Here is a 288,358-nt window from a genome sequence, read left to right as displayed (position 1 = left end):
TGTGCACAGGACATACCTGGGCAATTTTCCACATTGCAGGGTAGATGCCAGTGTTGTAGCTGTACTGGAACAGCTTGGCTAGGGGCGCGGCAAGCTCTGGAGCACAGGTCTTCAGTACTATTGCCGGAATATTGTCAGGGCCCATAGCTTTTGCAGTATCCAGTGCCTTCAGTCGTTTCTTGATATCACGTGGAGTGAATCGAATTGGCTGAAGTTTGGCATCTGTGATGCTGGGGACTTCAGGTGGAGGCCGAGATGGATCATCAACTCGGCACTTCTGGCTGAAGATTGTTGCAAATGCTTCAGCCTTATCTTTCGCACTGATGTGCTGGGCTCCCCCATCATTGAGGATGGGGATATTTGTGGAGCCACCTCCTCCAGTTAGTTGTTTAATTGTCCACCACCATTCACGGCTGGATGTGGCAGGACTGCAGAGCTTAGATCTGATCCGTTGGTTATGGGATCGCTTAGCTCTGTCTATCGCATGCTGCTTACGCAGTTTGGCATGCAAGTTGTCCTGGGTTGTAGCTTCACCAGGTTGACACATCATTTTGAGGTATGCCTGGTGCTGCTCCTGGCATGCCCTCCTGCACTCTTCATTGAACCAGGGTTGGTCTCCTGGCTTGATGATAATGGTAGAATGGGGGATATGCCGGGCCATGAGGTTACAGATTGTGGTTGAGTACAATTCTGCTGCTGCTGATGGCCCACAGCGCCTCATGGATGCCCAGTTTTGCATTGCTAGATCCGTTCGAAATCTATCCCATTCAGCACGGTGATAGTGCCACACAACACGATGGACGGTATCCTCAATGTGAAGGCGGGACTTCATCTCCACAAGGACTGTGCGGTGGTCACTCCTACCAATACTGTCATGGACAGATGCATCCGCGGCAGGCAGATTGGTGAGGACGAGGTCGAGTATGTTCTTCCCTCGTGTTGGTTCCCCCACCACCTGCCGCAGACCCAGTCTAGCAGCCATGTCCTTTAGGACTCGGCCAGCTCGGTCAGTAGTGGTGCTACCGAGCCACTCATGGTGATGGACATTGAAGTCCCCCACCCAGCATACATTTTGTGCCCTTGCCACCCTCAGTGCTTCCTCCAAGTGGTGTTCAACATGGAGGAGTACTGAGTCATCAGCTGAGGGAAGGTGGTAGGTGGTAATCAGTAGGAGGTTACTTTGCCCATATTTAACCTGATGCCATGAGACTTCATGAGGTCCGGAGTCGATGTTGAGGACTCCCAGGGCAACTTCCTCCCTATTGTATACCACTGTGCCACCACCTCTGCTGGGTCTGTCTTGCCGGTGGGACAGGACGTACCCGGGGAAGGTGATGGCAGTGTCTGGGACATTGTCTGTTAGGTATGATTCCGTGAGTATGACTATGTCAGGCTGTTGCTTGACTAGTCTGTGGGACAGCTCTCCCAACTTTGACACAAGCCCCCAGATGTTAGTAAGGAGGACTTTGCAGGGTCGACAGGGCTGGGTTTGCCGTTGTCGTTTCCTGTGCCTCGGTCGATGCCGGGTGGTCCGTCCGGTTTCATTTCTTTTTATCGACTTCTTAGCGGTTAGGTACAACTGAGTGGCTTGCTAGGCCATTTCAGAGGGCATGTAAGAGTTTACCACATTGCTGTAGGCCAGACCAGGTAAGGACAGCAGATTTCCTTCCCTAAAGGACATTAGTGAACCAGATGGGTTTTTACAACAATCAACAATGGTTTCATGACCATCATTAGACTAGTTTTTAATTCCAGATTTTTATTAAGTTCAAATTCCACCTTCTGCTGTGGTGGGATTCGAACCCATGACTAGTGGGGTACCACAGAGATCGGTGCTAGGACCCCAGATACTCACAATTTCCATTAATGATTTAGATGAGGGAACTACATGTAATATCTCCAAATTTGTAGATGACACAAAACTGGGTGGGAGGTGAGTTGTGAGGAGGATGCAGAGAGGCTTCAGGGTGATTTGGACAAGTTGAGTGAGTGGGCTAATGTATGGCAGATGCAGTATAATGTGGATAAATGTGAGGTTATCCACTTTGGTAGCAAAAACAGGAAGGCAGATTATTATCTGAACGGCTATAAACTGAGAGAGGGGAATATGCAGCGACACCTGGGTGTTCTCGGACACCAGTCACTGAAGGTAAGCATGCAGGTCCAACAGGTTGTTAACAAGGCAAATGGTATGTTGGCCTTCATAGTGAGTGGATTCGAGTACAGGAGTAGAGATGTCTTGCTGCAATTATACAGGGCCTTGGTGAGGCCACACCTGGAATATTGTGTGCAGTTTTGGTCTCCTTACCTGAGGAAGGATGTTCTTGCTATCGAGGGAGTGCAGCTAAGGTTTACCAGACTGATTCCTGGGATGGCGGGACTGACGTATGAGGAGAGATTGAGTCGGTTAGGATTATATTCGCTGGAGTTCAGAAGAGTGAGGGGGGATCTCATAGAAACCTATAAAATTCTAACAGGACTTGACAGGGTAGATGCAGAAAGGATGTTCCTGATGGTGAGGGAGTCCAGAACCAGGGGTCATAGTCTAAGGATACGGGATAAACCTTTCAGGACTGAGATGAGGAGAAATTTTTTCACCCAGAGAGTGGTGAGCCTGTGGAATTCACTGCCACAGAAAGCAGTTGAGGCCAAACCATTGTATGTTTTCAAGAAGGAGTTGGATATAGCTCTTGGGTCTAAAGGGATGAAAGAGTATGGGGCGAAATCAGGAACAGGCTACTGAATTGAATGATCAGCCATGATCATAATGAATGGCGGAGCAGGCTCGAAGAGCCGAATGGCCTACTCTTGCTCCTATTTTCTATGTTTCTATGTTTACATGTTTGCTCACAAGTCTGTTGTGTGGCACTGTATCAAACCCCTTTTGAAAGTCTATGCACACCACATCAAGAGCATTGCCCTCATCAACCCACTTTGTTACCTCCTCAAAAAACTCCAGCAAGTTAGTTAAACATGATTTTCCCTTAAGAAATCCATGCTGGTATTTCTTAATTAACTCACATTTGTTCATGTGACTATTGATTTTGTCCCTAATTATTTTTCCTAGACGTTTTCCCAGCACCGAAGTTAAACTGACTGGCTGTAGTTGTTGGGCTTATCTTTACACCCTTTTTTGAATAAGGGTGCACCTTTTGCAATTCTCCAGTCCTCTGGCACCACCCACGAGTCTAAGGAAGACTGCAAAATTATGGCCAGTGCCTTTGCGATTTCCACCCTCACTTCCTTCAGTATCCTTGGATGCATCTCATCCGGCCCTGGTGCTTTGTCCACTTTAAGTACAGACAGCCTATTTAATACTTCTTCATCAATTTTAAACCCTTCCAGTGTCCGACTTAACTCCTCTTTCAATATTGCCTGTGTTGCATCTTCATCCTTGCTAAATCCAGGTGCAAATTATTCCTTTAATACCTCTGCCTCCATACGTAAATCCCCTTCCTGCTCCCTAATGGCCCCACTCCTCCTTTTACCACCCTTTTACTACTTGTATGCCTATAGAAAACTTTGGGATTTCCTTTAATGCTAGTTGCCAGTCTCTTTTCATGTCCATAAACTAATTCGATCGGACTAAAACCTGTAGGTGAATCTCTGGTGGCAAATAAAAGGAAGTCTGGCCCTTTTTCCCAATCATGCAGATATTCATAACAGTATGCCCTGATTACTGTTTTGAGGGTCTGATGGTTCCTTTCCAAAGCTCCCTGTGTCTGTGGGTGGTATGCTGAAGACTTTAACTGTGTTATATCCAAATTACCCATAACCTCTTGAAATATTAGACATAAAATTGGAACCTTGATCCGAGTGAACTTCAATTGGGTTAACTTCTCTACCACTACCTTCGCAGTAATTGTCCTCAAGGAAATGGCCTCTGGGAATCGAATAGCCATATCATCGTGAGTATGCATTTTGTTTTCGGTAAAGGTCCTCCACAGTCTACCAACACCCTACTAAATCGTTCGCCAAAAACTGGAATGGGAATTAGAGGTGCTGGTTTTCCCACAATCTGGCATGGATGGCATGTTTTACAAAATTTCACCATATCCTTGGAAAGACCTGGCCAGTAATAATGTTGACTTATACATGATTTGGTCTTCCAGATCCCCAAATGCCCTGTTATAGCAATTTCATGCACTAAGCTGAATAATTCCCGGCGATACTTCGGCGGTACCATTATCCGTCGAACAACCATCCATTCTTCATCCACAAGTCTATGAGGCAGTCTCCACTTCCTCATCAAAATCCAATCTTTAACATAATAGCCTTCAGGAACTCCTTTTGCCTCAGCTTCTGTTAGAGCTGATTGTGCCACTTTATTTAACTCTGGATCGGCTTGCTGAGCTGATATCAGAGAAGATTTATGAAACATTTCATTTGGATTATCTAAATCCCTGAAGAAAGTTTCAGATATTCGGCTATTTGTCTGTGGTGCCAATTTTATCTCCAACAATGGAACTTGTTTAACCATTGCTCGGTTTACCACGCACGAAGGAAAATTTCCTGGAACTTTTTCCTATAACTGTTCTGGCTTTTTAACTTCACTTGGTTTCTCAGTGACTTTGGGAGAATCTAATACTTTTGCTCCAGCCAAATCATTCTCTAGGAGTTGGTCAATTCCATCTACCGGCAAACTATGGACAACACCTACAGTTACCGTCCCAGACATTAGGTCACACTCTAGGTGCACTTGATACAAAGGTACAAGTATATACTTCCGCCAGTACCATTAACAAAAACTTTAGCATTCAGTGCACTCTCTGGTGGAAATGTTTTACCTTTCTCCAGCAAGAGTTTGGGTTGCTCCTGTATCTCTAAATTTAAGTATAGGTTTGCCTGCTTCACTTGAGGGATAAGGAGTTACTTTTCCCTATAACTTCCAGGTATCTTATTCTCAATCCCTACACTCACATTGGTTTTTGTATTTGGCTTTACAGCTGCTGTCGAAGTTACAGCCTGGTCTGCTGTACTTTCAGTCAGGGTCCCTTTCTCTGCATTAGCTTTGTGCACCCCAACAAGTCGCATGGGTTTATTTTATTTATTTATTTAGAGATACAGCACTGAAACAGGCCCTTCAGCCCACTGAGTCTGTGCTGACCAACAACCACCCATTTATTACTAATCCTACATTAATCCCATGTTCCCTACCATTCACTTACCTACACTAGCAGCATTTTACCTATTAACCTGCAAATCTTTGGGATGAAACCAGAGCACCCAGCATAAACCCACACGGTCACAGGGAGAACTTGCAAACTCCACACAGGCAGTACCCAGAGCTGAACCCAGGTTGCTGGAACTGTAAGGCTGTGGTGCTAACCACTGTACCACTGTACCTTGCAACCTCCAGCATTCTGAACGAAGATGTCCCACTTTTGACAACGATAACACTTAAGCTTGCGGGTCACACTTCCACCCTCAGCACTTTCTTTTCTGGCCTGAGGGGATCCTGGGGCGTTCCCAGCTGTCCCTTCTTGTCCCCAGCTATTTTCCTTCTTTTCACTCTCCCACCTTCTAGGGTTTGTGGGGATGACGGACAAAGAGTTTGGGCTTATACACAGGCTCAAAATCATCAGCAATTTCTGCTGTTTGTCTGGCCCTTGAAACCTTTTGGTTCTCGACATGAGTTCTTAACAATGGAGGGATTGAATTTTTAAATTCTTCCAGGAGAGTCAGTTCTCTAAGAGACTCATACGTGGCTTCTATTTTTAATGCCCATATCCAACCATCAAAATTAATTTGCTTTACTCTCTCAAATTCTATATAAGTCTCCCCAGCCAATCTCCGTAGGTTCCAAAACTTCTGTCAGTACGGTTCAGGGACTAACTCACATGCAGCGAGAATTGCCTTTTTTGCCATCTCATAATCTGCAGAAGGCTCTTCAGAAAGCATGGCATAAACTTCATGAGTTCCGCCCATCAACCTGCTTCGCATAAGTAGTGTCCAGCTTTTCTTTGGCCATTTCATTTTGTTTGGCAATCTTTTCAAAAGAAATGAAAAATGCCTCTACGTCCCTTTCCTCAAACTTTGGGAGAGCTTGTCTAAATTTAAACAGCTTTTTGCTGGTTGCTGGGCTGGACTCAGATTCTTACGCACCAGAATCTTCACTGGAGTCAGAACCACCCTGTTTGTTTTAGTTCCAGCTTTTAAATTCAAATTCACTTCTTTCTCTTTCTTTTTCTTTCTGAAATGCTCTCTCCTTTTCCTCTTTTTCAAATTCAAGTTTTTTCATTGTCAATTCTTTTTCAACCTCAAGTTCTTTACAATTCTTTTTCCTGTTCAGGTTTAAGCTTTTCAATTTCTATTGCTTTTTCTTTTACCTGTTGAAGCTCCATTTGCTTCATCTGTAACTGAGTTTTCGCTAATTCAACTGAATTACCCTCAGGTTTGCTTTCTTATTACGCTTTCAAATGTTGGGCTATTACGTCAATTATCCCTACTTTCTTAGCTTCTAGTTTTAACTCTAACCCCAATTTTGTTGCCAAAGCTATTAGCGTAACCTTAGTTAAGTTCCACAAGTCACTGAGGGATATATCCTCCTTCCTCAGGAAAGTCAGAGCAAATGTTAAAGACATTCCAGTGGTGTAGACTTTACTTTATTTCACAAGAAACCTGTTTATTTTATATTCCTTTCTCAATTACTATGAGCCCACTTAGAATTGAATGTTGTCGGCATTGGGTTGATCCCTACAATAGCCCCCAATTAATATGTTACGACCGAGGCGGGAGGAGTGCATTGTTAATTCAGTCCCACTTCTCCACAGGTTACCACATATCAATAAATTTTCCCACTTACCGAAACAGCAAATTAGATACCCTATTTGACCCCAGAATAAACAACAAAATTATCCATTTATTATAAACCAAGTCTCAATCAATAATGAAGTAAATATATACACAAATTGAAATATTAAAGCCCCGTATTATTATCCTAGCCCTCAAACACAGGCACATTCGTCCAAAAGCCGGTTAACAGGGAAAAAAGGGATTTTAGATTACAGCTGCTACAAATAAATAGAAGGAATAAAAAATAACAGTCTGCAAAGATATGGAAGGAAGTCCTTTGTTGTGGCGAGGTATCTTAAAGTCGAATAATTGGCTGCCACTAGGAATCTTGCCAGGCGAGGTTGATGAACAGTCTATTTGGGTTGGCAGTCAAAGAAATTCAACTGCAGAAGGCTTCACATAGGTCTTACAGCAGGCGTGCAGCAACAGAGGTTCAGTACTGATACATTCAATGCAAAGTTCATTTGAAGATGCAAGGTTTCTGCAAATCTTCAGTGATTCTTCAAAATGCAGGAGGCAACAGTACAACTTCATACAAGCTTTTGCTTTTCAAGAGCAGGGATTCTTCAAAGAGAAGTAACAGTGTCCTGGATGTTCTTCTGATCTCCAACAACTCCCTTTAATCCAACAAAGAAGCTAGCTTTTAACAGTTCAAAGTGAAACCAAAATAGTTCCCAGGTTCAGTCCCATCATAAATGATGTCTTGTCACAATTCAGAAATAGCTCTTAAGTCAAACCCCCTGTGGTGTTTACCTGAAATCATTTGTTTTCCAGTACTTGTTTACTGGTCAAACATTTCTTGCATTCCTTTAAAAAAACACCCAAAGTTCAGCAATCTCTAGATGTTTCAATGTCCATGAAATCCTTTTTTAGTTTTTAAAAATATAGATTCCCAAGTTTTAACACAAAAAATGGAAATTCCGTAACACAAGGGAAATAACTTAGGCGAGGGAGATTTACTTTAAAAAATAAACCCACTAATATGCATTGAAATACAGAGGGACCTACTGTCTTAAAATTTTCAAGTGCAGTCTGGACTATCCCTTTCAGTTGCAGCTGTATGCTACTTTATAGGGTTATGTTTGAACTGCTTGCCCTCATATTAAAATGGTCTCCTAGCCACTTGCTGATGCTCATCCTAACATTGTACAGCTGATATATGATTCCCTCCACCCCATTCTGTTATATTGTGTTCCTGCCATCCCCATTTCTGAAGTTGCCAGGTAGGGATGTTAATTTCAGAGCAGTCACATTTGAAATTCTCAGCAGGTACTTTAACATCATAAAGTGTTTTTTTGGCACTAAACAACAGGACAAGTGCTTCTATATCATGCATGATAGAATAGAACTATTACTGTTCTGCCAGAAATACCCAGGTCTGGATGGACTTACGAACTAGAATTTATTGAAGGATTGCTACACATGCATATATATTAAATCTTCAAATACAACCTACATATCATCAATTATAGGTTGTAGACATTCAAAAAATACTTATTAAAGAGCTCCCATCTTCATGGGAGTGTTTGTCAAATCTTGTTCGTTGGCAAATCCAATGGAAATCAAATTTAAATGCATCACAGTGTCACTTGCAGTTGACTCATTCAAGAAAATTATGCATAGCTCTTTTGACTCCTTTCTGTTCCCAAATGGGCAAAAGAAAGGTTTGCCAATCACATTTTCAGAATCTTCTTGGAAAAGACATTTCTGCTTTCAATGAAGATATTTGGCAATATCTATCCTAAATAAGAAGATTACAAAATGTATAGTTGGAGAGGTTACCTGGAGCCAGTGCTAGGACTCAGTTTTAATTCTCTTCATTTTGCTGAATGCCCAATCTTAGACATGGTATTGTTGGATATGCTGAGTAGAGGTCAAGCAATTCTCCACAGGGTGAGAGAAGAATTGGAAGGAAAGTTAGGAACATAGGAACAGGAGCAGGCAATTTAGCCCCTTGAGCCTGTTCTGCCATTTAATGAGATTATGACTGATCTGTGATCTAACTCCATCTACCTGACTTTGCCCCAGATCTCCTAATACCTCTAGCCAACAAAAATCTATCAACCTCACTTTTAAGATTAACAATGGACCTAGCATCAATTGCTGCTTGTGGAACAGAGTTCCAAACTTCTATCACCCTTTACATGAAGAAGTATTTCTTAATGTCACTCCTGAAAGGACTAGCTTTAATTTTTTGATTATGCCCCTAGTTCTAGACTCCCCAATCAGCGGAAATACTTTCTCCCAGTCTACCCTATCTGTTCCCCATAATATCTCGAAAACATCGATTATATCACTGCTTAATTTTCTTAATTCCCAGTAATGCAGCCCTAGTTTGTGTAATGTCTCCTTGTAATTTAACCTTTGGTGTCCATGCATCATTCTAGTAAATCTACACCGCAATCTCTCCAAAGCTAGTACATCCTTCCGAAGGTATGGTTCCCATAACTGCTCACAGTACTCCAGGTGTGGTCCAACCAGGACTATGTATAGCTGAAGCATGACTTGTACCTCGTTGTATTCTATTCCTCTAGATACAAAAGGCCAGCATTCCATTAGCCTTTTTAATTATTTTCTATACCTGTCATGATCTGTGCACCAAACCCTCCACTGTTTCTAGCTTTTCATCGTTTAGAAATGACCCTGTTCCATCCTTTTCAGATGATATATTGGATGATCTCACATTTTCCTACATTGAAATCCATTTGTCACATTTTTTCCTATTCTCATAATCTGTCACTATCTCTTTGTAACTTTACACTTCCATCTACAATAATAAAAACAGAAAATGCTGGAAATACTCAACAAATTAGTTAGAATCTGTGGAGAAAGAAAAAGAATTAACGTTGCAGGTAGACACGCCTTCATCTGTTCTGAAAGCTCATTGACATGAAACGTTAACTCTGTTTCTCGCTCCACAAATGCTGCAGGCTCGCTGAGCACTTCCAGCAATTTCTGTTTTTATTTCAGATTTACAGCATATGAAGTATTTTGCCTTTGTACTGCTTACAATACTGACTATCTTTGTGTCATTGGCAAATTTGGATATATGACTTTCTATCCCATCATTAATAAATAGTGTATAATTGAGGTCCCAACAGAGATCCTTGCAGGACACCATTAGTCACATGCTTCCAACTAGAGTACCTGCCCATTATCCCTACTCTCTGTCTGCTTCTGCTCAGCCAATTTCCTAACCAGACCAATAATTTGCCTTCAATTCCATGAGCTTCAACTTTAGCCAACAATTTCTTATGAGGCATTATCAAATGCATTCTGGAAGTCCACATTTATAAATATGTATACTGTTACGAATGACCACTCCAGTCAAAGCCCCCAATCAAAATATACAATTCTGATTGTGGTGGGAGAAACACACTGTTAATTCAATCCCGTCCCTCCACAGATCGCCTAACATATCATTTTAAACTTGCCAAATTAAAGAAAGATCCAGCCAAATTGTACCATCTATTAACCCCCAAAAGAGGCTAACCAAACCAGGTGTCTTTAAATCAACAAATTAAGTGTGTAATTTAAAAAACTAAATTCTTAAACACTATGAAGATATAAAAGTCCTTGCAAATTTACAGTCCAATGTTGCTTGAAGTCCTCACAGCCATCCGATGGGGAAAACATAGAAACATAGAAAATAGGAACAGGAGTAGGCCATTCGGCCCTTCAAGCCTGCTCCGTCATTCATTATGATCATGGCTGATTATCCAACTCAGTAGCCTGTTCAACAGTAGAATAACCCTAGTCTAATTCTAGCAGTAAGTGATGCTTTTCTTCTCCAGCGATGGATTTCAACAATTAACAACATGCAAACACTTTTAATAGAATCAATCTGACTTTAGAGTTTTGAGGGATAAAAGATTGTCAAGTCTAACTTCCCTTCCTTCAGTTTAAATTATCAGAAATCTCTGTTTTTGGCTTGACCTTTTTAGAATTTTGAGAGATAATAATAATTAAACAGACTAAATTCTCTTCCTTTAGTTTAAATGGCTGAGAGCTCTTCTTTCAGGTGCTAACACCAGCTGTCTGTCTGTGTTCTGTTAGAACAGACTGTCTTCAACTAAAAAGCTAGTTCATAAAATAATTGCAACATTGTATATCCACTCCTTGGTCCCTGAATGGCTGTTGCCAGGTAACCAGGATACAGTCTTTGAAGTTGGTTGCTTCCCTCTCCATATGCTTGTATCCAAAGGCAACCAAAAGTGCACTTCCTCCAACTCCTGAGGCTTGCTGGTTCTTAAAGCAGTACTGATCCTTTGCTGTCTTAAAGACACACCACATATTTCCTGGAGAGAAAAAAAAAGACAGGATCATGACAATATATATAAAACATCCATAGACATTCCCATGCCCACTACTTTAGTCACCTCTTCAACAAATTCAATCAGATTCATCAGGCATACCCTTTACAAATCCATGCTGGCTGACTCTGATCAGCTGAAAATTGCCTTTTGACACTGTTATGCATCTTCTTATGGCTGGTTCAAAGCAAGAGTTCATCATTTCAGAATATTGACGAGGACAGATGAGAAAACAAGAGGGATTGTGCCCTCGAAAGAGATCTTTAGACAGCAATGTATATCATTTTAGTTTAAATAATATGGTTATATCAATGCGGTGACTGCAACAACTACCGTGGAATCTCCCTGCTCAGCATAGTGGGGAAAGTCTTTGCTCGAGTCGCTCTGAACAGGCTCCAGAAGCTGGCCGAGCGCGTCTACCCTGAGGCACAGTGTGGCTTTCGTGCAGAGAGATCGACTATTGACATGCTGTTCTCCCTTCGTCAGATACAGGAGAAATGCCGTGAACAACAGATGCCCCTCTACATTGCTTTCATTGATCTCACCAAAGCCTTTGACCTCGTCAGCAGACGTGGTCTCTTCAGACTACTAGAAAAGATCGGATGTCCACCAAAGCTACTAAGTATCATCACCTCATTCCATGACAATATGAAAGGCACAATTCAACATGGTGGCTCCTCATCAGAGCCCTTTCCTATCCTGAGTGGTGTGAAACAGGGCTGTGTTCTCGCACCCACACTTTTTGGGATTTTCTTCTCCCTGCTGCTTTCACATGCGTTCAAATCCTCTGAAGAAGGAATTTTCCTCCACACAAGATCAGGGGGCAGGTTGTTCAACCTTGCCCGTCTAAGAGCGAAGTCCAAAGTACGGAAAGTCCTCATCAGAGAACTCCTCTTTGCTGACGATGCTGCTTTAACATCTCACACTGAAGAATGCCTGCAGAGTCTCATCGACAGGTTTGCGTCTGCCTGCAATGAATTTGGCCTAACCATCAGCCTCAAGAAAACGAACATCATGGGGCAGGATGTCAGAAATGCTCCATCCATCAATATTGGCGACCACGCTCTGGAAGTGGTTCAAGAGTTCACCTACCTAGGCTCAACTATCACCAGTAACCTGTCTCTAGATGCAGAAATCAACAAGCGCATGGGTAAGGCTTCCACTGCTATGTTCAGACTGGCCAAGAGAGTGTGGGAAAATGGCGCACTGACACGGAACACAAAAGTCCGAGTGTATCAGGCCTGTGTCCTCAGTACCTTGCTCTACGGCAGCGAGGCCTGGACAACGTATGCCAGCCAAGAGCGACGTCTCAATTCATTCCATCTTCGCTGCCTTCGGAGAATACTTGGCATCAGGTGGCAGGACTATATCTCCAACACAGAAGTCCTTGAAGCGGCCAACATCCCCAGCTTATACACACTACTGAGTCAGCGGCGCTTGAGATGGCTTGGCCATGTGAGCCGCATGGAAGATGGCAGGATCCCCAAAGACACCTTGTACAGCGAGCTCGCCACTGGTATCAGACCCACCGGCCGTCCATGTCTCCGTTATAAAGACGTCTGCAAACGCGACATGAAATCGTGTGACATTGATCACAAGTCGTGGGAGTCAGTTGCCAGCATTCGCCAGAGCTGGCGGGCAGCCATAAAGACAGGGCTAAATTGTGGCGAGTCGAAGAGACTTAGTAGTTGGCAGGAAAAAAGACAGAGGCGCAAGGGGAGAGCCAACTGTGCAACAGCCCCAACAAACAAATTTTTCTGCAGCACCTGTGGAAGAGCCTGTCACTCCAGAATTGGCCTTTATAGCCACTCCAGGCGCTGCTTCACAAACCACTGACCACCTCCAGGCGCGTATCCATTGTCTCTCGAGATAAGGAGGCCCAAAAGATATCTAATTAGTGATTTGTTTTTTTTTTAAATCCTGAAATGGGGAGGGTTTGAATAGTTTCCCAGTGCATTAACTGCATAATGCTTTATACTGATGGAAATGAAATGGTGGTTGATTTTACTCGTTACAATTTGGTCATAGTCAACCTGCAATTGTTGCCTGGTTTGAATGTAGTATTTGTTCCTTCTAGCTGATGCCATTTAGAAGTCACTTAGTGTCTGAGGAATAATTTGTGAACTTTACAAACCAAGGCTTTTTCTGGTACAGATCTGCAAACTTAATTTGTGGCCGGAATTTTACAGCCATCCCCAATGAGCAGGCTGATGGCAGGGGGCTGTAAAATTGAGTAGGAGGCAGGGGGGCCGTTCCCGATGCCTTCCCACCCCCCTTGCAATTTTATGTGGGGCAGCGGAGGCAAGAAATGGCCCGCCCGCCCCAGGCCAATCAAGGCCCTTAAGTGGCTGATTAACTGGCACTTAAGGGCCTCCTCCCGCCACCGCTGGTATTTTACCCTTGGTGGCCAGACGGCAAAGGCCCCAAGAACACTGCCGGGTAAAACCTGGCGGCCTTCTTGCAGGCTGAAGGGGGCCTTCCTGATCGGGCACCCTGTCACTTGCGGAGGGCTACCCCTGAAGTACCAACTGCTCCACCACACAACACTCCCCCCTCCTCCAACCCCGACCCCCCTTGCCTTGCTGGGTTCCACCAATTGTCCTCAGCGAAGTCCCAGAAACTTACCTCGCTTCGGGGCCATCCTTCCTCTTGCTTCCGATAGCTGGGTGTAGTCCCAGCAGTGGCCACCGTTCCCGGTGACGCTGCTGGGACTAAGAACTGCCGGCCCGCTGATTGGCCAGCAGCTCCATTAGGTGGGACTTCCTGCCTCGAGGAGGTGGAAGTCCCGCCCAAGTCCAATGAAGGGCTTGGGGAGCGAAAAATCCTGGCGTGGCTCCCCAGCGCCGGTGGAAGCCGCCAACTTTTTGGCCAGTGGGCAGGGCCTCCGGCCCAACGAAAAATTCTGGCATGTATTTCTGGCATGACTTTAATTGCACTGCACTCAAAAATAAGAGGCTGCACCAGAAAAATAATTTATAGGAAAATACAATTAGAGTATGTACATTATTTGTTGTTCCCCCTTGTTTTATCAGACGATGGTTGCCATGTTCAACCTGAGGTCTGAGCAACATTTCCAGAACTTTCAGTGAGGTAGGTTGTCCCAGTCCTTTGTACTTAGGAACATAGGACTAGAAATTTACCATTCACTTAATCAAATCCACACTGGTACATCTGATGAACTTAAATTGGACTCATGCACACTAAGACAGAGTTGGAGAATTGTAGGACATAGGCTGAGATTCAGAGCTGGAGGTGATTGCAGAGGTAACATAAGTTGAGACTGCGAACAGATTTGTAGACAAAGATAAGGATTTTGAATTCAATATGTTAGGGGAATGGGCAAGTCAAAGGATATCATTGAGAACAGGGTGATGGAGAAAATGGACCTAGTGCAGAACAGGATGCAAGTAGCAATGTTCTGAATTAGGATGGACACATGTACTTCTAACGGTTCAGAATTAGTCCCACGTTTTCCATTTGTGCATGCCGTGTTTGCTGTATGTAATTATTTCAATAGGATCAACAGTTCAATTTCAACATCTGTTCAGTAGTTTTCAAATCTAATTTAAAAACAGGGCTCAGTAAGCAAAATATGATCTCATTCTTCAATGTCTCATCTCTACTGAGTTGGATGAGCTCAGGCAGGACAACAGTGAGCAGGGCATAATTAATCACAGGATGCCAAAGCTAAGAGGAAAAATCAGGCAAGGTTGCCATTCTGGGTTGTTATGCAACTAAGCATGTGTTGCAGTAGGGTGGGGATGGTGCAGAAATTAGGCAAGGCTGGAGCTGAGTTTAACTGTACTGATTCAACAATTGAATAGGTTTCTGAGTCTCACAATCTCGGCTCACACGAAGAAAAGGGGCCAGAAAACGGCTGCAACTGCACCAAACAACCTTCAGGAGATGAAGGGAGAACATTGGCGAGAAAAGAGTCGAGTACAGAAGCAGGGATGTCTTGCTGCAATTATACAGGGCCTTGGTGAGGCCACACCTGGAATATTGTGTGCAGTTTTGGTCTCCTTATCTTAGGGAAGGATGTTCTTGCTATAGAGGGAGTGCAGCGAAAGTTTACCAGACTGATTCCTGGGATGGCAGGACTGACATATGAGGAGAGATTGAGTCGGTTAGGATTATATTCGCTGGAGTTCAGAAGAGTGAGGGGGGATCTCATAGAAACCTATAAAATTCTAACAGCACTTGACAGGGTAGATGCAGGAAGGATGTTCCCGATGGTGGGGGAGTCCAGAACCAGGGGTCATAGTCTAAGGATATGGGGTAAACCTTTCAGGACTGAGGTGAAGAGAAATTTCTTCACCCAGAGAGTGGTGAGCCTGTGGGATTCACTACCACAGAAAGCAGTTGAGACCAAAGCATTGAATGTTTTCAAGAAGGAGTTAGATATAACTCTTGGGTCGAAAGGGATCAAAAGATATGGGGCGAAAGCCAGAACAGGTTACTGAGTTGGATGATCAGCCAGGATCATAATGAATGGCGGAGCAGGCTCGAAGGGCCGAATGGCCTACTCCTGTTCCTATTTTCTATGTTTCTATGTTTCTAAGGAAATATTGACCTGCACTGTTGAAAGAATTGAAACTACTATGCCTAGAATTACAAATATAAAGATAAAGCTGTTCACAAAATGTCTGTTATGATTTTAGGTGCACAATTTTTCATTTTATCTGACAGACACACAGCTAACATCTCATGAACCAGCTAGCTTAATCTGTTGGGAATTCTGCGACGAGTTCTGATGAAAGGTCATCGACCTGCATTGTTAACTCTGTTTTTCTCTCCACAAATGCTACCTGAACTGTTGAGTATTTCCAGCATTTTTATTTTTATTAGCTCAGACTTCTGCTGCCCTTGCTGAGATGGTGCAGTCCAAAGTTAGGCTTTCAAGGTATTCCTCCAAGGCCATCTGCATTCTCTTCCACTAAAAATCAGCAACCTTCTATCAGCCATGCAGCAGCCACTGGGGTAGCACTGCATAGGAGTACCAGGACAGGCAAAGGTACATAGAAGACAGGTGCTAAGGGAATGCACAAGGGTGATTAGCTTTGTACCCAATAAGGCATACCGCGATTTGTGACTTTGATTTGGAATGTTTATTTTAAGGTGGCTTTTATTTTTGCATTGTGGCCAAGTGCACACTGTGATGGGCAATAACAGAGGAAAGCTAAGGTATGGGATTATTCATGAATGGGGAATTGGGGTTGCATTTACTGGTATCACAGTCAACGTGTCAAGCATGGACAGCCCAGCCACAAAGGGGTTGTCAAGGTTGCCTCCTCTCTTCCTTTTACTCCTCCTCAACTGCTTGTTGCATACCTGATGGCAAGAACCCATGCCCTCATGATGGAGAGGTTGTGCAGCATGCAGCAGACCACCATGAATCTTGACACCTGCTTGGTCGAGTACTGCAGGGTTTCTGCAGAGCAGTCCAAGCAGTGGAAGACTTGTTTCAGCATGTCAATAGTCTGCTCTATCACATTTTGCGTGGTAGCTCGGCTTTCATTGTATACATGCTTCCCACTTGTGCGTGAGTTGCACGTTGGATTCATGAGCCATGTCATCAGTGGATAGCTTTTGTCACCCAGTAGGCGCTCTTTGGTTTGCCATGGTGCTTCAAATGCAGATGGAATAGCGGACTGCCACAGAATGAAGAGATCATGACTGGTGCCAGGATACCAAGTATTGATCTGCATGATTCACTGTGTATCGTCACACACCAGCTGGATATTGAAGGAGTGGAACCCCTTTTGATCGCAGTACATCTCAGAGTTGACATGTGGCACTTGCAAAGCAATGTGTATGAAGTCAATGGAACCCTACACCAAGGGGAAGCTTGCAATCTTCACAAAGCCATGTGCTCACTCTGCTTGCTGCTCTCAAGCAAGAAGAAATTACATGCAGTCAGCTCTCTTTCAATAGAGAGTTTCAGTGACCTCCTTTATGCAACAGTGGACATCAAACGTCTAGATATTGCAAATATCACCAGCTCCAGCATAAAAGTTCATGGCCACAGTCACCTTCATAGCCACGGGCAATGCCATCCTCACCCTGCTCTGCGGTTGCAATTGTGGCTGCAGCAGATGGCAGATTTCAATGAGGACATCCTACTGAAGTACTGACATCTCAGACACTCCTAAATGAGGTTCCATTCGGAAAATGCTTCCTGAACTCCCTTGGTGGTTATGGCTTCCTGTTGAAAGTCCTTCTACCCTTCTTCCTCCTACTTCTCCTCCCTCTCCTAGCATCTTGTCCTGTTTTACGTGCCCTCTGTTCCTCTCCCAGTCATGCTGCATTCCAAGAGGAATGTCAACTAATGTACTAATGTCTGGGAGCAACTGGTTCATGCAGAAACCTTGAAGATAGGACAAAGTCATTTAGCACCTACCACACCATTCCCTGTAGACCACCCTAGAAAGCACCAAATACCTGTACAATTGTTGAAACAGGCAGTAGAAATCAATCAACAATGAACCTGAAAGCAGTTCCTTTATGATCCCTTTAAATAGTGCTGGTTGGGGGAGGAGTCCTTCCTGCTGCTGAACATGTGTTCAGCCATAATAAAAACAGAAAGTGCTGGAAAAACTCAGCAGGTCTGGCAGCATCTGTGGAGAGAGAAGCAGAGTTAACGTTTCAGGTCAGTGACCCTTCTTCAGAATGTATGTGTTCAGCCATGTGTGTTTAAGAGATGGCATTAGCTGGAGCATTGTGTTTCAAAATGGCAGCACTAGTATCAAATCAGCATGATACGCAGCCACTCCAAACCCTCAACCTCCACCCAATCCCTAATTTCCCTTCACTGGCAATCACATCTCCAGGCCCCTGATCTGGATCCCTTATGTGACTCACAACTCCAACCTGACCCATGGGCTTGGCCTACTCTCCTAAGGGCCACTGTGATGCTAGCAGCAGCCCAATTTTTCTTCATTCTTCCTCCGGTCTTTGCCTCATCGGCTCTACGACAATGAGTCTGAGGCTCAATATCTAAGGAGCTTCAAACCTCACCATTCTGACAATGGCCCTTTAACTCCTGAGCACTCCTGAATTTCTAGGCCATAGAATTATATGGACCTTTTGCAGAAAGGCCAAAACTCAATTTTTTTACGACAGTTAAAATGCACTGTACAAGAGGAATGGAAAGAAAATCGGAAGATATATATTGAGACTTCTTCAGGCCACTTACAGGTTTAGTGATTGGCTCACTTATACAGCCTGCTGACACTCACTGTCAAGGGCCATTCATTAAGATTGGCCAGTTAAATAAGATACCAGAGAGCTGTCACTCCCCATAGCACTGTTTCTCAGAATGAGTAAGTGCCTTCAGGATAAAATTAGGTGGAAAAGCAAAGAAAAATATACATAATAAAATGTGAATAGCTTTAATTTTTGAAATAAGAGCTAAATTAATATCATAAAATATTAAAGACTAGGTCGATGGTGCCTTGCCTCAACAGAGTGCTTAAGTTGGGAATTTGATAAGTGTGGGATCCCAGCACAGTGAGGGAAGAGGAGCTAGTCTAGTCTTTTAGAGAACAAGGAGTGGTCCATCCGGTTCACTAATGTCCTTTAGGGAAAGAAATCTGCTGTCCTTACCTGGTCTGGCCTACATGTGACTCCAGACCCATAGCAAAGTGGTCGACTCTTAAATGCCCTCTGAAATGGCCTAGCAAGCCATTCAGTTGTATCAAACCATTACAAAGTCTAATAAAAGGAATGAAAATGGACGGACCACCCGCCATCGACCTAGGCACTGGAAACAACAACGGCACACCCAGCCCTGTTGCCTTGCAAAGTCCTCCTTACTAACATCTGGGGGCTTGTGCCAAAATTGGGAGAGCTGTCCCACAGACTAGTCAAGCAACAGCCTGACATAGTCATACTCACCGAATCATACCTTACAATGTCCCAGACACTGCCGTCACCATCTCTGGGTATGTCCTGTCCCACCAGTAGGACAGACCCACCAGAGGTGGCAGCACTGCGGTATAAAGTCAGGAGGCAGTTGCCCTGGGAGCCCTCAACATTGACTCCGGACCCCATGAAGACTCATGGCATCAGGGGGAGGCGGTGGCATAGTGGTAATGTCACTGGCCTAGTAACCTAGAGACCCAGGCTACTGCTCTAGGGACATGGGTTCCAATCCCAACACGGCAGATGGTGACATTTGAATTCAATTAATCTTGTAATTAAAAAGTTAATCTAATGGTTAACATGAAACAATTGTCCATTGTAGTAAAAACCCATCTGGTTCACTAATGTCCTTTAGGGAGGAAATCTGCTGACCTTACCTGGTCTGGCCTACATGTGATTCCAAACCAACAGCAATATGGTTGACTCTGAAATGGCCCAGCAAGCTACTCAGTTTAAGGGCAATTAGGGATGGGAAATAAATGCTGGCCTAGCCAGTGATGCCCAAATCCCACATAAAACAAATATAAAAAAAGTCAAACATGGGCAAGGAAACCTCCTGTTGAATGCCAGCCCTCAGCTAATGAATCAGTGCTTCTCCACAGTATCCACCAATTGGAAGAAGCACTAAGGACAGCAAGGGCACAGAATGCATTCTGGGTGGGGGACTTCAATGTCCATCGCCAAGAGTGGCTCAGTAGCGTCCCAAATGACATTGCTGCTAGACTGGGTTTGCGGCAGGTGGTGAGGGAACCAACAAGAAGGGAAAACCTACTTGAGGAGGAGGAGGCTCCACAAATATCCCCATCCTCAATGATGGGGGAGCCCATCAGTGCAAAAGACAAAGCTGAAGCATTTGCATCTCTCTTCAGCCAAAAGTGTCGAGTGAATGATCCATCTCGGTCACCTCCTGAAGTCCCCAGCATCACAGATGCTAGTCTTCAGCCAATCCAATTCACTCCACATGATATGAAGAAACAGCTGAAGGCACTGGGTACTGCAAAGGCTCTGGGCCCTGACAACATTCCAGCAATTGTACTGAAGACTTGTGCTCCAGAACCGACTGCGTCCCTAGCCAAGCTGTTCCAGTACAGCTACAACACTGGCATCTACCCAGCAATGTGGAAAATTGCCCAAGTATGTCCTGTACACAAAAGCAGGACAAATCCAACCCGGCCAATTACCGCCCTATCAGTCTACTCTCGATCATCAGCAAAGTGATGGAAGGTGTCATTGACAGTGCTATCAAGTGGCACTTGCTCAGCAATAACCTGCTCACTGATGCTAAGTTTGGGTTCCGCTAGCCTTGGTTCAAACATGAACAAAACAGCTGAATTCCAGAGATGATGTGAGAATGACTGCCCTTGACATCAAGGCAGCATTTGACTGAATATGGTATCAAGAAGCCCAAGCAAAACTGGAATCAAGGGGAAAACTCTCTGCTGGTTGGAGTCATACTTAGCACAAAGGAACATAGTTGTGATTGTTGGAGGTCAATCATCTCAGTCCCAGGACATCACTGCAGGAGTTCCTCAGGGTAGTGTCCTAGACCCAACCATCTTCAGCTGCTTCATCAATGATCACCCCTCCGCCATAAGGTCAGAAGTGGGTATGTTCGCTGATGATTGCACAATGTTCAGTACCATTTGCGACTCCTCAGATACTAAAGCAGTCTGTGTAGAAATGCAGCAAGACTTGGCCAATATTCAGGCTTGGGCTGATCAGTGGCAAGTAACATTCGTGCCACACAAGTGCCAGGCAATGACCATCTCAAACAAGAGAGAATTTAACCATCTCCCCTTGATGTTCAATGACATTACAATCTCTGAATCCCCCACTATCAATTTACTGGGGGTTATCATTGACCAGAAACTGAACTGGACCGGCCACGTAAATACTGTGGCTAAAAGAGCAGGTCAGAGGCTGGGAATTCTGCGGCAAGTAACTCACCTCCTGACTCATGAACCATGCTGGGACCAGTGTCCTGGCGAATCATGTAACTAGGGTTGTACATAAGGCTTTAAACTAAATAGTGGGGGGAAGGGTTCAATTGAAGGGAAGTTTAAAAAGTCGAAAAGTAACGAGAGAGCAGAGGTGAAGGGTAGTGAAGGGCCATACATTAATCAGAATGTGACAGGAAGGGACAGAGAATATAAGGACAAGGGAACAGCAGAAATGAGAACCAGAGTAGGTAAAAATGGTAAAAAGTCAAAGCTTAAGGCTCTTTATCTGAATGCACGTAGCATTTGTAACAAGATAGATGAGCTGACGGCACAGATAGAAATAAATGAATATGATTTGATAGCTATCACTGAGACATGGTTGCAGGATGACCAGGACTGGAAACTCAATGTTCAAGGATAGTCAACGTTCCGGAAGAATAGGCAGAAAGGAAAAGGAGGTGGGGTAGTTTTGTTAATAAAGGAAGGGATCAGTGCAGTTGTGAGTAATGATATAGGTGTAATAGATCGTGATGTCGAATCAGTTTGGGTGGAAATAAGGAATAGCAAGGGAAAGAAATCACGGGTGGAAGTGGTCTATAGGGCCCTGAGGAGCTACCTCTCTGTAGGACAAAGTAATAATCAGGAAATAATGGAGGCATGTAAGAAGGGCACTGCAATTATCATGGGTGATTTTAATCTGCATACAGACTGGACAAATCAAATTGGCAATGGTAGCATGGAAGATGAATTTGTAGAGTGCATTAGGGATTGTTTCTAAGAACAATACTTTGCAGATCCTACCCGGGAACAGGCTATTTTAGATTTGGTAATGTGTAATGAGATAGGATTAATAAGAGATCTCATAGTTAAGGATCCTCTGGGGGGGGGAAGCGATTATAACATGGTAGAATTTCAAATTCAGTTTGAGGGTGAGCAATTCGGGTCTCAAACCAGTGTCTTCAACTTAAACAAGGGCAATTACAGAGGTATGAAGAAAGAGGTGTCTAAAGCGGGCTGGGAAGATAGACTAATGGGAAAGTCAGTAGATCAGCAGTGGCAGACTTTTAAGCAGATATTTCATAACACTCAGCAAACATTTATTCCAGTCAGAGGGAGGGACTCGATGAGAACAATGAACCACCAGTGGATAACAAAGGAAGTTAAGGAGAGTATCAAATCAAAAACAAAGGCGTACATAGCGGTGAAAGCTAGTGGTAGGGCAGAGGATTGGGAATTATTTTCGAAACCAGCAGCAGATGACTAAAAAACTAATAAAGAGGGAGTAAGTTGATTATGAGAGTAAATTGGCAAGAAATATAAAAACAAACAGTAAGAGCTTCTATGGATATATAAAAAGGAAGAGAGTAGCTAAATTAAGTGTGAGACCCTTAGAGGATGAGACTGGGGAATTAATAACAAGGAACAGGGAAATGGCAGATAATTTAAACCAATATTTTGCATCGGTCTTCACGGTGGAGGAGACTATAAACATCCAACAATAATAGATGAACAAGGTGTAAATGGGAGGGAGGAACTTGTAACAATCTCTATCACAAGGGAAAAGGTGCTTGACAACATGATGTGACTAAAGGCAGACAAATCGCCAGAACCTGATGGGCTGCATCCAAAGGTTTTAAAAGAAGTGGCTGCAGAGATGTTTAGTTTAGTTATACAGCACTGAAACAGGCCCTTCAGCCCACCGAGTCTGTGCCGACCATCAACCACCCATTTATACTAATCCTACACTAATCCCATAACCCTACCACATCCCCACCTGTCCCTATATTTCCCTACCACCTACCTATACTAGGGGCAATTTATAATGGCCAATTTACCTATCAACCTGCAAGTCTTTGGCATGTGGGAGGAAACCGGAGCACCCGGAGGAAACCCACGCAGACACAGGGAGAACTTGCAAACTCCACACAGGCAAGTACCCGGAATTGAACCCGGGTCGCTGGATCTGTGAGGCTGCGGTGCTAACCACTGCGCCACTGTGCCGCCCTAGTGGAGGCATTGGTCATAATATACCAAAACTCACTGGATTCCGGTAGGGTACCAGCGGATTGGAAAACCGCTAATGTGACACCCCTATTCAAGAAAGGAGGGAGACAGAAAGCAGGAAACTATAGACCAGTTAGCTTAACATCTGTCATTGGGAAAATGCTAGAGTCCATTATTAAGGAAAAAATAGAAGGACATTTAGAAAAACATACTGCAATCAAACAGAGTCAACATGGTTTTATGAAAGGGAAATCATGTTTGACAAATTTGTTGGAGTTCTTTGAGGATATAACAAGCAGAGTGGATTAAGGAAAACCAATAGATGTTGTGTATTTGGATTTTCAGAAGGCATTTGCTAATGTGCCACATAAAAGGTTACTGCAAAAAATAAGAGCTCAGTGTATTGGGGGTAATGTGTTGGCATGGATTGAGGACTGGCTAACACACAGAAGGCAGAGAGTCGGGATCAATGGGTCTTTTTCAGGTTGGAAAGCTGTAACTAGTGGGGTGCCACAAGGATCAGTCCTAGGAACTCAACTATTTACTATCGATATTAATGACTTGGAGGAAGGGACAGAGTGTAATGTATCCAAATTTGCTGACAATACAAAAATAGGTGGGAAGGCATGTTGTGATGAGGACACAAAGAATCTGCAAAGGTATATAGATAGGTTAAGTGAGTGGGCAAAAACTTGGCAGATGGAATTTAATGTGGGAAAGTGTGAGGTCATCTACTTTGGTAGGAAGAATAAAAAGGCAGATTATTATTTAGATGGAGAAAGACTACAAAATACTGCAGTACAGAGGGATCTGGGTGTTCTTGTACATGAAACACAAAAATGTTAGCATGCAGGTGCAGCAAGTAATTAGGAAAGCAAATGGAATTTTGGCCTTTATTGCTCGGGGGTTAAAGTTTAAAAATAGGGAAGTCTCGTTACAACTGTACAGGGTGTTGGTGAGGCCTCACCTGGTATACTGCGTACAGTTTTGGTCCCCTTATTTAAGAAATACTAGCATTGGAGGCAGTTCAGAAAAGGTTTGCGAGGCTGATTCCTGGGATGAAGGGGTTGTCGTATCAAGAACGGCCAAACAGGTTAGGCCTTTATTCATTGGAGTTTAGAAGAATGAGAGGTGATCTTATTGAAACATATAAGATTTTAAGGGGGCTCGACAGAGTAGATGTTGAGAATATGCTTCCACTGGTGGGGGAATCTCGAACTAGATATAGTTACAGAATAAGGGGGGTTCACACAATTAAAACTGAGATGCGAAGGAATTTCTTCTCTCAGAGGGTGGTAAATCTCTGGAATTCTCTACCTCAGACAGTTGTGGAGGCTAGGTCACTAAATGTATTTAATGAGGAGGTAGATAGATTTTTGAAATCTCAGGGACTTAAGGGTTATGCGGAGAAGGCCCGAAAGAGGAGTTGAGACCTGGGACAGATCAGCCATGGTTTTATTGAATGGCGGGGCAGGCTTGAGGGGCTGAATGGCCTACTTCTGCTCCTATTTCTTATGTTCTTATGACTCCCCAAAGCCTGTTCACCATCTACAAGGCACAAATCAGGAGTGTGCTGGAATACTCTCCACTTGCCCGGATAGATGAAGCTCCAACAACACTCAAGAAGCTCAACACCGTCCAGGATAAAGCAGCCTGCTTGATTGGCACCCTGTCCAGCACCTTCAGCATTCACTCCCCTCCTCACCAATGCACAGTAGCAGCAGTGTGTACCATCTACAAGATGCACTGCAGCAACTCACCAAAGCTCCTTCAATAGCTCTACCTCTTCTACCTAGAAGGACAAGGGCAGCAGATGTATGGGAATACTACCACCTGCAAGTTCCCCTCCAAGCCACAAACCTTCCTGACTTGGAACTATATCACCTTCCCTTCACTGTCGCTGGTTCAAAGTCCTGGAACTCCCTAATCACACAGTGGGTATACCTGCACCACATGGACTGCAGCGGTTCAAGAAGGCAGCTCACCAACACCTTCTCAAGGGCAATTAGGGATGAGCAGTAAATGCTGATCCATATCCCATGAATGAATAAACAAAAGAGGGAGTAGGACACAGCAAGACCTGAGAGCTGAAGTCCAGAGGCAATAATTAGATAAAATGTAGGTGATTGGTTGGTGAGGTTTAAGGTGTCTTTTGTTTTCTCTAAACTGGGCAGTAGTTTGAGCTAGTACTGGGGAGATAAAAGTACTGTGTTAGATTTATAGCTTAACTAATTAAACTACTTAATATAACTACAAATTATTATTGTGTGATATTTCTAAACTTGAAACCTAATTAAATAAAACACAATATAGATAGCAGGTCAGGTGATATGTTGCAGCTACAGCATGTGGGAGCTGGTGGACACCAGTGTGATCCATATCAACCACATCTGCAGTAAATGTCTGCAGCGTGAGGACCTTCAGCTCAGAGTTGATGAGGTCAAGTCCAGGATTCAGGCACTGTGATGTATCAGGGAGGGAGAAAGTTCCCTGGACACTGTTTCAGGAGGCAGTCACAACCCTGAGGTTAGATGCTTCAGATTTGGTCCGTGGTCAGGGACAGGAGGGTGTGACTACAAATGAGCCAAGTATGGGGATCCAGAAGGTAGCACTTGAGGAGACTCAGCCCTTGCACTTGCCCAAAAGGTTCGAGGTTCTTGCAGCCTGCATGGATGAGAACAAGGCTGCAGGAAAGATGAGCAAACTGACCAGAGCACCGTGGTAGAGGAGGACATTCAAGTGGGGGGAATAAAAAGGAATGCAGTAGTAATCGGGGCAATATAGTTAGGGCGATAGATACTGTTCTCTGTAGCCGAGAGTGTGAGTCTTGAAGGCTATGTTACCTGCCTGGTGCCAGGGTTAAGCACATCTCCTCAGGGCTGTAGAGGAATTTGGACTGGGAGGGGAAGGATCCATTTGGCCTGATCCATGTCGGTACCAACAACATCGTTAGGACTAAGAAAGAGGTTCTGCTACAGGAGTTTAAATGGCTAAGGGCTAAATAAAAAAACAGAACCACAAACGTAATAATATCTGGATTACTACCTGAACCACAAGCAAATTGGCATAGTTGAATGCGTGGCTCAAAAATTGGTGTGGGAGAAATGGGTTTCAATTCATTGACACTGGCACCAGTACTGGGGAAAGAGGGAACTGTACCATTGGGATAGCCTTTACCTGAACGGTGCTGGGACCAGTGTCCTGGCGAATCATATAACTGGGGCTGCAGAGAGGGCATAAACAAAATAGTGGGGGGAGGGCTCATGTGAGGCGAGATTTAGAAAATTAACAAAAAAGGACAAGGCAATAGTGCAGGACAGCAATATGGGTAATGATAAGGTTACGAACAGGCAGTTAATTTTTTTCTTCTGTACAAATGTCCCTGTTTTTTTCAACCACCTGTCCGTAACTAGATTAGTGTTTGAATTTTTTTCCCTCCCTTAAACCCTAATAATAAATGACCGCATCAACAACAAGGATTTTAAAGTTAAAACAAAGAAGTAGTGTTTATTAATGCACTTTTAAACTCAGGAAAGGGTTTAACTTCAACACACACGCTTACAAACATTCTGGGAAAAGTTAAAAGCATAAGAAAAAAAGGCAAGGACATTTAATAAATAGAAACTTATCTTAACTACTAGCTAATATAGATTTCAGTTAACTAGTGTCTATAAATATCAAAAATAAAGTCTAAAGATCGGAGATCACCGATTAGAAATGCTAAATAGGGAAGGAGCTGCTGGAGATGTCTCCTCTTGCAAATTTCATTTTTCTTTGTACTCTCAAAGGTAATAATGCTAAATTGCTGAAGCCACCTTATTTTAGACGGAGAGGGAACTGGTAGAAATCAAACCTTTTCTTCTATTACTGAGCTTGTCTTTGGGTTGGTTTGTTTCTTACTGTATTTTTCAGTTTGGCTTCTCTGTAATGTTTCTCGTTGAAAAGGCCTTAGAGAGAAAAGTCAATGCAGCTTGAAGATGGGGAGATGTGACACTAGCACATGGCAGCTGTATCATCGAGGACAGGCCGTACTCACGAACCGTTACAGTTTTGAGTCCACGCAAGGTGGATAGGGATCTCCTGGGTCCTAAAACTAGACTATTTTCAAGTGGCTGTCCCATGTGACCTCCCTCCTAAAGGCCTGCTACCCAACCTGAACCCGACGGACCTGACGACATGTGTCGGGTCGAGTCGGGTCGGGCCCATCTTCCGGGTCCGGCTTTCGGGCTCGGGTCGGGTCGGGCTGAGTCCGGGTCAGGTCGAGTTGGGTCCGGCCGGACACACATGGTAAGTGCTCTGCTGGTAAGTATTAAAAAGAAAAAACTTACCTGAGCTGGGAGTCCGGGACGAAACTGAGTCTGCATAGTGAGCGAATGACGTCACTATGACATCATCGCGCATGTGCTGCAGCTTCGTGGAGCTTCCCAGTAAGAAGGTAAGTAAAGGGATGGTCGGGTCAGGTCGGGCTCAGGGCAAAATCGGAAGGGCTCGGACCAGGTCGGGCTCAGGCCCGCTGTGGTTCGGTCGGGTTCGGGTCGGGTTCTTTTTCCCGACCTGAGCAGGCCTATACTCTCTCCTCCTCTTTGACAATCAGAACACAGAACAAACTTAAAACCTGCTGTATAAAATGGTGGTTGACATTCATACTATAAATACAATTTACGAGGGGGGTTCACGTTCATTCATGACAATGAAGTGTGACAGGAAGGATCAGAGCATACAAACATAAGAGTGCACCAGCAAATAGGATCAGACAGGGAAAAAATTATAAAAATACAGCATTAAAGGATCTTTATCTGAATACACCCAGCATTTGTAACAAGATGGTTGAATTGATAACACAAATAGAAATAAATGGGTATATGATAACCATTACAGAGACGAGGTTGCAGAGTGACCAAGGCTGGGAAATGAATATTCAAGGGTATTTGACATCTTGGAAGGATAGGAAGAAAGGAAAAGGAGATGGGGTAGCTCCGTTAATCAAAGATGAGATCAGTACAATAGTGAGAAATGACCTTGGCTCGGAAGATCAAGATGTTGAATCAGTTTGGGTGGAGATAAGAAATAGCAAGGGAAAGAAGTCACGGTGGAAGTTGTTTATAGGCCACTTAATAGTAGCCACACTGTAGGACAGAATATAAATCAAGAAATAATAGGAGCTTGTAAGAAAGGTACTGCAATACTCGTGGGTCATTTTAATCTTCAAATAGATTGGACAAATCAATTTGGCAAAGGCAGCCTTTAGGATCAAGTCGTAGAGTATACTTGGGACAGTTTCTTAGAGCAATATGTTCAGGAACCATCTAGGGAACAGGCTGTTTTAGACCTGGTAATATGCAATAAGACAAGATTAATTAATGATCTCATAGTAAAGGATCCTCTAGGCAAGAGTGATCATAACATGATAGAATTACACATTCAGTTTGCAGATGAAAAATTTGGGTCTGAAACTAGTGTCTTAAACTTAAATAAAGGCAATTACATAAGTATGAAGACAGAGTTGGCTACAAAGATATGAAGACAGAGTTGGCTACAGTGGACTGGGAAAATAGGTGAGAAGGTAACACGGTAGAGAAACAGTGGCAGACATTTAAGGAGATATTTCATAATTCTCAACAAGGATATATACTTTGAGAAAGAAAAACTACGAGAAGGATGCACCATCTGTGGCTAACTAACTAAGGAAGTGAAGGATGGTATCAAATTGAAAGAAAAGGCGAACAATGCTGCAAACATTAGTGGTAGGCCAGAAGATTGGGAACATTTTTAAAACCAGCAAAGGATAACTAAAAAAAAGAATAAAGAGGGAGAAATTAGAATATGAGAGTAAATTAACAAGAAATATAAAAACAGAAATGAGATCTTCTACAAGCATATAGAAAGGAAAAGAGTAGCTAAAGTAAACAATGGTTCCTTTGAGGATAAGACTGTGGAATTAATAATGAAAAACAAGGAAACGGCAAGTATTTTGATTGGTCTTCATGGAAGAAGACAAAAAAAAATTGCATGAATAATAGAAAATCAAGGGGCAAGAGGGAGAGAGGAACTTAAAATAATCACTATCACTTGAAAAAAAGTACTGGGAAAACTAATGGGACTGAAGGCTGACAAGTCCCCTGGCCCTATTGGCTTGCAATCTGGAGTCTTATAGGAAGTGGCTGTAGAGATAGTGGCTGCTTTGGTTGTAATCTTTCAAAATTCCCTAGATTCTGGAAAGGACCCAGCAGACTGGAAAACTGCAAATCTAACACCTCTATTCAAGAAAGGAGGGAGACAAAAAGCAGGAAACTATAGGCCAGTTAGCCTAATATCTCTCATTGGGAAAATGCTGGAATCCATTATTAAAGAAATAGTAGCAGGACATTTAGAAAATCATAATACAATCAAGCAGTCAACATGGTTTTATGAAAGGAAAGTCGTGTTTGACAAATTTATCAGAGTTCTTTGAGAATGTAATATGCAGAGTGGATTTGATAAGGCACTACATAAAAGGTTACTGCATAAGATAAGAGCTCATGGTATTGGGAGTAATATATTGGTATGGAGTAAGGATTGGATAACAGGAAACAGAGAGTCGGGATAATTGGGTCATTTTCAGGTTGGCAAACTGTATCAAATGGGGTGCCACAGGGATCAGTGCTGTGCTTCAACTATTTACAATCTATATTCATGACTTAGATGAAGGGACTGAGTGTATTGTAGCTAAATGTGCTGACAATAAAAGGTAGGTAGGAATGCAAGTTGTGAGAAGGAGACGAAGTGTTTGAAAAGAGGTATATATAGATTAAGTGAGTGGGCAAATATTTGGCAGATGGAGTATAACGTGGGAAAATATGAGGTTGCCCACTTTTTTGGGAAGAATAGAAAAGCAGATTATTATTTAAATGGAGAGAAACTGCAGAATGCCATGGTAAGAGGAATCTGGGTATCCTTGTTCATGAATCACAAAAAGTTAATTTGCAGGCACAAGTAGTTAGGAAGGCAAATGGAATGTTGGCCTTTTTTGCAAGAGGGTGGAGTCTACACCAATTGGTCTCCTTATTTAAGGAGGGATATACTTGCATAGGAGACAGTTCAGATAATGTTCATTAAGTTGATTCCTTGGATGAAGGGGTTACCTTATGAGGAAAGGTTGAGCAGGTTAGGCCTATACTCATTGGAGTTTAGAAGAATGAGAGGTGATCTTATTGAAACATGTAAGATTCTGCGGGGGGTTTAACAGGTCATTAGGATTTGTTGGATTGTTCCGATGTGACCTCAGGACATGAACTTTAACTAAAGCAACTTCCTGCTTACATTTATTTATTTTAAAATCAAGGTAAATTGTGTTTTCTGGGGACTGAACACAGTTTAATTTGTTCAGCATAATCTGCGAGAATTCAGCACTTCTAGATCCAATATAACATGGCCAGAAATAAAGTAAAGCTTCCTCTTCTCAGCCCTCAAATCCCTTAAATCTAACCATCACAGAACATATCTGACTGAGCTTAAGTGAACTTTTCAACTAACCAAGTCAGCCAGCCTAACTAAGCCTTCCCTACCCAAAATTGCTATATGATTACTGATCTTGAACCATGAACAGTTTTCTACTGTGGATTCAACCTACTTTGATTGCCTTTAAACCATCATTCTAGGTTAAATTTGAATCAAGGCTTAGAAGGAGGAAGTAGAGATTTCTAATTCACTGTGCCATCCACTCATGATGTTCAATATTATTCAATGCTGCCATGAGTACATTTGTAACATAAGGTCATATTCATAACCAAATTTGACATTGAGATCAACAACAATAACAACTTTCATATATATATGTGCCTTTAACAAATAAAAAATATCCCAAGATAATTCACAGAAGCATAATAAAACAAATAGATGCCATACAAGAGAAGAAATTAGAATGGCGACCAAAAGCTTGATCAAATATATCGGTTTCAAGGGGGATCAAAAGAGAGAGAGAGGTGCAGGGGTTTAGGGAGGGAATTCCAGAGTATGGGGCCTGAGCCTCACTTCTCTAATTCTGGTCTTTTCTTCCTTCGCCCTACCATTGTCCACTGTGCCTTCAACTGTTTAGGCCTCGGGTGTTGCAATTCTCTCCCTAAATCTCTTTGCTGCTCCATCTCTCTCTCCTCCTTTAAGAGCCTACTTAAAACCTACCTCTTTGACCAACCATTTGGTCAGCTGTCCTCATGTCTCCTTCTTTGGCTTGGTATCAATTTTTGTCTGATTACACCCGTGTGAATTTCCTTGGGATATTTTGTGATGTTAAAGATGCTGTACAAATGCATAGTGTTGTTGTAGACAATGAGGCTTTTAAAGTAGAGGCAAGAGAGATGGAACAAAGTGTGGTGCTCAAAAGGAGACGGTCAATGTTGAATCCACCATTGTTCTTAGTATATATAATTTGGATGGACATAGCACAACCTTAAATTTACGGATGACATAATTGTGCTTCACTGGGGCATAGATAAGTTCATGGAATGAGCAGAAAGATGGACAGTTCATTTTGTTGTGGATAAGTATGATGTAATACAATTTGTGAGGAAAAACAAGAAATGGAAGTATGCATTCAGTGGAAAGATGCTGAAGTGATATGGCTAAATAAACAACCTTTGCTTTGAAATACATAATTCCCTGAAACTGAAAGTGCAGGGAGAGAAAGCCATAAGGTCAACATTAATGACATTTATAAATAGAATTGTAGGAGCACACCAGTAAACAAGTAATTTTAAATTTGTACAGAACATTGGCAAGGACACTCCATTATAGACTACTATGTGCCGTTAGAATGCTCCACTACAGAAAGAGCATCAAAGACATTGAAAGCCTGCAGCATGCCAGGGATAGGAAACTCCAGTTATGAGCAGAGACTTGAGATACTAGTAATACTTCCACTGGGACAGATAAGGCTGAGAATATATTTGATAGAGAGTTTTTAAATGACCAAGTATTTTGATACTGTGTATAGGGAAAGACAATTTCTATTGCTTGGGGAGTAAGTGGCAAGGGGTTATCAATTTAAAATTGTCACTAAGAGAATGAGGAAAGAGGTTAGGAGATTTATTTTTACTTAAAGGGTTATTGGAGCGTTGGAAGAGTTGCTGTATGGAATGCATGAGGCACAGGTCATTTTACCCTTTCAGCAAAATGTGGATAAATATTTGAAGTAGAACACAATACAAAGCAATGGGAGAGAGCAGGGCAATGGGATTAGTTTTGCATTGTTCTAATAAAGAGCCAGCACAAGCACGTTGAGCTGAATAGCCATCTTCTGTGCTGTAAACTTCTATGGATTTAGGTTCATCATTTGATCTTTAGCCCTGACATGCTGCGAATTGATTTCTCGATTTATGAGAGGGATAGTTCGAAAAATAATCCAGTATATTTATGAAATACAATAATAGATTTTAAGATGGAGAAAACATATACACAAGGGTACAGTAGTTTCGTGATAATGTTATGGGACTAGTAATCCAGAGGCCTGGAATAATGATCCAGAGATGTAAGTTCAAATCCCACCACAGAGTTGGAGAATTTAAATTGAATTAAGTAAATAAATTTGAATTAAAAACTAGTATCGGTAATGGTCACCATGAAACTACTGCATTGCCGTAAAAACCCACCAGGTTCACTAATGCCTTTTAATGTCATGGCCTTAATGGAAACCTGACTGAGAGGTGATAACGCCTTGCCACTTAATGAAGCCTCTCCATCTGGCTACATCTTCCACTACTTGCCCTGCCAAGACTGTTGCGTGGTGGTGTGGTGCTTATCACCAGATCACAGCTTGGCCTGACCCCTACTGCTCTGGCACTTTCTCCTCCTTTGAACAGCTCGCCTTGTTCCATCCCTCTCACCTCTTTCAAATGTTGTGACAAAGGGAGAAGGGACATACATGATTATACGACTTCAGAAAGTTAAAATCCTTTTGAGTAAATCCCACAATCACGAAACCCTTCTATACGGCTGTAGGTGAGAGTGCTATCCTTTTCGGACAACTCTCCTCGTACTGTTGTCTTAGGAACGGAGTAAAGAGATTGTTGAACCAGGCAGGAAGGGTATTTGGTGAGCAGATCTTTCTTGACGAAATCTGCTCTCGAAGAATTTTGATGAAAGTGAAGAGTATTATGAACAGTGAGAATCACCCCTTGTCTCAGCATTACTGTTGGATGCGTTCAGGGAAAAGGCTACAATCCCTCAGATGTAGGAGAAATCATTTCTTGAACTCATTTGTGCCTTTCTCTATAAGAAATTTTAACAGGAGCTTGATACATGGATGAGGATATACACTCATGATGGGGCTCACTGAGTATTTTAATGTACTGGAATTAGTTTTTAACATATATTTTAATCAAGTTAGACTTTTTGTGATAGGGTAATATTCTTTTTTTTTATTGTTATCATTCATATGTAATATATTAATGGATGACCAAGATACCCAAAACAAATTTCCATATGGACAATAAATTGAAATTGAATCGAAAATCTTTGGTTTTTTACCACTTTTCCAAGTCTGATAAAAATGTTATCACCAAGATATCTTCACTGCTTTCCTCTCAGCCTCTGCACCAAACAACTTCTCATCCTCTATTTTAATCTCTATCTCAACTCATCATGTTCTGTCTCCTCTGAGTTCACTCCCCTTTTATCCTCACTAAATCTCTCCCTGCATCTAAACTCCCTAACCCATATTGACGGCCATCCCCTCGACCTTGCCATCTCACGTGATCTCGTTAGTCCCATCAAATCAATTACAGATAAGGCCATCTCTAATCACTTAGTTGTATCACTCTCCACTCACATCCCTCTTCCATGTCCCAACCCTACCTCATTCTGTATCTGTCCTTGGAAAAAACTATCCCCCTTTTCACTTATAACTGCAGTTTCAAAATCTCAACTATCTTGCCTTTAGCCCTCCATTCACCACATTGCTGTAGCTATTGATTTGGTCAACCGTACCCTCACCTCCACCTTTGATACCCCAGACCCCAATAAAAAGATCAGTCTCTCACACTGGCCGTTCCCACAATACGGCTCTCATCTCCGTTCCCTTAAGTCCAAGGGATGCAAACTTGAAAGGATATGGCAGACAACTAGTCTAGCCACCCAGTGCCAGATCTGGCTGGACCACTTAAAACACTATCAGGTCCTGCTCTCTTATCTGCTAAAACTACTCACTATTCCAGGATCATCTTGGAATGCAAAGGTAACCTCTGGCTTCTTTTCTCTATTGCAAACCATCTTCTCTCTCCTGTCCCCTTCAATCTCATCTCTAACAATAAGTGCAAGGAACTCATCAACCTCTTTGTTGCTAAGATCAAGACCATCTGATCAGCTGTCTCTGCCACCTTCCACTAGCCCACCTGGCCAAACGTCCTCTAATGCTCCTGCCCTAGCCCTGAATTCACATCTTTCTCTAGTTTCTCTCCATCTCCCCTCATACCCTCTCTTAGCTCATCTTGTCAAATAGACCCACCTCCTGTTCCCTCAGTCATTTTCCCACTAAACTGCTGGCCACCCAACATCCCCTCCTGGTCTCCATGTTAGTCAATATTTTAAACAGTTTTTCCTCTTCAGGTGTTGTCCATCTCTTTAACTCTATCATCACCCCTCTCCTCAGAAAGAAACCCTTGCCCCATTGTCCTTGCAAACTACCATCCCATCTCCAATCTCCTTTTCCTCTCAAAGGCCTTGAATATGTTGTCACCTTCCAAATCTGTTCCTATCTTTCCCAGAACTCCATGTTTGAATCTCTCCAATCAGGTTTCTGCCCCTGCTACAGTATCCTATGTGACAAAAGTAAACTTTCTCTCTTCGTCTGCAACCTTTGACAGGTTGACCACACCATCCTCCTCCAACACCTCTCCACTCTCATCCAGCTGTGTGGGACTGCTCTCATCTGGTCCATTTCTATCTATCTAATTGTCGCCAGAGAATCACTGCAATGTGTTCTGCTCACGTGAAGTGCAGTGATTGAAAATACAAGAACCCAAACTGAAGAGTTATAAGAATGGGCATTTCTTTTAAAACGTGAACAATGTGCTTCAAAAATGGCCACCATAGGTCAACTTATACATCCAAAACTGTCTTACTGTCTGGCAAAGACAAAAGGATACATTCTAAGCTAAGAAGTGTCAACTGCACCCATCCTGAAGCCATCAAGAGACATTTTTGAAATGAATGGGTTCTTCTGAAACAAAGGTGTGAAGTAGTCACATCCTGGACATTGCCAACCACCACAGGGCGGAAAATCTATGTCTCCCAACAGAGGCAAGATGTGAGACCATTTTGATCTTAAAAGTAATGCTCTTGGGAGAGAGAGAGAGAGAGAGAGAGAGAGAAAGAGAGACCCAGGAAGAAGATTACAAAAGCCTTTCCAGCTCAGAGCTGGGGGAAAATCCAGCAAACCAAAAGAAGGTGCACTGCTATGTGTTCTACCCATCAACAGAGCAGAGAAGTGAAAGTGATCCCCTGTTTTCAGACTAAAATTTCAAACAACAGAGAAATCTGCAAACAACCCAGGCCTGCAACTTTAAATAAAAATTGACTTCTAAGGAGATTCAACAGATTTACCGTGAACCCCGTAAATCTACCTCACTTCAAACACTTACCCCTTTTCCTCTCTATCTATCTCTAGTGTGTGTGTGTGCGTGTGTCTGTGTGTGCAACTGGATATGGGTGTGGGTGTGGTTGCGACAATTTCAGGAGAATAAATATTGCTCAATAAATAATTAATCTTCTGTTTTAAATCTACAAGAACCTGTCACTGTCTGTTTATTTGACAAATAAAATACACATGTGGTTAAAACCCTAGTAACAAAAACACTTGTTGCGTCAGTTGGGAGTTGAACTGTGAGGAACATACCCACCCTTCACCATGTGCCCGTAACAAATGGCTTCTCTTCCTGCTCCTGCACTGTTACCTCCGGTGTCCCCCAAGGATCAATCCTTGGTCCCCTCCTATTTCTCATCTTCATGCTGCCCCTCAGCAACATCATCTGAAAGCAAAGTGTTCGTTTTCACATGTATGCTGACAACACTCAGCTCGACCTCACTATCACTTCTCTTGACTCCTCCACTGTTGCTAAATTGTCAGGCTGCTTATCCAACATCCAGTACTGGATGCACAGCAACTTCCACCAGTTAAATATTGGGAAGACTGAAGCCATTGCTTTTGTTCCCTGTTCCAAATTGCATTCCCCAGCGACCAACTCCATCCCTCTCCCTGGCAAGAGTCTGCAATTAAGCCAGTCCGTTTGCAACCTTGGTGTTACACTTGATCCCGAGATAAGCTTTCAATCTCATATTCATGCTATCACCAAGACTAACACCGCCTATTTTCAACTCCATAACATATTGCCTGATTTCACCCCATCTCAGCTTATCTGCTGCTGAAACTCTCATTCATGCCTTCATCACCTCTAAACTTGACTATTCCAATGCCTTCCTGGCTGGTCTCCCACATGCTATTCTCTGCAAGCTTGAGGTCATCCAAAACTCTGTTGCCTGTGTCTTAAAGCACACCAAGTCCTGTTCACCTGTCACCCCTGCACTCGTGACCTACATTGGCTCCTGGTCAAGCAATGTCTTGATCTTAAAATTCTCATCCTCGTTTTCAAATCCCTTTATTACCTTGACCCTCCCTATCTTTGTAATCTCCTCCAACCCTGCAGCCCTCCAAAATATCTGCATTCCTCTAATTCTGGCCTGTTGTGCATCCCTGATTTTAATCACTCCACCATTGGTGGCGACACCTTCAGATCCCTCGGCCCCAAGATCTGGAATGCCCTTCCTACATCTCTCCTCCGCATTTTCCTCTTTTAAGACACTCCTTAAAACCTAACTCTTTGATGAAGATTTTGGTCACCTGACCTAACATCTCCTTTTCTGACTTGGTGCTATGGACAGGTGGTTCCCACTGGCCACCTCCCAACTGACCACAATCGTGTTTTGTTAAAAATGGTACATTAGTCCCTCAGTGTTTCTGGGTCAAATAAACACACACATGATAGTTTTTTTTAACCTATAAGAAAGCCTATTTATTTTTACACAATTCCCAAAATAGTCACAACCTCACCGCCACACACATTCACCCACACGGTCATGTACAAGAACAGATAGATAGAGAGAAAAGGGTAGGATGTAGTTTACAGCCCAAAGTGAGGTAAGTGGTCATGGTTTACAGTAAACCTGTTGAATCTTCTTAGGATGAAAGTCTTTTTAAAGGTGCAGGCCTGGGTGTTTATAGTCTTGAGCTTGTTAAGTTGTTGTGGAGTTCTAGTGGTTACAACTCGACTGGTGGTGTGGATTTTGTTACCTTCGCAGATGGAGAGTATCAAAGTTACTTTATGATGTCTTTGCTTTAGTGGTTGTTCCAGTTGTTGTTCAGAAGGGTTCTTCTTGCTTGGCTGGATCTCTTGCACATCCTCTGGCTGGACTGGCTTTCTGAGATTTTGGCTTGACCTTCCCTCTCTATCCTGAGGGCTACCTTTTTAAAGGTAAAAATCTATCACATTAGAGTTCCTGTTAGGAAACACATGGTCCTCTCTCCTGGTGTGACCACACAATGGACCAGGATGGGAAAACCATGGCTATCGATTGATGTCTGAATGGGGACCATTCTGTTAGCATGGTGCTACTTCACACCTATTCATTTTGATCTGGACTGTAAGTCAGTCTGTCTCTAGAACTCTTTGTTAGTCATGTGACCGCTACTCCATTTTTGACTGTACTCCAAGTGTCCATGTTCTCGTGGTTTTGTTTAACAGTTGACATTTTAAATTCATTATTCTTCCACATCATTGTTTATTTCATCACGGCTCCTTCTGTGCATGACAGTTGGTATCATGCTTTGCTTTATAATGCTCTTGTGCAGCCTCTTGGGACATTTTATTACATTAAAGGTGCTTATAGAAATACAAATCATTGTCGTTTAGGGAAGGAAATCAGCTGTTCCACAGAAATGTTGGCCAGAATTTTACAGCACCCCGGGAGCAGGCTGGGAGTGGTGGGGGGGGGGGGGGGGGTGGCTTAAAGTCGGGTGGGCTGGTGGGGTGGGGAGGGTGGCGGTGCCATGCCCATTGCCTACCTGCCTCTTCTGATATTTTACCAGCAGCTGGGTAGGAGGCAGGTGGGCCACCTATCCTTGCCTATTCTTGGGTTAATTGAGGCCCTTACGTGGCTATGTAAGGGCCTCCATGCTAGGGCTGGCATTTTACCAGTAGCAGAGGGGCACTTTGCCACCTGGGGAGGCCCAGTAAAACCTGGTGGCCTCCCTGTCAGCTCAGTGCAGGGGTGGTGGGGGGGGGTCCTTCCTTGTCAGGCACTCATGGAGGGCCCTCCCAGCAGCAAGTGCTGCCCCTGCTGGAAGATGCCTCCTGTCCTCATGATCACACTCCTTCCTTCCCCCGCTTTCTGGGGCCTGGCTGATTGGCCCCGGCGATCCCCAACCCCACTTACCTGCACCCTGGGCTTCCTCAATGGCTGTTGCTATGGGGACTGCTGCAGTCCCAGCAGTAGCCAGTGCTCCTAGTGGCACTGCTGGGACTGAAGAGCTACTGGCCTCTGACTGGCCAGCAGCTCTTGGAGGCAGGACATCCTGCATTAGTGGGGTGGAAGCCATGACTGCAGGCAGTTAATTGCCTAAGGGCCATAAAATATAGTCATTGCTTCCAGAGCCACAAAATACAGTCATTGCTTCCAGGGCCACAGAGGCGGGTACGCATCCGACTTTCCAGCTGGTGGAAGGAGCCACCACCTCCGCGTTAAATCCTAGTCATTGTTGACTCTTAAATGCCCTCTGAAACGGCCTAGCAAGCCACCACCACCTCAAAGGGAAATTAGGGATGAGTGACAACGCTGGTCTTTCCAATGATGTCCATATCCCATGAATGAATTATAAAAAGGCAAAGTAGTTAGTCTGATTCATACAACATATGCAAAGCATATGCATAACCACCTGGTATCTGCTTAACTGTAAGTACTTTAGTAAGCACAGTACAACAGGATGACGAATGCTTACGTTACATGTGATTTACTTTAATCAACTGACTGTGACAATTCTCAGGATCATAGCAGAAACTTTGTCTCCTATTCTCTTCTTGTCACTTGATGTGATATATTTGAAAACTTTCACTATAGCTACAGCCAAGTACATTCATTCCTTCATGTGTCATTCCAGCTGTCATCCTTTTTATTCATGGATAGAGGCACGCTCCACATTATAATTATTTGTAACCTGTAATCCTAAGTAACATGCAATGAAGTAAAATACAACATTATTTCTGGTCAAATTGTACCCTACAATTCCTGTTGTGGCAGTCTGTCATCTCTCACTGTCTGTTAGGAGACCAGCTACTATCACAAAATAACTTACCTCAGGGTCCTGGGCTGGAGAGAGGAAAAACATTTATTAGGTTTCCTGCACTGAATTAATGCAACAAAACCTGATGGGAAGAAAGCGAGAACGGGAGAGAGAGAGCACTAGTGACTGACCCTTTGAAGAGTGGAGAGAGAAATATTTCTAAATTAAAGGAGTGTTGTGTGACTGATTTAGTTTGTACATGAGTGATGGGATATTCTAAGTCCAGAAAGTCCTGGTAACTCTTTTCCAGGACAGCAGAAGGAGTCGTTCTGTTCAAATCAAACAAACAGTCTTTTGAGGCATCACTTTTTAAAAAACCAATCAGATTGAAACATGTATGAGACAAAATTTATTCTGAATTTTCAAAGAACAGGAGAGATTAATTGGGCTTCCACACTGATATGAAAATTCTAAAAATCACTGTTATTTAAAAGTTATTTAAAAGCTTAATTCCTAGAGTTGTTTTGTCCCCTGGATGTAGGTGGATGGCAGTCTACTGTAAATGTCAGGGGAAAATCTATCCGGTGGCTAGAGTCATACCTATCAAAAGAAAGATGGTTGCGGTTGTGGGAAGCCAATAATTTCAGTCCCAGGAAATCACTGCAGGAGTTCCTCAGGATAGTATTCAAGGCCCAAACATCTTCAGCAGCTTCATCAATGACCTTCCCTCAATCATAAGGTCAGAAGTGGGGATGTTCACTAATGATTGCACAGAATGCAGTCCCATTTCCAATTTCTTAGACAATGATGCAGTTCATACCCACATGCAGCAAGACCTGAACACATCCAGGCTTGGGCTAAGTGTCAAGTAACATTCACACCATACAAGTGCTAGACAATGACCATCTCTAACAAGAGAGAGACTAACTACCTATCCACGGAATTTAATTACAATACTATTGTCAGATTTCCCGCCATCTGGGAGGGGTCATCATTGACCAGAAATTCAACTTGAACAGCTATATAAATGCTGTGGCTAATACAGCAGGTCAGAGCTGAGCGTTCTACAGTGAGTGGCTCACCTCCTGATTCCCCAAAGCCTCTCCACCACTTCCAAGACAAAAGCCAGAGATATAACAATTTATAGCATTTATATAGCACTGTTATGTAGTGAAACATCCCAAGGTACTTCACAGGAACGTTTTCAAACAAAATTCAAACCAAGCCATGTGAAGAGATATTAAGACAAGTGGCAAAATGCTAGTTTTTAAGGAGCCTCTTAAAGGAGGAAAGAGATGTAGAGAAGCGGAGAGGTTTAGGGAGGGAATTCCATAGCTAAGGGCCTAGGCAGCTGAAGGCATGACCACTAATGGTGGAGAGATTAAAATCTTCGATGTGCACGAGGCCAGAATTAAAGGAGCGCAAATATCTCAGAGAGTTGTCGGGCTGGAGGTCAAAAATAGAGAGGGGCAAGGCCATAAAGGAACTTGAAAATAAGGATGAGAATTTTAAGATCAAGGTTTTGTTGGACTCGGAGCCAATGTATATCAATGAACGCTGGGTAACAAGTGAACCGAACTTGGTGCAAGTTAGGATATAGGCAGCAGAGAGTTTTGGATGAGCTCCAGTTTATGTAAGGTGTAAGATAGATGAGCTGGAATGCAAAGGCTTGGATAAGGACTTCAGCAACAGATGAGCTGAAGCAGGGATGGAGTAGGGTGGTTACAAGAGGTGGAAGTGGGCAGCCTTGGTGACAGAGCAGATATATGGTCGGAAGCTCATCTCTGGGTCAAATATGACACCAAGGTTGTGAACAGTCTGGTTCAGCCTCAGTCAGTTGCTAGGGAGATGGATGGAGTTGGAGGTAGGGAACAGAATTTGTGGCGAGGACTGAAGACAATGGTTTTGGTCTTCCCAACATTTAGTTGAATAATAAATACTGTCCTCTAGCCTGCATGAGCGAAACTGTAATAACACTCAAGAATACAAGTGCAAGAGGCTGCCCATGTGCTGGAGCCCTCTAGGCCTCAGTCAACTAGAGGACAACTGCCACCGTCATTGAAAGCAATGGAGCAGAAAGGTAAGCAGCCTGCCTCCATATCAGCTGCTTGATTAGGTAGTAGCACCCGCAAGCAAATACGTAAATCTACCTAGCTTCACTTGGGTATCACTGGGTGATGGTTTATTGCCTTATGTCACATTGTTACCTAAATGTGTGAAATGAAATGCAATCTGTTGCACCACAAAATGATCCCTGTACTCATTTCTGTGCTATTGGGTCCTTAACAGCTGGAATGCTCTTCGGAAGAATGCGATGGGAATGTCAAGACCAGATAAGGTCAATGCATTATCCATGCTTTGGATTGATGTCATGAAAGACCCAATAAGATCTTCACTGCATAGCTCTTGCCACCCAGTATCCATGCTCAAAGGCATGCAGGCCGCCTGAGAAGCTCAGATACCTGGGACTGCCTTAGAATGAAGAAGTCATTACAGCTTCCCGGGAACCATGCACACACCTGAAGGTACCGTTTGCGATGGTTGCAAACCAGTTGCACACTGAGTGAGCCAGTCCTCTTGAACATGGCATTCGTGAGCAGCTTGATGCAGTAATGAGCTGCAGACTGGGAAATCCCACAGATATCTCCAGAGGATCCCAGTAATGATCTTGAAGGGTTAAAGTTCAGCGCCACTTTCCTTCACCACAACAGACAATTGGGTTCAGATCCTCCTCCATCATAGTGCACAGCTTGGTGACCTCCTTGGTGCACACCTCCCTGGACAGGTGCAGTCTTCAGCGACACTGATGCTCCGACATCAGCAGGAAGCAGTCCTCTGTCAGTAAACCCCCTCGGGTGGATAGCATGTTCTGTGCACAAGGCTGGTTGCATTCCCCTCTGTGCCCTCCCCGTCTGTGCATCCTTCCACCCTCATGATCCTCCTGTCCCTCCAGATGTTGCAGCCCTACTCCCAGAAGCTACACCACTCATGCTCCTCCTCACTAAACGTCTCAACACTGGATTGCATGAGACCCATTGTCATTTACAGTGCTCACTTCTCAAGGCCTCTGACCACCCACCCCTACCCTCCTTACTCCACATACCTAAGTTGCACCTTGGAGAGAACACATAATTTGTAAGCCTCCGATGTGCTCACCAAGTTTGTCCAGCCTCCAGCTTGCTACTACCTCGATTTATTCACTTACCGTAAGGGGAATTGCCTATGGGGATCATGGGATACTTGGCGTAACTTAGGTCCCTGAAACTTGAGAAAAGTTTGCCTGTTAGACACACAAATCACATGAATAACTTAATCAAAAGGTAACGAAATCAGGAGGGAGACACCCGAATCACATGAATAACCTAATCAAGAGGTTGATAAGGTGAACAATAAAGGCAGGATGAGATTAGGGAAGACAGTAGATTGGAGATGATGTAATTAAAGAAACAGCCTGTCAAGTAAACCTCCTGTAAACTGTATAAATGACTGCTCAGACATTGTACTAGCAGAATCCCTACAATCATTCGTGAGAGTAGGACTTCTCCTTGCATACTCGTAATAAAGATTGCTCATTTGGACAAGACATCTGACTTCTGAGACATTTGTGGGTAGCGGGGCAAGCCCTCACCCTTACATTTGACGTAGTTAATAGGATACACCACATCAGGACCGAGACAGTGAGGAGACTGATCAAGGGGTGAGTACCATTTATTTTGCCACACATAGTTAGGAAAGGTCTACCTCACAGTCGCAGGACTGCTACTTTAAATGGGTATCAAAGAACCAACACCTGGAGACTCGAGTGCCGAGTGATCAAAGCACGCGCCAGGGTAGGAGGTCGTGAGTTGAGAGAACTGGGCTGCACCGAGAAAGCCGCAATGCAGAGCCACATAGTAGGTGAAGCCGTGCAAGGGATTTCGAGGTATCCCGAAGGCCATTACTGTGCAGGAGACTGCGCTGAGAGAGACCATAAAGCAGACCTTCACCAGAGGTCAAGCTGCATAGGGGATTTAAGAGGTATCCCGTAGGTCAATACCCCTCTGGCAGACCACACTCTGACAGAATGAAGGTCTAGATTGGGGACTAGGTGGGGGGGTCCCTTACCAGGTTTGTAGAAGATGAAAATTTGATAAATAAAATGAAAACAGGTGGGTGGAAATCTAATGACCCCCTAGGAGCACAAAGAGCATGCTGGAAGGGGCAAAAGAAAGATTGGAAGGATAATGCAATTATCATATTCAATTCTTATATGGGACTCTGCCAAACATTCCAAAAATCAGAAACAAATTAACAGCAAGTCCAGAAACAAGTCCAGAGATAGAAATAAGTTTCAGAAAACGATTGTTAGAAATTACATTGGAAGTACCACAGTAGTCTAGGATGCTGTTGAAAGGAAAAAAGAAGGAACATTTGCATGTGTGTGTAAGTCTATGTTTTCATTGTTGGTGTTTGGTCACTTGGTGTGTTCGGAAGTTGTTGAATGGTAAATGTGAATGTGTGTGAAGTGTCTGAGTGAAGTTTGTTACAACTGACCGCTCCAGTCAAAGCCCCCAATCAAAATAGATAATAGACAATTTTGATTGTGGTGGGAGAAACACACTGTTAATTCAATCCCGTCCCTCCACAGATCACCTAACATATCATTTAAAACTTTCCAAATTAAAGACAGACCCAGCCAAATTGTACCATCCATTAACCCCCGAATGAGGCTAACCAAACCAGGTGTCTTTAAATCAACAAATTAACTGTTTAATTAGAAAAATCTAAATTCTTAAACTATGAAGATATAAACAACATTTCAAATAGAAAAAATTAGAGTCCTTGCAAATTTACACTCCTGCCAGTGGTGAAAAAGTCCAAGGTTGTTTGAAGTCATCACAGCTGTCCGATGGGGAGAATAAAGTTCTTCAACAGTAGAACAGCCCGTAGTCTAATTCCAACAGGAAGTGATGTTTTTCTTCTCCAGCGATGAATTTCAACAATTAACGACTTGCAAACACTTTTAAATGTATCAATTTGGCTTTAGAATTTTTGAGGGATAAAAGATTGTCACAGTCTAACTTCCCTTCCTTCAGTTTAAATTATCAGAGATCCCTGTTTTGGCTTGACTTTTTTAGAATTTTGAGAGATAATAATAAATAAGCAGACGAAATTCTCTTCCTTCAGCTGAAATGGCTGAGAATTCTTCTTTCAGGTGCGAGCACCAGATGTCTGTCTGTCTCCAGCTAGAACAGTCTTTTCAACTAAAAAGCCAGTTCAAAAGATAATTGCAACATTGTATATCCAATCCTTGGTCCCTGAATGCCTGGTGCCAGGTAACCAGGATGCATTCTTTGAAACTGGTTGGTTCCCTCTCCGCATGCTTATATCTAACGGCAACCAAAATGCACTTTCTGTAACTCCTGAGGCTTGCTGGTTCTTAAAGCAGTACGGCTCCTTTACTGTCTTAAAGACACACCACATATTTCCCGGAGAAAAAAAAAAGACAGGATCATGACAAGTTGTATTAAATTGGTGTAAGTTAAGAGAAGGTAGGAGAAGCTACACTAAAGATGAGTATTTAAGTTATTAGAAAGCATTGCTTTCTAACTTGCTTTGTTTGGTTGTAGTGAAATTTATCGGGTGGGTCCGGGTTGTACAGATTCTAGATGACCCTGTCAGTGAGGCAGAACAGTAGATGCAGGGGTCCAAATGTAAAGACAGACAAATGAAAGCAGTCTGGCTGTTGGCATAGCAAGCTAAGTGTAAGCAGCAGGAGGAAAAGTGTAGACAGTCTGAGTTAGAATTGAGTAAATTAAGGAAAGAGAAAGAAGATAGGTGTGCCCTAGTTGACAGGACAAAGAGTCAATTACAGAAAGAAAGGGATAAACGAGGGGAGGAATGACGCAGACATATAGAAGGGACAGGTTAGTGGGCTGGGAAAGTGGAGTTCCTGAAGGCTTATTGTGCAGATATATCAAGGGAAAGGGAAAAGAGGGAGGCGGACGAGAGATTGTTGAAGCAGAGATGTAGTGAAGCTGAGCAAGAGCGAAACGATGTTAAGGCTGCCTTCCGGGTTCCGCAGTCAGAGTGCGAGACCAGGATAGGTCATGCATGAAGATCAGGGATTTACTCAGCCCTACCAGAGGAAGTGAGAATGGCTCGAAGCACCTGGGATGAAATGAAGACTTGGGTAACTGTCTTGGTTCCCTCTCCACATGTTTGGGATAACTAGCGCTATGGGCCTCAGGAAAGGAGATGCATATGGGCGGCACAGTGGCGCAGTGGTTAGCACCGCAGCCTCACAGCTCCAGGGACCCGGGTTCGATTCCGGGTACTGCCTGTGTGGAGTTTGCAAGTTCTCCCTGTGTCTGCGTGGGTTTTCTCCGGGTGCTCCGGTTTCCTCCCACAAGCCAAAAGACTTGCAGGTTGATAGGTAAATTGGCCATTATAAATTGTCACTAGTATAGGTAGGTGGTAGGGAAATATAGGGACAGGTGGGGATGTTTGGTAGGAATATGGGATTAGTGTAGGATTAGTATAAATGGGTGGTTGATGTTCGGCACAGGTGGGTCGAAGGGCCTGTTTCAGTGCTGTATCTCTAATCTAATCATATCAGCTAGTTCAGAATACTCGTCAAAGAATGACTGTGAAAAGCTGCTGCATAACCTTTTGGAGTTTCTCTGCTTTGTGAGAGTTTATCTTTTCCCTTTAGTTTCTAATTATAGTTTTTGCAAGACATTTGAAGAAAGGAGAATTGGGATCATTGATGTTTAGTTTAGTTTAGAGATACAGCACTGAAACAGGCCCTTCAGCCCACCGAGTCTGTGCCGACCATCATCCACCCATTTATACTAATCCTACATTAATTCCATATTCCTACCACATCCCCACCTGTCCCTATATTTCCCTACCACCTGCCTATACTAGGGGCAATTGCTAATGGCCAATTTATCTATCAACCTGCAAGTCTTTGGCATATGGGAGGAAACCGGAGCACCCGGAGGAAACCCACGCAGACACAGGGAGAACTTGCAAACTCCACACAGGCAGTACCCAGAATTGAACCCGGGTCGCTGGAGCTGTGAGGCTGCGGTGCTAACCACTGCGTCACTGTACACTGTGTAATTGATTTATTTCTGTTTCCTTTCCTTTAAACGCATGTGCTACTCTTTTCTGTCTGTGGGTGTGTGTGGATTTATTTATTTGTGCGCATGATGTTTGTGTGCTTGAATTTGAGATTTTCAGTGCGATTTTAAAACTAAGACATACTGACATGAACTACTGGCCACTGAGGATAAAGCTCCAGTTTGTTTTCCAAATATAAAGATAAGTCCAGAGCCTTGTAGAAGTCTGGCAGAAACCCAGTTTTAACCTTTCAAACTTTTGCAGCAATTCAAATATGGTTAAGTAGAGAACATCAGAACTTGGAAGTTTTTCTAAAGGAGAGGGAAAAGTTGCCAGGAGGAGGGGATCAAGTGATAGGGCCCTACGTGCAAAAGCTAGGCTTAACATCTCGCTGGCAAGGACCTTACAAGGTCCCAATCACCAGCAACCCTTGTATGTTTGGATGTGGAAAGGAAAAGCCAGTGGAAACACTGGACACAGATCAAGGAGTATGGAAACGCAAGAATAATAAGGACTAACCGATGATGACCGGCGTCCGCTATGTTCTCTCTTCACAGGACCATGAAAACCACAGTACTGCTGATATGTCTGGCTACCACAATCACGGAAGGAACCAAGTCGGTTGACTGGGGGACCCAACAAGGCCTGTTCTATAAGAACTCGAGCAATGTCAATTGCGATCGGGCACATGGAACATTAAATGTCACGGTTAACAAACTAGTATGCCTAAAGAGTAGCTCAGGGCAGTTGGGAATGGGGAACAGCAGTGCCTGAAATTGCAAAGCATGGCAATGAAGGTTCCCTTTATACTTAAAGCAGTCATGCATAAATCTAGTGTCTGCATCATCCGCTGTAGTTCTAACTTTATAACCCCTATTCTATCTGTAGGCAGTTACTTGTTGGATTAAGTTCTAGTTATTTGTTATTAAATTGTCTAACCAATGTGAATGTTGACTGCAGGGTCCCATTTTGGGTAATCGGTTCATTATTTGTATCCTGAATGAGAGAGTTTGTTAGATTCCATGAAGTGTACATGAGCACATTGGCCAGCTTCGTGGCTTAACTGCACAGCCAGATTCACTGATTCAACTGTAACTCTTAATTTTTTAAAAAATGGAATTACGAGAATAATTGTGTAGAGACAGTTAGTATTTATTAATGAATTACAGCTATTAGCTACAATGAGCTTGCTGACTTCTATATCATACTGAGCAAAGCAATGTTTAAATGGAATTTTAAGTTAGATTTGAATTTCACCAACATGCTAGCAAAACATAAAGAACCAGGGGCAGAGAATACAGGGATCATTGGAGATAGCAATTGGCCAAAGTACTACCTCGTACTCAAAAACACGACCCAGAGAGATTCCCTACTCACGGATCTCACTGGCTGGGTGTAGGGAATAATGTTGTCTGTCCACATCCCACAGGGATAGGGACAAGAGCCACGCATGGTTTTAATACCACCCTAAACTGTACCCTCGAAATTTCCAGCGCTCGCCATGAACCAATGCAGGTGGCATACCATGGAGAAGGGGAATACTGCGTAAATAAAAGCAAAATACTGCAGATGCTGGAAATCTGAAATAAAAGCAAAAAATGCTGGAAATACTCAGCAGGTCTGGCAGCATCTGTGGAGAGAGAAGCAGAGTTAACATTTCAGGTCAGTGACCCTTCATCAGAACTGGCAAATATTAGAAATGTAAAAGGTTTTAAGCAAGTAAAGTGGGGGTGGAGCAAGAGATAACAAAAGAGAAGGTGTTGATACGACAAGGTCACAGAGAATAACTGACCAGAAGGTCATGGAGCAAAGGCAAACGGGATATTAATGGTGTGGTGAAAGACAAAGTGTTAGTACAGAGAGGGTGTTAATTGACAGCAAAATGAACAGCCCTGGCCTCAAGCACAAACATGAAAAAAAAGAGTGGGTAGGCACAGTAGAAACAAACTAAAATAAAATAAACAAATAAAAAAGAAGAAAAAGAAAAAATAACTAAAAAGAAAAAGAAAAAGGGGGACCCGTCATGCTCTGAAATTATTGAACTCAATGTTCAGTCCGACAGGCTGTAGTGTGCCTAATCGGTAAATGAGATGCTGTTCCTCGAGCTTGCGTTGATGTTCACTGGAACACTGCAGCAAGCCCAGGACAGACATGTGAGCATGAGAGCAGGGGGGGGGGGGGGGGGGGGTGTCGAAATGGCAAGCAACCGGAAGCTCGGGGTCATGACCGCAAAGCGGTCACCCAATCTAGGTTTGGTCTCCCCAATGTAAAGGAGACCACATTGTGAGCAGCAAATACAGTATACTACATTGAAAGAAGGACAAGTAAATTGCTGCTTCACCTGAAAGGAGTGTTTGGGGCCTTGTATAGTGAGGAGAGAGGAGGTAAATGGGAAGGTATTACACCTCCTGCGATTGCATGGGAAGGGGACGAGGTGGTGGGGGTAATGGAGGAGTGGACTAGGGTGTTGTGGAGGGAACAATCCCTTCAAAATGCTGACAGGGGAAAGGAGGGGAAGATGCATTTGGTAGTGGCAATATGCTGAACGTGGCGGAAATGGCAGAAGATGTGGAGGCTGGTGGGGTGAAAAGTGAAGAGAAGGGGAACCCTGTTCCAGTTCTGAGAGGGAGGGGAAGGGGTGAGGGTAGAGATGCGGGAAATGGGCCGGACACGGTTGAGGGCCCTGTCGACCACAGTGGGTGCGGGGGGTGCGGGGGGGGAACTCCTCAGTAGAGGAAAAAGTACTGCGTGACCACCAGTGAGCCTCAATATCAGTACGGTAATATCCACTGCCCAGTGATCAACTTGAGTTTCTGCTTCCACCCCCAGGTCCCAACAACAATCAGACATTTGGCGATAACTCACATCCTGCCTCCCCATAGGGAGTGGATGAGCATAACCGATGATCTAACAGAGGACTTGTTGAGATACCTGCTTCAGGGGGGGGCGAGGGAATTCCTAAACTGCTGGAACATCTACTGAAGGTGAGGGAAGAGGTCCGGACAGCAATGAAGCAGTATCACCGAATCCAACAAGAGGTCAAACAACTGGGAGAGATCTGGTAGCCAAACTGGAGGACGCATTGTAGTGGGAGAGGGTTTGGGACTGGGGTATTAGGGTGGACATTCACCCCTGGATTGGAATTGTTTCCCGTGTACTGGTGGTGGTGCAGTTGCTAATTGTTATCAGACTTATGGTTGAATGTTGTACCCTGGCACCTAAATTGAGATGTTAGACATAACTTAGAAAATGTAACCATGCAAATCTAGCCACCTGTCTGGCCAACAGTGATGGAGCAAGGAGCACTTAGCGTTAGTTGGCCATCTTGCTTGTAGTGAAGGGCCAAAAAGAGGGACTGAAGTGGTCTATCCCAGGAGTACAGCAGCCTTGACTAAAATTGCTGTAATTTATGTAGAATAATACAAAGTATCGAGGAATTTTCCTCCACACAAGATTAGATGGCAGATTGTTCAACCTTTCCCATCTTAGAGCGAAGACCAAAGTACGGAAGGTACTCATCAGGGAACTCCTCTTTGCTGATGATGCTGCATTAACAACCCACACAGAAGAGTGTCTGCAGAGACACATCGACAGGATTGCAGCTGCCTGCAACGAATTTGGCCTAACCATCAGCCTCAAGAAAATGAACATCATGGGACAGGACGTCAGAAATGCTCCATCCATCAATATCGGCGACCGCACTCTGGAAGTGGTTCAAGAGTTCACCTACCTAGGCTCAACTATCACCAGTAACCTGTCTCTCGATGCAGAAATCAACAAGCGCATGGGAAAGGCGTCTGCTGCTATGTCCAGACTGGCCAAGAGAGTGTGGGAAAATGGCGCAGTAACACGGAACACAAAAGTACGAGTGTATCAAGCCTGTGTCCTCAGTATCTTGTTCTACGGTAGTGAGGCCTGGACAATGTATGTCAGCTAAGAGTGCCGTCTCATCTCATTCCATCTTAGCTGCCTGCGGAGAATGCTTGGCATCAGGTGGCAGGACCGTATCTCCAACACAGAAGTCCTCGAGGCGGCCAACATCCCCAGCATAAACACCCTACTGAGCCGCATGGAAGAAGGCAGGATCCCCAAAGACGCATTGTACAGCAAGCTCATCACTGGTATCAGACCCACCGGCCGTCCATGTCTGCGCTTTAAAGGCGTCTGCAAACGCGACATGAAGTCCTGTGATATTGAGCACAAGTCGTGGGAGTCAGTTGCCAGTGATCGCCAGAGCTGGTGGACAGCCATAAAGGCAGGGCTAAAGAGTTGCCAGGTCAAACAGACTTAGCAGTTGGCAGGAAAAAAGACAGAGGCGCAAGGGGAGAGCCAACTGTGTAACAGCCCTGACAACTAATTTTATCTGCAGCACCTATGGAAGAGTCTGTCACTCTAGAATTGGCCTTTATAGCCACTCCAGGCACTGCTCCACAAACTACCTCCAGGCGCTTACCCATTGTCTCTCGAGACAAGGAGGCCAAAGAAGAAGAAAAGAATACAAAGTATCAATCCCAGACTAAGCCTGGTCACTAGAACACAGGTGAGGTCGTAAGAGGATGCTAGGAAAGGATTTGAGGCTCATCGAAACCAGTAGGATCCCCGGATTAGTCGATGGGCAGAGGATTCTAGCGTAATGGCTTCCTTGGGCCAGGAGCTGGCCAAGGGCCAAAAGGAGGGTCTGTAAAGGAAATTGCCTATGGGGAACATGGGATACATGGCGTAACTTGGGTCCTTAAAACTAGAGAAAAACTTGCCTGTTAGACCCACAAATCACATGAATAACCTAATCAAAAGGTAAATGAGATCAGGAGGGAGACACCCGAATCACATGAATAACCTAATCAAGAGGTTGATGAGGTGAACAATAAAGGCAGGATGAGATTAGGGAAGAAAGTAGATGGGAGATGATGTAATTAAATGAAACAGCCTGTCAAGTAAACCTCCTGTAAACTGTATAAAATGACTGTTCAGACATTGTACTATCAGAATCCCGACAATCATTTGTGAGAGTAGGACTTCTCCTTGCATGCTCATAATAAAGATTGCTCGTTTGGACAAGATATCAGATTCTCGAGGTGTTTTTGAGTACCGGGGCAAGCCCTCACCTTTACACTTATCCTCCCTGCACCAAAACAGCGTTGTGCGCAGTGGCTGTTAACTCCAGCCAATGCTGAGCTTCCGCCTCCTTATAGATGGCAAGGCTTTGAAACTCTATTCTCATGCATGTGGTAAAATTTCTAATCCTTTGTAAAATACCTGGTAATTGACTTCTCAACAGGCTGAATTGCCTCCCTGTCACCAAGAAGCATAGTCTCCACCCAACTGTCCGGCCATCTCTGACAAAATTCACCAGTGGCGCAAACACGCCTGGTTTTCACAATGCCGTGTTCACACACCATTTCGCAATCCAATCCAACTCACTGCCTGTCGTCCAGGATGCAAGATAATTCCACTCGTGAGCGTCTCAGTAAGGATTCTGGTCAAGGAAATAGAAAATTTCTTGCCCTGTTCGCACAGGTTCCAGTTCCCCTGCAGAGGGCGCCAGGCTGCTTTGAATTTCTAATAATGGCACGTTCCAATGCAAAAGCCCACAAAAAGTCTGAGCAAAAGTGTAACAATGCAGAGAAATGTGAAGTGATTCATTTTGGTAGGAAGAGCATGGAAAGACAATATAAAATAAAAGGTACAATTCTAAAGGGGGTGCAAGAGCAGAGGGACCTGGGTGTATATGTGCATAAGTCATTGAAGGTGGCAGGACAGGTTGAGAGCAGTTAATAAAGCATTCAGTATCCTGGGCTTTATTAATAGGGGCATAGAGTACAAGAGCAAGGAAGTTACGTTGAACTTATATAAGACACTAGTTCGGCCTCAACTGGAGTATTGCGTCCGATTCTGGGCACTGCACTTTAAGAAAGATGTGAAGGTATTAGAGAGGGTGCAGAAAAGATTCACGACAATGGTTCCAGGGATGAGAAATTTCAGTTATGAAGATAGATAGGAGAAGTTAGGACCGTGTTCCTTGGAAAAAAGACTGAGAGGTGGTTTGATAGAGGTATTCATCATGAGGGGTCTGGACAGAGTAGATCGAGAGAAACTGTTCCCACTCATGAAAGGATCGAGAACGAGAGGGCACAGATTTAAAGTATTTGATAACAGAAGCAAAAGCAACATGAGGAAAAACCTTTTCACGCAGCGAGTGGTTAAGGTCTGGAATGTGCTGCCTGAGAATGTGGTGGAGGCAGGTTCAACTGAAGCATTCAAAAGGGAATTTGTCTTTTAGATGAAAAGGAAGAATGTGTAGGGTTACGGGGAGAAGGCGGTGAAATGGCACTCAATGAATTGCTCTTTCGGAGAGCTGGTGCAGACACGATAGGCTCAATGGCCTCTTTTGCTGTAACAATTCTGTGAAGAAGCTGATAACCATCCAGGACAAAGCCATCTGCCTAATCAGCAACCTATTCAACACTTTAAACTTCCACTTCCTCCATCTCCGGTGAACCGTGGCTGCAGTGTGTACGATTCACCGGATGCACTGCAGCAACTCAACAGCATATCTCAAACTCACAATCTTCACCACCTGGAAGTACAATAGAACAGCAGGTGCAGGGGAACACCATTGCCACCAAGTCACACACCAATCTGATATGTATCACCATTCCTTCATCTTTACTTGGTCAAAATCCTGGAACATTCCCCCTAACAGGAGTGTGGGAGCACCTTCACCATATGGACTACAGTGATTCAAGAAAAAAGGCTCACTACCACTTTCTCAAGGGCAACTGGGAATGGGCAGTTAATGCTGGCCTTTGCTAGCCATGTCCCTATCCCAAGAATCAATAAAAGAAAATACATAATTATATGACTGTTATTTATCTATTGACTCAACTTTTGTTTATTAAGTCTTAATTTTTTTAACTTAAAATAGCAAGACTTTATGAAAAGTCTAGTAGCTAAAATCAATTATGATATGGTTTTCTGTCATTTTTCTGGGCGCATTACAAGGACAGACATTCTTGAAGATATAGGAAGCTGGAATTCACCCATGTGAGAAACAAGTAAGTACTTGAATCAGCTGATCGCTTACATTTTCCAGCAGGCCATCACTGAACAGACACCAGTAGGAGGAACCCTAGCTAACTTATTTGTTCCCAGCCCAGGGTCACTGAAGACAACTAAACACCCCAGCCACTATCCTGGCTAAGATCAGTCAACAGAGCACAGGTCAGAGATCAAATTTGGGACTTGGTCTGCATGCATCAGTAACAAACAAACCATTTAACTACTGAGCCAGTATCAGAATTTATTTCATAGTTCAGTTCCAAATTGAGAGTGGTATTTTTCTGTTGGCAATAACTGGGAGGAAATCATTAATAAGCCCAGATATTTAAAGAACAGATGGGGTTGGGTAAACAACCATATTCTATTTGAGCTATTTTATACATGAAAAAGGTTTAGGATAGTTGCAAAAATATAAAAAGAACAATCTCATCTAGAACTTCCAGGTTACAGATTTGCAAGAGAACTGTGTAACGTTTATTAAGGATTTGACAATATAGCTACAGTGCCACTTGATTGCCTTGAGGAAGGATGTCCAACCATTTGGATCTGGAGATCTGTAGGTTGCAAATAATTTCACAATAATGCGATCCCACTCATTCATTTTCTGCTCATCCTCTCCTTCCTTTGGCACTATAATCTCCTTTCCTGAAGCCTTATTCTTTCATTCTCCTTGTTTATATACAATTCTGATTGTGGTGGGAGAAACGCACCGTTGATTCAGTCCTGTCCCTCCACAAATCGCCTAACATATCATTTTAAACTTTCCAAATTAAAGAAAGACCCAGTCAAATTGTACCATCTATTAACCCCCGAATGAGGCTAACCAAACCAGGTGTCTTTAAATCAACAAATTGAAACGGTTTAATGAGAAAAACTAAATTCTTAAACACTACGAAGATATAAACAACATTTAAAATAGCTAAAATTAGTGTCCTTGCATATTTACACTCCTGCCGAAGTGAAATCTTCCAATGTGGAATTGTCCAAGTTTGCTTGAAGTCCTCACAGCCGTTCGATAGGGGGAAAAAAAGGTTCTTCAACAGTAGAACAGTCCGTTGTCTAATTCAGCAGTTGAATTCAGGGTAGGCGGTGGCATAGTGGTATTATCACTCGACTAGTAACCTAGAAACCCAGGGTATTTCTCTGGGGACATGGGTTTGAATCCCACAACAGAGGTGGAATTTGAATTTAATTAATAAAAAAATAAATCTGGAATTAAAAAGCTAGTCTAATGATCGCCATGAAACCATTGTTGATTGTTGTAAAAACCCATCTGGTTCACTAATGTCCTTTAGGGAAGGAAATCTGCTGTCCTTATCTGGTCTGGCCTACATGTGACTCCAGACCCACAGCAATGTGGTTAATTCTTACATGCCCTCTGAAATGGTCTAGCAAGCCACTCAGTTGTATCTAACCGCTACAAAGTCTATAAAAAGGAATGAAACCAGACGGACCACCCGGCATCGACCTAGGCACCGGAAACGGCAAACCCAGCCCTGTCGACCCTGCAAAGTCATGGCCAGTGACGCCCACATCCCATGAATGAATAAAAAAAAATTGATGCTCTTGTTTTCCAGTGATGAATTTTAACAATTACAGTTCAGTAGTTAAAGGAATTGGTTATTTTCTTTTAAGAAATTATTCTGGCTTCACATCAGTACTCTGAGTGTATAATAAATAAGGTTTAAATAAACCAAGAGAGAGCTCTCACTTCCTTCAGTATATGCTGGTCCAGCTGTCTGTCTGTGTCTGTGTCCAAAAGACAGTTTTTAGCTAGTTTTTCAAAAAGCAATCGGCAACATTGTATCTTTGTCCTTGTTCTCTGAATGGCCGTATCCCGGGGCAACCAGAAAGCACTCTTTGAATCACAGTCGCTGAGTGGCTGTATCCCGGGGCAACGAGAATGCATTCTTTGATTCAGTCTCTGGAGCTTGTTGTCTTCAAGCAGAACTGCTCCTTTTCCAAACTTAAAGGCACACCACATTCTTCCTAGGAAAATAAACTACAGGATCATAACACTAGCAATTTAGATTTTTATTTCAGATTTCCAGAACTTACAATATTTTGCTTTTTGTTTCATCCTACAATGAGATATTCCTTCTGATTGTAATTCATGAGTAACCTAATTCACAAAAAAAATTTCTTGAGAAAAGTATGTCCAGTAATAAAACAAATAATATAACATTTTTCCCATGTCAATTATTATCTGTTTGGATGGCTAATCTGAGAGATTAATACAGAACTCATTCAAAGATAACAGAAAAATATTGAATTTAAGGCACAGAAAGAAGCCATTCAGCCTATGTGCCTGTACCTATGCTAACTCTTGAATATCAACTCAACTAAACAATACCATATAATTATATTTGCCATTGAGAGATGTCAGCTTTCATACTAGTTAATTTTCAAGGGAAACAGCTATTGTCTTTAAAAAAGACAATTGAAGTTTGTTTTACAAAGAATAGAAAATGAGAAGCCTCACAGTCCAAGGCCCATAGTAGTGACATTATTTAGTTGCTACAGCTGGTAAATTTCCACATTATAGTAATGGTATAGTAAAGCAAAGCAAAATGCTGATATTATTGCTGGTCATGGTCTTAATATAAATTTAATATTTAGGAGTAAAATATGAACTCTTTGAAAAATACACCAAATCATCAGTGTGCATAGCAAAAGCCTTGCGTTGTCACAATGTTACCAAGCTGAACAGTTTGGAGACAGTAAAGGTCAGACATTATGTGCACAGGAAAGTGCACACCTTAAAGCATATATTAACAGCAAAACAAAATGCATGCAAGATGAATAACGAGGGATAATGAAAATCAGAGTTGAAAATGAACTAGAAAATAAAAGACAAATCATTAACAAAGACAAGGAATAAACTAAAGCAATATTAAAAATGAAAATATTTGTTACCTTTCTATTAGAGAAAATATAGAAAGAAAATGATAGATGTACAGAGAAAAAAATGGAAGAGACTGCATTTATAATTTTCTGGGACTAATCCAATTTGTATTAAACATAGTTGATACATGATCCTATCTACATTTAGATTTGTTCAGGCAAGTACTTGAGACATTTAGTCAAAGTGAGTCGTGGACCTACAAGAGATCTTTAAAAAGCACCAGCTCTACAAAGGCTGTATTGATTTCATTCCATTCTACAAAATGGCTGATTGCCCCAATGATATAGTTTAGATATAGACCATAGATAAATGTTGCTATCATTCTGCTGCTGTTTACTTTCTTCTACCAACTTACTGATAATAGGACATATTTAGATATTGATACAATAGGGAATGGACATGTTATTTACATACTATAATACCCAAATTGTGTGCACTCTACAGGTAAAGACTTGTTACCACCATGGGTGTTGTACATGTACATATTTACCAGCAGAAAACAGTGAGAAGGATTGTACAGCCAATGAGCTGAACATAGCTTTATTTATTTTACAGTGACAGGCTCAAGGTTGTCACTTTTTCACAAAATCAGGCTGTCTTTATGTGCATTTATATTACACAGAACTGCTTCAAACGGAAGTAGTTCTGTTTTTCTTGGTTGCAGATGCTGCGGAATTTGTCCCAATTACATTTCAGGGCAGATTTGAAATAAACAGCAGCAATAGAAAAACAATTGTGCATCTGTAATGCTGTGGATGTGGCATTTATTAAAACTATGATTCAGACCTTTGTTTGAGACTTCTCCACGACCTGATAAAGCACTTTATAAAAGTAAATAATTTTTAATGGGCTGGCTTAATACTCAGCCACCCGTGGCCCAAAAATATGGCTGCAGTAAATGACAGCTGTTTGTGTTACTGCGCAAATCTGTTGCCAAGAGAAAAATAGCACCTCTTTGAAATGGACTATATGTATCAGATTTATTAAAAAGTAAACAGAAGCATAAAATCAATAAAATTAATTTCATTTGGTTACAAAATTTCTAACACCTTCTCGAATACAAAAGCAACAAACAATGCAACACTTCATTACTGATGAAAGGTCACTGACCTGAAACATTAACTCTGCTTCTCTTTCCACAGATGCTGCCAGACCTGCTGAGTATTTCCAGCACTTTGTTTTTATTTCAGATTTCCAGCATCTGCAATATTTCGCTTTTATTACTACAACACTTTATTTATTAACTCTCTTAATGCTAAGCCTGAAACAGCTTCTGTACCATAAAACTTATGCATGAGGTTTTTACCTAACTACTATGGAGTCTTAAGGTACTCATCCATAACTGATGAATTCAAAATAACTAATGAAATGGGGAAAGGAGATCCTGTTTATGCTTCAGAATTAGTAGCTTCTGGTTGCTGAACTGTTCATCAAGAGAACATACAATTGCAGCAAGACTTCTTTACTCCTGTACCCAAATCCTCTTGCAATAAAGGTCAAAATACCATTTGCCTTCCCAATTGCTTGCTGCACCTGCATGTTAGGTTTCAGTGACTCATGAACAAGGACACCCAGGACTCTTTGGACATCAATACTTCCCAATCTCTCCCCATTTAAGAAATATTCTGCGTTTCTGTTTCTCCAATCAAAGTGGACAACTTCACATTTTTCCACATTATATTCCATCTGCCATGTTCTTTCCCACTCACTTAGCCTGTCTAAAGAGTGGATACAAGAGCAGGTCAGAGGCGAGGAATCCTGCAGTGAGTAACTCACCTCCCCAAAGCCTGTCCACCATCTACAAGGCACAAGTCAGGAGTGTGATGGAATACTCTCCACTTGCCGGGATGCGTACAGCTCCAACAACACTCAAAAAGCTCGACACCATTCAGGACAAAGCAGCCCGCTTAATTGGCACCCCATCTACAAATATTCACTCCCTCCACCACTGACACACAGTGGTAGCAGTGTGTACTATCTACAAGATGCACTGCAGCAATGCACCAAGGCTCCAGAGACAGCACCTTCCAAACATGCGACCTTTACCACCTAGAAGGACAAGGGCAGCAGATTCATGGGAACATTACCACCTGCAGGTTCCCCTCCAAGCCACACACCATCCTGACTTGGAACTATATCGCCGTTCCTTCACTGTCGCTGGTCAAAATCTTGGAACTCCCTTCCTAATATCACTCCAGGTGCACCTGCCCCACATGGACTGCAGCGGTTCAAGAAGGCTGCTCACCATCACCTTCTCAAGGGCAATTAGGGTTGGGCAATAAATGCTGGCCTAGCCAGCAACGCCCACATCCCATGTTCGAATAAAAACAATCCCCTTGTGGCCTCTTTGCATCCGCTTCACAACTTTCATTCTCACCTACAGAATGTGATTGTGTTCTCACCCAGAGACATGAAGCCCACAGTAACACTAATTTAAAGTGATCAATCTCGCAGATTACTGAAAAATAACTTTGAGTTGGATTTTAACAGACTTACTAAAAACAATGACCTACATTTTCTTTCAGTAAGTTAATTAATAGGCCAGAGGAAATGTAGACTTTAGATTCCTGTCATTGCTGAGGAAAAGAGTTTTTTTTGGTTAACTATTTTTCTGCCCCATTGAAATGTTTTTACCATCAGATCCAAGTTTAAATCAGAATTTCAGTAACTTGTGCTTAAGGATTCCATAAGAACTTTTAGATTAACTGCTCAGTTCTTGCAATTATTTTCCAGCCTAGCACGAAGTCAAGAGGACTGTCTACCATATGTGATCCTTCCATATCACAAACACCAACTGCCTAGCTGTGCTGCTATCAGACAGAACTATCATTGCGGCTCTGTTACTACTGCAGCTCTGTTTATTTATTTATTTACAGATACAGCACTGAAACAGGCCCTTCGGCCCACCCAGTCTGTGCTGACCATCAACCACCCATTTATACTAATCCTACATTAATCCCATTACCCTGTCACACCTCCACCTTCCCTCAATTCCCCTACCACGTACCTACACTAGGGGCAATTTACAATGGCCAATTTACCTGTCAACCTGCAAGTCTTTGGCTGCGGGAAGAAACCGGAGCACCCAGCGGAAACCCACATGGTCACCGGGAGAACTTGCAAACTCCGCACAGGCAGTACCCAGAACCAAACCCAGGTCACTGGAGCTGTGAGGCTGCGGTGCTAACCACTGTGCCACTGTCCCGCCCCTTTCTTATTTTTTGTTAGCATGTGTTCAAACTCACTCCACTAACACTGCTTTAAGGATTTATGGAAATCTACTCTTTGTGAGCTTTCGAATTAGTTGCATGAACCCTTGTGACTGTCAGTAAATATACCAGTGAGTTCATGAATCCCAGTTCACCCCTGGTCTGTGTTGAGTTTACTGATTTCAATTGAGATGTTACAAGGGTATGACAATTGGAGTCAATGACTCCAGGCTACTGAGAAAGTAAATCATCAGCCAGGATTTCTGTTCCCGAATACCAGTGACAGCTATAATTCAGAGTCTTTCCCAATCCCCAACACCTTTCCTTGTGCAAACAACTTGATAACAATTTCTGTCAGCAGACAGCATCACCTGCGAACAGGAGTCACAGCTTTATTCTCTGCTGTATTAAGTTAGTAGGGACGCACTAAAGCTTGGGGCAGCCGCTGCAAAGGCTCAATGGGGAAAGACCACTGTGTAAGGTCCCCCCACCAAGCTGAACTGAGGGGCTGGATCCAAGGGAAACCCCTCGAACTGTATCGGGAAAATATTCATTTGCTGTAAAATGTAAAAATGTATCTGGCACGACAAATGAAATGGAAGGGTGGTGAGGCAACTCATGATTGTATTGAAGGAAACTGATCTCCCTTGCACGGTTTGTATTTTTTGACTTGGTGCTGTTTGAAACTGTTTGGTAATGTATTTTTTGACAGATTTTTATGAATAAAGTATATTTTGGAAAAAAAAAGTAGAGGCCAAATTTCACAATTCACCCTGGTCATGGTAAAGTGAAGAATATGCAAGATGTCCACTACATCCCCTGTTTATTCAGACAACACCACAAAGCACTACACTGTTAGATTCCTTTTTGTTGGCAGAATTTCAGAACAACTTTATTTAAAATAAACTGATTATTCACAGAATCAAAAAAGGCACAATACTAAAAAGCACAATACTTAACATGAGAAAACCAACTTGTTCACTAATGTCTTTCAGTGAAGGGATCTGCCTTCCCTACCTAGTCTCGTCTACACATGGCACCAGTCTCATACTACATTATTGACTCAATGCACTGAGGGCAACCAGGATACTGCCTTGTTCGTGTCACTCACAGCCCACAACTCACATTTATATCGCACTTTTAACGTAGCAAAACATCCCAAGGTTTCACAGAGGCATATTCAGACAAAAATGGACGAGGAATCAAGGAAAGAGATATTACGAAGAATGACAAGAGTTTGGTCAAAGAGGAGGGTTTTAACAAGGACTCCAGCAGCTCGAGAAGGCCCATCACCCAACTGGAGCAGCTAGGGATGGGCTTTGCCAGCATTGTCCACAACTCAAGAACATTTTTTTTTTTTTTAAAACACCATAACTTCACAGCTCACTACAAAAGAAATTTTCCATAAAGGAGGAAGGGCAATGTAAGGATCAAGCCAGGAGCAAAGTTCTGCAGATGCTGGAAATCTGAAATCGGAACAGAAAATACTGGAAACACTCAGCAAGTCTGGCAGCATCTGTGGAGGGAGAACAGCGTTAACGCTCCAGGTCGGGTGACCCTTCATCAGAACTTTTGACATTTTGACAAAGCTTTACCGACATGAAATATTAACTGTTTCTCTCTCCACAGATGGTACCAGACTTGCTGAGTAATTCCAGCATTTTCTGTTTTTATTACAGTTCAGGATTTGTATCATGCCAAAATTAACGTGTACTGCAAAATGAATTTTGCATTTTTTAAAACCATGCTGCAAGTATTACATGATTCAATCCACAGTCGTTCAGTTTACAGAGATATTTAACCTTTTAGTTTGTACCTTTAAAAGGAAATGGAGGAAAGGATGCAACTTTAAACTTTTGTATCTTAATATGAGTAAATCCTGAAAAAAAATGAACATGCCTTTGTATGAAATCAACCTCCCCTTCTTTCCTGTTCTGAAGGCAACAAATAGTCTGCATTTTACAATATAAAAGGAAACATTCAGCCCACCATGCCTGTGCTGGCCCTCAGAAGGAGCAATATAATTAATCCAATTACTCTGTCCTTTCCCCATACCCTTTTAAGAATATAAGAACTAGGAGCAGGAGTAGGCAATTCAGCCCCTCGAGCCTGCTCCGCTATTCAATACGATCATGGCTGATCTCATCTCAGCCTCAACTCCACTTTCCTGCTTGTTCGCTATAACCCTTCAACCCATTACTAATTAAAAATCTGTCTATCTCCTCCTTAAATTTACTCAATATCCCGCATCCACCGCACTCTGGGATAGTGAATTCCACAGACTCATGACCCTTTGAGAGAAGTAATTTCTCCTCATCTCTGTTTTAAATCTGCTACCCCTTATCCTTAAACTAAGAACTCTTGCTCTAGATTGCCCCACAAGAGGAAACATCCTATGTCTACTTTGTCAATCCCCTTAATCATCTTATACACCTCAATTAGATCTCCACTCATTCTTCTAAACTCTAGAGAGTAAAGGCCTAAACTGCTTAATCTCTCTCCATAAGATAAACCCCTCATCTCTGGAATCAATCTAGTGAACCCCCTCTGAACTGCCTCCAATGCAACTACATCCTTCTTCAAGTAAGGGGACCAAAACTGTCCGCAATACTCCAGGTGCGGTCTCACTAATGCCTTGTACAGTTGCAGCAACAGTTCCCTACATTTATACTCTATTCCTTTCGCAATAAATGCCAAAGTTCCATTTGCCTTCCTTATTACCTGCTGTACCGGCATACTAGTTTTCTGCAATTCATGCACGAAAATGTTGTTTTTCAAATATTTATACATTTCCCCTGTTGCTAGTAGGGAATTCCATATTCTAACAACCACTTTGCATAAGAGCTTTCTCTAAACCTTACTGTTAGCTGTTGATCTTAAACTTATGCTTTCTAGCTGCTGACTCACCAACTACTGGAAATAATTTTTCTCCAGTCAAAACCTCTTCTTCAGCATAGTTCCAACACCACTTCAATTTTTGCATGCAAATGAATATTTGCAGGCAATTTAAATATGTAGCCATCACAGCTAAGTTTGATCATATCATATCACCCAGCATTGCCACACACGCACTTCCCAGCAGTAGCCAGTGGATAATGATCAGGAGTGGCTCCCTGGCAAACATTTCCCGTCTGGTTAAAGACACTGAGGCCAACTAACTTCTCCTCAGCTTTCTATCTGCCCTAGCAGAGATCAGCTAATTCAGGATATTTAATAATTATAATAATTCAGGAATACTACAGCATGCTTTAGAAATTGAATCTGGTCTGTATTTCTCGGTATGTGTGTGTGGAAGTGGAAGACATTGGTATGGTTCTTAATGAGTATTTTGCACCTTTTTCATAAAAGGAAGGATTGTACAGACATTGCAATTAGGGACGAGGTGTGTGAAATATTAGATTAAACTAACATAGTGAGAGAAGAAGAATTAAGGGGTTTGAAAACTTGGACGAAATGTATGCTGGGCTGTTATGGGAAGCAAGGGAAGAAATAGTGGAGGCTCTGACCATCATCTTCTGATCCTGTCTGGCTACAGGTGTGGTCCCAGAGGACAGGAGGACTGCGAATGTTCTACCATTGTTTAAAACGGGAGAAAGAGATAGACTGAGTAATTACAGGGCAGTCAGCCTAACTTTGGTGATGGGAAAATTATTGGAAAAAATTCTGAGGGACAGAATAAATCTTCATTTAGAAAGACACAGATTAATCAAAGCTGGTCAACAGAGATTTGTTAAGGGAAGGTTGTGTCTGACTAACATGTTTGAACTTTTTGAGGAGGTAACGAGAACGGTTGATGAAGGTTGTGCATTTGTTGTAGTCTGTATGGATTGAGCAAGGTTTTTGATAAGGTCCCAAATGGCAGACTGGTCACTAAAGTTAAAGCCTATGGGATCCAAAGCAAAGTGGCAAGTTGGATCCAAAATTATCTCAGAGGCAAAAAGCAAAGGGTAATGGTCAATGTGACTAGCAGACTGTTTCCAGTGGGGTTCCACCTCAGTAGTTGGTTGTGGTATACATCAATGATTTGGCCTTGAATGTAGGAGATATGATTAAGAAGTTTACAGAAAATACAAAAATTGGCCAAGTGGTTAATAATGAAGAAGAAAGCTGCAGACAGCAGGAAGATATCATTGGACTAGTCAGATGGGCAGAACAGTGGCAAATGGAGTTCAATCTGGAGAAATGTGAGATAATGCATTTTTAGAAAGCTAACAAGGGACGGGAATGCACAATAAATAGTAGGATACTGATAAGTGTAGAGGAACAGAGGGACCTTAGAGTGCATGCCCACAAATCCCTGAAGATGGCTGGGCAAGTAGATAAGGTGGTCAAAAAGGCATATGGGATACTTGCCTTTATTAGCTGAAGCATAGAATATAAGAGCTGGGAAGTTATGCTGAAACTACAGGGGGGAACTTTATGCTCTCCCCCGCATCAGGTGTGGAGATGGGAAGAACATGGCGAGGCTGGTCCCCACCACCTTCTTGCCTCCACCTAAATTAAGTCCGGGGCGGGAATGCCTGTGAATGGCCTTCCCGCCAATTGAGGCCCTTAAATAGGCAACTAATGCCCAATTAAGGGTCTTATCCTGCCACCACCAGAATTAGCCCAGTGGCGGGCAGGTCTGTCACCGCACAGGAAGCACAGCAAGAAAAACCATGCAGGTTGCTTACCGGCTCTGGGTTGGGGAGTCTTTCATTAAAAAGCATGTAGTGCCTGAACGAGGGACCCAGCATTGGGAAGGAGGTGGACCTACTGAGAGCCACCCCCTCGCCCTTGCTGTGACCCCCCCCAAGAAACCCCTCCCCCTGACTTACCTGTGGCTGGATCCCTCAACAATCCATGGCTACCGATGAGTCCAGTATCAGCAGTAGTCACCGCCTCCGTGGTGGCGCTGCTCAGTTAAAGAGCTGCTGGCCTCTGATTGGCCAGCAGCTCTCAGCAGGCGAGACTTCCACCACTGGGGTCCTTGATCCTGGGGAAGGCCTGCCACTGTCCACCTAAGTGCCTAATTGACCCTTGATCCAGTGGGCCTTCTCCAGAGTAGGCGACACAGGGCTCTTGCCGGGGGTTGAGGACTCCATTGCCTGGATAAAATCCAGGCCCATATAAAACTCTAGTTAGGCCATAGCTGGAGGACTGCATTCAGTTCCGGTCACCACACTACAGAAAAGATGTGATTGCACTGGAGAGAGTACAGAGGAGATTTACAAGGATAATGCCTGGACTGGAGAATTTTAGTTATGACGAATATTGGATAGACTAGGGTTGCATTCTTTGGAACAGAGGAGGCTGAGGGGAGACCTAATTGAAGTGTATAAAATTATGAGCGGTCTAGATAGAGTGGATGGGAAGACCCTATTCCCCTTGGTTGAGAGGTCCATAACCAGAGGGCATAGATTTAAGGTAAGAGGTAGGAGGGTTAGAGGGGAATTTTTTTTTCAGTCAGAAGCTGGTGAGGATCTGGAACTCACTGCCTGCCAGGGTGGTAGAGGCAACAACCCTCATCACATTTAAAAAGTACTTGGCTATGCACTTGATGTGCTGTAACCTACAAGGCTACAGACCAAGAACTGGAAAGTGGCATTTGGCTGGATGGCTACTTGTCAGCCAGCACAGATATGATGGCAGAATGTCCTCCTTCCATACTGTAAATTTTTGTGATAGTATGGGCAGGATTTTATTCTGCCCTTGGAGATGGGCATGGAGGCAGATTGGAAGTCAAACAAAATAGCAAAGGGTGCTGTTCCCGATGTTGCCCGGCCCCCCCACCCCCCTACCATTTTGTCTGTGGCGGGGAAGGCCAAGGTTGGTAAACCTGCCTCCACTCTGATTTTACTGAAGGCAGAGGGGCCAGCTACCACATGGAGACCCAGCATGGTCAGGGGATGTTCCCTCCTTTATGGGCAATCCAGACCCCTGGAGGACATCCCCAGCAGCGATGCCCCCTCCCGGAAAAACCCCACCCTCATTAACAGCATCCGCCGCCCCCAACCCCCCCACCCCGTCACCAGGGCCTGCCTGAATGGCCCCAACAACCCCAATCTTACCTACCTGTCCCAGGGACTCCTCCTTCTCCAGTACTGCATGGCCTCCTACAGTACCAGCATGGTCACTGCTCCTGGTGGCACTGCCAGCACTGTAGAAGTGCCAGCCTTTCAATTGGCCAGTAGTTCTGGAGGCAGGCGCTCATCCCTTAAAGGGACGGCGTCATTGATGGCGGACAGTTAATTGGCTGCCTGCCGTTAAATAGCAATGGGGGTTCGACAGAGGACTGTGGTGGGTTCTCCTCTACCAAACCCTCCCCCCCAACCTTCTGGCCCATTGCCAGAATCTCGTCGCCGGAATAAAATCCAGCCCTATGTATCACACAATGTACATGCATTAACTGAGCCATCAAGAGAGCACTGTTACAGTAATATAAAACGGTATTAATGGGTTGTAGATGGAAAGATTATCCTTCTTCACAAAAAATGTCCTCACATTGTAACTCAAGATCGCTAACAAAAAAAATACTGGCAGGCAAATTAAAACTACAGGAAATCTGACCTAGTTTTCCTTACAAGCCAGTCAGGACTAGCTCTGTTTTGAAGCTGCAAGAGCTTTTTCGTTCTCTCTCCACCCAAAACAAGGCAAGTCAAAACCACACCTTTTCCAGAACTTTGTTTTAATAACAACTGTATTTGTCAATATTGATTATAAATTAGTGAAATTTAAACAAATCTTGTTTTTTATCTTACATGCCTCTTCCGCGACGGTTTTAAATTTTAAAAGGATTTCATTCTTTAGGGCATCCATTCCACAAATAATTCTGTGTAACCAAATCTAGGTGCAGAAGATACTGAAGGATCCCAACAAAAAGGTTACCCTCTACCCCACCTCACCCCCTTCTCATGCATATGCTGACTGACCTTCTGTATACTTCTCACATTTTCTGGTTTAATTCATATTTCCAGCACACAGCTGAATGTTATGTGTTATGAAATTGATTCTGTTTTCCATTAAAAATATTTAGAAAAGTAATTTGTAGTTAAACTGAATAAATGTTGGACCAGGTTTTTTTTTAAAGAAAACCATCAAGGGGGCACTGAAGGAACTGGTGGCAACAATGTTACTGGTTGTCATATGACTCAAGTTAAAGATAGAACAGAAACCCTGGTTACAGGGGCAGAGAATTGACAAGCATTACCTTGACTGGACAAGTCCAGTAGTGGCACAGCGCAGCTGGGATGAGCAGAATACTCAAGCTTTTTGGTTGTCAGTCAGTCAGTGTGTGTGGTTTTACCTTCTGGAGTAAACAGAGATAAAGTCAAGTCTGTTAAAGAGTAAAAGGAGAGAAGACCACAACCCATCTTTGTTTTCCAGCAAAACTCTAAAGTTCCTGTGAAGTTGACTGTGTCGATTCATCTCATCTCCTGTCTCTGAAGAAAGCCTCCTAAAATAATTCTCAATGCTGCCTAAAAAGAACAGTTCTAAAGATCCTAGTGACTTGTCTATGTGTACTCAGATGTTAGTCCGTATGCCAGTTTTTGGAACAACATATTTCATCTGCTGTTTTCTTCAAAAACGAGCAAGTAATCAACTCAAGTGCTTTTTGTATGTAACAGAGCTCTGATCAAAAAATCCCTTTTTATTTTTTCAGTTAACTGGTTTACATATGTGTGCGTGTGTGAGTGTGAGATGCTAAGGTTAAAAAAAAGGTGACTTTAAAATTTAATGTTGGGACTTAAAAATTTTAATCTGTGTGTTTACGTTTTACTTCATTACTAGTTAAGACGTTTTCTATACTAAACTGTTAATTTAGTTGTTCATTAAAGAAACCTGGCCAGTGTGTTCTATTCTGGAAAAAATAGAGTATGATTGACTGTATCGAAAGGTGGGAAAATTTAAAATAATATGTTGTGACCTGTGGGGAAGTGGGACTGAATTAACAGTGTACTCCTCCCGCCTCGGTTAAGAACAAAATTGAGGGTTGGATGAATAAGTACAAATAGATATATAATAAATGCCTTTATAACCTAAATTGGGACCTTAGAAAAGGTATGGCAAGGAAGGTAACTAGGTTATTATTTTTGTTGGTGTGAAGTTTTTGGGATTGGGACAATCTTCAAGCATCCCTCCCCCCTTATAGGAAGGATATCTACTGACAGTCTACAACAACCTGCACTTATAATAACATCGATAACATTGGAAAACATACCAAGGCGCTTCATAGAGCGGTGAGGGGAAAAGGAGAAGTTGTTCAAAATTATGAAGGGGTTCAATTGGGTGGAAGTGGAGAAACTATGGATGATTGCTGAACAAGAGTAAAGGTAACATAGCCATCATAGATCAAATAAAGAACTTTGAAGCAGTTTCTTTCCACAGTGGTGAGAATGTGGAACTTGTTGTCACATGGAGTGATTGAAGCAGATAGCATGACCCATTTAAGGGAGGCTTGATACATGCATGAAGAGAAGTGAATATGGAGTCAGGGTGACAAAAGGTAATTAGAATGTAAGGATGTTCATGTGGAGTTTAAACAGGATCAGCTGAGTCAAATTTCTATGCTGTAGATGCTATGTAATTCAAGTGAGGGGCAAGGCATCACTGCCAGTAAGCCAGCTTTCACTCAAAGCCAGAATATTAATATGATCAACAACAATGAGGTGCTGGATGGCAAGAGTATTCGCAAGTGAGTAGATAGTCTGAGGAAAAAGATGCAGCAATGTTGATAAAGAACCCAGAGAATAGTTGTGGGTGGAGAGAATGGAGTGGGAAAGAGGTTGGTAAAGTTAGCCCCAATGAGTGCACTAGTAGAAGTTCAGCAGAATAAAAGGAGGGTGCAGTGATGGATACCACAATCAGCCTGTTGGGAAATTCCAATTCAGGCAAAGAAGGCCGCCATGGGCTTATTCTAGGGATTCAATTCTGAGATGTCAATGGAAGAGAAGGAAGACTGAAGAATAGTAATATGTTGGGGTACGGCTCTGGAGGGGACAAAATACTTGACAGGTAGAGAGGAAAGGTCACATGGCTGGTGAGGGTATATGGGTGGAGAGAGGAGAATGATAGCGGAGAAGGATCAAAGACAATAGATAGAATGGGGTGAAATGGTAGACAAAATAAGCACATTTAAGGGCTCAAAAGAAGTTCTGTTTTATACAGACATGCAAAGATTAGATAAGGCATGTAGTGGTTGCAAACTGAGGATAGGGAGGAGACAATATGAAACAATCCAGAGTTAAAGTCTTCACAGTCAGGAGACTGTGGTGGAGTGAAGTCCATGTAGACATGGTGGGAGAGAGCTTGAAGCTGTTACCAAGCAATGAAAGAGAGGTGTCCAGGTTTGTAGTCAGTAGTGGGGAAGACATGGATCCAGCAGCCTTTCCAGAAGCACAGCATCATCTGAAATGCTGATGGAAGTTATCCAGTGAACTTAGAGATGTAGTGGAGCAGCTGGTTGACCAAGAGCCAGCAGAGATTGATCCTTGGGTCCAGCTGAGGGCTTCAGGTGCTAACAGTGCATACTAGCCGTTTGAGTGCACCAACAGAGGAACATGGAGCAGAGAGTGAAACCTAAGGGAGCAAGAGTAGTGAAGACTAGAAAGCTACCAGAGAGTGAAGGATAAATCAAGTCAGGAACATTTTCTGAGGAACAGCTTTGAGGCAGCAAGAAACACAAGCATGACTGGCCCAACCCAGTGAAGTGTGATGGAGAGGTTCTGATGGTACATTGGAGCCAGTCAACGGCTATGGGAAGCTAGCAGATAATGACAGGGTGGAGGACTGGACTACGTCCAGTTCTGGTCACCACACTTTAGAAAGGATGTGAGGATCCTTGAAAGGGTGCAGAGATTTATCAGTATGGTTCCAGGGATGAGGGAATTTAATTACAAGGTTAGGTTGGAGAAGCTGGGTTTGTTCTCCTTGGAACAAAGGAGATTGAGGGAGATTTGATAGAGGTGTACAAGATTATGACAGTTTGGATAGGGTAGACAAAGAAAAGCTGTTCCCATTAGCTGATGGTACAAGGACTAGCTAGGGGCCACAGATTTAAGGTTTTGGGCAAGAGAGGCAGGGGGGATGTGAGGAAGTGAGTGGTAATGACCTGGAACTCTCTGCTTATGAGGGCGTGGAAGCAGAGATGATGAATGATTTCAAAAGGTAACTGGCAGGGCATTTGACAGAAATACACTTGCAGGACTATGGGGATAGAGCAGGGGAATGGAGCTGATTGTACTGCTCTATAGAAAGCCGCCATGGACGCGATTGGCCAAATGGCCTCCTTCTGTATTGGGAGTGACTCCAGATGATTCAGCAGCACTGAAACCAGTTGGAGCAGATTAGAGCCAGCCCAAAAATCAGTGGTGATTCCCAGTAGAGGAGTAGAAACCAGTAGAAGCAAGCCAGGTAACACAGCAGAAGCAGTCTAGCAGAGAACATTCTCAGTGCTCGTCAGCAATTTGGAAATTATAATAGAGTTCAGAAGCCGGCGGAAAAATGGAATTCAGCCCAGGATCCAACACAGCAACAAAAGGAAAGCCAAGGAGCCAGTAGAGTAGAGGAAATTAGTCCATGAAATAACAGCACATCAGCAGGGAAACAAAAGATTAAAAAACAAAGACTGAAATGTCAGAAAATAGTCAGAGATACCCTGTTTGGATATCCTAGTCTTAGGAATGGCATGTTAATAGGTATCTTGAAATTTGGCAAATTTACCCTTGGGAGGAGTCAATGATAAACTTTTGAAAAGAGTTCTCTTAGGAGCTGAAATTGATTGGATAGTGCTAACGATGTACAAGGTCTACAGAAAGAGCATGAGGATCCAAATTGATTTTTCGTATGAATGGTCTCTTGGGGAAAGCTCAATGTTGGGGGCATCATTATAAATACATTCTTTTTGAGCACATTTTTGATGCTACCATAATAGAGCAAACACAGCAATTCTTTCCCTATACCCTCCTGTTGTTACGGTATAGTTCCTTGTTTCCAAAGGCAAGAATTTAAATGGCTTACTGGCATTACCCCCCCCGAGGTCAAATTTCACTCTCAAGAGTTCTGAATGAGCTGGAACACCAACTTTATCTGTGAATAACTTGTATGACTATATCTTCTCACATGTTTCTGTATTAAAACAGTGGGGTGAAAGTATCCTAGGTATCATGCAAATGATGATTTAAACAAACCTACTAGCTGTGGCTCTGAGTCAGAAAGTTGTGGGTTCAAGGTTCTATCCATGGGCTTAAGGACATAATACAAGCTGACATTCCAGTGCAGTACGAAGGAGATGTTCAACCGAGGCCCCATCTGCCGTCTCTGGTGGATGGAAAAGATCCCATGGCTCTATTCAATGAATAGCAGGAGAGTTCTCACCAGCTTTCCTGATCAATATTCATTCCTCAACCAACATCACCAAAACAGATTATCTGGTCATTAGCACATTGCTGTTTGTGGTATCTCGCTTTGTGCAAATTGACTGCTGCATTTCCTACATTACTACAGTGACTTTATTAGTTGTAAAGCACTTTGGCATGTCCTGAGGTTGTGATAGGTGCAATATAAATACAAGTCTTTCACTTATTTACGTGTCGATTCGGCTGTAGTCAGTAGCACAACACACACTCCAAAAAAAATTGATTTCTTTACAGCAATGCAAAGTATCAGTTGCTGCAATTTTGATGTCAGTGATTCCCTGCCCTCCTGCCACAATCCCCAGAGGTTATCATCACATGCATGTTGCCACAGTGACATTTTGCTATTGCAAGGCAGAACCCTTCCTCCTCTATTGACAAAGTGGCAGCAATCTTCACTTATGTTACTCTATTTTGCTTGCAAAGTATTCAATTTTTGGGCATACTGTCCTAATGAGCAAAGCTGGATCTGTGTGTGAGTAAATTACTTGCATGATATCTAGCATGCTTTCACTCCACTGTTTTCACATACAAGTAGATGAGGAGAAATATAATTAACATTTCATGTAATTAAAACACTGACTTTCAGTAATGGTTAAAGTAAGGCTGGATAGCTGAGTTGTTCTTTCAAAGAGCTGGTACGGACACGATGGACCAAATGGCCTCCCTCCATGCTGTAACCATTCTATGATTCTAGTGCAAGCAGTGTAGAGTTCAAATCCAGTCAACATGTACTCTGAGTAAGGATCCCACTTGAAATGAGTTTGGGCAGTCCTGCAGCTCCAACAGTGTCCTTGACTAAACTTTTAGTGTGCTTTGAGTGCAGGCTGGAGGTATGGAAAATAACATGTACTTATGTAGCACTTTGAACATAAACAACATTTAAAAGGTGTTTCATTGTCGTTAGACATTTGGAAAATGGGCACTGAGCCAGTAAATGGGAGATTAGGTGAAGTGCTCAAAAGCTTGGTCGAAAACAAGAGGCTCTTTCTACTGGTCCACCAGTTATAAAGGGGGCTGGAAAGTGGCTCTCAAGAGTTTGTTTGGGTACCACTTTTCCAAAATCCAAACATCAATCTAACAATGGCAGAGCTAGAGTCTAACGTTAACATTTAGCTACTTTATACCTGATTTGAGTCAGCCTAATGCTCCTCCCGGATATCTGAAACAGAAAACATCCATTGAACCCTAAAACACCACTAACATGCCTCAACACGATAAAGCAGTAAATCAAATATAACACAACAAGAAGGGAAAAATATTAGTGAACCCTTCCCTTCACAAATTCCCTGTCCCGCGCACAGCATTCGAACGCTGTTGGGCCCCTGCGTTCCAGTCCGAACGCTGCCCGGCCCCCACTCCGAACGCTGCCGGGCCTCCGCGTTCCAGTCCGAACGCTGCCCGGCCCCCACTCCGAACGCTGCCGGGCCTCCGCGTTCCAGTCCGAACGCTGCTGGGCCTCCGCGTTCCAGTCCGAACGCTGCCGAGCCCCCACTCCGAACGCTGCCGGGCCTCCGCGTTCCAGTCCGAACGCTGCCCGGCCCCCACTCCGAACGCTGCCGGGTCTCCGCGTTCCACTCCGAACGCTGCCCGGGCCCCCTCCCTCCGGTTCCAATCCGAACGCTTCTGGGTTCCAGGCCGGGGTTTATCCCTTGCGCTACCGGGCTGGCCCGGAGCGTGTGAACAGCTTCCGTGTATTGGACCTTACGCAGCCCCCAGAAACAGGGCAGCCAGTTCACCGGCATCCCTCTCCTTGCATTGTGATAGGTCCCTAAGAGCCACTGTTCAATGCTTGTCTGGCCACAAATAACATGTCCAAATAAGGAACCGAGCGGACTGCACCATTCCGCTGTCAGCCTGGTTTCCCTGCGCGAAGCAGAATTCACAGTGGGGATGGGGCTTAGTTTGAAAAGTGGATTATTTTATTTGCATCAGTTGTAGTAGCTGCAATCTGGATGGTGCTTGGTATATTTTAGAAGCAGGGCTACTGTTTCCCTCTGATCTCGGAGTGAATGGTTGCAGCTCCCTCTCTGCTGCCGAGTGCCCGGATGGTTATCAGCTGCAAACTGAGCCAAGGCTGAGCTGGGGACTGAGCCCTGCAAAGTGCAGCTAGCCTCTAGTGGGAGAATGTCCCAGGCCGGCTGGCAGCAGAGCCAGAGACACAGTAACTTCCTCCCCTCACTCTCAGCGACAGAGCGGGAGGGATGTGTGAAGAGTTAGGGGCGAACTTGCTTTAATGCTGATGGCAAGCCGCTGGCAGCTGCTTTTCCAAACGGCACCATGGCCACTCACTCCAGGTAAGTGGCAATGAGCTGTTTGTGTGGTGAATTTAGACTCGCCGCTCCTGGACATGTTGAAGTCAGTGACGTGGAGAAGTTTTAGGGCTTAGATTTATGCGTTTTAAAGTTGAGTGTTTGAAGCACCTCCCAAGGTCTGAAAGGAAAATGTTTGGCTGGCACATTCATTCACCACAGCCAAATCTGTTAAAAGTACTGAAACTGTCACTTGGACTGGAAACCTCGAGTGGCCCCCAGTAAAAAGAAATTCCATAGACGTGTGTTAATCTGATTTGGCAGAGGAAGAATCTACCAGAGTGAACATGACTGGGTTTAGTTTTCAATCACACGGTATTTTGATGAGTTACTTTTGGATTTTAAAACTATGTTGACACGTTAAGTCATAGTAACATCAGCTTTATCGTTTGTGAATGTATTTTAATATTGGAATCTCTGATTTAGTTTGTTAAATTAGGCTTGTACTTCATATTTCCAAAGATGAGCGCCACTTCTGTTATTTTTTCTATTTGTGTATTTCCTGACCTAAGAAATTGGGTGTTTATTGGGCATCTCTTTCAAGACATTTTATTTTGATAAAGGAATGCCATACTTTTTGTTATCATTGACTTGATTTTGTGAACTGTATCTGTTTTGTAGCCATATATTTCTAATACTTCAAAATCAATCCTGTGAGAAGTACTTCTTCAAACACTTGGTGTGAATTATACAGTCAAACTTAAGTTTTGTAGGCCTGATGAGAGGTAAATTTAAGAATGCTTGGTCCAATAGAATATGACTTTGGGTTACTGCTGAATTCCAAAGTATTGCATAACCCCCATCCTGTTCCTAGTTGTTGCAACTATCTGCTCCATGACTGCCTCACAACTTTTTGATAGTATAATTTTGCATTTCTTGTTTACACTTAAATGATGGATCTTGTCACTTTTTTTATCTTAATTCCAATGCTTTTCATTTGTTGCTTACTATTTTTGATATGCATGGACTGAGAACAGTTTCTCTTTAACATCCAAGCCTATTTTTTAAAGTCTTTAAAGGACTATAATTTTACTTGTTGACTTTTAATTGAATTTTTATGGTCATAAAGTGAGGAATGTCAGTGTCAGAGGATGAATTATTTTACTCTCAGCTTCAAAACTGCAGCATTTTCTCACTGACATTGTTTCACTCCGTTTTGCATGAAATTTGGCCAGTTTTCTGCCCAGAAGAATTGGGTTGAGACTATCCTAGCTCATTTTCCTTAGGATCCTTACTGTTGGCACAGAAAGGTGACTTTCCCATCAGTCTGGGCTGAATTCCAATCGGAGTTCCAGAAATGAAAGAACAGTTTTGTAACCCACAGTGCTACCCAGACCTCTTCATATTTGGGCTGGACTGTCGCTGCTCATTTAAGAGACTTACATATTTTTTGTCTTTTTCATTTGAGTACATTTTAATCCTTGTTCACTTCTTAAATATACCTGAAAGCATTTTTGATAATTTGAACTTGATATTCAAAAAGCAGAAATTATTAGAACAACGGATGTTGCATTGCAAGCATTAACTTGTATAACTACAAGTTTTCCTGATGCTTCAGTGACTAACTGCAGCATGGTCAGTGCTGGTGCTGAATTAGCTGCTTTCAACCAGGGCTGCAGTGTGGCTAAAATTGGTCTTTTGTGTCTCTGCAGCAAGAGGAAAAATCAGCTGGGGGTTGCAACTGCTGATCCTTATCTAGTGGCCCCTCCTGTAAAGTGAATGTCGGTGTGCACGGATGTCAGATAAAGACAAGATTGGACTCGGCTGTGCTTTTTGCTTCCCGCTTCCCAAAGTTGAATAACTCTCTGAATACTTGCTTCATGGCTCGTTGGAGCATAATCAGAGAGGAACTTTTTAAAAAAAAAAAAATTCTGAATGCTCAACACTAGCAGTAAAGAACTTAAAACTATGAATAATTCAACTTTTATCCATCTCCTTTTATGTACTTGTGTTGTCTTCTGTGGCTGCTGTTCGTGCTACTGTATTGACCTGGGCTATCCGGTTTGGTTTGCATTGTAAATATAGGCTCTGCTCTCCCTTTTTCCAAGAAGAAACTATTGCGCACAGTAATGACTGACAAACCAGTTAAACTTGGCCATTGAGTGGTAGCTGAACTGCAATGTTTAGAGTCATCAAGTCATTGAATCTATGATATGTTGTGGATAGGATTGAAGCCTTCCTCTTTAACCAGATTTAAGAGTTCTGTCAGAGCTACACATCATGCTTCCATTTTAGATGTGATTATGAGTGAATGAAGGCAGACAATTGTGTCTACCACATCATTAACTCTGAAAGTACAGACACTTCCACTAGAGCTGGTATGCCTGGTGCTGTTGAAGTAACAAGCAGAGCGTAGGCCAGGATGTTTCCCCACATTTGTTGAGATGTCCCATAGGGCTTTCGTAGACATCACAATGATTGGTTACAGAGTGAGACTGGTAAAGGCCTGAAAGCAGGATTAAACCAAGGAATAAAAACAAGAAATGCTGGAACCACTCAGCAGGTCTGGCAGCATCTGTGAAAAGAGAAGCAGAGTTAACGTTTCGGGTCAGTGACCAATCTTGGAACTCCGTTCTGAAGAAGGGTCACTGACCCGAAACGTTAACTCAGCAGGTCTGGCAGCATCTGTGGAAAGAGAAGCAGAGTTAACGTTTCGGGTCATTGACCCTTCTTGGAACTCCGTTCTGAAGAAGGGTCACTGACCCGAAACGTTAACTCTGCTTCTCTTTCCACAGATGCTGCCAGACCTGCTGAGTGGTTCCAGAATTTCTTGTTTTGATTTCAGATTTCCAGCATCTGCAGTATTTTGCTTTTATTAAACCAAGGAATAGTGTATGACACTAGGGAACCTAGAAAAGTTTAATAATTTTCTACCACTTGCAAAAAGAGTATCTGATGCTTGTCACTGCTGTAAAGTTAAGTTGCAGTCTAATCAGATTTGTAAACAGTGTTAAAACATTGTGTGCTGAAAAGAGGGAAGCATTTTGACAAGTTAATTTTAGGTGTTAGTATTTACAATTACATTTTACAGCAGCATGTTTGTAGAAAAATTTATTATAGTCTGCTGGAAAACATAAAATCTGAAGGTGTGTTATCTTACCCTCAAGTGTTATCTACTTCTCCATGGACATCCAATCTCCATACCTCCATCACCCACCAGGACGTTATGAGGGCTCTCCGCTCCTTCCTTGAACATAGGGTAAACCAGTCCCCATCCACCACCACCCTCCTGCACCTGGCTGAACATGTTATCACTTTGAACAACTTCTTCAACTCCACTCACTTTCTCCAAATGAATGGAGTTGCTGTGTGTACCTGCATGGGTCCTAGTTTTGCCTATCTTTTTGTGGGATATGTTTAACATTCCTTGTTCCAGTCCTACTCGGGGGTGGGGGGGCTCCCTCCCTCCCTCCCTCCCCCCCTCCCCCATCTCTTTTTCCGGTACATTGATGACTGTATCGGTGCCGTTTCCTGCTCCCGCCATGAACTGGAAAACTTCTTCAACTTTGCTTCCATCTCTGGGGATAGGCTGTCCACTAATATTCATTATAAGTCCACCCATCCCCACAGATACCTTGACTACACTTGCCCACATCCTGCCCCCTGTAAGGACTCCATTCCATTCTGCCAGTTTCTCTGTCTCCGACACATCTGTTCTGATGATCCTACCTTCGAGAACAGCACTTCTGATATGTCTTCCTTTTTCCTCAACCGAGTATTCCCCCCACTGTGGTTGACAGGGCACTTGACCATGTCCAATCCATTTCCCACACTTCTGCCCTCACCCCTTCTCCCTCCCTCCCAGAACTGTGATAGGGTTCCCCTTGTCCTCGCTTTCCACCCCACCAGCCTTCAAATCCAAAGGATCATCCTTCTCCATTTCCGCCACCTCTGGCGTGATGCCACCACCTTCCCTCTTCCCTCCTCTTCCCACATCTTTCCTCCCCTCCCTGTCAGCATTCTGAAGGAATCGTTCCCTCCGTGACACCCTGGTCCAGACCTCCATCACCCCCGACACCTCATCCCCTTCCCACTGCACTTTCCCATTCAATCGCAGGTGGTGTAATACCTGCCCTTTTACCTGCTCTCTCCTCACCATCCAATACATCAAACACTCCTTCCAGGTGAAGTAGCATTTACTTGTACTTCTTTCAATTTATTGTACTGTATTCGCTGCTCACAATGCCTCTACATTGGAGAGATCAAATGCAGATTGGGTGACCACTTTGCGGAACACCTCCACTCAGTCTGCAAGCGTGCCCCCGAGCTTCCGGTTACTTGCCATTTTAATTCACCACCCTGCTCCCATGCCCACGTTTCTGTCCTAGGCTTGCTACAATGTTCCAGTGAGCCTGAACACAAGCTTGAGGAACAGCCTCATCTTCCAGTTAGGCACTCTACAGCATTCTGGACTCAACATCAAGTTCAGCAATTTCAGAGCATGACTGCCTTTTGTTTTTTTAAAATTTTTATTATTTTTTAACCATGCCTGTCTTATACTTGTTTTTCATGGTTTTGCTTTTAGACATTGCTGTTCATTATTCTGCCATTGACATTCTCTCTGGATTAATGCTTTGTCTTTTGATACAACCTTTAGCACTCCCTTTGCCCCGAGGCATCTTTGTCATTTAATCTCTATCACACGCTTTCCCTATTGTTGTTCTTCCCCATTTTCCCCCCTTTACTAGCTCAAAGCCTATTAGATTCCAACCTTTGCCAGTTCTGATGAAAAGTCACAGACCTGAAACGTTAACTCTGCTTCGCTCTCCACAGATGCTGTCAGACCTGCTGAGTATTTCCAGAATTTCTGTTTTTATTCAAGATTTCCAGCATCTGCAGTATTTTACTTTTATTTATCTACTTCCTATTTTGTTGAGATGATGTTTTCAAGCGGTTATTCTAGTTAATTCAGCTGCATTGCTATAAATCAAAACAATTGCGTAGCATTATTTTTTAAGTTATTTAAGGGCAATTTGGCAAATTGGATCCAAAATGGGCTTAGTGGCAGGAGGCAGAGGGTGATGGTCAAGGATTAATTTTGCGATTGGAAACTTGTGACCAGTGGTGTACCGCAGGGATCGGTGCTGGGACCCTTGCTGTTTGTAGTATACATTAATGATTTAGATGTGAATATAGGAGGTATGATCAGTAAGTTCGCAGATGACACAAAAATTGGTGGTGTCGTAAATAGTGAGGAGGAAAGCCTTAGATTACAGGATGATATAGATGGGCTGGTAAGATGGGCGGAGCAGTGGCAAATGGAATTTAATCCTGAGAATTGTGAGGTGATGCATTTTGGGAGGACCCACAAGGCAAGGGAATATACAATGGATGGTAGGACCCGTGGCATTACAGAAGGTTATAGGGTCCTTGGTGTACTTGTCCATAGATCACCTGAAGGCAGAAGCATAGGTAGATAAGGTGGTTAAAAAGGCATATGGGATACTTGCCTTTATTAGCCGAGGCGTACAATATAAGAGCAGGGAGGTGATGATGGAGCAGTATAAAACGCTAGTTAGGCGACAGCTGGAGTACTGTGTACAGTTCTGGGTTGCCACACTATAGGAAGGATCTGGTTGCATTGGAGAGGGTGCAGAGGAGATTCACCAGGATGTTGCCTGGGCTGGAGCATTTCAGCTTTGAAGAGAGACTGGATAGGCGAGGGTTGTTTTCCTTAGAGCAGAGAAGGCTGAGGGGGGACCTGATTGAGGTATACAAAATTATGAGGAGCATGGATAGGGTAGATAGGAAGAAACTTTTTCCCTTAGTGGAGATATCAATACCCAGGGGACATAGATTTAAGGTAATGGGCAGGAGGTTTAGAGGGGATTTGAGGAAAAAATGTTTCACTCAGAGGGTGGTTGGAATCTGGAACACACTGGCTGAAGGGGTAGTAGAGACAGGAACCCTCACAACATTTAAGAAGTATTTAGATGAGCACTTGAAATGCCATAGCATACAAGGTGACAGGCCAAGTGCGGGGAAATGGGATTAGAATAGATAGGTGCTTGATGGCTGGCACAGACACGATAGGCCGAAGGGCCAGTTTCTGTGCTGTATAACACTATGACTCTAAGTTTAGGTGCCATTTTGAAAAATAAGCAAATGTTTTGAGCAATGTACCAAAGTGCACACAGTCTGACTTGACCACATCCAGTTCGATCAGGCCTTGCTCTCTAGCTTTTGCACTCTTGATCCAAAGTGCTCACTGTCCTAGCACCATCCTCTCGGTGAAAGACAATCTTTGTTTGCTCCTTTTTTGTACTATCAACTTCCGCCTTAAATCATTCTCCCCGGTCCTTTCACACTTGCAACAAGTGTGAGGAGCTAATAGATTCTTTGTCTTTCAATAGCCTTCTAGTTATCTCCCAGCCCTGTAACCACTTAAAACTCTCTGAATTCTCCTTTATGTATTTTCTCTCCCTCATTGTTGTCGGCTGTGCCTTCAGGTGCCCAAACTCCATTCCCCCCCCCCCCCCCCCCCTCCTCAACACTCTAACGTCCTTCATAAAACACACTTCTTTGACCAAGCTTTGGTCATCCCTCAAAATCTCTTTTCCTTTGGTTATAAATTCATCTTGCGTTTCTTTGAAATCCTTAGGGTGCTATATCAGTACAAGTTGTTATAGTTTTAGTAGGAACAGTAAGTTTGGTAATGACTGTGGTGCTGGTAACCCCTATTTGAGAAGTATTATTTTTCTAGTCCAGGATACTGTCCATTATGTACTCTACCACTATAAGGACTCATTTTGGCTAATTGCACACAGCAGGGATTAAAGATGACACCTATCTCACCTGTAAGGCTCTATAATTACCAGACAGTAGTAGTGTTGCACACAGAACCGAATCTTTAAAAGATATAAATTATATACTGTGCTGTAGATAATTAAAATGAAAACAACTTTTCCCTGCTCATACATCCATTAATCTGGATGTTAATTAAATCAGATTAGGGAAGATGCCATGTTTTTTCACATCGCCAGCCCTTATTCCTGTTCTAGGGATGTTTCCAAGGGATGCTGGCAGCCAGTACCTGGCCCAACTGGTCATTTTCCGTATGCAAGCCCAGTGTTTGTAGTCTGTTTGACCACAAAAGGTATATTAGCCAAACTCAAGTTTTATCACATGATCATAACATACACAGCCTTCCAGTAGGGTTCTTTGGATAGTCATGAGGAGGAACCAGTGCTGATGTGAATTCTTTTTTAAAATTTTCAAGCCGTTAGGTACTGAGGTAGGCACTCCCAACATGACTGGCTAAGATGAGAAAACTAGAGAGAGATCCGGGATCCCACATGGAAAGTCTTGGTCTGAACAGCTGAATCCATTTAAAGACTAAGCTGTTTTAAAATGATCTTCTGGGTTCAGGTACCTTTATTGCTTCCTTTTTAAAGGTAAACTTTAGATACCATATCCTGGTTTAAAATTACAGTTTTAAAAAAGTTGCATAGTTAGTTGGCTGTTTGTAGAGATCAGCATTAATAAAGCTGTTTGTCAGAATTTTCTGGTTTATCATCGTGCTGACTTAAACATAATAGTATGTTAAAATTATGGAACCAGCACAGACCCGTTCCCTGTTGCTGAGTCCACCGCAGTCCTTTTTTTCCAAGGTTAGACTGGTAATTGTGATCTTAATTTTTCAATAAGAATGTGAGGCCATGTGAGAGCCATCCAAGTTTAATGTGCAATGATGAAATGCCATATAGTGTATATTGCATTAGAAGGTGAGTGCCATTAATTTGATATATTTTATGTTTGTATATGCCAATACTGTACAGTTTGGGTGTTTAGAATGCACTTTTAAACTAATACTGTTAAAAGTAATAGTTGCATTCATATAATGTCTTATGTTGAAACTCTCAAAGCACTTTATGTAGCAAGTTACTTGAAGAGGAATGACTTGTGTAGGCACATGTTGCTTTTGTTTCAGATATTGGCACAGCATTGGTCTCAAGTGTAATATAATGACAATATTGGTAAACAGAAACTTGATTTCAGGTTGCAAGTCAAACTTTATTTCCCACTGTGAACTGAAGATAACAAATGTAATTCTGACACTCAGTCAATCTTGCTTTGATTCCAGCTCAGTTACAAGTATATTACTTTATTTTCCTTAATATCTTCAGTTACAGGGTGATTTCTGCTGCATTTTCAAGGTTCAGGCTGGGAGCTGCAGTGTCAGTTCCAGACAGAATGTATCATGCTCACACTCCGAGTGGACTGTGAATCTTTGGCCCAGAAGAGAACTTTGCTTATGCATCTTAAGAGGCACGCCACTTCTCCCAGCAGATCAAATTTAAATGGCTAAGTAACATAGGTGGCAGTGTTAACATTTTTGGAAACATTTAATGTAGTTGTAACGTCAATTTTTTTTCAAGTTTCCAAGGGGCCTCCCAGGACACTTTCCAAACTCCGTTTGACACCAAACTAGTGTTGCTCATCATGTGGTGTCAAATGTCAGTGTAAAAGCTATTGTACCTCCTGGGAGTGTGTCTCTACTTCTTTGCAGTCAGGTTGGGCCTTGACTCCAGGTTGGTATTGTAACTTTAGTATCTGGTGAAGTGGAAATCACTTTTCACCAATGCAAAAGTTAGTGTTAACATACCCTCCATCTCCTAAATCTCATGAACTTATCATGAAAGTACAGTTTATTTTCTTGCCCATCTGTGAAAATGAAAGGCTGAATCTTATAACCTATATTGTACTCCATGTTACTTCCAGATTTCAGTGCTGTGAGATTTGCCTTGCAATATAATAAATATTTCGTAATATAGGTATTTCAGACAATATTGCAGAGCTTCTCCTTAAAGATTATTTGTGTTATTAGTACAATGTTAGTAATGTTTGCTTGACTTCAGGGCCATAGGTCACATTGTATTTTGCAATTACAGTATTTAAATGTAAAGGGAAATAAAACTCTGCAAATATAGGAAATTTGAAAAATAAAAATAGAAAATACTGGAAATACACAGCAAGTCGTCAGAGAAATTAATATTTAGGTTTACATCCTAAACATTAACTTGTTTTTTTTTCTCTGACCTGCTATACATCCTGCATTTCTATGTTTTTTTTATGTACTGTATTTTTTGTTCTGTTTCCTTACCCTTTCTGGTTTTGTTGGACTGTGCACCTCTTGTGACTGAAAGGGAACTTGATTTGCTCCCATGTTTCAACCTGAGCTGAATGCATTTAACAGTTTGTTGACTTGTTGCTCCTCCTCCCTACAAAGACACAGCTGAGATCCAAAACCTGATTGAATGAGCATCTAAGGTGCCTCCCTGCTGTGTTATTCTGTGCTGGTGGTCTTAAAAAAAAAAATCCATGTTAAGGGGAGAGGAATCCAGCAGTATAACTGAGAGTAAAAGCAAAATACTGCAGATGCTGGAAATCTGAAATAAAAACAAAATCCTGTAAAGAGCCAGTCAGGCAGCATGTATGGAGTGAGAAACCGAGTTAACGTAACCTGGGTACCTACTTTGTGCACCTGTGTAGATTTGAATTTTACAGCTAAATTCTTCTGAGATAAATGTTTTTTTAAATTTCCAAAATATACTTTATTCATAAAAATCTGTTTTTAAAAAAAAAAATTACAAAATCGTTCCAAAAAGCACCAAGTCAAAACAATACAAAGAGTGCAAAGGAGATCAGTTTCCTTCAGTACAGGAGTGAGTTGCCTCACAACCCTTCCATTTCATTTTACATGACATGTACATTTTACAGCAGACAAATATTTTCTGGATACAGTTCGAGGGGTTTTCCATGGATCCAGCCCCTCAGTTCAGCTTGGTGGGGGAACCTTACACTGTGGTCTTTCCCCATTTGAGCCTTTGCTGCGGCTGCCCCAAGCTTTAGTGCGTCCCTCAGCACGTAGTCCTGGACCTTGGAATGTGCCACTCTGCAACATTCGGTCGTGGACAACTCTTTGCTCTGGAAGAACAGCAAGTTTCGGGCAGACCAAAGGGCATCTTTCACCGAATTGATAGTCCTCCAGCAACAGTTGATGTTTATCTCGTTGTGCGTCCCTGGGAACAGCCCGTAGAGCACAGACTCCTGTGTTACAGAGCTGCTTGGGATGAACCTCGAAAAAAACCACTGCATCTCTTTCCACATCTGCTTTACAAAGACACATTCCAGAAGGAGGTGGGCAACCGTCTCTTCCCCACCACAGCCACCTCGAGGGCATTGAGACGTGAATGAATGCTTGTAGGTTTGTTAATTGCTACAGATTTATAGCACAGCTTCAGAGGTTAAATAACCAGCCCACCTCCCAATTCCCAGTAATTGATGGCCTGTAATTAGCGGCTGTTGCCCCATCATCTTTGTGTAAGTAACGTCCATTAAAGCTTTTGACTACAAGCCTTGGGGGTTTTTCTTCACAGCTTTGAGCTTTATATTTCTTGGAAGGAGGTTCTCAGTATGTTTTCATGATCTACCTTCTGTGGCTCTGTCTAATTTCTTGATTATCTTGTAGCTGTACAGTTTTTTTTTACTGATCCATTTTCATCCTAGTGTGTTAAATATAAATACAGTCTCTTGATTTAACTACTTTAGTGCAGTGCTGAGAAAACGCTGCAGTGTCAGATGAAATGTTAAACTGAGGCCCATCTGCCTCCTCAGGTGGAAATTCAAGATCCCATTATGCTATTTGAAGGGAAGCAGGGAGTTCTTGTGTCCTGCTCAACATTCATCACTTTACCATTGCTTGAATAGCCTTCCCAATGGGAATGCTGTTCTGCATAATTAAAGCAAGCGACTCTGAGAGTAAGGTGCCATTGCAAATCAGCATGAGTATCTTACACTCACACTTGACTCTATTGGTGACACCACGTTTGCACTTTTTTTGCCAATGTAGGTCAGTGGGCACAGGGGTGATGGGTGAACTTGATGCGATTAAGGACACTGGTAGCAGAGGTTTTTTTAATATGTATGTATGTATACATTTTAAAAAATCATTTTATCAGTTAAAAGAAGCACTGTAATTGCCTTTTGATAAAGGGGATTATTTGCTGTTAACAGTAATTCTGGTTCTCTTGTTACTTGTACTGAAATTTCATGAGAAAATCCACATTATACAGATCTCCACAAGTATGATTTGCGTAGAGCTGGATCGGTCTATACTGCTGACTCTGACATTCAAGAGGTTGTGTGATTCACTTTTTAATTAATTGTACTATATACGTCAACTTCAAACCTGGTCCTTTTTATGCAACTGGTGTTATTTGGAGTTGGGAGATGGGTGGAAATGTGACAACCACCTCCCATACTACTTCATACCCTGCTTTGATCAGAGCAGTGTGTTTCTTTTGTTACCCCCCCTTGCCCACCCAGTAATCAAATTGGTTGAGAATACTCTTGACACATACACCATGGTTACATGTACCTGTGCTGATTGTGAAACTCCTTCGTTTTCTTCAGACCATCCTAAGGCGGCTATGGCAGACATTGAGCAGGAGACGTGATGAGTATGTTTTTATTCATTTGGTTTATTGGAATGCAACTCACGTGGCTGGAGCCAGTGAATTCTTTTTACAAATAAGGCCAATAATTTTCAGTAAATCTCAGCTGAATTGGAACCTGTACAGAATGGCTGGGTTTGTGCAATAAAGTACGAAAAGGACAGATTTGTAAGTTAATTTCCTGGATTTAATGACTTGCTGAATGGATCTTAGTTTAGTGCCATGGTAGAACAGTCTTTTCCTGCTGAATTGACCCAACCAAGTGTGTTTACCACAGTAAGAGATTGTTGTACATGATTGGTATAAGTTCAGTGCCCATTATAATATTATGCAGTGTACTGCAATTGTGCTGTCCAGGTGTGCGAATCTCTGACAAAACTCTTGAACAGGGCTAGCAAACTGGAGCAGTTGTCCGTACAACCTGGTTTGTGCGTGTTACGTTTTAGTGTGCTTTGGGTTGACCTAAGGAGTTGGATTTGCACAGTTGGGTGAGCGTCAATACCTGAATTTGTGCCTTATGATAATTATGGTCATTGTGTTAGGTTCTTTATGTATGTTCAGTGTAACTAAATGCTGTTCCTGTACATTTGGGGTGGATTTCTCCAGAATCAGCACTCTTAAGCCAACTTTATGTGTTGCAATTCCAATCTTATAGGTGTGGATGTAGTGCAAAAATGGCATGTATAATATCCAAATTATCCTGGCCATACACATGGAAACATTTTGAAATGTACTCTGACTTTTTTTTTCCTTCGAGGGAATGAAAGTGGTCTTTAGTGATCTGGATTAATGAAGTAATGGAGTTATGTAGGGTAGGGAATTAGTACTAAACTAGAGAACTGGATTGTGCTGTGTTATAGACACAGGGCTTTGAACTTTGGGACCTGGGTTCAAGTTCTGCAGAGTCTGATGGAATGAAAGTCTCCCTTGTCTGTTGGCTGTGAGGATTTACAATATGGATGAAGTTACGAAACGCTTCATGAAACATATAATTAGCTTGTATTTTTAAAAGTGAGGCCAAGGCTGACTAAAGAATTCTTGAAGTAAAAGACAGGATTGATAAAGGAAATGCATTGGTGTGGTTTACGTGTATTTTCAGAAGCATTTGTTACGTCCTGCAGAAGAGGAAACAAATAATCCATCGTTTTAAAGGGGAATTTGATAGTTGCTTGAAAAAGAGGAATATTACAGCCTCTTGGAAGTGTGCAGGAGGATGGGATTAGCACAGGCTTTGTTTGATGGACCAAATTGTGTCTCTCTGTATTGAGAATCCCCTGTCACCTGTTCTGTGGGAAGCCCTCGGAATCGAGTTCCAATTAGGCACTTAACTGTTCAGTGGAGGGCCTGCTACAGGATCAAGGACCCTGATGATGGAAGTCCCACTCAGAGCTGCTAGCCAATCAGAGGCTGGCAGTTCTTTAACTGAGCAGCGCCATTGCCGAGGCGGTGGCTGCTGCTGGTGGAGCACCCACCCGAGGCCTAGGAGCGACATTGGAGCCAGGCCACAGGTATGTCAGGGTGGGAGGGGTCGGATGGGGGTTGACAGCAAGGGCAGGGGTGTAGATGTTTTCAGAGTTTCTGTCTCTTGCAGCCTCATGCTTTTGATCGTCTACTGTCAGAGTAACTAGCACCCCAAGCGTTAACTTGTTCTGCTGTGTATTTACAGTACTTCTGTTTTGGTTTGAATTCTGGCATTCATGGAATTTTCACATGTAAAATTCCAACAACGAATGTGGGTATGCTCAAATGTTTCAGTGAAGTTAGTGAGCATGGTGCTCAATGTCCAGTGCTTTCATATTACTGCATATCATTTCAGTAAAATGAGTGGTTCTGAGGTATGAAGTAGCTGGTGGGATATGTCTTTTTGCCTTACCAACTCTTTTTAAAAATAAAAGCTAACAAACACCATTCAGATGATTCATCTCTGGAATATTCCAAATTTAATTTTTGTGGCAATATATCAACATTTTCTGTTTTTATTTCAGAATTCCAGCAGCTGCAGGATTTTGCACCTTTTTTTTTAAAAAAAGAAGCTTATTTCTTGTTAATACAGGCATAAGACTTTGTGGAAGGGTGAAAGGGTGATTTCAGAATGCAAATCTTGTTTTTCTTCATGCCCTCTCTCTGCTTTCCCAATTTCCTTTTTAATATCACCGTGAACTTTCTAAACTCCTTTTCGGCTTTCTGCAGTATTGAGCTCTGGGTATCTGACATAAGCTTCCCTTACATGCCTTATCCTACCCTGTATGCTCTGGGCATCCAGGGGTTCTAGATTTGGGTCTCCTATCCTTTTTTTCTTTGTGGGAATGTATTGGTTTTAACCCTCTCTATTTCATCCTTGACTACCTCCCACTGCTGTGACACTGATTTATCTTCAAGTATGAAAGCAAAATACTGTGGATGCTGGAACTCTGAAACAGAAAATGCTGGTTAATATTGAGCAGGTCAGGCAGTACCTGTGGAGAGAAAAACAAGAGTTAACGTTTCAAGATTGATGACCTTCATTGGAACTCGGCTACCTTCAAGTAGCTGTTTCCAGTGTATTTTTGCCAAAGCACATCTCAGCTTAGTAACATTGGTTTGGCACCAATTTAAAATTTTTACAAGTTTACATTCTTCATATCTTTATCCATTATCCCCTTGTTGGGATGTGTGCACCAGATAGAGTTTGACAGTGGTGATCTTTTATGATTGCAACTGCCTGGTGGCATTCCCTATACGAGGCTTGCTGTTTACGAAGAATAATCATTTGAGTTAGGTGCCAACATGCACCTGACTGCCACAAAACTGTGGTCCAGTAGAAGTTCATGCCTTCAGAAGAGGAAAGGGGAAAATAATTGGCAAAATAACGCTAGTATTGTGTATATACACACACGGCTAGTAGAAATTAATGAGCTCTATGAGCAGTTGTTAACACTGGCAGCCAAATAACTCATTTCCTTATCATGGAAAATGGGCAAAATCCTCCAGGTAGCGGTGAAACCTGTTTCACAAAACAGAGTGTATTTATAGCACCTTGAAATAATAACACATCTCAAGGTGTTTGGCAGTGGCTTTATGAAACAAAGACCAAAGCTTAGTCAAGGAGGTAGTTTTCAAAGAGTGTTTTAAAGGAGGAAGGTAAGGCAGAGAGGTTTAGGGAGGGAATTCCAGAGCTTGGGGCCTAGGCAACTTGAGGCATGGCCAGCAATGGCAGAACAATTTAAGTCAGGGACTCTCGAGGCCAGAATTAGAGGAGCACCAATATCTCGGAGGGTTATAGGGATTGGGGGGCGGTTGGGGGGCAAGACCATGGAGGGATTTGAAAAAGAACAGGATTTCAAAACTGAGTCATTGCTTAACTGGGTGCTAGTGTAGGTCAGTGAGCACAGGGGTGACAGGTGAACAGGATTTGATGTGAGTTCGGACATGAGCAGCAGAACTTTGGATGACCTCAAGTATATGGAAGGTAGAAAGTGGGAGGCCGGCCAGGAGTATGTTGGAATGGACAAGTCTATAGGTAACAAACGCATGGCTGAGTGTTTCAGCAGCAGAAGAGCAGAGACAGGAGCAGAGTTGGGCAGTCTTGTAGAGATGGCTATCGAGGTCTCAGTGGTAGCACAGGTTGGCAGCTCACCTCGGGTTCGAATATGACCCCAAGGTTGCAAACAGTCTGGTTCAGCCTCAGACGGTAGTTTGCGAGGACAGAGGGGGTCAAGGTTTTTTTTTTAAAAGGATGGGTTGATGACAGAAGATTTCAAGCAGAGAGGGACAGCACTTGAAAGAGAGCTATTAACAATATCAGCTAATATGGGGAGTAGCAGGGGAAGTTGGGTGGTCGATAGTTTAGTGGGAACAGGATTGAGAGCACAGGAGGTGGGTCTCATGGCCATGATGAGTTCTGAGAGGGCATTAGCGGAGATAGGAGAGGGTTGTAAATCTTTGAAATTCTCTACCCCAGAGGGCGTGGAAGCTCAGTTATTGAGTATGTTTAAAGTAGAGATTGACAAATTTCTAAATACCAATGACATAAAGGGATATGGGAATAGTGTGGGAAAAAGGCATTGAAGTGGATGATCAGCCATGATCATATTGAATGGTGGAGCAGGCTCAATGGGCTGAATGGCCTACTCCTATGAAACGAGAGAGATACAAGTTCAGGGCGAGGGCAGGGGGAATCTTGGAGGATGTTTGGCCAGGTGGACTAGTAGAAAGGAGGGAAGTGACAGAGACAGCTGATTGGATGGTCTTGATCTTAGTGACAAAAGTCCATGAGCTTCTCGCACTTGTTTAAAAAGACGGTTTGCGGTAGAGAAAAGAAGCCAAGGGTTACCTTTGCATTCCAGGATGATCCTGGAATAGTGAGCAGTTTTTGCAGATGGGCGCAGGACCTGTTGGTGCTTCATATGGTCCAGTCTGATCTAGCAGTGAGGCCACATGAGAAGGTCAGTAGTTTGAGGAGTTGTCATGGAGGAAGAGATTAAGGGAGGATAGGAGGGCAGTGAACTCTGAGAAGAGAGAACAGGATGCTCTGAGACGGAGGTTAAGATCAGCTGGAATGAGAAGTCGCTTAGTGCAGAGGCTGAGTGGGGAAAACAGTGAAGATATCTTCCTGAGAAAATACACATCAATTAAATATTTGAGTAGCTGAGCCTCTCAGAATGATGGGCACTTGAGTTAAATACTGAAGTCCTCTGTATTTGACCATTCTCCACATTGCAACACAGAAAATACTTTCAGGAGATGGGGAGAAGAAAATTACTAGGGATGGGGAAACAGCCCTCAAATGCAGCAGGTAGGAAATTTCTGAGACTCCATTTTTATTCAGTGCGGCATCACTGTCCTTTTGAAAGACATTATTACTTGCAAAAGTTAGTTGTTGCCTTATACGGCCCTAAAAGATGAGGTGTGGGACACCTAATGCTGACTGAATACAATTCAGTTACATTAATCCTTGTAGTAACACTGCACTTTAAAAAAGGAAATGATACATAGCAGCAGCATTAGTCATCCTGTTGTAGGAGTTTTCTCACTAAAGTGTTTTATATTTAAATAGTACTCAGCTGGTTGTGGACGTATGTCATGCATTGCATGAACCAGACTCATTACATTTCCATGTGTGTACGTTTCCTGTCTCAAATTCCATTATCATAGCATTCTTTCTGTAAATGTTTACAAAGACTTACTCTCTCAAATCAGAGCGATCTTTTCATCCTTGTGTGACTTTCATGAGCTACAGATTAAAAATCAACCTCCATATGAAATACAATGCTATTTAGCTTTAAGGGTGCAACAGCCATCCTCCGGTATCTGTGCAAGCAGAGAGTGGGTCTAGCCAGAGTAAAATGGAACCGAAGATTGTTCCGTTAGAGTTTTTCTTGTCAATGGGTGATCAGTAATGAGGTGATGCTTCAGGTACAGGCTAGGTACATTCCAGCAAAGGCAAAAGGTAAGGGAATCAAAGCCAGGGCTCCTTCAATGATGAGGGAGATGGAGAATATGATGAATCAAAAATAGAAGGTGTATGACGCAGGTCAGGTGAATTCTTCAAGTGAGAACCAGGTCAAATACAATAAGTTGAGAGAGAAAGTGAAGAGGAAAATAAGACTGGCAAATGGAATATGAGAATGGTATGGCAGCTAACATCAGAGAGAAGGGTAAGGTGATCCGATAGAGGTCTTTAAAATTATGATGGCATTCGATAGGGTGCAACTTTTTTTGTGGTTGAGTGCAGAATAAGGGTGCATATATGTGAGATAACCATTAAAATATTAAAGAATTTGAGGAATTTCTGCAACCCAATGGTGAGAATGTGGAACCCACTGCCACATGGAATGGTTGAAGCAGAAAACATTGAGTCATTGAAGGGAAGGCTTGATGCATATGTGAAGGAGAAAGGATATTGGGGCAGGGTGGGAAAGGGGACTTGGAGTGGGAGGAAGCTGTTATAAAATATCAACACTGCCATAGACCAGTTGAGTGAAATTGACTTTTCTGTGCTGTAGATTCTATGCAACAGTTATACTGATGTAAATGTGTGCTGGGAGTTTGGAAAACTGACTAATGCCCAATTCCCTCTCCCTGTACTTTTGTTGTCAGATGATTTTGCATCCATACATGTTTGCATATTTACGCTTGTATACATATCAAAGCATAGCTTTGTTCAAGCCCCAGAATGTATGCAAAAGTATTTTCCCACTTGTGCTAGGATTGTGCAATTTGCCTATAAAGCCCATTTGGGATACCCCAATGAAGGGTCTGTGAATGCTAGAGCTCTAAAAGATGAATAGGCATTGTAGTTTTTCGTTTGGTCTCAATATTTAAATACCTTTATCGGTGCTGTTATTGCAGATTTTTTTCAATATTTGACATTTTTGTATATTCATCAAGACAATTTTTATTTGCTTTCCAACATCCTCAAAGAAATGTCCATTAATTAGTGCCCACTAAGCATCTGGGAAATCTATCAGGCTTCAGTCGAATAGAAACAGTTGGGGGAAAAAAGTGGTACTTTGAAAGGTGTTCTTTTTTAAGGTACCATCTTTTGTGGGAACTCTGGGAGTAGCAGTAAGTGAAAACCATTGAATTTTGTGGTCAGTAGCAAATGAAGATGAAATAATGGCGATTAGTTTGGATGCGCTTCAATACAATACTTTTTCTTCATTCATTCTTAGAATGTGAGCATCGCTGACCAGGCCAGCCTAGTTGCCCATTCCTAATTGCCCTTGAGAAGGTGGTCGTGTGCTACCTTCTTGAGCCACTGTACACCATGTGGTGTTAGGAAGGGAGTTCCAGGATTTTGACCCAGCGAGAGTGAAGGAACGGTGATGTTGTTCCAAGATGGGATGGTGTGCTACTTGGAGGGGAACTTGGTGGTCCCATGCGCCTGCTGCTCTTGTTCTTCCAGGTGCTAGAGGTTGTGGGTTTGGAAGGTGCTATCAAAGGAGTCTTGGTGAGTTGCTGCTGTGCATCTTGTAGATGATTGGTGGAGGGAGTGAATGTTGATGGTAGTGGATAGGGTGCCGATCAAGCGTGCTGCTCTGTCCTGGATGACGTCGATCTTCTTGAGTGTTGTTGGAGCTGTGCTCATCAAGGGAAGTGGAGAGTGTTCCATTACACTCCTGACTTATGCTGTATAGATGGTGGACAGATTTTGGGGCATCAGGAGGTGAGTTACTCACTGAAGAATTTCCAGCCTCTAAGATGCTCTCGTAGTCACTGTGTTTATATGGTTGGTCCATTTAAGTTCCTGGTCAATGGTAACTCCTAGGATGTTGATAGTGGGGGATTCAACAATGGTAATGATGTTAAACGTCAAGAGGAGATGGTCATTGCCTGGCACTTGTGTGGCACAAATGTGACGTGCCCAAGCCTACATTTTGTCCAGGTCTTTCTACTTAAGGGCCGGACTATTTCAGTATTTCAGGAGTTGTGAATGGTACTGAACACTCTGCAATCATCATCAACTCAAGCAGCAATGTCTTGGAGCTGAGTTGATTGGCTTCCAACCATCTTCCTTTGTGCTCGGTATGACTCCAACCAGTGGAGAGTTTTTCCCTAATTCCCATTGACTTTAGTTTTGCTCGGGCTTCTTGATGGTCAAGGGCAGTCATTCTCATGCCACCTCTGGAATCCTGCTCTTTTGTCCACATTTGGACCAAGGTTGTTATGAGGTCTGGAGTTGAGTTGCTCTGGTGGAACCCAAACTGAGCATCAATGAGCAGATTGTTGCTGAGTAAGTACTGCTTGATGGCACTGTCAATGACACGATCTACCCCTTCACTGATGATTGAAAGTAGACTGATGGGGCAGTAATTGGCCGGATTGGATTTGTTCTTTTTGTGGCAGGACATTTTTTTTTTAGAATTAGAACATTACAGCGCAGTACAGGCCCTTCGGCCCTCGATGTTGCGCCGACCTGTGAAACCATCTGACCTACACTATTCCATTTTCATCCATATGTCTATCCAATGACCACTTAAATGCCCTTAAAGTTGGAGAGTCTACTACTGTTGCAGGCAGGGCGTTCCACGCCCCTACTACTCTCTGAGTAAAGAAACTACCTCTGACATCTGTCCTATATCTATCACCCCTCAACTTAAAGCTATGTCCCCTCATGTTTGCCATCACCATCCAAGGAAAAAGACTCTCACTATCCACCCTATCTAACCCTCTGATTATCTTATATGTCTCTATTAAGTCACCTCTCCTCCTCCTTCTCTCCAACGAAAACAACCTCAAGTCCCTCAGCCTTTCCTCGTAAGACCTTCCCTCCATACCAGGCAACATCCTAGTAAATCTCCTCTGCACCCTTTCCAAAGCTTCCACATCCTTCCTATAATGCGGTGACCAGAACTGCACGCAATACTCCAGGTGCGGTCTCACCAGAGTTTTGTACAGCTGCAGCATGACCTCGTGGCTCCGAAACTCGATCCCCCTACTAATAAAAGCTAACACACCATATGCCTTCTTAACAGCCCTATTAACCTGGGTGGCAACTTTCAGGGATTTATGTACCTGGACACCAAGATCTCTCTGTTCATCTACACTACCAAGAATCTTCCCATTAGCCCAGTACTCTGCATTCCTGTTACTCCTTCCAAAGTGAATCACCTCACACTTTTCCGCATTAAACTCCATTTGCCATCTCTCAGCCCAGCTCTGCAGCCTATCTATGTCCCTCTGTACCCTACAACATCCTTCGGCACTATCCACAACTCCACCGACCTTCGTGTCATCCGCATATTTACTAACCCACCCTTCTACACCCTCTTCCAGGTCATTTATAAAAATGACAAACAGCAGTGGCCCCAAAACAGATCCTTGCGGTACACCACTAGTAACTAAACTCCAGGATGAACATTTGCCATCAACCACCACCCTCTGTCTTCTTTCAGCTAGCCAATTTCTGATCCAAAGCTCTAAATCACCTTCAACCCCATTCTTCCGTATTTTCTGCAATAGCCTACCATGGGGAACCTTATCAAACGCCTTACTGAAATCCATATACACCACATCCACTGCTTTACCCTCAGATGCACTGCAGCAACGCACCAAGGCTCCTTAGACAGCACCTTCCAAACCCGCGACCTCTACCACCTCGAAGGACAAGAGCAGCAGGTGCATGGGAACATCACCACCTGCTAGTTCATGTCCAAGTCACACACCATCCTGACTTGGAACTATATCGTCGTTCCTTCACTGTGGCTGGGTCAAAATCCTGGAGCTCCCTTCCTAACAGCACTGTGGGTGTACTTACCTCACATGGACTGCAGCGGTTCAAGAAGGCAGCTCATCACCACCTTCTCAAGGGCAATTAGGGATGGGCAATAAATGCTGGCATAGCCAGTGACGCCCACATCCCATGAATGAATTTTTAAAAAATCACAGTAACATGCTGCTTGGGAACTATGCTTCAGCTGGACAAAACACATGGCTGCAGTGTATTCTATATAAAGTAGTAGCACCGAAGAGATAGAAGTTTATTTGGGAGATTTTTGATGGTAGAATACCAGTACCTCTCCCAAATTGTTATTTAGTGTGTGAGCCTCGTCAGACTATTCCATAGCAATATTGCAACCAAGCTCAATCTGTCTTCACCCAGCGTTGCCCTCGTCACTCCTGCCTTCTGGAACTCATTGGAGAGATCCCTCCAGCTGATCACCCTCCCAGTTTTTAAACTTTAGAACTCTTTGGTATGCCTTTTGATTTACAACTGCAACCCCTTAGTACTTTTTCTCCTCCTGTTCCACATCCATTTGTTTGCCCTCACGCTAGAGACATCTTCTTGCATGTTAAGAGCATTGGAAAAATGCAAACTGTTTGTATACACGGGTAGTGATCAGGAATGAGGATGGCAGCTCGAATCATACAGCACATGAGGCCATTTGGCCTACATTTAAAAGAGCTATCCAAATAGTCCCATTTCCAACTTTTCCCCACAGCCATGTTAATGCTTTTTCTGTTTCAAATATACATCCTCTTTTGGAAGTAACCCCTATCTGGTCAATGCTCCACATTTTCGGGTAGATACGTGTTTCAGCTGTATTGGAACAGCTTGGCTAAGAGCGCTGCTAGTTCTGGAGCATAAGTCTTCATTACTACAGCCGGGGTATTGTCGGGGCCCGTACATAGCCTTTGCTGTATCCAGTCCCTTCAGCTGTTTCTTCGTATCATGTGGAGTGAATTGAATTGGCTGGCATTCATGAAGGTGGGAACCTTAGGCAGAGGCTGTGATGGATCATCCACTCGGCACTTCTGGCTGAAGGTGGTTGCAAATGCTCAGTCTTATCTTTTGCACTGGCCTGCTGGGCTCTGCCATCATTGAGAATGGCCATGTTTTGGATGAAATGAGCCAAGATCTCATTAAATATAATACTTACATGATGGTTAGTGTTTAATTGTCCACCACCATTCACGACTGGATGTGGTAGGACAGCAGAGCTTTGATCTAATCAATTGGTTGTGGGATCACTTAGCTCTGTCTATAGCATGCAGCTTCCATTGCTGGGCATGCATGTAGTCCTGTGTTGTAACCTCACCATATAGGCACCTCAATTTTAGATATGCCTGGTGCTGTTCCTGGAATGATCTACACTCCTCATTGAACCAGGGTTGGTGCCCTGGCTTGATGGTAATGCTGGAGCGGGAGATATGCCGGGTCATGAAGTTAGAGATTGTGGTTGAATACAATTCTGTTGCTGATGGCCTGCAGCACATCACGGACGCCCATGTTTGAGCTGCTAGATCTGTTCTGAGTCTAGCCTATTTAGTACTGGGCGGTGAGGGGACATGAGGAAAAGCTTTTTCAGCCAGTGGGTGATGGGTGTCTGGAATTCAGTGCCTGGATTGGTGGAGGCAGAAACCCTCAACTCATTTAAAATACCTGGACATGCACCTGAAGTGCTGTAACTTGAAAGGCTACGGACCAGGTGCTGGAAGGTGGGATTAGATTGGAAGCTAGTTTTTTCATCTGGCGCAGACACGATGGGCTGAATGGGTAGTGTCACACAACACGATGGAGTGTCCTCAATGTGAAGATGGGACTATGCTTTCAATGGAAGCATAGAAAAAAGTATGTCAAGATTAGCAGGCACCTGAGCCACACTGATAATACCTGCCATTAAGCCACCAACCATGTTTGCAGACCTTGACATACCTATCAGATAAAGACTGAGGCCAACTGCCTCTACAGGCTCTGGGTCAACAGGGAGCTAATACATAGCTTCACCATCCACATCCACAGCTAATTCAACATAGATTCTGCACTGCCAGCTACAGCTTTTCTGTTTCATTCTGTGAATAAATAGGATACTGAGAAAGGACAGTGGAGTTGGACTATGTAACGGAACTCTATTAGAGAGACAGCAAAAATAAGATGTGCTGAATAGCCTCCTTCTGCACTGTAAAGTTGTGTTCCATTTCAGGCTAGCAGTGCTGTATCAGCTGTGTTGGCCACACATATCAAACATGGGACAGATGCTACTGCTCAACATGAGCAAAAGCTAGAAACATAGGAATAGGAGTAGGCTGTTTGGCTTCTTGATCTTGTTCCGCCATTCAATGAGATCATGGTTGATCTGTGACTTAACTCCATATCCCCACCCTTGCCCCATATTCCTTAATACATTTGGTTAACCGAAATCTACGTGTTCACTTTTGCATTGTTCTCATGCACGTCAACCCAGGAAACGAGCAAAAGTTAACCAAAAGCTTTAAAGCCCTTATTGCTGCCGGAAAGCTAACAACTCAGGAATTGCCTGGACATATGGCAGCTGGGTATGGCTGGCAGTGGGACAAGGGAGGGAAGGGTTCTGTCTGCTCTGGGTTTCATCAAGTGATGATGACTCACTGACCAATCCCTCAAAAGCTTGATTTTCAGCAGGTGTGCTGTTGTAACCACCTCGTGCTGCTCAACCCCTCTCCCTCAATTGCACAATCATCGTCTTAAAATTTCAGAGGTGAAGGCGCAATAAAGTAGCGCGAAGTTAATTGACTGCTAAAGCGGCATACTGTAGATGTTGAAAATCTGAAATAAAAACAATGTTGGAAATACTCAGTGGTTCAGGCAGCATCTGTGAAGACAGAAACAGCATTAATGTTTCATATTAATGACTTGTAGTCAGAACTAGAAGTTGTTAGATATTTAACAATTTCTCAAAGTACAGAGCCAGGGAATGAGGATGGGTGGCATGAGGGAGATTATGGCGGTGGGGTATGTTGGTGGTTGTGGGATAAGAACAAAGGGAAGGTCTGTGTTGGGATGGAGGGAAGCAGTGATTAAATGATAACTGGATCATGGTGCAAGGCAAAAGGGAATGGTAATTGGACAAGTTTTTTTTTTAAAAAAGGGTTCAGGGAGGGTACAGATGGCTCCAACGGAACCAATACCTGTTCCTGCTTTCTGAGAACATGGGAGCTGTGGTTGTGAACTGTTGACTCTGTTTCTCTCCCCACAGATGCTGTCTGACCTGCTGAGTGTTTGCAGCGTTTTCTGTTGTAATTTAATTGACTATCTTTCCTTAACTTTGAGGTAACATCTCAAAAAGCCAAGATTTCACAGGTGCCAGCAGTCCTCCAGAATTTGTCAAGTGGCCACATTTCATTTATGAGATGAGTATAATTACAGCTGAACTAGAGCCTAGCTGAGGCTCAGCGAACCAACCCAGTATTGCGAGAGTTAGCACAGGCTGTCCAGTCTGAAATTGAAGCAGAGGGAGTCCTTGATTGCTGCTATTTAAAGAATGAGGTACTGATGAAGAAATGGAGTTCTCCTCACAGACCTGAGAGCAAGGAGTGGACAGTGGTTTACCAGTCAGTGGTGCCGCAGAGGTACCGGAGAGAAATATTAAGGGCCCATGAGACTACAGTGGCTCTACGTGCCAGTATATGAAAGACCAAAGCCCGCATAAGGCAGCAGTTTGACTGGCCAAAACTCCATCAAGATGTGGTGGAGTACTGCAGGAGTTGCCACATGTGCCAGGTTGAGGGGAAATCCCAACCTACAGTGAAACCCAGTGTTGGGAGGACCCTCCAGCAGGCAGGCACACGGCTGGCCAAAGGTTAGACAAGGAAGGGGAAAAAGAATTCAAGAGGGCAGGTTAAAGGAAGTCTGGGATGAAAACCCCTCCTGTCTGGACAGTCAACCCCAAAAAATGTGAAAAATTAGACCCCCACATCCTCCTACTTAAATGCAGACAAAGGAAACACCCCACCAGAGTTGCTAACAGCATTTACGGGAACCTGCAGAGACCAAGAAATACCTCTAGGGGGAACAGAAACCGTGAGGGTGGTACCTCACCGAGTTGAAGTGCCATAGGGGAGTGCAATAGTCTGCACAAATAGCTGCAGGAAGGAGTGTCCAGAGAGCAATGGGGAGATTAACAAACAATCCTTCCCCCCCCCCCCCCACAGTCGGAGGAAAAGGGAACCAGACATCCCCTGAAGTCAAAAGCCTTTGCATGACTCAGCAAAGCACCAAAAGGGAGTTCAGGATAGACCTGCCCACGACTGACTCTCTTGGAAAAAATTAAACTTTAGGGCTAATTAAATCTAACTCTTTTGGCCAACACCCCCCCCCAGCAGATGTCAGCAGGAACAAAGACCCTAGGCAGCCATGGAAATGGGCAAACAGATGAGAAACTTCCCCCCACCCCCCCCCCCCCCCCCCACCAAAAAAAAACACGTTATTGGGATACCATAAAAGGGGGCAATTAAAGCAACACTAGCACCGAGAAAACAGGCTGTAATAAGTTTTAGAATTTATGAATGAATGGGGATGAATGAGAGAAATGCATGGTTATTTCTGTATCTTATATTTTTCTCGGCCCTTTTCATGAAATGCACTTTTTCTCATCGCATTTCATTCTCCTGGGAGTGGAGGTGTCATGCAGGCCCCCACCTGCCAAGAATGAGGCACATTAATATTGCCACATGGACATTAAATTTCAAATTGTTGCTGAGAAGAAGCGAAGGCCTGTGACAAGGGGTTGACAAGCCCCTGGAAAGGCGCATTTACATATTCACAGATAGTGCTTGTAAACACAGGAGCTATTCCCTGCTCCAATTCAGTCCATAAACAGAGGTGGCCAGATCAGTTAGTCACATGACTAACTGGCTGTTGCAGAGTTTGAACTGAGAGTTTGGGCAGAAAGCTGATTGCTGCTGGATTGAAAAGACCTCTCCTGTCTGCTCCAATCTCTTTCTCACGGAACTCCAAAAATTGACTGAAGACAGATGAACCCCAAGGGAGAAAATTCTCCCTACAGTGGACAAAGTTTAAGAAGAAGAATACTGGGCCTCAATGAAAAGCAAGGTCTGCCTACAATCAGGGACTCTTCAGTGAGCTAGAAGAACTGTTACAACTGCTCTTCAGATATTGCCTCAAACCTTTCCACTTTCGTTTTTCTTCTGCTCTTTTCTGTTTCTATTTGCATGTGTATATCGCATATGCATGCTAGCCTGGGCGCGTCATGTATCCATAGGCGTCAACTGAATTTGAGTTTAAGTTTAATAAAATTTCACCTTTAACCTAAGAAAGCCTGTTTGTGCTTGTTTCTTTGCCTTATAATTGGAAAGCGGTGAACAAGGATTCACCAAGGGGGAGCTCAAAACACATTGTGTCTTAAAATTAAACCCTGTTACAGTAAGACCAGGTGAAGGCTGAAAGGGAACCCTAGGCCTCTTTCTTACCTGGTTGTAAGAGCCTCAAATTTTCTCTGGTTTGGGCGCAAAATCTATTCCAGTCTTGTAATGGCTATGCTGATGTTCCCATTCATTCGATTAACTTTTTGTGACTTACTAAAGTTTGCACTGAATCACAACCCCCAAGTCAAGCTGCATTCTCGTGTGGCCAGTTGCATGAACAGATGACTGGATAACCATGACCAGCTTTTAATTTGCTTTTGCGCATGTGCTGATTGGTCAGTGCTATTCTTCAAATGCTTGGCTGCATGCTCTGGCTGACTTCAGTTTCAATGTCACAATGATCAGTTTTGATCTTGTCCTGAAATAATGGTTATGTGGAGAGAGGGCAGAAGTTAGGACTCCTGTCCTTAGAGCAGAGAAGGTTAAGAGGAGATTTAACAGAGGTGTTCAAAATTGAGGGGTTTTGATAGAATAAATAAATAGAATGTTTTAACTGGCAGGAGGGTCAGTAACCAAAGGAGACAAATTTAAGATAATTGGTGCAAGAGGGGAGATGTGAATTTTTTTGTTTTGCAGTAAGTTTTGAAGTGGAATGCACATCCTTAAAGGTGAATGGAAGCAGATTTACTAGTAACTTTCATAAGAGAATTGGATGAATTCTTGAAAGGGAAACATTTTCAGGACTACAAGGAAAGAGCAGTGGACAGGGACTAATTGGATAGCACTTTCAAAGAGCCAGCACAGGTATGATGGTCTGAATGGTCTCCTTCTTGCTTAAGATTCTTTAAATGTATATATTTTCTTTTCTCTCAGGGAAACAAAGGCACATTCACATTTCTGAACTGCTGAGTTCCTGTGTGGAATGCAGCTTGAACCTGACTTTATAAAATATATTGTGGCTGCCCACTCTAGATAAAAATGGGGGCGAGTGGCTCCTTTTTATTTTTGTACACCTATTGCTTTGAGATGAACATAAAATGTGTCAAAATTGTGAAGCACTTTCCAAAACCTGCAGATATGAATGTGCCAAAAATGGTGTGATAATAACAGAGTTAACCAAACACTTTTAGAGGTGGTTTTTATAAACACAAGGAGAAATGTTAGCTGATGCCTTTGTAACAAGGATTGTGTGTTCATGCTAACATTTCCAAAACTGTTGCTAAGGCTGAAAGTGAACCAAAAAAATCCTTGGATGTGCTATTTGGCAGAAAGGGAGAAAAGACTATCTATAAAACCTGTTCGCAAAATGATTTTTGTTGTTGTTTGAATCTATACCACGTTACACTCTGTTTTATTGCTTTTATTAAGTCTTATTTTCTACCCTAGCCCCTCAAGTCCTGGCTCTTGTACAGTTGCCAGCAGTCCTCTGCAACCTCACCCAGTGAATGAGGGTTGGCAGTTTGATTGTCGGTGGGATGATCACAGCTGAACCTATCCCTCTCTTCTACCCAATGGCAGCACACATGCAGATTCCAGTATGGGTCACTGGTTAACAATCAGCAGTGGGAATCCTAGCTGATTTTCTTTTTTTCATCTCTCTTTCCCCCACCCCCTCCAGTCCATCTGAAAGGCACTGAGCCAACTGTCGTGTTGTCCTGGAGAGGATCAGCTAATTCAGCAGAAACTGGGAATTTGAAGCTAGGATCTTTTTGCCCAGTCGTCCATGAGACAGCTTTATTAAAATATCTCTTATTGCTCAAATCTTTGGAAACAAACTGAAGCAGTGGCTCAGTTTCTTTAACAAAGATAGGAACCATTCACTTTTGATTTGGTACTGCACATTAAATTGGAAAGTATTTATCTGTTTTTTTTAAAAAATCAAAGCAGCACATTTGAAATTTGAAAATATGGCCACAATGCAATGTGCTTCTATTTGTTAAGATCCCTTCTGATAAAAGTTAAATATAAGGTAATGCAGACAGCTAACATGTTTCACAAACTTACTTGCAGCCATGTGATTGACTGCCTCCTTCCCTTTTACTTCTGTCACGGCTCACTTTCAAAATATTCATGGCTGCAACTTCTCCAACCAAGATTTTAAGCAATCCTTAAGAATTTGGTAGGGGAAGGAAGTGAGTGTCAGTGCTCATCCACAATGTGTTTTTAAACTTGTTTTTAAATTATCAATTTTCAGATCAGTGTTGATATACTACCAATTTTCTTGTTTTTATATATTTCAATTTTATCGTTATCAATAATTGTTTAGGCTTCTTCCCCCTGGCTTTATTTTCAATACTTTGACTAATTATTTTACCCTATGTGAAAGAGAATAGCTGTTCCTTTATCAAAGTTTAAAAGCAGTTCGATGGGGAAGGATAGATTCTGATTCAAACACTTGACTTTTACTTGTCCCCATTCTTCCAATAAAACCCATTACTGTTAAAGGGCACAAATAAATTTGAACATGCATATTTGTGATGGTGGGGTGGTGGATAAGGGGGAAGAGTTCATTTTAAATTCTGCACTGCTTTACCCTCCCCTCCCCCTCCCACCTCAGAAATCTAATTATTTTTAATTGCAGCTAAACTGCTTGGTGTGTGCTGAGCAGGATCAACTGAGACAAAAGGGGTGTACTTCAGTACGTGCTAATTTTATAGGAGTGGATTTTGTAAGGCGTGTCTTTGTATAGAGCGATTTGTGACTCCAAAAAGAAGTTGGTTAACAGCTGCCGATGTAGCCTGCATAAAGGAATTGTTTGGCCAAACCACATCCATTCACAGATCGTTTTAAAGCAGACTTTATGCTGTTCACATGGTAAATGAGAAACCTGCATTTAATGTAATTTTAAAAAAAAATACTCATGCGATTCCCTACTCGGAATGTGTACAGTCTTTTTTTTAAGAGAAAGGAAAATCTTTGGGTAAGTGAGTCATGAGATTTTTCAAAACTTAGCCATAAATAAAATAAATTTAAGCAACAGGTTGTCTTGTTTATGGGTTTCCATCACCTCACTTCTCTACATCAGTTATTCTTATACTGGTTAGCAGTGCAGTGTTAACCCTTGCTTATTGCAGACCACTGGAACAAGCTCAGTGGCCAGAAATGAAAACTGCACTTTTTCAACTTTCAAATAATTGGTGTGCAAAACAATATAAACAAGGCAGAATCCACAGCACTAAGATATTACACAACTGCTTTTTCAACAAAGTTTGTATGATTTGAGTGTACTCTGACTCTAGATGCACTGGAAACTCCGATTGACCAAACTCTTGAGAATGCAAGATTCTTGCTCCCTGTTTGGTGTGAACTTTAATCAGGTTCCAGTAATGGAAGAATGGTGCGCAAAACCCACTATAACATTAAATGATTGCGTATTTTGAATTACAGGAATTAATTAAGCCATGCTGTTTGAGTTGTGATCCAACATTCAAACATCCTGGGGAAAATTGATGTACAGAGAGATTTGGGTGTTCAGGTCCATTGTTCCCTGAAGGTGGCAACGCAGGTAAAGTGGTCAAGAAGGCATACGGCATGCTTTCCTTCATCGGACGGGGTATTGAGTACAAGAGTTGGCAGGTCATGTTACAGTTGTATAGGACTTTGGTTCGGCCACATTTGGAATAATGCGTGCAGTTCTGGTCGCCACATTACCAAAAGGATGTGGATGCTTTGGAGAGGGTGCAGAGGAGGTTCACCAGGATGTTGCCTGGTATGGAGGGCGCTAGCTATGAAGAGAGGTTGAGTAGATTAGGATTATTTTCATTAGAAAGGTGGAGGTTGAGGGGGGACCTGATTGAGGTGTACAAAATCATGAGAGGTATAGACAGGGTGGATAGCAAGAAGCTTTTTCCTAGAGTGGGGGATTCAAATACTAGGGGTCACGAGTTCAAAGTGAGAGGGGAAAAGTTTAGGGGGGATATGCGTGGAAAGTTCTTTACGCAGAGGGTAGTGGGTGCCTGGAACGCGTTGCCAGCGGAGTTGGTAGATGCGAACACGATGGAGTCTTTTAAGATGTATCTAGACAGATACATGAATGGGCAGGAAGCAGAGAGATACAGACCCTTAGAAAATAGGCGACATGTTTAGGCAGAGGATCTGGATCGGCGCAGGCTTGGAGGGCCGAAGGGCCTGTTCCTGTGCTGTAATTTTCTTTGTTCTTTGTTCATCCTTTACTGTTGCACTGATGCATTTTGCAGTCTTCCAGCACAACCCTAGGAATATAGAATAGCTGTTGGTTGATCGACCTTATGTTGGACATTCTTGCATATATATGGCAGACTGAGCCATTTCATTTACCGAATCTAGTGATCTCCCTCACCCAAGTACAGCTAATTAAATTCATGCATTTTTTTAGACTATCTGCAGTTTCATTGAGCTTTCCAATGTCCATATAATTTCAATGCAGTCTAGTCATAATTCCAACTTGCTTAATTCCAATGTTCTGGTATTTCAATTTTGTTTTAAAATTTTTTTTAATTCATTCAAGTATGTGGGCGTCACTGGCCAGGCCAGCATTAATGCCCATCCCTAATTACCCTTGAGAAGCTGGTGGTGAGCTGTCTTCTTAAACTGCTGCAGTCCAGGTGAGGTAGGTACACCCACAGTGCTGTTAGGAAGGGAGTTCCAGGATTTTGACCTAGCGACAGTGAAGGGACAGCGATATAGTTCCAAGTCAGGATGGTGTGTGACTTGGGGGGCAACTTGCAGGTGGCGGTGTTCCCATGCATTTGCTGCCCTTGTTCTTCCAGTTGGTAGAAGTCACAGGTTTGGAAGGTGCTGACTAAGGAGCCTTGGTGCGTTGCTGCATTGCATCTTGTAGATGGTGCACACTGCTGCCACTGTGCGTCGGTGGTGGAGGGAGTGAATGTTTGTGTGTGGATCGGGTGCCAATCAAGCAGGCTACTTTGCCCTGGATGGTGTCGAGCTTCTTGAGTGTTGTTGGAGCTGCACCCATCCAAGCAAGTGGAGAGTATTCCATCACATCCTGACTTGTGCCTTGTAGATGGTGGACAAGCTTTGCTGAGTCAGGAGGTGAGATATTTGTCGCAGGATTCCTAGCCTCTGACCTGCTCTTGTAGCCACAGTATTTATATGGCTACTGCAGTTCAGTTTCTGGTCAATGGTAACCCCTAGGATGTTGATAGTGAGGGATTCAGTGATGGTATTGCCATTGAATGTCAAGGGGAGATGGTTAGATTCTCTCTTGTTTGAGATGGTCATTGCCCGCCACTTGTGTGGCGTGAATGTTACTTGCCACTTATCAGCCCAAGCCTGGATATTGTCAAGGTCTTGCTGCATTTCTACATGGACTGCTTCAGTATCTGAGGAGTCATGAATGGTGCTGAACATTGTGCAATCATCAGAAAGCTTTCCCACTTCTGACCTTCTGATTGAAGGAAGGTCATTGATGAAGCAGCTGAAAATGGTTGGGCCTAGGACACTACCGTGAGGAACTCCTGCAGTGATGTCCTGGAGCTCAGATGATTGACCTGCAACAACCACAACCATCTTCCTTTGTGCTAGGTATGACTCCAGCCAGCGGAGAGTTTTTCCCCGATTCCCATTGACTTCAGTTTTGCTAGGGCTCTTTGATGCCATACTCGGCCAAATGTTGCCTTGATGTCAAGTCACTCTCACCTCGCCTCTTGAGTTCAGCTCTTTTGTCCATGCTTGAATCAAGGCTGTAATGAGGTCAGGAGCTGAGCGGCCCTGGTGGAACTGAAACTGAGCATCACTGAGCAGGTTATTGCTCAGCAAGTGTCACTTGATAGCACTGTTGATGACCCCTTCCATCGCTTTACTGATGGTTGAGAGGAGACTGATAGGGCGGTAATTGGCTGGGTTTGACGTGTCCTGCTTTTTGAACAGGACATACCTGGGTAACTTTCCACATTGCTGTGTAGATGCCAGTGTTGTAGTTGTACTGGAGCAGCTTGGCTAGGGGGGCGCGGCAAGTTCTGGAGCACAGGTCTTCAGTGCTATTGCTGGAATATTGTCAGGGCCCATAGCCTTTGCAGTATCCAACACTTAAGACTTAACATTTAAGCTCCCACTTTACTGTTAGGTTGTGTTGCTTAATTCAAAATATTGAATCATTTAAATTTTTAGTGCAAAAAATGTGCCATATATGAGATGCTGATAAGCAAAATAGTACAACAAAACCAATTAATGTCCCAATGAGATATTTTTCTATTAAAATGCTGTATTGCATAAATTTTCAAACTGAGGGCCACTTGTGCTAGGAGATCCGCGAGGGATCCCAGAGGATCAACAAAGTTGTAGAGTTTGTGTTTAACTAGGGCTAGGCACATGACTCATCAAGAAATCTCTTCTTTCTCTGTTGACTTTCTAGCTTCTTTTCCCCTTTGCCAATGCTAATAAACATTTTTAGCAGTTCTGGCATTGTGTTATGACCTGGTGAGAAAGGTGTCTTGGGGTCCCTCTCAGCCTTCACCAGCTGTTACCGTAACAGTGTTTAATTTTAAACACCGTGTTTTTAGCTCCCCCTTGGTGAATCCATGTTCACCGCTTTCCAATTATAAGGCAAAGAACCAGCACAAACAGGCTTTCTTAAGTTTTTAAAGAAGAAAGAGTGAAATTTATTGAACTTAAATTCTAATTTGGTTGACGCCAACGGATACACGATGCGTCCTCACTAGCATGCACACGCGATTTACACATGCAAATAGAGACAGAAAAGAGCAGAAGAAAAAAATAAATTGAAGAGTTTGAGGCATTATCTGAAGAGTTTTTGTTATGCTTCTTCGAGCTCACTAGAGTCCTTCATTGTAGGTAGTCCTTGCTTTTTGTTGGGGCCCAGTATTCTTAAACCTTGTTCGCTGTAGGTGACTTTTCTCTCTTGGGGTTCATGTGTCTTCAGTGGATTTAGAGGCTTGTGAGAAAGAGATGAGAGCAGACAGGAGAGATCTTCTCAGTTCAGGAGCAAACAGACACTCTCAGTTCAAACTGTACAATTCAGAAAAAACGCAGGTTGCCAAGCAGGTTAGTCATGTGACTAACTGGTCTGGCCACGTCTTGGATTGTAGCAGTCTCTGGAATGCTCCTCTTACACACAATACCTGGTGATCAAGGTCCATTGTGAGTTGAATGTGTCAGGGATTGGCCCTTTGTCCTTCCAATCACCATCTGTTAATATGCAAATGTCTTTTCCAACCACGGCTGATCTGTTTAACAAGTCCTTTCTTCACTCCAGTAACAATTTAAAATCAATGTTCATGACAAAATTAATGTGCCTCATTCTTGGCATGTGAGGGCCTAGCATGCCAGTTATCTTCCTTTAGGCAGCTGATGCTGTCCTTTTGAAATTAGGACAGAGGGTGTTGAGGTGAGCTGAAGAGAGAGGAAATGGATAAGAAGCTAGAGTCTAAGAATTGGAGAGTTTGGAGGGGAGGGTTGTAGCGACAGGGGAGGCTATAAAGATAGCATGAAGGTATTTAAAATATGAGGATGAACATTTTAAATGAGGACGTGAACGACCAAAAGCCAATGTAAGTCAGCAAAGACAAGAGTGACGAGTGCGGGCAAGAGTCTTGGATGAACTGAAGATTGTGGAGATGGATGGCTGGCTTGGGTGATGACTGTCTAAGCTAGTTGTGTGCTACACGTGCTCAAGACCCCTTTTTTAAACATCTATTCTCAGGATGTGGGTGCCACTGGTGAGTCCTCATTTATTGTCCATTCCTAGTTTCACTTGGGAGGTTATGGTGGGCCTTCTCCTTTTAACTGCTGCAGTTTTTGTGGTAATGGTGCGCTCACCATAATGTTAGGTAGAGAATACCAGGATATTGATCCAGTGTTGATGAAGGAACAGGATACTGTGAGTTGTAGATGATGGGAGCCCACCAAATGGTTGCCCTTGTCCCTACAATGTCTATCAGGGAGAATGACCAGGACAGGTTATGCTGAAGGTTTTGCTGGGTGCAGGGCATCAAAGGTCAAGGCAAGAGACCAAATTGATAATTGAAGTAATATTGTTGAGAATGGACGGTCAAAGGCTCAGCGATTCAGAGTTTGAAAGTGCAAATATAAATGAGTTTAGAATCATACAGCTCAGAAGGAGACCATTTCACCCATCGTGCCTGTGTCCGTCTGTGGGAGTTCCTTCCAGGGCAGATGCAGAAGGAAGTGGGGTTGGGGGAAGGAAGATATGGATGTTCAAAAACCATTGCTATGGTAAATTCAGTTGCTCTTGCAAAAATGTATACCTGTCCAGTGACGTTCCATAATTTGAAATTGTCTCCTTGACAGTTTGGGTTTTCAGTTAAATCTTAGGATGTCAGTTAAATGTGGTAATTAAATGAATGTTGCATTGCATGAACTTCCCAATTAAACTACCTGTTACACAACATTGAATGAAAACTATCTAAATATGTTTCCGAAGAAGGGTCGCTGACCCGAAACGTTAACTCTGCTTCTCTTTCCACAGATGCTGCCAGACCTGCTGAGTGGTTCCAGCATTTCTTGTTTTTATTTTATATTAAATATGTTTCCCTATCTCCTCGCCCCTCAAACAAAAAATGGTTGGAAGACTAATTCTACTGGAACATAAAGAATACCAAAATATTCTTGAAACAGACTGTTGATAAACTTGCTACATGATCAGTCATAGCAAGCGGTAATGTGTTTGTGTGGTATTTTTGCAGTAAAAGCTTGAGATTCCAGTGAAGGCTTATACCACATTCTGTGCTGATCTGTCATTGTAGTACAGTTGGCTTTTGGTCAATAAAGTGTGGTCAGATTAAAATTTACATTTTGGGGAAGAAAAAACTGCAGTGGGTATTTTCTGCTGGCAGCATATGAAAAGTCATCAGCTGCCTTGACACATGGGCTAATCTTTAATTTGCTAACACGAGAACAGATTATCTGGTCATTATCACATTGCTGTTTGTGGAAGTTTGCTGTGTGCAATTGGGCTGTTGTGTTCCATTACATTACAACAGTGGCTACTTCAGAAGTACTTCGTTGGCTGTAAGGAGCTGTGAGACATCTGGTGGTTGTGAAAGACTCTATAAATGCAAGACTTTCTTGTTTTACAGATTTGTTGGTCACTGACAGCTAGTGGAAATGTCTATCTTTGGAAGGCCTTTCACGATCAAAGGAGAAGTTCTTCAGTTCGCAAAATTAATCCTTTAGTTTCAAGAATCATCTGAGAATGAGTTCTTTTCAGTTTTTTTTTCCATGTGAAAATATAAATGGGCAGAATGAGCTGATTTCAGTCAGGGCAGCAGTAAGGCATCTATATGGCCTTTATCTACATACAATATGGACAGATGATTATTTACATGCTGTCTCTTTGCAACATCATTAGGGTCATCTTCTACATGTATGCCAATGGGCATTCAGTTCTACATCAGCCAGCCAGCTGGTCAGCTGTGTCTTCGTGGTACCACTCTTGCCTCTTAAGTCAAAAGTTCAAGTTGAAAATCTTGGTTGACACTCCATTGTAATATAGTGTGTGTGCGCTATGCTGTTGAAGGTGCCTCCTTTTGGATGAGATGTTAAACCGTGGCACACTCAGGTGGTCGTAAAAGATATCCTGCCGCTATTTTGAAGAGGAGCAGGGCGTTCCCCATAGTCTCCTGGTCAATATTTTACCCCTCAACCAACATCAATAAAACTCTGGTCATTATCACATTACCAAATTGGTTGTTAGATTTCCTACGTGATGAGTGACTACATTTCAAAAGTATTTAATTACTTATAAAGCTTTTTGGGACATCCTCAGGTTGTGAAAGTCAAATACAGGTTTTTCTCTTTACCATACTTGGCCCTGCACTATCTCTCTGCTGTCAGGTTGCTTGTCTGATATCCGGTGTTGGATGCACTGTTACTTCCTCCAGCTAAACATTGGCAAGCCCAAAAACATTGTCTTAATATCATGACACTAATTTCATGCCCTCGGCACTGTCTGCAGCTGGACCAGACCATTCAAGTTTGACATCTTGAGACACCAAGTTGAGTTTCCAACCACATATCTTTTTCAGTAACAAAAACGGCTTCAACTTCTAACGTCACCCCCTGCCTACCTTAGCCTTCTCGCTGAAATGTCCATTTTTGCTTCTTTCATCTTCAGAATTTATTCGTCAAATGCTGTTATGACCATCCACCCATCCATCACCCTTGATCAGTTTCAATTCAGCCTAAACTCTCGTATCTTTTTCTTGCCCCACACCAAGTTGTGGTCACCCATCGCGCCTATCCTTGCTGACCTGCATTGGCTCCTGGTCCACCAACATCTCATTCAAAATTCTCATTCTTCAGTTCGAATCCCCCCCGGGTCTTGACCCTGGCCCTCATTACCCCTGGAGCCTCCTTCAGCCCTATCACCAAACTCTCTTTGATTTTTTTTTTGGTGCACCCACTTTGATGCACCTTTGGCAACTGTATCTTCAGTTGTCTAGGCTGTAAGCTCTGCAGTTCTCTCCCTGAACTTGTCGTGCCTCCATCTCCCTTTCCTCTATTAAGACCTTTAAAAACAAAAACTCTGAACAGTCTTTTGGCCACCTGTCCTAACTTTTCCATCTTTTGCTTGACACCAATTTTGCTCCACCTTTTTGTGAAATGTATTTGGACATTTTTCCTCTGTTAGTGTTAAATAAGTGGTTCTTGTTCTTCTCTTTCTCATTCCTTCTCTCTGACTCCAATTCCAGCAATATTTTCTCAGTGAATAAAGGCCATTTGAATGAGGTATCAGTGATCAGTGCCATTGGAGCTATACTCCTGGTAAGGAGTCAATTACTTGGGAAAGGAGAAAATTGTCAGGAGTTGGGGGGATATACAATGCATCAATAAAGCTCCTCGGTGGTGAGAATTAGTGTGTTTGAAAGCTGAGCACTAGTAAAGTGTTTCATAACACATACAGTACTTCCCACTAGTACCAGATGGCTGGAAAAGGATTGAAAAGTTTTTTTTAATCCCACATTTTATCCTACTTTGTAAATAGACAGGAACCTTGCAACTGTTTACCTAATAATTTGAGTGCTAAGAAACTATATATTTTTAATGTATGCTGATAATCCTTGAGCATTGAAATATCTGTACATTTCCATATGTTCTAAAGTGGAAAGTGCGCTGAACCAAAGAAATAATTTTCTACATTAATGTCTTTTTTTAAAAAAAATTGAGGTTCTTGCAAAGTTGGTAAATGGCACATTACTGTGTCCCATTCATTTCTGCGGAGCTACTTGTGTTCTCATACTGTGCATCATTCCAGATAAAAAAAAATTTCTTCACCCACCGCCTCCACCCCCACCCTCACCCTCCCAATCTCTCCATCTCCTGAAGGTGCCAATTTATCTAGGGTTACAATTACACAGGTGCCAACAAGCATTCAGTAGCTCACCTGAGTAGGCATTTTTCATGTGAGTCTAGTCAGTGAGTTATGGTAGGCTGACTGACCATTTGGACCATTGCAGTTGAGCTTGATCCTGATCCTAGCTGGCATTCACGTGCAAGTAATTTCCAGTTTGTATCGCTACAGAGCAGTTCAAAGTGGGAACAATGACTTAAAAGAAATCCTTTTTCATTTCCCATCTCCTGCAGCCAAGTCCAAAGATTTTTTTTATGCCTCAACACTGGAATTGGGTAATTGAGTACTGTTTTTAGCTCTGCTTCTTGCAGTCTTTGCTCTGGGTCTGAAGGTTGTGGGTTCAAGCACCACTCCAGGATGTTAGCACATTATCTAGGTGACACTCCAGTACAATACTGAGGGAGTACTTTTACTGTTGAACATGCTTTCTTTTGGATGAGATCTTTAAACCAATTCTACCTATTTAGGTGAGTGCAAAAGATCCTATAATACTTCATGAACAAGAGAAATGAGTTCTTCCAGTGTTCTGACCAATATTCCTCCTTCAACTGCCACCACTCAAATCAATTAACTGGTAATTTACCATTTGTCGTTTGTGACCTTGCTGAGTGCAAATTGACTTCTGTATTTTCCTGCAGAACAAAATAGCTGCACATGGACAGCTTCAAAACAATTTGGGACATTCTAAAGACGACTTATTAATGAAAGTTCTTACTTCTAGTTTGAAACTCGGGTTTGCTTATCTATGTGACTCAGCACCATCCAACATAAGTGCATTAATCCATGGAGTCATCAGAAGAGGACGTGTTAGTTTCAGCATCAGACAAATTGCAACCTTTGCTGCTGTGTGGATTGGGATATTTGTGGAGCCTCCTCCTCCTCCTGTTAGTTGTTTAATTGTCCACCACCATACATGACTGGATGTGGCAGGACTGCAGAGCTTAGATCTGATCCTTTGGTAATGAGATCACTTAGCCCTGTCTATCACATGCTGCTTTTCCTGTTTGGCATGCAAGTAGTCCTGTGTTGTAGCTTCACCACACTCATTTTTTGGTCTGCTTGGTGCTGCTCCTGGCATACCCTCCTGCTGTCTTCATTGAACCAGAGTTGGTCCTCTGGCTTGATGGTAATGGTAGAGTGGGGGATATGCTGGGCCATGAGGTTCCAGGATTGTGGTTGAGTGCAATTCTGCTGCAGATGGCCCACAACGCCTCATGGATGCCTAGTTTTGAGTCGTTGGATCTGTTCGCAATCTATCCCATTTAGCATGTTGGTAGTGCCGCACAACACGCTGGTGGGTACCCTCAGTGTGAAGATGGGACTTTGTCTCCACAAGGATTGTACGATGGTCACTACTGCCAATACTGTCGTGGACAGATGCATCTGCGAAGGTAGATTGGTGGGGTCTAGCAGGTTTTTCCCTCTTGTTGATTCCCTCACCACCTGCTGCAGGCCCAGTCTAGCAGCTATGTCCTTTAGGGCTCGGTCTGTAGTGGTGCCGCTGAGCCATTCTTACGAGCATACGTATTAGGAGCAGGAGTAGGCTAGTCGGCCCTTCGAGCCTGCTCTGCCATTCAATAAGTTCATGGCTGAACTGATTATTCCACATTTCCACCTACCCCCCGATAACCTTCCACCCCCTTGCTTATCAAGAATCTATCGACCTCTGCCTTAAAAATATTCAAAGACTCTGCCTTTCGAGGAAGAGAATTCCAAAGACTCACGACTCTGAGAAAAGATTTCTCCTCATCTCTGTCTTAAATGGGCGACCCCTTATTTTTAAGCAATGACCCCTAGTTCTAGATTCTCCCACAAGAGGAAACATCCTTTCCACATCCACCCTGTCAAGACCCCTCAGAATCTTATATGTTTCAATCAAGTTGCCTCTTACTCTTCTAAATTCCAGCGTATACAAGCCTAACCTGTGCAATCTTTCCTCGTAAAACAGCGTGCCCATTCCAGGTATTAGCTTGGTAAACTTTCTCTGTACTGCCTCCAATGCATTTACATCCTTCCTTAAATAAGGAGACCAGTAACTGTACACAGTACTCCAGATATGGTCTCACTAATGTCCTGTATAGCGGAAGCATAACCTCCCTACTTTTGTATTCAATTCCCCTTGCAATAAACGATAACATTCTATTAGCTTTCCTAATTACTTGCTGTACCTGCATACTAACTTTTTGTGAATCATGCACTAGGACACCCAGATCCCTCTGCATCTCAGAGCTCTGCAATCTCTCACCATTTAGAAAATGTACATTTTTATTCTTCCTTCCAAAGTGGACAATTTCACACTTTCCCACATTATACTCCATTTGCCAGGTCTTTGCCTACTCACTTAACCTATCTATATCCCTTTGTAGCCCCCTTCTGTCCTCTTGGTGTAGTCCCCCCACCCAGAGTGCCCTTCTTACCCTCAGTGCTTCTTCCAATTGGTGTTCAACATGGAGAAGTACTGATTCATCAGCCGAGGAAGGGCAGTAGGTGGTTATCAGCAGGAGGTTTCCTCGCCCATCTTTGAACTGATGCCATGAGACTTCATGGGGTCTGCAGTCAATGTTGAGGACTCCCAGGGCCACTCCCCCCCCCCCCCCCATGACTGTATACCACTGTCCCTCCTCCTGTGGCGGCGCTGCCCTGCCGATGGGGCAGGACATACCCAGGGATGATGGTGGTGTATGGGACATTGTCAGCAAGGTATGATTCCATGAGTATGACTAAGTCAGGCTGTTGCTTGACTAGTCTGTGGGACAGCGCTCTCAATTTTGGCACAAACCCCCAGATGTTGGCTAGGTTTGCTGTTGTCATTTTCGGTGCCTAGGTCGATGCTGGGTAGTCCGTCAGGTTTCGTTCCTTCTCTTAGACTTTGTAGCAGTTTGATACAACTGAGTGGCTTGCTAGGCCATTTCAGAGGGCATTTTAAGAGTCAACCACATTGCTGTGGGGCTGGAGTCACACGTAGGCCAGACCACATAAGGACAGCAGATTTCCTTCCCTCATGGACATTAGTGAACCAGATGGGTTTTTATAACAATCGACAGTGGTTTCATGGTCACCATTAGACTAGCTTTTAATTCCAGATTTTTTAATTGAATTCAAATTTCACCATCATGGGATTCCAACCCATGTCCCCAGAGCATTAGCCTGGGGCTCTGGGTTACTAGTCTAGCGACATGACTACTACACCACTGCCTCCCCTTATGTCTGCAATGAAAAATATAACATCTGTGGCATTGTTTTGTTTGTAAAGCATATTCTAGAGAAATGCCTGCATATGTGGCCCAACATTTCAAAATGTCCTTTAGTAGAGTGCATGTGTCCATATTTACATAGTTGCTAAACAGCACTTCGTATAGTGTTGGGACATATTGCAACCTTTTTGGTCTTTTTTGGTTACTGATTTGCTATTTAAAGGCATTATGTAAGTGTGCATAGTTATTCTCTATGACCAAATGTTTGACCGTCAGCTGGTCTGAAGGATTGTCATGTTTCAAAACTATTTTATGCTTAGTAGAATTGTCTATTATTCTTTTTTAAAAATAGCTGGTTTTCTTAAGCAATTTCTCCTATGATATTAAGCTGAAAATCACTGCAGTAAAAATTCATGGAATTTTCCTAGTATTCTCCCCCCGCCATATTGACGAGGTTTATTTATAAGTCGTTGTGCTAAACCCAGTGCAGCACCACAATTCTTTGCAAGAACTAAATTAAACACTGTTTCAAAGTTTGGCTGTTGGAATGATTTGTACCTGTTACTTACCAGCTAACTCTAGTATGTTCTAATTTGGCAAAAATAATTTAGCTGATCCAGTTCGTAACAATTAAATATGCAATGGATTCCAAAGCCATGATAAAAGCAAAGTACTGGAAATACTCAGCAGGTCTGGCAGCATCTGTGGAGAGAGAAGCAGATTTAATGTTTCAGGTCTGTGACCTTTCATCTTTTCTGATTTCCAGCACTTTCTGTTTTTATTTCAAATTTCCAGCATCTGCAGTGTTTTACCTTTACCAAAGTTATGCCAAGTGTTTAAAGAACTGAAGTCTTTGTTTAAAATGCATTACCTTTTGTCAGTAGTCTGTCTTTCTGTATCTGAATCTAAAGGTTTCACAACATTTGTATGAATGTACTCATTGAGATGTGAACAGATATGTTGTGTTTTATTGTTTTGGGTACGTGTGTCAGCTTAAGTCGCTGTTTGAGGAGTAGAGTTGTGACATTTTGTTGGCAGTTTTAGATAGGACAGTGAAGATGGCAATCTGGAACTTACAACTCAGACACAACCCACACTGAGCCAAACCAAGATCAGTGTGAAGCCACTAACTACTGTTGATTCTGTTGTTGTATTATGTTGATCCACAAAAGACTACCCCACAACTCTGCAAGGCGCATCACCATATCTATAAGACGCTTGAAACTCCTGAATTAGCTAACTAGTCGGATTGGTCACCAAATTTTTATTTATCCTTATTTTTATTATATTTTATATTCCGATAGCAAAGCTTATGTCAATTTGGGCGTGAGAGGTCAAGTAGAATTGTTTGGAGCAGAGGAGTTCAGGCTGAGAAGCTGCGAGATGCATTTGAGGTGTTAGTTTCCAGTACTGACAGAGTTGTAATTGCAGCGTAACTAGTTTACTTTAGCAGTTTCCATTATAATTATTTACATAGAAATTTTATAATGCAAAAAGTTGACACAAAAGTGTGACAAAAATGTGATGACAATATGTTTTTGTGGATAGGTAGAATGTGCAGATATAAGATTTTTAACAGCTAAATTCCTGTGGCTTTGCACATAAGTAGTCAAGTCAGTGCAGAGTCCAGCTGAAGCATGGTCAATTTCCTATGTCCACATTTATAATGGAGGCTACTTATGTAAATGTCATGCGATTAATTACACACTCCCCACGCTGGTAGCTCTGCAGTGCCTCTACTGGGAGAGTGTAATTAGTTTTTTTTATTTCCAAAATATACTTTATTCATAAAAATCTGTAAAAATTACATTGCCAAACAGTTTCAAACAGCACCAGAAAATACAAACATTGCAAGGGAGATCAGTTTCCTTCAATACGATCATGAGTTCCTTCATAACCCTTCCATTTCACAATTGTCATGCCAATTACAGTTTTACATTTACAGCAAATGAAAATATTAGCGATACAGTTCGAGGGGTTTCCCATGGATCCAGCCCCTCAGTTCAGCTTGGTGGGGGGACCTTACACTGTGGTCTTTCCCCATTGAGCCTTTGCTGCAGCTGACCCAAGCTTTAGTGCGTCCCTCAGCACGTAGTCCTGGACCTTGGAATGTGCCACTCTGCAACATTCGGTGGTGGACAACTCTTTGCGCTGGAAGACCAGCAAGTTTCGGGCAGACCAAAGGGCGTCTTTCACCGAATTGATAGTCCTCCAGCAACAGTTGATGTTTGTCTCGGTGTGCGTCCCTGGGAACAGCCCGTAGAGCACAGACTCCTGTGTTACAGAGCTGCTTGGGATGAACCTCGACAAAAACCACTGCATCTCTTTCCGCACCTGCTTTGCGAAGACACATTCCAGGAGGAGGTGGGTGACCGTCTCTTCCCCACCACAGCCACCGCGGGGGCATTGTGCGGAGGGGGCGAGACTTCAGGTGTGCATGAAGGATCTGACTGGGAGGGCCCTTCTCACCACCAGCCAAGCTCCGTCTTGGTGCTTGTTTGAAAGTTCTGGTGATGAGGCATTCCGCCAAATGACTTTGACGGTCTGCTCGGGGAACCATCCGACAGGATCCCGCATCTCCTATTCCCGTAGGGCCTTGAGGACATTCCGTGCAGACCAGTGCCTGATGGACCGGTGGTCAAAGGTGTTTTCCCGCAGAAACTGCTCCACGAAGGATAGGTGGTACGGCACGGCCCAACTGCATGGAGCGTTCCGCGGCAATGTGACCAGGCCCATCCTTCGCAACACCGGGGACAGATAGAACCTCAGCACGTAGTGACACTTGGAGTTTACGTACTGGAGGTCTACACACAGCTTGATGCAGCCGCATACGAAGGTGGTCATCAGGATGAGGGCCACGTTGGGTACATTTTTCCCGCCCTTGTCCAGAGATTTGAACATCGTGTCCTTCCGGACCCGGTCCATTTTAGATCCCCAGATGAAGCGCAAAATGGCTCGGGTGACCGCCACAGCGCAGCAGTGGGGTATGGGCCAGACCTGCGCCACGTACAGCAACAACGTGAGCGCCTCGCGTGTGATAAGTTTACATCAGTCTTTCATTTATAAATGTGTGCACAAGAATTTACAAATGGAAGCTTTTAGACATGTAGATGCATGTCAAACTAAAATGAAAAGAAAATTGTGAGTCTTTTTGAATGACATGTTTTATGGAGTAAATCATAATTTAGCTGTTTTGTTCACAACTACTGTGGCCTTAATTGACTAAGTTAGCAACTAACCGTCACAACCATAATCCAAACCCTGAATTATCTGTGAGTGAGACCACAACAGATCAGCCAGTATATGAAATAGGACATTAATGTAAACCATGACCATGGGTTTAATCTGAATAAATTCACAGAATTGTTACAGCACAGAAGAAGGCAATTCAGTCCATTGTGTCTGCACTGGCTCTCCGAGTGAGCAACTCACTGAGTTGCAATCCCCCGCCTTCTCCCCATAACCCTGCACATTCTTCCTTTTCTAATTCCCTTTTAAATGCCTTGATTGAACCTGCCCACACCACACACTGTGGCTTTGCATTCCAGATCTTAACCACTCGAACCAACATGCTACTTCAGGTGTGGTCTCACCAAAGTGCTGTACGATTGCAGCAAGATTTCCTCACTGTTGTACTCCAACCCACTTGCAACAAAGACCATTCGCCTTCCTACTTACAGCACCTGCATGTTAAGTTCCTGTATTTTGTGTACAAGGACATCCAAATTCCTCTGACACCAACATTTCATAACTTCTCACCATTGAAAAAAATAGTTTTTCTGTTCTTCCCAACAAAGTGAATAATCTCAGATTCCCCACATTATAGTCTATCCACTTCCTTCTTGTGCACTCACTTAACCTATTTATATCCCTTTCCAGGATTTTGCCCTTTGCATCGGGATACCAACATTGGGTCAAATGTGGATCATAACCCCACACTGGGGGTTGTTTAAGGGAGGTGACAAGGGTCTCAGCCGCCAGCTGGTGAGCGGGCGAGACACCCGTGTTGCCTCCTTGGGTCTTAATCTGGCAGGCCTTCCCCAAATCAGGCACTTGAGAGGCCACCGGTGGGCCCTTCCTGGGATGCATTCGCGTGTCTACCCATCCCACCACTCCATTGATATCTGACTGAATGGAGGGGTCCTGGTAGCAATGCACACACCTAGCAAAACAAAAAGGGACAATTCCTCCAGAGAAATGTGTTCTAGCTAAGACTCCCAGGAGTCATTACTAAACTTCTAACATTTTGCCCTCAAAACTGGTCATCTGAACCTTACAATGAGATTTTTTACCTTGTAATCTTCCTCCTAAAGTGTTGCTTTTGATGATCGTACATTCAACGTATCCCAAGATAGTTGCATTCATTTTTTTTAGTTTTCCCTCATTTTTCGTGATCTCCCTTGATCCCCAATTGATAAATATGGTATAGTACTACACAAAAACAAGAAATGCTGGATTCACTCAGCAGGTCTGGCAGCATCTGTGGAAAGAGAAGCAGAGTTAACGTTTCGGGTCAGTGACCCTTCTTCGGAACTGACAAATATTAGAAAAGTCACAGATTATAAACAAGTGAGGTGGGGGTTGGGCCCAACCCCCACCTCACTTGTTTATAATCTGTGACTTTTCTAATATTTGTCAGTTCCGAAGAAGGGTCACTGACCCGAAACGTTAACTCTGCTTCTCTTTCCACAGATGCTGCCAGACCTGCTGAGTGAATCCAGCATTTCTTGTTTTTGTTTCAGATTTCCAGCATCCGCAGTATTTTGCTTTTATTATTATTATGGTATAGTACTAGACCACCTCAAATAAAGTTACTCAACTTCAAGTCTTCAGTGTAGATATCACTGGTGCAATATAATTGACTTCAGGTTCTTTGGCCAAGACGATGAGAAAAAAATCAGATGTCATTTCAGCTCCTGATTGCTGATCTCCCTTCCTTGCTCCTACCACCCATTCACCCGACGCCGCCTTCCTCCCTCCCTCCCGCACCCCTGTAAAGATATTTACCTCCGATAGAATTTTTAAAAAATTCTTTCATGGGATGTTGGCCTCGCAGGCCAGGCCAGCATTTATTGCCCATCCCTAATTGCCCTTGAACTGAGTGGTTTGCTAGGCCATTTCGAGGGCATGTAAGAGTGTTTTTACTGGAACACAGCGACCTGTGTTCCAGTAAAAAAAAACGCACCAACTACATTAGCCAGCAATGTATTCCAGAGACGCATGGGAGGGGAACCACCAAACATCCCAGTCTATTCCTACTATTTGCACCTGTGTTCTCTGTTTCTTCCTCAAAGCTGCCTACACGGTCCTTTGAACAAATACCATTGAAGTGAAACATTGTGTAATTTTTTTTTATTCATTCATGGGATGTGGGCGTCGCTGGCTAGGCCAGCATTTATTGCCCATCCCTAATTGCCCTTGAGAAGGTGGTGGTGAGCTGCCTTCTTGGACCGCTGCAGTCCATGTGAGGTAGGTACACCCACAATGCTGTTAGGAAGGGAGTTCCAGGATTTTGACCCAGCGACAGTGAAGGAACGGCGATATAGTTCCAAGTCAGAATGGTGTGTGACTTGGAAGAGAACTTGCAGGTGGTGGTGGTCCCATGCATTTGCTGCCCTTGTCCTTCTAGTTGGTAGAGGTTGCGGGTTTGGAAGCTGCTGTCTAAGGAGCCTTGGTGCATTGCTGCAGTGCATCTTGTAGATGGTACACACTGCTGCCAAAGTGCGTCGGTGGTGGAGGCAGTGAATGTTTGTTTGTGGATCGGGTGCCGATCAAGCGGGCTGCTTTGTCCTGGATGGTGTCGAGCTTCTTGAGTGTTGTTGGAGCTGTAGCCATCCAGGCAAGTGGAGAGTATTCCATTACACTCCTGACTTGTGCCTTGTAGATGGTGGACAGGCTTTGGGGAGTCAGGAGGTGGGTTACGCGCCGCAGGATTCCTAGCCTCTGGCCTGCTCTTGTAGCCACGGTATTTATATGGCTACTCCAATTCAATTTCTGGTCAATGGTAGCCCCTAGGATGTTGATAGTGGGGGATTCAGTAATGGTAATGCCATTGAATGTCATGGGGAGATGGTTAGATTCTCTCTTGTTGGAGATGGTCATTGCCTGCCACTTGTGTGGCACGAATGTTACTTGCCACTTCTCAGCCCAAGCCTGGATATTGTCCAGGTCTTGCTGCATTTCTACGTGGACTGCTTCAGTATCTGAGGAGTCGTGAATGGTGCTGAACATTGTGCAATCATCAGCGAACATCCCCATTTCTGATTGAAGGAAGGTCGTTGATGAAGCAGCTGAAGATGGTTGGGCCTAGGACACGACCGTGAGGAACTCCTGCAGCGATGTCCTGGAGCTCAGATGATTGACCTCCAACAACCACAACTATCTTCCTTTGTGCTAGGTATGACTCTCGCCAGCAGAGAGTTTTCCCCCTGATTCCCATTGACTTCAGTTTTGCTCGGGCTCTTTGATGCCATACTCTCAAATGCTGCCTTAATATCAAGGGCAGTCACTCTCACCTCACCTCTTGTTCAGCTCTTTTGTCCATGTTTGAACCAAGGCTGTAATGAGGTCAGGAGCTGAGTGGCCCTGGTGGAACCCAAACTGAGCGTCACTGAGCAGGTTATTGCTGAGCAGGTGCCACTTGATGGCACTGTTGATGACGCCTTCCATCACTTTACTGATTGAGAGTAGTCTGATGGGGCTGTAATTGGCCGGGTTGGACTTGTCCTGCTTTTTGTGTACAGAACATGCCTGGGTAACTTTGCACATTGCCGGGCAGATGCCAGTGTTGTAACTGTACTGGAACAGCTTGGCTAGGGGCGCGGCAAGTTCTGGAGCACAAATCTTCAGTACTATTGCCTGAATATAGTCAGGGCCCATAGCCTTTGCAGTATCCAGTGCCTTCAGTCGTTCCTTGATATCATGCGGAATTAATCGAATTGGCTGAAGTCTGGCATCTGTGATGCTGGGGACTTCAAGAGGAGGCCGATATGGATCATGAACCTAGCACTTCTGGCTGAAGATTGTTGCAAATGTTTAAGCCTTATCTTTCACCCTGATGTGCTGGGCTCCCCCATCATTGAGGATGGGGATATTTGTGGAGCCACCTCCTCCAGTTAGTTGTTTAATTGTCCACCACCACTCGTGGCTGGATGTGTCAGGCCTGCAGAGCTTAGATCTGATCCGTTGGTTATGGGATCGCTTAGCTCTGTCCATCGCATACTGCTTATGCAGTTTGGCACACAAGTTGTCCTGTGTTTTTGCTTCACCAGGTTGACACCTCATTTTGAGATATGCCTGGTGCTGCTCCTGGCATGCCCTCCTGCACTGTTCATTGAACCAGGGTTGGTCTCCTGGCTTGATGGTAATGGTTGAGTAGGGGATATGCTGGGCCTTGAGGTTACAGATTGTGGTTGAGTACAATTCTGCTGCTGCTGATGGCCCACAGCGCCTCATGGATGCCCAGTTTTGCATTGCTAGATCTGTTTGAAATCTATCCCATTTAGCATGGTGATCGTGCCACACAACACGACGGAGGGTATCCTCCATGTGAAGGTGGGACTTAGTCTCCACAAGGACACACTCCTACCAATACTGTCATGGACAGATGCATCTGTGACAGACAGATTGGTGAGGACGAGGTCAAGTATTTTCCCTCTTGTTGGTTCCCTCACCACCTGCCGCAGACCCAGTCTAGCAGCTATGTCCTTTAGGGCTCTGCCAGCACGCTTGATAGTGGTGCTACCGAGCCACTCTTGGTGATGGACGATGAAGTACCCCACCCAGAGTACATTCTGTGCCCTTGCCACCCTCAGTGCTTCCTCCAAGTGGTGTTCAACATGGAGGAGTACTGACTCATCAGCTGAGAGAGGGTGGTAGGTGGTAATCAGCAGGAGATTTCCTTGCTCATGTTTGACCTGATGTCATGAGACTTTATGGGGTCCGGTGTCAATGTTGAGGACTCCATTGGCAACTCCCTCCCACTGTATGCCACTGTGCCGCCACCTCTGCTGGGTCTACCATGAGTAGCTGTCTTTGGTTTGAGGTAGGGGGGAGGTAAAATAGTTCAACTTAAGCAGCTGGACAGATTGACTGTCTTAAAACCTGCAAGTGGGCAACTTCTTCCTGGGTATGATTTTGAACAGCTTTTTTTTTGCCCTCTGTGCACCAAGCTTTCACAGCTGAAATTGATTTATAATGAACCTGCAGTTTGTGTACTTGCAGCACTGACGGTGCTGGATCTGTGACTGACAGGAAGCCAGGAGCAAAGAGCAGATGTCATCAAAATCTGTACACAAACTGCTTACTCCTCCAATTCACTTCCAGTGCAAAAACCTGATCTTCATAACTCCTAATACAGGTTTTCTTTAAGCTTCTCTAGCTGGTATCTGATGGGAGGGAAAGGGAAAGAAATGCAGTAATTTTGGGGCACTTAAACTTGGAACTTGTATTTCAACTTCACTTTGATAGGTAAGTAAGGAAAATGCATGAACTTGAGGTAATATAGAATGAAAGAACTTGAATTTATTTTGTGTTTTTCACAATCTCTGGATGTTCCAAAATGCCTCAGTCAATCAAGTACTTTTGAAAAGTGGTCGCTGTTGTAATGTAGGAAAATGCAGCAGCCAATTTGCATACATCATGGTCACTCAAATAGCAAAGAGACAAAAGTAAAAAGGGTAGAATGGAAGATAAAATCTGTAACTACAAATTGGACAGTTAAAGCAATTTAAATGCGTTTTGGGAGACCCCAGGAAATTACAAAACTGATGAGACCGATGCTCAGCTCAATTTACTCACTTCACCTTAATAGCTGATGTGGTTTCAGATGACGAGAAATCAGTGGCATTTCTCATGGATGATACTAAAATAGGTTGATGTGTGCGTGAACTGACGTCAGTTCTGATGAAAGCGGGATGTCTGGTTTTTGTAGCAGTGACAGACAAAAGAATGGCCAGGTAGTTACAGTAGAGTGGCTTCAGAAAAGAGCAGTCACAGAAATGTTGTCTACGCATGTGATAAATGAGGAGTCAGCTGTGTACCACCGTCTGTAATCTAGGACGGTTGTTGCCATGGCAGCGTCAAGTGGCATTTAGTGGTAATGCATGACTAACCTCGTTTAACAGGCTAGTTTGTGTGAGAATGCTCAGCACAGCAAAGAATTGAGAGGAACCAGAGTATGTTGCATGACTTTATCTTTTATTTTCATTCCCCTCACCCTCCTCAAACTGCAAGTTTATGAAGAGTGTGGATTAGCTTTAGATATTAAGGATATCTTTTTGTGGATGCATTTTCCAGGATCAGTTTGTAGCCCTGTCTCGTTTCCATTCAAGCAGAACAGTTTTGGTGATGTCGTTTTACATGCAATATTGGTATGTAGCTCAGAACTGATTTTTAAAAATATAAACCTGTAAAAATTGAACAGACTATAAATTGGATGAGAATTTTGAGAAGGTGCCGCTTCCCCAACTGAATTATCACTTGGCCTAAAGGCTGTCATTCTGAAGCTCAAACAGAGCTTTAAGTTTCTTTTGAACTCTTTCTGTGTTTAATTGCTAAGTTTTAATGGAAATCTGGAGGAGTGGAAATCTTAATCTGGTTAAAAAAAAATTTACATTTTCTTTCATACCTAGACTTTGGGAAGCATCTAATGGTTAATGATTGAGGTATTACACTTGACGGTTTTGTAGTTCATTTTAAAATTATGAACTGTTAATATATAATCAATGGGTATTGAGACTTTCCTGTCTTTTATGTGGAAATTTAAATGTTATAATGTAGACACTACAGGATTCAATATCTAGTAGGCTGGAAGATGAAATGTGCAGTGTCTGTGATCTAACAGTGCACTGCTAGATATTGTGATCCCGTGTTAAAATGGCCACTCATCTCTGATAAGAAATCTGTTACCTAATTGTAGGAAATAGTTTTAGATCTTAAGTTATTTATGTTTTGTATACTTCATAACACCACAGAGTCAGTAAGGGACACGTTTTATATTCTGAGGTCTGTTGGTAAGATATAACTAATCTTATATCTGATGTGCTACTAAGCAAAAAGCACGCAAAGTTCACTTTTGGTTTTTAAGTGGCGAAGTACAAGGAATTATATGAGGGAGATTTAATTTTCCAGTACACAAAGTGCTTCTTACTATTGAACTGCTTGCATCAGATATGTCTGTCCAAATACCTGAATAATTGTATTTCTCCTTAGCACTTGTAATTTTAAAAACATTTTCTGCTACATTTATATTGTTTGTGTAAGGCTAGTTACAGTAACCTGCCCCCTCCCCCGCCCTTCCCCACCAAATGTGGTACCTCCTCTAGCCCTGTTACTTACAGGTATAGCTTGGGTTGGCTTATATTTCTACTGGCAACCATCCAACACCATAACCAAGCGGCCACTTTTAGTTTGAGGCTTGACATTGACAAGTTGTCCAACTGTTTGGGGGAGGACGAGGGATGAGATTCAAAGTCAAACCAATACCAGACATTTTACACTAGTACTGCAATTTTTTTTTGGCATACAACAAACATTGCATTTAAACTCTATTTCCTAGTGTAAAACCGCATGCATTTTATCTGAAAAGTGACCATTTGTTTTCAAGAGGTGTGTGCAAATGGGAACTTCGCTTTCCTTTTTCACTCCTCCATTAAAGCTACAAGCTGACTGCATGTTGTATGGTTTTTTGCATTTGGCTTTTTTTAATGTATTAATAAATTGTGGGTCACATTGTCCATGGTCATATAATACAGACAGATGGGGTTGGGAGGGACACTTCAGAAATCAATTCCATGACACCTCCTACAGCAACTGTTTACATAACTAATTTAAGTGTTTATCTAGGCACTTTCAATTTTAAATGCTGAGATAAGCATGAGCAAAAAGTTGACATCAAACCTAGACATGAACAGAAATTTTTTTTGAAATATTAGTCAATCTCCCATGACACTACACACAATAAGTCAGAGAATAGGGTCTCTAATCTGCATTTGTGTTGCTGATTTACTCTCCTCCTCTCTCTACTCTTTTTTTTCCTCTAACTTTGTTTTTGGATGACATGACTGGGAGGAGTTACTAACCCCTGCAATGGGGTAAATGCAGCTTTCCCATTGCACTCAATCACTCATGCTGCACTTTATCCCCATCATATGGCCATTTCATCTTTACATTCAACCCTCTCCCCTTTCTCTTTTTTGCTCCCACACTCCTAATATCCTCCACGCTTTTTTGCTGTTTCTTTTTCTCTTCTCCCTCGTCCCCCAATCACCCCCCCCCCCCACATTATTCCACTCATCTTCCCTTGCCCCCTTTTTCATGTATACTGACTATAGAAAAGTATCCCATCAATGCAGCTGCCTGCTGCATGCTGAGCAATTGCGTGCACTGAACATGCTCACACTCCACAATCCAATTTCAACCCATGCACATCAGAAATGTCAGTTATCGAGTGAAAATATTTCAGAAAGCATTTTATAAGGTTTGGTACACAGGAAGTGCATGCAGGCATAAGATTTTTAATGCGATCTAGATAAGGAAGTTAATTCTTGGTACTCTCAAGAGCAATGCCAGACAACCCTGTGGAGTGCTACTGACTTTTTCTATCTATCATGCAGATCACATCAACACCCACCTTGTACAACAGAATTTTTGATGAAACCAATAGTTTTGCCTTGGTAATTTAGTTCAATTTTAGCTACATTACTGTCCAGTGATTATAATCCCATTTTTTTTGTAGAATTTAGCTCAGTCAATTCAGCACACACTTGCCCATCTAAATCCTGTTGAGTTGCATGTACTCATCTTGTATGCCATTACTGAATAACTAGACATTGATCTACTTCATGCCTACCAATGAAATTCTCATTTCTTTCAATGCTTGAAAGACTGTTTTGGCAGGGGTGGGGGAGAAACTCATAATTCTGCGTTTAACTAGTGAGTACCCTGACGATATAGATCAGGAAGGTCGCCACCATTTCAATCCTCTGTTCTAAGTTTGCTAATCTTGGCTATGTTAGGCATCCTACAATAGCCTCAATATCCTTGGGGAATTCAAACTGTATTGGGATTTCTGCTGCTGATCAATATTCAGCGAATTAACTGCTGGAAGTACATTATAAGTGTCAGATGAGGATGGATTTGAGCTTGCCTGTGATGTCCCCTGCAGTCAAATAGCAGACTGTTGTGGTTCACATCCAATAAATGACTGCTTGTTTTCGTGAATAGTCTACCCCAGCAAGTAGTCACACCTACAAGAAAACAGAGTAAGTGGTGAACAGTTATTTTTCAGACTAGAGGAAGATACACAGTGGGGTTCCCCAGGGGTCAGTATTGGGATCACTGCTTTTCCTGACCTAAATTAATGACCTAGACCTGGGTGTGCAGGGCACAATTTCAAAATTTGCAGATGACACAAAACATGGAAGTATTATGAACTGTAAGGAGGATATGGATAGACTTCAAGAGGACATAAACTGGCAGTTGGAATGGGTGGACACATGGCAATTGAATTTAATACAGAGAAGTGTGAAGTGATGCATTTTGGTCAGAAGAACGAGAAAAGGCAATATAAAATAAGGGATACAATTCTAAAGGGGGTGCAGGAGCAGAGAGACCTGGGGTACATGTGCACAAATCAGTGACGGCGACAGGGCAGGTAGAGAAAGCAGTTGATAAAGCATATGGGATCCGGGCCTTTATAAGTAGGGGGGATAGTTTACAAAAGCAAGGAAGTTATGATAAACCTGTATGAAAAATTGGTATTGTGTGCAGTTCTGGGCACCACACTTCAGTGAAGATGTGAAGGCATTAGAGACGGCATGAATACAAAATTGGCTGAGTGATAGGAAACAAAGAGTAGTGGTTAATGGATGTTTTTCAGGCTGGAGGAAGGTTTGCAGTGGAGTTCCCCAGGGATCAGTGTTGGGACCCTTACTTTTCCTGATGTATATTAATGACCTAGACCTTGGTGCACAGGGCACAATTTCAAAGTTTGCCGATGATCCGAAACTGAGAAGCATTGTGAATTGTGAGGAGGTTGGTGTAGAACTTGAAAAGGACATCGACAGGTTGGTGGAATGGGCAGACAGGTGGCAGATGAAGTTCAATGCAGAGAAATGTGAAGTGATTCATTTTGGTAGGAAGAACATGGAGAGACAATATAGAATAATGGGTACAACTCTAAAGGGGGTGCAGGATGACAGGGACCGAGGTGTATATGTGCATAAGTCATTTGAAGGTGGCAAGACAGGTTGAGAGCGTGGTTAATAAAGCATACAGTATCCTGGGCTTTTATTAATAGGGGCATAGAGTACTAGAGCAAGGAAGTTATGTTGAACTTGTATAAGACACTAGTTTGGCCTCAGCTGGAGTATTGCGTCCAATTCTGGGTGCCGCCCTTGAGAAAGAGGTGAGGGCATTGGAGAGAGTACAGAAAAGATTAAATTCCATTTACCACTGCTTCACTCATCTTACCAGCCCATCTATTTCGTCCTGTTATCTAAGGCTTTCCTCCTCACTATGTACGACACCAATTTTTGTGTCATCTGTGAACTTATTGATCATATCTCCTATATTCACATCTAAATCATTTAATGTACATGACAAACAGCAAGGGTTGTATCCCCTCCCTTGCCTCACATAACAGCCTGGGATACATCTCATCTGGGCCTGGGGAATTATCCACTTTTAAGCCCGCTAAAACAGCTAATACTTCCTCCCTTTCAATGCTAATATGTTCAAGTATATCACAGTCCCCCTCCCTGATCTCTGCACCTACATCATCCTTCTCCCTAGTGAACACAGATGAAAAGTAATAATTTAAAACCTCACCTGTGTCTTTCGGCTCCACACACAGATTGTCACTTTGGTCCCTAATGGGCCCTACTCTTTCCCTGGTTATCCTCTTGCCCTTAACATACTTATACAACGCCTTGGGATTTTCCTTTATCTTGCCCGCCAGTGTTTTTTCATGTCCCCTCTTCCCTCTCCTAATTACTTTTTTAAGTACCCCCCGACACTTTCTATACTCCTCGAATGCCTCTGCTGTTTTCAGTACTCTGAATCTGCCATAAGCCTCCTTATTTTTCCTGATCCAATCCTCTACATCCAGGGTTCCCTGGACTTGTTGGTCCTACCCTTCACTTTAACGGCTACGTGTTGGCTCTGAACTCTCACCATTTCCTTTTTGAATGACTCCCACTGGTCTGATGTAGATTTTCCTACAAGCAGCTGCTCCCAGTCCACCTTGGCCAGATCCTGTTTTATCATATTGAAATCGGCCTTCCCCCAATTCAATACCTTTATTTCTGGTCTATCTTTGTCTTTTTCCATAACTACCTTAAATCTTAGAGTTATGGTCACTATCCCCGAAATACTCCCCCACTGACACTTCTACCACTTGCCTGGCTTCATTCCCCAGGATTAGGTCCAGTACTGCCCCTTCTCTTGTAGGACTTTCTACGTACTGACTCAAAAAGCTCTCCTGTATGCATTTTAAGAATTCCGCCCCCTTTAGGCTTTTTGCACTAAGACTATCCCAGTTGATATTGGGAAAGTTGAAATCCCCTACTGTTAATATTCTATTATTTTTACACCCCTCTGAGATTTGCCTGCATATCAGCTCCTCTGTCTCTCCCTGACTGTTTGGAGGCCTGTAGTACACTCCCAGCCAAATGATTGCCCCCTTTTTGTTTTTAAGTTCTACCCATATGGCCTCATTTGAGGAACCTTCTAAGATATCATCCCTCCTTACTGCAGTAATTGACTCCTTGATCAACAGTGCAGTGCCACCTCCTCTTTTACCCCCTCCCCTGTCCCGCTTGCAGATTCTATACCCTGGAATATTGAGCTGCTAGTCCTGCCGCCCCCCTCAACCGTGTCTCTGTGATAGTAATAATATCATAATGCCATGTGCTAATCATCGCTCTCAATTCATCTGCCTTACTGGCAAGACTCCTTGCATTAAAATAGATGCAATCCAGCCTTGCATTTTTCACTTGTGCTTTAACAGGTCTATATTTGCTCTGCCTTCCAGACTGACTCAGTTTCTCTTTTATATTTTACTGTGCATCACCCCATACTGTACCTCCACTCTATCCCATCCCCCTGCCAAATTAGTTTAAACCCCTCCCCCCCCCCCCCCCCCCCCCCCCCACCCCTGCAACAGCACTAGCAAACCTCCTAGCAAGGATGTTGGTCCCGTTCTGGTTCAGGTGCAACCTGTCAAACTTGTACAGGTCCCACCTTTGCCAGAAACAGATGCAGTGATCCAGGAAACTAAAGCCCTCCCTCCTGCACCATCTCCTCAGCCACGAATTTATCTGCTCTATCCTCCTATTCCTATACTCACTAGCACATGGCACTGGGAGTAATCCAGAGATTACAATCTTTGAAGTCCTGCTTTTTAATCTGCTACCTAACTCCCTAAATTCTTGTTACAGGACCTCATCCCTTTTTCTAACTATGTTGTTGGTGCCAATGTGTACCACGACTCTGACTGTTCACCCTCCCCCCCCTTATGGAGATAGATTGGAGAAGTTAGGACTTTTCTTTGAAGAAGAGAAGGCTGAGAGGTGACTTGATAGAGGTATTCAAAATCATGAGGGGTCTGGACAGAGTAGATAGGGAGAAACTGTTCCCACTTGTGAAAGGATCAAGAACGAGAGGGCACAGATTTAAAGTATTAAGAAGCAAAAGTGACATGAAGAAAAGCTTTTTCACGCAGTGAGTGGTTAGGATCTGGAATGCGCTGCCTGAGAACGTGGTGGAGGCGGGTTTAATTGAAGTATTCAAAAGGGAATTAGACAGTTATATGAAATGGAAGAATGTGCAGGGTTATGGGGGGAAGGCAGGGGAATGGAACTGAGGGAATTGTTCTTTTGGAGAGCCACTGCGGACACGATAGGCCGAATGGCCTCCTTCTGCACTGTAACAATTCTGTGAGAGGGTGCAGAAAAGATTCGAGAATGGTTCTAGGGATGAGGAACTTCAGTTACGTGGATCGATTGGAGAAGAGAAGATTAATAGGAGATTTGATTGAGGTGTTGGAAATCACGAGGGGTGTGGACAGAGTAGATAGGGAAATACTGTTGCCGTCGGCAGAAGGACGGAGAAGCAGGGGGCACCGATTTGAAGTGATTGACAAAAGAACCAAAGGCCACATGAGGGAGATCTTTTTTAAGTAGTGTGTGGTTAGGATCTGGAAAGCGCTGCCTGAGAGTGTGGTGGAGGCAGATTCAATCATGGCTTTCAAAAGTGAATTGGATAAGCACCTGAAGAGAGAGAATTTGCAGGGCTGCGGGGAAAAGGTGGGAGAGCAGGACTGGCTGAGTAGCATCTGCAGAGAGTGGGTGTAGACGCGACTGGCCGAAAGGCCTCTTTGTGTGCTGTAATCATTCTATCGTTCTAAGATGGAGAAGGAAGGGGAGGAAGACATGGGGTTGGGGGGGATGCTGCTTTGATTCAAAAGCCAAATCTGAAATAAAAGCAGAAAATGCTGTAAATACTCAGCAGGCCTGGCAGCATCTGTAGAGGGGAAATAGAGTTAACGTTTCAGGTTGTTCTTTCATCAGAACTGAAATATTAACTCTGTTTCTCTCTCCATAGATGCTGCCAGACCTGCTGAGTTTATCCAGCACTTCCTGCCTTTATCCCTGATTTTGATTCACTGTCTTTCCTTGGCTAATCTCAGCCAGAATAGTGGTCGGGTTACTACAATTGGTGTTTCATGCCCCTTGGCTTGGGAGGGGAAAAAAAGTGACCTGATAGCTATCTGGTGATCCTGTTGGAAGTACATATGTTGACATCCAGTGTTGGCCAGATCTGGGTTTGTTGTGTTGCTTATGAGGTCAAATAGCTGACACTCTGTCATTATTCAGAAATGAATAATAGCCATTTGGGCCAGTTCTCAGAGATTTCACCTTTAAAACTCTAAGCTTGGTGTAATTTAATTTCAGATGCATCTATTCTTTTCCTCTTGTTTTCGTATTTTATGCTATGGACCATAACCCTTCAACTTTGTTTCTCAAATTTTACAAAAAAGGGATCTCTAGTTTGTCGATCGCTTCAAGTTGAGGGACTCCAGTTAGCCTCTGCACCCCCTGGGGTCAAAAGGATGAGGATTGCGGGGTGGGGTGGAGGGATGGATATCAGCTGAGTTTCCCAATTTTGAATGCTAGCCAGTGGCCCTGATGAAGGGTGTGAGTTAATGTTAAAGGTGGACACGATCATGCTTGGCTATACAAATTGCTGCAAGTGCCGGCAGGCTGCTTACAGGTGCAAGATGATCTCTTGGGGAAACTACCATATTTCACCTCACTCAACTACCGCAGTTCTCAAGAATCCAGCCTCAAGGAGCATAGGAGAAAACTTGAATGAGGGGAACATTAGACACACTAATCCCTTGATGTACTGGTTAGGGATGGAGAGAGGGGGAGATCTTCCCTTTAGAAGTTGGATTTTATGCATTTATATAATTTTAGAGGCGCAGTGGTGCCAAATGTCCACAGTTGCCACTTACACTGTGCGGCAAAAGTTTTTGCTGTCGTAGTAACAGAATTACTGATACTATCGGCTTTGCTCTGGAAAGGGAAGAACAAGAGAAACTATTTCTTTTTTTAAAACATTGCACCTATCTTGCCATCCATTGAACTGTTGGACTGCTAGAGTTCAAATTTTCAGTTTACTAGGGACAGTTGCTTTGCTGTAAGATTTAAAATGTGCCCTTTTAAATGAGCTGGACAGCTTTACAGAAAAAGACTTGACTCGATGTTCGAGGTCAACCTATTTTTAATTTCTGGAGAATCTAGTACAGTTGGCTATTCTGTTCAAAACTTGCTTCAGTGTCAGCATTGGGGAAATCCTAGAGGATTGCACTGTTAGCCAGCATTAATACATGTAATTGATCAGTGCAGTGTAGCAGAACAGCTCTGTTGCTGATTTCATTAGAGAAGCCTTTCAAGTCCTGATTTTTTTTTCAGGCAGTCAGATGATGAATAAATAGCCATGTTGAACATACAGGGTGACTTGGTTTCTTTCTCTATTACATTTTATTCAGTGGGTGTGAAGATCTGCTTGGTGAAAACCTTGTTTGCAACTTCTGTGGCTCCTGAACATTCATTCTTTTCCTCTTTGGCCCCCCTGCCTACACCCCTACACACACACATTTCAGCTGGTAGACTCCCTTTTCCCTTCCCACAAGCCATCTGTTTTTGACAACTGCACCAGTAGAGGTGCTGGCACAGATTTGATTCTATTTATATTTGATGCTTATGCTTGTGAGTAATCATGCAATATTTGCCCAACTGCAAACACTAGGTTCGCTCTATGGGAGCAATAAAAGGTATTGAGTTTTTTCTAAATTGTTCAATTTTTTGAGAGCATCAAAAGAGTGTCATTATCAACATTCAATATTTGTACATTTTTGAATATTGATGTATATTTGGAAAAGCTGCAAACGATATTTAGTACTTTAGTTACTTGCACATTTTAATATAACTGGGATATACATGCTTTCAGCAAGTGTTGGGTGACTTAAGTAAATTGCAGCCAGTAGCAAAACCAGTGCTTCTAAAAATAGGTCTGTGCGTAGAGCATTGTGTATGTTTGCAGTGCAAATGCTGCACACACAATCTATAGCACTTTGTGGGACAGTGTTAAATGATTGGTATTATCACTAGGCTGCTTTGACTGTATTTACTTAAGGCAATCAGTGGACCAGCCCAAGACACTCTGACCAGTCACTGATATATAAACAGCACTGAGAGGGCTCCTGTCTCAACTCTGCCTTCCTTCCATTCCAGTTCTGTTTTTTTAAAAAAATCATTTTGTCACAGAATTTATAGATCCTTCCCACTTCCTATACAAAGACTTGCACTTATGTTGTATCTTAGCACACCTTTAGTTTTAGTTTTAGAGATACAGCACTGAAACAGGCCCTTCGGCCCACCGAGTCTGTGCCGACCATCAACCACCCATTTATACTAATCCTACACTAATCCCATATTCCAACCAAATCCCCACCTGTCCCTATATTTCCCTACCACCTACCTATACTAGGGGCAATTTATAATGGCCAATTAACCTATCAACCTGCAAGTCTTTGGCATGTGGGAGGAAACCGGAGCACCCGGAGGAAACCCATGCAGACACAGGGAGAACTTGCAAACTCCACACAGGCAGTACCCAGAATTGAACCCGGGTCGCTGGAGCTGTGAGGCTGCGGTGCTAACCACTGCGCCGCCCTCTCCTAAAGCACTCCACATACTGTTTGTTACTTTGAAGTACAGTCATAGTTTCTAGGTAAATACCATCGCCATTTTGTGTATTACATGGTCGCACCAATGGCACTTGGGTGAATGAGCAATTTATCTTTTTTTTTGTAGTGTATTTGATTGTCAGTGGAGATATAATTGTGATGTAATTGTAGGCTCAACGCATGTACCTGTTAGTATTATCGTGCCACATAGCTTTTAGGTCTCCTGCCAATAGCAGTCTTTTACTGCACATCATATCTTTACAGAGTAACAATGCTCAGTACATAACAATGAAGGTAGAAAATGTGCAGCAAGTGTGGAATTTTATTAAATGTGCAGTAAGCAAGCTGGTAGTGAAGTTAGGACTATAATTCAATTTGGATTTTGGTGATAATCACGGGATACTGTAATGTCACTGCTACTGATCAAAATATTCTCGACTCCATTGAATTGCAGTTTTGCATCGGCAGTTTATCCTCTGTATATTGTGAGTATTGAAACATAGTATTTATAAAATTAAAATTTCCAGGATCCCTAATAGTTTTCTTATGTAGAGGATAGGTCTGTCTAAATGCTAGATCTTTGGACAGATCCTTGTATTAGTGTTTTCAAATGACAAATGTATGCAGTATGTAATAGCCATCTTCAGCATATGTCATCTATCGAAGGTGGTGGGCAGCAGAAAAGTTCTCCATCTGTGGACTGGTTGACAAGTGATAGATCAGGAAACAGCTATCTTTGTTACTGTCTTTCTAAATTATGCGTTTTGCTTGCCAAGTAGATAAAATCTATTTGGAGAAGTTTGAAATTTAGTTTATTCTGCTCTTCAACAGCTTGTACAATGAGGACAGAAATTTGCTTCGAATTAAAGAAAGGGAAAGGCGAAACCAAGAAATTCATCTCGACAAAGAACCTTTCCTTGAACATGCCCCTCTCTTTGGTGAGCCATACAAGGTAAAGTGCTGAGCAGCTCAGACTAATTTGGCATTAATTATTTTTTTAGATCCTCTGTTGTGCAGCGCCGCTTGTGAGCAGGGTGCCCGCCTGTTTAAATTTACAGATTGGGACGCCGATTTAGTCATCGGTACTCTGTGTAATTTTAGTTGGAAGCATCAGTAGAAGAGCAGTGATGGTCACCTCATCAGGCCAGACTTGCTGGGAGGGGGATTGTGGGGCAGAAGAGGCATAGGCAGCGCAGTCTTTTTGAAAAAAAATGTTGTTAGGTGTCCTTGAAGGGTGGGCGAGGAAGAGATGCTTCTCCAGGCTCTATAGGAAGCTCTCGGTCTCCCTTGCCACAGAATTCACCCACATATTTAACTTCTGGCGTCCTGTCCTGCAGGTCCCCAGCTGTGACCTCCTATCACTTAATTCATGCTACCAGGTAGTGAATGTGGCCAGTTTTGCGCAAGTCACTGAAAATTTATGGAATTGAGACCTGGTAGTTGGGACTGGCCACGTCCCTGGCCTTATCGGGTGTGCCGCCTGCTTCAGGACTCATGCGTACTGTACTTGCCCTCCCATTTAAAATTAATGCCTGTGTCTAGAACAATAGGAGCTCTGTAGAAGAGCTGTGCCAGCCTAATCTTCTGTCAATATGCTAGAAGGTTTTCTGAACAATTTTGATTTTTTAAAAAAAGCTTTTCTGTGGTTTTAGAAGGCATCTTTGGAGAACTGAATTTCCACCAACCTTTCCTTTCCCTTTGAGTAAAAGTGTAGAAAGGAGGACTACATTTTAAGCAATTTGAGCAGCTTTACATGGTCTCAAAGGCAGTAAAATTGCCAGAGGACTGATGCACACCAAAGAACTGAGTTTGCATTAGAGCTGAAAGATGAATATTAAAATCCTTGGACTTGGCTATGTATAAAATTTGCTTTGGGATTGCTACCATGAGATACTAGACTAAAAGATATTTTTAAATTTTGGTGACTGACTGTTGATTGGCCATAGTGATGTTGCAAAATGTATTATTCAGTCCATGCTAATTTGCAGCCAGCACTGATTTTTTTTTATTCAAAAAAAGTTGCAGGATGCATTTTGAAGCTAATAAAAATAATACAAGTACACTTATTTTTAAAATATCTGGTCATTTTTAAAGCAATAATTAGTTCATGCAAGAAAACCATTTTATTTTTCCTGAACATTTCCTTCTACAGAAATATCTGTGAGCCATCACAAGATGATTCTTGGGGTTGGAGTCATTAATTACTTTATCTGTTTTTGTGCAGACCAATAAAGGGGATGAACTTTCCAGCCGTATTCAGAATATGCTGGGCAACTACGATGAGATGAAGGATTTAATAAGTAACAAGTCCCATCAGAACCTCATTGGTATACCCAAGAGGGCAGTCCCTTTGATGTCACAAGAAAAGAATGAGTGCTCACTTGGTCCAAAAAGAAGTAATAGTTCAACGCAGCCTTCCTTTCACAGCAGCAATCCACAATTAATGGGACCTCGCAGCGCTGCTCCATCAACAGGTGACTGCTCTTCGCAAAAAAACACTGCAGTGATAGAACAGAACAGCCAAAGCTTCAGCCGTAACACTAAAAACTACAGCTCATTTCATAACAGAAGCCAAAATAAAGGCAACTGCTATAGTGGCCGGGAAACCTGCAGTAGCCGTCGTGGGAGGGATGATCAGCAGGTGGATGCGGACAATCACGCCAAAGTCCAGTTATCCCATTTGCAACACTTACAACCTTTGTTACCATTGTCCTCACTTATACAACCGTTGTCTCCTCTAACACCATTATCCCCCTTACATTCCAGCGGGTTTACCAATTCCAAATTACAACAAAGTCACAGCAAAGACTGTCCTCCAACAAAATCTCCTCATGAACTGGATGTACACTCCGGTGATCCTGAGAGCTTGTCTTCTGATCTGAATGTTCCTGTCCCCAGCCAACATGCATCTCAAACTTTTCCACCATCTTTACCATCAAAACCAAATATGACGCAACAAAAACCTACAGCATATGTGAGACCAATGGATGGGCAAGATCAAGCCCCCAGTAAATCCCCAGAACTAAAGCCTCCTTCAGATGATTACAGCGAGGAGCCATACGGGAATATAGCTGAGATGAAAGCAAGTGCCAGGGCGAAGCTGTCCAAACTTAAAATTCCTTCTCAGACAGTTGAGGTGAGTACACAGATGTTTCAGTTCTTATGTGTGGTTCTTCTGCCATGATCTCAATAATGGCAACAACTATTGGTTAAATGAGTTTCAAGTGTTTCGCTCTAAACTTCAAGATTCAGTGGCATATGCTGGACTTGGAATTTAAATGGTGGGTTTAAAGCTGCTATTAAATGATTGTGTGAAATCTGCACTCATCAAGGTGAGGTGAAAGTGACCGTCCTTGACATCAAGGCAGCATTTGACCGAGTATGGCATCAAGGAGCCCTAGCAAAACTGGAGTCAGCAGGAATCGGGGAAAATTCTCCACTGGTTGGAATCCTACCTAGCACAAAGGAAGATGGTTGTGGTTGTTGATCAATTAGCTCAGCTCCAGCATATCACTGCAGGGGTTGCTCAGGGTGGATGTGGACAATTGTGCCAAAGTCCAGTTATCCCATTTGCAACACTTTTAACCATTGTTGCCATTGTCTCCTCTAAATCCCCCTTATATTCCAATGGGTTTACCAATTCCAAATTACAACAAAGTAGCAATAGTCACAGCTCCGATTCCTATTGACTGCAGTTTTGCTGAGGCTCCTTGATGCCATACTCGATCTAATGCTGCCTTAATGTCACTTTCACCTCACCTTGATGAGTGCAGATTTCATGCAATCATTTAATAGCAGCTTTAAACCCACCATTTAAATTTCAAGTCCAGCTTATACTCAACCATCCTCAGCTGCTTCATCAATGACATTCCTTCAATCATAAGGTGGGGGTGTTCACTGATGCTTGCACAATGTTCAGCACCATTCGCGACTCCTCATACTGAAGCAGTCTGTGTTGAAATGCAGCAAGACCTGGACAATATCCAGGCTTGGGCTGATAAGTGGCAAGTAACGGTCGCACCACACAAGTGGCCAGGGAATGACTATCTCAAACAAGGGAGAATCTAACCATTGCCCCTTGATATTCAAGGGCATTACCAGCGCTGAAGCCCCCTCTATCAACATTCAGGGGGTTACCATTGACCAGAAACTGAACTGGAGTCGCCATATAAATATTGTGGCTACAAGAGCAGGTCAGGGGCAAGGAATCCAGTGGCGAGTAACTCACCTCCTGACTCCCCAAAGCCTGTCCACCATCTACACGGCACAAGTCAGGAGTGTGATGGAATACTCTCCACTTGCCTGGATGGGTGCAGCTCCAACAACATTCAAGAAGCTAGACACCATCCAGGACAAAGAAGCCCACTTGATTGGCACTCCATCAACAAACATTCAGCCCCCCCCCCCCCCCCCCCCCAACACAACCACTGACGCACAGTGGCAGCAGTGTGTACCATCTACAAGATGCACTGCAGCAGCACACCAAGGCTCCTTAGACAGCACCTTCGAAATCTATGACTTCTACCAACTAGAAGGACAAGGGCAGCAGATGCATGGGACCACCACCACCTGCAAGTTTCCCTCCAAGTCACACACCATCCTGACTTGGAACTATATCCCCGTTCCTTCACTGTCACTGGGTCAAAATGCTGGAACTCCCTTCCTAACAGCCCTGTGGGTGTACCTACCCTACATGGACTGTAGCAGTTCAAGAAGGCAGCTCACCACCCCTTCTCGAGGGCAATTAGGGATGGGCAATAAATGCTGGCCTGGCCAGCGTCGCCCATATCCCATGAATGAATAAAAAAAAAAGCAGGTAATCAATTCCCAAAGTAAACCTGCTAAATTCACTAAGGCCACCTTGATGATCCATTTTAAAAGAAACTCTTCTTCCTGTTAGCTTAGCAAATCCAGAAACATGGGCTTTAAGGTTTCTACCAGATGTACAAGGCATTGGTACAAGTGTGCAATTAGCCCAATATAAAAGCAGTTTAAGATTTACAGCATGCATCAACACCTTACCTGTATTCTTCCAGACAGTGTAAAAGATTCTTAAAAATAAAACAAATCTTTAGAATGAAAGCAGCATCTTGAGAGAACGAACATAGTGAATGCTAACAATTCAGTGTCTTTTCCCTTAATAATAGAATCAAGAATCAAAGAAATTTGTGGCACAGAAGGAGGCCATTTGACCCATTGTGTCTGTGCCAGCTGAAAAATATCTATCCAGCCTAATCCCACTTTCCAATGCTTGATCCGTAGCCTTGTAGGGAATGGTGCTTCCAGGTGTGCATATCCAAGTATTTTTGAAATGTGATGTTTTCTGCCTCTACCACCCTTTCAGGCAGTGAGTTCCAGACCCCCACCACCCTCTGGCCGAAAGAAAATTCTCCTTAACTCCACTCTGATCCTTTTGCCAATTACTTTAAATCTATTTCCCCTGGTTATTGACCTCTCTGCTATGGGAAATAGGACCTTCCTGTCCTCTCTGTCTAGGGCCGTTAACTTTATACACCTCCATTAAATCTCCCCTTGGCCTCCCCCAGCCTATCCAATCTTTCCTGACAGCTAAAATTCTTAGTTCTTGGCAACTTCCTCTTAAAGCTCTGGCAGGACATTATTGAGAGAGTGGTTAGCAAAGCATATGGGATCTTGGGTTTCATAAATGGAGGGTATTGAGTACAAGAGCAGGGAAGTTGTGCTGAACTTTTATAAAGCTCTGGTTGGGCCACAACTGGAGTATTGCATGCAGTTCTGATCATCACACTTTAAGAAGGATATGAGGGCCCTTGAGAGGGTGCAGGGGAAATTTATCAGAATGCTTCCGGGGATGAGGGATTTTAGCTACAGGGTTAGGTTGGAGAAGCTGGGGTTGTTTTCCTTGGAGCAAACGAGATTAAGGGGAGATTTGATAGAGCTGTACATGATTGAGAGGTTTAGATAAGGTACCTATAGAAAAGCTGGTCCCATTAACTGATGGTACAAGGACTAGGGGACACAGATTTAAGGTTTTGAGAAGGGATGCGGGGGAATGTGAGGAAGAACTTTTTTATGCAGCGAGTGGTAATGACCTGGAACTCGCTGCCTATATGAATGTTGTAAGTGGAGATGAATGATTTCAAAAGGAAATTGGATGGGCAATTGAAGGAAATAAATTTGCAGGGCCAAAGGGATAGGGTGGGGGAATGGGACTGACTGAATTGCTCAACAGAGAGCAGACATGGGCTCGATGGGCTGAATGACCTCCTTCCTTGCTGCTATGACCCTGTGACCATTTCTAACACAATCGCATCCTTCCTGTAAAGCAGTGACCAGAACTGTATGCAGTACTCTAGCTGTGCTATAACTAGTGTTTTATACAGTTCTAGCATAATCTCCTTGCTCTTCTCTTCTTTGCCTCAAATAATAAAAGAAAGTATCCCATATGCCTTCCTAACTATCTTATCGACCTGTCCTACTTCCTTCAGGTATCCGTGGGCATACATTCCAAGGTCCTTCTGTTCTGCTGCCTTCTCAGTATCCTACCATTCATTGTGTGTTTCTTTGCCCTCCCCAAATGCATCACTTCACACTTCTCTGGATTGAATTCCATTTGCCACTTTTTTGCCCACTTGATTAGTCAATTGATATCTTCCTGGAGTCTACAAATTTCTTCCTCGCTATCAACCACATGACCAATTTTTGTATCATTTATAAATTTCTTAATCATACCCTCTACATTTAGGTACAAATTATTTATAAGTACCATGTAAAGCAAGGGATCTAGTCCTGAGCCCTGCGGAACCTCACTGGAAACCGCCTTCCAGTTGCGCCCATTACCCTTTGCTTCCTGCCACTGCGCCAATTTTTGATCCAAATTGCCACCTGTCCCTTGGATCCTATGGGGTTTTACTTTTCTGACCAGTCTGCCATTTGCCTTGCTAAAATCCATATAGACTACATCAAATGTGTTGCCTTCATTGACCTTCCTTGTTAAGTCCTCAAAAGGTTCACTCAAGTAAAATGTAATCAATTTAGTCAGACATGACCTTCCTTTATGCTGACTGTCCTTGATTGATGTCTTTCTCAATATCTATTAATACTGTCTCTTAGAGTTTTTTCTGCACCACCGAGGTTTTTCCCTTTTTAAAACAACAGTACATTGGCTGTCCTCCAGTCCTCTGGCACCACACCTGTAGCCAGAGAGGATTGGAAAATGATGATCAGAGCCTTTTGCTGTTTCTTCCCTAGCTTTCTGAGCAGCCTAAGATACATTTCATCTGGGCCTGGCAAATTATCTACTTAAAAAGATGCTAAACCCCTTAATATTCCTTTCACTATGCCTATCCCCTCCAATACTTCACACTCCTCTTTAGCTGAAATTTCTGCAATGCCCCTCTCTCTTTTGTAAAGACAGATGCAAGGTATTCATTAAGAACTATGCCCGCGTCTTTCCCCCTCCACACACAAGTGATCTTTTTGGTCTCTAATAGGCCCTACTCTTTCCTGCTCTTTATTTGTAAATCATTTTCAGGTTTTCCTTGCCAATATTTTTTTCATGCCCTCCTTTTGCTTTCCTAATTTCCCTTTTAGTCTCACCCCTGCAAATTCTATATTCCTCTAGGTTTCTGCCATATTGAGCTCTCGGTATCGGATATAAGCTTCCTTTTTCTTGCCTTTATCCTACCCTTTATGCTCCTTGACATCTAGGTGGTCTAGATTTAGAAGTGCCAGCCTTTTTCTTTGTGGGAACATAGTTGTTCTGAACCCTCACTATCTCCTTGAATGCCTGTCACTGATTTACCTTCAAGTAGCTGTTTCCAGTCCACATTTGCTAAATCACTTCTCCGCTTAGTTAAATTAGCCTTTCCCCGATTGAGAACTTTTGTTCCTGGTCTATGTTCTTTTCCAGAACTACTTGAAAATCTAACTGAATTATGATCACTACCACCAAAATACTCTCCTACTGATGCCCTTTTCTCCTGCACAGTTTTATTCCCTAAAACTAAGTCCAGAACTGTCCTTTCTTTTGGGCTTGGTACTTGCCAGCTGAAAAAAAAAGTTCTCCTGGATGCATTTTAAGAATTCTGTGCCCTCTATACCTTTTACACTAATTCTATCCCAGTCAGTCAAAGAATCAGATCCCTCCGATAGGAAGTTTCGTATGAAATATATAAGAGAAGCACTCCAGGAACGCCATAGTCTGAACACCATCCTTCAGAATCCAGAAAAACTTTTAAGAATCTGTCTGATCAATTTCCACATGCTTTCTTGGCTGTAGCATCTAGCAGGCAAATCGCATTGACACCAATGTGCCCATTATAAATGGTGGGTCTGTACAAGAAAGTTAAATACTGGAGAATGTTTAGAGTCATAAAGTTGTACAGCACAGAAACCGGTCCTTCGGCCCATCGTGTCCATGCCGGCCATCAAGCACCTATCTACCCTAATCCCATTTTCCAGCACTTGGCCTGTAGCCTTGTGTGCTGTGACATTTCAAGTGTTCATCTAAATACTTCTTAAATGTTGTGAGGCTTCCTGCCTCTACCACCCTTCACTCAGCGAGTTCCAGATTCCAACCACCCTCTGGGTGAAAATAATTTTGGGGAAGTAGAAATCCCCTACTATTATTACCATATTATTTTTACACCCCTCTGAGATTTGCCTACATATCTGCTCCTCTATCTCTCCCTGACTGTTTGGAGGCCTGTAGTACACTCCGAGCCAAGTGATTGCCCCCTTTTTGTTTTTAAGCTCTACTCGTATGGCCTCATTTGTGGAACCTTCTAAGATATCATCCCTCCTTACTGCAGTAATTAACTGCTTGATCAATAGTGCAATACCACCCCTCACGCCTGAAGATTCTATATCCTGGAATATTGAGCTGCCAGTCCTGCCCTTCCCTCAACCATGTCTGTGTGATAGCTTACTCACTCTCTGTTAGGCTGAAATATAAAACTGTATTCAGGTAATTAAGAACACATTACCTAACTGATACCATACATGATGGGCACTATTGACTTGAGATGATGAAAACACATTCATGTTTGATACACAATGATGTGTTTCAGAGAAACAGTTTTTGATTCTGACTTGAATGGCTGACACCAATTTATAGATGAGCATCTTTTTAATATCTACAAAAACCAGGACTGACATTCACATTTGCCTAATTTATTTAGCCTGGTAACTCGGTTTCCAAGTATAACCCCCTTTTTAAAGTATCAACACAACCTTCTATTCTTCTTTGAAAGCTACTGTTGTTTATATATAAAGAAAAGAAAGAAATTTCATTTGTATACCACATTTCAGGTTCTTAATAAATCCCAAAATAATAAAGTATTTTGGAAGTGTAGTGCTGTTTGTTTTGTAGACAGATGTCACAGCCAATATGTGTGAAACCAAGACTCTCAAACAATAAATGAGATAAATGATCAATTAATCTGTTTTTGGTGGTATTGATCGAGGGGTAAATTGTTTTTGAAAAAAAACTTGCGTTTATAAAGTGCCTTTTATGACCATCGGACTTCTCGAAGCATTTTGCAGCCAATGAGTACTTTTGAAGTGTAGTCACTGTTGTAATGTCGGAAACACAGCAGCCAAATTGCACACAGCAAGGCCCCACAAACAAATGTGGTAATGACCAGAGAATCTTGTTTTATATTGTTGATTCAGGGATAAATATTGACCAGGATACTGGGGATATCTCCCCTGCTCTTCCTTGAAATAGTCCTGTGAGATCTTTTGCTCCCACCTGAGAGGACAGACAGGGCCTCGGCTTAACATCTCATCTGAAAGGCGGCACCTCCGTCCGTGCAACACTCCCTCAGTACGGTACTGGAGTGTTGGTCTTGATTTTTATGCTGAAGTCCTGGAGTGGGACTTGAATGCACAACCTTCTGACTCCGAGGCAAGGGTACTACCAAATGCGACACGGCTACCGTAGGATCTTTTACGTTCACCTGACAAGGCTGACGGAACCTCGATTTAAGATCTCATCTGAAAAATGTTGGCCAGGATGTGAGGAGAATTTTCCCTGTTTTTCTAAATAGTGCCATGAGATCTTTTACATCTTCTAGAAAAGGCAGGAAGGGCCTTGATTTTAATAGTTGATCAAAAGATGGCGCCTCTGTCAATGTAGCACACTGAAATATCAGCCAAGATTGTTCTCAAATCCTGGAGTGGGCTTGAACCCAAAGCCTTCTGACTCTGACGGGTGTGTGTATGTTATAACTGAGCCAATGTGTCTTTCACAATGCTCATCTAAAGCACATTGCTTTATCAAGGTAGAGGGAGCTTCGCCTTCACTCTGACCCTTCCTGCACTTGGCCTGGAAGTGTTTGATGCACAGAGAGGGCAGTTTGGAAAAGTCTTCTGTTTCCCAGATGCCGAGCTGTTGAGCATTAAAATAATCACCAAAAAACCCCCCAAAAAAAGGCTGTTTACGTTGGTGCATCTGAATAAAATGAAGTATGTGTGTGTCTTGTATGTATAAGAGGAGGAATGTACACCATTCTTACTTGGGTTGCTTTCCAGAAATCATAAAATGTCTGCTGTATCTCCTCCTTTTGAATGTGTGCCAGATAATGTTCTACTTACTGGATTTCCTTTTGAACTTTATTTTTACATACTTAACAGAAACCTTGGGAAGTCAGGGTGGCACTTTAATCCAGCAATATTACTACTATTGACCTCGTAAAATAAGATATACGGTAGATTAAAAGACTGCAAATTCATTGCACAGGAGAGTGGAGTTCCTCATTTGTTCATTTAGACAAGTATGTAGTATGTGTGGTGTACAAACTTAGATTGCAAATACTAAAGCTTTATGGATGTGATCTTGTAAAGTTTAGTTTGATAAGCAGGTTCTGGAACTAATTAGTCCACTTCTAGTGGTCATTTTTTTGTGAATGAAGAATAACATTTTCATGCCTGTGAAGTACAACCCATTATAAACGTGCAAGGTGTAGTGGGGCTGCTGGTGAAATGAAGAAATTTGCTTGTTTACTGGAAACACTGGCTGCAGGAAAGTCTAGTAACTGGAATGATGCATGGTTAGACCCTCAAGCAAAAATGTTGACAAAGGAGCTCCTTTTCTTGAAACATTCTATCATTTTTTTTCTCTCTTCTATGCAATTTTAGTTAGAGGGAAAATGAATAACTTGGATTTCTCTTTTCAAAAGTACTTTTATGCCTTAATTATTTTTTTAAAATCAAGTATCACTTTGAAACAGGGTGTCATCTCTGCATTAGGGATATCAACAGGATCTAGTTGCAGATGTGGGATTAGGGGAATGGGTGAAAGAATGCTGAATTCTAGGCAATTTCAAATCCATTCCCAGTTTCCTGTAATGGTTTGCAGCTTCCTCCTTTGACACTTCATAGCTCGTAGCACATAGCTGCCTGGTTATTTGATGACAGTTACACTGGTTGTTTTTGATCAAGGCCAGTTCATTGAAAGCTCTGTATTTTTATTATTCAGTCTCTATAAGTTCGCAATAGCCAATGCAACCCTTTCTTTACTTTCTTTGAAGATTAACCTTGTGAATTCTATAGTAGAAGCCACCTGTCTTTTTTCCTTGTTTTGTTGCTTACTGAAACAATTGATTATGTATTTTGGTAAGGTAAAGCTGTATTTGACCTTTAACAGTAGAGTGAGTAACATAAAACACAATATGATTTGGAACACTAATCCTTCTAACACACAACCCTGAAATACATTGTTACGAGCTTTTGGAATGCGCCTGTGAATACATAGGAACCGGCGTAGGCCATTAAGCCCCTCAAGCCTTTTCCACAGAATTTATTCTTGGACATCGCTGACAAGGCCAGCATTTATTGCTCCTCTCTAGTTGCTCTGTGACAAAGCCCTCCTCCTCCTTCTCTGCCTGTCTCTAGCCTTTGACACAATTACCACACCTCTTCACCTTCGGCAAGCTGGGTGGGACTGCTCTCATCTGGTTCTATTCTTATCTATCTAATCGTAGCCAGATTACTACTTACAATGGCTTCTCTTCCTATTCCTGCACCATTACCTCTGGTGTCCCCCCCCCAAGGATCTATCCTTGGCCCCTTTCTATTTCTCATCTACATGCTGCCCTTCGGCATCATCCAAAAGCACAGCGTTAGTTTTCAAATGTATGCTAACGACACCCAGCTCTACCTTACCATCACCACTCTCGACTCCTCCACTGTCGCTACATTATCAGACTACTTATCTGACATCCAGTACTGGATGAGCAGAAATTTCCTCCAATTAAGTATAGGGAACACTGAAGCCATTGTTTTTGATCACTGCTCTAAACTCTGTTCCCTAGCTACTGACTACATTCCTCTCCTTGGCAACAGTCTGAGACTAAATCAGACTGTATGTGTCGGGTTTGGGTGGGGTCGGGTCTATATTCTGTGTCCAGCATTCGGGCTCGGGTCGGGCTGGACTGTACTGGCTCCGTGCTTTATAAATAAATGCATTATTACATTTTAGCAATATTCAGGTCAGGTCGGGCATGAAAAAAATTAAAGGACTCCGGCTCCAGTTGGGTTTGGTTTGATTGTGGTCAGGTTGGGCCCAGGTGGGTTTTAATTTTATACCCGAGCAGGTATTTAAACCATGGTGTCATATTTGACCCCAAGATGAGCTTCCGACTACATGTTCATGCCAGCACTAAGACTGTCTATTTCCACCTCTGTAACTTTGCTCCTGCCTCAGCTCATCTACTGCTGAAACCCTCTTTGTTACCTCTAGATGACCATTCCAATGCATTCCTAGCTGGTCTCCCACATTCTATGCTGTGTAAACTTCAGGTCATCCATGCTGCTTGTGTCTTAACTCGCACCAAGTCCCATTCCCCCTGTGCTCACTGATCTACACTGGCTCCTGGTCAAGCAAAGAAGAGAAGCCATTGCTACGATTAGATAAGAATGAGAGCGGTCCCACCCAGCTGGACGACAGTGGAGAGACGTTGGAGGTGTGTCAACAGCTGTGGTCAAGGGCAAGGAGGGAAAGTTTACCTTTGTCACAGTCACATAGGATGTAATGTGACTTTGAAAAGAGCTGTTTCAGTACTGTGACAAGGGCAGAAACCTGCATGAAGAGATTCAGATATCGAGTTCTGAAAAAGATGGGAACGGATTTGGGATGCAGCAACATGTTCAAGGACCTTGGAGTGGAAAGGGAGGTTGGAGGTGGGAGAGTAGTTTACAAGGACAGTGGGGTTGACACACCATTAACATATTGTTTGCCTTTGCTCCATGACCTTCTGGTCGGTTATTCTCTGTGACCTTGCCCTATCTACACCTTCTCCGTTGTTATCTCTTGCCCCACCCCCGCTTTACTTGCTTCAAACCTTTCACATTTCTGATGTTTGCCAGTTCTGAAGAAGGGTCACTGACCTGAAACGTTAACTCTGCTTCTCTCTCCACTGATGCTGCCAGACCTGCTGAGTATTTCCAGCATTTCTTGTTTTTATTTCAGATTTCCAGCATCTGTAGTATTTTGCTTTTATTATTATTATACCTGAAGAGAGAACCATTTACAATACAGGCTAACTTGGGGATCGGGAGGGGATGTTGAGTGGTCAGCAACTTCATGGGAATAGGATCGAGGGAGTAGGACGTGGGGCGCATGGACAACATGAGCTCAGAGAGGGCATAAAGGGAGATAGAAGAGAAAATGGTGAAAGATGAGAGTTCAGGGCTAGGGCAGGGGTGAGCATTAGTGGAAGTTTGGCCCAGTGGGTTAGTGGAAGGGAGGGAAACAGCAGAGGTAGTTGATGGGATGGTCTCGATCTTAGTGACAAAGAAGTCCATAAGCTCCTTGCTCTTATTGTTGGAAGTGAGGGTGGAGGGTTCTGTACTGAGTGGGTTATGTCAGATGTGATTGCTGTCATGATTGTTGAAACCATTTGGGAACAAAAGATCAGCGAGTTCTCGCACCTGATTTGCTTCCTGCTAACGCTACTGGAAAGTGTGTGTAGATGCTGGGTGATAGCCAGATTGAGCTCGGCAGTGATGCCTTTGCATGACCAAATAGCCTATCAACACATGAATGGAGACTTGGGGGGGTGGGGGGGTCGTTGCTGTGGAGGGATAAAAACCAATTACATTTGGCTGAGGTGCAGAACTGGTTCCTGCCGGTCAGTCTGCATCAGTGGTTTTACAAAGGTGGGACTGTATTCAACAAGGCAAGATGGTGTGTGGAATTCTGGTCTGGTTTGAAACTAGAGGGTGTATTGTACCACCCTCTTCCCCCAGCTGCATATTTAACTATGAAGATTCCGTGATAGAGAAGATATTTGCCAACAAATAAATCATACATAGAATTATTCAATTGAAATAGATGCTGAATTATTAGCTATTGAAATCCATCAGACCTCCATTAAACAATGCCATTTATACACTCCGTTGTAATATACTTGTTTGGGGGTGGGTGGTGTTAATCCCTGTATTTCTTGTGCCTTTAAAGTTCTCCACTCTTTTCCTGATGTCTGGGGGCCTTTAGTGCCTCTTACGAGTATGCTTTTTTCATGTATGTCTTGAGATCAATTGCATATTGTCCAGATATTGAAGTTATATAACTTCCAGGCCACTTTCAGAGTCGCCCCATGCTAATTTATTTCTTTCATTGTGCCTGTGGCCATTCTTTTGTCCAATAAGTAATTCTTTGCACAAGCTAGTATTAAATGTCATTTCGTGTTTATCTACCCAGTTGAAAACAGATCTAGATCCCTCTGCAGAAGCTTAAATACATCTTCTATCCTTACAGTACTTCCTAATTATTCTATATCCAGTTAACTTTCTGGAGATAAACAACAAGGATCCTTGATCTAACTCCTGTGGTTCCACTCGGCACTGACCCTTGGTCTGATAAGCCATTTGTGAGTTGCCTCCTATTCTTTTATCCAAATTCTTATCCTGTCCTAGATTCTTTCCTGGATACCCATGGGTTTTAGGTTAATTAATAGTCTTGCATATGGGACTTTGTTGAAGTCCAAATAAATTACATTGTAGAGACTTCCACTAATTATTGCTTTCATAATCTGGCGACAAGATCAGGGGCAGGTTGTTCAACCTTGCCCGTCTAAGAGCGAAGTCCAAAGTACGGAAAGTCCTCATCAGGGAACTCCTCTTTGCTGACGATGCTGCTTTAACATCTCACACTGAAGAGTGCCTGCAGAGTCTCATCGACAGGTTTGCAGCTGCCTGCAATGAATTTGGCCTAACCATCAGCCTCAAGAAAACGAACATCATGGGGCAGGACGTCAGAAATGCTCCATTCATCAATATTGGCGACCACGCTCTGGAAGTGGTTCAAGAGTTCACCTACCTAGGCTCAACTATCACCAGTAACCTGTCTCGATGCAGAAATCAACAAGCGCATGGGAAAGGCTTCCACTGCTATGTCCAGACTGGCCAAGAGAGTGTGGGAAAATGGCACACTGACACGGAACACAAAAGTCCGAGTGTATCCGGCCTGTGTCCTCAGTACCTTGCTCTGTGGCAGCGAGGCCTGGACAACGTATGTCAGCCAAGAGCGACGTCTCAATTCATTCCATCATCGCTGCCTCCGGAGAATACTTGGCATCAGGTGGCAGGACCGTATCTCCAACACAGAAGTCCTCGAGGCGGCCAACATCCCCAGCTTATACACACTACTGAGTCAGTGGCACTTGAGATGGCTTGGCCATGTGAGCCGCATGGAAGATGGCAGGATCCCCAAAGACACATTGTACAGCGAGCTCGCCACTGGTATCAGACCCACCGGCCGTCCATGTCTCCGCTTTAAAGACGTCTGCAAACGCGACATGAAGTCCTGTGACATTGATCACAAGTCGTGGGAGTCAGTTGCCAGTGATCGCTAGAGCTGGCGGGCCGCCATAAAGACGGGGCTAAAGTGTGGCGAGTCGAAGAGACTTAGTAGTTGGCAGGAAAAAAGACAGAGGCGCAAGGGGAGAGCCAACTGTGTAACAGCCCCGACAAACAAATTTCTCTGCAGCACCTCTGTAAGAGCCTGTCACTCTAGAATTGCCCTTTATAGCCACTCCAGGCGCTGCTTCACAAACCACTGACCACCTCCAGGCACTTATCCATTGTCTCTCGAGATAAGGAGGCCAAAGAAGAATATCCTTAAATGAAGGAGACATATTGAATGGAACCTTTCTCTCCTAAATCCATGACCATTGATGCTTGGTGCTTTTCCAACCTCCCCCTTAGTACAGTTTTATTACTCTGAAGTGACATAAGGTTAATGGGTCTGTAGTTATTTGGATTTGATTTGTCTCCTTTTTTAAAAAAAAATAGGTACTACATTTGGTATCTTTCAGTTCTATAGAATCTCTTCAGTATGCAATGAACTTCCTCCCCAGTCTCCTTCAGCAGCCTAACATGTATGCTACCTGGCCCAGCAAAGATAAATTAGTCTTCAGTCCTACTTAACCTAACAAGTACCTTCTGACAGATTTTCCAAAGATTCTATCATGCTTGTTGCAACACAGTTGTTGAATATTGAATTGGTAGTTTCCTCCCTGGGAAACACTTCCAGGATTAACTTAACTATATCCATCATCTTCAATTATCCCAGTAACTTCCTCACTCTCCATTCTCTTAAGATCATGGTATAGAAATGAGTTTTATTAGATTGCTTAATGTCTCGTGCTATATTTCTCATCATATTTTCATCATATCTCATATAACCAATTAAAAAATTTCTTGTATTCTTTCCAAAGTTTTTAACTCTCCTATTTTCCCAGTATACTTTGTGTCATATGTTCCTCTCCATATCTCCATTTTAATTCTATTTGTCCATTTTGGAGGCTGGTTACTTGGCTTACAATTGCTTCTTATGTATGTACTTACCTTGCCCCTTTATATTTAAATAATATAGTTTTTAAAGTTTTAAATATTGCCTTACCTGATTCCCCTGCCAGCAGTTCATTTCATTTAACACTTTTAGTTTATGCCTAATTCCACTGAATTTTACTTACTTGAAATGACAGACTTTTATTTTTGTCTGTGATGCAACCAATTGCTACATCAAGGTTGATCACATTATGGCCCCTAAAGGGTCCATTACTTTTAAATTGTGGATGCTGGCATGATTGGTAGCAAGGACCAAGTCTAAATGTGAACTTCCCCTAGTGACTCATTGATAAACAAATATATAAAACCTTTTTCTGACACAATCTGCCAGAGTTCAGATTCTGTTAGAATTTTGGATTGATTGAAGGCACTCATTTTTAAAACCGTAACCTGTTTAATCTCACCATGTAGTCTGCCTGTCGGTTCCTTTATCTGTCTTTGGGGTATGCGACTTTGACCCTGTTTTTTGTGCCTTTTGTTTTTATTTCTAACCAGACTACATTTTCCCTTCCTCTGAAACAGAACAGTTGGCATTTTCTTGCTTGAAATGATCCGCTGTCTAATCCCTTCATCCCTGAGGTGGTTGCCATTTCCAGTTTTTATATTTAATTAACATTAACTTAGACTCCATTTCATGCCACTTGTGCACCACTATGCTTGTGCATTGTCATTTTACAAATCTGCAGGCACTGACAAGAATGATCTGTGTAGCTGACCCCTTAGTGACTCTGAACAACTGGTATCAAAGGATATCACTTTCGGACTTGAGTGATGGGAACTATTTAGGGATGAGCGAGAGACCTTTTTATAATCTTTTAGTACTGGAATTTTGAAAATCCAGCTGCCTTTCTGATAATTGTGCTGGTACATGAAATTCAGGATTGAATATGTATTTATTCAAACTGTTTTCAAGTTTCCAGTGTAAATACAGCTTTTGTTATAAATATGGAGGAGGAATTGGTGAACTATGTAGACTTGCCTTTCCAGATATACAAAACTGTGGGGAGGTTCTCAAATTTTGCAACAGGCAGTTATTTTTGCATTGTGCAGTACAGCACACTTGCATGGATTGAATTTTGTCCAGGTCTGGAACTACTGTGAACGAGTGATGTTTTGAAATGCACCATCTAATCTGGAATTTATTGCTAAGAATGTTGAGTAAAGTAAACTTATTATTGTCTGAGAGCAGTTTTATATGTAAATGTTAAGTTTTATTAAATACACAAATAATCTGGCAAACATTCTAGTAATTATTGGTGTAGTTAACTACCCATCAGTTGTAGCTCCATTACAGGGCTCTCATTTCAGAAAGCAGTGATACTCTTTTCTTTGAGTTGCAGGCATTTTCTTATATTTTTAATGTACTTTAAAAGCTCAATGCACAAGCTGTGGACAAATCTGCAGAGAAAAAGAATCTCTGGTCGCCCCAGAGCACATTACAGCCAATGAATTACTTTTGAGGTGTAGTAAGTTACTGTTATAATGTAGGAAACACGACAGCCAATTTGTGCACAACCAAATCCCACATGATGGTATTTTTATTTCTGAACATGTATTTCTGTTCCTCAAATATTTTAACTGCTTTTTATAATTTCCTCCGGACATACGCTGACACACCCATTGTTGGCAAACATTTGCATTAAAGTTAACAAAAGAGAGCAACTCTCCAAGACAACGCTAGTTTTGGTCTTGAGTGGGCAGAGTGGTGACCCAGTAAATGCAATATTAAAAATGCACTCGTTAAGTACTGTTTCTAGCTGCCCTTTAGCTTTATATTGCTTTTTACCACACAGAGTTCATCTGTTTTTCCAATGTTTGCATCATTCTGCTGAGACAAGTTTAGACATACTACAGTTTATTCAGCCATCTTATACACGCCCAGGTAACAACACTTTTGTTCAAAGCAGACTATTTAGGACATTTTAAACACAACTGCAAATTACAGTCGCTATTACTGAGTAATTTTGGACTGCTCCTAAACCTGCTGATTGATGAGCTTAGTTTTGTTTTTATTACAAATCTAAGCAGAGAGATTATTGCCAAAATTTTGCAGGATGTATTTTTATATAAATCAAATCTTGTGCAATTTCACTGCTCAAAGTGCTAAAACACCAGAAAGTTGTACAAAGAAGCATAGTTGAAGGCTATGGTATAATGAGGATTTATAGGGTAGAGCTGCTTTAAGCTGTGGCTTTGAAATTGGCTTTGTATATTCTAGGCTTTGCCCTCCTACTGGTAAAACCACTGTATTTGAACAGCAGAGCAGTTTTATCAGCGGGAGGCTGAAACCATGGTGAAATATACACAGTTGCCACCAGTCATGCTGGTGAAAACCCTCCAGATCTTCACCTTGACTATCTTTCCTAACCTCCTTCAGTTAAGTACTCATGCATCAGTTTTATTAACTGTTCTCAATAAAAATACATCTTCTATCATTGCAACTTTTTACAAGAAGGAGAAAAATAAAAACTTTATATAGTTTTTATAACTTTTTTAAAAATTTAGCTTCATATCATACCCACCACAAGATTTCAAATGTCTTTGTGGGAGACCGTCAGTCAATCAGGCTAAATTTGAGACCTCTTATTTACAGAAAGTCAGTGGGGGTCCAAGCCGTTAACTGTTTGAGAATTGTGCTGTTTATCATGACAAATGGGGGGAGGGGAGCTGTATGCTCAGTTCTTCAGCTCCCATTTACTTCAACATAGGGTATGAATATAAGTCTGCACTGTGCATGGCCACTTGACTGAGAAGATCGTAGATTGCCTTTTTAAAATCTAGAATGATTTACAGTGGCAATAATCTGGCATCATCACATAGGCAGTTCAAAGAAGCGATTGCAACTGTGAAACCTACTGAGCTACAAGTAATTTGCAGCTCAAATTGCATTTCTAAAATCACCAAAGTAATTGGTTTTATGGGCAAAGGCAAATATCTCCGTTTAAATGCGCACGCCTACAGGACAGAAACTGAGTCCTGTTGTATTTTTTGCCTAACTCGGGATGTGGGTGTTGCTGGCAAATTGTCAATTATAGCCCATTTATGGCAGCCCCGAGAGGGTTGAGGTGAACTGCCTTCTCCTATTACTGGTAGCAGTTTGACAAAACTCAATGTTTTGCTTAGGCCGCTCCAGAGGGCATAGAATTACATACATAAAATGCATAGTACAGAAACAGGCAGTTCAGCCCAACTGATCTATGCCAGTGTTTATGCTCCACTCGAGCCTGTGTTATCACCTGTACTAGTCTGATTATTCATATTTCACTCTTCACTAGAATGTGGGGAGAATTTTGGTACCTCAAAACTCACATGAATCTGTTATGTAATTTGTACAATTTTACTACCCTTCAAATTTTATTTTGCCTCCAGGGTCAGTGGTTAAAGCAGAAACTTGGGCAACATTCAAGATTAGATTGGATAGGTGGGTGAAGGAAAACAGGTTGGAGGGATGTAGGAAATGGGGCTATGTGATTAAAAACTGGGCTAAGTGTATTAAATCTATTTGCTCGTATGGTGGGTTAATGTGTACACTGAATGGCCCGTTTACATGTTGTAATTTTTATGTATTACAAATGTGATGGCCTCATGGGCTCCTGGAACCCAGTTTAGAAATCTAATTTGTACAAGAAACCATGTTTCTCACGAACAGCTCAGTGGATGACCTACAAGAAAGTTTTTCATCCCTATAAAAATGTCGTACTTTATTTTACTGTAGAAGTGTAGCAGAAGCATTCAACATAATATTAAGTGCCACAAAGTCAACCAGCTGCTGGGAGTTGTAGTGCCTGGTGCAAAGGAAAATTCATCTTTGACCTTATGTGAATATAGACATAGGCTACTTTTAAAATTTAAAAATAAAACTCAGATCTGTTGAGTATAACATAGTTCAAACTGCGAATTAGGTAACCTGCGATAAATCGGCGTCTTAAATTCAGCTTTACAATGTAGTCAGCAAAATTTCCAGAGAGCCTCCATTTGACGCTTAACCTTTTGGCTTACAGGATAGTGCGAGGTTGAATGTAGGACTGCAGTTGTCCTCGTCTCCCACTCTGATCCATGAATAATGTAGGTCGAGTGAGAACAGATTGGCACAGTCAGTGATTCCTTCCATGGTTGAAGAGCCGATTTTGCACTGTTTAGGGTCAGGTGATGAACGGTCCCTTTATCATGGTATTGGTAGGATGCCATTGTTTTGTTAAATCATACTTCAAAATGATTCGGCACTGAAAGGAAAGCAAAATCTCACACATTGTACCTTCTTATATTATACAAAATGATTTAGGATCTATATCAGGGTTGTCCAACATCCAGCCCACCAAAGGTTTCCATCTGGCCTGCAGATTTAAACTCCATCCAGCTGATCCTCATCCACGCCAGGGGTCCATGACTGGTGATTTCAGAGATGAGAAATTTCCCATTGGCATCATCTTTCTGACCAGACTGGCTTTAAAAAAAAAAATCGCACTGTCTGTTTCACAGTTGAATTGGAATTTCTAAGTTCAGATCTTTATCTGATGCTCACTAACAGTCCTTTCCATATTCGCAGCTGACAGGCGCTGAGAGCAGGAACAGCGGTTTCAAAACTTCGGACAGAATCAGGGTTTCCCGGCGAGCTTTTTTAAAAAAAAAATCTGAACCTGCCGGAAAACCCTGAATCTGTCCAACGTTTGGAAACCACTGTTCCCGCTCTTAGAGAGAGAGGGAGCAGGCGGGTGAGGGAGGATGGCGAGAGAGGGGGATGGTGGGGGGAACAGAGTGTAAGCGAGAGGAGAAGGGGACAGAGAGAGAGTGAGAGAGAGAGAAGCAGGGGGAGAGGATTGCAGACAGAGACAGGAGGCGACACAGAGGGACGGGGGGGAGAGTGATCAAGATCACTCCTGACAGATGGACATCACTGCAAGAAGAGTACAGGCAGACATTGACTACTTAGGCTGATAAGTGGCAAGTAACATTCACGCCACGCAAGTGCCAGGCAATGACCATCTCAAACAAGAGAGAATCCAACCATCTCCCCATGATGTTCAACGGCATTACCATCGCTGAATCCCACACTATTAACATCCTGAGTGTTGCCATTTACCAGAAACTGAACTGGAGCAGCTACATCAATACTGTGGCTACAAGAGCAGGTCAGAGGCTGGGAATTCTGTGGCGAGTAAATCACCCCCTGACCCGCCAATGCCTGTCCACCATCTACAAGGCATAAGTCAGGAGTGTGATGGAATACTCTGCACTTGCCTGGATAACTGCAGCTCCAACGACACTCAAGAAGCTTGATACCATTTAGGATAAAGAAGCCTGCTTGATTGGCACCCCATCCACCACCTTCAACATTCACTCCCTTTACCACTGACGCACAGTGGCAGCAGTGTGTACCATCTACAAAGTGCACTGCAGCAATTCACCAAGACTTCTTGGAAAGCACCTTCCAAACCCGCGATCTCTACCACCTAGAAGGACAAGGGCAGCAGATGCCTGGGAACACCACCACCTGCAAATTCCCCTCCAAGCCACGCACCATCCCGACTTGGAACTATATTGCCATTCCTTCACCGTCGCTGGGTCAAAATCCTGGAATTCTCTTCATAAGAGCACTGTGGGTGTACCTATCCCATACGGACTGCAGCGGTTCAAGAAGACAGCTCACCACCACCTTCTCAAGGGCAATTAGGGATGGGCAATAAATGCTGGCCTAGCCAGCGACGTCCACGCTCCACGAACTAATAAAAAAAACTTGCGCAAGCAAAAAAATGCCAGGATTCTCACTAAATTGGTGTCCAAAATTGTCTCCCTCACCCGCTGTGTAAGACACAAATTGTAATGTGGCCCCACGTGGAAAGATCGAACACCCCCTGATCTATGTTGTTCATGCATACGTATACATGTCTGCCTATAATACCATATAAATCACTACTGCACTACACTCTGTGTACCAAGCGCGCACGCTGTATCATTCCATCACGGGTGTAGAGATGCGTAAAATATAAGCGATACAAGCTTCAGTTTCTGTGTTTAAAAAGTGTGATTACTTTGGAACTCTGGGAACCACAAGGCATAACATACCTCTTCCAACTTCAGACTTAAATCTTTGTGTAGTTTCAAACTCTAGCTTCCTTTTTATTTTTTCAAAAGTTGCCCTAAAACTTTACCAGTGGCTGGTAAATGCAACTGAAACTATTCCACCACTGCTTATGAGCAAAGAAAATGACTGTAGGAGTTATATCTGGAAATATTGATTGCCTGGTGACTTGCTATCTGAATGAGTAATGCAGCTCCAGCTTAAAAATTGCAGCATTAACGATTTTGAGGTTTTAAATTTGAATTTTGATATACTGTTAGCACACTTATGTAAACAAGGAATTAGTCACACCAGCATTGCCACTCAAAAGCACACAGGTGTGGCTGATAGGTGAAAACTATTTATCCTTGCAATTTAAAGGCACATTTGCGTTAAAGCTCATAAGTGGGGAGGAAGAGAGACCAAAAGAGCGTGGAATAAAAATATGTACAAGAACATTTCCCAGGTGTTAAGACTTGCGAAGTAATTTGTAAAATGAATTCAATGAAACCAGTTGACAAATTGAAGAAAACTGTGCAACTTTTCAAAAAAATATTTATCTTTTGACCATGGTTGGGTAGAAAAGAAAGCCAGATGTCAGTTTCACTGGCTCAAACCTTTTTGAAGGTAAGGAGCAATTGCTAGGCAACCTTTGCTAGATTTAGTATTTTCAGCAATGTAAGCAAGAAGCTCTGCCTGGAAGCATGTACAGCTTCTCGTAGGAGTACACCAGAAGGGATTTAAAAAGCCTTTTCTGCTGGGGTTATCCCTGTGATAGCAAATACAAAGAGTCTGGCCTACTGATATTGACAAAAGCCGGAAATCACTTTGCTATAATAATGTACCATGTTACCTGGGTACGTTTTATTGTGGAAATGCAACCCATATCTGCAATAAGAGTTCAGTCTTTCTTTTCAAGTGGCTGTGTTTTTACAGCATTTTACACTAGGGTGTATGTGAATTGTCTTATTGCTGTCTTTTATATAATGTGCTGTACTTGCCATTCAAATTGTGGTAAACAAAGATTATTCAAAGTGCAACTTTGATATACATATCCATTGTCTAATGCTGCAGAATTTCCCAGTGCAATGTAAACAATGCAAAACTAGTACCTGTGTAAATACAAGGATTACTTGAGCATAGTTCATCAGAATAGATCCCTTGTCAGCCCTGTTTATGTGCATACTTACCCCAAAAGCATTTGTTTTTTCCAACAGAACTAAGGACAAAAATGCAAGAAATACATTACAATCAGCACTCGAAAAAAGGTTCCAGGATTCTCTGCTGTTTTTAATGCTTTTGTTTGATGGTTCATGGAATATAGGCATCACCAGCAAGACCAGCGTTTATTGCCCATCTGTAACTGCCCTGAGAAGGTGGTGGTGAGCCGCTTTGCTGAACCACTACAGTCCATGTGGTATAGGTACACGCACAGTGCTATTAGGGAGAGAGTTCCAGGGTTTTGACCCAGTAGTGTTAAAGGAACAGTGATATAGTTCCAAGTCAGGATAGTTGTAACTTGGAGGAGAACTTGCAGGTGTGGTATTCCCATGCACCTACTACTCTTGTCCTTCCAGGTGGTAAAGGTCATGGGTTTGGAAGTTGCTGTCGAAGGAGCCTTGGCAAGTTGCTGCAGTGCATCTTGTTGATGGTACACACTGCAGCTAAGATGTGCCGGGGAGGGAGTGAATGTTGAAGGTGGGTGGGATGCCAATCAAGTAAGCTGTTTAGTCATGGATGGTGTTGAGCTCCTTGCGAGTTGTTGGAGCTGCACTAATCCATATTGTTACAATCAACCACTCAAGACAAAGCCCCCAATCAAAATATATAATTCTGATTGCAGTGGGAGCAATGCACTTTCAAATTGGTCCTGCCACTCCACAGATTGCCTGACACATCACTTTAAACTTTCCAAATAAAAAAAAACCACAGCCAAATTGACCATCTATTATCAACAAATTAACTGTTTAATTAGAAAAACTAAATTCTTAAATACTACTAAGATATAAACAATATTTAAAATAGAAAAAATTAGAGTCCTTGAAGATTTACGCTCCTGCCGAAGTGAATCTTCCATTGTGGAACAGTCCAAGGTTGCTTGAAGTCCACACAGCCGTCCGATGGGGGGAAGAAAGGTTCTTCAACAGTAGGACAGTCAGTCGTCTAGTTCCAGTTGATGTGATGCTCTTCTTTTCCAGCGATGAATTCAGCAATTACAGTTCAGTAGTTACAGTAATTGGTTATTTTCTTTTAAGAAATTAATCTGGCTTGACTTATCAGAATTCTGAGAGTATAATAAATAGGGTTCAAATAGAAAGAGGGAGAGCTCTTATTTCCTTCAGTACATGCTGGCAGAACAACTGTCTGTGTGTGTGTTAGAACAGTCTGTCTCAACTAAAAAGCCAGTTCAAAAGATAATTGCACCATTATATATCTCGATCTTTAGTTTATGAATGGCTGTTGCCAAGTAACCAGGATGTATTCTTTGAAGCTGGTTGGTTCCCTCTCCGTATGGTTGTATCCAACGGCAACCAGAATGCACTTTAACTCGCTGGTTCTTAAAGCAGTACTGCTCCTTTTACAGCCTTAAAGGCACACCGCTTACTTCCCAGAAGAGGAATAAAACTACGGGATCATAACCATATAAATGAGCAGTATTCCATCACACTGCTGACTTGCAGCTTGTAGATAGTGGACAGGCTTTGGGGAGTCGGGAGGTGAGTTAGTCACTGCAGAATTCCCAGCTTCTGACCTACTCTTTTAGCCACAGTATTTATATGGCTGGTCCAGTTCAGTTTCTGGTCAGTGGTACCCCCAGGATATTGATGGTCGGGATTCAGCATTGTAATGCTGTTGAATGTGAAGGGGAGATGGTTAGATTCTCTCTTATTGGAGATGGTCATTCCCTGGCACTTGTGGGCTGCGAATGTTACTAATTTTGCTTTAAATCGGCTTCCTGTTGTCACAAATTTATATCTTTCACTACTACTTGAATTAAACAGACTGGCATAAAATGATTAAATTGCTGTGACTTAGCATTGTTTTTGGTAAAAGTTACCACAACAAAATAATTTCAATTTTAAAATCGAATTCCCTAGCAGAAGCTGACTGACTTTTCACTGGGATTATCCTCTACACAGCCTTTGTCCTTTGGCACATTGTTTTTTTAGGAATGGAATGTTAACAGGTTCTGGCACTCTTGTTATGCCAGTTACTGAACAGGATATGAAACCAAGACTATAGGTCACCATGTACCTCATTTATGCTACAGAACTGCACTGAAAAGTGGCTGTGAGTAAATGGATCAACAATGTTACATTTACTTCTTCATAGAATGATAGAAACATACAGCACAGAAGTGGGACATTTGACCCATCGTGCCTGTGCTGGCTTTTGAGAGAGCTGTTGGGTTTCATCCCACATCCCCACTTTTGTCCGTAAATTTCTCATCTCAAGTCCCTGCTCAAATCCTTTTCCTGATTATTTGTGGCGTCGGCTTCCACCACTTTTTTTCAAAAAAAACACTCCAGATCCCAATCACTCTTGAGTGGGGGGAAAAAATTCTCCTTGTCTCCCTTCTAGATATCTTGTCAATGTTTTATAAATTAAAGGATACAATTCTAAAGCGGGTGCAGGAATCACTGAAGGTTGCAGGGCAGGTTAATAAAGCATATGGGATCCTAGGCTTTAATAATTGGGGCATAGTGTACAAAAGCAAAAAAGTTATGATAAACCTGTATAAAACACTGGTTTGGCCTCAACTGGAGTATTGTCCAATTCTGGACACCACACTTTGGGAAGGATGTGAAGGCAGTAGAGAGGGTGCTGAAAATATCCATGAGACTGGTTCCCGGGATGAGGAACTTCTGTTACTTGGATAGATTGTAGAAGCTGGGACTGTAATCCTTGGAGAAGAGCAGATTAAGAGGGGATTTGATAGAGGTGTTGCAAATCTTGAGGGGTAGATAGGGAGAAACTGTTGCCTTTGGCAGAAGGACAGAGAAGCAGGGGGCACCGATTTAAAGTGATTGACAAAAGAAGTAATGGCGACATGAGGAAAAACTTTTTACGCAATAAGTGGTTAGGATCTGGAATGCACTGCTTAAGAGTGTGCTGGAGGCAGATCCAGGTGAAGCTTTCAGAAGAGAATTTGACAATTATCTGAAGAGACATTTGCAGGGCTACAGGGAAAAGGTGGGTCAGTGGGGTAGGTGTGTTGCTGTTGCAGTGAGCCAGTACAGACACAGCGGGCTGTATGGCCTCGCTCTGTGCTGTAACCATTCTATGATTCTGTGATTTTTTAAATTCATAACTTCCTGTTATTGACCAGTGCACCAGAGGGAATTGCTTTTCTCTATCCATCAAAACCTTTCATCTTGAAAATCTTACTAGGTCACCTCTTAACTTTCTCTGTTCCGAGGAGAATAGTCCTAACTTTTCCAATCTCTCCTCATAACTGAAGTTCCTCCTCCCTGGAAAACCGCCTTTGTACCCTTTTATATTGTTCCTCAAGTGTGGTGCCTAAATTTGTCCACCATTTGTCCTGGGATGGCAGGACTGATGTATGAAGAGAGATTGGGTTGATTAGGCTTGTATTCGCTAGCGTTTAGAAGAATGAGAGGGGATATCATAGAAACCTACAAAATTCTAACAGGACTGGACAGACTAGATGCAGGAAGGATGTTCCCGATGGCGGGGGAGTCCAGGACCAGGGGTCACAGTAAGCCATTTAGGACTGAGATGAGGAGAGATTTCTTCATCCAGAAAGTGGTGAACCTGTGGAGTTCTGTACCACGGAAAGCAATTGAGGCTAAATCATTAAATATGTTAAAGAAAGAGTTAGATATAGTTCTTGGGGCTAATGGGATCAAGGGATACAGGGAGAAAGTGGGAACAGGCTACTGAGTTTGGATGATCAGCCATGACCGTATTGAATAGTGGAGCAGGCTTGAATGGCCAAATGGCCTACTCCTGCTATTTTTCTATGTTTCTGTGTTTCTGTATTTCAGCTGAGGCCTAACCAGTGATTTATAAACTGATAGCATGATCTTTACTTTATATTCTATTCCTCTAGTTATAAACCCAAATAACCCGTATGCTTTTTTTTAACCATCTTATCAACTCACATAGAACCATAGAAAAATTACGGCACAGAAGGAGGCCATCCAGCCCATCGTGTCGGTGCCGGCCGGAAGAAAAAAAACTATCCGCCCAATCTAATCCCACCTTCCAGCACCTGGTCCATAGCCTTGCAGGTAACAGCACTTCAGGTGCATGTCCAGGTACCTTTTAAAAGAATTGAGGGTTTCTGCCTCCACCACCATTCCTGGCAGTGAATTCCAGACACCCACCACCCTCTAGGTGAAGAAGATTTTCTCATGTCCCCTCTAATCCTTCTACCAGTCACCTTAAATCTGTGCCCACCTGGTAATTCACCTCTCCGCTAAAGGAAGCAGGTCTTTCCTGCCTACTGTATCAAGGCCCCTTATAATTTTGTATACCTCTAAGTCACCCCTCAGCCTCCTCTGTTCTAAGGAAAACAACCCTAGCCTATCCAATCTTTCCTCATAGCTGCAACTTTGAAGCCCTGGCAACATTCTTGTAAATCTCCTCTGTACTCTCTCCAGAGCAATTATGTCCTCTCTCTAATGTGGTGAGCAGAACTATACACAATACTCCAACTGTGGCCTAACTAGCATTTTATACAGTTCCAGCATTACATCCCTGCTTTTGCATCCTATACCTCGGCCAATAAAGGAAGGTATTCCATATGCCTTTTTCACCACTCTATCTACCTGTCCTGCCACCTTCAGGGACCTGTGGACATGCACTCCAAGGTCTCTCACTTCTTCTACCCCTCTCAGTATCCTCCCGTTTATTGTGTATTCCCTCGCTTTATTTGCCCTTCCCAAATGCATTACCTCACACTTCTCTGGATTGAATTCCATTTGCCCCTTTTCCGCCCACTCGATCAAACCATTGATATCATTCTGGAGTCTATGGCTATTCTCTTCACTATCAACTACACGGCCAATTTTTGTGTCATCAGCAAATTTTCCTATTATGCCTCCCACATTTAAGTCCAAATCATTAATATATACCGCAAACAGCAAGGGACCCAACACTGAGCCCTGTGGAACACCACTGGAAATAACTCACCCTGCCAACTTTTTAATGATTTGTGTTTATGGACGCTAAGGTCTTACCTGCTCATTTACACTTCTCAAATTGTGCCAGTTATAATATACTTTTATTGTTTTTTCTGTCAACATGTCTTGTCAGGTAAACAAAGCAGCAGTCCTGTCTCTGGACCTGCTGCTTATTGGCCCAAGTGGGCTTTCCCCATTCAACTGGTGCAGACTCGATGGGCTGAATGGCCTCTTTCTATGCTGCACTGTTCAATGATTAGGATGAGCACAGCGACCAGAAATTAAATCTCAAATTTCAAACGACCACATGGACACTTGCTTACAAAGGAGCAGCGGTTTGTGCCAGGTATATGGAATGACTACAACAACTTGTATTTTTATATAGCGCCTTTAACATCATAAAATGTCCCAAGGCGCTTCACAGGAGCGTTGTAAAGTAAAATTTGACACTGAGACATAAGGTAATATTAGGACAGATGGCTGAAAGAGAGGTTTTAAGGAGCGTCTTGAAGGAGGAAAGAGAAAGAGGCGGTGAGGTTTCAGGAGGGATTTCCACAGCATGGGGCCCAGGCAATTGAAGATTGGTGGAGCAATAAAAATCAGGGATGCTGAAGAAGTCGGAATTATGAGTGCAGATATCTTGAAGGGTTGTGGGGCTGGAGGAGATCATACAGAGAGGGAGGGGTGAGGTCGTTGAGGGATTTGACATCGAGGATGAAAATTTGAAGCGTCGCTTAACTGGGAGCCAACGTATGTCGGTGAGTACAAGGGTATTGGGTGGACCAGACTACTGCAAATAATAAGTTTACAGAGGGTAGAATGTGAGAGGTCAGCCAGAAGTGTGTTGGGAATAGTCAAATAGAGAGGTAGCAAATGCATAGATCAGAGTTTCAACAACATGTGAGCTGAGGCACGGGCAGTGTCGGGCGATGTTATGGAAGTGTAAGCACGCAGTCTTGGTGATAGTGTGGGTACGTAGTCGGAAGCTTGTCTCAGGTCAAATATGATGCCAAGTTTGCCTCAGACAGTTGCTGAGGAGAAGGTTGGAGGAGGGAGCTAGGGAACGGAGTTTGGAGTGGGGACCAAAGACAATGCCTTCGGTTTTCCCAGTATTTAATTGGAGAACATTTCTGCTCATCCAGTACTGAATGGTGGTCAAACAGGGACCCACCCTGCACTATAAACTTGGGAAGCTGGAGTACTGGAGACTCCGGTATATTTCAGAACCAATGCTGTCAGTTGCTCGTATCCATTTGGAGCGAGACTGTCATTCTGTTTGGGGAAAAATGAAACCTATTTATCATTCTCTTTTAAAAGCAAGTGCAACTCTACGTACTTAAATAATATTTGTAATAAATCACTTACATTTGATTCCAGGTGACAGTTCTAACATTCCCCAATGTTGCCAGCTCTGTAGGGATGCTCTTTTTTACCAATAAAAGAGAAAAAGGCAACTCCTGTTACTTGCCATTCTCCCACTCCCCACCCTCATTCTGCATTTCCATCAGTTGTAGTTTTTTTTTTATTCGTTCCTGGGATGTGGGCTTCACTGGCTCGGCCAGCATTTATTGCCTATCCCTAATTGCCTTTGAGAATGTGGTGTTGAGCTATCTTCTTGAACCACTGCAGTCCATGTGGGGTAGGTCTACCTACAGTGCTGTTAGGAAGAGAGTTCCAGGATTTTGGCCCAGCAAAGGAACAGCAATATAGTTCCAAGTCAGGATGGTGTGTGGCTTGGAGGGGAATTTGCAGTTAGTGGTGTTCCCATGCACCTGCTGCCCTTGTCCTTCTAGGTGGTAGAGGCACGCGTTTGGAAGGCGCTGTCAAAAGAGCCTTGGTGCATTGCTGCAGTGCATCTTGTAGATGGTACACACTGCTGCCACTGTGCGTCGGTGGTGGAGGGAGTGAATGGCACCCCACCCACAAACAATCAAGCGGGCTGTTTTGTCCTGGATGGTGTCGAGCTTCTTGAGTGTTATTGGAGCTGCAGCCATCCAGGCAAGTGGAGAGTATTCCATCACACTGATGACTTGTGCCTTGTAGATGGTGGACAGGCTTTGGGGAGTCAGGAGGTGAGTTACTCGCCACAGAATTCCTAGCCTCTGACCTGCTCTTGTAGCCACGGTATTTATATGGCTACTCCAGTTCAGTTTCTGGTCAATGGTAGCCTCTAGGATGTTGATAGTGGGGGATTCAGTGATCGTAATGCCATTGAATGTCAAGAGGAGATGGTTAGATTCTCTCTTGTTGGGGATAGTCATTACCTGGCACTTGTGTGGCACAAATGTTAAGACATTTAAGAGTCTACCTTTATATAGTTTAATAACTGAACAAATGCTGAACCTGGTCAATGTGCAGGTTTTTAAAAATCAATGCAAAATGCTACGGATGCTGGAAATCTGAAATAAAAACAGTAAAATGATGAAAAATAATCAGGTCAGGCAGAATATGTGGAGAGAGAGGCCCTGGTATTAGCATGGAGGCTGTAGGGTAGTACAGCAAGGCTGGGGACGCAAAGGTGTGTTGCCGATCCTAACAGCGGGTCCTCAGTTAAATAATAATGGTGCATATTCTTACCCGACGGTAGGCCAAATTGACAGCCTGGCCAGCAGGCAGGTTGTATGGAAGCTCTGATTCACCAGTGGATGCAGAGAGGAAAAAAACACTGGGATCACTGGAAGGGAGGGAGCGAACACTGCTGTGGGGGGTGGGGGCAGGGGCGAAAACATCAGGGTCACGATCCCGGTTGGGGGAAGCCAAAGGCTTCCTTGTGAGGCCTAGGGAGGATCACTCCTCCTGCTGGCCCACAGTGAGTACTAAAAGCAGCTAATCGTTAACACTTACCTAGAGTCAGTACCTTCCGCCTCTTATCTGTTCCTGGACAGCGAACCACCTGGGCCTCCCCATTGTCCAGTTAAATTTAAGTAGTGGCACCGACTTATGTTATCAGCCCTTGACTGGATTAGGCCCCTGGCTAATTTTTGCAGAAGCCTGATTCAACCTTGTTGAATTCTAAACAAGTGGGAATGGAGTCAAATTGCTTGATCCTGATATTTTAACTCCCTCTTTCCATCCTGCGCATTGGGGGTCAGGGTTAAAATCTAGGCTAACATTTCAGGTCGATGAGCACAAGAAATAGGAGCAGGAGTAGACCATATGGCCTGCCGAGTCTGTGACTTGTGGCTGATCTTGGGCTTCAACTCCACTTTCCCACCCACTTGCCATATCCCTTGATTCCCGAAGAGACCAAAAATCTGTCTATCCCAGCCTTAAATAGATTCAACGATGGAGCATCCACAACCCTCTGGGGTAGAAAATTTCAAAGATTCACAACCCTTTGAGTGAAGTAATTTCTCATCTCAGGGTCAGGGGCTGATTATTTAGGACTGAGACTGTGCCCCTGTGTTTTGGATTCCTTGAGCAGCAGAAGCCCCTTCAGAATCTTGTATGTTTCAATGAGATTGCCTCTCATTCTTCTAAACTCCAGAGAACATGGGCCCGATTTAGTCAGCCTCTCATCATAGGAAAAACCCCTTATCCCAGGAACCAATTTAGCAAACCTTCGCTGTACTGTGTCCAATGCAAGTATATCCTTCCTTAAATGTGGAGACCAAAACTGCACACAGTTCTCCAGGTGTGGTCTCACCAAGACCTTGTACAATTGTAGCAAGACTTCTTTATTCCTCTACTCCAATCCCCTTGCAATAAAGACCAACATGCCATTTGCCTTCTTAATTGCTTGCTGTACCTGCATGCTAACATTTTGCATTCCGTGTACAAGCACACCCAAGTCTATTTGAACAGCAACACTTAAATGTTTCACACTGTTGAAAGGTATCCTGAGCTCACACCTGCCCTTGGAGGTATAGGCCTGCTCAGGTCGGGATAAAGAACCCGACCGAACCACAACAGACCCGACCCCGACCCAAGTCCCTCCGATTTTGCCCTGACCCGACCATCCCTTTACCTACCTTCCGACTTGGGACGTCCAGGAAGCTACAGCGCATGCGTGATGATGTCATAGTGACGTCGCCCGCTCACTGCGCAGATTCGGTTTCGTCCCGGACTCCCAGCTCAAGTAAGTTTTTAAAAAAAAAAATTAAAATTTCAATACTTACCAGCAGAGCACTTACCATGTGTGCCCGGCCCGACCTGACCCGAGCCTGAAAGCTGGACCCGGAAGTGGGGCCCGACCCGAACCCGACACATGTCGTCGGGTCCCGTTGAGTGCGGGTCGGGTAGCAGGCCTTTACTTTGAGGTATGGTTGCAGGGCAGAAATCAGAAGTGTCCATCAGGCTGGATTTATCTTTTTCACCCCAACCCAACTTGGTTAGGCCTGGAGATGTTGAAGCCAGTTGCTAACTCCAAACTTTTTTTTTATTTCCAAAATATACTTTATTCATAAAAATCTGTAAAAAAAAAAAAAAAAAATACATGACAAAACCGTTCCAAACAGCACCAAGTCAAAAACTACAAACAGTGCAAAGGAGGTCAATTTCCTTCAAAACAGGAGTGAGTTGCCTCACAACCCTTCCATTTCGTTTTACATGCCATATACATTTTTCAGCAAACAAAAATTTCCTGATACAGTTCGAAGGGTTTCCCATGGATCCAACCTCTCAGTTCAGCTTGGTGGGGGGACCTTACACTGTGGTCTTCCCCATTGAGCCTTTGCTGCGGCTGCCCCAAGCTTTATTCCGTCCCTCAGCATGTAGTCCTGGACCTTGGAATATGCCAGTCTGCAACATTCGGTCGTGGACAACTCTTTGCGCTTGAAGAGCAGAATGTTTCAGGCAGACCAAAGGGCGTCTTTCACTGAATTGTTAGTCCTCCAGCAGCAGTTGATGTTTCTCTCGGTGTGCGTCCTTGGGAACAGCCCGTAGAGCACAGACTCGTGTGTTACAGAGCTGCTTGGGATGAACCTCGACAAAAACTACTGCATCTCTTTCCACATCTGCTTTGCAAAGACACATTCCAGAAGGAGGTGGGCAACCGTCTCTTCCCTACCACAGCCACCTCGAGAGCATTGTGCGGAGGGGGTGAGACATCGGGCGTGCAGGAAGGATCTGACGGGGAGGCCTCTTCTCACCACCAGCCAAGTTACATCTTGGTGCTTGTTTGAAAGTTCTGGTGATGAGGCATTCAGCCAAATGACTTTGGCGGTCTGCTCGGGGAACCATCCGACAGGATCCACCATCTCCTTTTCCCGTAGGGCCTTGAGGACATTCCTTGCAGACCACTGCCTGATGGATCGGTGGTCAAAGGTGTTTTTCTGCAGAAACTGTTCCACGAAGGATAGGTGGTACGGCACAGTCCAACTGGATGGAGCGTTCCGCAGCAATGTGACCAGGCCCATCCTTCGCAACACCGGGGACACAGAGAACCTCAGCACATAGTGACACTTGGAGTTTGTGTACTGGAGGGCTAACTCTGAACAGATTAGGCATTGAATCCAGGATATGCATCCTCTAAATGTTAAATGCACATAAAGCCAGGATCAGTCCATTTGAATCCCTCTCTTTATGGAAGTAGTTAGTTGATTGTATACAAGTTTGTTTGGGTACAGAGATGGTGCTGTAACATCAATGCTTGGCCTTAAGTGGAGACTGAATACATATATATGTCAGTATCGCCAACACACAACTGTTCTGTCTGGAATTTTCTTTTCAACTCTTCTTCAAAATGCAAATGTAACAGCCAAATTCAGTTAGATTATTGTCCTGTTGAAAACTGCTTTGTCTCCACCTTACCCACTTACTGTAACATCAAGTACAATATGTCACCAATAGCTCAAAGCTTAGCAAAAATAATAAAAGCTCATCAAATTTTCTCATTAATTTCACTCCTTAATTGAGGCATCTTTCAGATGAGCCATTAAACCGTGACCCTACCTACCCTCTCGGGTGAGTGTAAAAGAGCCCCTACCACTATTTGAAGAAAAATAGGGACTTGCATTTATATAGCACCTTTATGTAGAAAAATGTTCCAAGTCATTTCATTGAAGCGTAAACAAAAAAGCAGGAGAATTCTTTGTGTCCTAGCTAATTTTTATTCTTCAACCAATGCCACTTAAGGAAAAAAGATTATCTGGTCCTTTATTTCATTGCTATTTGTGATACATTGCTTTGTGCAGTTTGGTTTCTGTGACTGCCTACAGTACAACAGTAACTGTGCTTCAAAAGTACTTCATTAATTATGAAGCATTTTGGGACATCTTCAAGGCGTAAAGGACAGCAGATAAATACAACTTTGTTCTTTCAAGCTAGAAGTAGTGTACCTGAGAATAAATAAGCCAAGACTCCCAGAATTTTCATATCTTTGCTATGCCATATACTTGTGAATGATGTCATGCTGCTGTTTTTGTTATATTACTCCCAACAGGGTTTCGTAGCTGCTCTGAGGCTACCCCCAAGTGGATTTTCCAGCTGCAGGGTAATTGCTTGCCATTCTTTCCAAATGCTGGTTTATGTCAAAATCAGAACAAGATAACTAGACCTTAAATAAATGCCACAGTATAAAATGACAGTTGGGTATTTCCAGAATGGGCTGCCAGATTTTAAGGTAACTGTTACTGTGAATAGTTTCTCTGACTCTCTCTGTCTCTGATTCTCTTTGTCTCCAGAAAGTAATTAAATGGTTAGCTTGCATTTTAAGGACAGTCTAGTCTGTTTCGTGTTTTTAATTTGATATGAGCTTAGGTAGGTACTCCTGAATGAATTCTGTTCTTGACCAGATAGTTGGTATTGCTTATGTGCAGTTATAACCTGAAGTAGTTTCTCAACTACTGTTATAAGTGAAATTAGTAAAACTGCTTTTGTTTCTGTTACTGTAGTTACCAGTTAATGTGTGCAGGTTTCGTGGGAAAATGGAAATCCCTGGATGGTCGCAAAGCTGTAATTTGATGTTTTTTCCCTTTCCAGTGCTGCTTAAAGGCCTGCTCGGGTCTGCAAAAACAACCCAACCCGAGCCCGACAGAACCACGCCCGACCCGGCCCGAATCCTTCCATTTTTTCCCGCACCCAGACTAACTTACGTTCCATTTTTCGCTTTCTTGCTGATCTGCACAAGCTTAAAATAACTGTATCAAAACCACCTTTCTAGTCCAAAAATTAAAATAATATTGGAGCCACTTACCTGTGATAGAGCGTGTCTGACCCGGCCCGACCCAAGCCCAAATGCCGGACCTGGAAGTCTGACCGACCCGAACCCGACACATGTCATCGAGTCCTGTCAGGTTCGAGTCGGGTCGTATGCCTTTATTGTTGCCCCAGCAACAGTGTTGTACAAACGTCTTTCAAGATAGTCTTTCTGTCATAGGCATCTGAGCAGTAGCAATGTAAACTGCAGCCATAATTGCTTCTGGTCACTCAGTCATCCATTCAGGCTGACAACACGGCTGTCTCATCACTTGCCCCTGTCTGTAGCCTCCTCAAACATCAACAATGGTCTTGCAGCCAGGAATGAAAGGTGCAATCACGACTGTCAAAGAACTGCACATGAGCAGTTGTTTTTGTATTGCTATAGATGCCATGTAATTTGCCCTAGATTATTAACCAGGGTGAATCCACAGTACTGACAGTCAAGTTTGCAGTATTTCTGTGTGGCATCAATTCTGTGGTGGTGAGCCAGCTACTTGAACTGCTGCATTGATTCACCCACAGTGTTGATAGGGAGTTCCAGGGTTTTGACCCAACAGTGAAGGAGCAGTGAAGTTGTTCCAAGTCAGGATGGTGTGTTGCCTGAGGAGACCTTGCAGGTGGTGTTGCCATGAGTCGGCTGCCCTTGTCCTTCTAGGTGTGCAATCATCAAACATCCCCACTTCTAATCTTATGATGCAGTAGAGGTCATGATGAAGCACTGAAGATGGTTGGGCCTTGGACACTACCCTAAGGAACTCTTGCAACAATGTCCCGGGACTGAGATGACTGACCTCCAACAACCACTAGCACCTTCCTTTGTGCTACGTATGACTCCAGCCTGTGGGGAGATTTTAGCCCGATTCCCATTGACTTCAATTTTGCTAGGGCTCCTTGATGCCACACTCAGTCAAGTTCAGCCTTGATGTCAATGTCAATCGCTCTCATCTCATCTCTGGAATTCAGCTCTTTTGTCCATGTTTGGACCAAGGCTTTAATGAAGTCTGGAGTCAAATGCCCCCGGTGGAACCCAAACTGAGCAGCAGTTAGCAGATTATTGCTGAGTAGGTGCCGCTCAATAGCACTGTCAATGACACTTTCCGTCACTTTGCTGATGATTAAGATTAGACTGATGGGATGGTAATTGGCCACATTTGATTTTCCTGCTTTTTGTGATAGGACATATCTCGGCAATTTTCCACATTGCCGGGTAGATGCCAGTGTTGTAGCTGTACTGGCACAGCTTTGTTGGTGGGACAGCTAGTTCTGGAGCACAAGTCTTCAGTGCTACAGCCATGATGATGTCAGGGTTCGTAGCCTTTGCTGTGTCCAGTGCCTTCAGCTGTTCCTTGATATCATGTGGAGTGAATCAAATTGGCTGAAGATTGGGACCTTAATGCTGGTGACCTCAGGCACTTCTGGCTGAAGATGTTTGCAGATGCTTCAGCCTTGTCTTTTGCACTGACATGCTGGGGTCCCCCATCATTGAGGTTGGAAATATTTTGTAGCCGCCTCCTCTGGTTAGTTGTTTAATTGTCTTCTACCATTCGTGACTGGATGTGGCAAGACTGCAGAGCTTTGACCTGATCCATTGGTTGTGGGATCACTTAGCTCTATGTAGCATGCTGCTTTCGCTGTTTAGTGTGCATGTAGTCCTGTGTTGTCACTTCACCAGGTTGGCACCTCATATTTATGTATACCTGTTGTTGCTCCTGGCATGCCCTCCTGCACTTTTCATTGAGCCACACTTGATCCCCTGGCTTGATGGTAGAGTGGGGGATGTGCTAGCCCATGAGGTTACAGATTTTGGTTGAATACAATTCTGCTGCTACTGATGGCCCACAGTGCCTCATGATGCTCAGTTTTGAGCTTCTAGATCTGTTCTGAGTCTATCCCATTTAGCACCTGGTGGTAGTACCACGCAACATAATTGACAGGGTGTCTTCAGTGTGAAGGTGGGATTTTGGCTCCACAAGGACTGTGCGGTGGTGACTCCCACCAATACTGTCATGGACAGATGCATCTGTGACAGGTAGATTGGTGAGGGCGAGGTCAGGTAGGTTTTTCCCTCTTGTTGGTTCTCTGACCACTTGTTGCAGGCCCAGTCTAGCAGATATGTCCTTCTGGACTCGGCCAGTTGGGACAGTAGTTGTGCTACTGAGCCACTTCTGGTGATAGACATTGAAGTCCCCACACCCAAAGTACATTCTGTTCCTTTGCTACCCCTAGTGCTGCTTCGAGCTGGTGTTCAAAATGGACGAGTACTGATTCATCAACGGAGCGGGGGCGGTAGATGGAAATCAAGGGATTTCCTTCCCCATGTTTGACCTGATGCCATGAGACTTCATGGCGTCTGGAGTCAATGTGAGGACTCCCAGGGCCACTCCTTCCTGACTCTGCATACCATTGTGTCGCAACCTCAGCTGGTAAAGGCCTGCTGGTGGAACAAGACATAGCCAGCGTTGGTGATGGAGGAGTCCGGGACATTGTCTGTAAGGTATGATTCGGTGAGTATGACTATGTCAGGCTGTCTGCGTGACAGCTCTCCCAATTTTGGCACCAACACCCAGATGTTAGAAAGCAGGACATTTTAGGGTAGACTAGGCAGGGTGTGCTATTATCATTTCGGGTGCCTCGGTTGATGCTGGAAGGTCTGTCTGGTTTTCTTTTTTGACTTTTCTGTCGTGGTTTGATACAACTGAGTGGCTTGCTAGGCCATTTCAGAGGGCAGTTAAGAATCAACCACATTGCTATGGGTCTGGGGTCACACACAGGCCAGACTGGGTCAGGATGGCAGATTTTCTTTCCTAAAGGATGTTAGTGAACCAAATGGGTTTTTTACAACAATCCGGTAGTTTCATGATTGTTACTGAGACTAGCTTTTTATTCCAGATTTTATTTATTAATTGAATTTAAATTCCAATAGCTACCATGATGGCATTTAAACTCATGTCTCCAGAGTATTAGTCCAGGCCTCTGGATTATTAGTTCAGTAACGTTTCCGCTACACTACTGTCCCCTGCGTGAAACACACTGACCTTGCTCCACTGTTCTGTTTAGAATTGGAATGACATTTCATGTTTCTTTTCCAAGACTAACCTTGGTAAAGGGTTAAGTTTTTATTCCCCACAATTGTCAGAATCCTATGTAACAAATTCTGTATCTCTACTCATTTCTTTGCCCCTGCCTCCACACTACCTGCTGTCTCTTTGCCTCCTCTGGGCTATCTCCTCCCCTCCTCGCTGCTGTCCATCTCTTACACCACTCTCTGCCTCCACCTTCCCACCCTGTGTCTCCCTCATTTACATAATCCATTCCTTTTGCCATTTTAAGGACAGAAATCATTTCTCGCCTCAATCAGTACAATTCCAATGGTCTCTTGAGTAATCTAGCACCCGCAATTTCTGGAATTACCTTAGCTGTCATTCCCTGAGCCCCCTTCAATGCGGTAATGTTCTTTTTGAATAAAGAGGGTCCAGGATTAATGTTTCAAAGTGTGTTTGTTAAGCAGGGCAAAAATAACTCATCAGCTTCTATGCCCTTGAGATGCAGCTAACCTCTGATAAGCCTGGTTATTCAGTAAAAGATTGTTCAAAAAGTTGATGGCTTGGCTGCTATCAGACAAATGGAAAAACTACTTTGCGACTTGTTTACTATGTAAATTAAAGGAAGAATTGGTGCATAGATTATTGTGTTATACTTAATTAAATGTAGCATCTGGTGTTATCCTTTAGGGTTTAATGCTGTTCAGGAGACTTTTTGCCTCTAGCATATAGTTCAATATATTGAAATTTTCAAGTGCATGATGTACAGTTCCAAGTTTCACAAATAATGTTTCAGAATGCATGGTGGGATAGTCTTTGGCTCTAATGCTCAATTAATTTTAAGCTCTTTCATCATTCCTTAGTCCTGGTCGATAAATAACTGCTTCCATGTACTGTATCAGGAAATTGGACAAAAGTAAAGATTTGAAAGAAGAGAAGAAAATAGGGCAAAAAGACTTTTGTTTTGTAAAACTTTATTGCTCAGACAATGTACAATGCAGGCAAATAAACTGGGGATTACCAGAAATAAAGTTTTTGAAGGACTAGTGAAAATCAACATTAAAAGTGACAGAAGAAATTGTCCCAGTTTCTGTATGCTCCTGGATTATCACCTCATGCAGCTGACGTCTACACTAACCCCTGCCAAATGATGTACAATTAATGCTCCTTGACTGGGTTTTGCTGTTCACAAAAGGAGCCATTTTTTTTTTTTAAAACTTGCCACTGGCAATCCAGGAACTGGGACTAATACTGAAGGATCATGATTATCTCTGACATGACCCGCACAAATCTCAAATGAGAGTCCATCTGATGTCACAAACAGTATACATGGTCAGTTGAGAAACAAGCAGATGAGGCCCCTATCTGCTTCTGTATATTGAGTGAGATTCAAATGAAGTTTGGGCAATTTTGCTAATGAGAGTGAATTGAAAAATGTAGCAGAAGAAATGAACCACCATTCCCATCACTTTTGAAGTGTTATTTTACAATATAAAAGTTGACAGTGTCTGTTTTTTAAAAAAAAAATCAAAAACTGTTGGGGGTTCCAAACCACCTGTACTCTTGAGGTTGTAGTACGGTTACTTTGCCCTGTTTAACCCATTGGTGTGCTTTCAGTTAAAATTATTTTCCTAAAATTGAGTAAATTCAAGATTCAGTTGTTAATATTTCATTACAAAGGGGTTTATTTTATTGTCATTGTTCAAACTGATGAAACTGTTTTAGTTTTCTACTATGATTGTGGCCTTTTTCAGTGTTTCACTGAATACTGTAATTTTTCTATCTTGCAGGAAACATTATCAAATGAAGCCAATTGCGTTGAAGAAATCCTAAAGGTAAGGTCCAGCATTTCCCCACGCACACTTCTTTTGAGTACTGCATTGTTTTTATGCTGGTCTGTTAGTGCTGTTATAGACGAGGGGTAACTTGATGCTGTACTGACACACGTTATTTTAAGTTTTCGGACCAATTACAAAAAGAATATGCTGTAATATATATTCTACTTCTGGCCTAGATAGTCTGTTAAACATTCTCAATGACCATACAGTTCCTGCTAAATTGTCCATCACAAATTCTAGTCTGCATTTTTGTGTGTAGTACTGAGCAATGTACTCTAAATAAGCTCAGAAACAGAGGCTTCTGAACAGTTTCAGCAAAGCCCATTCAGAAAATATTTGGCAGTAACTGCACTGATGTGAGCTTAATGCACACTGTACTGTATAAAAAGACATCTTTCATGGAATGTTTTTAGGACTTAAATTCTATTGATCCAAGGATCTGTTTGTTTAATGACTAGAATGGTGGAAAAATATCAAAGTCCCCTTGTTCAGTCATGTACTATTTCAAATAATTCTTTTCATTTCCACCAATACAAGTCTGCAGTATTTGCACTAGATGCCAACATTGTCTGTTTTTTTTTAAGAAATTGCAAAGAATGTTTTATTCCAGTATTTTGTTCCAAACTTTGATTGCTGGTGACCTTTGTCAGAAGCAGTAAACTACTTTGGAAAAGTTACTGAATCCAGCTGTGATAAGGTTAGTTGAGCAAACCATTTTGCTGCTTTTGGCAGTATGGTACTGCACCATTTGTATCATAGCCATTTAGGGAGTGATGGTAGCGGCATTTGTAGCAGAACTCTATGTATCTATGGAGTGTGCTTTGCCAGTTTCCTGTCCATGGAATGCTAAAATCAGCCAGCAGAATGCCTGTGCACAAAATTGTCCAAGCTAGATTAATAAAAGTCCTTTTTTGATGGCTCTGCTTTTGCTGCAGCTGACAAAGCTAAGTCAGTGTAAGATCACTGGGGAGGTAACCTGCTTACTGTTGACATCACAGTGTGGTTCATTTATTTCAGTGATGGGCAGTAATGTCTTGAGGATGTCACCAATATTCCAAAGGTACAAAATAACAGTAGCAACTCTCTTATTCTATTTAATACTGTATGGCACAGTAACTCCTCCAAGTCTGCCGTCAGCACTTAGTTGTTTTTATTTTTGTCCTTGTTGGACATAATTAAGTTTTTAATTTAAAGAAATTATTTCAGAATTTTTTCCCCAAAAGGTTTCTGTGTCTTTCCATATGTACGTTTACTAGGTACTATATTTTACCAACCACTTTTTTCCTGAAGACAGCAACTTGGTTGAGCATGTAGTTCCTGGCAGCTCTTCAGTGTCTCACTTCAATTACATTCTTCCTGTATGAGCCCAGACAGTAAATATTGATGAGTTATTCAATTGCGGAGAGCCAAGCTACCTTCTGAATTCACTTTGCATGTCAGACTTGGCTCAGTGGTAGTACCCTCATCTCTGAGTCAGAAGGTTATGAGTTCAAGCCTCTCATGAGTCCAATTTAAACTGATACTCCAGTGCCGTACCAAGGGAATGTTGCACTATTGGAGGTGCTATCTTTCGGAGACATTGATCTGAGGCCCAATCTGCCTTCTCAGATAGATGTAAAAGATCTCATAGCGCTATTTCAAAGAAGAGCAGGGAAGATTTCCTGGTGTCCTGGCCAATATTTATCTCCCAAACAGTATCACTAAAACAGATTATCAAGTCATTAATCCCATTGCTATTTGTGGGGCCTTGCTGTGTACAAATGGGCTGCCACATTTCCCTACATCACATCAGTGATTAACTTTAAACATTGGTTGTGAAGCACGGAGAAAGTGAGGGGTGCTATATAAATGCAAATTTATTCATTCTTTGGATAGCGAGTAGAAACCTGATTGTTTGCATACGAGAAGCTCTGAAAGAAATTCTCTACCAGTGAGAAAATATTGTACATTTTTGTAGCACTTTATCACATCCTTAGGACATCCCAAGGTAATTCACAACCAATAGATTACTTGTGATTGAGATATTGGGTGGAATCTTCCAAACTTAATCCCAGCGGGAACCCATTGACAGCTGGAGCAGGTTTTGCCGAGGTTCTGTAACTGAGATCAATTGGCGAGAGCGGGCAAGCGCACAGGATGACGCGCTGAATCTGTCAAAGGAAGGATTTCTAATTGAAGGGCAATGGGCATGAGTTTGAAGGGCTCAAGAGGATATGGATTCTTGAGGCTGCAGCAAGCACAGGAATGGAAAAGAGATCTGCGAAGTCTGCTCTCCAGGGGTCTTGCTTTTACCTGGAGGTCCTGCTGCGAAATCTGAGGGATGGCAATGTGGTGATTTTTCCTAATGACAGGATGAAGAAGACATCCTCTACAACCAAGCGGGCGTGGATGGAAGTGACTGAGGAAGTCAGCAGCAGAAGTGTAGTCCCTCCAACCTGTATACAGTGCACCAAGAGTATCGAGGACCTCAGGAGGGCAGGAGTGGCATAACACTTTCAGGTGCCAAGCCTCGCACTGCCTTTTTCAGCATATTCCTGTATTGGACTTCTCAGAACAATGTATCTTACAACTGCATTCATTCCTGTCTCACCGGACACCTCACATCCTCATTAAACGGCCAACGCACTCAATCACGCTCATCCTATTGCACCCATGCCTCACAGTTATCCTCCACAAAGGTTCCGCTTCCCTGCTACCAACACAAGCCATTACAAACACTCTCTGCAAGGAGAGGAGAGAGGCAGAGACCCTGGTGGGGACAGTGATCCTCTGGTGATGGGCACCTTGTCAGCCACTGGCAATGTATGCCCACCTGCTCCACTGGGAAGGAAGTCTTGTTCCAGGAGGCTGCACATGTCACCAACAGCCTGCCAAGAAAACCTGAGCCACTGGTGCTCGCACATGTCGAGAGCTGATCCTCAGATTGTAGACCCTGTATTGAAGGCACCACCTCCTTCCAGCTTGATCTCTATGTCCAATACTTTCTGCCCTTTGGAATGGCATGTGGCTGAGAAGAAAACAGCTGGTGCTGCAGTTGCTGCTCCTCTTGCTCTTCATCAGAGGTGCAAGGTAGAACTGCATAAGCAGCTCTTATGCCATGGTGAAGGCTGACAGCAGGAGAGTGCAGCTGGAGATGAGTAAAGTGCAAAACAGGTGAAGTGACTTCCAAGAAATTGGCCATCACTTGTCAGGCACTGAAAGCATTCTCTGAGAAGGAGTGCTGTGAGCAGCAGTCTCTTACCTGGCCATGGCTGGACCTCTGCAGCTTCACTAATCAAAGGCTTCCCAGTTTGCCAGTTTCACTGAAGAAGCACTCACCGCTGTGTATTCACTTTGTTCACCCTGTCGAGTTGCTGACACCTTGGGAAATGGGTCTGCTGGCTGTTAAAGCCAAGTCCTTGTTTAAAACAGAACCTGATTACCTATTAGAATATTTAAATACCTTACCTGACAGCTGCATTGGGGTTGCCTGCTCAACTTCAAACTTACCTGGATGAAACCTGGAGGAGGGCAGGATGATGTTGGGATCCTGACCCAACATCACTTTTTGGGGATTCGACTCCCTGCACGCACCGAACCCTGCCTGTGACGATTTCTCCATTGTTCTGTAAACAGCAGCTAATTTGAGAATAACAAGGCCCCAAAACAACAAATAACATCATTTCTGGTGATATTGCTTGAGGAACGATTGTTAGCTTGGACCCCAGGAGAACTCATGCTCTTTGAATAATGAAATGAGATATTTGTGTTTTCATTAAGCTTCACTCAAAATCAGCCAAATCTGTACAAAAGGTCGAGGAATTTTGAGCAGAAATTACATCCAGTGCAAATCAAATTTGCATAATCTTTTGTGCTGGTTTAAAAAAGATACGCTGGAAGCCAACCCTGGCTACGCTTCCAGAGCAAATTGCTCTCACCAACTCGAGTTTCCACTAATGGCAATTTCAAGATGGCTCTTAAAATGAAGTTATTTTCAGCTGCAAGGGCACTAACAAGCACCTGTAAAACCTCTTTAAATATTAAATATTTAATTTATGAAAACTGACAAATTAGTAAATGATTCTCTAATTTATTAGTCATTTTCAGTTATTTGCAAATTAGTTTCCCATTCTTAAATATAACAAGGATTTTTTTTAGGAAAGTGTTGCATTCTAAAACGCTGCCTGATTTACCCCGCACTGATTCATGGGAGATTTTACATTTGTGGTTATGCAAATGAGTTTGAGCAGATATTTGAACCATAAGATCAATTTGGAAAACTAGCAGAATTTTGAGCACAATTTGCCGTCTGATCGCCCATTTGGCCCAAACTTTTATACCTATCTGAACCGGAAGATTGCCCTTCATTTTGGTTCTCATCTTAAAAAAAAATGCATTGTAGACTAGCATGGTTACTTCACAAGAAAAAAAGCGATGTTAAGTATGTTTTCACATTGATTGAAAGATATAAGATCCTGAGGGGTCTTGACAGGGTGGATGTGAAAAGGATGTTTCCTTTTGTGGGAGAATCTAGAACTAGGGGTCACTTTTAAAAATAAGGGGTTGCCCATTTAAGACAGATGAGAAATTTTTTCTCTGAGGGTTATGAGTCTTTGGAACTCCTCCTCAAAAGGCGGTGGGAAGCAGAGTCTTTGAATATTTTTAAGACAGAGGTAGATTCTTGATAAACAAGGGGGCGAAAGGTTACCGGGGGTAGGTCAAAATGTGGAGTTGAACTTGCAATCTGATCAGCCATGATCTTGTTGAATAGCGGAACAGGTTCGAGGGGCCGTGTGGCCTACTCCTGCTCTTAATTCGTATGTTTGTGTTAACTTTAAAAATCCTCTCTGCCTTAATAAATGAGTGTGCCATATCATCAGTCCATGAAATATGGTGACGAGCAGTCTAAAGGTTATGATTTTTCTACTTTTTGACCCCAGCTTTATGAAAGTGAACTGGTTAAAATACAAGTTGCCTGCACAAGTTTAATTTATTCAGACTTTCTAGGAGCCTTGTAATAATTCAACTTTTATTTAATGGCAGCTGACCATCTGAAGCCACTTGATCTGGTTTGTTTGTTCATTTGTGTCATCTTCCCACAAGGTTGACTGCCATGCATCGCCACCTGTCTGACCTGTGCTGCCCTTATACATTCTGCATAGGTTAACTGCATCCAGTCCATTATATGCATCATCCATTTTCTCCTTTGTTTCCCGTCTATCTTTCCTTCCAATAATTGTCTCTGTTAACCTTCTGTTGTAATGATACAATATTTTGATTACATCTTTCTTTGATATTATGCATGAATTTTCTGTTTTCTCCAGTCATTTCCAGCACTTTGTCATTAGTCTTTCTGTCTGTGTAGGATATGCAGAACATCGTCCTAAATGTCCACATCTCGAATGTATTCAGCTTAATTGTCTGTTTGTTTGTTGTCCATGTCATAGAGTCATAAAGAAATACAGCACCGAAACAGGCCATTCGGCCCACCGAGTCCACGCCGACCAACAACCACCCATTTATACCAATCCTACATTAATCATATTTTTCCCTCTCACATCTCCACCTTCCCTCAATTCTCCTACCACCTACCTACACTGGAGGCAATTTTTTTGCAGTGGCCAATTTACCTATCAATCTGCAAGTCTTTGGCTGTGGGAGGAAACCAGAGCACCTGGAGGAAACCCACACGGTCACAGGGAGAACTTGCAAACTCCACACAGGCAGTACCAAGAACCGAACCTGGGTCGCTGGAGCTGTGAGGCTGCGGTGCTAACCACGGCGCCACTGTGTCCGTTTTACGGACATAACACATCACTCGTGCACTCCTCTTTTAATTAGGAAGCTGTCTGACAAGCCCCTATCAAGTTTCATCGTTGATTCATTCTAATATCTGGTTACTGATGTATGTCTCCGAGGCATGTAACATAGATGACAAAATGTAGCACCTCAGGATTCTTTTCCTAATGTTCAGGTTCAATTTCTTTGATAACACATCCTTCATTCTGACAAAGCTGGTCTTGGCTATCTCAATTTTCCTTTGGATCTTACAAGCATATCTCCCATCGTCTGTGATAGCCTGCTGCAGGTATGTGAACCTTTTCACTTGTTCTAGGACTTGGCAATTTACCTCAGTTTTCACTTCTGGAGTTAGGTGTCTGCTTATCACCATTTTCTTGGTCGTCTTCACATTGATTCTTAATCCACACTCTTTGCATTCACTTTGTTCACAATTTCCTGTAGTGTCTCTTCTGACTCTGCAATCAGTGCAGCATCATCTGCATATCTCAAGTTGAAGTTTAACCCACCAATGTTGCAACCTGGTAGATCTTCTATGTCTCTGAAGATAGCTTCAGCGTACAGGTTGAACAGTTTTATGGACATAACACATCACTGGTGCACTCCTCTTTTAATTGGGAAGCATGTCTGACAAGCCCCTATCTAGTCTCATCACCATTGATTCATTCCAGTATCTGGTAACTGATGTAGGTTGAATAAGTAACAAAACTATTTTGGCTCTTGATGAAAAATGATGTATCTAGTCATTGATTTTGTTCGAAAATGTAGATATATGGTCCCTTTTTAAAAAAACAGTTCTCAGGATGTAGATGATGGTGGTAAGTTGCTTTGAGGTAGCAAGCAGATCTTTAAAACTTGAGTGACATTCTGGGCACTCCCTACGGTTAGCAGAGCTCACTTCCCTGAAGGTCATTAGCAAACTAGTTTGTTTTTTAATCTGAAAGCTTTCGTGGTTATTTTTATTAGTGCTAGCTTACAAGTATCAGAATTCATTTTCACTTCTCACTGTCATAGAAGTTGAACTCATGACCTTTTGGGTTTCTCGTCCAATATCATAACCATTAGGCTGCCATACAAATGGGGCAATTTTCACCTCTGATTTAAATTGGATGATATTGGTTCAGCTGCCTGTTGTGTATACATCTTCCTAATTTTTCATTTCCATTGGGTTCAATGATGGTAAATAACTAATTTTAATCTTATAGGAGATAAAATTGTATAGTTTCTTTACTCTTGATGTAATTTTGCACAATGTTGCCACAATGCAGGTGCTTTTGGATTTTAAATGAAGTTTGTTGATCCAAAATCGGGCTTTAAACTTAAAAAAAAAATTATCTAATAATCTTGAATTAAGCCATGTAAGGAAACTGAAAAGTGGGAAGTTAATGCTCCCAATTTGACTTAAGCAACTTTGCATTAAGAGTGGACTATTTCTTTACTTTTCTGACAAGTTTTCTTACAATGGAGGAATGTTAAAATTTTATTTGTCTTTTTTTTCACTAACAGTATGTTGCTCTGCAATATTTTCACCACTTTCTAATCAAGCCACACCCAATAGGGGTGAGAGGCACAACCAGCCAGCGGGCCTCTGCCAAACCACTCTTAGCCAGCCGTGAAGGCTTACAGGTGATTCGTAAGCACTCTAACCAGGCTTTCTGTCGACCGCTTGTTTTTCGGGGTGCCGGAAAGGAATGTAAAGTATGCTAAGTAACTTGTAAATATTCAGTTCCGGTGTAGTTTTAATAAAATTCCCCTTCACTACTGCTTTGTTTTATGTCTGGAATGCTGAATGAGTTCCTGATTGCATTCGTAAGAAGGTTCCCACTGTATTGTAAGAACATAAGAACTAGGAGCAGGAGTAGCAATTCAGCCCCTCGAGCCTACTCCGCCATTCAATACGATCATGGCTGATCTCATCTCGGCCTCAACTCCACTTTCCTACCCGTTCTCCATAACCCTTCAACCCATTACTAATTAAAAATCTCCTCAAATTTACTCAATGTCCCGGCATCCACTGCACTCTGGGGTAGTGAATTCCACAGACTCACGACCCTTTGAGAGAAGTAATTTCTCCTTATCTCTGTTATAAATCTGCTACCCCTTATCCTAAAACTATGACCTCTCATTCTAGATTGCCCCACCAGAGGAAACATCCTCTCTACGTCTACTTTCTCAATCCCCTTAATCATCATATATACCTCAATTAGATCTCCTCTCATTCTTCTAAACTCTGGAGAGTAAAGGCCTAACCTGCTCAATCTTTCTTCATTAGACAAACCCCTCATCTCTGGAATCAATCTAATGAACCTCCTCTGAACTGCCCCCAGTGCAATTACATCTCTCCAAGTAAGGGAACCAAAACTGTACGCAATACTCCAGGTGCGGTCTCACTAATGCCTTGTGCAGTTGCAGCAACACTTCCCTACTTTTATACTCTCTCCCTTTAGAAATAAATGCCAAAATTCCATTTGCCTTCCTTATTACCTGCTGTACCTACATACTAGTTTTCTGCGATTCATGCATGAGGATACCCAGATCCCTCTGCACCAAAGCACTCTGAAGTTTCTCTCCATTTAGATAATTTGCCTTTCTATTTTTCTGACCAAAATGGATAACCTCGCACTTATTCACATTAAACTCCATCTGCCAAATTTTGGCCCATTCACCTAACCTGTCCTTATCCATTTGTAAATTTCTTATTTCTTTATTGCAACTTACTATCCCACCTATTTTAGTGTCATCTGCAAATTTGGCTATAGTACCTTCTATTCCTGCATCCAAGTCATTAATATAGATTGTAAATAGTTGGGGCCTGAGGACCGAACCCTGTGGCACCTCACTAGTTACATCTTGCCAACTAGAAAAAGACCCATTTATCCCGACTCTCTGTTTTCTGTTGATTAGCCAATCCTCTATCCAAGCCAATAAATTGCTGCTAACCCTGTGTGATCTTACCTTGTGTATTAACCTTTTGTGCGACACCTTATCAAATGCCTTCTGGAAGTCCAGATATACTACATCTACAGGATCTCCATTATCCACTTGTTACATCTTTGAAGAACTTTTGCAAGTTAGTCAATGACGATTTTACCCTTCATAAAACCATGCTGACTCTGATGGATTGCATTTTGACTTTCTAAATGTCCTGTTATTACTTCCTTAATAATGGATTCTAACAATTTCCTAACGACAGATGTTAAACTAACTGGTCTATAGTTTCCTACTTTCTGCCTCCCTCCCTTTTTGAATAAGGGTGTTATATTAGCATTTTTCCAATCCACTGGAACCTTGCCCGCATCCAGGGAATTTTGGAATATTATAACCAATGGATCAACTATCTCTGCTGCCACTTCCGTTAACACTCTAGGATGTAGGCCATAAGGCCCTGGGGACTTGTCTAACTTCAATTCCAATAGTTTGCTCAGTACTTTTTCCCGAGTGATGATTGTTCTAAGTTCCTTCCTTTCTATAACCCCTGCATTACCTGTTACTATTGGGATAGTACTAGTGTCCTCCACTGTGCAAACTGAGGCCAAATATTGATTTAGTGTCTCTGCCATTTCTATGTTCCCCTCTATTAACTCCCCAGTCTCATCCTCCAAGGGACCAACATTCACTTTAGCTACTCTCTTCTCTTTTATATATTTACAGAAGCTTTTGCTATCCATTTTTATATTTTGCACTATTTTTCTTCCATAATTTACCTTTGCTCTTATTACTTTTTTAGTAACCCTTTGTTAATCTTTAAAAGTTTCCCAATCTTCCAGCCTGCCACTGGCCTTTGCAACATGGCGCTCCATAGTTTTTGTCTTTGTTATCTTTAACTTCCTTGCTCAGCCAAGGATGTTTTTTTCCTCTCGGAAATATATTTTAGTTGGGAGGAATTGAATATCTCCTTAAACATCCGCCACTGCTCACCAACTGTCCTACCTTGTAGTCTTCCTGCCCAGTCCACTAGGGCCAAATCTGTCCTCATGCCTATGTAATTACCTTTGTTTAACTCCAGAACACTAGTGTGGGACTCCAGTTTCTCACCCTCAAACTGAATTTGAAATCCTCTTCCCCAGCGGATCCTTAACTATGAGATCATTAATTAATCCCACCTCATTACACAATACCAAATCTAGAATAGCCTGCTCCCTGGTTGGTTCCACAACATATTACTCCAAAAAACAATCTCTAATGCATTCAATGAATTCTCCCTTGAGGCTACCCTTGCCAATTTGATTAATCCAGTCTAGAGAGATACAGCACTGAAACCGGCCCTTCGGCCCAATGAGTCCACGCCGACCTTCAACCACCCATTTATACTGATCCTACATGAATCCCACTTTTTTTCCCTCTCACATCCCCACCTTCCCTCAATTCTCCTACCACCTACCTACACTAGGGGCAATTTTTACAAGGGCCAATTTACCTATAAACCCACAAGTCTTTGGCACGTGGGAGGAAACCGGAGCACCCGGAGGAAACCCACGCGGTCACAGAGAGAACTTGCAAACTCCACACAGGCAGTACCCAGAACTGAACTCGGGTCGCTGGAGCTGTGAGGCTGCGGTTCTAGCCACTGCGCCGCCCCTATATGAATATTAAAATCACCCATGATTATTGCTGTACCTTTCTTACAAGCCCTCAGTATTTCCTGGTTTTTACTGTGCCCCACTGTGGAACTACTGTTTGGGGGGCCTATAGATTACTCCCACCAGGGACTTCTTCCCCTTGGTATTTCTTATTTCTACCCAGACTGATTCTACGTCTTGACCTCCAGTGTCTTTATCATTTCTCACTACAGCGCTGATCTCTTCCTTTACTAACAAAGCTACACCTCCTCCTTTTCCTTCCTGCCTGTCGTCCTGAAATACTGAGTACCGTTGGATATTCAATTCCCAAACCTGGCTTCCCTGCAACCACGTCTCAGTAATCGCCACTAAATCATACCCATTCGTCTCTATTTGCGCTGTTAACTCATTTATTTTATTCTGAATGCTTCTTGCATTCAGGTACAAAGCCTTTTAAGTTTGTTCTATTATCAAATTTCCCTACTCTTGTACGATTCCTTGGTGTAATATGACGTTCACACGTTCTGTCCCTTCCTTTTATTTTCTGGTAACAATCAGCCTCATCACTAACTTGTACTCCTACCTTCTCCTTTAACTTTAACTTTGACTTCCTAATTTTCCATGCAACTGAACCCCCCCCCCCCCCCCCCCCCCCCCCGCCCCCACCCACTATTTAGTTTAAAGCCCTATCTACGGCCCTAGTTATGCAATTCTCCAGGACTCTGGTCCCAGCATGATTCAGGTGGGGCCCGTCCCATCGGAACAGCTCCCTCCTTCCCCACTACTGGTGCCAATGTTCCATGAATTCAAACCCATTTCTCCCACATCAATCTTTGAGCCAGGCATTTACCTCTTTAATCTTATTGACCCTGTGCCAATTAGCTCATGGCTCAGGTAGTAATCCAGAGATTATTACCTTGTTGGTTCTGCTTTTTAATTTACCCCCGAGCTGCTCATGTTCCATCAGCAGAACTTCTATCCTCATTCTACCTATATCGTTGGTACCTACGTGAACCACAACAACTGGATCTTCCCCTCCCACTCCAAGTTCCTCTTCAGCCCAGATGAGATATCCTGAACCCTGGCACCAGGTAGGCAACACAGCCTTCTGGACTCACAATCCTAGCCACAGAGAGCAGTGTCTATGCCCCTGACTATACTATCCCCGATTACGACTACATTTCTCTTCTCTCGCCCACTTGAATGGCTCCCTGTACCACAGTGCTGTGGTCAGTTTGCTCATCCTCCCTACAGTCCCTGCTCTCGTCCACACACGGAGTAAGAATCTTGAACCTGTTGGACAAGGACAAGGGCTGAGGCTTCTGCAGCACTACCTCCTGGATCCCTCTAACTGCCTCACTCATAGTCACACTCTCCTGTCCCTGACCACTGGCTGAATTCAAGGTAGTTAATCTAAGGGGTGTGACTGTCACCTAAAACACAGTGTCCCGGTAACTCTTCGCCCCCCCCCCCATCCGATGTGTCGCAGTGTCCGAAGCTCAGACTCCAGCTCATCAACTCTGAATCGAAGTTCCTCGAGCACCCAACACTTGCTACAGATGTGGTCAGTAGGAACCACAATGGGGTCCACCAGCTCCCACATCATGCTGGTACAACACATCGCCAGGCCGTGCATATCTATTTTATTTAATTAGATTTTAATTTGTTTTTTAAATTTCCGATTGGTCTTTAGTTTTTAATCTGCTTTACTTTTTAGTTTATACACTAATAAATAGATCAAGTCCTACTCTATATTTGATTTCAATTAAATTAAAAGCTTACCTGAATACTGACCCCAGCTGCTTTCTGTTTCCCTGCTCCCACTGTTGAATGTGATGTCACTCTGATGTCACTTTTCGACGATTTTTTTTTACCATCCATCCCCCCCCTTGGCTCTGCTCCCGCAGTGTTTTCTTTCTCTCTCTCTCTTTTATCACTAGAGCATGTCTTTTTTTTAATTCTTTCACAGGTGTCGCTGGCTAGGGTGTCGCTGGCTAGGCCAGCATTTATTGCCCATCCCTAATTGCCCTTCAGAAGGTGGTGGTAAACCGCTGCAGCCCTTAGGAACATATTGGGAACAAAAGTAGGCCATTTGGTCCCTCTAGCCTGCTCCACCATTCAATAAGATCATGGCTGATCTGTTTGTGTCTCAAATTCCTTGGGGTGTAGGTGCACCAACAGTGCTGTTAGGAAAGGATTTTGACCCAGCGACAGTGAAGGAATGGCGATATAGTTCCAAGTCAGGATGATGTGTGGCTTGGAGGGGAACTTGGAAGTGGTGGTGTTCCCATGCATCGGCTGCCCTTGTCCTTCTAGTTGGTAGAGGTCACGTGTTTGGAAGGTGCTGTCGAAGGAGCCTTGGCAAGTTGCATCTTGTAAATGGTGCAAACTGCTGCCACTGTGTGCCTTTGGTGGAGGGAGTGACTGGTGAAGGTGGTGGATAGGATGCCAGTCAAGCAGTCTGCTTTGTCCTGTGTGATGTCGAGCTTCTTGAGTGTTGTTGGAGCTGCACCCATCCAGGCAAGTGGAGAGTATTCCATCACATTCCTGACTTGTGCCTTGTAGATGGTGGACAGGCTTTGGGGAGTCAGGAGGTGAGTTCCTTGCCACAGAATTCTCAGTCTTTGACCTGCTCTTGTAGCCACAGTAATTATGGTTGGTCCAGTTCTGTTTCTCGTCAATGATAACCCCCAGGATGATAGTGGCAGATTCAGTGATCGTATTGCCATTGAATGTCAAGGGGAGATGGTTGCATTCCCTCTTATTGGAGATGGTCATTGCCTGGCACTTGTGTAGCGCGAATATAACTTGCCACGTATCGGTCCAAGCCCGAATGGTATTCAGGTCTTGCTGCATATGGACATGGACTGCTTCATCTGTATATTTACCTTTATGTTGCAGTCTCTAACATCGAATTAACTTGTTCTATTACTTAGGATGGAAATAACCTTACCGTTGACTTGTTTTGACAGGAAATGACGCATTCGTGGCCACCTCCGCTAACTGCTATCCAAACACCTAGTACAACAGAACCATCTAAATTTCCTTTCTCAAACAAGGTGCGTAAATTATATCCAATAGCTAAATAGAGCTAATCCACTGTGTTTTGTGTGAAATTGCATTTGTTCAGTTACTTAAGTTTTAATCCTTTCCTAAATTTTATTAAAGGTGCTTTTGGGGAAAAATATTTGCAATGCAGTGAAACTCAGACTGTGCAAACCGTTTTAAAAAATAATTTCAGACTTGAATTAAAATGTGTATTAAAAGGTTTTCAGGAAAGATAGTAAAGGAAAAAATGGGGGAGGAGTGACAGTATTGATTAAGGAGAGCATTACAGTGCTGGAGAGAAGGTATCTCCGAGGGTTCGAGGACAGAATCTATTTGGCTAGAGCCAAGGAGCAAAAAAAATGCAATTACATTACTCAATGTAGTCTATAGGCTACCAACTAGTAGAAAGGATATAGAGGAACAAATTTGCAAGGAAATTAGGTGCAAGAATTATACAGTAGTTATAAATGGGGGACTTTAATTATCTGCATATAGACTAGGATAGTAGTAGTGTAAAGGGCAGAGGGGCAAGAGTTCCTAGAGTGTGTTCAGGAAAATTTTCTATAGCAGTATGTTTCCAATCCAACGAGAGGGGAGGCACTGCTGGACCTGGTTCTTGGGAATGAGGTGGGCCAAGTGAATCAATTATCAGTAGGAGAACATTTAGAAGACAGTGATCATTGTCCTTTTCCACAGCCAACCTGAACCTTATGATACAAAGAACAATCTAGAGTAAGAATAATTAACTGGAGAAAGTTAGGGCGGCACAGTGGCGCAGTGGTTAGCACCGCAGCCTCACAGCTCCAGGAACCCGGGTTCGATTCTGGGTACTGCCTGTGTGGAGTTTGCAAGTTCTCCCTGTGTCTGCGTGGGTTTTCCCCGGGTGTTCCGGTTTCCTCCCACAGCCAAAGACTTGCAGGTGATAGGTAAATTGGCCATTGTAAATTGCCCCTAGTGTAGGTAGGTGATGGGGAATATGGGATTACTGTAGGGTTAGTATAAATGGGTGGTTGTTGGTCGGCACAGACTCGGTGGGCCGAAGGGCCTGTTTCAGTGCTGTATCTCGATATAAAAAAAAAAGTCGACTTCAATGAGGTAACAATGGATCTGGGCCGAATAAATTGGAATCAGAGGTTGGCAGGACAAACGGTCGATGAGCAATGGCTACCTTCAAGGAAGAGATAGGTTGGGCACAGTTAAGTATATTTCCTCGAAGGGGAAAGGTAGGGCAAACAAATCCAGAGCTCCCTGGATGACCAGAGAAAGAGATTAAGGTGAAGAACAAAAAGTGTGCTATGACAGATGTCAGGTGGATAAGACAATAGAGAACCAGGCTGAATATAGAAGGTTCCGAGGGGAAGTGAAGAGGCAGATAAGAAAAGCAAAGAGGGAGTATGAAAAGAGACTGGTGGCTAACATAAAAGGGAATCCCAAAGTCTTCTACAGGCATATAAATAATAGAAAGGTGGTTAAAAAGTGGAGTAGGGCTGATTATCGACCAAAAAGGGGATTTACACATGGAGGCAGGGGGAATAGCTGAGGTGCTAAATAAATACATTGCTTCTGTATTTACTAAGGAAGAAGATGCTACCCAAGCCACAGTGAAAGAGGAAGTAATTAATACACTAGAAGGATTTAAAGTTGATGAGGTGGTATTAGATAGTCTGTCTATACTTAAAGTTGATAAAACACCAGGACCGGATGAGATGCATCCAAGGATACTGAGGGAAGTGAGAGTGGAAACTGCGGAAGCACTGACCATAATTTTCCAGTCTTCCTTGGACTCGGGTGGTGCCTCAGGACTGGAGAATTGCAAATGTTACACCCTTGTTCAAGGAAGGGTGTAAAGATAAGCCCAGTAACTACAGGCCAGTCAGTTCAACTTCAGTGGTGGAGAAACATCTAGGAACAATAATTGAGGACAAAATTAATAGGCACATGGACAAATTAGGGAGAGAGAGGGTGATGTATGCTTAGAGGCACGGGGAAGGCTAATATACTTTAATAAGTACTTTGTGTCATTGTTCACTGGGGAAATGGAGGCTGACAAAACATTGGTAGAAGCAAAGAGTGGAGGCAATAGATAGGATAAAAATTGAGAGGGGGAGGTACTAAAAAGGTTGGCTATGATTACGGTATATAAGTCACCTGATCCAGATGGTTTGCATCCCAGGTTGCTAAAGCAAGTGGAGATGGAAATTGTGGGAGGGCTTGCCATAATCTTCCAATGTTCCCTGCATATGGGAGAGGTGCCAGAGGATTGGAGACTGGCAAATGTGAAGCCCTTATTCAAGAAAGGGTGTAAGGACAGTTCTAGCAACTTCTTTTTTTTCTTTTGGGCCTCCTTATCTCGAGAGACAATGGATATGTGCCTGGAGGTGGTCAGTGGTTTGTGGAGCAGCGCCTGGAGTGGCTATAAAGGCCAATTCTGGAGTGACAGGCTCTTCCACAGGTGCTGCAGAGAAATTTGTTTGTCGGGGCTGTTGCACAGTTGGCTCTCCCCTTGCGCCTCTGTCTTTTTTCCTGCCAACTACTAAGTCTCTTCGACTCGCCACAATTTAGCCCTGTCTTTATGGCCGCCCGCCAGCTCTGGCGAATGCTGGCAACTGACTCCCACGACTTGTGATCAATGTCACACGATTTCATGTCGCGTTTGCAGACGTCTTTATAGCGGAGACATGGACGGCCGGTGGGTCTGATACCAGTGGCGAGCTCGCTGTACAATGTGTCCTTGGGGATCCTGCCATCTTCCATACGGCTCACATGGCCAAGCCATCTCAAGCGCCGCTGACTCAGTAGTGTGTATAAGCTGGGGGTGTTGGCCGCTTCAAGGACTTCTGTGTTGGAGATATAGTCCTGCCACCTGATGCCAAGTATTCTCCGAAGGCAGCGAAGATGGAATGAATTGAGACGTCGCTCTTGGCTGACATACGTTGTCCAGGCCTCGCTGCCGTAGAGCAAGGTACTGAGGACACAGGCCTGATACACTCGGACTTTTGTGTTCTGTGTCAGTGTGCCATTTTCCCACACTCTCTTGGCCAGTCTGGACATAGCAGTGGAAGCCTTACCCATGCGCTTGTTGATTTCTGCATCTAGAGACAGGTTACTGGTGATAGTTGAGCCTAGGTAGGTGAACTCTTGAACCACTTCCAGAGCGTGGTCGCTAATATTGATGGATGGAGCATTTCTGACGTCCTGCCCCATGATGTTCGTTTTCTTGAGGCTGATGGTTAGGCCAAATTCATTGCAGGCAGACGCAATCCTGTCGATGACACTCTGCAGGCACTCTTCAGTGTGAGATGTTAAAGCAGCATCGTCAGCAAAGAGGAGTTCTCTGATGAGGACTTTCCGTACTTTGGACTTCGCTCTTAGACGGGCAAGGTTGAACAACTTGCCCCCTGATCTTGTGTGGAGGAAAATTCCTTCTTCAGAGGATTTGAACGCATGTGAAAGCAGCAGGGAGAAGAAAATCCCAAAAAGTGTGGGTGCGAGAACACAGCCTCTAGCAACTAGAGGCCAGTTAATTTATCATCACTGATGGATAAAGTTTTAGAAACAATAATCAGGGACAATATCAATAGACACTTATAGAGGTTTGAGTTAGTTAAAGATAGCCAGCATGGATTTGTAAAAGGCAGATCATGCTTGACTAATATAATTGAATTCTTTGAAGAAACAGAGAAGGTTAATGAAGGGAATGCAGTGGATGTTGATATGGATTTTAAGAAAGCATTTGATAAGGTATCACATAAAAGGCTGGTTAACAAAATTGAGGCTCATGGAATAGGAGGGTCAGTGTCCATTTCGATAAAACATTGTCTTAAGGACTGAAAACAGCGATTCGCAGTAAATGGTTGCTTTTCAGACTGGAGGATGGTAGACAGTGGTGTTCCCCAAGGGTCAGTGCTAGGACCATTGCTTTTTTTTTTGCTGTATATAAATGACTTGTATCTTGGAATACAGAGTAGAATCTCAAAATTTGCTGACAACGCCAAACTTGGAGGTGAGGGAAACAGTGAGGATGATATGAATCGCCTGCTACAGGACATAGGCTACCAGAATGGACAGAGAAGTGGCAGATGGAATTTAATACTAACAAGTGTGAGATTATGCATTTTGGCAGAAGGAATAGGGAGATGCAATATATACTTAATGGCATAGTTCTAATAGCAGGAACAGAGGGCCTGGGGTTTACGTGTGCATAGATCTTTGAAGGTGGAAGGACATATTGAGAGAGTGGTTAGTAAAGCATATGGTATCTTGGGCTTTATAAATAGAGCTATTGAGTACAAAAGCAGGGAAGTTATGCTGAACCTTTATAAAGCTCTGGTTAAGCCCCAATTGGAGTGTTGCGTCCAGTTCTGGTCACCACACTTTAGGAAGGATGTGAGGGCCCTTGAGTGTGTACATAGGAAATTTACCAGAATGGTTCCAGGGATGGAGGATTTTATTTCCAAGGTTAGGTTGGAGAAGCTGGGTGTGTTCTCCTTCGAACAAAGGAGATTGAGGGGAGATTTCATAGAAGTTTGCAAGATATGACCAGCTTAGCTGAGTTAGACAAGGAGAAACTGTTCCCATTACCAAATGATACAAGGAGTAGGGGACACAGATTCAAAGAAACGTGGAATATGAGGAAGCATTTTTTTTTAATGCAGCGGGTGGTAATGACTTAGAACTCACTGCCCACAAGGGTGGGTGGAAGTGAAGACAATCAATGACTTCAAGAGCTAGTTGGATGGCCACTTGAGAGAAATAGACTTGCAGGGGAACGGGGATCAAGCCGGGGAGTGTGACTTGACAGCATTGCTCCATGGAGAGCAGGCATGGACTTGATGGGCCGAATGGCCACCATCAGTGTTGTAAATAAATGACTCTATGGGCTGACTTTTTTGAGCCCCCCGACATCGGGGGTTGTGGCAAAGTGGGGGGTGCCCAGACAATACTTCAGGGAGAGGCCCGTCCTGCTTCCCAATGCCGGGAAGGCCCCACCCCATTTTATCGGCGGCGGCAGCACCCCAATTTAAATATGCAAAGCTCTAATTAGCTTGCCTCATTATGCATCCCATTGCCTCAGAACACAGTTCCGCATTTTTCTGTGAACGAGTGACTCTCCTGTGCCGTCTCATTCACGAATATAGAAAGCCGGTGGGACAGCAGAATTATTAGTTTTCGGAGACAGTGCCGGTAAGTCTTGCAAGACGGGTCTGAACTCTGCATGAGTGTACAGAGGTGGGAGGGGGTATGACCTTACCCGGGGCACAACTCTGCAGGGAAAGGGAGGTGGGGGGGATGGTATTACTAGGGGCACAGCTCTGCAGGCCTGAAGGGAGGGGGAATGGTATTACTGGGGGCATAACTTTGCAGACAGGAAGGGAGGTGCTGCTTCCGTTAAGGGTGGCCGCTCTGCTCCATTGTTTGTGTGAGTAAAGGAGCAATGGCACTCCAGTCACCCTGTGTGTGCATTTGTTTCATGGGATGTGAGCGTCACTGGCCAGGCCAGTGTTTATTGCCCATCCCTAATTGCCCATGAAAAGGTGGTGGTGAGCTGCATTCTTGAACTGCTGCAGTTCATGTGGGGTAGGTACACGCACAGTGCTATTAGGAAGGGAGTTCCAGGATTTTGACCTAGCAGCAGTGAAGGAATGGCGATTATAGTTCCAAGTCAGAATGGTTTGTGGCTTGGAGGGGACCTTGCAGGTGGTGGTGTTCCCATGCACCTGCTGCCCTTGTCCTTCGAGTTGGTAGAGATCGGGGGTTTGGAAGGTTCTGCCGGAGTAGCCTTGGTGCATCTTGTAGATGGTACACACTGCTGCCATTGTGCGTTGGTGGTGGAGGGAGTGAATGTTTGTGGCCGGAGTACCAATCAAGCGGGCTGCTTTGTCCGAGATGGTGTCGAGCTTCTTGAGTGTTGGAGCTGCGCCCATCCAGGCAAGTGGAGAGTATTCCATCACATTCCTGATTTGTGCTTTGTAGATGGTGGACAGACTTTGGGGAGTCAGGAGGTGAGTTACTCACCACAGGATTCCTAGCCTCTGACCTGTTCTCATAGCCATGGTATTTATATGGCGACTCCAGTTCAATTTCTGGTCAATGGTAACCCCCAGGATGTTGTTAATGGGGGATTCAGCGATTGTAATGGCATTGAATGCCAAGGGTAGATGGTTCGATTCGCTCTGTCTTGTTGGAGATGGTCATTGCCTGGCACTAGTGTGGCACGAATGTTACTTGCCACTTATCAGCCCAAGCCTGGATATTGTCCAGGTCTTGCTGCATTTCTACACAGACTGCTTCAGTATCTGAGGAGTCGCTAATGGTGCTGAAAATTGTGCAATCATCAGCGAACATCCCCACTTCTGACCTTATGATGGAGGGAAGGTCATTGATGAAGCAGCTGAAGATGATTGGGCCTAGGACACTACCCTGAGGAACTCCTGCAGACATGTCCTGGAGCTGTGATGATTGACCTCCAACAAACACAACCATCTTCCTTTGTGCTAAGAATGATTCCAACCAGCGGAGCGTTTTCCCCTGATTCCCATTGACTCCAGTTTTGCCAGGACTCCTTGATGCCATACTCGGTCAAATGCTGCCTTGATGTCAAGGGCAGTCACTCTCACCTCACCTCTTGAGTTCAGCTCTTTTGTCCATGTTTGAACCAAGGCCGTAATGAGGTCAGGAGCTGAGTGGCCCTGGCAGAACCCAAACTGAGCGTCACTGAGCAGGTTATTGCTGAGTAAGTGCTGCTTGATAGCACTGTCAATGACGCCTTCCATCACTTTACTGATGATCGAGAGTAGACTGGGGCGGTAATTGGCCTTAGTGGATTTACCCTGCTTTTTGTATACAGGACATTCTTGGGCAATTTTCCACATTGCCATGTCTATGCCAGTTTTGTAGCTGCACTGGAACAGCTTGGCTCGGGGCACAGCATGTTCAATATCTGGCTGGTGGGCTAATGAATGCAGCTGTTACAATCTGAATGTGGTCATGCTGTGCCGCTCTTAGTGGGAGCTAAGATGGACAATGCCATGCCACGCTACATAGTTGATGAATGAAAGCCCCTGATGTACTAGTCAACATCCATCTCTGCCCTGTTGATTCCTTCACTTCTTCAAAGTACCCGAGTTTAATTACAACTTGGAGATGGAGATGTTTCACCCCATATACATTGTTCCACTTGTCATGAGGATCCATATGCGCAGTTGCAGTCCACGTTGATGCCCCCGGTCACGAGCAGCAGCAACCCCCAAGGAGAGCTCGCCACCATAGATCGCCGCGCATCTGCAGGTCCCATATGTCTGACTTGCAGATGTTTGAGTGCCAGTGTCAGAGGCGACTGCAGATGTCGAGAGAGGCGGTGACGCATCTCTGTGCCCAGCTCAACGATGACCTACAGCCCATGGGCTTCGGTGGACATGCCATGCCTGTGGCCCTCATAGTGACTGTGGCTCTTAATTTTTACACCTCTGCATCATGTCAGGGGCCCACTGGACACCTTTGTGGGGTCACTCAGTTGGCAGTGCACTGCTGCTTCAGGGAGGTCGCTGAAGCCCTGTACCAGAGGGCAGATGACGATATCCGCTTCAGGACGGACCCTCAGAGCCTGGATAGATTAGGTGTTGCCCTGCATCATGAGCCTGAAAGGATCGCTCTTATCGTTGCTGTTTGCTCTGCTGTGCACAACTATGCACTTAATAGAGGGGAGGCCTTGCAGGATGTGGAGAGACGCCAGCAGGACTCTTTCTTGGACGATGAAGAAGCTGAGGACTTAGAACAGGAAATGCGCCTGCAAGGGCATAGGGCACCCAGGCATGCAGGGCGAGCTAGGGATGCACAGCAGCGCCTTATTGATCAAAGGTTCTCCACTCCATAGGAACCATGTGCTCTGCAACCCACAAAGCATCCTTGTCCACCTGTTGTACAACAGTCCGCATCTGCAACATCTTTGTCTCAACCATTAGAGGCAGCAGCAAACTGAGCGATTGTCTATGTTACTGCATCTGTGGAGACGCACAGAAGTAATGCTGGCATGACAATGATATTATTGTATACCTTGGCAGTTCTGAAAGGCCAGTGATGTAAAGGGATGAGACATGAGCAGTACAAGCTGGTACACGTCATTCACGCAGTAAAAACAACACGTTAGTGAAGAACATTTAGTGACATACGTATTTACATTGTAGTGGCACCCGTGCATTCCCATTTGTGTCACTGTGTTTTCTTTAAACGCTTGCGGGTGCTCCTTCGCGGTGCAACCTCAGCACTCGCAGCCTGACTGGAGAGAAGCTGCTGATCTGATTGCTCTTTGGCTGTGGATGACTTTGACAGTCGTCCTCTGTGCGCATGAGGCTTGGAGAGCCCCAGCTGGCTGGGGGAATCCTGCGTCAGTGTAGAACTCTCCTCAGATGTCGTGGCTGCTAGAGCTTAACTCGCCGGTGACCACATTGGAATCACCTTGAGGGGGGACCCTAGATATAGCGTGTTGGCTCACCTCCTCCATCTCTGGGCTCATTTGACCCCCTGTGCTCTCCCGGGAAGGACCAGGGGCAGGGACAGTCTCCATGCCCCGGTCCCTCTCTTGCCTTGCCACTGCTGAGCGGATGTGATGGCTGTGGTGAGGGATTGCAGGTCAGTGTGGGTTAATGGAATCTGGCTCACCGAGAGGGCCTCCATCGTCTCAATGGATGGCGTCAGGCACTCATATACCTGGGACATGGCAGCTGTCATGGCCTGGATGGACTCCCCCATCATCCGCTCAAGGCTGCGCATGGCCTGTGGCATCTCCGACTGATGTTGCCAGGGCTTCTGCAGCAGCTCCAGCATGCCCTGTGCTGTCGACAGCAGAGGGTCATCAGTAGCCTAGGGCTCAGCATGGGCCTGGCCACACATAGCCCTCCGACTGTCAGTGGCCTCGGCTGTCTCGGCCTCAGTCAGCTGGGCACATGTGCAGTGCTCTCACCACCTTGTGACCCAGACTCTAAGGCCGAATGGATACCCACCTCCAGGTGACTGTATCTGTGCTGGTGAAAGGTGCGTTTGTGTAATGGGACACTGCTTCCTCGGAGGATATTTCTTCCTTCAAGGTGGGAGAGGTGTCGTGTGCAACCGGGGTCGATTCTGAACGTTGACCTGGAAGATACAATGGGAACAGCATGCTGCCAGTCTTGATGTTGCGCATGTCACAATTATAACAGCATTGAATCACACAACAACAATTTCACACTGATCATTGTTTATATCAAATGGACGTATGTTCACCACTGACCCTGAGGTCTACTTCACTGAGTGAGCATTGCACATGGCTAGCTGCTGTCTCCAGAGCCGCCGCCTCCGCTTTTGTGTGCCTTCTGATTTCTGCAACACTTCCACCAGTACTACTGGCCTCCCTTGAATTGTGGGCCCTCTTCGCCTGGAGGAGCAAGGAGGCAGATATTAAGGATGGCAGATCAACAGCATGACACCTGTCACAAGAGGGGGTGCTGGGCACAAGATGGGGAATGCTCAGTGTGCACTACTACCACTCTAGTATGTGCCATGATCTGAGCAACAGACCAGGGTAAGTTCTATCATACATTTTTCCATTCTTGTTATGTCTTTCCTCCCTGCCCAACTTTCATGTCTTTGGCATGGCAGTGGCACCCACGTGCAATTTGGAGGGCACACCCAGGTTCAGTGGAGCCCTGATCTAAAGTGGCACTTAGTTTAGCAGTTCGCAGCAGATCACTCAACCTCTTTCGGCTTTCAACCCAGTCACGTCAGATAACCCCATGACTACTGACTTCCCCTGCCACCTCCGACCAGGCTGCTTTGGTCAGGCGGGAGGGCCTCGTCTTACTATCGCTGAGGAAGAGGACCACCCACCTTGCCTGCACTGCCTGGAGGAGAGTGAGCAGGGAGGCATCACTGAATCATGGGGCCACCCTGGAAAGCCCCTCTGATGCCATTATCCAACTTTTCTGATGTCCCCAAATGAGATTGGTCTTCTGCAGCCCAAGGAGTTCTGGCAGTGGAGGCATCACTGATGTGCTGGCTGCCTTTTAAATAGGGCCCCAGCACCTGATGGTCAGCTGACCCGACGCCGATACTAAAAATTCTGCCCCCTCCACATGATTTGGGGGGCGGGGGATTGTGTGTCACCTTGATGATAATGAACTGCCACACTGAACATCACGATGGCTCTGTGATGGCAGACCGCCATTTTTAAAGCGCGCTGATTATTAAATTCAGCCCTGATGACTCTCAATGTGGGTTAACTAAGGAAAACCAGCACAGATTTGTCAAGGGAAAATCGTGTTTAACTTGCTGTTGATTTTTGTAGAGGAAACAGAGAGGGTTGATGAGGGCAATGCAGTTGATGTGGTGTACGTGGACTTCCAGAAGGCATTTGATAACAGTGCTGCACAACAGACTTGTGAACAAAGTTATAGTTCATGGAATAAAAGGGATAGTGCCAACATTGATTCAAAATTGGCTGTGACAGGAAACAGAGAGTAGTGTTTAATAGATGTTTTTCAGGCTGGTGGAAGGTTTGTAGTGGAGTTCCTCAGGGGTCAGTGTTGGGAGCCTTGCCTTTTCTGATATATATTAATGATCTAGACCTTGGTCTTACAGGACACCGTTGCAAAATTTGCAGATGATACAAAACTTGGAAGCATTATGAACAGTGAGGAGGATAGTGTAGAACTTCAAAAGCGCATAGACAGGTTGGTGGAATGGGCAGACAGGTGGCAGATGAAGTTCAATGCAGAGAAATGTGAAGTGATTCATTTTGGTAGGAAGAACATGGAGAGACAATATAAAATGAAGGGTACAAGTCTAAAGGGGATGCAGGAGCAGAGGGACCTAGGAGTATATGTGCATAAGTCATTTGAAGGTGGCAAGACAGGTTGAGAGAGCAGTTAATAAAGCATACAGTATCCTGGGCTTTATTAATAGGGGCATAGAGTACAAGAGCAAGGAAGTTACGTTGAACTTGTATAAGACACTAGTTCGGCCTCAGCTGGAGCATTGCGTCCAATTCTGGGCGCCGCCCTTGAGAAAGAGGTGAGGGCATTGGAGAGAGTACAGAAAAGATTCATGAGAATGGTTCTAAGGATGAAGAACTTCAGTTATGAAGATAGATTGGAGAAGTTGGGACTGTCTTCCTTGGAGAAGAGAAGGCTGAGAGGTGATTTGATAGAGGTATTCAAAATCATGAAGGGTTTGGACAGAGTATATGGGGAGAAACTGTTTCCACTTGTGAAAGGATCGAGAACGAGAGGGCACAGATTGAAAGTATTTGGTAAGAGAAGCAAAAGTGACATGAGAAGCTTTTTCACGCAGTGAGTGGTTAAGGTCTGAAATCTGCTGCCTGAGAGTGTGGTGGAGGCAGGTTTAATCAAGGCATTCAAAAGGGAATTCAACTGTTACTTGAAAAGGAAGAATGTGCAGGGTTACAGGGAGAAGGCAGGGAGATGGCACCAGGCGAATTGCTTATTCGGAGAGCTGATGCAGATATGATGGGCCGAATGGCCTCCTTCTGTGCTGTAATAATTGTGATTTTGTGAAGTTTGTAATCTAAAATACTAAGAGGTATTTTCTTTGTATCTAGGGCACCCAACATGTCCCTTCTGGCTTTGTAGGACACAGTGAGTATTAGTTCAAATCTGTTTTATTAGTAGTGTTTGAATCTCTCAATCATAGATTTTTTTTTTTTTGTTTTGCACATGAAGACAGTTTGTCAGTTTGTATTTTGGAAAGATTCATTATTTTATCATGGTGTAGCATAATGTATTTAAAATGCACTTTGCAAATGATGAAGATTATGTTACAGAGGAAACAAGTTTATAGTGGTTAAACTGTTCACACTGTAAGAAAATTCCAAAGCCTGACTTCATTTCGTGTCTGATTGGGTCGTAAAGTGCTTCTGCTTTAATGGGATTACTGCCCTTTTCTAATTGCTTCTGGATCCTTAGCCATATGTAAAGTAAACAATCAAATCTGACAACAGTGTGGATGCTGTAAGCTTGCCTGCTTTCTGTCCTGTAGCTCAGTGGTTTCCAAACTGCGAAAAGTGTGCCCCCTTGGGGTGCATTCCCAGCATAACCAAAGGAGATGCATTATGGGGTGATCTCAGCACAGCCCACGGGATGTTTGAATCCGAGCCGATTTTCTGTAAGTGGACATTGCACTTACAAGAGCTGCTTCTGGCCAACTGTTACTGGTTGTTAAGCATCAGAAGCTGCTCTGATTGAACCTGTTAGAGCTGCTTCTGGCACATAGTGACAGGTTACTGTTGCACCTTTGAAGCACCTCTGACAGGTGCAGTGTCCGTTTCTGGAAATTAGCAAGGACATGTACCTCCCATGCTGTGCTGAGGTTATCCCATAATATGTCGTCTCTGGCTGCATCAATTAAAGTCAAAAACATTTCTGTGGCATCTTCTGATTGTGCATGAAAGTAGAGGTCCTTGAAGCAGTTAACAATTTGAGGCATACAATCTCTAGATGACTGAAATAAGGGTAAGCATTTTTAACTTCATTCAGTTTCCACCAACCACTGCCACCCCACCAGCTTTAGCTTCCCTTCCCGTCACTGTGCAAGGTACTTTTGCAGGATTTAGCTGTGACTTCACTCCTTGTCCTGTGGTCCTAAAAGCAGCAGGTGAAAGAAAATAACTTCCATAAAAATTAATACTTACATACAAATATATTAATGATATTTGCAGAGACACTTTTTATAAAAATCATACCAAGAGGAACAAAGTCATAAGTACCAGGAAAAAAATTGTTTCAGCAGCAACCAGATTGGGTTGCGATGACCACATAACTTTGGCTATGAGTTTGGCAGTATTTATTGCTGCAGAAACTCGGACTTTTCTAAATCCACTTGGATTACACTGCCAGTCAAGAATCGAGTCATCCAAATGCTTTTTGTTCAATTCCTGACCTCCACCATAAAGGAGGCATTAACCTCTTTAAATCACTCTTTGATTCAATGTTGACTAGCCACAATTTCAAGTTGGGCTATTGGCTGAGGTCTTTTTCACTGAACTACAAGCGTCAGCAATGCTCAGTCAACTGGCTCCGAATCTAGTGTGGATTTGTCACAACGATCCAGATTTTTCTGTTGCAGTGAAGCAAAAACCACACTGATCTTCGGCTGCTTTATTCATAAATAAAATTATCTCACCACAATGCTCATATCACATTTCTAACTATGTTTTCTTAGTGTATTAATAGTCGATTTAAAAAAAAAATTACTTTTGTTCCAATTAGCAATAACCTACTAAATGCGTACAAATTCTGCCTTGGTTTAAAGAAAGACTTGCATATATATATAGCACCTTTCACACCCTCGGAATGTCCCAAAGTGCTTTACAGCCTTTTACATACTTTTGAAGTACAGTTAATGTAAAGCTGGTTACACTGTACCTGAGAAACTGTATAACAACCAAAATTTGCTTGTAACTCCTTTATGGTTGAACTGCCACGACTGTACACAAATCTGAACAATGCTGGTTTTCTCTCAGCTTTGTGCACCACGTCACTATGGTGCTGCAGGTTCAGGATTCTGAGCTCCAGAATACGTTGCACAATGATTTGTGATGACCGATTCATCAATGATGTATTCTGGATTTCTCCACATGCAATGTAAATTTTTAAAACACAATTTTTTATTAAGCCAATATAACGCATGAATTAGTAATCTGCTCCCATGATGAATGAGACTCTTTGTTTGGATTCTGGCCAATTAGAAATACTAGCCGCGTGTTAGTTGACTGCAACTTTAAACTTGGATCAATTAAGATAAGTAGCAATATGCACTGTACATTTATCTCTTCCATTGTGAGCATGGGTATTTTATTTTACAGAGAAATGTGAGATCCTTCCAAAAAGTTCTGGAGCAGAGATATCGTGAGTATACATTTTCTTTAAAATGAAGCTGACTTTTTTAACCATCTGTAATGATTTGCATGCACAGTCCCTTTTCTTATACAAGTGTCAGTTATATCTACTATGAAATTATTAAATTGGTGCACTGTTCTACAAATTTGGCCATCAAATTCCTTCCTGAAGCTAAGATGGTTAGCCCAGCAAGTGATTGTATCTGTTGCAACTTCATTGGTTAACAGCAGGATGCAATATGGTTATCACCCCTCTCCCATACAAGTGATTTGAAGACTGGAAAACTCCCATAATCCCTGCCACCCCCCCCCCCCCTAAAAAAGTGTGAAATTGGCTGCTTTTGTACAATAAAATGTTTAATTTTGTGGCAGTTGCCAGCTCTTAATAAAAATCACCTTTCCAAGTGTTTTTTTTTTTAGCCATCTGCCTCCTCCACCATAAACAGTACAGGCTGGCTTCTGTTCTCCAGTTCTATTTTGCAAATATTGTAACCTGTGAGTCTTTGGTTCCTACTTGTCCCCTCCCTTGCCAACCACGATGAGCTGTCCTGCAGCTAAAATCACAGTGCCCTTTTTGTTAGTTGGCATCATGATGCTAGCATATTTATGCTTTAAACAGGATACAAAATGCTGAGCACTATTTCAGGTTTTGAATTCTTCTGTTCCCAGAGTTGCTTTTCTAGAATAAAGCAAGAATCTTCTCATATAGGTACTTTGAAACCTATAGTCAGGTTGAAAGGTAAAATTGCTCTTTACTCTGTTATAGGGTGTGGGATGTTTGAACTGATACTAGTTTATATCATTCAGAAGAAAGGTTCAGGAAGCATTCCTGTAATCATGCAACTGCATTTATATGGATTTCCAGAAGACATTTTATGAAGTCCCTCATAAGAGACTGCCAGCTAAAATTGAGGCTCCTGGAATTGAGGGCAAATTATTGACCTGGGTAGGAGGTTGGCTAAGTGTCAGGAGACAGATTACTCTAAGGGATAATGGGCAGCTACTCTAATTAGCAGGATGTGACTACTGGCATCATACATGGATCTGTGTTGATGCCTCAACGATTCACTGTACTTATTAACGACATAGATGATGGGATAGAAAGCCATGTATCCAAGTTTGCCAATGACACAAAGATAGGCAGCATTGTAAGTAGTGTAGATGGAAGCATAAAATTGCAAAGTGATAATATATTAAGTGACCGAAACTCTGGCATATGGACTTCAATATAGGTCTGTCTGAGGTCATCTATTTTGAACCTAGAAAGGATAGATAAGGGTATTTTCATAATGGTGAAATGCTAAAACTAGTGAAGTTCTAAAGAGACTTGCACATCCATGCACATGCAACATTGAAATGTCATGAGCACTAATCAAAAATGCTAATGGAGTGCTGGCTGGCCTTTATATCTAGAAGATTAGCATTCAAGGGGTTAGAAGTCATGCTTCACCTATACAAAGCCCTTGTTAGACCACATCTATTAAGAGCAGTTCTGGGCACCATACCTTAGGAAGGATATATTGGCCTTGGAGGGAGTGCAACCTGGATTTACTGGAATGATACCTCAACTCCAAGGGTTAAATTTTGCACACAGGTTACACAACCTAGCGTTGTATTCCCTGGAATTGAGGAGATTAAGGGGCGATTTGATCAAAGTTTTCAAGATATTAAGGGGAACAGACAGGGTAGATAGAGAGAAACTATTTCTGCTGGTTCGGGAATCTAGGATGAGGAGACATCCCTGAAAAGGAAAAATTTTCAGGGCTCTGGAGAAAGAGTACAGGAGTTGGAAAAATTATATATCTCTTTCGAGAACCGGCACAAGCATGATGGGCAAATGACCACCTTCTGTGCTGTATGGTTCTCTGATTTTGATGAGGTATCATAACACTACAGTTGACTGTAGATCCAAACTCCCAAGATCAGACAGCACTTTCAAGAGGTAAAGGAGAATGTCAGAAAAATTGAAAACATCATAAGTGTGATTTATTAGTGATATTCTATTGTAAACGGAACGATAGACAATGCCCTAATGAAGCTGATTTTGAATAATATGATGTCATATGAAACTACAACTTCTGGATAAATTAATTTAAAAAAAAAAAAATTGCAATGGGTTATATGCATTGGTCAGTAATCAGTGAGTTAATATGTATTCCAGAAAGCTGATATGTTGACTGTAGGGATCTGCCTAGTGGTTAACTTGCATTATGCTGCAATGATGAAATCCCCCTACTTGACTTAAGGGATTACGCACTCAGCTGGGGTTTAACACTAAACTCTGTAAATTGGACTAGAGATATTTATAGCAACTGAATTCTGCAGGCGGCCTTGTCTATTTTATACTTAAATTAGGTGAGGGCCCCAGAGGATGATTAGAATCACGCACCATACAGTTGTGCTGTCTATCAATTTAACAATGCCTTGGTGTAAAGTGGAACCATTCTCAAATTGTCCTGGGGAGGGGGCGGAGGGGAATTTCCCTCAGTGAACCTGTTTTAACTAAGTATCGCAGCCAGCAAGTATCATCCTTGATGGGATTATTTTGCAGCAATAATCTGCAACTGTTCAACTTTGGAAAGAGTTGCCAATGAAGGGTCAGAACTGATATGGCAGCATTGCTGCTCTGAGTGTCGCAAGTAGTTACATTTTTTTTCTCCTTTCAGTTTCTCTCCTTTTCTCCTCTCCTCTCTTGGAGGGGCTGACTCCTGCTGGTGTACATGTTGCACCTCTATACCACTGCTAAATTGACCATGCGAGACTGTTGACAGGCTACATGGCTGGTGGACATTACAGCCAAGCCTGATTCCATCTTCATCTGAATGTCTATGTACTCTGTTTTCTGCATGAATTACTCAAAAATAATCAAGATTGAGAATGTTGGGCTTTTTTAACCATAGTTCAGTGGATCTTCAAAGAAGAGATAGTTCGGGCACAGTCAAGGTATGTTCCCTCGAAGGGGAAAAGTAGGGCAAACAAATCCAGGGCTCTCTGGATGACAAAAGAGGTAGAGATTAAGATAAAGAAGAAAAAGTGTGCTTATGACAGATGCCAGGTAGAAAATACTATTGAGAACCAGGCTGTCATGCATGTCCCCACCTACAAGACTGAGGCACACATTATTTTGTCACATGAACCTTAAAACTTGAAATTGTGGCTGGGAAGAAAAGAGGGCCTATCACAAGGCATTGCCAAGCCCCTGACTGGAAAGGCATTTGCATGCTAGCAGTGTTGGAACAAGGGACCCAGTCCTTGCTTCCCCAATACACAAGAAGTGGTCAGACCAGTTTAGTCACATGCTGACTTGGAGTTTTTTTGAATTTGAACTTGTTGAGAGAAAGAAACTCAGAAAGCTCTTTTCTCTTGGGCTGAGAACACCTCTCTCCTGTCTGCTCCCATCTCTTTCTCACGGAACTGAAGACCCATTGAAGACACATGGACCCCAAGAGAGAAAAGTCTCCTACAGTGAACAAGGTTTAAGAAGAATACTGGGCCCCAACGAAAAGCATGACTACCTGCAATCAAGGACTACAGAGAGCTCAAAACACAGTAAAAACCCCTCTTCAGAGATTGCCTCAAACTTTTTAACTTTATTTTTCTTCTCTTTTCTGTCCCTATTTGCATGTATGTATCGTGTATGCATGCTAGCATGGGGCATGACGTGTATCCGTAGGCATTAACTAAATTAGAGTTTAAGTTTAAGGTTTAATAAGTTTCACTTTTCTTCTTTGCCTTGGAAAGTGGCGAACAAGGATTCACCAAGGGGAGCTCAAAACAGTGTGTTTAAAACATTAAACCCTGTTACAATAAGACCTGGTGAAGACTAAAAGGGACCCCTAGGCACCTTTCTCACCTGGTCGTAACAAGGCTGAATATAGAAGGTCCAGAGAGGAAGTGAAAAAGCAAAGAGAGAACATGAAAAGAGACAGGCAGCTAGCATTACAGGAAATCCCAAAGTTTTCTATGGGCATATATAGTAAAAGGGTGGTAAAAGGAGGCGTGGGGCCAATTACGGACCGGAAAGAGGATTTGCACATGGAGGCAGAGGGCATAGCTAAGGTATTAAATGAATACGTTGCATCTGTCCTTACCAAGGAAGAAGATGCAACCCAGGCAATGTTGAAAGAGGAGGTAAGTCAGACACTAGAGGGGTTTAAAATTGATAAAGAAGTAGTATTAGATAGGCTGTCTGTACTTAAAGTGGATAAAGCACCAGGGCCGGTTGAGATGCATCCAAGGATAGTGAGGGTAGAAATCACAGAGGTACTGGCCATAATTTTTCAGTCTTCCTTCGAATCGGGGGGTGGTGCTGGAGGACTGGAGAATTGCAAACACTACACCCTTGTTCAAAAAAGAGTGTAAAGATAAGCCCAGCAACTACAGGCCAGTCAGTGATGGGAAAACCTTTAGAAAAAATAATGAGGGACAAAATCAATAGTCACATGGACAAATGAGTTAATTAAGGAAAGACAGCATAGATTTCTTGAGGGAAAATCATGTTTAACTAACTTGCTGGAGTTTTTGAGGAGGTAACAGGTTGATGAAGACAATGCTGTTTGATGTGGTGTACATGGACTTTCAAAAGGCGTTTGATACTGTGCCACACAACAGACCTGTGAGCAAATGTGTAGCTCATGGAATAAAAAGGACGATAGCAACATGGATACGGAATTGGCTGAGTGACAGGAAACAAAGAGTAGTGGTTAATGGATGTTTTTCGGGTTGGAGGAAGATTTTTATTTATTTTTATTTAGAGATACAACACTGAAACAAGCCCTTCGGCCCACCGAGTCTGTGCCAACCATCAGCCACCCATTTATACTAATCCTACATTCCTACCACATCACCTTCCCCTACCCTATGCTAGGGGCAATTTCTAATGGCCAATTTACCTACCAACCTGCAAGTCTTTGGCTGTGGGAGGAACCCGGCGAAAACCCACGCGTTCACAGGGAGAACTTGCAAACTCCTCACAGACAGTACCCAGAATTGAACCCGGGTCGCTGGAGCTCTGAGGCTGCAGTGCTAACCACTGCGCTACTGTGCCACCCCTGATATAGTGCCTTTCACAATCTCTGGATGTTCAAAAGCATTTTTCAAAAGTAGTTCACTGGTTGTAATGCAGAACTGCAGAGGTGAGGTGAGAGTGACTGCCCGTGGCATCAAGGTAGCATTTGACCGAGTATGGTATCAAGGAGCTCCAGCACAACTAGAGTCGATGGGAATAAGGGGGGGGGGAGCTCTCCATTGGTTGAAATCATACTGAGCACGAAGGAAGTGGTTGTGGTTGTTGGAGGTCAATCATCTCTGTCCCAGGGTATCACTGCAGGAGTTCCTCAGGGTAATGTCCTCGGCCCAACTGTTTTCAGCTGCTTCATCAATGACCTTCCCTCCATCATAAGGTCAGAAGTGGGGATGTTCACTGCTAATTGCACAATGTTCAGCATCATTCACAACTCCTCAGATACTGAAGCGGTCAGTGACCATATACAGAATTCAGGCTTGGGTTGATAAGTGGCAAGTAACATTCGCGTCACACAAGTGCCAGGCAGTAACCATCTCCAACAAGAGAGAATACAACCATTTTCCTTGACATTCAATGGCATTACCATTGTTGAATTCCCTACTATCAATATCCTGGGGGTTACCATTGATCAGAAACTGAATTGAACCAGCCATATAAATACTGTGCCTTCAAGAGCAGGTCAGAGACTGGGAATTCTGCGATGAGGAACTTACCTCCTGACTCCCCAAAGCCTGTCCACTATCTACAAGGCACAGGTCAGGAGTGTGATGGAATACTCTCCACTTGCCTGAATGAGTGCAGCTGCAACAACACTCAAGAAGCTTGACACCATCCAGGACAAAGCAGCCCACTTGATTGGCACCCCATCCACCATCTTCAACATTCACTCCCTCCACCACCAACTCTCAGTGGCAGCAGTGTGTACCATCTACAAGATGCACTACAGCAATGCACCAAGGTGCCTTAGACAGCACCTTCCAAACCTGTAACCTTTACTACTTAGAAGGGCAAGAGCAGTAGATGCATGGTAATGCCACCACCTGCAAGTTCCCCTCCAAGCCGCACACCAACCTGACTTGGAACTATATCGCTGTTCCTTCGCTGTTGCTGGGTCAAAATCCTGGAACTCCCTTCCTAACAACACTGTGGGTGTACCTATACCCCAAGGACTGCAGCAGTTCAAGATGGCTCACTACCACATTCTCGAGGGCAATTGGGGATGGGCAGTATATGATGGAGTAGCCACAATGCCCACATCCCATAAACGAATAAAAAAAAAATTTGTGCGCAGCAAGCTTCCACAAACAGCAATGTGATGATAATCTGATGGTTTTTAGTGACTGTGGAGTATCAATGCTGGGGAATTGAATACTTATTCACTTTTTGTCATTTAGTATCAATATTAAGTACACCTAAATCATCCCAAATCAGGTTTAGCATATTTCTAAGAGGGTAAAACTCATTCAATTCTGCCCAAACAACACTAATCTCAAAAGGCTATCCTTAGTGTTTATGCTTCTATATCCCACACATTTCTATGTGGTTTATTTATAAGATGTCAGAATTTGTGATCTACAGGCAACTGAACTGTGAACCTATAGCCACAAAGGACTGGATTGAAGCTTCCCAAATTCATTTAAAATTGGAGCTTTATGGGCAGCAGATTGAGAGGAAGCACTCTCCCTATGAATTTAGGCTGGATTTAGATCTAGGCCGCAGAAATGAAAGGACCTTGTATTTATGAACAAATCCTACCAAAAAAGCACATGCCTTGAAATTCCTGGGGCTGATTTGAATTTGAACCTTCTGCTTTGATTATACAGGCAGCTGCACCAGGAAGGGGAAGAAACTTAAGTTTATTTATCATCTATCACGTCCTCTATTTCCCAAAGGGCTTCAGAGCCAACTCAGTGTGGTTTACCTGAGGAGTGGGTGGTTTCCAACAATATTCACTAGGTATTGTGTGTTCTTTCTACATGCTGAAATGGATTTTTTTGAAATAATCAGCTTCTGTGTGCTCTAAAAATGGGTCCATTTGCAGAAATAAGTATAATCCTTTTCTGTATAAGTAATGACAAAGAAAGAGGCAAAAACACATTTATATAACTTGTTTCATGTCCTCAGCACATCCCAAAGCGCATCACAGCCAATGAATTATTTTGAAGCGCAGTCCCTGTTGTGGCAAACTGAGGAACCAATTTGTACGAGTTACCACAAATGTGATAAATGACCAGTTAATCTGTTGTGATGATGACTAATGGGACAAATGTTGGCCAGGATAAGATAAACAAAACAACATTTTCAGTGTGTTGGATTTATAACTGGAGAGCTAAGATCAACAGGTAAGTGCACTGAGTGATGTGGTGCTGAGCCAGAGTCCCAGTCAAACTAGGGATTGAATTAGGGCCTTCCTTATTTGTATGGTTCAGCATCAAAAACAGTGTTTGCTCACTGAATCATCAGAGAGTGCACTGGGGACTATAAAAATTTATTGCCACATGGTCTGCAAGAAATTACTCAGCCTTTCAACGTTTTTTTTTAAAAATTAAAACTTTTGAATCGGAAAACCTGTTGGGTGAGTAACTGAAAAATGGACAAAGATCTCCAAAACTGAGGATTTGTGGCATACTTAATGCCTTTTGTGTAAATTTATTTGCAGGACACTTGAAGATGACCTACAGATTAGCAGTAGTGATGACAGTGATGGGGATCAGGTTAGTGTTTGATATTCTGTGGGATATCTATAATCTATATTCAATAAATGTGAAAAATTAGTTGCTTTAAGGAGATGTTAACGGTTTGGAAAGCATGCACAATGTGATCTCATTTTCTTAATACATAACCAAGAGACTGATTTGCTTGCTTTTCTTTCCACCCTCTTCTCCCTCCCGTGCCCCTGCCCCCATCCCCCTCCCCCAACCTCCATTGCAGGTCATGGAAAAGCCAGTGCCCATTTCTGTCCCTAAAAGGTACATTATATTCTGTTCACATTAGCGTGTGTTTGTGTTTTGATTTTTGACTCTTTTCTAAGCAACATCCTAGGATGTGCTGCAATTGTAGCTTCCCTTTTCTGTATGTATTTACATTAAAAAGTAAATCACTATCATAGCCTGCTTGGATATATGGAAATCTAGTCTTTTCCAGCAAAAATTCATTGGCTAGCAATCAGAAGAGGAACTATGACTGATTTCCCTCCCCTCCCTCTTCATGCTACCCCAGAAGCAGTTGCATTGCTTTGACTGCTACCACAGCTGAGGTCAACTAGTCTTGTACAGACTAAGAATCAAACCAGGGACCTTCTGGGCTGTTTGCCATAGTCCTATAATGGGTGATGACTTTACCCTCGAGGCTGTGGGGAAACCTCAGTGAATCGCGCTTTAAATTCCTAGTTTTATCCCCTGTAACCGGCTTTTGGCAAATGGGAGGTTTAAGTTGAATAGGAATAGAAACACCTCAGTCCTACCAGCACAACTACCATAATGGTCAGAGGTTATAAAATATTTGGCAAAAAGAAATGAAATTTAGATGCCAGTAAAGTAGTTGGGAATACATTTTTAAACAGCTCTTGCTCTGGGGGGAGAAATTGGACCAAATAAATGAAAGGTAAAATACTTATGAACATTTTTGCATATTTTAGACCAAAATGGTAAAGATGGAACAAGTGGTGGACAGGAAAAGACCAGCAGGTCAATCAAGCCAGCCCACACAATCGTGATGCCTTCAGCAACATGATTCACACAACCCCTCACCCACTGGCAACAATATAATGAGATTTAAAAAAACCTTAGCAACAGCCAAATAAAGGGTGGCAAAGTGAAATCTGGAAAATTCCTCAAGTCTCTTTTGGTGATCAAATCTAGTCCACGTTGACCATGATTTATGTTACTTAATAATCCGCCTTCTACAAGAACAAAATGTGTTTTGCTTTATAGTAAATCATTTTTGGCAAAGCAACCTAGTACCCTAGTTGTTTTGGCTGTCACTTGACACTGGTCATTAATCTTAAGATGATTGTGTACTGTAACACCAAGATCTTTTTCAACAGACTTCAGACTTCAGTTCTGTATCCTCAAGGGCAGGGGTCTGCAACCTTTTTATAACCTGAAGAGCCTTTTTTAAAAAAATTGCCGCAAGCTGAAAACGCGACAGTTCTAAACCAAATACTTAGCAAGTTGCTAAGTGTCTTTGGTGGAATGCATAATTTGCATATATAATAAACAAAATACATGTGTTGAATTTATGTATCCATAGGGAAAAATTATTAAAACTCTGAATTATTGTGTTTTGACCTTTTTTACTATTTTGTCAGTCATCTTTAAAACAAACTTTAACTTAAGATGTGTAACATTAAGGCAATTGTTACAGCTATTGATTCTCATGAAAAAAGCTTCTAATAGCACATTCAGAATAATGTATCATCTCAGCTATATTTGAAATAATAATGGTCACAACCTTGAATTGAAGGCCTTATCTTTAACTGTGGTGTAACTCTACCACTCAAATGGGTTTCTTTAGAGAACGATGTTTTGTGCGAAAAAAATCGTTTGAAACCACAAAATGTAGCATAGCCTTTTATCTCCACAATTAAAACACAGCTCTTACTTTTCTTGACTTAATTTTTTTAGGCTTTTTTCACATTAATGCAATCCAACTGGAAACGGTTGGGAGCCACAAATGAGATGTTAATGAGCTGCATGCGCCTCTGGAGTTGCAGGTTGCTGTCCCCTGCTGTAGGGTGTTAGTCCTGCCCATGTGCATAACAATGCATTTATCTAAGTTAAATACCACAAGCCAGACGTGGGCCCATGCCTCATCACAGCAAGATCTGCTTGGTTATTTACTCTCATCCACAGTCTTAACACTTGCACAAAGCTTTGTATCATCCACAAACTTGTAGACTCCTTTTTCCACCCCCACCCCCCCACCCCCCCCACCCTCCCCAACAACTGCATACAGGTCATTAATGAAGATAGTAAAAATCGATGACCTTAACCAATTCCTGCAGGGCACCACTGATCTGTCTCCAAGCAGATCTGCAACCATTAATAACTATTTTCCACCTATGGGAATATAACTTCTCACCAATTCCAATACGATTCTACAATTCTTGGAGAGTAACCTATTGTGAAGTACCTTATCAAAGCCTTTCTGAAAATCCAAGTAGGCAATGTCTATCCTACTACCCTCTTCCACCAACCTAGTACTTCAAAATATTTGCTAAAATAAGTAAGACACAATCTTTATTTCTAGAAGCAGTGTTCACCATCTCTGATAACTCCTTCTCTATACAGGTGATCATAGAGAGTATTTTACTTATGATTGAAGTTGAGCGGATGGGCCTATAACTCTTTTCGACATTTCACCCTTTGAAAATCGGGACGATGTGAGCATCCTTCCAATCTAAGGGACAAGCTAGATTATAACCTCCCGAACGGTACTAGCAAAACCTCCTGCAAGTATATTGGCCCAGTGCCTCAGGAATCTAAAGCCCTCCCTCCTACACCATCTCTTCAGCCATTTATTCATCAGCTCTGTCTTCCTATTTCTGTTCTCACTAGCATATGGCACCAGGAGTAATCCAGAAATTACAGGGGTCCTGCTTTTCAATCTCTCTCCTAGCTCCCTAAGTTCTGCCTGCAGGACCTCATCCTCTTTCTGCCGATGTCATTGGTGTCGATCTGGACCACGACCTTATGGTGTACACTCTTTCGCCCCCAGAATATCCTGCAGCTGCTCAGTGACATCCTTGACCCTGGCACCAGGGTGGTAGCATACCATCCTGGAGTCACGTCTTCGGCCGCAAAAGTGCCTGTCTGTTCCCGCACTATTGAATCTCCTGCCACTATGGCTCTTCCATTTTTCTTCCACACCACCCCCCCCCCACCCCCCCGCCCCCACCGTGCAGCTGAGCCACCCATGGTGCTGTGAACTTAGTTCCTCTGGGGAGTGCAGGCAGAGCTATCACTCTCACCAGTATTTAGAACTGAATATCGGTTGGAGAGTGAGATGCACTCATTGAATCCCTCCTTGTCCTTCTGACAGTCACCCGTTCCCTCTCTGCCTGGACGTTTTTAAACTGCGTAGCGACCACCTCCAGAAACGTGATATCCACGAAGCTGTCAGCCTCGCAGATGACCCATAATGACTCCAACAGCTGCTCAAACTCCGAAACATGACGCTGGCGCTGCAATGGCTGGCGACACTTCCTGCACATGTTGTCATCCAGCCCACGTGAAGCGTCCAGGATTTCCCACATGGCACAGGATGTACATTCCACAGAGCTGAGGTTCCAGGCCATGCCATTACTTTCTAGATTATTATCTGGAAACACTTAACAGCTACTAACTAATTGGCTTCTTCACTGGTTAGAATGTCACTATAGCTGGTTTGGATTGGATGTCCACCAAAGCTACTAAGTATCATCACCTCATTCCATGACAATATGAAAGGCACAATTCAACATGGTGGCGCCTCATCAGACTGCTTTCCTATCCTGAGTGGCGTGAAACAGGGCTGTGTTCTTCTCCCTGCTGCTTTCACATGCGTTCAAGTCCTCTGAAGAAGGAATTTTCCTCCACACAAGATCAGAGGGCAGGTTGTTCAACCCTGCCCGTCTAAGAGCGAAGTCCAAAGTACAGAAAGTCCTCATCAGGGAACTCCTCTTTGCTGACGATGCTGCTTTAACATCTCACACTGAAGAGTGCCTGCAGAGTCTCATCGACAGGTTTGCGGCTGCCTGCAATGAATTTGGCCTAACCATCAGCCTCAAGAAAACGAACATCATGGGGCAGGACGTCAGAAATGCTCCATCCATCAATATTGGCGACCACGCTCTGGAAGTGGTTCAAGAGTTCACCTACCTAGGCTCAACTATCACCAGTAACCTGTCTCTAGATGCAGAAATCAACAAGAGCATGGGAAAGGCTTCTACTGCTATGTCCAGACTGGCCAAGAGAGTGTGGGAAAATGGCACACTGACACGGAACACAAAAGTCCGAGTGTATCAAGCCTGTGTCCTCAGTACCTTGCTGTATGGCAGCGAGGCCTGGACAACGTATGTCAGCCAAGAGCGACGTCTCAATTCATTCCATCTTCGCTGCCTCCGGAGAATACTTGGCATCAGGTGGCAGGACCGTATCTCCAACACAAAAGTCTTTGAGGCGGCCAACATCCCCAGCTTATACACGCTACTGAGTCAGCGGCGCTTGAGATGGCTTGGCCATGTGAGCCGCATGGAAGATGGCAGGATCCCCAAAGACACATTGTACAGCGAGCTCGCCACTGGTATCAGACCCACCAGCCGTCCATGTCTCCGCTTTAAAAACGTCTGCAAACGTGACATGAAGTCCTGTGACATTGATCACAATCGTGGGAGTCAGTTGCCAGCGTTCGCCAGAGCTGGCGGGCAGCCATAAAGGCGGGGCTAAAGTGTGGCGGGGCTAGAGTGTGGCGAGTCGAAGAGACTTAGCAGTTGGCAGGATAAAAGACAGAGGCGCAAGGGGAGAGCCAACTGTGTAACAGCCCCGACAAACAAATTTTTCTGCAGCACCTGTGGAAGAGTCTGTCACTCTAGAATTGGCCTTTATAGCCACTCCAGGCACTGCTCCACACACCACTGACCACCTCCAGGCGCTTGCCCATTGTCTCTCGAGATAAGGAGGCCAAAGAAGATAGCTGTTTTGTAGATGTTACTTTTGTTTTCAGAAATTTTGCTGAAGGTGCTCTCCCCCGCTTTAACTCTTCAGTTGTTGTGCTCGGTCTCCACCCAGGTCCGCCGCAGCTGCTGCTGCCGGTGAGTCATTCTGTAATATAGATAAGCGCCTCTCTGCTCAAATAATTAATGCCTCTAGACCTCAGCTCTCAGATCTCGCTGACTCCTGCTCCCTCATTTGGACTGCTTCTTGGTTTTGTAAAGGACCAGAACAACACCTCTTCCCTCATTCTGCCGAATTCCTTCCCTTACAAGATTCCCTGAATTAAGTACTTTGTTAAAGCAGTACTCAGTCAAGCTGGACTTTAGTGCCTTCTGACTCCTGACATAGCTGAAAAAGCTTTTACCATATGACAAAGTTGACACATTTTCAGGCCTAAACTCAGATCATTTTCCTTTGTCTAAAAGTCAGAACTATGACATAGCAATGAGTCACCAGTCCTAAATTGTAAAATCTCAGCAATCTTCTAATATCTGGTACGTTATTATCTTTGCTAACTAAATTGCTAATCTTGTGGTTTTACATGTCAAGCACAACTCTGGCAAAGCAGTGAATGTATAAAGACAGACAATTCCTGAACAGTAATAGTTTTCCAGGAATGATCTATTCAAAACATTTGTCCCACACAGGTATAACATTTTTTTAAAATTCAAGATGCATGAGATATCACAATTGCCATAATATTGAAATTGTGTTGAACTGGACAAATAGAAAGTAAATTTTATGGCTGTTGTGTGCTCAAGTGTAATATATTTTATAGTGTGGTACCAAAACACATGCACCGAGTTCAATCTCTGCTCACTGCTGATCTCAGTTGGTAGTGGTAGGAGGGACTCCCTTTTGCCTTGGTGTCTGTCAACTGATGTATTACCACCATGGGTTTTATTAACGCTAGTGGTAGTTAAAATAGCAGTTGATAAAAGAAATTCTTTTCATAAACTAAAACAAATGAATTCATTTCTAAAACTATATAAAGTTGTAAATAGATAAAAAGAAATTTAACGAACTAAAATTACTTCATGCAATTAAAATCATATTAATCATGAAAATCATTGTTGCTAAGCAAGCTACAATTTTTTAACAATCCTAATCATTCTGTATAGCTGAAAGCCACATTTCATACTACTATTCTTTGTCTCCTCTGACATTTTTTTGTTATTCCATAGTGCTTCCTTGCTTTCCCAGAGTGATGTGATATCAAGACATTCCAGTGGTGGATTAAACAACTTGAGTGAGTCTGAGAATTCTTCTGGCTCTGATTCAGAGAGTGAAAGCAGCTCCAGTGACAGTGAAGGAGCATCAAGGGCTCCAACACCTGAGGTATGAGAGGCACTAAACAACATTTTGAAAAATTAATGTTTGGACTTTGAGCCAATGTTGCTTTTTATATAAAATAAAAACAAGAAATGCTGGAAATACTCAGCAGGTCTGGCATCATCTGTGGAGAGAGAAGCAGAGTTAACGTTTCAGGTCAGTGACCCTTCTTCCGTACTTTTTATATAGTAAATTACATGGTAAGTAACTGTGAGAAGGTAAATCTTTAAAACATAACATTAACTCTGTTGAACAGAATTAATCACCTGTCTTGAAATATACCAATTTGATTTAGCAGTAGTAACTTTACATCTTGACAACTGGAGCCCAAATACTGCACTAGAATTAGTTATGTTAGATAGATACAGATGCCGAAAGGGACAGTGATTCCTTAATTTGCGAAACATAAAATTTCATTTTTTCATGCTTAATTTTCAGAATTCAACTTCATATCTCACCTAAGTTTTTTTTAAATGTAAAAATGGATACTCTTTCATCCAGTACATTTCCACCTTGTTCTAAATGTCCCACTTAACCACAGATGCAAAACGATCTTTTATTTTAACACCCGAGATCGAGTGTCATTGACCTGGAGACCGAAATTTCCAAAAAGTGGTAACTGCAGTTAGGAACATACATACTTTGTGACAAGAGTTTGCCATTCAGTCCTTTGAGCCTGTTCTGCCATTTAGCTAGTTCATGGCTGATCTGTATCTTAACTCCAAATACTTGCCTTGGTTCCATATCCTTTAATACTCTTAGCAAAATGGTACCTGGATTTCCTGAATAAGAGTGGTCACCTTTATCTTAGCAAATAAATGTCATAATTATGCCCCAGACCCCAGAGTATTTGTAAGCCATGCTACTAGAGATCTAACTGATGATCAAAACATTCTCTTTCGAAAATGTAATTTTTGCTTTTCTTTTGATTTAAGAGAGAATTGGAATCTAAGGATAATTGATTCAATCTGACTCCACATTTTCATGATGTGTTTCTAACTTTCTAAAATACACATGCGCGTTTTTACAAAAATAAAATGTTCTTTTTTTAAATCTCTTCCATCAAGGCTTCTAATTTAAAACTAAGATTTGTGGCTAAGAGAGTGGGGTTAAAAACAAACTGCATAGAGGACAAGCCTTTTTTGATTCAAATGTCTGATAGTACCTAAATTATAAAATAGAACTGCTTTTGAAAGTTTGTGCAGGTGTTTCAATGTTATGTTTCCCTGCGTACTATGATCAGAAAACGATGACTGAAGCCACGTCTGGTGCCCCGAATGTTCTGAATCTCATACTATATTCATAGTGTCGAACAGGAGCAGAATGATGCATTTATTTGACTTTGGTATGCTGCTATAAGTGGGACATTGTTGTCATATTTGTTCACTGCTTCTCCTATTTCTCATTGTTGCTATGGAGGTTTTTTCCTCTTTTGCCTTTTAAAAATTTATTTTGTGTTTCACTTCTAACTTCCTTCTGTCAGTTTCACCTTGGCTTTAAGAAACCATAGTGCAAGACCAACAAAATGGCAGCCAAAATTGTCAGAAACTCTAGTATATTTACTTGCTTTGGAAATGGTCACTTGTGGTCAGTCCGCCATCTACAGGCTGTATTTGGTTTGAGCTTCTGGTGCAATGCAGTTACAAGTGTTAAACTAATGTTGCTATAATTTGAAAATGTTACAATTTGAAAATATATTTTTTAATGCATGGAGGGTATGCATATTACAACTTTTTTTTTCATCTTGCATATTCTCCTGTAGCCTGACCCTTCACCAACAAACAAATGGCAACTTAATAACTGGATAAATGTGAGCCAGCCAGCAATGCCTTCTGACAGCCACAGCGAGTTCTTGGATGGCCATAATTCCCAGGAGAGCCAGACATCTGAAGCAAAGGAGGGGCATGATTGTACTGACTCTAGCAGAGAGAAGAGCACTACACTGGAAGTATCTCAGAGCAAAAGCAGAAGCAAGAACTCTCCTGCCCTGCATGATGGCAACACTCAGCAACAAGCTGTTGGTAAAAAGCAACCTAGCAAACCTGCTAAAACTCCTGTGCCTGAAGCAAACCGAGAAGTTAAAGTTGAAAATGAACCTTGCACATATGGTGATAAAGACCAACCTTCCACAGGACAGGCCAAAATGAAAATAAAAGATGGGCAACGGTTAAGTGAGAAAAGGCAATCTGACACTTCAACCAAGATTTCATCAGAAAAGAAAAAGCACAAAGGTCCCATCCAGAATGCTCCCAAATCCAAGCAATTTATAGATAGAGACTCTTTGTCCACAGACCAAGGTTCCAACAAAGATGAACCACCTTCATGTTATAGTCTTCCTCCTGTAGCCTTTGTACCTCAGAGACAAGAATATGTTGAAAATGGGGCTAATGTCAGTAAACCGGCCAGGGAGGAAATCAGGACCACCTTTCATAAATCTGCTACTGAGGTCAGGAACGTAAACAAGTCTAACATTAGCAAACCTGCCACTGAGGTCAAAGAGGTAAACAGGACTTCCCTCCTCCATCCTGCTAATGAGGTTAAGGAGGTAATGTGGACCAGCATCGACAAACCTGGTGGTCTGGTTAGGGAGGAAATTCACACCAACATTAATAAACCAGCTGGTAAGGTCAAAGAAGAAAATAGCTTTAGTACCAGTAAAGCCATCACAAAGGAAAATAGGACTAAATTGGGTAAACCAGTCAATCAGGTAAATGACAACATTCTCACAGATCAGGTTTTACCTGCCAGGGGTGTTGGGGGTTTGCTGTCCCCGATAAGAGAGAGTAAAGTTCACTGGCCATTAGTGGTAAAAATTGATTTAAGTCTGCTGTCAAGAATCCCATCACTGTCTGGCAAAGAGAGCCAACAATCCAAGAACTGTATTATGGAATGTACTGGCCAGAAGAATCGGGAAGGATTGAAGGAGAGCAAGGAAAGTTCATCCAGCAAGATCAAGAGAAAGCATAAGGTGAGTTGTTTTCCTTTTTTTTTCTGCTCTTCACTTCTTCCCAACAACAAAGCCGACTAATTCCCATGCATCCTTTGACCAGACAGATTGATTGATGGGAAAAGCATTTGTGGCAGAAGAGAAATAATTTTTGTGCCGTTTGTGAGGATTTCCCGTCACTGTCTCATTTCCTCAGATTGTGACTACAGCTTTAATGGCCTTATTTACGCTTTGATTTTCATGCTGAATTAGGGATGTAAATTTGGTGGAGAGTTTCTTGAGCCTGCCAGATTTCAGTGTGCTGCTGATGTACCTTCTCCACTGCAATCCACCCAAACAGGTAGCTTGGTGCTGGAGCTAGCTGTGCCATGTCTGGTTGCAGGGCTAGGAGCATTTCAACAAAAACATGGCAATTTTTCACGATAAAAGACTTCATGTGTGGGGCCCCTCACAGCAGAACTTAATCCTGCCTTCAACAGGGACGCAAATGCGTCACGTGCACTTGGTCTAGCAGGACGGCAATTTGGAGCTGTAGAGGTTTACATTGAAAACACACAGTACTCCTGTTGTCCATGATACTTCTAATATAAAGCAGGGGACTTCTAGACATGTGATGTCATTGGGCACCTGTGTTTTCATGGGTGTCATGAGCTGCAGTTAGATATCCACTTAACCTTAAATTTGCAGAGCTCGAATTTTGTTGCCGAATACTCATGATTTATAGTTTTAACATCTACAATAGGCCTTGGTTCCAAACCAAGGTAAGTAGGGATAACCATGGAGGTTGCAGTCTTTTTCAGCATTGCTCTCATGAGACATCGAATTCAGATGTAAAAGCGCTTTTAAATTTCTCTTGTCTTTTGCTGCAAAGGAAGGAATCTATGCATTTGGACTGCTTAGTGCAAGACTCTTTCCTTCATGGCCTGTATGTAAAGTGGAATATTTTGTCCAAAGTGCTATTTTTCTGCCATGGAGTCTCAGAAGCCTCAGTCAGAGGAACCCAATGTATTTCATAAATTTTTTTGCAATCTGTAGGCAGCACTCCTGTGAAATATCAGCTAGTTCTTTCCATCCATTCTCCACTGCATCATTTATTCTCTATAACTTTTTCCCCAAAAAATGCTATGTAGAATTCTACCTATATGAATCTAAATCTAAGCACTGACTGGTTGATCAATATAATAAGCTCAGGTCCTGTCCTAACAGCTTAGAATTATCAGGAGTAGGCTTTCGGCCCCTCAAGCCTACTCTGCCATTCGATAAGATCATGACTGATCTGATTGTGGTTGCTAAAGGAAGTGGTGGTGGTGGAGATAGCGGAAGGGCTCGCCATAATCTTCCAGTCTTCCCTGGATATGGGGAAGGTACCAGAGGATTGGAGAGTGGCAGATGTGACACCCTTATTAAAGAAAGGGTGCAAGGATAGTCGTCGTACCTATAGGCCAGTTAGTTTAACATCAGTGGTGGGTAAGGTTTTGGAAACAATAATTGAAAAAGAACCAACAGACACTTGTAGAATTTTGAGTTAATTAAGGAGAGCCAGCATGGATTTGTAAAAGGCAGACTGTGCTTGACCGGTCTAATTGATTTTTTTTTAAATGAAGTAACAGAGAAGGTTGATGAAGGAAATGCGGTGGATGTTGTCTATCTGTATTTTAAGAAAGTGTTTGACAAAGTACCACATAATAGGCTAGTTAACGAAATTGAGGTTCATGGAATAGGAGGGTTAGTGTCCAATTGGATAAAAAATTGGATTAAGGACAGAAACCAGCGAGTCACAGTAAGTAGTTGTTTTTCAGGCTGGAGGATGGTAGGTAGTGGCCTTCCCCAAAGGTCAGTGCTAGGACCACTGCTTTTTTGCTATATATAAATGACTTGGATATTGCAATAGAGTAAAATTTCAAAATATGCCGTGATACCAAACTTGGAGGTATAGCAGTGAGGCTGATACCGAGCAACTGCAACAGGACATAGATAGGCCAGCAGAACAGGCAGACAAGTGGCAGATGGAATTTAATACAGAGAAGTGTGAGGTGATGCATTTTGGCAGAAGGGATAGGGAGAGGCAATGGCACAGTTCTAAAGAGTGTGCAGAGACAGAGGGACCTGGGGGTGCATGTGCATAGTTCTTTGAAGATGGCAGGACATATTTAGAGAGTAGTTAGCCAAGCATATGGGATTTTGGGCTTCATAAAATAGAGGTATTGAGCACAAAAGCTGGGAAGTTATGCTAAACCTTTATAAAGCTCTGGTTAGGCCCCAACTTGAGAATTGTATCCAGTTCTGGTCACCACACTTTAGGAAGGAAGTGAGGATCCTTGAGAGGGTGCAGAGGAGATTTACCAAAATGGTTCTCGGGATGGGAGATTTTGGCTACAAGGCTAGGTTGGAGAAACTGGGTTTGTTCTCCTTGGAGCCAAGGAGATTGAGGGGAGATTTGATAGAGTTATGACAGGCTTAGATAAGGTAGGCAAAAGAAAGCTGTTCCCATTAACTGATGTTACAAGGACTAGGGGACATAGATTTAAGGTTTTGGACAACAGGTGCAGGGAGGATGTGAGGAAGAACATTTTTTTACGCAGCAAGTGGTAATAGCCTGGAACTAGCTGCCTATGAGGATGGTGGAAGCAGAGGCGATGAATGATTTCAAAAGGAAATTGGATTTGCATTAGAGGAAATAAACTTGCTACAGGCTTAGAGGGGGGGATGGGACTGATTGGATTACTCTACAGAGAGCCAACATGGATTCAATGGGTCAAATGCCTCCTACTGTGCTGTATTGACTCGATGAACATAAGTTTCAAAGTGTTCAGGCTCTCTGCATGTTGCTCTTTCCTGAGCAGCTATCAATTTGAGTAGTAGGGCAAAATGTTTTTTATGTGCTAAGGAATATGACCCAGTATTAGGGAGGCTAGGCTAAGAGACTTTGTCTTTCTTCCCTTTTTCTCCATTTCGATTTTATGTGCATTGTTCGCTGGTCAGGGGGCATTTCTCCCCTTTCGCTCCATCTCTCCCAAATGTGACAATCTTGCTGGGATACTATTCCCCACACACTTGCAGGCTGCACTAGCTTACCAAAGTTGCCATTTTTCTTATGCAGCTGGGACAGGCTTTTAAGTGAGAGGAATCGCACAAAAGTGCAATAAACACCCTTCTGACATCCCCACCCGCTTTCCAGTAGAAATAGTAGGATAGGAGGATAATCCTGGCCCTCTTTTTTTTTTTTGCACCATGATCATCTGTCTGATGTATATCATTTATCATTTAGGTACTATGCTTGGGCATGCACTTACCAACAGAACTGTTTTGAATGTTGAAGTTAACTTACTGCAGTATATTTTGTAGCTTTTTAATTTATCGAGAAATTACTGGTAGAGAATGTTGCTATTTTTCAATGCTTTCTGTTGATAAGCTTGTAGCTCCTTTTTTTTTTTTAGAAAAAGTCCAAGGTTTCAATTCACACAAGGCTGGAATCTTACTGGACAGAAGGAGGCCAGTCAGCTCACACCTGTGCTATCTCTTTGGAAAAAGCTATAGAATTATTCCTCCTCCTGTGTACTTTGTGCATAGCCCAGTAAATTTTTCCTTTTTCAAGTATATATCCAGATCCGTCTTGAATGTTACTCTTGAATTGGCTTCCACCACCCTTTCAGGCAATGCATTCCAGATTATTATAACTTGCTGAGTTTAAAAAAAAGGTCTCTTCCCGCACCCCCACTCCAGGCTTCATAGTGAGCCAAAGAACTTTGGGTTATGTGAAACAAAAGCTTTGTCAAAGGAGGAGTGAGGTGTAGAGAGGTTTAGTAAGAAATTCCAGAGCTTGGGGCCTACACACTGAAGGCATGGCCACTACTGGTGAGGTGAAGGGAGTGGAGATGTGCAAGAAGATACGGTTGAAGGAATACAGGTTTCTCGAAGGGTTGTTGGCTGGAGGAGGTTACACAGGTAAGGAGGGGTGAAGCCATGGAGGAATTTGAATGCCGGGGTGGGAATTTTGAATCCTGGGTAGACCGGGAACCAGTATAGGCAAGTGAGCACAGGGGAAATGGATTAGTGGAACATGGTGCATGTTAGAATATGGGTAGCAGAGTTTTGGGTGAGTTCAAGTTGATGGGAGTCTGGCCATGAGAGCAATGAAATAGTGGAGTCTGGCAGTTACAAAAGCATGGATGGGAGATTTTTAGCAGCAGGCCGACGGAGACGGGCAGTGTTATGAAGGTGAGAGAGCGCGAGCAGTCTTTGTGATGGAGTGGATAGGGGGTTGGAAGCCCAGCTCAGCATTGAACAGGACGTCAAGATTGCCAACAGTCTGGTTCAAGCTGAGACAATACCCATAGAGGAGGATGAAATCAGTACCCACGAAGTGGAATTTTTAGCAGGAGACAAAGACAATAGCTTTGGTCTGTCTCATGTTTAATTGGAAGGAAATATTGACTCAACCAGGACTGATGAAGTAGTCAACCATGTTGTTTGAATATGTTTGTAATTTTTTTGGGGAGGAAACAAAATATAAATACCAATAGTGATTGTAGTTGCTGGGGGAATTATACAGAAAATTATAATGGTATTATTTCACAATTGATTTGATTTAAATCAACTCAAAAATCTAAACTTTTAAAGACAATTAATTGAGATGGTCGTCAACTCTCCTGTGGGATTCGGGCTTATGCATCTGGTTTCTTGTCTGATGAGATCCTGATCAGAGATTTGCTATAAGTTGAAGTGCAGAAATGAAAGCAGTGTTCCTCTCCACAACACCCGCCCCCCCTGTCTTTCTCCTCTCCAGCCCCCCCACCCACCCACCCCCTTATGCTGAAGAAATATTTAGTATTACCCGAAGCTGCTCTCACCCGCACAACAGCTATGTGGAAGGTATTGTCAGGTTTGGGTACAGAGAAGTGTGGTCACTTAGGAAGAAGTAAAGAGGGGAATTTTAAAAAAAAATTTAATCGGCAGGAGCAAAGAGAGAAAATTTTATATTGCATTACAAAAGGTTAACCTGCTAGCCGTACAAGGATTTGTTTCTGCTCCTGCAGTTGTTCCGCTCCAGTTTTGGTGATGTGACTCTGAATTTGTCTGGAGACATTTATGTTGCTGTGATTGGCATGGAGCGTCTGGGAAGGGGAAGAGGAGAAGAAGCACGATGGTGTAATTTTCCATTCTCAGAGAGACATTCCAAAATGATCAAACTCACCCAAGCTCTCAGATGCCAAGCTCGCAATCCGCTGAGGCGTTGTCACAGGCAGAACCATTCAAAATTCTAGGCTGCTCTCAAGTGCTAAGATGGTGATCTTTCAGGTTTATGTAACTATTGAGGGGAACAAAATTATAATGCAGTTTTAATTTTGAATATTGACATTAAATTAATTTCATGTTTGTTTCATTTCAAAATTGTCTATTTCAGATTGATGTGGAAGCAAGTGAGAGCAAAAAGCAAAGGCTGGATAAAGAAAACAAGTTGTCCTCTTCAAGCCATAAGGAATCCAGTCATAAGCGGTGCGTATCTAATAACACCATTTCTAAAATTAGCAAGAGAGAGATTTCATGCAACACATTTGAGTTCTCATCAGACACCTGTTGAACTCAGTATTGCTGATTCACAAGCCACAGCTAAAAATACTTCTTGCATATGTGTTTTGATTATATATAGCACATAAACTTGCTGAACTGCAAGTCATTTCTGTGCCGATCATAGAAAGAAAATGTCAGTACTAGAGTCATGAACAAACTTTGCATTTCTTAAATCAAGTATGATTGAATATTTTCAAAGCATTGCACTAAAAGAGTTTGTGCCCAGGCACATCTGTGGTGAGATTTTAAATAACTAGGAGCCTGCTGTACAAGTATATTTTAGCAAATCTCAAGAAGGCAGTTACTAATTTAAGAAAAAAAAACTATAAATTGGTTATATGCAAAAATATCGTCAATTTAAATACCTTTCACAGCCCTACAGTCAATATAATTTCTTAATTGAAATCTGGAAAATCAGTAAGTCATCAAAATTCTCTTGCATTATGTATAAGGATGAGATTCTAATGGAAGGTTCTCACTCTGCTTTTCTCCTTTTCCTTCCATTTCAAATTTGAGTGTGGATGTTCTATACTATAACTGTGATGTTGATAGAGGCATGCTAGACGTCTGTTATCAGAACATACTTTAATTTGCTCAAAGTCCTTAGGTTCCTAATCTGTTGCTATTGGGGAAAATACTACTGACTCCTTAAGTTTGCATCTTTCACTTTTGATATTAAAATATCTAAGAATATAATATTTTCCAGTAATTTGAGCCAAGAGGCTAGTTCTACTTTCCTGACTGTAAGGTAACAAAAAAAATTCTGTTAATCCTTCCTCTTAGCATTTCCAAGTCTTCCTCTGAGAAGGAAAACCCATTTCTACTGCCACTTCCATCTCCTGTACAGAAACCAGCAAAGGCAGCCCACAAACGGCACAACAGTGGGAGTAGTACTTCCAGCCAAGTCTCCACAATGAGTGCTAGTGATACCAAGGATAATAGCAACAAGAATAACTCTTCATCCAGATCATTATCTTCCAAGCACAAAAGAACGGAGGATAAACAGTCAGGGCACTTAAGCAAGGTAAAAATGCAAACTCTCTGCTTTATTTGTGGGCTCAAGGATAAGAAATATCAAGTGGGTCATTGCATAATTGGATGTATTGCTCAAATGCAGTCTTAAATATTTAATGTGCAGTGTGCCTTATTAATATTAGTTGATGGATGTAAAATTATTTGTGGCATTTGTTTCATTGGCTGGTTTAGCTTTTACCATTTAAGCTGCTGAAAAGCAAAGCCTCCTTTCCTGGTAAATATCCCATGGTGCCTGCTTACAGATGCTCCGTTCAGATTTTACCTGATTAACTCTCCTTCAGAGCTCATTACAGCCTTGATCCAGACTTGGACATGAGCTGAATGCCAGAGGAAAGGTGAGAATAGCTGCCCACAACATCGAGCCAGTATTTAACCAAACCTCAGTAAAACTGCAGCTAATGGGAAAACCCATCAGTGGCTGAAGTATCTGACTAGAAGATAGTTGTGGTTTTCAGAGGCTTATCATCACAGCCCCTGGACATTGCTGCAGGAATTCCTCGGGATGCATTTGGCCTAATCACCTTCAGCTGCTTATTCAGTCAATGTCTTACCCCTCTGTCACAAGCTCAGGAGTAGATTTGTTCCCTTTTCCACAGTATTCAATTCACAATTCCTCCAATAACAGAGCAGACTGTGTCAGCCTACAGGAGGACCTGGATAACATCCAGGCTTGGACTAAGACTTATGCCACATAGGAAGTGACCCACCTCGAGCAAGGCAAAACCTAGACATTTCCCCTTTATCATCAATGTGCTCCCACAACCAAGTCACCAGTGACACAGACCAGCCATTCTAACATTGGCTACAAGAGCAGAGTAGTGGCTAAGTACTCTGTGAAGAGTAGCTCGTCTTCTGACCCTCAAAAGCCTCAGCACCATGTACAAGGCTCGGCATGAGTGTGATGAAATACTCGCGCTTTGTCTGGGTGGCTGTAGCTGCAGCAGGCAGCACTCAAGAAGCTCAACACCATCTAAGCCAGAGCAGTTCATTTGCTCAGTGTACTGCTGTGGGAGGAATGATCTGTAGGGTGCACTGCAGCAACTTGCTCACCTATCATTTCCATTGCAGATGCTGGCGGGTCTGCTGTGCATTTCCAGCATTTTCTGTTTTTATTTCAGATTTGTAATTTTTATTTGTACTGAATTATTGAGATGTGTTTGAAGGATTCATGGATTTAAAAGCAGAACTGTAGTCTGGACAATATACATAGGTTTTCCTTTTTAATGTGTATAAAGTGGTTAGCACCACAGCCTCACAGCTCCAGTGACCCGGGTTTGATTCTGGGGACTGCCTGTGCGGAGTTTGCAAGTTCTCCCTGTGACCGTGTGGGTTTCTGCCGGGTGCTCCGGTTTCCTCCCACAGTCAAAGACTTGCAGGTTGATAGGTAAACTGGCCATTGTAAATTGTCCCTAGTGTAGGTTGGTGGTAGGAGAATGGTGGCGATGTGGTAGGGAATATGGGATTAATGTAGGATTAGTATAAATGGGTGGTTGTTGGTTGGCACAGACTCGGTGGGCCGAAGGGCCTGTTTCAGTGCTGTACCACTCTGACTCTAAAATGAACATGACTTTTATAAATGACTGAGGATGCCACAATTATAATAGATGGTGTTTGAATGATGCTACAGAAATAATTGGAAACTTACAGCAACATTGCAGTGGGATATTGTTTTCTTTTCTGCTGTTTCCCCTTCCTTCCCCAAAAACAGTGACCCTTGGTTAGGACATGATGCCAAAGGTTTTGGCCAGGCATCTGCAGTCTTGCCCAAGTGGCTGCTTTTCATCTGGAACCTGGATTAGGAGTGTTGCAGTTGCTTCACCCAGCATGTAAATGTTTGCTTTTCAGCATTGGTCAATGGATAGCAGTTAGCTTTAAAAGGTTTCTTCCCTCACCGAGGTGTACTGAAACTGTTCATAATTCCACCATTGCTGCCCTCCTGAGATCTACTAATTCAGCATAGACATGGTCAGTGCCATGTCATATGGTACATCTTCTGATTCAGGAAAGTGGCAGCATGATGGATTTTTTTTTGTATAATCGTGACATTGAAAGAATTGAAATGAACATTTGTAAAACTTTCTTATCCACAGGTGTCTTACCATGGTACTGCCAGTAATATCACTCCAGAACAGTCCCTCCCTAATGGAAATTCCAAACTAACAAGGCCTCTACTCAAGTTTGATGACAAGTAATTTATTTTGATTTCATTGTGCTCTTTTCCGGCACTGAAAAAATACTACAACAGCAAAATATGCTCTAAAATATAACGTAAACTGACTACAATTTCATACTGATCTCTCGCCTCTTTTTCTTCAGGCAATACCCAGTAGAGCATCACTTGCAAGAAGCCAAAAAAATAAAGCACAAGGCTGATGTCATGGTAAGTTACTAATGGTGACATTATCAGAATTGTGGGAAAACAAAGCATTAACTTTGCTATGTTAGGCTTTGGTTGACTGTTTCTTGCTTGATGAGCTAGTAATTTGTCAATGATTTAGAAGAAGTCTGAATCTTAACATACAAAAGCATACATCAAGCCAATGCCATTCAGTACATCAGGTTTGCTCCTTACATAAACCGTGTAAACCTACTCTAGCATGGATATCGAAAGGTGCATAGTCAATTCACTAGGATGTTATTGGGGGTGAGGAGTTTGCTACAAACAGAGACTTGAGAAGTTTGTTTTTTAAAATTGGAACTATAAAGGTTACATAACCTTAGTGATCTTCAAACTTATGAGAGGCTTTGATAAAGTAATAGAGTATTTCCGCTTAGTGAGACTACGTGGATAGCACGTTTAGGGAGGTGGTCACACCGCTGGTTAGAAGTTTGCAGGCAGATAGGGAATGGGTGACCGCCAGGCAGTCTAAGAGAGCCAGGCAGGTAGTGCAGGAGTCTCCTGAGACAACCTCACTTGTTAATCTGTTTTCCATTTTGGATACTGGTGAGGGTGATGGTTCCTCAGAGGAGTGCAGTCAGAGCCAAGTTTGTGGCACCACAGGTGGCTCAGCTAAACAGGAGGGTAGGAAGAGAAGTGGAAGAGCAGTAGTGAGAGGGGATTTGTTAGTTAGGGGAGCAGACAGGCGTTTCTGCAGCAGTAAGCGTGATTCCAGGATGGTGTGTTGCCTCCCTGGTGTCAAGGTCAAGGATGTCACAGAGCAGCTGCAGGACATTCTTCTGGGATAGGGTGAATAGCCAGAGGTCGTGGTCCACATCAGTACCAATGACATAGGTAAGAAGGGGATGAGGTCCTGAAAGCAGATTTTAGGGAGCTAGGAAGGAGACTAAAAAGCAGGACCTCAAAAGCAGTGATCTCAGTTACTCCCAGTTCCGTGTGCAAGTGAGCATAAGAATAGGAGAATTAAGCGATTGAACACATGGCAGCAGAACTGGTGTAGGAAGGAGGACATCAGATTTCTGAGACATTGGGACCGGTTCTGGAGCAGATGGGACCTGTACAAGATGGGCAGGTTGCATCTTAGCAGGACTGGGACGAATATCCTCACAGGGAGATTTGCTAGTGCTGTTGGGGAGGGTTTAAACTAAATTGTCAGGGGGATGGGAACCTGAGAGGGAGCTCAGATTGGAGGGAAGCAAATCTGGTAACTTGTCTGAGGTGTGGGAACCAGGAGCAAGTATTAGAGAAGAATACCAAGATAGCACAAGAGTATGTTATTAGGTGGGGTCAGAGTAAGGGAGAAAGTAATAAAGTCTGAGTCAGGATTAATGTGCATGTATGTCAATGCACGGAGTGTGGTTAATAAGACTGGTGAGGTACAGGTGCAGATTGCCATGTGGAAATATGATGTGGCTATCACAGAGACCTGGCTCAAAGAAGGGCCGGACTGGAGTGTTAAATATTCCTGGATACAAGGTGTTCAGGAAGGATAGGAAAGGGAAAAAAGGGGGAGGGGTGGTGGTATTGATTAAGGAGAGCATTGCAGTGCTGGAGAAAAATGATGTCCCAGAGGGGTCGAGGGCAGAATCAATTTGGCTAGAGCTAAGGAACAAAAAAGGTGCAGTTACATTTCTCAGTGTTGTCTGTAGGCCACCAGCTACTGGGAAGGACATGGAGGAACAAATTTGCAAGGAAATTACAGAAAGCTGCAAAAATTATAGGGTAGTTATAATGGGGGACTTTAATTATCCAAACATAGACTGGAATAATAGTAGTGTAAAGGGCAGTGAGGGGAAAGAGTCCCTGGAGTGTGTTCAGGAAAATTTTCTACAACAATATGTTGCTAGTCCAACGAGAAAGGATGTTAGTCCAACAAGGCACTGCTAGACTTGGTTCTTGGGAATGAGGTGGGCCAAGTGGATCAAGTATCAGTAGGAGAGCATTTAGGGGATAGTGATCATTGTATCATAAGGTTTAAGCTGACTATGGAAAAGGTCAAAGAGTATTCCAGGATAAGAATAATTAACTGGGGGAAGGCCAACTTCAATGGGATAAGAATGGAGCTGGGGCGAATAAATTGGAGTCTAAAGCTGGCAGGAAAACCAGTAGATGAACAATGGGCTACCTTCAAAGAAGAGATGGTCTGGGCGCAGTCAAGGTATGTTCCCTCGAGGGGGAAAAGTAAGGCAAACAAATCCAGAGCTCCCTGGATGACAAAAGAGGTAGAGATTAAGATAAAGAAGAAAAAGTGTGCTTATGACAGATGCCAGGTAGAAAATACTATTGAGAACCAGGCTGAATATAGAATGTCCAGAGGGGAAGTGAAAAACCAAATGAGAGAAGCAAAGCGAGCATGAAAATAGACTGGCTGCTAGCATTAAAGGAAATCCCAAAGTTTTCTATAGACATATAAATAGTAAAAGGATGGTAAAAGGAGGAGTGGGGCTGATTAGGGGCCAGAAAGGAGATTTGCATATGGAGGCAGAGGGCATAGCTGAGGTATTAAATGAATACTTTGCATCTGTCTTTACCAAGGAAGATGATGAAACCCGGGCAATGTTGAAAGAGGACATAAGTCAGACACTAGAGGGGTTTAAAGTTGATAAAGAAGTAGTATAGATAGGCTGTCTGTACTTCAAGTGGATAAAGCACTAGGACCAGATGAGATGCATCCAAGGATACTGGGGGAAGTGAGGGTGGAAATAGCAGAGGCACTGGCCATAATTTTTCAGTCTTTCTTAGACTCGGGGGGTGGGGGGGGTGGTGGTGCCAGAGGACTGGAAAATTGCAAACATTACGCCCTTGTTCAAAAAAGGGTGTAAAGATAAACCCAGTAACTACAGGCCAGTCAGTTTAACTTCGGTGCTGGGAAACTTCTAGAAAAAATAATGAGGGACAAAATCAATAGCCACATGGACAAATGTGAGTTAATTAAGGAAAGCCAGCATGGATTTCTTGAGGGAAATTCATGTTGAACTAACTTGCTGGAGTTTTTGAGGAGGTAACAGAGAGGGTTGATGAAGGCAATGGACTTTCAAAAGGCGTTTGATACAGTGCCACACAGCAGACTTGTGAGCAAGCTTGTAGCTCATGGAATAAAAGGGGCAATAGCAACATGGATACGGAATTGGCTGAGTGACAGGAAACAAAGAGTAGTGGTTAATGGATGTTTTTCGGGCTGGAGCAAGGTTTGTAGTGGAGTTCCCCAGGGATCAGCATTGGGACCCTTGCTTTTCCTGATGTATATTAATGACCTAGATCTTGGTGTACAGGGCACAATTTCAAAGTTTGCAGTTGATACAGAACTTGGAAGCATTGTGCACTGTGAGGAGGATAGTATAGAACTTCAAAAGGGCATAGACAAGTTGGTGGAATGGGCAGACAGGTGGCAGATGAAGTTCAATGCAGAGAAATGTGAAATTAATCATTTTGGTAGGAAGAACATGGAAAGACAATATGGAATAAAGGGTACAATTCTTAAGGGGGTATACCTAGCAGTATATGTGCATAAGTCATTGAAGGTAGCAGGACAGGTTGGGAGAGCAGTTAATAAAGCATAAAGGGAAGGTGAGTTTCAGCTGGGAAGGTGAGTTTCAGCTTAAAGTAAATTACCTTTTGTTTCGGCGGACCAGGGGACTGCTGGGTAAGTAAACCTATATAGTTGGGCAGTGGCTAAACCCGAAACACTACAAGTGTAGTGTCTCCCACCCATCCTCCTCCTCTAACCAAAAAAAAAGGACTCTTGTGTGGAGGGTTTGGTAAGGTAAGGTTTTCCTTTTTTTTAAATCTCTGTTGTCCATTTAGTGCAGAGGGGATGGAAGCTAGGGCAGTTGCATGCTCCTCTTGCAGGATGTGGGAGGTGAGGGTCACCACTTGTGTCCCTGCTGACTTCACCTGTGAGAAGTGCACCCAACTCCAGCTCCTCGCAGACCGCATTAGGGAACTGGAGCTGGATGAACTTCGGATCATTCAGGAGGCTGAGGGGGTGATGGAGAGCAGTTATAGGGAAGTAGTGACGCCGAAGTTACAGGATAAAGGTAGCTGGGTGACCGTAAGGGGAGGGAAAGGGAATAGGCGAACTGTGCAGGGATCCCCTGTGGCCGTTCCCCTCAATAATACGTATACCGTTTTGGATACAGTTGTGGGGGATGACCTACCAGAGGAAAGCCACAGTGGCCAGGTCTCTGGCACTGAGCCTGGCTCAGTGGCTCAGAAGGGAAGGGGGGAGAATAGGAGAGCGATAGTGATAGGAGATTCAATGGTTAGAGGAACAGACAGGAGATTCTGTGGTCGCGAACGAGACTCCCGGATGGTATGTTGCCTCCCGGGTGCCAGGGTCAGGGATGTCTCAGATCGAGTCTATAGGATTCTTAAGGGGGAGGGGGAGCAGCCAGAGGTCGTGGTACATATCGGTACCAATGACATAGCTAGGAAAAGGGATGAGGACCTGAAAAGCGAATATAGGGAGTTAGGTTGGAAGCTGAAAGGCAGGACGAGCAGAGTAGTAATCTCAGGATTGCTACCGGTGCCACGTGCTAGTGAGGCTAGAAACAGGGAGCGAGTGCAGCTGAACACGTGGCTACAGAACTGGTGTAGGAGGGAGGGATTCAGACATGTGGATCATTGGGATACCTTCTGGGGAAGGTGGGACCTGTACAAGAAGGACGGGTTGCATCTGAACTGGAGGGGCACCAATATCCTGGGCGGGAGGTTTGCTAGAGCTCTTCGGGAGGGTTTAAACTAGTTTGGCAGGGGGATGGGAACCGGAGTCACGGATCAGTGGATGGGGTAGCTGTTGAACAGGCAGATACAGAGTGCAGAGAGTCTGCGAGGAAGGTTAGACAGTTGACAGGGCAAAGTTGCAGCCAGTATGATGGGTTGAAGTGTGTCTATTTTAACGCAAGAAGTGTCAGGAATAAGGGTGATGAACTTAGAGCATGGATCAGTACTTGGAGCTACGATGTTGTGGCCATTACGGAGACGTGGATATCACAGGGGCAGGAATGGATGTTGGATGTTCCGGGGTTTAGATGTTTCAAAAGGAATAGGGAGGGAGGTAAAAGAGGTGGGGGAGTGGCATTGCTAATCAGGGATAGTATCACAGCTGCAGAAAGGGAGGTCGTCGAGGAGGGTTTGTCTACTGAGTCATTATGGGTGAAAGTCAGAAACAGGAAAGGAGCAGTCACTTTATTGGGAGTTTTCTATCGACCCCCCAATAGCAACAGAGACATGGAGGAACAGATTGGGAGGCAGATTTTGGAAAGGTGCAGATGTAAGAGGGTTGTTGTCATGGGTGACTTCAACTTCCCTACTATTGATTGGAACCTCCTTAGTGCAAATAGTTTGGATGGAGCAGTTTTTGTCAGGTGTGTCCAGGAAGGTTTTCTGACTCAATATGTAGATAGGCCGACTAGAGGGGAGACTATGTTGGACTTGGTGCTTGGCAGCGAACCAGGCCAGGTGGCAGATCTCTCGGTGGGAGAGCATTTCGGTGATAGTGATCACAACTCTCTGACCTTTACTATAGTCATGGAGAGGGACAGGAGCAGACGGGATGGGAAAATATTTAATTGGGGGATGGGGAATTACAATGCTATTAGGGAGGAACTGGGGAGCATAAATTGGGAACAGATGTTCTCAGGGAAATGCACGACAGAAATGTGGAGGTTGTTTAGGGAGCACTTGCTGCAACTGCTGGATAGGTTTGTCCCAATGAGGCAGGGAAGGGATGGTAGGGTGAAGGAACCTTGGATGACAAGAGATGTGGAACAGCTAGTCAAGAGGAAGAAGGAAGCTTACTTAAGGTTGAGGAAGCAAGGATCAGACAGGGCTCTAGAGGGTTACAAGGTAGCCAGGAAGGAACTGAAGAATGGATTTAGGAGAGCTAGAAGGGGACATGAAAAAGTCTTGGCGGGTAGGATTAAGGAAAATCCCAAGGCGTTCTACACTTATGTGAGGAACAAGAGGATGGCCAGAGTGAGGGTAGGGCCGATCAGGGATAGTGGAGGGAACTTGTGCCTGGAGTCGGAGGAGGTAGGGGAGGTCCTAAATGAATACTTTGCTTCAGTATTCACTAGTGAGAGGAACCTGGTCGTTTGTGAGGACAGCGTGGAACAGGCTGATATGCTCGAACAGGTTGAGGTTAAGAAGGAGGATGTGCTGGAAATTTTGAATGATATGAGGACCGATAAGTCCCCGGGGCCAGACGGGATATACCCAAGAATATTACGGGAAGCGAGGGAAGAGATTGCTGCTCCTTTGGCGATGATCTTTGCGTCTTCACTGTCCACTGGAGTAGTACCAGATGATTGGAGGGTGGCAAATGTTGTTCCCTTGTTCAAGAAAGGGAATAGGGATAACCCTGGGAATTATAGACCAGTCAGTCTTACGTCGGTAGTGGGCAAATTATTGGAGAGGATTCTGAGAGACAGGATTTATGATTACTTGGAAAAGCATGGTTTGATTAGAGACAGTCAACATGGCTTTGTGAGGGGCAGGTCATGCCTCACAAGCCTTATTGAATTCTTTGAAGATGTGACAAAACACATTGATGAAGGAAGAGCAGTGGATGTGGTGTCTATGGATTTTAGCAAGGCGTTTGATAAGGTTCCCCATGGTAGGCTCATTCAGAAAGTAAGGAGGCATGGGATACAGGGAAAGTTGGCTGTCTGGATACAAAATTGGCTGGCCCATAGAAGTCTGAGGGTGGTAGTAGATGGAAAGTATTCAGCATGGAGCTTGGTGACCAGTGGTGTTCCGCAAGGATCTGTTCTGGGACCTCTGCTCTTTGTGATTTTTATAAATGACTTGGATGAGGAAGTGGGAGGCTGGGTATGCAAGTTTGCCGATGACACTAAGGTTGCTGGAGTTGTGGATAGTGTGGAAGGCTGTTGTAGGTTGCAACAGGACATTGACAGGATGCAGAGCTGGGCTGAGAAGTGGCAGATGGAGTTCAACCTGGAAAAGTGTGAAGTGATTCATTTTGGAAGGTCAAATTTGAATGTGGAATAGAGGCTTAAAGACAGGATTCTTGGTAGTTTGGAGGAACAGAGGGATCTTGGGGTCCATGTCCATAGATCGCTCAAAGTTGCCACCCAAGTTGATAGGGTTGTTAAGAAGGCGTATGGTGTGTTGGCTTTCATTAACAGGGGGATTGAGTTTAAGAACCGTGAGGTTATGCTGCAGCTCTGCAAGGCCCTGGTTCGACCACACTTGGAATATTGTGTTCAGTTCTGGTCGCCTCATTATAGGAAGGATGTGGAAGCTTTAGAGAGGGTGCAGAGGAGATTTACCAGGATGCTGCCTGGACTGGAGGGCATGTCTTATGAAGAAAGGTTGAGGGAGCTAGGGCTTTTCTCATTGGAGCGAAGAAGGATGAGAGGTGACTTGATAGAGGGGTACAAGATGATGAGAGGCATAGATAGAGTGGATAGCCAGAGACTTTTTCCCAGGGTGGAAAGGGCTATCACCAGGGGGCATAATTTTAGGGTGATTGGAGGAAGGTTTCGGGGAGATGTCAGAGGTAGGTCCTTTACACAGAGAGTGATGGGTGCGTGGAATGCGCTGCCAGCGGTGGTAGTAGAAGCAGATACATTAGGGGCATTTAAGCGACTCTTGGATAGGTACATGGATGATAGTAGAATGAAGGGTAGGTAGTTACTTAGATCTTAGAGTAGGTTAAAGGTTCGGCACAACATTGTGGGCCGAAGGGCCTGTACTGTGCTGTACTGTTCTATGTTCTATGTTCATACAGTATCCTGGCCTTTATTAATAGGGGCATAGAGTACAAGAGCAAGGAAGTTATGTTGAACTTGTATGATACTAGTTCAGCCTCAGCTGGAGTATTGCATCTAATTCTGGGTGCCGAGCTTTAGGAAAGACGTGAGGGCATTGGCGAGAGTACAGAAAATATTCACGAGAATGGTTCCAGTGATGAAGAATTTCAGTAATGAAGATAGATTGGAGAAGTTAGGACTGTTTTCCTTGGAGAAGAGAAGGCTGAATGGCGATTTGATAAAGGTATTCAAAATCATGAGGGGTCTGGACAGAGTAGATAGAGAGAAACTATCCACTCATGAAAGGAACGAGAAGGCACAGATTTTAAGTATTTTGTAAGAGAAGCGAAAGCGACATGAGGAAAAACTTGTTTACGCAGCGAGTGGTTATGGTCTGAAATGCGCTGCCTGAGAAGGTGGTGGAGGCAGGTTCAATTGAAGCATTCAAAAAGGAATTAGACAGTTATATGAAAAGGAAGAATGTGCAGGGTTGTGGGGAGAAGGCAGGGGAATGGAAGTGAGGGAGTTGCTCTTTCAGAGAACTGGTGCAGACACAATGGGCCGAATGGCCTCCTCCTGCACTTCTACGGTTCTGAAAATTATAAAATTAGTTAAAAGGTTGGAAAAAATTAATCAGCTTTTGAAGCAGGGTCCATAAATCTGTTTAAAAGGCAATTAGGTAGTCAGTTGAAAAAGGTCTATTATGAGGAGTATTCATGAAAATGGGATTAAACTAGATGGCTCATGCAGAGAAAAACACCAGCACAAGAACTGATGGACTGGATTACCTGTTTCTGTGCCATGATTCTGTAGGCTTTGCTTCATTTATGAAGGAGACAACAGCAAACAACTGTAACTCACATTTACATCACATCTTCAGCCATCTAGATCCCAAGATGATTCACAGAGGCATGAATGAAAAAAAGGATGGTAAACTCACAGAGGGGAGGTTAGGTTTTATCGGGGCTAAAGGAGGCTTAAGATAGAGGAAGGAGAGGCCATGAAGGGTTTTAAACAGCAAGATGAGAATTTTAAATTTAGCGACATTGGGGGAAACTAAGTCAATGTAAGTTAGCAAAGAAAGGGGTTCAGGATAAAATACGGGCAACAAAGCTGTGAATCACCTGAAATCTATGGTGGATGAGGTTGGCTGGGAGATCTTTGGAGATACTGGGCTGAATTTACTCATGCCCCCAATGTTGGGGGTCATGGCAGGGGGCCCAGAAAATCCTTCCGGGAGAGGCCCGCCACAGGCCTCCATGCTGGGAAGGCCCCAACCCATTTTACCGGCGGTGGCGAGGCCTCGTGGTGTCCCCCAGCCACTCAGCGACGGGAGCCACATTTAAATATGTTAATGTATGTAAATAAAGGAGTTAATTACTTACCTTGTCACGACGACTGTCCCACGCTAATATTGCGGCCGGCTGCTGGAAGTCCTGCGCCTTTGGATCTCCGTTTGGAGATCCAAGGCCTAAGCTGGTGGCGAAGGGGGGAGGAGGGAAATTTTCAGGGCGGGGGTGTGGGGGAAAAGCAGAAACAAGCGATTGGTGGAGGGGATGGTGGGGAGGGGTTGAAGTATAACATGGAGGAAGTTCAGGGGGGAAAGGGCTATTGATGATGATTACACATTGTGGGGGGAGGTGGGAGAGGGGATTTAAATTGAAAATAAAGTTTTAACTTTAATTTTTTCCAACCTGTCATTTTAGACATCAAAATTAAACTGAAGGGCCTGAAGCCCTATAAAAATGGCACCGAGCCTGCACGATGGCACCAGACGCCATTGCCAAAGACGGAGCAGCCACCCCCTCCATATCACTGGGGGCGGGCGTTCTGCCCCCTCGATGTAACTGAGTGGTGTACAAGTCGTGCATGCATCGTTCCTTTTTTGAAGCTCGCCGCCGATCTAAATTCAGCCCACTGAGTCACGTGGTGACAAAAGTCATGGATGAGGGTTTCAGCGGTAGATGGATGGAGATGTGCAAAGATGGAAATAGGCAGTCTTTCTGATGGAAAGGATTATGGGATTGTAAACTCAGCTTGAAGTCAAATAGGACGGCAAGGTTGCCGACAGCCTGGTTTGGCTCGTCACCCTGGGCAGGGAGGGAACTGGAGTTGATGGCGAGGATAAGGAGCTTGTAGTGGTGGCCAAAGTTTCCACTTTGCACATAATTTTTTTTCCCCCTTACATTAAAAAATATTCCTTGTTATATTTGAGTGGTAATTTGGTGCAGTTTTATTAATAGCTGAGATTGGGTTTATTGTATAAAAGAAATATGCATTTTAATCAAAGTCTTGTATGCCACCTATGAGAAACTTAATTTTAAATAAGTAAAAATGAATTTTAAGAACTATACTGAACCATTTACTCACTTAATTGATGCACTGTAGTCAGTTTCTTAGTAAGTTAAATATTTAATTTTTTGAAAGGTGCCTAAATAAAATAAAAATAAATAAAAATAAAATAAATAAATTAGGGCACTTGTGCCTTTTTCAAAAAAAAAAGCTAATTTTAAGAACCATTTTGAAGGGCTGTAAAGGGCTTAATTAGTGCAAATCACCATGGTGATTAATCTGATCTGGGACATGGCCAGTTTTGTGGGCAGGGCTGGTTTACAGAACAATGTTTTAACCTAGTTAATAAAAATCGTGGAAACCCAATTTGTGCTGAACATTGCTTGCACTTTGAAATTTCTCAATCTTTTGTGCTAGTTGGGCCAAATGTGAGAAATTTGCACTGGAAAAAACAAGCGCAATCGAGTGGAAGCTCCAGGCCCCAATGTATTTGGGCTTTCTAGTATTTAGTTGGAGGAATTTATGGCTCATCCGCAACTGGATTATCAGACAAGCAATTCGGCAGTGCAGAGGCGATAAAGGAATTGAGAGCAGTGGTTGAGAGGTAGGGCTAAATGGGGAAGCTGACCCCATACCTGTGGATATCATCGCCAAGGAGCAGCATGTAGAAGCGGAGGAAGCTGAAGATAGATCTTTTGGGGACTCTGCAGGTGACATCGTAGGTATGGGAAAGAACCCATTGTTATAGATGCTATGGTCATGTACAGGTAGACAAGAGCAAGTCCTATGAAGCTGGACACAGGTAAGGTCCGGGAGAAGGATAATGTGATCGGTAAGGTCGAGTAGAGATAATGCACCAGTTATTGTTAGAGGAAAATGCTCAGCAAAACTCCATGATATCTATCCATCTGCATTATTCAGTAACAGTTAGTTACTCTTCACCAGTGCAATTTTTGTCCATTTGCATAGGATTAATGTTCTATGGACTATTTTTGATGATCCCCATTCACCCTTATCTCAACAATGTTCAGTCCTGTTCCTAAACAACTATTTTATCTTGAGCTGATATTGCTGAGAGTCCATTCCACTATGATTGGATGTGAGAGTCAATCTCTGATTCAGGCGAGTAAAGTCATGATTTGAATTTTGGAAGCAAACCAGTCAGTAGAATCTGAATAATTAGCACAATAAATGCTGGAGCTGGGTTCAAATATTTGTTACACTTGAGCATTATAAATTAAGAAACTTCAATGTTTTCACTCGTTCCTGTTATTTTACTTAATGTAAATCACTTGGCAATGGCAACATTGTTTGGGACTGTTGAGATTGGAAAAGTGTGCACTTTCGAATGCTGCTTAGAAAAGTGCTGCATGTTAGTAATGTTTTTCATATCCTTTGAATGAGAGCAGTGACATTTGAATAAAAAGTAGCCTCTCTAGTTGGTCCAGAAGGGATGAAATTGTTTCTTATTTTGAAGTTATAAACCTGTACCAAGTGCATTGAATATCTTCTATCTCTGTCTGTTTTGGACCAGTGATTATATTTTTATATCTAAGAAAAAGAGTATCCTTAATCCTGCTTTATTTATAGATTCAGTTTTATCCTTTATCATTTAGTACTTCATCTCCTAGATTCAGCATGTGAGTGCTTTTTCATCTTTGGCACTGCTGTGTTTAGAGCCAAGTGGAGAATTGATTTGTGATGAATTTTTAAATACTCCAGTGAAGCGATAAAACTCTAGAAATTGAAGATATATTTTGGAGAAAGTTTTGTTAAAGGGGAGAGAGCTTTTCTTTTTGGCTCAATCTATAAATGATCATAGAGAAGCATTGTTCATTTCAGTAGTTTGTTTGTGGTGTTCTGTTGTTTTAAGAACATAAGAAATAGGAGCAGAAGTGGGCCATTCAGCCCCTCAAGCCTGCCCCGTCATTCAATAAGATCATGGCTGATCTGTCCCAGGCCTCAACTCCTCTTTCGGGCCTGCTCTGCCAAACCCTTGACTCCCCAAGATTTTAAAAATCTATCTACCTCCTCCTTAAATACATTTAGTGACCTAGCCTCCACAACTCTCTGAGGCAGAGAATTCCAGAGAAGAAATTCCTTCGCATCTCAGTTTTAATTGTGCGCCCCCTTATTCTCGAACTATGTCCCCTAGTTCGAGATTCCCCCACTAGTGGAATTATCTTCTCACCATCTACCCTGTCAAGCCCCCTTAATATCTTGTATGTTTCTATAAGATCAACTCTCATTCTTCTAAACTCCAATGAATAAAGGCCTAACCTGTTTAGCCGTTCTTTATAAAACAACCCCTTCATTCCAGGAATCAGCCTAGTGAACCTTTTCTGAACTGCCTCCAATGCTAGTATATCCTTCCTTAAATACGGGGACCAAAACTGTCCGCAGTACTCCAGGTGTGGCCTCACCAATATCCTGTACAGTTGTAACAAGACTTCCCTATTTCTAAACTCTAACCCCCTCACAATAAAGGCCAAAATTCCATTTGCCTTCCTAATTACTTACTGCACCTGCATGCTAACCTTTTGTGTTTCATGCACAAGACCACCCAGATCCCTCTGTACTGCAGTATTTTGTAGTCTTTCTCCATCTAAATAATAATCTGCCTTTTTCCTACTAAAGTGGATTACCTCACACTTTCCCACATTGAACACCATCTGCCAAGTTTTTGCCCACTCGCTTAACCTATCTATATACCTTTGCAGATTCTTTGTGTCCTCATCACAACATGCCTTCCCACCTATTTTTGTATCAGCAGCAAATTTGGATACATTACATTCTGTCCCTTCCTCTAAGTCATTAATATAAATTGTAAATAGTTGAAGCTCTAGGACCGATCCTTGTGGCACGCCATTAATTACGGCTTTCCAACCTGAAAAAGACCCATTGATACAGACTCTCTGCCTTCTGTGTTTTCGCTAGTCCTCAATCCATGCCAACACATTACCCCCAATACCCTGAGCTCCTATTTTGTGCAATAATCTTTTATGTGGCACCTTATCAAACGCCTTCTGAAAATCCAAATACTGGTCCCCCTTTATCCACTCTGCTTGTTATATCCTCAAAGAACTCTTAACAAATTTGTCAAACAGGATTTCCCTTTCATAAAACCATGTTGCCTCTGCTTGATTGCATTATGTTTTTCTAAATGTCCTTCTATTTTTTCCTTAATAATGGACTCTAGCATTTTCCCAATGACAGATGTTAAGCTAACTGGTCTATAGTTTCCTGCTTTCTGTCTCCCTCCTTTCTTGAATAGGGGTGTCACATTAGCGGTTTTCCAATCCGGTGGTACCCTACCGGAATCCAGTGAGTTTTGGTATATTATGACCAATGCCTCCACTATCTCTGCAACCACTTCTTTTAAAACCTTTGGGTGCAGCCCATCAGGCCCTGGCGACTTGTCTGCCTTTAGTCCCATCACTTTTTCCATCACTTTTTCCCTTGTGATAGAGATTGTTACAAGTTCCTCCCTCCCATTTACACCTTGCTCATCTATTATTGTTGGGATGTTTATCGTGTTGTCCACCGTGAAGACGGAAGCAAAATGTTGGTTTAAATTATCTGCCATTTCCCTGTTCCTGTTATTAATTCCCCAGTCTCATCCTCCAAGGGTACCACACTCTCTTCCTTTTTATATACCCGTAGAAGCTCTTACTGTTTGTTTTTATATTTCTTGCCAATTTACTCTCATAATTAATTTTCTCCCTCTTTATTAGTTTTTTTAGTCATCTGCTGCTGGTTTCTAAAAAAAATTCCCAATCCTCTGGCCTACCACTAGTTTTCACCGCTATGTGCGCCTTTGTTTTTGATTTGATACTTTCTTTAACTTCCTTTGTTATCCACGGGTGGTTCATTGTTCTCATCGAGTCCCTCCCTCTGACTGGAATAAATGTTTGCTGAGTGTTATGAAATATCTGCTTAAAAGTCTGCCAATGCTCATCTACTGACTTCCCCTGTAGTTTATTTTCCCAGCCCGCTTTAGACAACTCTTTCTTTATACCTCTGTATTTGCCCTTGTTTAAGTTGAAGACATTGGTTTGAGACCCGAGTTGCTCACTGTCAAACTGAATTTGAAATTCTACCATGTTATGATCGCTTCCCCCGAAAGAATCCTGAACTACGAGATCTCTTATTAATCCTACCTCATTACACAATACCAAATCTAAAGTAGCCTGTTCCCTGGTAGGTTCTGCAACGTATTGCTCTAAGTAACAATCCCTGAGGCACTCTACAAATTCCTCTTCCATGCTACCCTTGCCAGTTTGGCTTGTCCAGTCTGTATGCAGATTAAAATCACCCATGATAATTGCAGTGCCCTTCTTGCATGCCTCCATTATTTCCTGATAAATATCTTGTCGTACAGCGAGGGTACTCTTCGGGGGCCTTTAGACCACTCTCACCCGTGATTTCTTTCCCTTACTATTGCTTGTTTCCACCCAAACTGATCCGAGATCATGATCTATTACACCTATATCATTACTCACAACTACACTGATCCCTTCCTTTCATAACAAAGCTACCCCACCTCCTTTTCCTTTCTGCCTATTCTTCCGGAACATCGAATATCCTTGAACATTAAGATTCCAGTCCTGGTCATCCTGCAACCACGTCTCAGTGATAGCTATCAAATCATATTCATTTATTTCTATCTGTACCGTCAGCTCATCTATCTTGTTACAAATGCTACATGCATTCAGATAAAGAGCCTTAAGCTTTGACTTTTTACCATTTTTACCGACTCTGGTTCTAATTTCTGCTCTACTCTTGTGCTTGTATTCTCTGTCCCTTCCTGTCACTCTCTGATTAATGTATGTTCCTTCACCCTGCACCTCTGCTCTTGTTACTTTTTGACTTTTTAAACTTCCTTTCAATTGAACCCTCCCCCCCTCCCCCAACTAGTTTAAAGCCTTATGTACAACCCTAGTTATACAATTTGCCAGGACACTGGTCCCAGCATGGTTCAAGTGAAGCCCATCCCAACGGAACAGCTCTCTCTTTCCCCAGTACTGGTGCCAGTGTTTCATGAATCGGAACCCATTTCTCCCACACCAATCTTTGAGCCACACGTTTACCTCTCTAATTTTATTTACTCTATGCCAATTTGCACGTGGCTCAGGTAGTTATCCAGAGATTATTACCTTTGTGGTTCTGCTTTTTAATTTGGCCCCGAGCTGCTCATAGTCCTCAGCAGAACCTCTTTCCTAGTCCTCCCTATGTCGTTGGTACCTACGCGGACCACGATAACTGGATCTTTTTCCTCCCGCTCCAAGCTCCTCTCCAGCCCAGAAGAGATGTCCTTTAACTTGGCACCAGGTAGGCAACACAGCCTTCAGGATTCTCTATCTTTGCTGCAGAGAAGAATATCTACTTCCCTAACTATGCTATCTCCTATTACAACTACATTTCTCTTTTCTCCCCCCACTTGAATGGCACTCTGAACCACGGTGCTGTGATCGGTTTGCTCATCCTCCCTGCAGCCTGTGCCCTCGTCCACATCGGGAGCAAGAAGCTCGTAACTATTGGATAAGGGCACTGACTGAGGCTCCTCTAAAGCTAAATTCTGGATTCCCATACCTGCCTCACTCGCAGTCACACCCTCCTGTCCCTGACCACTGGCTGAATTCAAGGTAGTTAATCTAAGGAGTGTGACTGTCTCCTGAAACAGTGTCCAGGTAACTCTCCCCCTCCCTGATGTGTCGCAGTGTCCGCAGCTTGGACTCCAGCTCATCAACTCCAAGCCGAAGGTCCTTGAGCAGCTAGTGCTTGCTGCAGATGTGGTCACCGTGGTTAGCACCGGCGTCCACCAGCTCCCACATACTACAGCTGCAACACATTGCCTGCCCAGCCATCTCTATTCTATTTAATTAATTTGGATCTCAGTATTTCAAAAAAAACTATTTAAGTGTACTCTTAACCTGTAATGACGTCGCCTGATTTAAATCACTTGGCCAAAACTACAAAATAAAACACGAGACACAGAAGAAAGAAATACCCACCAATCATTTACCAGCTCTCCTGTGATGTCACACTTCGATTTTTGCTGGTCAAGCAGGTCCACAGGACGGAGCGTCTCTCACAGCCGCTGCTCTCGCTGTTGCTTCTGGTCTCGGCTCCTTTTAGCTCTCGGCTCCTCTCACCTGTTCCCGCTCTCGCACAACAAAATGAATGCAAGACACAATTGGAGGCTTACAGTCAGGTTTAAGCTTTTTTTTCAACAGCATTGTACTTTACCGAGGGTGTTTTCCTTTTTATTTTCCTCCCACTCCTCTTCTGAAGGCATTTGCTTGATGCGATACAGTCCATGGCTGTCGCCTATCCTCCAGTAACTTCCCAAATGGCCATTATTTATACATGTGCTTTGATGGTGATTGTTGGCAAGCGATTCGGTCATGGGCAAGAGCAGCAGAATTACCTCCTGTTCGATCTTTTCCTCAACCCGGTATCCCTGCATGTGCACCATCAGCAAGGATTGGATAGCAATCGGGGAGACTTTTCTTTTAGTCCTGCACTCTTGCCATGGGATCCTGAGGCAAATTGTAATGCTCATACTGTTACCCCAGCTGAGAGAATCTAACTGCACGCACCAGGGATCCACCTGATTTTTTAAATATAAACTCATGGTAAGAATACCCACATTTTTAATATTGAGCCTATTTTTTTCCCATAATTTAGTTAGACAAGATTGGGAAAGCTTTCAACTACTTGGATGCTGCACTATCGTTTGTTGAAAGTGGAATAGCCATGGAAAGTGAGGCCCAGCCACCGAAGTCTGCTTATACCATGTTTTCTGAAACAGTGGATTTAATCAAGTAGGTGTCCTTATGTCTTGATCTAGATAACAAATTGATCATTTTCTTCAGTCATTAATGATTTTACTATAAGGTGTTTATTGAAGTTGTCGATTTCCATTTTCAATTAGCATTATGTTAAGCACTTAAATATTTAAGTGTAATTTTCATTTTCTAACTTCCTTACAGGTACATTATGAAACTAAAAAACTTCACTGATTCATCAGCAACTACTGTAGAAAAAATATTTGTAGTATTATGGTAGGTAACAACTTGCACTTACATTAAAAAGGCTCAATGTTAATAAAATGTCCTAAACGCATCACAAAGGCAAAAGTACCCAAACGCCAAGCAATGGTGGGGGAAAAGGTTAAGGCTCGTCACCAAAAGGTTTCTCACAATTTAAATTGATGGATTGTGAGGAGTCTCTTGATGGTGTATGCCATTGTGGAAATGAGGCAGCTGAAGGATGCCGCAGCAAAAAGGATAAAAAAGACAGGAGGACAGATGCTTGTGGCACAACAAGGTTTTGGAGGCAGAGAAGAGCAAAGCCAGGAAAGGGCCTATAGAGGAAGACAAGGATCAGAGGATAGAGAAGCAGTGAAGGCTGGTGAGCAAATGGGGAGTAATAGATCATAGAATCACAGAAAGTTTAAGGCACAGAAAGAGATCACTTGGCCCATTGTGTGTGTGCAGGCCGAAAAACGATCCACCTATTCTAATCCCACCTTCCAGCATTTGGTCCGTAGCCCTGCAGATTATGGCACTTGAGGTGCATATCCAGGCTCCTTTTGAATGAGTTGAGGATTTCTGCCTCAGCTACCCTTTCAGGCAGTGAGTTCCAGACCCCCACCACCTTCTGAGTGGAAAAAGTTTTTCCTCATCTCCCCTCTAATTTTTCTACCAATCACTTTAACCCTATGCCCCCTCGTCCCTGACCCCTCTGCTCAGGTGAATAGACCCTTCACCTCCACTCTATCCAGGCCCCTCACAATTTTGTATATCTCAATCAAATCTCCCCTTCACCTTCTCTGTTCCAAGGAGAACAACCCCAGCCTATCCAATCTTTCCTCATAGCTGCACCATGTAGGTGCAGAACTTTAGGCAAGTTGCAATTTGTGAAAGCTGAACTTAAGAGACAAGCAAGAAGAGTGTTTTGAGTAATCAGGTCTGGAAATTATCATGTGTAAAGAGCCTCAGTGGCAGTAGAGGTGGAGGCGGGCAATATTACAAAGGTGGAAATGAGTCTTGATGTTGGCTTGGATGTGAGATTTGAAGCTCAACTCAGAATTAAACACAATACTGAGGTAGCAATCTGTTAGGATCAGTATGAGTGAGCTACCATGAAGAAGGATGGAGTTCAGGTTAAAATGCAGAGTCTTTGGCAGGAGTCCTATTAGAGCCAGGGGACATCAGAATAAGGAATAGGCCATTTAAGACTGAGATGAGGAGGAATTTCTTCACTCAGAGGGTGGTGAATCTTTGGAATTCTTTACCGCAGAGGTTTGTGGAAGCTCGATCATTGAGCATGTTCAAGACAGAAATCAATAGATATCTGGATACTAAGTGGTCTCTTTCTGTGCCTTAAACTTTCTACGATTCTATCAAGGGATATGGGGATAGCACAGGAAAGTGGTGTCGAGATGAGCCATTATCAAATTGAATGGCAGAGCAGGCTCGACGGGCTGAATGACCTACTCCTACTAATATGTTCCTATTAGGATTCCCTTGGTCTTGCTGATGTTGAATTTAAGGCAGTTCTTGCTAATTCAGACATGATGTTCACTGTGCTATCTGTTCAATTAGTGGCAATCAAAGACTGGAGGATGGTGGCAGAGAGGTGATCTGGGTGTCTTCAGCATGCATGTGCAAGTTAACCCTGTGTCTATGAATGCTGTTGCTGAAGGGCAGCATGCAAGCAACAAATGGAAGGTTGGTGAAGATGGAGTTGTAGGGCATATCTCAGGCTGGTTTAATTGGAAGAGGTAGGTGTAGAACTAAACTGGGGCATTGCCAGGGAGGACAAACTGTAGAGGAGGATGTCGTGAAGCATTTGCAATGAATTTGTTGAATTAATAGCACAGACAGAAATTAATAAGTTTGATCTAATAGCCACTATGGAGATGTGGTTGCAAAGTGACCAAGTTTGGGAACTAAATATTCCAGGATACTTAACTTTTAGATGAGATAGGCAGAAGGGAAAAGCAGGAGGGATAGCCTGGTAATAAAGGATGGGAGAGAGGCAGGAGAGAGAAGGTATCTTAGCTCAGAAAATCAAGAAATAGCATCAGTTTGGGTGCAGCTAAAAAATGGCAAGGAGCAGAAAACTTTGGGTGGTGTTTATAGGCTCCCTATCAGTAGTTGTAGTGTAGGGCAAAGTAAAAACCAGGAAATGAGAGGTGCATGTAATAAGGGTAATGTATTCATGGGGGACTTTAATTATCATATAAATTTACAAACCAAATGTGCAGTAATAATGCGGAGAATGAGTTCATGGAATGCATACAAGTTAGTTTTCTGGATCAGTATGTCGAGGAACCAACTAGGGAACCGGCTATTTTAGATCTTCTATTATGCACTGTGAAAGGGTTGTTCAATAATCTTGTAATAAAGGGGCCTCTAGGGAAGAATGACCATAATATGATAGAATTTTATATTGTTTAAAAGTGATTTAGTTAAGTCTGAAACTAGGGTCTTAAATGCAAATAAAGCAAACTATGTAGGTATGAGGGGTGAGTTGATGGTATCATGGTAGGCAAGCAATGGAAAGAATTTAAAGAATTAATACATCATTTGCAACAAATATACTTTCTTTTAAGGCACAAAAGCCCTATCGAAAAAGAGGTTCAAGCATGGCTAACAAGAGAATGTAAAGATAATAGGTCAAAGGCTTATAATGTTGCCAAAAAGAGTAGTAAGCCTGAGGATGGAGAAGATTTTAGAATTGAGCAAAGGAGGACCAGGAAAGAGAGACACGAAAACAGATTATAAACGTTTCTATCGGTATGTAAATAGGAAGAGATTAGTGGAAGTAAACATGAATCTATAAGCAGCAGAGACTAGTGAAATTGTACCGGGGAATAAGGAAATGGCAGAAATATTAAGCAAATACTTTGTATCTGTCCTCCCAATAGAAGCTACAAAAAACTTTCTGGAAATAATGGGGAACCATGTGAGAATGAGAGACTTAAAGAAATCCGTATAATTAAAGAAATAATACTGGAGAAATTAATGGGGCTAAGTGGCAACAAATCCCCTGGACATGATGACCTGCATCTTAGGGTCTTAAAAGAGGTAGCTGCAGAGATAGTGGATTCATTGGTTTTGATCTTGTAGAATTCCTTAGATTCTAGAACAATTGCCAAGGTTTGGAAGATAGCAAACATAACCCAGCTATTTAAGAAAAGAGGAAGAGAGAAAATGGGGAACCATAGACCAGTTAGCCCAATATCAGTAATAGGCTAAATGCTAGAATCTATTATTGGGGTCCTGGTAACAGGGCACTTACAAAATCATAATACGATTAAGCAGAGTCCATATGGATTTATGATAGGGAAATCATGTTTGACGAATCTGCTGGAGTTTTTTCAGATGTAACTACTAAGATAGATAAGGGGAAACCAGTGGATGTAGTGTATTTAGATTTTCAAAAAACATTTAATAAGGTGCCACACAAAGGGCTATTATTGGGAATCATGGGATTGGGGGTAATATTTTAGCATAGGATTGAGGATTGGTTAATGGACAGAAAACAGCAGGAATAACCTGGTCTCTCTTGGGTTAGCAGGCCTCAGCGAGCAAGGTATCAAAAGGATCAGGACAAGGGCCTCAGCTATTTATAGTCTGCGAGTGACTTGGATGAGGGGACTGAGTGTAATGTTTCAAAGTTTGCAGACAGTACAAAGTTAGGTGGGAAAATAAGCTGTGAGGAGGATGCAAAGAGGCTGCAGAGGAATATAGACAGGTTGGGTGAGTGAGCAAGAACATGGCAGGTGGAATACAATGTGGCGAAGTGTGAAGTTATCCACTTTGGTAGGAAAAATAAAAATGCTCAATATTTTTTGAATGGTAAGAGACTGGAAAACGTTTGCATTCAGAGGGTCTCCTTGTACCTAAATCACACAGTTAACATGCAGGTACAGCAAGCAATTCGAAAGGCAAATGATATGTTAGCTTTTGTTACAAAGGGATTTGAGTACAAGAGTAAAGAAGTGTTACTACAAGCATACAGAGCATTGGCAAAACCATACCTGGAGCTCTGTGCTACTTTGGTCTCCTTACCTGAGAAAGGACATGCTTGGCCTAGAGGGAGTGCAACATAGCATCACTAGACTGGTTCCTAGGATGAGGGGATTGTCCTATGAGGAGAGATTGAGTAAACTAGGCCTATTCTCATGGAGTTTAGAAGAATGAGAGGTGATCTAATTGAAACATATAAAATTCTTAAGGAACTTGACCGGGAAGATGCTGAGAAAGTTTCCCCTGGCTGGGAATGTAGAATGCAGGGTCACCGTCTCAGAATAAGGGGTCAGTCATTTAGGACTGAGATCAGGAGATATCTCTTCGCTCAGAGGGTTGTGAAAAGTCGATAGATTTTTGGGTACTAAGGGAATTAAAGGATAACATTTTCAACCATTTTCGGCCACAAGTGCCAAGTGCATGATTCATCTCTGCCTCCCAGCATCACAGATACCAGTCTTCAGTCAATTCGATTTATTCCGCTTGATATCGTGAAACTGAAGGCACTGGGTACAGCAAAGGCTATGAGCCCTGATAACATCCCTGATGTAGTACTGAAGACCTGTGCTCCAGAATTAGCCAGGCCCTTGGCCAAACTATTCCAGTACAGCTACAACACTGGCATCCACCTAACAATGTGGAAAATTGCCCAGGTATGTCCTGTCCACAAAAAGCAGGACAAATCAAATTCGGCCAATTACTACTCCATCAGTCTGCTCTCAATCATCAGCAAAGTGTTGGAAGATGTCATTGACAGTGCTATCAAGCAGCACTTCCTCAGCAATAACCTGTTCAGTGACACTCAGTTTGGGGTCCACCAAGGGCACTCAGCTCCAGACCTCATTACAGCCTTGGTCCAAACAGGGGCAAAAGAGCCGACTTGCGGAAGGGTGATGTAAGATTGTCTGCCCTTGACATAAAGGCAGCATTTGATCGAGTGTGCTATCAAGGACCCCTAGCAAAACTGGAGTCAATGGGAAGCAGTGGAAAACTTAGCTGGACCAGCTTTATAAATACTGTGGCTACAAAAGTAGGACAGAGGCTGGGATTTCTGCAGCAAGTAACTCGCCTCCTGACTCCTCAAAGTCTGTCCACCATCTACAAGGCTCAAGTCAGGAGTGCGATGGAATACTCAGCACTTGCCTAGATGACTGCAGCTCCAACAGCAGTCAAGAAACTGGACACCATCTAGGACAAAGCAGTCAGCTTGGTGATCACCCCATCCACCACCTTAAACATTCACTCCCATCACCACTGGCACACAATGGCAGCAGTGTATACCATATACAAGATGCATGGCAGCAACTCACCAAGCCTCCTTCGACAGCACCTTCCATACCTGTGACCTCTTTCACCTAGAAGGACAGGGGCAGCAGATGCATGGGACCACCTGCAAGTTCCTCCATATCACTGTTACTTCACTGTCACTGGGTCAAAAACCTGGAACTGTGGGTGTACCTACACCACATGGACTGCAGCGATTCAAGAAGGCAACTCATCACCACCACCACCACCTTGAGGGTAGTTAGGGATGGGCAGTAAATGCTGGCATAGCCATGAACAAATTTTTTTTAAAAAAGGAAATAGTGCAGGATCGTGAAGTTGAGATTGAAGATCAGCCATGATTTTGTTGAATGGTGGAGGAGACTCAGAGGGTCAAATGGCTTACTCCTGCTCTATTCTGTAGTTATGCAGTGGCCAAACATCTTAAATTCCACAGAAATGAAAGAAAGATACTGTACTGCAATCGTAGTCACAGTGATGTTGTTGGTCTTGAGCTGCCATGCAGCCTTAGGTAGTTCTTTTTTCCATCTAATTGTTGCTTATGCTAGAATTTTTCTTAAGTACTAACTGTTTCAAAGCTGATTTCTTTTTTAAAAGTTGAAATGTAATTGCTGTAATGTCCTGTTTTGTTTCAGTTTGTATCTGTAGGTGTGTTGAGAACTGCTTTTGCTGTAATTTTGTTTCCTTTTTACATTTATAATTAACAGTATCCGCTGCCAGTCTCTGCTTTTCATGGCAATGTTCCGATTTAAGAAAGATACTGCTTTGAAATACTCAAGGACCTTAACCGAACATTTCAAGGTAAGCACATGGTGTGAATAACTGAGTCACCTACATAACTGTCTTGTGATGTCCATGTACTTTTTCAGGTTATATTAGTTAAGCACTTAATGCATTACAAGTGTTGACAAAAGCTCAGTCTTTAAACTACTAACTTTGCCATGTGCACTAATTGGTATGAACCCATACAATGAGGAAGATGACTTTTTCAAATGCTGGTTTGTGTTGCATGAGCTAATCTCAACCAATGAAACGGTTGGGAGAACTGCAGCTCGGGAAAAATGTTGCGGGAGGGGAAGTGAGCATTCGTGCCGAATCCTCCCCAAAAGTGCACATTTAACTGTCGGATGGGGGTATGGTCAAGCTTGGCTGTCATACCTCTCCACGGCCCTATGTAATTGACATACGCGACTAGTTGATGCAGGAAGAAAGGCCATTTGGGCAAAGGGTTAGACTGGAGTCAGCATATGAGAAACAGTACCCCAGCACCAGTCAACATCTTCAGAAGAGGAAGAAAGAAAAGTAAGAGTGGAAAAAAAATTGTAGTTTTGCTGATGCCAAAACTTACAGCAAATTGAGTATTTGTCTTGTGTTCTAGAGTTCTTCCAGGACAGCTCAAGCTCCATCTCCTTGCGTTGCCAGGTAATTAGTGCATGCAGCTGTAATGTTCATCTCCTTAGATCAATACTTCAAATATTGCATTACCTAAAATATACATATTATTACTGCCATATATCTTGGCTTATTCCCTATTAATCAACTGTGGATTAACACAGCTCAATTTACCCATTAAATCAACAATGTTAATCCTTCAGTTTTGACTTAATGACATACAACTATGGAGAATGTACAGGCTGCCATTGCCGATTATCCATCAGTGCAAAACATGATCAAGTCATCCCTGTCTACTCTACTGCTTCCTGCAGTTAAATAACCTGTCATATTCACTGTTAAGACTTGCATGAGATCTGGACTGCATGGATAGGTTGTTTTGTATCCGATATTTCTTGTAATGGAGTTAATCTGTTGTAAGTTGGTGGACCTCTAGTTTGACTTTTAAGAAATTGCTTGCAGTGTTACTTTTTGGGTTGTGGGGGAGGGGGAATGCAGAGGAGAACAACCACCTTAATGGACAAAGGATGATGTATGTTTAGGTATTTTGCATATAAGATTAGCCTTAATTTCTTGTCGTTTTGTTCAGAGGTACTGGTACACCTTCTCCACTGTCTCAGACACCATCCCCTGCCAGTTCCGGAGGTTCCCAGCCTGGACCTAGTGCCAGTAATGGTGGAAGTGTTGCCATTCCACAAATGATTCATCATCTGGCCTCTACCTATGTCAACATCACCTCCATTTTCCTTCATGGCCATGACCTGTGGGAACAAGCAGATGCACTAGCGAAAAAAAACAGGGGTAAGAAAAACCAAGACAACGGAGAGGAGGAAGGATTTCCTTGTAACGCATTGAATAAACTTGGCAACAGGCCTTCACCATCAACCATTTAGCTTGCAAAAAGGCCATTATTAAAATGAAAATTTAAATTACTGATTGCATTTAAAATGACTAATAATGTTTGATTATTATTATTGTCATACAATTAGATAACTGCCCACGCTAATGTGAGGATATAGCTTGCTTACCCAAAAGTAATGTTTAAGTATCCAGGCACAGAATCCATTCTTGATTTGCACTGCAAGTAATGGTTCAGTTCTTTGTGGTGCTACATGTTAAAAATTTGCCCAGTTTCTGCAAATAAGTTAATTTTTTGAAAGAAAATTATTAAAAAGATAATATGAAAGGGGGAGCCTCAAATGTCCAAATCTGTTTTCATTCATTTATTTATTTAAAAATTCTTTCTCTTTCATGGTATCCAACACTCAAGTTTCCAATTACATTTCCCTACGTGGGGTTTATTTGAATTGAACTCCATGAATGTGATTTTTGAATTCATCCTCAAAAGCAAATACTGAGAACAAAATATTAATGCATTTGAATAAAACTGCTTCAGATAAAGGGTGGTGGGGGCAGCAGTTGAATCTCATGGTGTCCCATTCTAGTCCAGTTAACATGTTTAATAGGACACTTCTGTAACTTTATTTTTGTCTGTCTCTTAGAATTCTTCATGGAGCTTGATGCAGCAGTTGGCCTTTTATCCTTGACCAGCAGCATGACTGAACTTGTACACTACACCAGACAAGGTTTACACTGGTTGCGACTGGACACTAAACTGCTTTAACAAGATGCTGAAAATCATTTTGACATCACTCTGTTTGTCCTTCAGCACCAAATCCATGGCTGTTCAGTGTTTTTTAAAATGAGGAAAAATAAATATAAAGATGTCTCTGTGCAGCAGAAACTTTAATAATGTAGGTCGGCACTGAATTACCACAAAAATGAACCGGCTGAACCTTCACTTCGTGAGCAAAAGTGCAATTTTTTTCTCTTGACCCCTCTGGAATTCATAATGATGAATGCATGGTCTTTGACATTTCTTTGTTGAAGTAACCTTGAAGGATAAAGGGCTGGAAATGATCCCCCGGTCTGTAAACAGCAGTAGCTGTTGCCTTCTCTTAACTTGGCAGTAGTGTGCATATTGTGCATTAACTGCATGAATTTAGAAAAACATTTAGCAGCTAAAGAATGTTGTATTCAGTCACCGGAACATTGTTGCAATGATTTCCTGGAAAGCCTTTTAACACAACACCTGGGAGAAGGGTATGTAAATGTTTAAAGTGTCCGACTGTTAATTTTGTTCATACACTAGGAGCTGTTGAAAAGGGCTTTAATTTTGTTTCTTTTTTCCCCAGTGACATCCATATTGACTGCCATTTCTTTCCTATTTATTAGAAACCACATCTTTTTTGTCTCGCTGGACCCAAGTATTGCTTGCAAGGATGTTTAGCAGAACAAAATGCTGTTTCTCTTTTGGTGGGGGGAGGAGGGGGAAAAGAGGAGGTTGACCGGCATTGCCTACTCTTTGCATAGTTCAGATCAAAGCCACGTATAGCTCCTCTCAGAACCATCTTCTATTGATGTTCAGCGTGCCTTAGACATTCTACTTTGTATGTAAGTAGTTGTTTCTAGTCATAGATAAGTTGCTGCTTCTAGGGTATGGAGTAAGGAAAATATGAATGATGTGTTGAATTGTGGTCAAATTCACATAACATGAATACAATTTGGTTTCATACAGTTGTCCTTATGAGCAATGAGAATTGACATGGATCATTATTTCACCTTTTTCTGTTCCCTGTACACCAGACTTGTCCTGAGTAAAGGTGAGCAAACTGTTTGGATGTGAAATTACCCTTTTTGTGGTGATTTTCTACCTATCATTTTATTTTTTATATCTAGGGGAAAGTGGGTTTCTTGCTGCGGGGGGAGAAAAAAGATCTTCCAAAAATGTTGCAACTTTCAAAGATTTTAGTTAAAGCCTACTTTGGTAAGCAGGAATTTTCAGAAAAATGCTATATATATATATAGATTAAAAGGATCATGGGGAAAATCCCAAGCCATTTTTGCTCATCTCTAGTCTTGATAATGCTGTGAATGAAGTTGTTCCAGCTGCCTGGAAAAGCCCTGTATAGTTAATAAATCCCAGCATACAGCAGCTCCTGCTGCTCACTATTACTGGAATTCATTATAATTTTATTTGAAATTGTACTTGCACATATATATTTTGCTGATTGAAATTGCTACAGAAATGCTCAAGAGTCTATGTATTATAAACACAGTAAAACCCAAATGAAATCGCAAACCCAGCACTGGCTGATCATTGGGATGAATGGGAAAAGGCTACTCATTCTTGATGGCATGTTGGCAGGTTGGGTATTGTGGCCACATGCTGGCAATGTTCCAAGACTGTTAAAATTATTATCACCATCAGGAAATTTAGCATAATGCACTTTGACTTGCAAATTATTTTGCTTCTCTCTCTTATCCCTTCCAATGAGTAGTTTCCAAGAACAGATGAGAGGATATCTCAAATGAAGGAAATATGAAAAGCCCTACTCATTTCTTTTCCATTCCTTTCACCTTCCTAAAAGATTTTCATTAGCACTTAAAAGAAATATGTGGTCAGTTTCCAAGCTATAATCAGTGCACAGAAAGAGTCAAGTTGGTTAATGCCCTCACTGGCTCAATCTGTTTATCCAGTCAGTAGCTGAGTCATACAGAGCTGGAAGGTCTGAAGTTAGATTATGTTCTCCCGTTCTCTGTTAGCTAATCTCTGCTGAGTTAGCAATAGGGATGCTGCTGTTGGCTTTGATGCCTCTGGGGTAGGAAAGGGCAAATTGCTCATTCCTGCTGCTGATCACTGTCCATCAACCCTGCTTGAACTGCACATATGGATGTTCAATGAGGATAGGATCTGGCCCACTGATGCCCTTACCACCGCTCCCCAGCCTTCCACAGTTGAATAGTCTGCTAATATTCATTGTGAAGATTCCTATGAGGTGCTAGAGGGCAACTAACTTGTTGGGGCTTGGGGAAGGGAGGAAAATTTTGAGAAAAAGGATATTAATCACTTCTTGCAATAAATATATCCACATGTAAGATCATGACTTAGCCCAGCTGACACTTGGGCATTCAGAAAGAACTTTAATAATTTCATGATTAGAAATTGAATATGACCTTTTGACTCTCCTTGTGATGTCCTGTTGGGTAAAGGCACCATCTAGTGCAGCATTAAGTCATACAGATGAGGTGATTGCATGTTTGAATTCCAATCTGTGCTCAGTTAGCTAATCTCAGCCAGGGCTACAGTTGGCCTCCACTCCTGATCTCTATCCAGTCGCTCCCTACAGTCAAGTCTGGTGAGAACAGTCAGGCCTAGCTGTGATTCTTTCCATAATTGAACAGCCTGCTGACACTTGGTGTCTAAGCTCACACATTTAGAATGGCAGCTTGAGTGAGGTCCCAAAGGCCTGTCAGCCCTTCTAGAGGAGAGGAGGAAGCAATAGTACCATTGTAAAGATTTTGTTTTGTTTCTTTCCCTCACCTCGCTCCAAGTTCAGGCAGCTTATTTTTTCTGTGTAACTGGCTACTGCAAGTTGTATAAAGACAGCGAGGGTGATCACTCCTTGAATACCCTTCTCCCTTTGCTGTGATTTAACATTCGATTGTTTAGCCAATATTGGGAATCCACTGAGTAGCTAATCATAGATATGAAAATCATCATTCTTTTTCACTCCTTAGTGCAGTGAATCTATACACTAATGTGCTTTGCCAGTGAGTTGCATGTCCGAAAGGAGCTTACATTTTAGTATGCTTTTGGGTGCCCTGAAGCTAAAACGAATGCCATCTAACGCTTCCTTATTCTGTTAACATTCAACTTGTTGTTCTATTTCTAGATCTATACAATATCAGAAATAAATTCCAAAACAACTTACAAACTTGAGCTCTTTCATTAGAGACTGAACTTCATATGAAAGCAACTGCACTAAAATGACTTGTGCTGCTCAAGTTGTGTTGCTCTGTAGGACTTTATTGCACTTTCAAATATTTAACAGCCTCGCCTTTTTAAGAATGTTTCTTGGCAGGTGTTATTTAGCTTTGGTTTGTCTAACCTATGGTCGAAGGAGTATAATTTAGTTTGAAGAATGGCACCTACAGCATCAAAAGTAGAGTAACTACCAATTGGCACATGAGCAGAGGGCAGTCCACAGCTGTTTAACACAAAGTAATTGTTTTGGTCACAATCTGATATGATGAGCTAAATCCATCACTGGCGCTGGTAGAATCCCAAATATGTACTAACCCATATTTTACTGTTGGGTTAGAATCCATTTTTCTATCTCCCATTATGTTTTTTGAGGAAGATGACTAGCTAAGCTGTAGTTCCATGGGCACAGGCAACTTTAGCTGATGATCTTCATGTATGAGCTTGGACGTTGGATGTTGGCAGTGTATTTGGGAGACATCAGAGTCAAGCCAGATTTTATCCTCCCTCTATACCCACTTAAGTACTACTTGCAGAAGTCACCTACATTCTGGCTGGCAGAAATCCTGAAAATGACAGCATATGTGTACATGTTCTTTGCTTTGTAATCCTAGACAAAGTGGAAGAGAAAAAATGTACTGCTGTCCTTTTCCATTGCAACTCCAGCTGACTCAGCACAGATCCTGGCTCAAGTCTGGGACCTGCAGATTTTGCATGTCTCAATTCTACATCACATGGGAACCTGATTTTTTTTTCTTCCAATTTTTTTCCCTTTCTCCTCAATGTTTTTCTTTTGTTACATTTTATTTTGCTGCTTGTTTCTGAATAGTGAACTGCATTGTGAGCTTCAATTTTTTTTTAAAAGCAAGTATTTCATCACAAACAATGTAGTTTGTAAAATAGTAAGAATGATGACTTTGTAACAGTAGGATCATAATTGATTTATCACAGCTTCCTCCGCATAAAGGATGTTGCTTTATGTTGATCTACAGGTCCTGATAAAATTTGCAGCCTTCACACTCTGAAATATCCACTACTAAAAATCTAGATGTCACGGTACTGCAAGTCTCTTTATTTTACATTTGTGAAAAATTAAATGTCTTGAGCACCTTCACAGCCTCTTTCTATCTTCTATTCCACATCCATAACATACACAAACCATTCCATAGCTGAGTCAACATTTCTCCCTAATTCCTTCCTGTGGGGACTCAGTCGCAGTTGCTTGCCATCTTTTTATTTTCCCCCCATTCACCCCACAATCCTCCCTTTTCTCCACTTCCCTACCAACTCTGCTGAGCCAGATAATTCGTCATGTGGGAAACTACATTTTGAATACATTTCCAATTAGATAAAATTTGGTATAAAGATTCCAATCCACATTGACCGGCAATAGTGGAGGTGCATGCTGAAGTATATCCTATTTCTGGCACTAAAGGTAAAGGCCGTGAAATTTGCAGTTGCATCAATGCCGAACATATTCATCTGAATTTGCCCCCTCACCTATTTTAGCAGAGGCACAAACTTATTTAGTTAAGTACTTAATACTTGAGACTGAAGTAATATGTGATGAATGCTATAATCTCTCTATGCTATTTTAGAAAAAGTAAACATTTCTAGTCTTGAATCTTGCAAACCAAATAGCAACAGAAACAAATCAGGCTGGTGTTCATTGTATAATCTAAAAAGTTGGTCTTGTTTAACGTTTATGTATAATTTTAACTTCCCAGTTTTTTCCCCACCTTTGCTTTGTGTGTGTGTAGAAGATTTTCATTTTTGAATAAGCTGCTTCTTTTTGCCTTAAAACCAGTGTTTTAAAGGCTTCTGCAATGTCTTTACTTAACCACTGCATAATGAACCAGATCCCAGAAAGATCTCAGATGTGATCAAAGCAAGTGCAGCAGTAGGGGCCCCTGAGCTGTGAAGAGGAAAATTGGCAGTGTCCCTATTCTTGCTCCAGCAGCCCCACAAGAGACCTGAATGAGTGGACATCAAGTGTGGAAAGGAGCCGATTCTGCCGTGATGCCTCCAAAATCAAAAGCTGTTCTCTCCCAGTACCAAGACTCACATGTGAATAGTGGCCCCTTGGACAAGGATCCAGAGGACAACTAGTACTCATGGAACTATACTCCAGCCATGAGTCAACACCTTGAGAGCAGTAAATTGGTCAGAAAATATATATACTATATATATATATATATTTTTGAAAATCCTTTACCCCCCACCAGGTATTGCACTGAAGTGAAGAATGTTGATGCCACCTAGTTTTCATTTTTAAATCCCCTTGTCCCCCACCCCACCCCATTCTTCCCATAGAGGTTTTGAATGATCACCTTTCTAATGTTGCATTGTGTTCTTTTAAATGTAAAATCTATGAAGTAAAAAATTGAGTAAAACAGTAAAAATAGGGAAGTTTCTGTTACCAGAAGGAATAGTGGGTCCAAACTGGTCTCTATTTGAATTTATATTTGATGCACGATTGTTTTTGGAGAAACTGATGAGATGAAATGAATCAAAACAATGAAGGATTTTTATGTGTATTTTGTGTGTATTTATTGTGCCTTTATTGACCAAACTTATCAAATACTTTTATTTATTAAATGTGTCAAATGCCAAACAATGTAGGACCTTTATTTCAATATTGACTTTGACTCTTGCCCCTTTCTGTGTTCTTGAAGCTTTCCCTTTAGAGAAATGTCAAATTTCCATTTAAGCGGATAACCCAGTCAAGTGCTAGTTTGGTACTGTTGTTATATACACTAATGTCTTCACACTATGCTGCAGGACACCTTCAGTACTCTTGCACTTGTTTCTATTTTCGAATGACAGTATTTGCAACACTCAAAGAACTATGGGTTTTTATTCTTGTTTAACTAAAAAGAGGAATGTGTACAGTATAACGCTGTTTGTCCTACCAAGGTGTTACTTCCCAATAACTCAGCCACTTATTTCAGAATGATTTGAGCTGCCCCTTTATACATTTTTGGAAAGTATTTAAATTTTTACATCGCTGAAGTATCATGTGGAAGGTAATCTTGTGTTTAGTCAAAAGCTCATACAGTCTGGATACTTGTATTTCAGTTTCTGGTTGGAACAAATTAGAAACAGTTTTTTTCTTTCTCTGCCCACTACCACATTTTCTGAAATATGATTAAATGGTGTGGGTTATTAAATTGCTTTTTATATATCTCAAAATGTATTTCATAAATTTAAGTTTGGCTGATCAGATTTTTATTTAACATCCATAATGAATAAGAAACAACAAAATTGAATTTGTTCATGGCCAGGTTAATTCTAGAGTGTTTTAAGTATCATTGATGCAAACATTTATTTGTGAAGTTTAATTTTTTGGACATAACTGTTTTGATGAGAAAACACATGCCTAATTTGGAACTGCACTCATTAGAGAATGCAAAATATTGCGAATCAGTAGCAATTGATTTGGATTCTGCATTAAACGATAAACCTCTGCCATGAAATGCATTGGCTGTGCCTGCTTATTGTGATAATGCAAGCTTAACAGGACATTCTTGTTAATCAGAAGATATTCTGAAAAATGGCAAAATATCTTGCTCTGTAATATGTAGGTAAACTTCTGAAAGAACCAAATTATGCAAATGAACTTTGTATTTTAGCCTGTTTCCGTAAGAAATGTACACTCGGGCTTCTGTTAAAAAAAAAAAATAGCTGTCTAGTACAATGGAACAATTTACTGCAGATTTGTGGTGGTTAATTTTGTTTTTCTTTGTGTAAAACCTCAATCTGGATGATTACTTCCCAAAGAAGCTGTTTTGTTTACTATCTACATCATCCATCTTACATGACAGAACTGTTCAGCTACAGATTCTTCCCTTTGACTAGAAAAGATGTCAGAGGCTTTTCTGTTTAAAAAAAAATAAATAAATTTTTTAAAAAGTTGTTGCGTAACATCTGTTTTTTTCTTTTGTGTTTTCTCTCAAGATAATGCATTAAGTGATAGAAAAGTTCTCAATCCCCTTATCCTTCAGACTCCACACCAGCAGCACATGCTACTCCTGGGACAATCATACTGACAGGCAACCTGCTCAAAAACTATTTTTCAATTTTGCCGGTAATTTGGAGGTATAAATAAATACCTTCAGCCCTTGTCCAGCGAGAACCTGGGGCCCAGGCTATGAATTTTCAGGCTGGCTTGGGCACTTTAGAGCAAGAAAGCTTTTCCTAATGGCCACTCCAGTGACATGAATTATTGGGAAAAGCAGTGCAGCTGTATTGTAAACTGCAGGGGAGAGTGACTTCAAACTGGCCTAAGAAAAGCTTGGGAAGGTATGCTGCAGGCTAGAACATGCAAAAGTGCCACTGTCTGCATTGGAGTTGCCAGTCCTAGTTGGGAATATTCCTGAATGTTTAATCAGGTGACCTGCTTCCAGCTGCACTGACCCCACACTTCATTGGTCGCCTGACGTAACCAGCCTGCCATGGCACACTGCTTTCATTATCTGATTGGATGAGTCTAGACTTGGTCAAACAGCCTTTGTCCCATGTCTAATATTTTTGTAACTAGTTCATTTTTTTTTAATGATTTTCTCCAGGGTTCCTGGAGATTCGCCTTTAATTCCTGGAGACTCCATGGCAATCCTGGAAGTTTGGCAACCCTAGTGTGCAGGCCCACAGTTCTCTGCACTCCTGAACATAATGGCCAGACCTCTGTAGAGTTGAAAGCAGTGGTTCTTTGTCAGGTGTAATTTATTTTCCTGACATTTCCTGTTGCCCACACCCCCAATACCATCAGAGAAGCCAGTGATAGGTTAAAGTACATTGCCTCTGCAAAAGCTGTTTCTGTCAGTTGACTCAAGCGATTGTTATGTTGTAAAACACTTGATATGTGCTGAGCATCATAAATCTCAGTTGCAATAGCCACAAATTCAACATAATGAATGCAAAATTGGGGAGGTAGCCTGTTTTATATAGGTTGTGTTTGGGACTGTATTCAGAATATAAGAACATTAATAGGAACAGGAGTAGACCACATGACCTGACGAGCCTGCTCTACCATTCAATATGATCATGGCTGATCTTGGGCTTCAACTCCACTTTCCCACTCACTCTCATAACCTTTGATCCCCTGAGACACCAAGGGCTGGATTTTACCAGCCCCTCCACAGAGCCGGGGTGTGTGGGTGGGTGGGGAGGGGGTGGAAAACGGCGACGAGCTGTTAAAATTCAGCCCCAAAAATCTGTCGATCAAAATCTCAATGATGGAGCATCCACAGCCCTCTGTCAGAGAATTCCAAAGATTTACAACCCTTTGAGTGAAGAAATTTCTCCTCGTCTCACTCTAAATGATTGGCCCCTTATCCTGAACCTGTGCCCCCGTGCTCTAGATTCCCCACTCAGGGAAAACCAACCTCTGGGTATCTAACCTGTTAGGCCCCTTCAGAATCTTGTATATTTCAAAGAGATCATCTCTCATTCTTCTAAACTCCAAAATATTGATGCAACTTACTTGGCCCCTCGTCATAGGACAATCCTCTCATTTCAGGGATCAATCTCACAAACCATCGCTGTACTGCCTCCAAAGCAAGTATGTCATTCCTTAGCGATGGAGACCAAAACTGCACACAGTGGGCTGGATTTAGTGTTCCTATCACAGCTTCTGGCAGAGGACCAGGAAGTGGGTACTGTCACCACTTGTTACGTGTGCAGCTGGTCCACCGTGATCATGCAGCAGTTGCCAATTATAATAGTGGAGGTTTGGGCCCTGGCCAGTCATGCAATGGGGGTGTGGTTTAAGGTGTCAGATGACTTTGGAGCAGATGCTGGTGCCATATAGCCCTGCCAACTCTGCTTGCATTGCTGCCTTTGAGTCATTTTCTGTTTACTGCTAAAACCGGTATTGGAGTGACTCCTGGAACCCCTAACCCTCTGAGAAGAGTGCCACGGTATGGCAGAGGCAAGACACTGGGTGGCCCCATAGTTTAGTGATGCCTCCCTTGAGACTCTCCTCCAGGCTACAAGGGAAAGTATGGAGGTCTTGTTGCCCAGCAATGGCAAGAAGAGGTCCTCCTGCCTGACCAAGCAAGCCTGGATGGAGATCACAGAGGAGGTCAAGCAGCTGTGGGGTCACGCCCTGAACACGAGTCCAATGCAGGAAGTGGGTCAACGACCTTGTTCGGTCTACTAAGGTGAGTGCTCCATACTTCACTCCTCTTTGGGATTGCATTTGGCTATGCGGGAGGCTGCATGATATGGGGAGAAAGTGACTACAAAGGCGCTGGTGAAGGAGTTAATCAACACCACATCCTGCCACATGCATGGCTGCCTCTCAGCCACAGGCCACCTTCTTTCACAGCTCACCCCTGTTAACTCCCCTGAGAGCAGATAGAAAACCACAGCAGGGGACGAGGGGCTGCCACTAAAACAACTATCATCTCCTACAATGAGAGTGTACGGTTAAGCTGGGCACTAGGCACGGAACCCAAATAGAAAGGCTTTTAGGTGAGTTTATTGCTTTTGCTCTGAGGCGCCATCATGGTGGCTGGAAGCAGGTAGGTATGAGACTGTCTCTTCCTCCTGGCCCTCCCTCCATCAGAGGCACTGCATCACATCATGGAGGTCCACAAAGACATGTGTATGAGACACATGCCAAGTGATCAGATGGCCTCCAGAGTGCTGGTCTTGGAGTGGCGAAGTTGCCTTGGCATCTTTGCCTTTGCTACTCCTCTGGGCTTATGCACTGATGGCCATCAATTCCCACCCCTGCAGATAGCCAACCCTCTCACCCAGCCATATGGGCACCCAGGCCGACCACCTGAGACTAAGTCCATCCGTGCAGAGCGCACAGCACAGCAGGCTGATGATGGCCTCCACTTTTCCCTCTTCCTATATCCAGCGCCTTCCCATCATGGCACTGAGGCCTCATCTCGGTGTTGCCATCTTTCACCGGATGGGGATCCAAAGGCACATGAGGGATGCCAGTCGTTCACTTAATTCCAAGCCCCCCCATCGAATCACTTTCTATTATATGCAAATGTATTACAATTGTTCATCTATTCAAATGATGCTGCTTGGTATTTTCCTACCACTGACTGAATCCGGAACCAATGTCACGACATTGATTTCCAGGTGGATGCGTCCAATGCTATTCTTTGGCCCCCCACACCTCCATTCCCACTCCAGACAGCCACTCTAAAGTCAGCCCAGTGTTCCTGGTGTGGTCTCACCAAAGCCCTGCACAATTGTCACAAGACTGCTTTATTCATGTACTCCAATCCCCTTGCAATAAAAGCTGGCAGGCAATTTGCCTTCCTAATTGCTTGCTGTACATGCATGATCCCTTTCTATGTTCCATGTATGAGCACACTGCATCTAAACTATAACCAACACTGGGGGTCACTGCATCTAAACTATAACCAACACTGGGGGTCACTGCATCTAAACGATCACCAACACTGGGTCACTGTATCTAAATTATCACCAACACTGGGGGTCACTGCACCTAAATTATCACCAACACTGGGGGGTCACTGCATCTAAATTATCACCAACACTGGGGATCACTGCACCTAAATTATCACCAACACTGGGGATCACTGCACCTAAATTATCACCAGCACTGGGTCACTGCATCTAAACGATCACCAACACTGGGTCACTGTATCTAAATTATCACCAACACTGGGGGTCACTGCACCTAAATTATCACCAACACTGGGGGTCACTGCATCTAAATTATCACCAACACTGGGGGTCACTGCATCTAAATTATCACCAACACTGGGGGTCACTGCATCTAAACGATCACCAACACTGGGTCACTGCACCTAAATTATCACCAGCACTGGGGGTCACTGCACCTAAATTATCACCAGCACTGGGTCACTGCACCTAAATTATCACCAACACTGGGTCACTGCACCTAAATTATCACCAACACTGGGGGTCACTGCACCTAAATTATCACCAACACTGGGTCACTGCACCTAAATGATCACCAACACTGGGTCACTGCACCTAAATTATCGCCGGTACTGGGGGTCACTGCACCTAAATTATCACCAACACTGGGTCACTGCACCTAAATTATCACCAGCACTGGGTCACTGCACCTAAATGATCACCAACACTGGGTCACTGCACCTAAATTATCACCAACACTGGGGGTCACTGCACCTAAATTATCACCAGCACTGGGTCACTGCACCTAAATTATCACCAACACTGGGTCACTGCACCTAAATTATCACCAACACTGGGGGTCACTGCACCTAAATTATCACCAACACTGGGTCACTGCACCTAAATGATCACCAACACTGGGTCACTGCACCTAAATTATCGCCGGTACTGGGGGTCACTGCACCTAAATTATCACCAACACTGGGTCACTGCACCTAAATTATCACCAGCACTGGGTCACTGCACCTAAATGATCACCAACACTGGGTCACTGCACCTAAATTATCACCAACACTGGGGGTCACTGCACCTAAATGATCACCAACACTGGGTCACTGCACCTAAATTATCGCCGATACTGGGGGTAATTGCATCTAAACGATAACCAACACTGGGCAGTCAGTGCATCTAAACGCAAGTACACAAGGAATAGCAGTTTCAGTGCTGTATCTCTAATCAAAAAAAAAGCAGGAGTAGACCATGTGGTCCTATGCAGTAACACTGTCTCAAGATTTCAATGAAGGACTAAACTGGACTGAGTTTTCTTGATGTCATAAATTACAAGTACATTTGAACCTTTTACATCTGGATGTTTAGTTTCCAATAGATTTTCATTGGCAGTTGCTGATGTGTAAATACTCTCAGTGCTAGAGCTACGACTATCACCTGAATAAATGAATTCCAGTGCATGGAGTATTGTCTAATTCATTCGTAGCATTTACCTTGTATTTAGCCTTGGAGCTTACAAGTCAAGACTTTTTTGTTTAAAATTTGGTTTTTCAGAATGAGCAGCAGTTGACAGACAGCTGAGAGCTGCCAGATGTAGTGAGTTAGGCGTGCCGTTTATATTTATTGGTGGTGACGGCTAGAATTGGTCGTCAATCAGGCCGACTTGGAGCTCTACCTGTTAACATTATGATTTATGTTCATGAGAGGTGTTGAATGGTGATGAACCAGTTCAAACACTGCTGAATTGAAACAGGGTGTTTACTGCAGGGATTAAGTTACTAACTAAATTTCAATAACATCAAATAAGCTTTGAAGACTGTGATTAAAGTTCACTGGAGGTTTGGTGTGAACTTGAGAAAAGATTTTGTTTGGGTTGAAGTCAGCAAAAGGTTCATGGTTTTAATGGCTACCATGTTCATGTTAAAGGTAATGTGATCTTTTGCTGTTCTAATTTTGATACAGTTGGTATACATTCTGTTTACGTGTACAGATATTTGGTCTATATAAAGATTGTTTCATGAATTAGGAAAGAAACTGTGGGAATAGTTTTTTTAAGAAGACCTGAAATTTTTATATAGTGCCTTTCATGACCTTATGATTCCCCAAAGAGGTTTACAGCGTGTCATGGTAGGCCCCCACCTGCCAAGAATGAGGCATATTAAATTTGTCGTGAACATTGATTTTAAACTGTTACTGGAGTGAAGAAAGGGCTTGTTAAACAGATCAGCCATGGCTGGAAAATACATTTGCATATTAACAGACGGCGATTGGAAGGACAACGGACTTTGATTACCAGGTATTGTGTGTAAGAGGAGCATTCCAGAGACTGCTAAGGTGATACAGTCCAAGACGTGATCAGACCAGTTAGTCACATGACGAACCTGCTTTGGTCTTTAGTATACCGACATGTACAGCCACTGTAGTCTTGTGGGCCCTTCTTAATATTTCTCTCCGGTACCACTAACTAGTGAACTACTGTCCTCTCCGTGCTCTCAGGTCTGTGAGGAGAACTCCATTTCCTCATCAGTACCTCATTCTTTAAATAGTAACAATCAGGGACTCCCTCTGCTTCACTTTCAGACTGGATAGCCTGTGCTAACTTTTGCAATACTGGGTCGGCTCACTGAGCCTCAGCGAGAGAAAATTCATTTAATTCATTCCCTGGGTCTCCTAACTTTCCAAAGAAAGTCTCAAACAGACAGACCTGGTCATCTGCCTGCAGTGCCAATGCAGTCTCCTCTGGAGGAGCTGGTTTGATCATGGCCTGATCCACTACGCATTCAGGAAAACTGCAGGGGTCGTCTCCTGCCACTGCCCTGTCTCTATGACCTCCTGTGGTCTTTCACTACTGGAGGGTGCTACCACCTTCACCCCCACCAGATCATTATCTAGGAACAGGTCAACCCCATCTGCAGGCAAACTAGGGACAATCCCTAGGCTCACCATTCCCAAAACTAGGTCGCACTCCAGGTGTACAGGTAGACACACACACTGCCCTCCAATACTATTCACCACCATTCTGGTGTTCACTGCACTCTCTGGGGGAAAGGTCAGACCTTTTCCCAGTAAAAGGGATCTAGTGGCCGCTGTGTCCCTGAGAATTACTATTGGCTTGCTTGCCCCACTCGAGGGGTTTGGGGTTACTTTCCCTTCAGACACAAAACCCTGATAACCTTCAGGAATCCTATTAAATTTTCCTGCATTTGCAGCCGTAAGCTTCCTGGGTCTCACTCTTACTGCAGTTAAAGCCACAGCTTGTTCTGCTGTGCTTTCCATCAGGTCCCCATCTTCACTGAGCGGGTGTGTTCTGATTAACCCTACAGGTTTTCCCTTTAGTTTCCAGCAGTCAGGTCTTAAATGCCCTGTTTTATTACAATGGAAGCACACAGGTCTCCGGGTCTCACTCTTGCTCACAGAACCTTCCTTTTTGGCTAGAGGAGGGCCCCCTGTGTCTCCTGTTTTCCTTTCTCTCCCAGGACTGTTTGGGTTCCTGTCACCTTCCTACCCTTGTCCTTTTCGGATTTGTGTGGGTGACTATGAAAGGTTCTTCCCGGGAAACCTACTTCTAAATTAAAGCAAACTCATCGGCCAGAACAGCCACTTGCTGGGCTCTCAGGGCCCGCTGCTTCTCTACATGCATCTTTATGGAGAGTGGGAGAGAGTGTTTAAATTTCTCTAACAGAATTACTTCTCTGAGATTCTCATAGCTGAGCTGTACTTTAAGAGCCCTCAGCCACTGGTCAAAAGCCAACTACTTATTTCTTTCAAATTCCAGATAAGTTTGATTAGCTTGCTTCTTGAGGGTTCTAAACTTTTGGTGATGGGCTTCGGGTACTAATTCATATGCCCTGAGGATAGAATTTTTTGTCAGTTCATAATTTTATGAACTCTCATCTGGCAACAGGGAATAAACCTCATGGGCTTTTCCAGTTAGTTTGCTTTGCAGTAAAAGAGACCAGGTCTCAGCTGGCCATTTTAGCTGCCTTGCCAGTTTCTCAAAGGACACAAAAATTCTTCTACATCTTCCTCATTGAATCTTAGAATTAGTTGAGCTAGCTTTAACAATTCTGTACCCAGCCCTGAATTACATTCCTCCATATTGGCCATGCTTTCACTGGGGGTACTCTGTCGCTCTCTAGTTAACTCAAGCCACTTAAGCTCTGTTTCTTCACATTCATTCTGGAATATTCTTTCTCTCTCCCTCTCCTGCCTTTCATTTTCTTCACATTCCTTCTGGAAGGCTCTCTCTTTCTCCCTCTCTTGCCTCTCTCTCTCTTTCCCTTTCCTCAAATTCAAGTTTTCTCTATTCCAATTGTATCTTTGCTAACAATACCCTGTCTGGGTCTTCTTCTAACCCTGTTTCTGCTTCTTCAGATTCAAGGGAAAAATAGTTGGCCACTAACCTTAGGAGTTCAGATTTCCCTGCCTTGTCACGTACAGTGATCCCACACTGCTCAGCCATTTTCCTCAACTCCCCCATCGACAGTATCCCAAGTTACTTCACCCTGGCTTGGGGAGCTCCTAGTTTCAGTTGCAGACATGTTAATATTCAAGCACACACAATCACAAGAAAACCTGTATTGAAATTTTGCACTTTTGATTGGGAAAAATTTGGCTTCCCACTACCAATTTCTCTCGTTTGTGTTTGTGTGGGTATCAATTTCGGATGCTAGCACCCAAATTTCTGTTACGACCAGGTGAGAAAGGTGTCTCAGGATCCCTCATAGCGTTCACCTGGTCTTACTGTAACAGGGTTTTAAACGCGCTATGTTTTTAGCTCCCCCTTGGTGAATCCTTGTTCACCGCTTTCCAATTATAAGCCAAAGATCCAGCACAAACAGGCTTTCTTAGGTTTAAAGAAGAAAAGTTGAAATGTATTAAACTTAAACATTAACTCTAATTTGGTTGATGCCTATGGATACACAACGCATCCACGTTAGCATGCATACGCGATACACATATGCAAATGGAGACAGAAAAGAGAAGAAAAATAAAGTGGAAGGGTTTGAGGCAATATCTGAAGAGTTGTTGTTACGGTTGTTCAAGCTCACTGTAGAGTCCTGGATTGTAGGTAGATCTTGCTTTTCATTGGGGCCCAGTATTCTTCTTAAACCTTGTTCACTGCAGGAGACTTTTCTCTCTTGGGGTTCATGTGTCTTCAGAGGTTTGTGAGAAAGAGATGAGAGCAGACAGGAGAGATCTTCTCAGTTCAGGAGCAAACAGACACTCTCAGTTCAAACTGTACAATTCAGAAAAAACCCAGGTTGCTAAGCAGGTTCATCATGTGGCTAACTGGTCTGACCATGTCTTGGGTTGTATCATCTTAGTAGTCTCTGGAATGCTCCTCTTACACACAATACCTGGTGATCAAGGTCCATTGTGGGTTGAATGTGTCAGAGAATGGTCCTTTGTCCTTCCAATTACCATCTGTTAATATGCAAATGTCTTTTCCAGCACGGCTGATCTGTTTAACAAGTCCTTTCTTCACTCCAGTAACAGTTTAAAATCAATGTTCATGACAAAATTAATATGCCTCATTCTTGGCAGGTGGGGGGCCTAGCATGACAAAAGTAATATAAGAGAAGTTATTGGCCTGCAAAAGCTCCAAAATGCTTACTCCCATTAAGGGACAATCTAATATTCAATTAACAACATGCAAGCACTGTAGTATAATGTAATGCAGGGTTGTTGCTGGGCAGAATATGTAAATAGACTGAGCATCATTACAGAATGTGATGTAATCTGTACAGAACCTCATGGAGAGTTCTCGTGGAAGCCTTGGATGCAATACGTGTGTTTTTTTTTATTCATTCATGGGATGTGGGCATCGCTGGCCAGGTCAGCATTTATAGAGCATCCCTAATTGCCTATGAGAAGGTGGTGGTGAGCTGCCTTCTTGAACCGCTGCAGTTCATCTGGGGTAGATACACCCACAGTGCTGTTAGGAAGAGAGTTCCCAGGATTTTGACCCAGTAAATAACTCCTGTTACTTTAACCGTCAGACTCTTAAACTAATAACATAGAAAAATAGGAGCAGAAGTCAGCCATTCGGACTTTCGCCCTGCTCCGCCATTCAAAAAAGATCATGGCTGATCATCTAATTCAGTACCCTGTTCCCGCTTTCCCCCATATCCCTTGATCCCTTTGGCATTAAGAAATATATCTGTCTGCTTCTTGAATATATTTAATGACTTGGACTCCACTGTCTTCTGTGGTAGAGAATTTCACAGGTTCACCACTCTCTGAGTGAAGAAATTTCTCCTCATCTCGGTTCTAAATGGCATACCCCATATCCTGAGACTGTGACCACTGGTTCTGGACTCCCCAGCCATCGGAAACATCCTCCCTGCATCCAGCCTGTCTAGTCCTGTTAGAATTTTATAGGTTTCTATGAGATTCCCCTCTCATTCTTCTAAACTTTAGTGAATATAGGCCTAGTCGACCCAATCTCTCCTTATACGTCAATCCTGCCATCCCAGGAATCAGCTTAGTAAATCTTCTTTGCACTCCCTCCATGGCAAGAACATCCTTCCTCAGATAAGGAGACCAAAACTGCACACAATATTCCAGATGTGGTCTCACCAAGGCCCTGTATAACTGCAGTAAGACATCCTTGCTCCTGTACTCAAATCCTCTTGCCATGAAGGCCAACATACAATTCGCCTTCCTAACTGCTTGCTGCACCTGAATGCTTGCTTTCATAGACTGGTGTACAAGGACACCCAGTTCTCATTGCACCTCCCCCTTTCCCAAACTATCACCATTCAAATAATAATCTGCCTTTCTGTTTTTACAACCAAAGTGGATAACCTCACATTTATCCACGTTATATTGCATCTGCCATGCATTTGCCTACTCATCCAATTTGTCCAAATCACATTGGAGCCTCTTTGCATCCTCCTCACAGCTCACTTTCCTCCCCAGCTTTGTGTCGTCTGCAAACTTGGAAATGTTAAATTTAGTTCCCTCATCCAAGTTGTGAATATATTGTGAATAGCTGGGGCCCAAGCACTGATCCCTGCGGTATCCCACTAGTCACTGCCTGCCACCTGGAAAAAGACCTGTTTATTCCTACTCTCTCTTTCCTGTCTGTCAACTAATTCTCAATCCATGCCAGTATATTACCCCCCATCCCATGTGCTTTAATTTTGCACACTAACCTCTTATGTGGGACCTTATCAAAAGCCTTCTGAAAATCCAAATACACCACATCCACTGGTTCTCCCTTATCTATTCTACTAGTTACATCCTCAAAAAACTCCAGTAGAATTGGGAAGCATGATTTCCCTTTCGTAAACCCATGCTGACTTTGTCCAATCCCGTTTATGCTTTCCAGGTGTTCTACTATCACATCCTTTATAATAGACTCTAGCATTTTACCGACTACTGATGTAAGGCTAACTGGTCTGTAATTCCCTGTTTTTTCTCCCTCCTGTTTTAAATAGTGGGGTTACATTTGCCACCCTCCAATCTGTATGAACTGCTCCAGAGTCTATAGAATTTTGGAAGATGACCACCAATGCATCCATTATTTCCAGGGCCACTTCCTTTAGGACTCTGGGATGTAGATTATCAGGCCCTGGGGATTTGTCAACCTTTAATCCCATTAATTTCCCTAGCACTATTTTTTTTACTAATACTGATTTCCTTCAGTTCCTCCATCTCATTAGATCCTTGGTTCCCTAACATTTCTGCAAGGTTATTTGTGTCTTCGTTTGTGAAGACAGAACCAAAGTATGTGTTTAATTGTTCTGCCATTTCTTTGTTCCCCATTATCATTTCCCCCACTTCTGACTGTAAGGGACTTACATTCGTCTTCACTAATCTTTTTCTCTTCACATATTTATAGAAGCTTTTACAGTCAGTTTTTATGTTTGCCATAAGTTTACTCTCATACCCTATTACCCCCTGCTTTATCGACCTCTTTGTCCTCCTTTACTGAATTCTAAACTGCTCCCAATCCTCAGACTTGCTGCTTTTTCTGGCAATTTTATATGCCTTCTCTTTGGATCTAATACTATCCCTAATTTCTTTTGTAAACCACGGTTGAGCCACCTTTTCAGTTTTGTTTTTGCGCCAGACAGGAATGAATAATTGTTGTAATTCATGCACACATTAAGACTTAGCATAGAATATCTATCAGAATATTAAAAGTACCATATGTATCAACTACAAATGGTCTTAGTGTCTCTTGGCAAAGTAAAGGGAAAATCAGTTGGGATTCTGACTCCTGCTGGTTATTTAATAACCACTGATGGGTCAGACGTGTCTATGATTTCCCTTTTCCTTCCACTATGGGCAAACAATCTGCCTATACATAGCATTGATACAAATGTGAAGAGTAGCCATGGAGACAAGATACTGGCGCCTGACTCCAGAATGAGTTGGCAAAGAAGGGAAAATTGGGTGAAAAACAGGACATGTACAATGAATATCAAAAAACCTAAAGGCAGTGTCATAAAGAAAAGGAGCCAACACAAGGAAATGCTACAGTCACAACTTCTACAGTGAGTTTCTTGTACAGTGAGCACAGATGAAAGATGTAGCATACCTGTGATTGGCTGTGTTGATGCATTGTCATTGAAGGAGTAAGTTATACAAAGGGTAAAATGTGGAGAAAAGTTAATTTCCTAAACTAACACATTTAAAACTAAAGATGCACGTTTCAGTTTAGGGCTAAAGCAGAGATTAGCAAAGCAAAGTCTCTGAACATTGTGGAATGAACAACAACAACTTGTAATAAACTCCACCTTTAAAGTAAAAAAAATCCCAAGATGCTTCACAAGAGCATTATAAAGCAAATTTTGACAACAAGCCACATCAGGTGATATTAGGACAAATTCTTAAAGGCTTGGTCAAAGAGGTAAGTTTTAACGAGCCTCTTAAAAACAGAAAGAGAGGTTGAGAGGCAGAGAGGTTTAAGGAGGGAATTTCAGAGCTTAGGGCCAATGCAGCTGAAGGCAGGGCCATCAATAGTGGAGCGAATAAAATTAAGGATGCTCAAGAGGCCAGAATTAGATAAGCGCAGATATCTTTTTTATTCTTTCATGGGATATGGGCGTCGCTGACCAGGCAAGCATTTGTTGCCCTTGAGAAGGTGGTGGTGAACTGCATTCTTAAACGTCTGCAGTCCATCTGGGGTAGGTATACCCACAGTGCTGTTAGGAAGGGAGTTCCAGGATTTTGGTCCAGCGACAGTGAAGGAACGGTGATATAGTTCCAAGTCAGGATGTTGTGTGTCCTGGAGGTGAACTTGCAGGTGGTGGTGTTCCCATGCGTCTGCTGTCCTTGCCCTTCTAGTGAAAGAGGTTGCGAAGGTGCTGTCAAAGGAGGCATGGTGAGTTGCTGCAGTGCATCTTGTAGATGGTACACACTGCTGCCACTGTACATCGGTGGTGGAGGGAGTGAATGTTGAAGGTGATGGATGGGGTGCCAATCAACGGGCTGCTTTTTCCTGGATGGTGTCGAGCTTCCTAAGTATTGTTGGAGCTCCACTCATCCAGGCAAGTGGAGAGTATTCCATCACACTCCTGACTTATGTCTTGTAGATCTTGGACAGACTTTGAGTCAGGAGGTGGGTTACTTGCCACAGAATTCCTAGCCTCTGGCCGGCTCTTGTAGGCACAGTATGTATGTGGCTGGTCCAGTTCAGTTTCTGGTCAATGATAACCCTTAGGATGTTGATTGTGGGGGATTCAGCGATGGAATGTAAAGGGGAGATGGTTAGATTCTCTCTTGTTGAAGATGGTCATTGCCTGTCACTTTTGTGGCATGAATGTTACTTGCCACTTATCAGCCCAAGCCTGAATGTTGACCAGGTTTTGTTGCATGTGGACATGGACTGCTTCAATAACTTAGGAGTCGTGAATGGAACTGAACACTGTGCAATCATCAGCGAGCATCCCCACTTCTGACCTTATGTTGGAGGAAAGGTCATTGATGAAGTAGCTGAAGATGGTTGGGCCAAGGACACTACCCTGAGGAACTCCTGCAGTAATGTCCTGGGGCTGAGATGTTTGACCTCCAACAATCACAACCATCTTCCTTTGTGCTAAGTATGACTCCAACCAGTGGAGTGTTTTTCCCCTGATTCCCGTTGACTTTAATTTGTCTCAGGCTCCTTGATGCCACACTCAGTCAACTGCTTCCTTGATGTCAAGGGCAGTCGCTCTCACCTCACTTCCTGAATTCAGCTCTTTTGTCCATGTTTTGTCCAAGGCCATAATCAGGTCAGGAACTGAGTGTTCCTGGCAGAACCCAAACTAAGCATCAGTGAGTAGGGTATTGCTGGGTAAGTGCTGCTTGATAGCACTGTCAATGATCCTTTCATCACTTTGATGTTTAAGAGTGGACCAATGTGATGGTAATTGGCTGGATTAGATTTGTCCTGCTTTTTGTGGACAGGTTATATCTGGGTAATTTTCTACACTGCCGGGAGATGCCAGTGCTGTAGCTGTACTGGAACATGACTATGGGCGTGGCTCGTTCTGGAGCACAAATCTTCAGCACTACAGCCAGGATATTTTCCCAGCTCGTAGCCATTGCTGTATCTAGTACGCTCAGCTGCTTCTTGATATCACTTGCTGCTGAATTAACTCAACACAGACCAGGAATCATTGGGAGTCATAACAGTGTATGCTTTTTTTAAATGACACTTTCTTTCCTATAAACTTTAATCTGGTAAAACTGTGGAAACCCAGCTACTTCTGGGGAGAATTCCAGGAGGTAGTGGTCAGTGCTGGCTCAGTCAGGATGACTCATTTAAACCTGTCACAGTATGTGTGTGTCTCTGGGTGTTGTACCTTGGAACTGAAATAACAAACACAATTTTTCAAGTATAACCTTTTTCTCAAATTTGGCATTGCTCTGCTGTTACTATTGGGTCCACGTTTCTACTCAACGCAGCAGTTATGCTGTTGATGAAATTGTGGGAATGTACCAAACGAATGCCTGCATGGTTACAGATAAAAGGCAGGTTAGACAGTGTTAAGTTGAATGCAATGAGCAAACAACAGGAGCAAGCAGATGATATCTGCCCTGAAACCACTTCCCCCTCTTCCGATATTTGTTATTCTCTCCCACAGTTCATTTGGAAATTGGATCCTTCGTGAATTTCCTCAGAACTCCCACTCCATCACCATAACTTCAACAGAAGCTTCATTTACGTGTAGAAATAACAGGGGAAGAACTGAGGAAATTCAACCATTTTCTGAATTTAGGGTATAATATCACTCAGAATCTGCAGTTTACAATCTTTCAAATGCCATATACACTTATGATGTATTGTGATAGAATGAACTTGATTGTGGTGTGATATACTGTACTGGGATGCACTGTGTTGTGTTGTGCTGTTCTTTGATGTATACTGTAGTGGGATGTGATGGCATACTGCATTATGATATATTGTATTTTTCTACTGCCTGCATCAATAAATTTTGAAATGTTAGCATAGAAACATAGAAAATAGGAGCAGGAGTAGGCCATTCGGCCCTTCGAGCCTGCTCCGCCATTAATTATGATCATGGCTGATCATCCAACTCAATAACCTGTTCCTGCTTTCCTCCATATCCTTTGATCCCTTTAAACCCAAGAGCTATATCTAACTCCTCCTTGAAAACATACAATGTTTTGGCCACAACTGCTTTCTGTGGTAACGAATTCCACAGGCTCACCACTCTCTGGGTGAAGGAATTTCTCCTCATCTCAGTCCTGAAAGGTTTACCCCGTATCCTTAGATTATGACCCCTGGTTCTGCACTCCCCCACCATCGCGAACATTCTTCCTGCATCTACCCTGTCAAGTCCTGCTGGAATCTTATAGGTTTCTATGAGATTCTCCCTCACTCTTCTGAACTCCATCAAATATAATCCTAACCAACTCAATCTCTCCTCATACGTCAGTCCTGTCATCCCAGGGATGAGTCTAGTAAACCTTCGCTGCACTCCTTCTATAGCAAGAACATTCTTCCTCCGATAAGGAGACCAAAACTGCACACAATATTCCAGGTGTGGCCTCACCAAGGCCCTGTATAATTGCAGCAAGACATCTCTGCTCCTGTACTCGAATCCTCTCGCTATGAAGGCCAACATACCATTTGCCTTTTTTACCGCCTGTTAGACCTGCATGCTTACCTTGAGCGACTGGTGTACGAGAACACCCAGGTCTCGTTGCATATTCCCCTCTCTCAGTTTATAGCCGTTCAGATAATAATCTGCCTTCCTGTTTTTGTTACCAAAGTGGATAATGTCACATTTATCCACATTATACTGCATCTGCCATGCATTAGCCCACTCACTCAACTTGTCCAAATCACCCTGAAGCCTCTCTGCATCCTCCTCACAACTCACCCTCCCACCCAGTTTTGTGTCATCTACAAATTTGGAGATATTACATTTAGTTCCCTCATCTAAATCATTAATATATATTGTGAATACCTGGGGTCCTAGCACCGATCCCTGCGGTACCCCACTAGTCACTGCCTGCCATTCGGAAAAAGACCCATTTATCCCTACTCTTTGTTTTCTGTCTGCCAACCAATTTTCTATCCATCGCATTACACTACCCCCAATCCCATCTGTTTTAGTTTTACATGCTGACCTCTTATGTGGGACTTTGTGGAAAGCCTTCTGAAAGTCCAAATAAACCACATCCACTGGCTTCCCCTCATCAACTCTGCTAGTTACATCTTTGAAGAATTCTAGTAGATTTGTCAAACATGATTTCCCTTCCGTAAATCCCTGCTGACTCTGTCCGATTCTACCACTATTCTCCAAGTGCTCTGCTATAAAATCTTTGATAATGGACTCTAGAATTTTCCCTACTACTGACGCCAGGCTGGCTGGTCTATAATTCCCTGTTTCTCTCTACCTCCCTTTTTAAATAGTGGGGTTACATTAGCGAGCCTCCAATCTGTAGGAACTGTTCCAGAGTCTATAGAATCTTGGAAGATGACCACCAATGCATCCACTATTTCTAGGACCACTTCCTTAAGTACTCTGGGATGAATACCATCAAGCCCTGGGGATTTATTGGCCTTCAATCCCATCAATTTCCCCAACACCATTTCTCTACTAATACTGATTTCCTTTAGTTCCTCCCTCTCACTAAGCCCTGTGTTCCCCAACATTTCTGGTATGATATTTGTGTCCTCCTTTGTGAAGACAGAACCAAAGTATGCATTTAGTTGGTCAGCCATTTCTTTGTTCCCCATTATAAATTCCCCTGTTTCTGACTGTAAGGGACCTACATTCGTCTTCACTAATCTTTTCCTCTCCACATACCTATAGAAACTTTTACAGTCAGTTTTTATGTTCCCCGCAAGCTTGCTCTTGTACTCTATTTTCCCCTTCTTAATCAATCCCTCGGTCCTCTGAGCAAAGCTATTTAACAAACTAATCTGTAAATTAGAAAAGCAGAAACTAATGAGTTTGCTGGAAGGTGCAATCTCCAGAAAATCTGCCCCTCCTACATTCCAGTCTGCTCTTGTTTCAAGTGAATTTGCCCTTATCAGGAAGCTTAACACGATGCAGGACAAAGCAGCTCGCTTAATCGGCATCCCATCCACCACCTTAAACATTCACTCCCTTCACCACCGATGCACAGTGGCAGCAGAGTGTGCCATATACAAGATGCACTACAGCAACTCACCAAGCCTCCTTCGACAGCACCTTCCAAACCTGTGATCTCTTCCACCTATAAGGACAATGATAGCAGGCCTATGGGAATACCACTACCACCTGCAAGTTCCCCTCCAAGTCACACACCATCCTGACTTAGTCATAGAGTCAATTACGGCACAGAGGGGGCCATTCGACTCATCGAGTCCATGCCGGCTCTGCACGGAGCTTGACTGTCAGTCCCACTTACCAGCTCGATCCCTTTAGACCTACAAGTCTATTTCTCTCTGGTGGCCATCCATCTTTCTCTCAAAGTCATTGATTGTCTCTGTTTCCACCATCCTTGTGAGCAGTGAGTTCCATGCCATTACCACCCACTGTGTAAAAAAAGTGCTTCCTCATATTTCTCCCTGCATCTTTTGCTCAAAACTTTCAATCTGTGTCCCCTAGTCCATGTACCATTTGTTAATGGGAAGTTTTTCCTTGTCTAACTTATCTAAAAGCCTGTCATAATCTAATACACTTCTATTAAATCTTCCGTCAATCTCCCTTTGTTCAAAGGAGAACAAACCCAGCTTTACCAACCTAACCTTGTAAATAAAATCCTCCATCCCTGGAACCATTCTGGTAAATCTCCTCTGCACCCTCTCAAGGCCCCTCACATCCTTCTTGAAGTGTGGTGACCAGAACTGGATGCAATACTCCAGTTGGGACCTAACCAGAGCTTTATAAGGGTTCAGCATAAGTTCCCTGCTTGGAAATATATCACCATTCCTTCACTGTCCTGGAACTCCCTGCCAACAACACTGTGGATGTACCCATACCAGATGGACTCCAGAGGTTCAAGATGGCAGCTCACCACCACCTTCTCAAGGGCAACTAGGGATCGGCAACAAAAGCTGACCTTGCCAGCAACACCCACATCCCATGAAAGAATAAGAAAAAAATAAACACACCATCTCTGGCTCAGAATAAAATCAGAGTGGAGCAATGCGATATTTTCTGGATATTGGTAAATGGGGTAGTTTTTTCATTCTGTACTTCAATCATAGAATCATAGAAAGTTTAAGGCACAGAAAGAGGCCACTTGGCTCAGCTCAGTCAAAACCCTGATTTAAGTATTGTTAATGGGACAGGCAATAATACGTTGCTGCAAAACCAGGTTGAAGGTTCTGATTATATAGCAGTGCGCTCAATATAGAACAGATTTTCCCCTTTCAATCATGCACACTGTTCTGATATGCTTCAGAAACCAGTGTCCTCATGTTTGCCAGTTAAATAATTTCAAATCACCACATAGATATTTCTTGCATTCTGGAGGAAAATGAGAAAGGTGCCCCTGCCTGGAGGGCTGGGGTCTTCATACCAATGTGGAATTAGGAATTTGCACTATTGTTGATTTTGAGTGGAGCTCAAGCTGATTCATCAGTCTTATCATCTGTCTGGTATCTCAGCCAAAGGGAGGCATTCTCTAGTGTTAGTCAAATTGAGCCAAGATATCTTTTGAACGTGTATGAACAGGTGAAGCAAAACCAAAGTGTGTGCTTGTGTATAAACTCACTCAACTTTGTCCGTTGTTTGATTCATATTGGAGTGTAACTTGGGGAAAATGTCTAATGCAGTAGACTGCTTGGTGCTCACCTCACTTTAAAGACATTAGCGCACTTGGTCCTCCATGATCCTTGTTATGCGAGTCCTTTTTTTGTTAAAACTTGAGAATCTATATTTTAAAAAACTGAAAAGGATTTCATGGACATTGAATCAACTGGAGATGGCTGAACTTTTTGGTTTTTTAAAGAGAAAAGAAGGTTTGGGACTGAGTTTGATCTCAAAGTGGAATGTAAACACTTACTGGAAAACACCTCTTTACAAAGAACCCAACAAGGGGGTTGTTTTCTGACCTGCAGGGATAGATGTTTACAAGCAAGTGACAAAGGAGTGATTTATGGTGGCCATGTGACTTGTTTCTAGAAAGGTTTAGTTTCAATTTGAATTGTTGTTTCTGCCTGGAGCGGAGCAGACTTGCCCACCTTTCTCTTTGAAAAGGAATCCTGCATCTCTTGAGAAGAAACCCTGTATTTCAATTGTGGCAGATTCCTATTTCCTCCTGTCTCTGAAGAATCCCTGCATCAAGCTCTACTGTTGCCTCCTGTGTTTTAAGAAATCCTGAATGTTTGTCGAAACCTTGCATCTTTAAAAGATTTGAACCAAATGTGTAAGAATTGACATTTGTTGCTGCACACCTGATGCAAGACCTATGTGAAGTTTCTGCAGTTGACTTTCTTTAAACTACCCAAAACAGACTGTTTATCAACCTCGCCTGGAAAGACTCTGAGTGGCATCCAACTATTCAACTTTGGGACACCTCACCAAAGCAAAGGACTTCCAACTCTTTGCTTCAGTGTAAGTTTTTTTCTTATTCCTTTTATTTCTTTGAAACAGCTGTAAACAAAAATTCCTTTTTTCTGGTTAACCGATTTTTGGATGTATGTGCGTGTGCATGAGGCCTAGGATAATAATACAGGGCTTTAATATTTCGATTTGTGTATATATTTACCTCATTATTAATTAAGACTTGGTTTTATAATAAACAGATAATTTTGTTATTTATTAAAGAAACCTGGTTGGTGTGATTTATTCTGGGGACAAATAGAGGCTGTTTCGGTAAGTGGGAAAATTTATTGATATGTTTTGACCTGTGGAGAAATGGGACTGAATTAACAGTGCACTCCTTATGCCTTGGTTATAACATTCTCCTTCGCAGTTTGCCAAGATGGGAAAAGTGGTCTCGGCTGAGCGACAATGTTATTCCCACCGCTTTTTTTGCTCTCCAGTAGAAGAGAATAAGGGAAGGTTATTTGGAGGCATTGAAAAATAAAACAACTTTAACTTAATGTTGCTGGACATATAGGACAAGAACATAGCCAAGATCAGAAAGCTCAGACTAAACAAATATGACCCTAAATGGATTAACAAATAACAGATGTGAAAATAAGATCAATTTAAAAAGGCAACGTGAGCAACAAAGAGATACCTTGAGAAAAGCGAAGCTGCAGACACAAAACATAACAGTAAAAGATTATTACAATACTAAACTAAAATGTGAAAGAGTAGAGGTGAGACCATTAAAACATGCAAATGTGTTGGAAATTGAAGATGTGCATAAGATAGTAAATAGTCTGACTGTTCATTCTCCAAGTGTTCACAAGGAAAGGCAAGAATGTCATGCCTTTCCCAAAATAAGCAGTATTGAGGCAAAATTCAGGATATTGATATGTGAGATAGATGTCCTGATATAGATAAGATGAAAGGGCTTAAAATAATTAAATTCCCAAAAATAGATGGTAATTAACCTAGTTAGGTTGAGATTGGTGGGGTACTGATAATCATAATGGCTGGGAATTTCCTCAGAGCTGCCCTGCTCCACCATCGTAACTTTACCAGGGTTTTCCATCGCATTTCCAGCAAAAAAATAAGTGGCAGAATGGGACAGCTCCGAGGAAATTCCTGACCTATTCCTGGACATTGGGGACCAGTGTAGATATAGATCAGAAACAAGTTAATGTGGTGTCCATAGTCAATAAAGTGCAACAAAAACAGACACAGAAAATGATTGGTCCATTAGATTAGATTAGAGATACAGCACTGAAACAGGCCCTTCGGCCCACCGAGTCTGTGCCGAACATCAACCACCCATTTATACTAATCCTACACTAATCCCATATTCCTACCAAACATCCCCACCTGTCCCTATATTTCCCTACCACCTACCTATACTAGTGACAATTTATAATGGCCAATTTACCTATCAACCTGCAAGTCTTTTGGCAGGAAACCGGAGCACCCGGAGAAAACCCACACAGACACAGGGAGAACTTGCAAACTCCACACAGGCAATACCCGGAATCGAACCGGGTCCCTGGAGCTGTGAGGCTGCGGTGCTAACCACTGCGCCACTGTGCCGCCCTAAGTCTTATTTCAGTACCATGTAAAATAATAGAATTGCTTATCAGGAGTAAATATGAGGATTATCTGTACAACAGCTTAGTAAACAGTAGCTTACTTGACTTTTATTGGAAAAGATCCTGCCTGATAAGCCTCCTTGATTTTTTATAATTGGAACTAAATCCTGAAGGCCTATAGCAAAACTATATTTTATTGAATTTCTTAAGGTCATTTTTGTTGTGGCAATAAATATAAACAAAAGTAATAGTTCTCAAAACTTTTCATTATCAAATTCTCCAAAAATTCTCAGCTTCTCAGATCCCTTAACTGAGGATATGGACACTGGTAAATATAGAAAAAAAATGTCTTCCTTCTTTCTTTCACTTGCTCCCTCTCACCTTCCCTTCTGAAAATGTTTCTCTTCTCCTTGTGTTGTTCCATTTCTTTCCATGTAAATAAGTTTGCATTATCACTGCCCCGGCAATGATCTGGTGGAGCAAATTGTCCACTCATTGTATAAGGCATCCAATTTTCCTTATCATGCTGAAGGTCCTCATTCAATGGTGGCTCCGTGTGTTGTCCCTGTTCAAGAGCAAAGTTATGTGGCATACAGGAGACCACCATTGTACAGGACACACTTTGTGGGCTATTGCAGGAAGCCACAATACCTGTCTAGACAATAGAATAGTTGCTTGAGGACTCCTATGGCTTGCCAATTGAGGGCTGTAGTGGACCCCTGGATCTGGTTGCACTGAAATTTGGCCACCAGCCATAGGTGCACAAGAGGAGTCATGAGCCAAATGAGTAGACAATAGAGGAATCTTGCAACCTCTATGAACCCTCGGAGCCCTATCTGGCTGCTTCTGGTTGACCAAAGGGAAAATGATGAAAGTGTTTGTCCCAACTTAATGCAAACAAGAACTGCAGATGAATGATGTAACTGATAACTCGTGTAGCAGCCTGGAATGAGCTGGAGGCAAAAAGTTTCAGGGTTGCAGTGACTTTGACTGGTACTGGCCATATGGTGCTAGCTGTGGCAGGTAGTTGTAGGAGGTAGCACAACTCTGTCACAGCCTCACTAGAGAAGTGCCATTTCCTTATACACCATTCCTCTGAGAACTGCAAGTATGTTGTTCTTTTGGGAGTATAAGGATTTTGGGGAGATCATCTCCTAATTGATGCACCTCCAGCTGCACTTGTGTTTGCTGCTTCTTGCTGCTGCAACTCCTCTTCATTCCATATTGCCAGAGTGGGATTCCCAGGATTCTAATGAAGTGCAACAGCAGAAGCCATTTCAGAGTTCAGAACTTTCTACATCAACAATAAACAACTTGAAATTGTCTACATAGCAAAATAAATCTAATGGAATCAAAACGTCTAGACTGTTCCAGCTGAAAGCAGCTGAGGATTCCTTTAAACATCTTTGGCAATTACCTGCTCCTGATTTGTACCTCCCGTGTGTTGTGGGTGGGAGCAGGACCTGATGTTAGCAATGTAGGCAGAGACAAAATTAGTATTAGGGTCATAACTACGTCCTTTGACCTATATTGGCAGATATTGATGAGGCTTCTGCCTGTTTCCGGGAGTAGCTTTGGGATCTCTGGATTGAAGTCTGCTGGAAAATCGGAACCAGCAAGAAACGCAGCAGTAAGTTGACACATCCAGTTTTGGTCTCACTACCATTCTGTTTTTAAGCGTATGCAGAACACTGAAACACAAAAATCAGCTCCAGCACCAGAGTTAGAACAAAGAACAAAGAACAAAGAACAGTACAGCACAGGAACAGGCCATTCGGCCCTCCAAACCTGCGCCGATCATGATGCCTGTCTAAACTAAAACATTCTGCACTTCCGGGGTCCATATCCCTCTATTCCCATCCTATTCATGTATTTGTCAAGATGCCTCTTAAACGTCGCTATCGTACCTGCTTCCACCACCTCCCCCAGCAGCAAGTTCCAGGCACTCACCACCCTCTGTGTAAAAAAACTTGCCTCACAGATCCCCTCTAAACTTTGCCCCTCACACCTTAAACCTATGTCCCCTAGTAACTGACTCTTCCACCCTGGGAAAAAGCTTCTGACTATCCACTCTGTCCATGCCACTCATAACTTTGTAAACCTCTATCATGTCGCCCCTCCACCTCTGTCGTTCCAGTGAAAACAATCCGAGTTTATCCAATCTCTCCTCATAGCTAATGCCCTCCAGACCAGGCAACATCCTGGTAAACCTCTTCTATACCCTCTCCAAAGCCTCCACATCCTTCTGGTAGTGTGGCGACCAGAATTGTACGCAATACTCCATTGTGGCCTAACTAAGATTCTGTACAGCTGCAGCATGACTTGCCAATTTTTATACTCAATGCCCCGACCGATGAAGGCAAGCATGCCGTATGCCTTCTTGACTATCCTATCCACCTGCATTGCCACTTTCAGTGATTTGTGGACCTGTACACCCAGATCTCTCTGCCTGTCAATACTCCTAAGGGTTCTGCCATTTACTGTATACTTTCCACCTGTATTAGACCTTCCAAAATGCATTACCTCACATTTGTCCGGATTAAACTCCATCTATCATTTCTCTGCCCAAGTCTCCAACCGATCTATATCCTGCTGTATCCTCTGACAATCCTCATCACTATCTGCAACTCCACCAACCTTTGTGTCGTCCGCAAACTTACTAATCAGACCAGCTACATTTTCCTCCAAATCATTTATATATACTACAAAGAGCAAAGGTCCCAGCACTGATCCCTGCGGAACACCACTAGTCACAGCCCGCCATTCAGAAAAGCACCCTTCCACTGCTACCCCCTGTCTTCTATGACCGAGCCAGTTCTGTATCCATCTTGCCAGCTCACCTCTGATCCCGTGTGACTTCACCTTTTGTACCAGTCTGCCATGAGGAACCTTGTCAAAGGCTTTACTGAAGTCCATATAGACAACATCCACTGCCCTTCCTTCATCAATCATCTTTGTCACTTCCTCAAAAAACTCGATCAAGTTAGTGAGATACGAACTCCCCTTCACAAAACCATGCTGCCTCTCGCTAATAAGTCCATTTGTTTCCAAATGGGGGTAAATCCTGTCCCGAAGAATCCTCTCCAATAATTTCCCCACCACTGATGTAAGGCTCACCGGCCTGTAATTTCCTGGATTATCCTTGCTACCCTTCTTAAACGAAGGAACAACATTGGCTATTCTCCAGTCCTCTGGGACTTCACCTGTAGCCAATGAGGATACAAAAATTTCTGTCAAGGCCCCAGCAATTTCCTCCCTTGCCTCCCTCAGTATTCTGGGGTAGATCCCATCAGGCCCTGGGAACTTATCTACCTTAATGTCTTTCAAGACACCCAACACTTCCTCCTTTTTGATATCGACATAACCCAGACTATCTACACTCCCTCCCCTAGACTCATCATTCACCGAATCCTCTTTGGTGAATACTGATGCAAAGTACTCATTTAGTACCTCCCCCATTTCCTCTGGCTCCACACATAGATTCCCTCCTCTGTCCTTGAGTGGGCCAACCCTTTCCCTGGCTACCCTCTTGCTCTTTATATACGTATAAAAAGCCTTGGGATTCTCCTTAATCCTGTTTGCCAATGACTTTTCATGACCTCTTTTAGCCCTCCTGACTTCTTGTTAGTCATGGATCCAGGGGTTACTGGGTAATAATCAATGGTGTGAACTCTGTGATCTCCAGAATGGTTCAGTGGGTTTGCCCAGATCAGCAAATACCAAATTTGTTGTCCAGTCTATGCCACCAATCCAGCAGCATGGACAGTACAATTGTCTTCATTGAAGGGGAAAGTCAGACAGAGTTCTCACTTATGATCACGATACCCCTTCTGGAAGTGCTCATGTATGTTGAGGTCCATATCTGGCTTGGATGTGATCAGCAGTGGCTTGTTGGCACTTGTTCTCAAAGCCTGTAGAGTATAATGGTCATTTGGACAACATACCAGAGATTGCCCGCTCCCGTGGAGCTATATCAATGCTTTCAGCAGACAAAGGGACATTTATTAAATAATGATTGAAGAACGTGAGAGCTTTGGCCAATTTTTGCTTAAAAATGATAAATTTCACAAATGATGGTGTCAACATCTTGGGAATGAAAGCATGGAGAAACCTAACGGGCGAAATCTTAAACAAAATCTTACAGACCATCATCCACAAGCCCTGTGTAGTAGCCAGTTGTAGCTGATTACTGTCTCTGGAGGGAGCTCTAGTATAGCTTGTGAGTGGCTCTCTTCTCTCTGTTGGATTTTGTGTCTGAGTTAATGTCTGTGCTGCTGTTGGAATTTTCTTTCCCCTGCTGACCAGAACACTAAAGCAGAACATGTCAAATATGGACATGGCTGGCTTGGATAACTCGCTGAGTATTACTCTGCAAATACAGGAGGGGGTGTATTGTATATAATGATACAGTGCATATGATACAACATTTATCTACACTGCAGCTCTGAGTTCAGTAACGCAGGTCAAGTCACAGTCAGGCAGAACCCAGTTTACATTCACTTAGCTTCTGCTTGGCTGGAATTGAGGAGTGAGCTCTGTGCATGTCTGAATTCACACACGAGTGGAGATGTCTCCCCAAAGTCAGCCATTTCTACAATTAGAAAGTAGGGGGAGGGGAATTATATTGCAGCTACAGCACAGAAATGAGCCATTCAACCCAACTGGTCTATGCTGGAGTTTATGCTTCACACGAGCCTCCTTCCAGCTCTCTTCACCTCAACCTGCCAGTATATCCTTCTATTCCTTTCTATTTCATGTGCTTATCAAGCTTTCCCTTAAGAAGAATCTCTGCTCTTTAATTACTTAAATCAAGCTGATTTTTAGCCAGCCAATCAGATTTTTTTTAGATTTAGAGATACAGCACTGAAACAGGCCCTTCGGCCCACCGAGTCTGTGCCGACCATTAACCCCCCATTTATACTAATCCTACACTAATCCGATATTTCTACCACATCCTCACCTGTCCTTATATTCCCCTACCACCTACCTATACTAGGGGCAATTTATAATGGCCAATTCACCTATCAACCTGCAAGTCTTTTGGCTGTGGGAGGAAACCGGAGCACCTGGAGGAAACCCACGCAGACACAGGGAGAACTTGCAAACTCCACACAGGCAGGACCCAGAATTGAACCCGGGTGTAGGTTTAAAAAATGTTTGAGGATTCAACAGGCTGCTAGATTTTCCATGAAAAGTAGGGTTGGCATTCTCCCTATCTCCACCGTAACTTAGGTGCAGGATTGGTGGAAATCCTAGAGAAAAACATTGACACCGTTTCTCTGGGGTTTCCACCAGACATGTGACAACATTACGCCACGAGTCCAGAAGAGGTATGTTAGATCGTGATTAACATGTTTAAATAATGGTTCTACGCTGGTTGTAGAACCTGTTTGTGATATTAGTCTGCACCAGTGCCTAACTTTCCATGTGACAAACTCATTCATCAACTCATGGGACTAACAGGCAGGAAGGACAGCTGTGATATTTAAAGGGCTCATCCATTTCATACAGACTTTTTTCTAGCTACTAGATAACTTCTGGCCATTTTTTGGTCAGTTTTCTGACTAATGAAACTTAACCTTGACTTCTGAGAAGGTTTTTTCTGTTGTTACGAGTTCACAGGACAACCATCTTGCTTGTACTGTATCTTTATTGAGCTGCCTTCTGATGGATGCCTGCAGTGAGTGCCTCATGGTAGAGGACACATGCCTACAGCAAGCCAGGGGGCACATTAGTATAGCATTACACTTCTATCCCAAAAATCCCCCTTTTCATACAAAAAAGACAAAAAAAGTTTGCATGCATTGTCATTTACACAGTGAGTTGCCCAAGTTACCCACTACGCACACAACTGTTTTCATGCATTATCAGTTCATTATTCTTGTCAGTCTTGATGCATGCATTGCGCACATAGTCTTTAAGTCATGACGGTCTCTCAATAGTGCTCATGTGCATTGCTGTTGGCTGTTCATTTGAGTGATTTTTCTTCTCCGGGGAGTGTTGTTCCCGTGTCAGTTATTGTTATTATTCCATTTCTGTTGTTGGGGTGCTGTGGACCTCTGGGACTGATGGTTGATCTGTGGTCAGTGCAGATGGTGAGTTCACATCTTCCTGATCAGCCGCCTGCAGTGAAGGAACAACTTCTCCAGTTGTGCATAAGTGCCTGCGGTTGTGACGGTATATCTGGTCGTTCACTTGCTCCTCGTACGATCGAGGTGACAACTGCTCTGCGCAGGTCCCAAGTTGTCACCTGGGCTGACTCTTGTTGTGAGCTTTGAAGGTTTATACCCTGACTGGCTCTCCAATGCTCAATTCTGACAATGATTTGGCAGTTTTGTCAAAATGAAATTTGGCTTTCTGCCGTTTCACCTTGATTTTGTCACTCAGCCTGTTACTACTTCTGGTTTCAGTAGCTTTTTTGCTATTGGAACAGCAGTTTGGGTGCGGGGTGACATTAGTTTTTGTACTGGACTACTTTCCATGCCTTCAGTAGGTGTGTTTCTCCACTCAAGCATTGCCTTGTATACATCAGTGCCGGATTTGCTCAATTTCTTTGATTCCTTTGGTGATTTTCACTGCTTCCTCAGCCTTTCCATTTGACTGGGGATAGTGTGGAGATGATGTATGGTGTTGAATTTTCCAATCCTTTATGAAGCGGCTGAATTCTTCACTCATGAACTGAGGGCCATTGTCAGTCATCACAATGTCTGGAATGTCGTAACGACCGAAGTGTGCTTTCAGACATTCTACAATCTCACTGGCAGTCGTTGAGGTCAGCTGGTCCATCTCCCAGTAGTCAAAATAGTAGTCTATGGTGACAAGATAATCAGTTCCTGCGAGAGTGAAGAGGTCTACTCCCAGCTTTATCTATGGTCTGTCTGGAATGTCATGTGTTATCAGCAGTTCTTTAGCTTGTTTAGCTTAGTCCTCATTACACGCACTGCACTGGGTGATGTGGTCAGTGATTTCTTTGCTCATGTTAGGCCAGTAGAACACTTCTCTTGCCTTCCTCAGACTCGACTCAATTCCTTGGTGGCTTGCATGGATGCACTTTAGCATCTCTCCTCTCAACTCCTTACTGATAATGACTCTATTTCCTTTCCACACGATGCCATCTTGGGCTGTCAATTCATCTGTGTATGCTCAATATGCTCTTGTGACCACAGGAGTGTCCTTGATGCTTTCAGGCCATCCTTTCATCACTACTTCTTGCAACACTTGTAGAGTTGCATCTTGTTGGGTCGTTCGCTTGATTTGAGCAAGGCGCTTGTCTGTCATATTCCATGTCTCTGCTGGGTTGATGACTTCCAGAGCATGTTGAACTGCAGCTTCACATTGGATCTGGAGGATTTCACACACTGTGGTAGCATCCTCTACTTTCTGCATA

The 288,358-nt window shown here is 43.0% G+C and overlaps 1 protein-coding gene and 1 long non-coding RNA gene across 5 annotated transcripts; one reads left to right on the top strand and one right to left on the bottom strand.

Moving 5' to 3' along the window:
• Nucleotides 1-53,680: 53,680 nt before the first annotated feature.
• LOC137373679 (uncharacterized) lies at nucleotides 53,681-72,746 on the bottom strand. The gene is made up of 3 exons (XR_010975670.1): nucleotides 72,079-72,746; nucleotides 66,748-66,846; nucleotides 53,681-55,433 (listed from the first exon to the last, which is right to left on the bottom strand). It is a non-coding gene; the product is annotated as an uncharacterized lncRNA (long non-coding RNA).
• On the top strand, nucleotides 72,682-259,924 carry LOC137373671 (AF4/FMR2 family member 1-like). Of its 4 annotated transcripts, none has more exons than XM_068038805.1 (21): nucleotides 72,683-73,248; nucleotides 133,894-134,014; nucleotides 135,287-136,198; nucleotides 174,077-174,121; nucleotides 187,434-187,520; nucleotides 199,100-199,136; nucleotides 201,362-201,404; nucleotides 209,080-209,134; nucleotides 209,364-209,389; nucleotides 215,299-215,452; nucleotides 217,209-218,414; nucleotides 223,798-223,889; nucleotides 224,748-224,988; nucleotides 227,090-227,187; nucleotides 227,316-227,379; nucleotides 244,155-244,291; nucleotides 244,460-244,531; nucleotides 250,501-250,594; nucleotides 251,172-251,215; nucleotides 251,775-251,986; nucleotides 252,688-259,924. In XM_068038805.1, exons 1-21 carry the CDS (start codon nucleotides 73,232-73,234, stop codon nucleotides 252,807-252,809), a joined length of 3,879 nt encoding a protein of 1,292 aa, XP_067894906.1. In that variant the 5' UTR covers nucleotides 72,683-73,231; the 3' UTR covers nucleotides 252,810-259,924. The 4 variants fall into 4 exon arrangements, with proteins under 4 accessions (XP_067894917.1, XP_067894927.1, XP_067894906.1 ...); XM_068038796.1 differs by having other exon boundaries at nucleotides 209,352-209,389; XM_068038816.1 differs by lacking the exons at nucleotides 251,172-251,215; nucleotides 252,688-259,924 and having other exon boundaries at nucleotides 72,682-73,248; nucleotides 209,352-209,389; nucleotides 251,775-251,938.
• The last annotated feature ends 28,434 nt before the right edge of the window (nucleotides 259,925-288,358 follow it).

This window comes from Heterodontus francisci, chromosome 1, assembly GCF_036365525.1.
Source record: "Heterodontus francisci isolate sHetFra1 chromosome 1, sHetFra1.hap1, whole genome shotgun sequence".
Taxonomy (NCBI): Eukaryota; Metazoa; Chordata; class Chondrichthyes; order Heterodontiformes; family Heterodontidae; genus Heterodontus; species Heterodontus francisci.
The sequence above is the reverse complement of the archived record's forward strand: the minus strand, read 5'-3'. Positions and strand labels throughout refer to the sequence as shown.

Coding starts and splice junctions, on each gene's coding strand:
- LOC137373671 (XM_068038796.1), top strand. Junction 201,405..209,079: donor AGTTCTGGAGCAGAGATATC/GTGAGTATACAT, acceptor ATTTATTTGCAG/GACACTTGAAGATGACCTAC. Junction 227,188..227,315: donor CTACTCAAGTTTGATGACAA/GTAATTTATTTT, acceptor CTTTTTCTTCAG/GCAATACCCAGTAGAGCATC.